This window comes from Rhipicephalus microplus, chromosome 2 (assembly GCF_043290135.1).
Source record: "Rhipicephalus microplus isolate Deutch F79 chromosome 2, USDA_Rmic, whole genome shotgun sequence".
Classification (NCBI taxonomy): domain Eukaryota; kingdom Metazoa; phylum Arthropoda; class Arachnida; order Ixodida; family Ixodidae; genus Rhipicephalus; species Rhipicephalus microplus.
The window spans coordinates 162,352,838-162,641,195 of NC_134701.1; the positions used below are offsets into that span (position 1 = coordinate 162,352,838).

At 45.7% G+C, this 288,358-nt stretch overlaps 1 protein-coding gene across 3 annotated transcripts; it reads right to left on the reverse strand.

The window, feature by feature from the left end:
- Positions 1–2,191: 2,191 nt before the first annotated feature.
- LOC119170612 (vesicular glutamate transporter 2) lies at positions 2,192–223,886 on the reverse strand. 3 transcript variants are annotated; one of them, XM_037421829.2, is made up of 15 exons: positions 223,451–223,886; positions 99,233–99,316; positions 54,384–54,663; positions 42,885–43,003; positions 40,488–40,602; positions 35,511–35,598; positions 34,879–34,965; positions 31,375–31,511; positions 15,574–15,723; positions 14,178–14,310; positions 12,853–12,963; positions 11,796–11,923; positions 7,490–7,666; positions 6,464–6,636; positions 2,192–2,446 (listed from the first exon to the last, which is right to left on the reverse strand). In XM_037421829.2, exons 1-14 carry the CDS (start codon positions 223,504–223,506, stop codon positions 6,478–6,480), a joined length of 1,824 nt encoding a protein of 607 aa, XP_037277726.2. In that variant the 5' UTR covers positions 223,507–223,886; the 3' UTR covers positions 2,192–2,446; positions 6,464–6,477. The 3 variants fall into 3 exon arrangements, with proteins under 3 accessions (XP_037277726.2, XP_037277725.1, XP_075743143.1); XM_037421828.2 differs by lacking the exon at positions 223,451–223,886 and adding an exon at positions 196,879–197,122; XM_075887028.1 differs by lacking the exon at positions 223,451–223,886 and adding an exon at positions 185,707–185,829.
- Between the last annotated feature and the right edge of the window lie 64,472 nt (positions 223,887–288,358).

Here is a 288,358-nt window from a genome sequence, read left to right on the forward strand (position 1 = left end):
TACGCTTCTTTTCCTAGCTTGAATCTCTTGCTGCGAGCATCGTTGGAAACGGCGTCAGTTTTACAGTATAGAGGCAGCGACTGCAGCGAATTTCACTCGGGGAAGAAAAGGCTTTGAAAGGAGGTCAATGATGCCACAACCACTGTTGATATATTTAAGAACACTTCTTTAAAAAGTCTGCCTACGCCGCAGCTTATCGGTTCTCAGCGCTGTAGAGCGGTGGGAACTGAGAAGCCGGTGTGCTGAAAACGAAAGTTTGTCGGCTTTTTTTTTAATACAGATGAGCTATGGCGTGACCGATTACTAAATAACACAGTTATTTACGTCTACCAGGCTGTTTATCCTTCTTTTTTTTTAATATCCCGGTCAACGACATCGTTATACCGCGGTATAATTATTGACAGACCGCCGTAATGTCGCCGCTTGTCAGGTTTCCGAAATAAACAATATGTTTTTCATTTTTCTTTCAACGAATATCGTTCTCGCCTTCACAGATGCACCTCGTCTCGGCGACATGTCTGCAAGTGTCAGCGCCTCAGAAATTCGGCAACGCTTTGAGACATTTCATCAAACTATTTCGAACTTGCAATGGGTCCTCTGTTTGTTGGTAATGGCCTTAAAAAAGAAAAAGAAGAAGACCAGGCTGCTATTACTCTTTAAACCCGCCTCTCAAAGCACCGCTACTCACTCCGTATTTGAAAAAAAAAATGAGGTTATTTTACTCTTTGCTCTCTAGAGCTTACACATTTGTGAAGAATCATTTCGGTGTGCTCCAGTGTCGTCTAAAGTACGTGGGATAACCCACTGGCCTGGATGTACCTCATGCTCAGATTGGTTTGGGGTTTTCTCGCATTTTGCGAGGTTTCGCGAACGAAGCACGAACTCGTCGAAGGATGACTTGGCAACTACGCAAAACCTCGGCGACATTGCGTAGTTCAGATAAGTAGAATACGGTACGTTTAGCCTGACCGCAACTACTCGACCTAATGAGAAACGTTCTGACAACTCGCACCTGCCTTTCGGAGCTCGCGTTGGGTTGTTAGAGTAAAGATGAACGTATCATCAATGTCTAACTGGAGAGAGTGTAATGTAGCGTTTGGAAGGACAGGCGTGTTCGTTGCCATACAACTTCCTATCGACATCGCCTCTTTTGTTTACTATTAAACAACACACAAATATTATGTGCTAAACGTACATCCCCAAAGTACTAGCACGTAACTTGAGTTTTTTCATTGTTTTTTTGGATGCGTATGCATTTTACATTGCTATCATTACGTCGTAATAACCATCTCGAGTATCCGTCAGTCGCTCAAAGAACCGGCAAGTTGATTCAATACTACGCATGCTCCGGCTGACCAATTTCATACAGAGGGAGTGTGAAAAAGTGCGGGTCGTTTTGAATCCGGAACGCGGACTCGCAGTTCGCTTGTAGCCTTGTCGAAGGCTGTCTGAATACATTGCTTTCTCAGCCAGTCAGAGTGTTGGGAGCGGATAAAGATAGTGATTTAGACAACAATGAGAAGTCGAGTGTCCTTGAGCAAGATTTTGGAGTCGATAGCCCGGCACCTCGCATGCCCCGCCGCGGTCGTCTAGTGGCTAAGGTACTCGGCTGCTAACCAGCAGGTCGTGGGATTGAATCCCGGATGCATTTTCGATGGAGGCGAGAATGCTGTAGGCCTGTGTGCTCATATTTGGGTGCACGTTAAAGAACCACCTTCAGGTGGTCGAAATTTCCGGAGCCCCCCACTACAGTGTCTCTTTAATCATATACTGGCTTTGGGATGTTAAACCCCACATATCAATCAATCAAGCCCGGCACCTCGCAACTTCAGAAAGCCTGCAAGAAATGCAACAGCTTCGCTCTAGGCGTTAATCAGAAACGGAGCGGCCGTCTGCCATGCGCACAATTGCGCACAGTGGCGCCGAAGTTTCGTCGACTCTTTCTCGCGAATGGCTGATGAGATTCTCAGCCTTAGCTTCACTACACGAAATTGGTGAAACGCGGAGTTTGCGTAGCTGTGTGCGGGGGGGGGGGGGGGGGGTAGACCTTTGTTCGCCAGCCGCAGCCTATCACCTCGCAGACGAGGAATCAGAAGGAAAAAAAATATGATATATGAAAAGATGGTGAAAGACCGTAATCAAACTCAACGAACACGGCACATAGCCGCGGCCCTGTGCTATCCTTGCTTTGCGGCTTCGGTCGTTGCGCCTTCTTCGGCTTGCCTCCGTGATGGGTGGTCGTCGTTTCTGGCGGACCGCGGGGGTCGCGTCTTGGCGGGACGTCGTGCTGTGGCCACATGCGTGCGTCTCTCGTCGTCGCCGACGGTGTTCCCGTTGACGTCCGCGGTTCCTCCAGTCCTGCTCGTCCGTCTCCTCCCTCCTTCCGTTCGTGTTCGTCTCGGCGGCGCCTCGACGTCTCCGCCCACGTCTTCGCAGTACCCGTCCGCTGCAAACGGTCACAGCGACACAGATTACTCGGAGCACGGATCCTCTCGGATTTTCCGTCTACAGCGCGGCCTTTCAAAAATGGTCACAACTACACTGTTTTTTTAAAGCCGTATAGAAAGGAGACGGTTGCGTAACACTCGACCAAACACGCTGCTTTGCAGAGGCTTACTTGGTGGGCTTTGCCTAGATACAAACGTGTCTAACAGACGAAGCACGCTTTACAGAAGGACGAAGAAAAAAAAAGTTCTTTGTTAAGTCGAGCGTGTCCTCTGGGCTAGAGAATAGTTTACGTGAGGGAGAGAGAGAGAGAGAGAAAATAAAGAAAAAAAGATTATGGAGGGAGGGTAAGTGGTGATGCTTGCACAATGAACTCTTTAAGGTAGCCTTTAAACGGATTATGAAGTTAGGAGTGCACGCTGCTCTTAGCACGATAGTTATCAAAACATCTATCTATCTATCTATCTATCTATCTATCTATCTATCTATCTATCTATCTATCTATCTATCTATCTATCTATCTATCTATCTATCTATCTATCTATCTATCTATCTATCTATCTATCTATCTATCTATCTATCTATCTATCTATCTATCTATCTATCTATCTATCTATCTATCTATCTATCTATCTATCTATCTATCTATCTATCTATCTATCTATCTATCTATCTATCTATCTATCTATCTATCTATCTATCTATCTATCTATCTATCTATCTATCTATCTATCTATCTATCTATCTATCTATCTATCTATCTATCTATCTATCTATCTATCTATCTATCTATCTATCTATCTATCTATCTATCTATCTATCTATCTATCTATCTATCTATCTATCTATCTATCTATCTATCTATCTAAATATGGTTTGATGAATATGACGTGCTGGTCAAGACATGAAAACTGTCACAATCCCGTCGCGTACGTCGTCAAACACTTTCCGCCAGACTATGGCACATACCCACGGGCGTGTATGTGCCTCTGGTATGCGGGTATGTGCCACAGGTGATAGATACTAGTATCTAATGTTGTGTTTGGCGGGCCACCCTTTTGCCGTGGCTGACAAAACGGAAGAAAGACAGCCGCCTCCTTTGTGAAGATAAGGAGCAGCGCCAAGACGCCCGGCTGTTTCCGTGTGCTGGGCGCTGCGTGGCCGAAATTACTCTACGGAGCACCGCTGACCTTCGGCTCCGCGCAGAGATGCGACACGTGGCGTCTTCGTGCCCCGTTAAAAGCCACAATGCCGAGCTTCCGCCGATTACGGACGTCGGACCATCACGCTGTGCGTCTCTGACTGATGTGCCGCCGACGCTCAAATCAGCACCAGATGTCCACGCCTGGCTCCTCGGAGGCGCCTAGACTGCGACTGTCGTTCGACAAAGCATGTGTGGTCGGCCCGAGCGGCGAGATGACGGACTCGTTACATCCCGCTCAAGCAAGATTCGCCGAAGGAGGCAGCGTCGCCGAGACCATACACGTGTCTGATTTGTGTATGTGTGTTTGTTGGGGACGTTGCCGGCATAATGACACTCGTGTGTGCTGCGGGACATGTTATACATGTTATTGGACTGTTCCGTATGGACCTATTCCCCGATCTAGGGATCTGGGGAGATGAAACTGTATTTAATCAGCCCTCGCGGGCTGCTTAGGTGGTTCACGGAGCTTGTTCAATACCCGCCACGGTGGTCTAGTGGCTAAGGTACTCGGCTGCTGACCCGCAGGTCGCGGGATCGAATCCCGGTTGTGGCGGCTGCATTTCCGATGGAGGCGGAAATGTTGTAGGCCCGTGTGCTCAGATTTGGGTGCACGTTAAAGAACCCCAGGTGGTCAAAATTTCCGGAGCCCTCCACTACGGCGTCTCTCATAATCGTATGGTGGTTTTGGGACGTTAAACCCCACAAATCGATCAATCAATCAATCGAGCTTGTTCAGTAAACAGCCTTCTTCAATGTAGAGCTTCGGGCCAGAGAGCCCGTGCCATGTAAATAATGTGAATAAACCCTCTCTACGAAGTTCAACCTCCTTCTGCCTCGACATCTTGATCCCGAATCTCCGGTGCCGCAAACGCCGGTCGCAACGCTACCCACGGACGACGAGAACTCGCATAGGCAATTTTAACGCGCGATCGTTAAGAAATACCCGACATCGGTAGCGTCAACCCGACGAATGCAAAGAATAAATGTCAGGGTTCCAGCTGTAATCGAACCCAAGCATTCTGAGTAGCAATGAAGCATTGTACCAAAGTGCTACGCATGCTCTCGGAAGTGCTTTTTCAAATAGACGCTAATCTTCGTGAAACGTCAATAGTGGTTGCAGTGCTGCCTACCCAATTTTATATAGATTACATATTTACCGCTTTGACACATTCGTCACGTCGGGTTTACGTCAATTGTGGTTAATTGCCATGCGCTGAAGTTGATTTATGTAGCAGTGCCCAGGGCCAGCATCCTCGTGAGCACCAGCTATTCATATCAGCATCTGGTGTTGCTAATACGCATGTTCCAGTTGGCATTGTTGCGCAAGTGCAAACGACTGGTTACTTAAACATCTGCAACTCTTCAACATATGTCCGTGCACGCAACATTTGTACATATATTTAGCGTTATTTCACGACGTGTCGCTCAATAAAAAAGAAACGCAACACGGTCACCTTCCTCCCGCATGCTTCGCATAACCTGGATTCGCAGGTACGTGGGATCTGCCGAACTTTTTTTTTTCTTCGTAAGCCATATCACACCGTACTTATTGGCAAATTATACAGCATATGAGACCAGCTGGCCGTCTGGACACATGGCGTGAGCGGCCGTAGTTGGTTGAACGCATCCCACCTGTTGTATATTTATCGAACTTCACTTCATCATCTGCGGCATTTTCGACCGACTATGATATACTTAAGTAATGTATCGAAGCAAATACGCATATGCACTGGGCATGCCGAATGTCTAATGCGTAGCTGTCGCAAATGTCAGCCATACGTGTACTGTTGTGTGAAAGGCCAGGTACACGAAAAATGCACCAGGGGCCAGAGAAACGAGCGATACTTGGATGCGAATAAGATGCGGTTTCGACAACGCAGTAAAATGCGACGGGGATGATGAATATAAGGAAAGAACCCCTTCGTTGTCTGGACGATGACATGAAGCTATCCAGAACTACAGCAACATTCAAGTGCAAACGCATCTACTGTTGTTGCGACTAGTTAAAACTACCATGAATTATACATGATCATAAAGCCGGCGGCAGAGACAGAGGCCCACTAAAGGGCGAAAGTACCGGCTACCTATTCTTGATAACGTTGGAAGCTTCGTTCCTCGTATGACGTGGCGCAGTACCTAGCAGTGTTAACTCTCCTAAAGTGCTGTCACTACGACGAACGGGTCTGCCGTGCGCCTTAGTGGAGGTCGCTTCCACTTGATTTAATTCATCGTACGTCGTGTGGAGGGTTCACCAGGCGAGCTGGTAACATTTGCTCAAGACTCACGCACATGACACTCCATCCGAACTTTCTTTGATAAGTTTGCATCAATGGTGTCAAAGCAAAAAAAAAAAAGGGGGGGGGGGTGTATGAATATTATTGTGGGAAAGTCAGTCCGAGGTAGTTGTGTGTAGGTTAAGTGTAAGTATAGATTCGATATAGTTTAAGTGTAAACCGGAAGTTGGTCAACTATAGCCCTAAAGTCCAGCAAGAGGCAGCTGAGACAGAAATAGAGAATAGGAAGTGAAATAAAGATTGAAGTTGATCACCCGAAATCCGCGTGATGAACCAGAAATGCTACATCGGTTGTTAACTGTGGCATAAAGGGAGGTGACGTGAAGGGTGGAAGCATAACATGAAGTAAGGCAATGAAAGTTTTAGTAATTGAGTGCATATGAAACTTGACAGGTGCGACGTAGGTATCTCTCTCACTTGATCGTTGGTTAAATGGCCATGCGAAATCCCTACGACGCGTACAAGGTTACCTTGAGGTACTGCTTTAATGATAAGTCTCTGAGATAACTCCGATACGCACCCTTAGTTCTCCGGCTAGAAGTCCCTCTGGTCGTACGCATCCCGGGATGGCTCCTGGACGCGTTCCTCGCGTGTTTCGTACACGGGAAAGTTTGTCTCAGCCGTGGCACCGTACGATGTCTGGCGTTGGAAGGACGACTGCTGCTGCGTCGCATTGTTCGCTCCCGAGTCCTCCTTTGAAGACAAAGTGAAAGGAGCAACACTCGTCATCACTAACAAATCGTTGGGTAAGGGCAGCGTAGAACGCGCCTGCTGAAATGACGTCAGCTGTTCCTTTATATGCGAGAACATTGAAAAGGCAACGTAGTACGCTCAGTAATTTGTGATGGGCGATGGCCAGCGTCCCAGTTTTACCGTATTTCACTTGCAAAGTACCAGCACTTAGTTGGTAATGCTGATGCGCCATGAATGACCGTCTAGTTCTAGCTAATCTTGTCTAATGTTTTGCAGATAATGGTTAAGCGACTGCTCATATTACCCAGTTCTGGCTTAGTATTGGCAAATGTCGCCGTAATATTACCGTATGTTGGATAAGTTATCACAAGTGTTGGTCTATATTGGCCAATGTCGGCTAATGTCAGCTACTTGGCCACGTCTGGCCCCCGTAATAACAGCATCGCATTTTAGGTGGTTTGTACAGATATGCTGCCAAACTAAACTCAAAATTACTTGAAGACGGTAATGCTGCATTCAACACTCGTTATCAGTGACTTCTGCCCAACTTTCTTTTTCTTTATTCCTGACTGGAATTTCCATCGCTTGTTGAAATCAGCTATCTTTGGCCGGGGTCTAGGCGTCAGATGAATCCGGTGACCGTGGTAGCATTTGGCTCGTCCTTATCGCATGCATGTCACCACTGCTCTCTCCCCACCAGCTGCGCCGTAACAAAAACCTACTGTCCCTGTGCTGGCCACGCCGGCATGCGATAGCTATAGGGCCTACATTACGTGCGATTGCGGTAAATGTGAGTGCTATGAGTGAAGGTATCTGTTTACACTTCTTCCCTCCAAGTGTTGAGTGCCCTTACCTTGAAGGCGTTCTCGAGCGGATTCCACGAAGGTCCTTCGTCTTCCCGCGGAGGTTCCGCCCACGACTGTTTTTCTCCCGACGCGAAGATGGCGTAGAAGATGACGCCACCGAAGTGGATCAGGCTAGCGATCAGGAACACTTTCTCCCAGCGGGAAGCGTAGTCGCCGCCGTGTAACTGCACGTTTTCAACGAGGACGCGGCACGTTATCGAACTTCGTAGTGCAGTACGGGGAACGCCGTACACTTTAAGACAAAAAGAGAAAGTGTTGTTTGTTTTTGTTTTTTTAGAGTTCAGGCTTTCCACGTACATGGCTCTCTTTAAGGAAACACGTCACCTCTTTTTGGAGATAATCGAATCTTTCTAGAGAGTCGCGACACCCAAAAGAGAGTTAACTTGTCTTCTCAAAGAGCATCAATATCGTGGCTATAGTCACGACTGACCGTAAGAAGTCGCAAGTAGTATTTTTTTCTTGGAGTGTAGTGGTTTAACTTTAGAACGTAATCCGACCCAGGTAATACGCGTGGCCCACAATTTACGGATACCTTTCGAACACTTAGTACCCTCTAACGTACCACAGAGAACCTCCGCTTCTACTCATTTATTTTGTCTCCATACAATGGTGCCTTGAGACCAAGAATGGAACCGGAGACATCGTGCTCGGCAACAGTGCGTCGTATCCACGGAGCCACCGCTGGTATAGGAAGTGTTATTTAAGAGCCTTCAGCGAGGCACCCTATATGTATACGGTGCGCTCGCTTCGCAAGCGAGCACGCTTTCTAAACTCGATGAAAACAGCGCTTAGAAGATCAAACGGGTCCTGAAAAAAATTTTTTTTTGAGCATTGTCGGAAAACGCCGACGAACGGTAGTCGAAGCCCCCGAGAACATGTGACCAAAACATCGGAGCGCAGCGCGTGGCCAGGATTTGACAATCAATTCTCGAAATGGGATAGATCGCTCCCTCTTATCTCTACAAATGATGACATATACCCATATTACTGCGCCGTCAGTGCCACAGCAGTTCTTTATCTGGGGGCGGGGGCGCCTTCTTGATCTCAAGTGGGGGCCGGGCTGGCAAATGATCATTTCGCGTGGTGTAGGCCATGGCGAAAAAGTATTCGGGAGGTGGGAGTGGGGGGGGGGGGACACCGGCCTGGTGTGCCACACTCTGGCTACGCCATTGACGCCATGTCACCCAAGGCCACCGCCATTAGTTGATTTTAGTATCACGAACTTCATAGCTACCATGACCGCCGCGGGATGGCGCCACGTTTCTGCCGTCACGCTCGCGATAACACTGAAAACAAACGCGTGTTTGAAGAAAAAAAAAAGAAATTAAAGTGCCCAAGGTCCTGACGCGCGCTGACTAAGGGATGCGTTTTGCCACCTTTACACCCCCCCCCCCCCCTAACACCCACACCGCTGCGTAGATTTCAGCGCTAATACTAGTAGTATTAGCGCACTCGCTGGCTCGAAAAGAGGTAAAAAAGCACATAAATCCTGCGATTCCGCCCGTACTTCGTGATTAGAAAGAAAAAAATCAGTATGGGATTTGTGAAGCATCACATGCTAATGGCAATTTCACTTTTACTCGGAAAAGTGCTGCCGGGCCCCTTTAAGGAAACAACAGTAAACGCAAGCAAGAGGAGCTGTACACGGCGTTTATCTGCTTCTTTTGAAGCCCGATCTAGCGAATATTGAACAATATTACGCAAATTTATATTGCACACGCTTATTTTGCGCATTCACTGCGCTGATTGCGCGTAAAAGCGCTTTTTTGTGCAATCGTCAAATGCTGCGCGGTTCCCCACATACAGGAGTGCACGAATGCTGTATTACGCCTTTGACCGTGATGTCGTAATTTGGCTCTAGAAGAGAATCCGTGTTATAATAGAACACACAAGTGCATTGGGCGTTTAACAATGATGTATGCACGTGCTAGCTGGGCTACGTAAGTGGTTTCAATATGACCTATAGAATAAGGCTATACGCTGACATCATTTCGCCCCGGTTTTTAGGGACAGCGAAGGCGTTCGGAACCTTTGACCTTTCATCTTGCACAATTTCTTTACGACTCTAACGTTAGTTAATATGGCGACACTAATGCGCGTGCAATTAATGCTAATGGTAGCACAGTGGCAGTAAGAGAGCAGACTTCTCGTCAATCCAAACCGACAAAGATATAATAATAATAATAATAATAATAATAATAATAATAATAATAATAATAATAATAATAATAATAATAATAATAATAATAATAATAATAATAATAATAATAATAATAATAATAATAATAATAATAATAATAATAATAATAATAATAATAATACATGATTACTCGCATTTTTTTCAAATTCTGTGTGGTGTGGACATATTTTTATATTGAAAAACTTTGGCTCATTGTTGTGCTATGCACCTTTGTACAGCCTGGGCTTTGTAATCTAAAGACTGTTGTACAAGAGAAGTAGCCGGCGCGACTCATTGGCACCAGCTTCTCCCTATATAGAATTGATATAAATATGTATCTGGCGTTTCACTCGCCAAAACTACAAGATATTCTTATGTACGCCGTAGTTGAGTGCTCAGGGAGTTTCGACCACCTGAATTCAGCTGGGTGGCGCGGTGTCAGCTCCGCGTACCCTCCGGGTCAGAATAAAGTTAACTCAATATCAACAACGTAATGTCATTTATCGTCAGCCGACACAGCGCGCGGGCCTCTAGCATGCGGGGGGTTCGCACATCACCGGAATCATCCTGTGAACCCCGAACCACGGGTTCCTCCCACGCCGTTCGCTCGATTTCAATTAATAATAAAGATGTTTCAAGCACAGACACAGTCTCTAGCATTCCGCCTCGACCAAAATGCGACCACCGCGGCCGGAATCAAACCCGCGACATGCGACTCGGCAACCGAGCACTGAAGACGACCAAGGTAAACGCGGTGACTCGCAGTGTTTTAATTTCTTCCCTTCTTTCCGCAACGATGGCCGCCACTTCCGTTGAGGTCGCTGCAACAACGAGAGGTAAGAGAATTTTGTGGAAGCCGAGGCGCAGGGCCGTCACTGAAAAAAATGGGCGGAGGGGAAGGGGCGGTAGTTGAGCTGGTTTTAGACGCCTTCGCAAATTTGTTCATACTTCAACTTTTCGGGTGATGCCAACGTATTGCACGTCTTCGCGTTGGTCACCAGTTGCCAAAGCTAGTCGTCTACATATAAGCCCTCCCAGAAAAAAAAAAAAAGTCTTGGGTATGGCTCTGCCAAGACGTTTCTCTGTGTTGTCCTTTTGATTTGATTTGATTTGAGTAAAGGGAAAATCGATTAGGATACACTAATACTAATACAATTTATTAACCCTGTATTACGCCCAGTTCGTCCTAACTTACACCAGATCGTATTACGCGTCATCCTGAAATTTGAAGTTAAGACAGTATGGCCGAAACGTGACAATTCATATTGCACATGCGGAATCACGCGCAAAATAAATTTTTCTTCACCTGTCATCTCATCTTGCTCGTAGATTAGGACAAGAGGGAGAGCTGTGATCTGCCGTACAGTAAATAATTTCAACCCAGAAGTTAAAAAGAACTATAACCTGATATGGCTTCGTACATGGCACATAACTGCGGTTAAATGGTATGTCAGAAAAATGCGAGTTGCATATGTATGTACTCAAAAAAAAATAAATATTGGTTGTTGTTAAATATGGGTACACAAGTGCACAGAGGAAACAGAAGGCTGACAACTGTCACCTACGTTTTCGGGAGGAGGGAAAAGATGAAACGAAAGATGGGAGGAGAGAAAGAAGATAAGAAAGGAAAAAAAAAAGTATGGACACTTGGACGAAAATGAGCAAGACACACAAAAAAAAACGTCTATAAACGGGTGGCCAAACTCGTTAGATCTATATATAAGTCAGCACAGCTCGATGGAGTTTAACGTTGCAAACCACTATATGATTACGAGGTGCATCATGATGGAGGGTTCTAAATATCTCGACCACCTGGGGCTCCATAGCGTGCGCCTAAACCTAATCGAATCAGCCTCAAGGCTCAATAATTTACACTGCCATCGAAAATGCAGCCGCCGTGACCCAATCATGAAAATATATGTCATAAAAACCATTGCGAGGGGGAATATGATCACCGTGGTCGAAACAGTCGCTTATGATGTGTGATGAGTTCGTGTAATACGGACAGTTTACTTAAACCACACTTATCCTGTTCTCTAAACTCTTCTTAACTGTGCCGCTTAGCCAGTATTCAACTGTGACAGCGCACAGGTTAAAAAAAAATAAAGGCGTACCTTTTTGTCAGTGATGTACTCTACCACGATGGGGCATAGCATGCCGGCCAATGTGCCGACGCCGTTGGACAGCCCCATCAAGATACTTGCGTACCGAGGGGCGATGTCCAGGTGGTTCACATTGAAACCTGCGAACGAAAGAAGAAATGTATCACGCAATATTGAGGTAAAAAGAAGAAAAGAAAAAGAAAACTGAGTCTGGAAGCTCAGTATGTGTGTTGGGCATGTGATTGCTAAAAGAAAAATGAAAAGAGTCAATTTCGCCCGACGCGCTGATAGTGATAACAAAAGCGCTAACCACACCCTGCACTGTAGTTTAGTCGGTTGTATGACTTGTAGTAAAGTTGCGCTTGCTTGCTAATTAAATTAGCAAGCGTGGTGTCATCGGCGCACAGGCAAACGTGAGTGGATGTTAGTAGACTTAAGTTTACATAACACTTACATAACAAAGCTGGCGGGACGAAGAGAGCCGGTTCAGCAAAGCCAGCGAATTCACGCTGCTTTTCGTTTTAAGGCGTCTGCGAAACTTAGATATGTGGGGTTTAACGTCCCAAAAACACTATATGATTATGAGAGACGCCGTAGTGGAGGGCTCCGGAAATTTCGACCACCTGGGGTTCTTTAACGTGCACCCAAATCTGAGCACATGGGCCTGCAGCATTTCCGCCTCCATTGAAAATGCAGCCGCCGCAGCCGGGATTCGATACTGCGACCTGCGGATCAGCAGCCGAGTATACTTATCCACTAGACCACCGCGAAGGGGCGCGTCAGCGAAACTTGAGATTAAACGACCTTCCAAAGGTAAAGTAGGCTACCACCTTGGAAAACAAGATATAAGCTTCGCCTACAGCCATCGCCATCCTAACCACGTAGAAATTGGATAGATGCTCATATATCAATAATTTACAGGCAGCGTCTTCAAGCACCACAAAAACAGAAGGATTGCTTTATATAAGACAGTGATCTGCTTCCGCCCAAAAGAATTGAGTGATATACCAGAATCGTTCAAGCGAGATTGGAGTGCAGTCTGCACGTGATACGTGTGTAATCTCCTTACCTGATATGGCGAAACCACTGAATCCCACGGCCAGGGTCAGCGCTGATATGGCCACGGCGGTGCTTCGGGTGTAGCCCACGACCAGGAGGAACACAGCCTCCATGCCGAAGCCTGGCAAAAGAAGAGAGAAATTCAGTGACGATTTAGCTGTATAAATGCGAGAGAAATGCGCTCGCATTATGCCTATAGTTACTTTTAATTACGTTTGACTACCTTCATAGCTAACGCCAGTTAAAGTTAACCAATGTAGTGCTGGAACGCACGTGCGCGAGTGAATACGCTATATAGGTCGGCCGCACGCAGATGGGCTACTTCGCACTTTTCTGTTCACTTTAACCCATTCCTAATGTAAATTACTTTAAGGGAAGTTACAACGCGCATACGCGCTTCGCATCGCCTAAACACACGGTATACTGCAGTAGCACGGATAATTGGGTTATAGCTGGTCTGTGCAATTTCCTCTTCTAGTGTCCGTGTCTGTGTGCGCGCCCTTATTCAGTTAAAAGATGACACGGTATACTGTTGGTGCAACACGTAAATGGTTCTTTCTGCACCAACAAGTTGCTGGCTGTAGTTACCTTTGAATTGTGTGTTATCGCTTAAGTTTAGCACTGCTAGAATCGCAGCTTATACATTGTATGTATGTATGTATGTATGTATGTATGTATGTATGTATGTATGTATGTATGTATGTATGTATGTATGTATGTATGTATGTATGTATGTATGTATGTATGTATGTATGTATGTATGTACGTATGTACGTATGTATGTATGTATGTATGTATGTATGTATGTATGTATGTACGTACGTACGTATGCACGTATGTATGTATGTATGTATGTATGTATGTATGTATGTATGTATGTATGTATGTATGTATGTATTATAATATAGAACGGAGACAGTCAAAACTGTTATCCGTTGTTATCCGGCACACACATTGTCAGTGCTAAGCACTGACAATGTGTGTGCCGAGATTTGCATGACCCACTACAATCATCATTACAGTATGTATGTATGTATGTATGTATGTATGTATGTATGTATGTATGTATGTATGTATGTATGTATGTATGTATGTATGTATGTATGTATGTATGTATGTATGTATGTATGTATGTATGTATGTATGTATGTATGTATGTATGTATGTATGTATGTATGTATGTATGTATGTATGTATGTATGTATGCACGTATGTATGTACGTGTGTGTGTGTATTGAAGATTGTCGCAACGCATAAGCACGTGTGCATGAGCATGATTACTGTGCGTGCGGTGGCGAAAACGGGGCCGAGTGTAGGTGACAAAGCAGTGCCCACCTCCACAGTTGAAGATCTTTCTGACGACTGTCGTGCTGAGAATCTGGCGCGTCCGCAGGTAGTCGGCCAGTTGGCCTCCCAGGGGCACGACGAGGGTCATGCACAGGTGCGGCAGGGCGCCCAGGAGACCCGACTGCGCAACGGCATAAAGCAGGCCCAATGGTCAGAAATGCGGATGCTCATACTTCGCAGTGCTTAACAGGCAGCTCAAGTTCGCAACATTATGGTACTAATAACGGAAGAGGAACCAACTCGTATAACAAGCGTGTGCATGTAAGCGGACGAGTATCTAACATGCCGGATTTTCTCAAGATGTCCATGATTCGTGACAAAATGCCACAACACAGCTAGTTTAGAACAGCGTACGTTCTGTAATATACAAACATAAACCATATATAAGATACAGGTCTGCAATATACAAACAGAAACCACATACAAGATACAGGATACAGCGAAAGGTACAATATAACATACAATGGTGCGCTCCGGAAATTTCGACAACCTGGGGTTCCTTAACGTGCACCTAAACTAATTTCACGGTCTTCAAGCATTTTAGCCTCCGTCAAGAATGCGACCGCCGTGGCTGGGATTCGATCCCGTGAATTTCGTGCCAGAATTAGGGCACAATGACCACTAGACCATTGCGTCAGGTCCAGTGAATGGTACGAAACAGTCGCGATATAAATGCGTGAGTGGTGTTGTTCGGAATGACTTACTTGGCGAACGAATAAACTTAATAAAAATTAAGTCATACTTGCTTAATGAGTGCACACACTGAGGTAAGATTGCTGTAGTCCGCTTGAGGTAGCTGAGACAGCTTTTAAGGAATATCTTTCGAAACAGGTCTCTCCTGAGACAGCTTTCAGAAATGAGCTGCTTAGAGAGCACACTCACGCGAAGTGTTTCCTTAAAAGCGTGCAGTTTATTTCAATGATGTCAAGACTTCTTCCAATACATTTTATCGTGCACAACGTATGATGTCTGTCACCCAAGTGCATTTCATAAACGCGAGAGCTCTTCCGCGTTCCTTGAGGAGAGCGTGATGGAACGCAAGCATAACAATGCGACACAAAGCCATGGAAACTTGACCTCTGAAATTCGCCTGACAGTCATATACTTCGTCAGGCACTGCTGGCTACATCGTTCGGCTGAGAAGCAAATGGTCGTCGGTTCAATCCTTACGCGCAGCAGTCACATTCCGGCAAGGACGGGATGCGATAATGTTCACATGAAAACTTTCCGGAAGCGCTTCATTACATTGTGCCACATGGTGGTGCTCTGGAACTGCAAATTAGGACAATAGGCAGAGTGAAGTAACGAACAAACGAACGAACGAACGAACGAACAAACGAACGAACGAACGAACGAACGAACGAATGAATGAATGAACGCTTACCTTGTCTACTTCGAATTTGAAGACCTGTCCGAAGTACATGGGCTGCGATATTATTAGCAGGTAGAAAGTCCAGCTGCGGCAGAAGTTAGCCACGATGATGGCATACACCGGCAGCGATGTGAAGATGTTCTTCCACGGAGTCGTCTTCAACTGCACGCAAAAAACAAAACAAAGCGCTGCATCATCAACAGCAACAACAATGACAACAAACACATATACATCATCATCATTCCATGACAGAAATGTGCCTCAGAAGTTTTGCTTGACACGGCATAAAACACTTCCGTGCTGAAAAAAAAAATCACAGCATAATGATGATGAGCGGGCGCAGCTCCTGAGGGGAATCATCGGTAAAACCGCGACTCTTCAGTGAAAGTTCGCCCACTATATCATAAAGAAAGACGTAAGAAACACTGTGTGTGTATATGTACGGCAGGGTCATAGCGCCGTTGCCGTGACGCTTGGGCCTCTCGTTCTCGAACGCTGGGATCTTGGCGGCGGCGTCACGCAGCTTCACGGAGCGCTTCTGCCTCGCGGGCTCGCACGTCGGGATTCTGTCTGCGAGCACGCGCTGCCGCCGCTCTGCGGCCTTATCCATCGGGCAACTCCGAGCGCGCGCCAACAGCGAACGGATTTTATTACAACGCTCCCCGCCATCTAGTAAACAACCGAAGAACTAAACTAAAGGTAGCCACGCCATCTAGTAAACAATGCAAGAACTAAACTAGAGTTGGCTATATACACACGCCGAGGATGGACAAACCGACGCCTTAAGAAGCTTCGCCCCTAAAAAACAGGAGTGAAGCGGGTACTACTATAAAGCAGATAAAATCCTTGAGACCAAAACGAGAGTAGAGTGGGTGCTTGGAACCAAGCCATAGCAATATAAATTTATCAGTTGACTACAAGGGTGCGGAAAGTGTGCTGAGGAGGCTTTGGGTCCATGTGGCTCTTTACACCGCCTGGGATATCAACGTCCAACTGGCCAAATTTACCACTTGGTGCAAGGTGTTTATATTGATTTGTTCCACTGTCACTGGATGAAGATACGCACCACCTAACAGCTGGCCTTCAGCATGGCATCTTTGGGGGTGCAGACACCCCCTGTAAAGTTGTTTGCGCTGCGTGGCGCACGTCTCTCACCCAAAAGCCGCATTTCTGGTTACAACTACCGGGCGGTAGGTGGCGTTGTGTTCACGAGCGGTGATCAGCACTATCACCATCATGATTGGTAGAGTGGTAGCGCCGGCGGTGACTCCTGGCGGAAGGCAAGACTTGGTGGCGGGCGAGAGTTGAGGGAGTCTCTTCTGCGCGTGGCGGTTGCCGCGAACGGTTGTCTTTAGCGTGGGTCCCCGGTGCGTGGCACCCCGGGTTGCGCGTCGGGGGCCCTAGTGGTAAGTTAAGCGTTGGCGACGCCGCCTTGAGTGTGTTATTGTGTTTGTAATGGAATGTATGAAAATATTGGTTACGGAAGTCCTAGCTAGTGATAAAGATTGATGTATCGATTCGGCGGATGTTATCTTCGTTCTGAATTTAGTGAAATGAATGTATGTCGTTGTTTGCTTTGTACCGACCGCATCTGCTGTGTTCGTTCAGTCCAAGAGCGTGGCGTGGCGCTCGCGAATTTGAGATACCAAACGGCTTCCGGTACATTGTCACGATGTATCTATGCAATGTATTCAGAGTACTTACGGTTGTCCAATACATACAGATGCCACAAAACACTGCTTTAATTCATACACAACAGGGGCCTTACAGCAATATAGATAGATATAAAGATAGATGACTGACACACACACACACACACACACACACACACACACACACACACACACACACACATATATATATATATATATATATATATATATATATATATATATATATATATATATATATAGAGAGAGAGAGAGAGAGAGAGAGAGAGAGAGATAGATAGATAAATATCGTCAAGCCTCCTCTTGTTTGCAAACAAATACTTGGTTTTAAATATGCATTTCATTGTATAAATTATGCACTGCCTCCGTGAGTATTGAATAGCTGAGCGCTACGTGAGATAGAGCAACACACGTTTACGCAGCGCCACGCAGACAGCATTACGGCATGTGAATGCAACGTAATCTATTGACGCTGCGCTAGTTCAGTCGCTGCTCAAGTTTTAAGGAGCATAACGTATATTTATCGTCGCTCGGGCTCATCGTCTTAGCGCGCCTGTTGCGATGAAAAATTAACGACGAAATTAACCTCAATGTTTAAATTTTTTTTGTCGTTGCCCAAGACGCCCGACGCGCGCGCGCACCACACGAGCAGAAAGAATCGTGCACAGCGAAGAAAACGGAACACAGCAAAAGCTTCCTTGGCTGGTTTAACATCGTGCTTCGCCAGACGACACGTTATCCTCCTGGCACCCCTTACTCTCTCTCCCCTCTCTAAAATTTTAATACATTTCCATAACCTTTTAGCCGAAGGGCCGGCGCGTTGGGCGCGGCAAAAATGGAGCGACCCTCTTTCCACATCCATTAAGGGGCCGCAGGCTGATCAAGCTTTTCCCCTCGCTTTGGTGCAAGTGTTGCTCTTTCGTTTATCTTTCTTCTTTTTTTTCTCATGTCAAGAACATAGTAGGGTGAAATGAGGAGGAGGAAAGAAAGCACTCTCTTTTGCACTTCTCGCCGTCACTCGCTTCCCATTCATACCCGCCCCATCCTTTGTGCTTGCGGGGCATAACGGCGCACAATGGCCTTAAGGTTCGTAATTTATGTAGTATAAAAAAATGAAAATCCACAAAGGAACGCGGGGAATGGGCGACTGAATGGAGGGCAACCCACCACATCGCGACGTGGCGACAAACGCACCCATCCTTCTCCGCTTCGTCTCTTTGTTTGTGTCGCTTAAATTATGGTCCTCTTTTCGACAGGACACTCGTGTTTTGTTTCGCGAACGTCAATGGTAAGGGAGAGTGGTCCCAACGAAAAGCTTTACAATTTCAAAGACGTACGCGGCTAGGACAGGCAAAAAGCGTAGAAGCGAGAACTAGCATTGGTAGTGGCATCTCGTGACACTGCGGCCTGGATTAGCGTCTGGATACTTCTTGGGGATGCTTGAGTAAACTTTCTTTTCTCACTGTCCTCGAAGGATCCGAGCTACAGTGAACTAGAGTTTTTAGGGGCGAAGCTCCTTATAGCGGCACCCGTTCGTCCCTCGATGTCGTAGTAGTAGTCGTAGTGTGTAACCAGTTTTACATTTTGACCTTCAAGGTGGTGCCGGTGAGAGATTTCTTCTGTGCGTTGCCAGGCAATAAAAATAATGCTCAATGCACATGTCGATGGCTGCTAATGGGGAATTAGAGACAGGAGAATTCGGCTTTTAGTTAACGCGCACGCTGCGAATTTTTTATTGTTCAACAACGCACAGAAGACAAGAAAGGGTTGCTACGTTATACTCGCTGGGAGTAACCTCCTAGGTTTTAGGAAAGTTTAGCGAGCATTGGGCCGCAGTGCCATGAATACAGTGAACTAATATATACCATGAGGTCGAAGTGGTTAAAGGTGGGAAGTAGACACGAAGCGCAAGCCGTAAGAAAGTGTGCATGTGCCACCTCTCATTCAGTCCTTGGAATGTCTGCTGAATGGCGGTGCTTCTATGTAAGGAATATATGATGAAAAGATGCGAGATGATGGTACTTGGAGTTTTGAATAGGTGGACGAACAGACACACATACAGATGCATGGACGGACGCACGGATGGACGCATGGACGGACGCAGGAGCGGATGCATGTACGAAAGCAGGGACGGACGCACAGACGAACGTGCAGATGCACGAACAGACGCACGCACGGACGGGCGGCCGCACAGACGCATGCATGGACGGACGGATGCTTCGCCCCACTATCCATCATTCACTACGTGGATATGCTGCCATTTTTTTGAATTGCAAAGCTTCTGGTCACTTAACTGTTTAAATAAAGACAGCTTGCTAGATCCTGATAACGTATTTCTACCAGTCGCCCATACTGCTATGGGAGGACAAAGATACGCAAAAACAGCTGAAAGCATGCACACTCAGTTTCTGACGGCGTATGGAGCCGAATGCAACAGACATACTAAACAAACGCTGTACTGAAAAGCCCCTGTATTTTCTCTGGGTTGGGTGTTTACATTATTCTCCTTAACTAATGAACTGTACGAGCCATCGTACCCTGTATACCTTGTGATAATGACCTTTGAAATTTTTTCACATCCTTTAATTGAATGTCTTGTAAGCAAGATATATGCTTGTATCAGTGCTCTGGAATTTATAGTTTCTAAGAATAAGAATTATCAGTACGAAGATGCCATGTCGAGGTGAACTTGGTCATATATATATATATATATATATATATATATATATATATATATATATATATATATATATATATATATATATATATATATATATATATATATATATATATATATATATATATAAAATCACAGCATATCTACGCAGTGAATGATGATGGGTGGGGCGAAGTGTCCGCCTGCCCTTCTGTTTGTCTGTCCGTCTATCTATCTATCTATCTATCTATCTATCTATCTATCTATCTATCTATCTATCTATCTATCTATCTATCTATCTATCTATCTATCTATCTATCTATCTATCTATCTATCTATCTATCTATCTATCTATCTATCTATCTATCTATCTATCTATCGATTGATAATTTATTGATCCGTTGATTCCCCCGCACGCTTTCTCCTAAAAGTTTGTGCCAGCCAGTGTCTATAACGGAGCATCTGCCCCTCCAGTATACTACGAAGCACCGTGGCGCTCCAGTACGCCAGAGCGCGCGATACATCCGCGCCAGCGCGCAACAACCGGGCCAAAGAGAGGGAGGGCAAGGGCGACTTTTCTTTCCCGCGTCAGGAGCCTGCGGCGGCTTCGGCAGTCGAAAGGAAGCACGGGTGATGGGGAAGCGGGCGAGCAGCCAGCCGTCCGGATAGCAGTCGCGGCGCGGCGGCGGCATAAAAGCTCTTCGCAAATGGAGTCGTCACGTGGACCCATTTGGCGACGCCGCCGCGACCAGAGCGGGCCCGGCGAAGGGGAGAAAGAAGCCGTATTTCTCCCCGCTCCTCGTCTCCGGGTTGCGATGCGTCCGCTGCTGCCTTCTTGCTGCCCCAGCTCGGATAGGGAACAAAAGGGAATGGAAAGAAACAACGCCCCCCCCCCCCTTCTCCCTGGGTATGCTTATAGATGAAAGACGCCACGCACCCCGCCAGCGGCTTCGTCCGGCCATACCGTCACTTCCCTCTCTCCCCATTTCTTCTCGAGGATGCATTAGGGATGAGGGTATATGGCGTCGGGAAAACCTGCAAATCCTATACGGCGACGAGGGATTTGAGAGTCGTGGTCGCAGGGGAATATGAATCCGCTCTTCGCGTGGCTGAGGTGCGTTTGGGAGAGAGAGAGATAGTATGCGTGGTCTCAGTCGGCGACAGAATTTTTTGAATGCTCCGCGCAGTTTTCACCGCCAGTTCCGGCTTTAGACGGCCGGGATACACAATGACATTTGGTGCTGAAAGGGTCGCTCTCGGTTCTGGCGATGAAGTAGTAATCCCGAATGCTTTTCGGGCACCGCAGTGAGTTTCGCGCTGGGACGCTGCTTTTTTTCTTCTTATTTTTTTCGCGGTGTTACATGTGAGCTGGCCCGGACGTTGGTTTATTTACAGTGTCATTATGTATACACGCATACATAAACGTAGGTTTCATCTTAGTATGGCATGCAGAATGATAAAATCCTCCTCTTGAAAATGGCCTGTAGGTAAGTCAAGATGAATTCAACACTCATCAAACCTTTTGGGTACAGATTGAAGACAACCTGACACGCTTCGAACCTGATCAGACATGATCAGATACCGATGGAGCCTCGTCGGATGCATGAGAGCCTTATCGAACACTCCGTAACGGTTATGAAACCTTATCAAGAATGATTAAATCAATTAACCTCATGCTCATATGCCTTTAGCATCTCTTAGTCTGCTTTAATGCGCCTTTGAGCGTAACCGGACCCAATACATTGGCAGACCCCATATTACGCGGAGCTTTGCACGTGCAACCACGTAGCTTGATTTCACGGAATAACAGTCAGAAGCAAGCAACGTGAAATAATGCATGATATAATTACTCTAAGATGGGTGCCCATACGAGGAAAATTTAGGCCGCTACCATGGCGCTGCGAGAAACGAACACGCGAGACGAACCTCGCTCCATCCCAGGCTTTCGCTGCGGCATGAGTCATGTGGAAAAGTCTGGAAACCAGCCGCAATCCAATATGGGCTTGCATAGACAGGAGGAGGAGAGCACTTGTGCTGTCTTGAGACGTACTGTCATGAGTCAGTCGGTCTAGGATGAAGTGCTGAGGGATGGCGCCACGCAATCAGCGAAGAATGTTTTGAAGAGTGGAGGGAAGTCTTCCGGACGTTGTGCCAAGAAAAGACATGTGATTGCCGACTGCTGAAGGGTAACCATTCGTCAGCGTCACAGCATACGTGGATCCACGTGTGTGCGTGTTTTCCGAAGATGAATCTTCGAGAGACACCGGGAAAAGACGCCAGGTTCGTATGCAGAGTGAGGACGGGGTTAACTGAGGGATTAAAAACACCGAATATCTCCAATTTTGCACGCGCACATTTGCGCGTACACTTTTAAACGCACGCACGAACATACATAAAATATGGTTGACCTTCCGTCCTTTCTCCGCCAAAAAAAAAAATCGCGTGGCTTTCACCCACTTAACAGTGTCAAGGTCAACCAACGTGCAGTCGTCAGAAACCTGAACTCGAATGCTATGCAGCGTGTCCTGAAACGGTGTGATTGACGCCAGCTCCACGTAGCGTTGGGTTTTGTTGTCGAGATGTCGCACCCACCAGTTGCACCAATGCATGCTGACTATCCCAGCATACCGAGTAGCTTTGGGTTTTGTTGTCGAGATGTCGCACCCACCAGTTGAACGAATGCATGCTGACTATCCCAGCATACCGAGGTATAATTTCGGCAACAGCACCCAGCGCTTTGCGTCTGGCATCAGTCAAACCAGCTTTGGTCAGGCTGCGAAGCGTTCCAGCTATGCTCGCTGGTGATTGCACAGCAAGCTGAGAGCAGGTCTTAGCGACGAAATTCAAAGTGATGCAAAGCTGGGCGAACATAGTCATCGCACTGAAGGAACCTGTACTCGGCTTGGCCACATGCATCTAACATCGCCTCCATTAGGCTATGCATCCTTCATCCTGTTTGCCCTCCTAACCATCACTTTCCTGTCACAACCATTGCTTTATTATGCTATGCTTTACCATCCGCCTCCTTGCTTCATTCTCTCCTCATTGCTTCAGCATCTACTCACCCTCACTTTCATTTCCAACCGCCTTGTTATGCTGTGCTGTATGGCTATGGTATGCTTCTAGGCTTTACCCTCCTACTCTTCCTCAACCTACCTTCTCATCCCGCCTTTCCCTTTCAAACCTTTTCCCATAGCACTTGTATATGGCTGTGTTATGATTTGCCGTCTCCCCTCCTCCTTTCTGTATTACCCCTCGCATCACTGCTCGTCACTCCTTCCTACTTCTTGCTATTGACTACGCTGCATGCTAGGAGCTGCTTGGCACGCCCGCTTTCAGTGGCGGATAGCCGCTCAACTGTGGGCGCTGCACGCCGGACAAATCTCAAACATAGGCAGCTCTTCTGTTAAAAGAAAAAAATATTCGTTGTGCTCGCAAACGAAGCAAAAAGAAAATACACAACAGAGTGTCGTTGACATGCGTTACACCCTTACTGTACACAACGTGGTGCGCTACGCCTCCTGTTAAAATGTCTCGTCGCGTGCCGCAGTATACCGTGCACGGTACTAACCACACCTCACGGGTTATGACGTCCACGCGCCGCCTGCTGGCGCTATGGCTACATAGTCGGCCAGAAAGCAATGGGGAGTTATACACACCCGTACCTGTTTACCGTTACATTCAATGACCGTGCGAATACAAAGCCATAAAGTGAAAAAGTGTATAGGGATCCACTGTGCAGGCCAACAGACAGCGCGGCGGCCGTTACACTATGCGAGTAAAACACACCATCAACCAGGGTGGCGTGCAGTCGAAGCGCGGCATGGGCTCGGTAAGGAACGAAAAAGAAAAAAAGTTCTACGGCATCGATCCTATATTTTCTGGGCTGCGTGAGAAGCGGCCATAACCAGCGAGCGTTTCGCTGACGCAAGGTATGGGGCCGCCCTACTTTTGCTGCGCGGATGATTGTAACGATGCCCGAGCGTATGAAACAAATAAAAAAGAAAGATTGCCGTGTCGATCTATGGTGCTGTAGGTCTTCATTACAGCGTGTAGATACATCGGAAATCTAACAACAAGCACGTTTCATTCAAACACACGTTTAGGGCTTTAAATGACGTCTGTGAACTAATCATTGCAATGTAGATGTAAATAAATGCATATTTTGCAGCTGAAGCTGCATATGACTAGAAAAAAAATTTATGCCCGCATCTTCCCCAGGTGAGAACTCGAGCAAATGCGTCGCAGAATGGGGGGGGGGGGGGGGTGGCGTATTGCATGAATTTTGCGTGATTGTTTATGGTATGGGAATGCCTAATTGTTATTTTGTATTTATCATCCTTATTTCTTAAATGAAGGAGAAGCGTTTCCTTCAACAAGTGGCGGGACGCTGATGCACGATCCAGTGCCTATCCTTTCACTGTTTACAAACACATGCCCTTGATGACATCCGATTTCGTCCACCAATGTGCTCTATTAGCATCGGTTGACAAGAACCGCTTTAGAATATTGCCCGTTCATATTCTACTCTTTCCTTCCCTTATTTAACAAAATATATTCAAATAGATGTTCTTTTGAGCGACATAAACATTTTTAAGACAGTCCCTTGAACTTAACGCATGTTTATTTATGTCAAAAACTAATGAGAGACTTTACTTTTTCATGAAGAAAACTTGAAAACGTGCTTTGAGTTTCGACGCTAGGAGCTCGTAAATGAGGGGACCGGAAGTTTCTTGAAGTACAACGCTTGTGACCTTGAAACCGTGTATACGGGGTGGCCAATGAACAGGTGTGCAGCGTGAGCAGCCGGTTTTTACTAGCAGACGCTGCCTGCGCCAGCCTTGTGAGAGGACAGAGGGAAAGGGAGGGAACGACATTTAGCACAAGATGCGAGCATGCGCAGTGGGGATGTAGACGACACCACCGATGCCAAATTTGCGAGTAGGTGCCACTATAAAATGCTCCGTATTTAAAACCGTCCGGCAACGGTGTCATGAGCGGTCTCCATACAGCTTTGTTATAATTTACGTCGTTCACAAGAACGTGCGCCTTTCGCTGCGTTGGGAGTTAACTCACGATGCGAAACGCCGCCGAGTTGGCTCGCGGTGTGAGACGCTTGCAACAGGGCGGCGTTGCGACACCAATGTAATGACGGCGGGAGTTTCTTCAGCGAAACATTGGCTTCGGCTTCGAAGACTGTGACTGCCTGTGGTTCGAGAATGACCACCGTTACTGAAAACGGTGGTTGTTCAGACTAGGAACCACAACTGCTCATTGCACTCTTCCATGACCATGATCATGCGAGCACAATGTGCAGCATATGGAGTAAACACTGTGGTAAACACAAGCCAAACGTTTGTCTAACTTCATTAAGATGCAAGAAAATGCAACCAATAATTGTGAAAAGCTATAGTGTAGTACTCGGTGAACCCACTGCTAAACACTGGGGTCGAATGGGTCAGCTTTTGCTGGTTAACTGTTTGCATGATCACGTACCCCCGATCTCTCTCTCTCTCTCTCTCTCTCTCTCTCTCTCTCTCTCACACACACACACACACACACACACACACACACACACACACACACACACACACACACACACACACACACACACACACACACACACACACACACACACACACACACACACACACACACACACACACACACACACACACACACACACACACACACACAAACACACACACACACTTTTCGAAAAAGGTCACCCATTTCTGAAGCCCTGAAAGCATTGCGCCGTATCACGAACATTTGTCAGTGTTCTCACGTGCCGTTCGCAAAGGGTGGTGTGTTGCCTCTTTTTACCGTCCTATAGACAAGTAACTCGAAAAAATAAAAACGGGACCCAATAGGTGTACCACTCAATTCACTGGCTTCATACAAACGGTCACATACATCCATTTAATAGCAACACTCGCGCAGGAGAAGTCAAATTCAGAGAATAACCGTGCTCACTTGTAGGCCGTTTGACACGTGACTGGACGTGAAAAAAGTACTAATAATAAAAAGAAAGAGCATGAACGTGGGAAAGCATGGAGAAAAAGCAATACACAACGAAAGGACCTTTATATTTCCTACAGTGCTGCCTCTTCACAATACCGTTTTGTACTTCTTCGTTTCGCAACCAGCAAAACAAAAATGCATCGTGCTTGTGAAAAGTGCTCCAGCGAAAGAAGAATTACGGTGAATGTGGCCGGAAAACCAACGAAGTTTACTGTCGGGAAAGCCGAAAAAAGAGAGTGGGCTGAACTCACGATACTTCGATGTGGCTTTAAGGCTACGCATGGTTGTGTGTGCCCGGTATAAGCCGAAGTAGGCCATATTTCATCATTCGGAGTACGAACGATGCTATAACACGTTGCTCATTGTTATTTCTATGTTACTTTTTTGTGGGTCAAATGAGGACGAATGATCCAGCGATAGAGTCTTCGTAGGAAAGGATAAAAAAAGAGCAAAAAGAAAAACTTTTACAAGGCCTGAGCTTCGCCTTCAAGAGTAGGACGTGACAGCGTAATCGAGCTCCATTCGCTCCCCATTCTCAATCGTTATCCTGTCTTCGCCTCACTGAGGTGCGCACCTCAGGCCCATGCCGTATCTATGCAGTATCATTGGTCGTTTGTGTCGCCCAGAATGCACGCCTACCTTAAACGCCGTTACGTACGGAGTGCACACTACAGCATATCAGGGTGTCTAGGAACTCTATAAAACTTCCACTCATTGCACAATTTGCGCAATGTGGCACCAGGTGCAGTTCTACTTTTTTGGCGTGCGACATTACGTGTGTTAACGGGACTCCTGGCACAAGTCGAAGTCTGTGTGGGGCTGTTTTTAGAAGCAGTTTCAAGCACAAGAGTGGCTCCGTATAAAAAAACCCCACATTCACGCAGAAGGCCTGAGTTCGATTCCTCCTTGATTAGAATATTTTTCGAATTTATGTACATCTGTCTCAATTTATTGCTCATGCCCAACGCCAATTTTACATTCACAACCAAGACCACCGACGCTAGCACCAGAACACGGGCTCTTTGATGCTCAATAACACAATGACTCTTTGTGTCAATAAAACACATTGGGTAGGCCTTGAAGGGGAGACTCACGTAGAGAGACATTTCTTGTGTTTGTACCGTGGAGGAGTAACAAACGCTTGCTCTAAAAATGAAGCATTGGTTTGAAAACAATAGGAGGGAATACCTAAAGAAAATGCGCTTCCGAGTGAGAAGAGGTTTGGGAAGGAAGTGCACATAAGCGTAAAATTGCAGAGTGGCAACAGAAAAAATCGCTACACCAAATTGCCAACCATTGTAGGAAAGAAGCGTACACTTGCCAAAGGGATGTTGAATCTAAGCGACGTTTCTGGATCCCTAGTGTGTTCTACTCAACCGCTGTCGATTAAACAATCTTTTGGGATGCACAGGACAGTTGAACGATTTCGCATTGGCTGCGCAAATCGTTCATGAACCAGTTTGAGGTTGTCATAGCCGTAGGACAGTCGAGACGTCATTCAGATATTTTACGTGACCTTCATTTGACGTGCGTTTGTTTCTTTCCCACAATCACTTTCCTAGTATGGGAGCTGCGTGAAGCTTCCGTGCGCATATTACAACCCCTAACTTGAAGCCTAACGCGAGTAGGATATCCTCCCTCGCCATCTCTCAGCATCTGCCCCTTTAGGACGAGACAATTAATGTGCTTTATCTCTCTCCTCCTCGACACTCTAGTTTTTTCCAAACTATTGACTAAGTTGCAACACAGATATGAGAGAAAGAGAAAATTAGAAGCAGACAGATAAAAAGAAAAAAAAACTGCAAAAGATCAGATAATTGCTAAAACGAATAAAACAACACTGCTATGTGTTCGAGTTCTTGGAGCGGTTTGTAGTATTATTCAACCGACACACCCTATATCATTTTAATGTGCTTTTCCTCATAAAAGTACCAAGAAATGTGTGCTGAAATTCATCGTTTCAACTAGGCTGGCTAGCAGTTCAAGTTTTGATAAAATGTGGTATGTTGATTCAAAATATTTCTGACCATGTTAATTATTTGCGAGGTTAATTTAGTACGTAATCATTACACTTGCTTCAAACGTATATAATTGCTACATGTATGTTTTTTTGTATTTCCATGTGGCCGTCTAGTTATACGTGAAACCACTTCGTTGCGCGTGTGGCACCGGAATGTCTGGGGCACCTTCCCGATAATTCTAGAATCTTGCGATAACATTGCACGCACAACATTGCAGTTTCTTTCGGAATTAACACGTACGCCAGTGATAACGGCGGAAGATTTGATGCCGCATTATCGCTTATATCAGATTGTCAATGAACGACTATTGTAATCTATGCTATAGTTGCACCGAGAGAGTCCGTTTCTTTTTGAGCGCAAGTCAGCGCAATTAATGGGTTTCATGTTTAACCACTAAAGCTTGCGTTCATGACCGTCTCGACCACGGGACAATATGTTCAGAACCTTGACTAATTGTTCAGGTTCATATTTACGGGGAAACAAACAAACAAACAAACAAACAAACAAACAAACAAACAAACAAACAAACAAACAAACAAACAAACAAACAAACAAACAAACAAACAGACAGACAGACAGACAGACAGACAGACAGACTGACAGACAGACAGACAGACAGACAGACAGATAGACAGACAGACAGAGGAATGGACATGGACGGACGGACAGACAAGCACACAAACAAAGAGAGTACAGTTAGCTAGCCATTGACGAACAAACAAAACACAGCTAGCCCGTTCGTAGTCTTTCTCGGCACATAAAAAGTCTGGTCGGGCTTTTTCTTTTTTGAAAGAAAGTGAACAAAAGGAAGCCCTGGAGAGAGAGGTATGCTGCAAAAAAGACTGGACAGCCAATGGAAGAGGCTTTTAGATGGCTTCGTCGATCTTCGCAGCGCGTCACGGGGCTCCCAAGCTCCTCTTGCACTTCTTGCGACCGCGTTTTTGAAGCCGCGGTGCGCGGAAGCTGAGCCGAATGCCGCCTCGTCTTCTCGACCCCCAAGCGCGAGTGCAAAGACCGGATCAAAAGCGTGCAGCTTACCGCACTTCTAAACCTCCCCACCTCTTTCTCATCTCTCCCATCGCTTTGGAGAGGGAGAGAAGTTTGTAGGAGGTCGTCGAAAAGCGCGTCGCTAGAACTTCGTCTCGTTGGCGGCAACTACTATTTTATTTATCATCTGTCGGTCTTGCTCGCCTTCCTTTTTTCCCCTTTTTTTCGTTATTATGGAGGCTACGTTTTGGAAACAACTCCTTCTTTATCCTTTATTTGTTTCCCCAATTTTTCCCCAAGTTTCAGTCAACGTCAGCTTCCTCGCTTTTCGTTCTTCGTTTTTTCTCTCGATCTCTCATAATTTTTAATTCCGAGAACTTTCTCTTTTCCATTACGACAGTAGGCGGGCTATTGCATTCCGCGCACATTTCATTCCAAAAGCCCGTCCCTCGCCTTCGCTCTCTTTCGCGACTTCTTTCGGGCTTCTCGCCGCGCTTCCAAAACCTTTATACTTGCCTTCTTTTTACCGATGGTGCTTGCGACTCAAGCTTTTTTTACCCTCGTTGTCGCTATAGCTTTCATTTCATCCCTAGAAGCGCTTTATATACGCTTTTTTTTTCGTAGACGAGTATTGGAAATGGCACAGGGGGGATTTCAGCAAAGTGGCGTGATGGCAAAAAAAAGGCGCCCTCTTTTCCTCTCTCATGACATGCGGTACAAGCGACACGTTGTAAGAATGACGAAGCGAGAAAAGGCGACGACTCAGACTGGCAAAAAGTCGAGGGGAAGGGGAAAGAAGAGGGAGGGGTAGCTAGATGGATGGGTGAATGAATTGTGCAGCGTTTTTCGATGCGGGTCCTGGCTGAGAACGAGTGACATGTATTAAAACCGCGGTGTCACAACAGCGTTCCTTCTCTCCCCAAACCTTCTCTTCTTGGAGCTTCTAAAACCACGCGTCAAGGGATCACTCGACGACTTGATGGCTTCTGCTGCGATTCTTTCAGTTCTTTCCTTCAAATGTTTTTTTTTTAGCTTGTAAGCGAAGAAGGAGCGTTGTAAGTTGTGCGATTACGCACGTACGGACGTAAGTGGTCCGTACGTACGTAATTCTTCGAGGAGAGAAAAATGGCGAAGGAGCCTGCTTCTACGTATGTGTTACGCACGTGACATTGGCGAAGTATCTCTTTGCATAAGCGATCCGAGGATGACTGCTGTACCAGTCCGCTAAGTGTATACTTCCCACCAAATGCTCTGCCACTCCGAGCCGCCTTCATCTTTTAGCATGGCGCTTGTGCGCTGGTAGATCTGTGCATCGTAGGTTGAACGGCATGGATCTTCCTCATCATTATCGTGAAAAAAAAAAAAAACAGGTCTCTTCCGTCTTTTTCTAAATAATCTGTTTCTATGCTTGCGGTAGCCATGTGATGCTCGATAAGTTCCTAATGTCGTCTGCGCACTTTAGCCTTTTCCCTCCCCTCCGCGCACTTGGCTTCCCTTGGAGTCACGTCAGTTACCCTCAATGACCAGTGGTTTTCATGCCTACGTGCTATATTCTCTGGCCATGCCGGTTTATTCGTCTTGATGTTTGCTGGGATGTCTTCAACATTTGTTTGGTCCCTGACCCACTGTGCTCTATTCTTTTAGATGCGGAGCATCTTATACTCGCGCCTTGTAGTGCGCCGTCCGCGCCGTCCGCGCCGTCCGCACCGCTTCTCAAACATTCGACAGCTGACGCGCGCGCATGCGCCGTCGCGCCGTCGCCCACTCTTCCACCATCTGTGCATCCCTTCCTCCTCTACACACCGCGCGCGCTTCACTCCTCCACCATCTGTGCACCCTTCCTCCTCTACACACCGCGTTCGACATCTACAATTCTCCTGATTCTCCAGTGGACGCGCATGTGGCGTCGCGCTTCGAGAACATTCAACAGCTGACAGTGCATGCGCCGTCGTGCTGTATATATACTCAAGGTCGGCGCTCGCTCGCTCAGTTGCCGCTCGTCGGTTGGTTTGTACGGCGCGTCGACGTCCAAGGTCGCGGTGAAATGAATTCCAACGAATCCACAAACACAATGATCGACGTCCCTTCGACCAGCGCCGCCCTTTCGCATACGTGTGTACGTGTTCACTCATTTAACACCCCCTCCTAGAACCACGTTAACCAATTTAGCCATCGACCCAAGTAAGTCGCAATTTAACACCCCATTTCACAACCACGTTAACCAATTTAGCCATCGACCCAAGTAAGTCGCACTTTAACACCCCGTTAACCAATTATATGCTCCGCATCCTCCTCAGTGTTCCCCCGAGGGAAGCTGCGGGCAATTTTTTTTTCCTTTGAAGTTAAACCCAGCATTTTATCTTACCATGGCTCACTACGTCCTTAAGTAGGGCTTTTTTTTCGAAACCTCTTCGACACATGCACGTATTCGCGGACTTGTATGAAGATTACTCACCGTGGGTGCCGTCTGAGTGACTTGTCCGAGGCTGTTCTCGATGTAGATGAGCTCCGCCTGGGTGATGGTCGGATGCCTGCTGGGTTTCTCGAAAGAGAGCCACAGCCAGAAGACGTACCAGATGGCGCCGAACACGCCTGCAATATTTATCGAGATCGATTGATTGAATAAATGAATGAATAAACAAATTTTATATAAAGTCGGACAGTTTCCTTCGGATGATGGCGGTTTCAATGTCAGGACAACGATAAGATGATGTGGCAAACCTTGAAAGAGTGTTCCGAAAACTTAAGCCAGGTTCGTTAACGTGCGCCTAAATCTAAGTACAAGGAATTCTTATCATTACAAGTGGAGCGGCAATCGTTTCCGCTCCACTGAAGTCAAAACCACGTCGTTCTGGTAAGCGGGGATTGGAGGAGCCCAGCCTTCAAGACAGGTACACAAGACAAGTTTTGAAGACCACACTCGCTGGGACTTGCTACAGCCTAATGAAATGAGAGCTACTGTATAGAAAAACCAAGACGCACATGCATCATACACGATAACTCAGGTGAAAACGATGGGCATGTGAAAAAACTAAGCATGACCGAAGCGCCCATAAGCTTCAAAACCATGAAGGTAAAAACTGAGCGCATGGCACATTTTAATTACGTAGCCGAAACCAAAAGGAAGAAGTTTACAACAAAAAAAAAGTGAGAGAAATAGAGAGAGAGAGAGAGAGTGAGAGAGAGAGAGATGGCACGTCACACACCCGAGAGAATGAAGACCATAGGTTAGCGGAAGTGACCCTTTATATGCACAAGGCTTGAAGCAATGTAAAAAAAAAGACCTGCCACGAGGCGTGAAGTAGGAGCGATGTTGTCGGCGTCATGTAGTCTGTGACGTCTTTGTGCTAACACTCAAGACTGAACATCTGAGGGCTTTCGTGCCACTCGCCATTCTGCGAAATTCAACGACTGCGTCACGAATGTAGTGTATCGCATACCACTTTTCTTGGTAGGTGGTACACAGGACAGCTATGCGCAGTGTGAACACCCGATAAAAAGAAAAAAAAAACACGTGGTGCATCAGTCACTTCAGGAGGAAGCGCTAACTTGTCTGCTCATTGCGGCGCGTGTAAGCTATTTTAACGACACCGAGATGATTGGTAGCGGAGCCAGGAAATGTGAAAGATAAATAATTGATGTGCTCATGGCCGGTTGTAAGCTTGTTACACGATAAGAGGTGACCTTCTTAGGAGAACGTAATTAGTAAGTGTCCTGACGCTGAGTTTCTATTTGCATATATTAAGGCGCATGGACGTTGATTGATATGTGGGGTTTAACGTCCCAAAACCACAATATGATTATGAGACGCCGTAGTGGAGGGCTCCAGAAACTTCGTCCACCTGGGGTTTTTTAACGTGCACCCAAATCTGAGCACACGGGCCTACATTTCAGCTTCCATCAAAAATGCAGCCACCACAGCCGGGATTCGAACCCGCGACCTGCCGGTCAGCAGCCGAGTACCTTAGCCCCTATAGACCACCGCGGCGGGGCAAGGCGCACGGACGTTTTGGTCGTGCTTAATTTTTCACGCGCTCACCCGGAACATCACACCGGCCGAAGAAACCAGAGAGCGCAGGACTTGCAGAGAAAATTCGGAAATTGCAAGGAAGCGGTATTCGTGGACGCGGCCAGATACGCGCGAAGGTGTGGTTACGTGGCCGCGGTGGTCGACGGTAAAGGGACATGCATGACGAGCGTTACGGTGCAAACGCCACTGACCGAGACGGCCGAGGAGGTGGCCATAGCACTCGCGGTGGCGACCACTGAGGCCGAAGTAGTAATTAGTGACTCGCAAGCAGCGATACGCAACTATGCGAACGGTCGTGTCTCCCGAGAGGCGCTGCGAATCCTAATGACTAACGAAGACAAAATTCGGGAAAAAAATGACACTTTCGTCATATGGACCCCCGCTCACACACAAACCCCGCTGGCCGGCAACGAGGCGGCGCACGCGGCGGCTCGAGCACTCACGAACCGAGCCGTTGCGAACGCCGACGCCGCCTCGGACGAAGTTCCACGCGGGGGGGAGTGGGAGTGGGGGGACCGCATGACTAGTTACCACGAAATAACGCAGCACTATAAGCTAGAAAGGCGAAAGTACCCTCCGCCACACAACAGGTTAAATAAAAAACAGGCAGTTGCGTGGCGACAACTGCAAACATATACTTATCCGAATCCAGTTCTCTTTAGTCTCTGTTACCCTGATCTGTATTTAACAGAAAAATGCAAGGTTTGCGATGAAAGGGCGACACTTTCACATATACTATGGGAATGCTCGAGTTTAGATGAAAGCAACGATGAAAACCACGAAGAGGCAGTTTCGGACCGCAGGACACGCTGGGAGGGGGCTCTGCTCAGCTCCTCATTCGAACAACAACTGTGGGCCGTCCAGCGAGCCGAGGAAGCCGCCCGAGCCCAAGGGCTCGTGGCCGACGCCTAGGCCCGCCCCAAATCAACTTCGCTGGACTTCATAAATAAAGTTATTCTTCTTCTTCTTCTTCTCACCATTTTCACATTTACGTTATCATTTACGGTGCATGTGCATCTTGGTTTTTCTTTCAAGTAGCTGTTGTTTCACGAAATTGTTGCTAGTTCTATTGTGTGTGATCGTCAAAACTTCTCGTCTTGAGTATGGTTGAGCGCAATTTGAAGGTTATCACGTGGGTATCGATTAAGAACGACAACAGCGCCACGTTCCAGAATATTTTTTTGGAAGAAGGTGGTATCACGCAAGCGTCACTCACCGTTGTGCTGTTCCTTGAGCAGCGATCACTCCCTTCTGAGGAAGGTGTCTAAATTTAACTGCCGATCAGCAGCTTTAACACATTCCTCCCCAGCAATCTTGTAATCGCCCACGAATGTAAGGCTCAAAATAGAAAGGGTGGGTGTAGAGTTCTTCGCAGGCGTGATCGTTGTAGCATGTAACAACCAAGGAGGGAGAGAAGAATGCACACTCTTGATTTGGCTGTTTCCGGCGGAAAGTTCCGCTAGGACTCTGGGAAAGTTAGGCAGCTCGACGCTCGCGCGAAAGAATTCATGTAGCGCGCAATTGTACGTGTCTTGAAGGCTGCAAAGATTCATCGATTTTCCAGGCTATGTATACCAACAGGCGGAACAGCCGACCCTTCTCTGCATGGTAAGTAGCTTAAAAGCTTAACCACTATACTAACCAGGCGGCTCTATAGTGAAGAGTTTAGTTAACCAAGCGTATCAAGCTTGAAATTGCGGACAGTGCTAACTCGCAAGCGGTGCTTGGTCTCTAAACTTAATCCTATAGTTTGATGCCTTCACTGATTCGTCGGAGGTCACTGCAATGCGTACTTGAGCGACTAAACTGCGAACCGACGTGGCACTTTGCTTGTTGGTCTTGCTTTTCCGTTTGAGGATACGACAAACCTGTATCCGTTACGCATTTTACTGTCCGTTCATCCACGCCTTTGCCAACGCGGACACCTACCGTAGAAATAGAAGCAGGCTTGCCATCCTACGTAGTCGGTTAGGATGCCCGATAGGGGCATACCGACCACGGCACCGGCGTACGAGCCTGTGTAATGAAGAAAGGTTAAATCAATTAACAAGAATAATGAACCTGACATAAGAGACACTACTAAGTTCATTATGAAAATATTGCAATATCTCTAAGGAAAATAAAAACTAATACAGAAAAACAAAATATCTTGACAAATGTATCGACAGTTAACTTGAAAAGTTATAAAGAGTTGCTCGGTTTCTGAACGAAGTAACTCTTGATCGATTCTGAAAAATATTTCCAGGGACTGCTTTAAGCTCTCCCATAGTAGAGTACCTCGTGATCTAAACCTTTACCCACTCTTTCTGAACACAGGTTAATGAAATGCGTCGTGCTATTACTCGTTTCTTATTGTTGCTCACAACGTTCCTTACTTACGCTCTGACATTTCGAAGCGGCCTTATTCACGTTTGACCGCTTAAACGCAGTCTTCGGTAGAAAGGACATTTGAAAATCTATCAACACAGTTTCGCTCAATGTCTCGCCAGAATTTCGAATGTAACTGAAGGGAAGACAGGGAGAAGGAAAATAAACACAAAGGAAGGAAACACGTTGCTCACCGCAGAAAGCTAGCGTTGCCAGCCGACTCCTCTCCAGGGGCGGCGCCCAATGTCTCCAGATACCGTGGCACGCCGGATACGTCACGCCCTGCGCAGGCACGTCACGCCACGTCACAAGAGGAGAGAGAGAGTATGCTACAATGAGTCAAGTTATCTATCGGAAATTGTTCCTGAAGACAAGGGGGAAGGCCGATTAGGATTAGGTTGTAGGTTGTCCGCGGATCTAACCTTGCGGAATTTGCAGGCAACTGCCCCGCCCGGTTTTCTCTTTTCAGAGCGTATCGAAATAATGTCCTTCTCAAAGCGAGATTGGGCATGCTCTTGGAAAGTTGCGTGCAACGGGAACCCTGCTTCAGCTGGTATAGCTATTTAAGTTCGTGTGCAATGCCTTCGTATACTAAAGACATTACAGAAATTCCCCTTCCTCACGAGATTTCGTTTCAGTCAATACATCTGTGTGCGAGGATGCTTTTTTGGTCTTGGATAGTTCAAAAGAAATCACGCTTGAAAGAGTTTAAAGGGTTCCTTAAAACACTCCCAGTTCAAGGACAAGACAACGATGATCAAAACTTTTATTACTCCCAAAAAAGGGGGACCGGCCGAGAGGTCGGTTACCTTGCTTAGAGGATGTCAGCGGGCATTCCTTGGGACACCGCGGTCTCCAATGCGCGTGAGATTACCCGGCGTTGCTGTGCCGAGTCAGTGATATGTAGAAGGGATTCCCATGTATCTTCTGTATGAGAAGCGTCAGACCATGGTTTCTGTCTCGCCTTTTCTACAGCTGCAATCTTTTCCTCGCCGCTTAATAAAAAATAATAATAAGTGGTCAACGTCAACAGTTGAGCCTACCAGAATTTAGCGCTCTTCAGTCAGTCGCCGTTATCTCCACTTGCAAAATCAAAAACGCACAATGCTAAGGGAAATCAGTTGACCACACGCCATATTCAAGCGAGGCGGTAGAACGAACATGCGAAATAATGGCAAAGCAGGGTGAAAGATAACTCCTAACTTATAGTCTTCGTATACGCGCATAGCGAGTGTGTTTCGCCATGACGTCACGTGAACAGACTGCTGGCGTCATGTATTGTACGGCTAAGACAGGGCACTCCACGAGAGAATAACGTTATCGTTTGTATTTTCAGAGGTTGTTTAGAGGCCTTTCAAGTGCGACTGCTAATAGAACAACTTATTGACGAGCGGTCGAACTTGAGCTGACGTGGTATTTTTTTTACCATTCTTTGCCAGGTAACAATGCTAGGCACATATTTCGCGCTGCACGTTGTATTTGTAGCCAAAACCTCCTTTCTCTTTCGGCAAAGGGGTCCTTCTTCATTTCTGCCGGTTCGCAATGGGTTCTTAACACATCCATGACTGATGGCCACTGGTATATTTAAACAACAAATGTGCGATGAGTAATCACAACCCGTAAATGTAGCCCGTAATTCCAATCTTCACGCCCGTGTCAATCGGCTTGCGACGAATGATTCTGTTGGGAAGGTCATACCTCCGCAATTGGTCAAGTACTGTAATGGTTTCGCATCAAAAGCAACGAATGCGCGTTCAGGTTAATAGGGAAAGATACGGCAATGCTATCCCACGACCCGTCGGTATCTTCGATGAATAACGGCTCGTCGACCGAAACCCGACTGGGGCTCCGATGCTTATTTGTGCGATTACGCAAACATCTAGATACATCGGTGTTGGCCCTCGCATCGCATGCCTCCTTATGCGCGTTATTGGTAGCTCCCCCGTCTTCTTCTTCGCCCGGAAACAGCCATTTTCCCTGATGCGATCGGCCGTCGTATATGGTACGTTCTTCGTGCGACCTCCGCCACAGAGACGACGGTGGGGCAGTCGAGCAAACGAGAAGGAGGGGTGCTAGCGGAAGTTCGGCGACGGAAGTTTGGGGAGGGTGGGAGGTCGGAAGAAGGCACGCGTTGGGTCATCGCGCGACTGGCGGTGCAGTCTACGCTGATTGCCACGGGCATCCATATCGTCGACGTAAGACGGTGACGGGGGAACACGCGACGCGGTAGTGTTCGCAGAAGCGATATGATTGCATCGCGTCGGCCCCGCACTCTCTGGCGGGAGCTTGTACCACGTACTGCATTCGGTCTCACCTACGCACTTCGGTGCAGCGCGGGAAAAGTCACCGCTCATGTTTCCCAACGAACTATACGTAGTCGCAGCAGAACGGCTTCGTTCAATGCTAGATATTAATGCTATCGGTGATCTTTCCGTTCGTACACAGTCGAGCACGAGGTGTAACGGGAGAATACGAAGGACAAGTTGGCTGGTTTCTTGACCCTGATTTTGCCGACGTAACTCGTAGCCTTCACCGTACTGCATGTACTTAGTGCGCGGTCGCTTCTTTTGCCTCGCTTGAAAGCGTCTCTCGCAAGGCGCTTGGCTGTGCCGTGGAATTCTTCTTCCTGTCTCTTTGGGCCTCTGAGTAATTGCATCTGCAAGCGTGGTCACCACCAATGCTTCCGAAGATCGCTTCGGAGATGAGCAGTGCATGCGGCGCTTTCTTTCTTTCTTTCTTTCTTTCTTTCTTTCTTTCTTTCTTTCTTTCTTTCTTTCTTTCTTTCTTTCTTTCTTTCTTTCTTTCTTTCTTTCTTTCTTTCTTTCTTTCTTTCTTTTCTTTCTTTATTTCTTTCTTTCTTTCTTTCTTTCTTTCTTTCTTTTCTTTCTTTCTTTCTTTTCTTTCTTTCTTTCTTTCTTTCTTTCTTTTCTTTCTTTCCTTCTTTCTGTTCTCTTCTTTCCTTCTTTCTTTTCTCTTCTTTCTTTCTTTCTTTTCTTTCTTTCTTTCTTTTCTTTCTTTTCTTTCCTCCTTTTCTTTCTTTTCTTTCTTTCTTTTCTTTCTTTCCTTTCTTTCTTTCTTTCTTTTCTTTCCTTTCTTTCTTTCTTTCTTTTCTTTCTTTTTTTCTTTCTTTCTTTTCTATCTTCTCTTTCTTTCTTTTATTTCCTTTCTTTCTTTTCTTTCCTTTCTTTCTTTCTTTTCTTTTTTTTCTTTCTTTTCTTTTTTTCTTTCTTTCTTTCTTTCTTTCTTTCTTTCTTTCTTTCTTTCTTTCTTTCTTTCTTAGACCATCGTTGTTGTACTTAGCATCTCTCTGCGACAGTTCATAAGCACATTTACTCGTAAAATAAAGACACGAGATAAATGTAGTCTGAGCGATTATGTTTTTATGCACTGCTAGGAACGGGCTTTTGTCAATGTGAGACGTTGAAAGCAATCCTAGTCAAAATAAAAAAGGAACTGGAGAAGATAGCAGCTTTTTAAAATGGATGGCTGAGTGACGCATTCCAGTTGGGATGCTGAAGTTCTTGGGGCAGCCCCGCCATCCGAGAAAGACTCTGAGCGGCCTGTGGCAATCCGCTCGCTTGTGCAAGCATTCGCCGCTTCGACAAAGCGTCAGTGTGGCTGCGAGGATTCATGAGTAAAAAATGGGATTTTCCCGGTTTTTGCCCGCTGTGTCGTCTCTGACAGCGCCAACAGGCCACGGCCCTGGAAAGAAATTTCTTTTTTTACTTGGTACTGCGTAAATAGCTTATGCAGCGGGGACAAATATTTGCGAAGTATGTGTAAATATTCGTCACCCTCGTATTTGAAGCGTCGGTTTAACGTAAGTTCGTAAGTTCAGAAGTATTACAGCGAAAGATGTGATGAGATCACAACAGCCGATTTTGGTGGTGTTCGTAACTGGTATTGCGATATATATATATATATATATATATATATATATATATATATATATATATATATATATATATATATATATATATATATATATATATATATATATATATTAGACTACTTGGGGCTACTTCACAAAAGAGCTCTTGCAAGTGCTATGTCGAGTAAGGAATCATGTTTATATATGTAATTTAGCGTGGTAAAATAGTGAAACATCAACCAGGCGTCACACTATATGTAAATAGCGCAAAAAATTCATGGTTTGAAGCTTCCGACTTATTACAAAGTGCTCAGCTACAATTCTCAATTTTGATAAGCCATATCATCGACAATGTGCATATGCCATACATATGTGTTGCGGGTACCTCGCTTCTCCACAGAACGATAAGTTGTGGTAAAATGGGTGCTTGCCTACTCCACAAAACTATGATTCCTTATGACGTAGTGGGTACCTTTCAAGTGAACCTATAGTAGTTGGCCCGAGAAAGTTTACAACGGGCACTAGAACCGCCGCTCTTCCTGCTTTGTCAGTGATAGCGTTCAGCACAGGTCTGGCGTTTTTTTTTTCTTCTTTTAGGTGCGGAGCACATTAAGGGGCCATGCACGGCTGTCTTAAGCCGTCATCATTTGGCGTAGTGCAGGCAAAACCACACACACACGCAAAAAAATACGAAAAGCATATCGGAAGCAAGTGGCAAAAAAGGAGAAAAAGAAAGAAGAAAAATACAAAGAAGAATAGGGTAAAGAGCCAATAATAATGAAAAAAAAACAATAAAAAAAAGAAGAAAAGAAAAAAACGAAGAGAAACAAACAAGACTTTTTCAGGTTTTGGCACCACCAGTTCAAATCTGCCTTAATTTTTTTAATATTACGTTCCTTTCAATGAGGTATTCATTAATTGCGCAACTGTACTTTCAGTTAAATATACTTAACGCTAAAGCCATCGGTTTCTCGGCATCAAGACAGAAAAAGTGTCGATGAATGGCATTAGATACGACAGAACTGCGATTTATAAAACTTCGAATGGATAGCCTTCGTCGCTCTAAGGTGCACTCGAACCGACAGAAGCAGTCCACAAGCACATCGTTTAGATTTTTGCTAAAAATTAAAAAAAAGCCACGCCTAATGTTTAATTTCGGTTCATGAGTTGTCGTGGCTGACTAGACGTTCGCCAAATGTGCGCGTGTGTAAGATGTAAAATGAAAAGTAAGGTTTCCTTCGTGAATTGAACTGTCGAGAGAAATTGATGCTTTTCGACGCCGGCGTGACGTGTGACTTACCTCAACGAGACCCTGGAGGATGCGGACAATCATGACCATCGTGAAGCCAATCTTGGCCGCTCCAGGAATGAGCATGTTGAGGAACGCTGACACTGCTATTGCGGTGCCAAAAACCCTGCGTAGTCGAGAAAAAAAAAAAACGTAATGGTAAGGAGCCGGCGATCTTCGATCGAAATTTAGGGAGTGCATTTCTCATGACACCTAATATTTCACTTGTCCGGCACTTGACAAGTCTCTCTCGTTGAACAATGCGGCACCGCAAACACTGAATTAATCAACTAGCCCAGAAGCCTGTTCTGCTTAACCACAAACAGTATTTAAGACATAAAGTGACTAGTGGAATGCGATACCAAGGCAGCTGGATAAAAACGTACCACGCGTGTGTTTCCGACCAATGGCCGTGGCGACACCATTCACAGAAATAAAAATGTTGTATCAAATAAAATATTAACAATAATTACGATACTCTCTAATGCAAAATGTGTGGGCAACTCGATGCGTGCATTCATTTGTTGATATAGTGTGGCCAAAAATTTACAAACATTTATGTGCGTACGGTTACTAAGTTCTTTCCTTTTAGCTTTGTTGCTTAAGTACTTGAAGGTATGTTTTAATTGTTGTTTTTGTTATTTGTTTCAATTTAATATTATATATCTTGAAATCCCCCCCCCCCCCCCCCTGTATTCTTTTTATACCGAAAGTTCTACAGTGGTCCAAGCGTTCTCAGCAACAGGAGCAGAACGTCACGTGACTGGAAGTGAGTGATCAGGGAGATCTTTTGTTGTACGGTCGGCTCACTTTCTTTTACTTAAAAGAATTTTTATTTTCGGGTAATGATAGGCCCTCCCGCGAAGAAAGATCCCGAGTTTAGTACGCGTAGAGACTCTGAATTAGCAATGAATGATTAATTCATTGATACATTCGGTTTAGAAAGCCCCAAAGTAATACAGAGTGCCTAGGCAAAAGAAGAGCGTCGTTTGACTCGAGGTACATGACACGGATCTTTCGTTGCTCTCACTTGACCGGTTCCGAGAACGCCGAACGAGAGACTACATACACTCAACCAAGAAACGGGCTAAGATATTCTCTCTAAACGAATGGCACGTTAAATATGTAACGGTGGTTGGCAAGCTCACTCGTGATTCCCCTCACTCGGACTCGCTCAGACCTAGAATGACCTTTGAGCCTGTTTCTGGGTAAGTTTGACCGTGAATATTTGTGACAAGTTTCCGTCTAAGTGAGCCTGGCTGAGGAAAACTTTGCTGAACCTGAGATTGAGTGAGAGCTAGCTGAGTGTAATTCTGGTCAGGTTTAGTTCAGTTACATCATGCTGAACGGATTTTGTGATAGTCTGAATACGAGTGAGCCTTACTATGTAGAGTTCTGGTGAACGTGACACCAAGGGAGTCCATGGCAGCAAAATTTACTCCCAGGGTTTCTGATGAATTTCGCCCTAGATCACTTGAAAGCAAAAGCAGTTTTCTTTTTGTTTCGTCCCAGTCGAGGTAGAGTTTTTTTTTTAATTAGAGTGTACTCTGGCACTGAGATCATTAAGTCACCATGGGAATGATGGGTAGTACATGGATTTGCCTATCATTCATGCTTGTCGGCTTCGAACGTATTTGTGGCTTTGTTTATTGCTGTCTTTTGCTTTTGTTTAGAACAAACCGATCGTTGTGAACTTCGTGAGTCGATTTGAATTGGTGAGCCCGAAATAGTTAAGGCGACGAAAGTTTGTGGAAAGACAGCTGAACGTTTGCGGAAACTCGTGGAAACTCGTCTTGCGAAAAAGCGGATTTAGGCCACACGGAGCCAAACGGAGTCGTAAGAATGAAGATGAGACAAATCCGTCTACTGCCCATCATTACCATGCTCGCTGAAGCGCCTTGCGTTGCATCTCCCATAGACACTAGGGCCAGAGCCTCATCTATTGTATTTTACGAAAAACTGTATGGGGTCGATTCTGTTCCGCTCAGCTCCGAAAGGTTTCTGCACTTCACCTGTTTTTCAGGGCCTCCGTTATCGGCACACATTTAAACGAGGAGCAACGACTTGTTAGTGACGTCATGGTGACAACACAAACTTTGGGTATTTGGAACGTCAGGTTGACGTCATATCAACGTGATTATATGATTACCTTTTTTTCATCACTCGTTGACACCAAAGGTGAATCTTCACGTTTTATGAGGCATCTAAGTAAACATTTTGTGAGATAACACATTTACGTGTATTCTTTGCATTTACATGTCTGCGAGTTAATACATGTGAGTTAATACGCCTGAATACATTGCGTGAGTTAGTTTGAATAAACACTGCTTATTTTTCTGACACAAGGTTGAATATAAGTGGAGAAAGTGATGTAAGCAAATGCACAGGAGAGAGGATGCGATACCTCACCTGTTTGCTGGGTATTTGGCTGCGAGGAATCCTCCGGGCACCTGTGTGATGAGGTAGCCCCAGAAGAAAGACGAGTCGATCACGCCGATGGTCTCCGGAGACCAGTCGAACTCGGCCTTCTGCAGATCGATAAAGAAAGGGCGACAGACAGATTAAGCGAAGTTTCGTGTGTGTGTGTGTGTGTGTGTGTGTGCGTGTGTGTGTGTGTGTGTGTGTGTGTGTGTGCGTGCGTGTGTGTGTGTGTGTGTGTGTGTGTGTGTGTGTGTGTGTGAAAGATTGAGGTATCCATGTTGGCGTGCCTTTCGCACCGTTTGATTAAATTAACAGCTTCGTGTTGGACATAGGGCAAACCGAGTGAGTGAATTATGAGAGTGAGAGAGAATGAGAAGCGGCAAGCAGTGATGCCAACAGGGAGAGCGTCCAGTCTATTGACCCAGTAGGTGGAAGCTGTGCGCAGCACCAATTAAGCTTCTAACTTTTATAACTATACATATATCCTCATACATGGGTCATTCACAAGTTCTGAGCTTTTGTAGTATAGCAGCTCTGCACAAGTGTGTAGTATGTGTAGCATAGGTGCTCTGATCTGATTGATTGATTGATTGATATGTGGGGTTTAACGTCCCAAAACCACCATATGATTATGAGAGACGCCGTAGTGGAGGGCTCGGGAAATTTCGACCACCCGGGGTTCTTTAACGTGCTAGAAGCTCTGCTTTCCCCGTGCGTGTATTTTTATATTGTTGCGTAGCCACCTCCGAAATCCCACCGCTGCCACCACTGTTGCGAAAGACGGACCGATCCCACCGAAGCCACCACTGTTGCGTAGCGCCGGGCCTATCCCGCCGCTGACCTCCACTGTTGCGAACGATGGCCCGATCCCGCCGAAGCCACCACTGTTGCGAAAGACGGCGACGCCAACACGGCCCCGGAGGCGCCACTGCTTTCAACTCCGCCGGGAAGGTCACCAGCCGTTTGGTAGCGTATGTTTATCAGCTCGCGACTGCTTCTGCGCAGAGCTGATAAGACGAGCGGACGAGACGACGGTGAGTTAAACAAGGTTTATGTACAGCATATTTACAGAGGCGTTACAATTTCGGCACTGGGGCCGACAGAGACTCGAAGAGCCGAGCTCTTCTCTCTAACACATAGGTCAGTCTTTCGCCTAAGACCGCTGACTCACACACATGTCGGCACTCCGACACGGGGACGCCTCTCACATAGGACCTCCGATCGCGACGCGCCGCAGGGCTTCTTTTATTTACACCGGGTCCAACCAAAGTGTCCAATCAGAAGCGCCGCTGGTCGTCCGGGCAGATTCCGCCAATGGGGGTCGCCGCGCCATGCGTCAGACCACCCGACACGCGGCCGCCGGCTCGCTGTCACGTGCGCCGCTGACTCACTGCACCTGGGCCAGAGGGGCGCCGCGCGTGTTCACGCCGTCGAGGTGATCGCGCCAGGCAGACTGCGGGCTGGCCTTGACCCAGATTGCCTTTTTCAGAGGCACGGTCGTTTGACGAGGACTCGCTGGCATAACAGCACCCCCGCCGCCAGACAATGCACCGGAAAGACGAGCTGCTTCCACGGGGCTCGGATGTCAGGTGCGCTCGTTCGCCTGGTCCCTCCAGGTTCGCCTCCAGGGCCATGGGGAGAATACAGCTTCAGACTGTTCCGGGAACACATCCCATTTTTGACGACGGATCCCAGCTCCACTGGCTTGTCGCCACAACTTGCTGACCAGCTTCACTCGTCTCTTCTGACCATCTTCGGTTTCAGCAGTTGTCGATGGTTCTGCAACTTGCTAAGAACGGTTCGACCACAGACCACATACGACACAAGCAAGTGCCCTCGGTCACCCGACAGAACACCAGACAAAGTATAGTACAACATATACCTATCTACGTGTTTATCGGAATTTTGTTCCCTCTACATCAAGAGGCACATGTGGGACACAAGACTCTTAAAATGACAACTCCATTTTTTTTTCCCACGTACAACAACGTAACGAATTAGAATACCACAAAGTTGGCCCCTTGAGATCACTCTGAACGAGAGCGCTCAGCCCAGGTCGTGATGAGGTCAAAATTTTGCCCCGAATCGCCAGCCAGAAACCGAAAGGTTGAGAATTTACTAGCTGGAACGCACTGCTCAATGCACCTGCATTAGCGTTTACCTTTCATTTATATATTTTTTTTTTTGATAGCGAACGTCAAAGTTGCGCTGTGGAGCAACCTGCTCCGCTTCAGTAACCGGCCACTTTTAGGCGACGATACCTATGCGGCACCAAGAGCGGCTCACACTTTCGACGTTGCACAGGGGAACAACGATACGGCTTGCTACGGATTGACTCCTCACCGCTTAGCTCGATATCGTGTTCGATCACCCTCGTGTTTCCGGGGCGGTCCGAAAACACGTCTCCAAACTCGGAACCAATCTTTCTTTGGTCCTCTTTCTCAGGTCCTCCTTCACTTAAGCTAGGCTCCAGGTTTAACTGTTCCCGGATTACTTTCGATCCCCCTTCAATTACCTCACTAGAACTCAAAATTTCTGCTTCCTCTTCCTTTGAAGCATTCAACAACAGATTTACGACCGCTTGATGTTGAACGTATGGTTTCATGAAGTTGTAAATTTTGTCCGGCCGCCTTCCTAATTTCACTTCATAGTTTGTATCGCAAGGCTTCGATAATGCTTTGGCAGGCCCTTCCCAATCAACCTCAAGCTTGTTCCTTTTGGATGGCTGCAGCCGCATTACCTGATTATCAACTTCAAAAGCGCGCTTCTTCCCCGATTTCTCGTAGTGCTCCTTCGACAGCACTTCTGCCGCGTTTTTCTGGCTTTCCACTCGCGCTTCAATTTGGCTTTCCACTAGCGCTTCAATCGAGAGATCCTCACTCTGCCCTCGAATGAGCGTCTCTCGATCAACTCTCGGCAGCTCGCTCCAACTTTCCGCTACAGGCGAGAGCGTTGCAACCCTCTCGCTCTGACTCAATGGCGCCACGTCGTCTCCCCCAGCGCATACCGCGCCGGCCGCTCCCGCGATGGGCCGCTCGCGTGACTGCTCACATGACTCATGCGGAAAATTTCCTTTCTGGGGTTCCGTCGACCCGCCGACAAGGTCACTTGAGAGTTCACCGCATGGAACCAAGTCAAGCTTCCGCGAAAGCTTCCGCGCTTGCGATCGCGTGAGAGCCATGCACGCTAAGTTGGGGAAGAACGATTTGCCCTGCTCTTTGAGAAGCTGCTCCGAGTTGTTGGAGAAAAGATAAGAAAAACGACCATTCAGCGCGGCAGACACAGCCGCTTCGGTGCAAAGCTTACCGAACGGGCCTTCAATGACAACGGTGGCGATTGGTAAGCGAACACTCTGCTCCTCGGCGACTTGCCTGATCCACGCGCATTCTCCTGTGAAGTCATCCGGAGACACCAATGAAGGATGGACAACGTCCATGGTTGCCGCTGAGTCTCTAAGTGCTCGGCACGTTTTCTCATTGACCCTAATTTCTTGGAGATACGGCTCCAACAACCGCATGTTTTTTTCTGATTCTCGGATCGTTGCGAAGGCAAACTTTTCCTGACAGTTTCTCGCGATGTGCCCTTCCTTTTTACAGTTGTAGCAGATTAGCGGCTTCCGTTTGTTTTCCGGTTCTAATGCCTGTGTGGTAGAAACCTCACTCGATTTCTCCGCTTCTGTTTGCCCTTCCCCTACACTGTCCTTCGTAAGAGACGGGTCCTTCTTGAAATTACGGTGCGGAGCGGGTTTCCGTTGATCAGGTTTCTTTGAAAAGCCTTCTTTTCTCTCATACTTTTCAACGCGCACTGCCCTGCTGTGCAACTTTCGACGAGTATAATACTCCTCAGCTAACTCTGCTGCCTTGTTTAGCTGTACTTCACCAAGTCTGTCCTGCAGCCAAAGCCTGACATTATCCTCGATGCAGCGGTAGAATTGCTCCAATGCAACGCATTCCACCACTTTATCGCGGTCGTCATAAACACCTTCGCCCTTGAGCCATTCAATTAAATCGGCTTTAAGACGAAACGCGAAGTCAACGTGTGACTCATTCCCCTTTTCAGCATACCGGAACCTTCGCCTGAAAGCCTCAGGTGACAACTTATAACGTCTCAAGAGCACTTCCTTAACCTCGTCATAGCTCTCAAACGCTTCCCTAGACAAGCAAGTTATCGCGTCGGACACTTCGCCGGGAAGAAGAGCTAACAGGTTCTGCGCCCAAAGAGACCGCTCCAAAGCATTTCGCTCACAGACGTGTTCAAACTCGACGAGATACTTCGCCATGTCCTCGCCTACTACGAACGGTGGCAGTTGATCCCGAATTATAATACTGCTGACCTGAATCGTCGGAGAAGCTGCGCTAGGCGCCTGCGAACACTGTAGGATTGCCAATTCTATTCGTTTCATCTCGAGGCGCTCCTGTCTCTCGGCCTCCTCGCGCTCGCGACGTTCGCGCCTTTCAGCTTCTTCACGTTCGCGAGCTTCTCGCCTTTCAGCCTCTTCACGTTCGCGAGCTTCTCGCCTTTCTTCACGTTCGCGAGCTTCGCGCCTTTCCTCACGTTCGCGAGCTTCGCGCCTTTCAGCCTCCTCACGTTCGCGAGCTTCTACTTCTCGCCTTTCAGCCTCCTCACGGCGTGCTTTGATATCCACCCAGGCCTCATCGACTTCCTCAGCCGACACTCCCTCATCCTTCATGATCTCAAGGATCGCTTGCTTTCGTTTCGCACGGCCCAAAGTAATGCCGAGTTCCTCACAAATTTCGATGAGTTCCTTCACTTTAAGGTTCTCCATCGTTCACACTAGCCTCTTGCTGTTTGCCCCTGTTAATAATCTACTTGCCGTACCCACTATAAGCCTACTAGCAAGACGCGCAAGCAATTTTTCACACTCCCGTGTTTACCCCCTCCGCATTAACTTTGGTTTCAAAGCGCTTCGACTTGGCTTGAAACTATCAAAGCTCACTTCAATGCTTCACACAGCCCTTCTCTAAACTACTACAACCTGAGCTAGAGTAGTCTGGTGAACTGAGGGGAAAACATCAGGCACTCACCGCATCGATGTCGCTGACGCCGGCCGATCCCGCAGCTGCCAACCACTGTTGCGTAGCGCCGGGCCTATCCCACCGCTGCCACCACTGTTGCGTAGCGTATGTTTATCAGCTCGCGACTGCGTCTGCGCAGAGCCGATAAGACGAGCGGACGAGACGACGGTGAGTTAAACAAGGTTTATGTACAGCATATATACAGAGGCGTTACAATTTCGGCACTGGGGCCGACAGAGACTCGAAGAGCCGAACTCTCCTCTCTAACACATAGGTCAGCCTTTCGCCTAAGACCGCTGATCGCGACACGCCGCAGGGCTTCTTTTATTTGCACCGGGTCCAACCAAAATGTCCAATCAGAAGCGCCCTGGTCGTCAAGGCAGATTCCGCCAATGGGGGCCGCCGCGCCATGCGTCAGACCACCAGACACGCGGCCGCCGGCTCGCTGTCACGTGCGCCGCTGACTCACTGCACCTGGGCCAGAGGGGCGCCGCGCGTGTTTACGCCGTCGAGGTGATCGCGCCAGGCGGACTGGCCTTGACCCAGATTGCCTTTTCCAGAGGCACGGACGTTTGACGAGGACTCGCTGGCATAACAATATACGCATTATCCAATCTTCGCATAGTAATTTCTGCAGCACTTTTGCGTCATACTGCAACCTCATCTCCATCTGCTCTTCGAGATTCACAGCGCCCCCTTATATTTACTACATCTGGCGCTGTATAGCTAGGACTAAAGCGGAATAGTGTTCACCTTTTGCTCATATTCTATCATTTCCTGTAAACCAAACGTTTGTTACAAATTATTACCTTACGTTGAAGTGAGTAGCTGATACCATCATTCAAATTTCTGAGTCTGTATTTAAGGATTTCTGCATTTCAGCGCCTTCCAAAGCGTGGGTATTGCTTTCGGGAAATCTAAAATAAACCAGTCAAGGAAGCACGAAAATGAAGAAACGAAACAAATGATCAAATATGAACAATAAATTGATAAAGGTAAATGAACTGTAAGCGAAGGCTTCATAGAAGCCTGTACGTTCAGAAAAGGACCGCTCATCAGCAGCTCATAGAATTTAGGTCATCTGTGGGAGTATTGAACACTTCTGACGAAACAAGAAATGAAACGGGTGTGATGCGATTATCTGGTATAAAGATGACGTCAGTTTTTGACACTGGTGCAAAAATTTGGCTCAAGATAGCTTGCGTTGGCCACTGAAGGGTTAGGAAATAATCAATAAAAAACCAATAAGCAATATCTAAGCTTACGAACAACGAATAATTATTCGATCGATTGCATGGACCTAATGTATTGATAACCAAATAAATTAAGCAATCAATCTTCACGCACACCGGAGGCTCTCTAATTTACCTCTGATTGCTGAACATTGCCGGGCCCTGTGTTAGAGTTCGTTCTAACCCTACAGAGGACCCGGATACCTCCTTGCAAATCTTTTCTATCGAGCCCCTTAGTCTTAGCCGAGCGACGGCAGGGAGATTCGTGAATATGGAGTGGGAAAAGATGATACAGAAAAAAAAACAAGTGCAATTGGGAAGGGGGACAAAATGAGGTGCGAAATAGGCGCGCCCGCCAGCGGGGGATGGGTGGCGGTGACCCGTAATCCGGGCTTGGCTCCGTTACGGGGGACTCGAGATTGTCTCTTAATCCCGGTTAATCCGGCCGCGAATCCTCAGCGTGACGAATTGCCGGAGAAATGCCTCCTCCCCCTTTTTGTCCTCCACCTCCCCGGGGAAAGAAGGCGCGGGAGAAATTCGTTCGACCCGGTCGTCGTGCGCACATCGCGTGCAGCCGGAAAGCGCTGTGTATACGAGTAGGAAGCAAGAAAGAGGCGGGAGTAGTGCAAAATAAATGAACGTGGAGCTGCAATAGAACTGCTTTTCTGTAGCGCTGAACGCTTGTCCATCTTCACCTGTTAACGCTGCGATGACCGCATTTTTGATGGAGGTGAAAATGTTCGAGGCCCGCTTTCTTAGCATTATAATAACTACAAAGGACACGGTTAAGAGAAGGCACAGTCATACGTCACACGTGCATAGCTCTCGTGACGTATAACGTGGTAAAGTACATACACTAGGGGGATCTGCGTGTAATAAACTGTTGTTGAAGGTTAGCCCTGTGTTGTCTTAAATGTGCCTTCTCTTAACCATGTCCTTTGTCTGCGCTACCATATATTACCATGCTACCATAACAACAAGACCAAATCGCCACCCTCATTGACCACTTGCTTAGATTTTGGTGCGCGTTAAAGAACCTCAGGTGGTCAAACTTTCCGGAGCCCTCCACTATAGCGCCTGTCATAATCTTATCGTGGCTTTCAGACGTTAAACATCAACAAATATGATTAGCTGTTAACGCTTCACTGGAGTATTGCAGCCATTAGGAGAATATGATCAAGGCCAAAGTTATTTTTGAAACTGCCATGGCACACACTATTACAGCTATAACTGTGGCTTAAGCGCAGAAGAAAATGGAAGTTCGAGAAGAATAAAAATTCCTAAGTGTTGGTTTTGCTGGAGCCGATTTTCGACAAGTGGATCAGGTTAGATAAATTTTCATCGGTTCCTCCAGGACACAGATCACGGTACCGCGGGTAGCTCTTAACCCGTTGGAGTAGCCAGGTGGCACGTGGCAACCTCAGCGCCCGCACTGGACCATAATGAGTTTTTATTTATCACTCACTCACTCACTCACTCACTCACTCACTCACTCACTCACTCACTCACTCACTCACTCACTCACTCACTCAAACGTGAGGACCGAGAGGCTGGCCCCTCAGCCACCTCGCGGGCTTGGTGAACTCGACAAGTGGCCTTGTCATTTTTCAAGGCAACAAATGCCTGCCTTATCGCATCTACGCGTGTGCTTCGTACACTCTTCGCCAGCCACAAAGGCGGCACAAGCCTTTTCCTCCTATCCGTTTGTGATTGAGAATGAGTGTACGAAGCATGCACGGACACGTGATAAGGTAGGCCTTCGTTGACTTGAAAAAGAGGAGACTGCTCGTTAAAGCTCTGGCTCCAGTGGCATTCCTGTCGAACGATTTTTCATCTGCGTAAGTGCGGGTATACCTGCCTCGGTAGCTCAATCGCCGTGACTTGTTGCAGTACAACGACCTGCCATGGCTGCATTTTCGATTAGAGTGGTGTCGTGAAGGTGCCATCACATGCCAGATTTTTCTGGGTACATCTTAGTGCGGCGTTCGTTTACACACCACTCACTTTTTATAGCGAATGATGATTAACTTGAGTTTATTGAACAGTAGGTGCCTCGTCGCACACCATTTTTCTATCGTGATTAATATAAAACAGCGCTTACGACACGGCGCTGAACTTGCAAGGTCAGCGCCATGTCAGTTCTTTCTCTGACCCGTGTCATAAGAGTTGCATATATTCATCATAAAAACTCGCCAAATCTGCCTATCTCCTTTAATTCCTTTCTATCATTATGAACTCCTCCTCTATTCTACTGTTATCCCTATTTGTACCCTCGGTTTAGTAGAAGACTAGTAGGGACGTGCTTTTGTGCCTGGGGTCTGTTTTACGTTTGAACAAATACTCATGATCATCATCATCATCGTCATCATCACGTGCAGCATGCGAGCGAGCGATTCTCACGGCACACGTACGTTCAACATTTCTGTTGCAACAGCACTGCGCACGCAAGGTGGCTTTTGTGCAGTGACTTGGAGTATCACCAGACGGTGCTTCGCGAACTGTGGTGGAGCGGAATGATGGAACAAGGGTTGAGCAATTCTCTAGCTCTTTTTGCGAGATTTACACAGCAACTAGGATGAGCAGCAACCAGCAAGCCAACCAACCTCGGCAATCGCGAAGAGCTAGCGGTCAGGATGACGCAATCTGTAAACGTTACTAGTACGTTTCCTTTGGTCAGTACGACATCTCGTGATACAAGAGAGGCCTCTCATTTGTCACGCTACAACGCCAATGTATCACAATGGTGACACAACCACACCGTAAGCACAGAGTGCGTACTCGCTTTGATTGCGAATAGTTGCGACACGTGCAGTATCCTATTTCGTGTGCATACACTGCAAGCAAAGAGCGGCGGCTCGCTTTCCGCAATAGAGTTACGAACTCCGGTCCACGTGTAAACGTGGCCAGCATTACGCTACGCTATCACGAAACGTTACTCTACTAAGGGTGCTACGCAAGGAACCAAGGAAAAAACGAGCGCAACCAGGAGAACGTTCTCTCTTCGATGGCGATGATGAAAACACGAATGACAAGCACTAGATAAACGCGTACAGATGCTTTTAGAAAATCTGTAGTCGTTTTACAGCTCGAAAACGAAAGATAAATATGGCGTAATGCTACTGTTCCGCATGGACGGAGCTTATAACCTAACTAACCACTGGTGAGAGCGCTGGAACACCAGGGACGTCATCATGTAGTATTAAACTTTCGAAAGCATTGGTTTGGCTTTCAAGTTATTTGCCTTTTTTAATGAAGGACCGACCGACTTCAGTGCATTAGATTTGGGCGTCGTAGGTTTTTTAACAATGTATACAGCTGGAAACTCTTGCGCTGGTGCTTAAGGAAACATGACGATCAATACAGCATGGGAATCGTGAGTTGTCCGTAAATTAGTTCAAATTCAGATTCTTTGTTACTTACCATTTTATAGTTTACTACAAAACGCTGCTTTATAATTGCAACAAGTTGCGATATTTAAGCGCGTATACGCAATCTTATTGTCTTTTTGCGTCTAGACAAGATGAATTGTTTTAAACTTTAAGGCAATAACTGACAATACATCCTTGTAAACAAAAACCGAAATAACCTGTTAGGCCACAAGCATGAACAAACAAATCCATGTGCCAACTATCGATCCCATGTTATCGGAACGATCACAGCACCAGAGTTACCTCGGATAGATTCAGTATGGCATAATATGATCGATATATCTCGAGACAACTTGGAGTCTCTCTTTTGTAATTTTAAAATTTCACGCGGCCCACTGTGGTAAAAATCGGCGACGAAACATCGTTTTTTTTTTTCAGGAGATGGGGCCCTTACTGTTACGCTGTACTATCAGACGTTCTTCAAAAAAGTGGGCGCACATGGTTCTAGAATAATTGAATGGGTGGTATTTACCAGTTTGGGCTGAGTTCTCGTATACTTTCTGTGCCGAATTGAAGAGCTTGCGTTGATACACGTCAGCGTGACTTGGTTGGCAACGACAATGCTCAGATTTGGGTGCACCTTAAAGAACCCCAGGTGGTCGAAATTTCGGGAGCCCTCCACTACGGCGTGTCTCATAATCATATGGTGGTTTTGGGACGTTAAACTTCACAAATAAATTAGTGGTTGGCAACGACAGTTCTGGAAATGTGGACGACAGCGTTTGTCATGGCCGCTTCGTAACAATATTTTCATACCAGAACTCAGCAAGAGATGACTTTAAACTTAAAGCGAGTGGAGACACCATCGTAACGCTGCTGTTGCGACTGGAGTTGAACCTCCAACATATGTAAAAAAGCACTCTGCTGCAGATAAGTGTGTTCAATTGTTATGTTGAAACACGTGGGCACTTGAAAGTACCAGTTCTAGATGTAGGACAAAAACGACAGTACACTATTCAGAATGACAAAAGAATTGGCTTATTTGGTTGCGTCACTTGAAGCACTACTGTAGCGTTCGGCGGACGTTTATTTTTTCTGACAACACGGTGGGCAAAATGAAACGAGATGCAGTCACAGACCACACTACAGACGCAAATATCATGTTTCATAAACCTGACTGGTTCCTGACAACCTTACTAAGACAGGAGAAAATACGCCATTGGTCTCTTTGCGCCCATCGTGGTGAATCTTCACATATGCGTAAGCAAACGGCTTCATGCCTCACGTGAACAAGGAATCGGAGAGGTTTTTAAAACGCCGTGTTTGTATAGTTGACTTTGCCCACGATTGCGTTTCGCTGGATTCTGTATGATTGGTGAAAATAGCGTGACAACGCACATGCACATGTGTTCCTTTCTCCGTCCCCCCCGCCCCCCTTTTTTGTTGTTGCTGTGTGTTCTTATTTGCCTTGCAGTTTGTAAAAAAGGCAAAAGCTGGAATGTTCGACAAAAAGAAGTATTTGTGCACCCCTACCATGCTGGTTTTCGTACCCTCTTCAAGCCACTGCAGAGGTAAAACATAATTGTATGCTTAATGCTAAGCGTGAAAACTTAGAGCTAAGTAATGCACTCTCTTCCGATCGCAGCGTCCGCATTTCGTGCCATATCGCCGCAATTTCCACACTTACACCTACACTGGAACCAGCCTTACATTTAGCGGCCGTATTTGCGGTGACATGACATGGTGATTATCAGATGCAGTTATTAATAGTAGTTCTTACTCTAAAAATGGTGAATATGGGTTTCAATACGTCAGCGTTGTACTTAGTTAAAGTTGAAAGGGCATTCTCACCATTGTGTCCGAGTTGTTGGCAGTCATTTTGACGATGGCGACACCCATGTTGCAGCGGATGCCGAAAGAAATGAGGAACCCTATGGAACTGAGCAGGGCCACAGTGAGTCGCTTTGAGATGTCGCAGCAGGGACAGTTGGGCTCCAGCAGGCGGCGCCAGCTTTTACCGACTTCGGCGCCCGGCTCTGCGCCGGGCATGCCACCTGCGCTCTCGTAGTACTCTTCCTGGAGCTCGTCATGTTTCATGAAGCCCTTCTCGTCTTCCTGCTTTTTCAGTCGCCTGCGCAGAAGAGATGCGAACGGACGCTCACCATTTTGCGTGGGCCCTCACGTGCCATGATTTTCGCCTTCTTTGACCATGTTTCAATCAATCAATCAATCAATCAATCAATCAATCAATCAATCAATCAATCAATCAATCAATCAATCAATCAATCTTTATAAACCAAGTGTCTCATAACAATATCAATCTAATCCATGAATTTAATTAATCGATCCAATCAATCAATCAGTCAATCGATCAATTAGTCAATTTATATGAATGCATTTATATCAACCCAACCCATCAATCTAATCAATCAATCTAACCCATCAATCCAATCAATCCAATCAATCAATCAATCAATCAATCAAACTATCAATCAATGAGTCATAAGAATGAGGAGAAAAGGAGAAAAGATTAGAAGGGAGCGTTAGCGGACAATCGTGCAAAATATTTCGAAAGTGATGTATTTCTCGTGTTCTCTCATTACTCCTTTTCATCATTCAACTACTCCACTGCGTAGGGTACAAAAATGGGAGGGTGTCGGGTTTATTTTCCTGCTTTTTCGTTTTTCTATGTCAATTTGACTCTCCGAAAACGATTGATAAAAATAAATTCAAACGAAAGGCTATTGTGTCGAATCGGCGTTCATCGCGTGGTGGACAAACGGCATTTCTAGCTTCCGAGCGTGCTGATAGTTGGAAGGAGAGCAAGAAGGAGAGCGGGTGGGGAGAGTCACTTGCAAAGTAGGTATCGACGAGAGCTACAGATGCTTTAAAGATTTCGGTAACTTCGAAGGGCTTGCTTACAAGAAGGCCAACGTGCAGACAGGGCCCAAAGGGAGCGTGATGGCGATGTCGTAACGGGCGGTGAGCGACGATTCGCATTATAAGTGGGAGGAAAAGGAAACGAAAAAATATAATAAAGAGAAACATAACGCATGGCAATTACGACAGGGAAAAAATACACAACGCCCAAGAATACTAAAAGTCTAGGTCCCGGACATAGCCTAAAATATGAAGAAACACATTGCCTGAAAACTAGCGTGACAATCGCGGCCAGAATGTCGATAGTCGGGCCGGTTGGCATATGATTGAAGGTGACACACCAGCAGAGAAACAATGAAAGCAGAAAAAGAAGGCGACAGTTGTGGTTTGTTTTTAGTGCAACATTGTCCTGTCGCACTCATTTTTTGTGTCCGTTGTTTCCTTTCTGCTACTCCACTATCGATCGCGGCCAAGGGCCGCCGCAGCAGGCAAGAAGATCAGCGAATGTCGGTTGATCTTTCATGTACTGAGGGCAGTCAGGCAGCGCCTGCTTTTCCTAAAATTGCGCGTACAATCTGGCTTGCAGCCCCAATGTTTATTGCGTGGTCCTAAAGCACTTACATGCGAAATTTGGAAACGAAAATTTCACTTTGGTTTCGGAATAGATCCTCAAATCAACGCATTTTCGCCGCGAGCGCCATATTACCTATGTCTTCGTGCATGCATAAAGAGTCTAACCTTCACTTGAATTGATTGGAAGCATTGCCTTCGATGCTATTGCATATTACTAACTTCTCACTGTAGTCTTGAACTGACTATATATTCATCTTTCTTGCTCTGCTTCTTTTCTATCTCTTTCCTTCCCATTCCCTCTTTCTCCCACCCCAAGTGTAGGGTAGCCAACCGAGCCAGGCTTGGTTAATATCCCTGCCTTTCCTCTCTATTTCTCTCTTTCTCTCTCTCATGACTCACCCACACGAAGGCTTTGCTCGAGATAGGTGCTAAAATAAAAAAAAAGTTTTATTCAAACTGCATCAGTAACTATTGGCACACCTTCTTTAAGAGTCGAAAAAGTTTGAACAAGGAACGGAAAAAAGTGAGAAATTTCTACTACTCACGCAGTTATTCCTAATAAAGTATTTATACAAATTATAGACGACCTACCCCTGATCTTACCTAATAGATTCAATACAGATGATACATTAAAAGACAATGAAAGGCAAATGAAAGGCAGGGAGGTTAACCAGGTTGTAACCGGTTTGCTAACCTACGCAAAGGATGAGATTATTAGCTTTCCATCAGTGACTATATTGTGCATACGGTGGTCTTGGTTCTCACGTTCTGCTGTACTGAATACTTGATTTAGTGGAGCATATTTTCTCAACACTAAGAGCCGAGTACCTGTTCTGCAGCGACACTCTGAATTCCTGTACTTTCCCTCTCAGTGCTAGCTGATTTATTGGCTACTTGCGTATCAGTTTCTGTCGTTCCTTCTTCAATTCTAGGCGAATTCGAGACCGTACCATTCTATGGTCACTGCATCGTACCTTGCCAATCACTTCCACATCCTGCACGATTCCAGGGTGTGCACTCATTATAAAGTCTATTTAGTTCTTATTTTCGCCATTAGGGCTCCTCCATGTCCACTTGCGGTTTTCTCGTTTTCGGTAGAAGGTATTCAAAATCCGTAAATTATTGCGTTCTGCGAATTCTACTAGTAGCTCTCCTCTGGCGTTTCTAGTACCGATGCCATAATCTCCTACTGCCTGGTCTCCAGCCTGCTTCTTCCCTACCTTTGCATTAAAGTCGCCCATCACTATAGTATACTGTGTTTTTACCTTACTCATTGCCGATTCCACGTCTTCATAGAAGCTTTCAACTGAAGCGTCATCATGGCTGGATGTAGGCGCGTAAGCCTGTACTACCTTCATCTTGTATCTTTTATTCAGTTTAATTACGATACCTACCACCCTTTCATTAATGCTATAGTATTCCTCTATGTTGCCAGCTATGTTTCTGTGAATTAGGAACCCCACTCCCAGTTCTCTTCTGTCTGCCAAGCCCCTGTAGCAAAGGACGTGCCCATTCTGTAGCACCGTATAGGCCTCATCTGTCCTCCTAACCTCACTAAGCCCTATTATATCCCATTCAACACTCTCTAGCTCCTCGAATAGTACAGCTAGACTTCCCTCACTAGATAAGGTTCTAGCGTTAAACGTTGCCAAGTTCAGGTTCCAATGGCGGCCTGTCCGGATCCAGAGATTCTTAGCGCCCTCTGCTGCGTTGCAGATCTGACCGCCGCCGTGGTCAGTTGCTTCGCAGCTGCTGGGGACTGAGGGCCGTGAGTTATTTGACGTAAGCATGTGGGAGGTAGTGGCCAGATACTGCACCAGGGTAGCCAATCCTTCTCTGGTGAGGGAGTGCGTTCTCGGCGGTGTTTGCCGGTGAGGCCGCACCCCAGGCCTCTTAAGGCAGTTCCATCAACACGCGGATTTTTTTTTTTAATCCGGTTGGAAACTGCGTGGTGCCGGGATTTGAACCACGGACCTCTTGCATGCGAGGCGGATGCTCTAACCACTACGCCATCGCCGCGTAGATACCTACGCGGCGATGGTAGATACCTACCATCGGTAGGTAGATACCTACGGTAGGTAGATACCTACCTTAGCGTAGATACAATGAATGATAATCTGACGAATATCATTACGGAGTGTGCAGTGGAAGTTGGAGGCAGGGTAGTAGGACAGGACACTGGCAAGCTTTCCCAGGAAACGAAGAACCTAATTAAGAAGCGTCAAATCATGAAAGTGTCAAGTACAACAGACAAAATAGAACTGGCAGAGCTTTCGAAGTTGATTAGTAGACGTAAGGTATGCGATGTAAGAAGGTATAACATGGAGAGAATTGAACACGCTCTGAAAAACGGAGGAAGTGTCAAAGCATTGAAGAGGAAACTTGGGATAGGCAAAAGTCGGATGTATGCACTAAGGGACAAAGAAGGCAAAATAACTACCAATATGGATAGGATAGTTAAAATAGCGGAGGAGTTTTACAGAGATCTCTACAGTAGTCGAGACAACCACGACCTTAATACTATAAGAACTAGCAGTAACCCCACCAGTAATGATAGAAGAAGTCAGAAAAGCTTTGGAGAGCATGCAAAGAGGCAAAGCTGCTGGTGAGGATCAGGTAACATCAGATCTGCTGAAAGATGGAGGACACAGATTGCGTTAGAAAAACTAGCCACCCTGTTTACGAGGTGTCTCCTGACGGGAAGAGTACCAGAGTCTTGGAAGAACGCTAACACCATCTTAATACATAAGAAAGGAGATGACAAGGACTTGAAGAATTACAGGCCGATCAGCTTGCTCTCTGTAGTATACAAGCTATTTACAAAAGTAATTGCTAACAGAGTAAAGAAAACATTAGAATTCAATCAACCAAAGGAACAAGCAGGATTTCGAACAGGCTACTCAACAATTGACCACATTCATACTACCAATCAGGTAATAGAGAAATGCTCAGAGTATAACCAACCACTATACATAGCCTTCATAGATTACGAGAAGGCGTTTGATTCAGTAGAAATATCAGCCGTCATGCAAACACTGCGGAATCAGGGCGGCGTAGATGAAGTATGTATAAACATTCTGGAAGAAATCTACAGGGGATCAACTGCTACCATAGTGCTTCATAAAGAAAGCAACAGAATACCAATCAAGAAGGGTGTAAAGCAGGGGGACACAATTTCCCCAATGCTATTTACCGCGTGCTTACAGGAGGTTTTCAGAAGCCTAGAATGGGAACAGTTAGGGATAAGAGTCAATGGAGAATACCTTAGTAACCTGCGCTTCGCCGATGACATTGCATTGCTGAGTAACTCAGGGGACGAATTGCAACTCATGGTTACGGAGTTAGACAAGGAAAGCAGAAAGGTGGGTTTTAAAATTAATCTGCAGAAAACAAAAGTAATGTACAACAACCTCGGCAAGGAGCAGCGCTTCGAGATAGGTAATAGTGCACTTGAAGTTGTAAAAGACTATGTCTACTTAGGGCAGGTAATAACCGCAGAGCCGAACCACGAGATTGAAGTAACTAGAAGAATAAGATTGGGGTGGAGCACATTCGGCAAGCACTCTCAAATTATGACAGGTAGATTGCCACTATCCCTCAAGAGGAAGGTGTATAACTGCTGTATCTTGCCGGTACTTAGCTACGGAGCAGAAACCTGGAGACCTACAAAGAGGGTTCAGCTTAAATTGAGGACGACGCAGCGAGCAATGGAAAGAAAAATGGTAGGTGTAACCTTAAGAGACAAGAAGAGAGCAGAATGGATTAGGGAACAAACGGGGGTTAAGGATATTATAGCTGAAGTCAAGAAGAAGAAATGGACATGGGCAGGGCATTTAGCGTGTAGACAGGATAACCGCTGGTCATTAAGGGTAACTGACTGGATTCCCAGAAAAGGGAAGCGGGTTAGGGGGAGACAGAAGAATTGGTGGGCAGATGAGATTAAGAAGTTTGCGGGTATAAATTGGCAGCAGCAAGCACAGGACCGGGTTAACTGGCGGAACATGGGAGAGGCCTTTGTCCTGCAGTGGACGTAGTCAGGCTGATGATGATGATGATGATGATGATGATGATGATGATGATGATGATTTCTCAACATATCCCTTGACAAGCTGCCTCTTCAGAGAGCAGCTTGTACGTACAGCTGTCCTCCATCAATGAATTGATTAAAAAGTTATCAATAATAATAATAATAATAATAATAATAATAATAATAATAATAATAATAATAATAATAATAATAATAATAATAATAATAATAATAATGTTACGTTAAGTGTATATATTCCGAAAATTTTCCAATGCACTACCTGACGAATTTTTTTCAGCGAGTTCAAAAAGGCAATTAAAGATATTACTCGCTGAGCTATAAAACCACATGGTCTATTTGTATGCAACGCATGCTCTGTGTCCCTCCTTTGTTCCTCTTTTTTATTTTCTGCCTGTAAAAGAAGTAATGGTGTTAATAGTTTTTCTGTTCGTTGGTAAGAAAAGAACAATAGTTTTGTTACGTTGTATCCACATCGCTGTAACCGGCTCTGCCGGGCCTAGTCGCACAAGTCCTGAGGACTTAGACAGGCCCATTTCTTTGTATTTCTTACAGATGTGTACAAATTATTATTATTATTATTATTATTATTATTATTATTATTATTATCATTATTATTATTATTATTATTATTATTATTATTATTATTATTATTATTATTATTATTATTATTATTATTATTATTATTATTATTATTATTATTAAGTTGTTCTGCCAGCCTTTTCGATAAACTCAGTGCAGTGCCTGTTTGTAAAGTGCGCTTCTTTGCAAAAAGATTCATAGTGCAACGGTGCATACTCTACAGGAACGTTTTTTCGATGCTTTGGTGTTACACGTGACGGCTCGAAACATCGCATCAGGTGGGCGGGTGATTTGCTCCGCGATATGCAGCGTCACTAAACAGAATGAATGAATGAATCAATGAATGAATGAACTGACACGGTCGCTTTGTTTGCTCTATTTCTCTAGACGTCACATCACTGTAAACGTTGTTTACTCAGCAGCATTGTACCTGCTGCAGCGGCGCTTAAGAATCCGTCATTTAGTGACATAACCAGAGTGGTGCTCCTTAGGGCGTGGGTCGTCCCTCTCTTATATGTAGTAGCCACCTCTCATTTTAGTCCTTGGAATGTCCACTTGATGGCGGTACTTGTATATGATTTATTTTCTACATCTGTGTGCTAGGGTGTCTTTACAATCATACGTACACCCGCCCATTAAAAAGAGAGCAGCTGAAAAGTATAATAATAATAATAATAATAATAATAATAATAATAATAATAATAATAATAATAATAATAATAATAATAATAATAATAATAATAATAATAATAATAATAATAATAATAATAATAATAATAATAATAATAATAATAATAATAATAATAATAATAATAAGACAAAAAGACGCGAGTTGGTGGCACTTGGAGTGTTCTTTAGATAGACGGATGGAGGGACGATCGGACGGACAGACATCAAGACCGACGGCCAAATGAACGAACGTACCGACGGACAGCCGAAGGGACATACATACCGAGTGACGGGTGGATGGCCATACAGGTAGACAGCAAACAGACAGACAGACAGACAGAAAGACTGACGAACGCGGCCAGTGGATGATTCATGGTTTGCCGATAAAACCCTTCGAAGCTTCGTGCCACTCATGATCATTCAATCTGTGGATATTCTGTAATTTTTTCGAATATATTGTTCGTTCATGACCGTCCATTTCAGATCAACATAATCACTGTCAGTAGCCTGTGTTAATAAGGCCTTAAGTCATCGCAATATGAATTATTACTTTAGCGTGACGAACACTGAGCGTAAGATTCAGAAGTACAGCATGACAGGAGAGAGTTTGCAGTGTGCATGTACGCAACGCTCCTGACGGCTGCGTAAAATCAAATTTGGTCCTTGCTCCACTATTATGGCGACTGAGCGTGTCTATCTGTTCCTCCACTTCGTTTTTATTAATTTCAGGTAAACATTTCATGCTACAATCACTGAGTATATTGTTTTGAGGACGCATAATACTAATGAATGCAAGCAAATGACTTTTCGCGGTATCCTTTCATACCAACTTTCAGTTGAAGCCAGTTACACAAAGAACGGATTTCAATAATACTGCTGATTCTAAATGACTTCTCATCTGGGTGAATGGTTCGATGATGAAAATATTTTCATTCAGGTATTCCGTCAGAAAATGTGCTACCGTTAAACAATCTGATACGCTAGGACTAAATTAAGCATTATCTTCGTAAAAATTGTATGCCGAAATAAAGAACGTTTTCCTGTTTATAAGTACGCGTTTTTTCAACATTCTTACCAAAATTAGGGGGAGCTTTAAGCTTCGCCTTCAAAAGATGAAGGCGACAGCAATATTCTGTTACTAGTGCGTACTTCAAGTACTTAAGTGTATGAAGTCTTTTTGGACTTGCTATACACCCACTACCTGGCCTTAAAGATGCAGAAGCGTGTGTGTCTTTTGTAGTGGGTAACTGGCTTTAAACTATGACGCCATTATGATAGTCTTGTGTTCTGACGCTTGATGGCAATGTACGCTTGTATCACGCATTATTACGGCAATAATTAATGTTGTATTGTGAAGCATGTACACTGGACGCGTGTGTTTGTAAAATATGCAAGTTACTTTCACTGCATTTACAAGCAGAGGAAGCTATCTTCAGTTTATGTGCAAGCAGAGACATGTTTTGTGGTAGAACAACTCCGCTTGCCACGCAAACAACCCGAGTTCTATTGTCACTCAAACCCAGAATTTTTTGTTACTCAGTTTATTTGCATATTCCTCAACTTTTCAGTAACGCAAAGATGATTTTTCGCTCACAACCAACGACGCCGACGCCGACAGCGGAATTTTTACGAAACGAGCTCTTTAACGCTGTCGCGATAGAATGATGATAGAGCTGGTTCTAACGCAGCCTACCCTTTCATGCTTATTTATATGAAAAAAAAAATATGCGAAACAAGCCTGATTATTTCATCAACTTACAGTGAAATAACCCTGGAGCGACATATGCAATACCAATGCGAAGCACTCTGGCAAAAGTTCGAAGTGACGCCGCTATTAACTTAGACGTAAGTACTCGTCACTGTAATGACTCGAGAGTAACGCGCTCGTCGACAAAAGCAACACAATTTCTCGGGAGCCAAAATATCCCCCCCCCCCCCCCCAAATAGCAGCCGGAGGCGTTGAGCCACCTTCCAAGCTGTGCTACGTTGGATTCCGGCCGCACCGTATTTGCCCCGGCAACGCCGCTCTTAACGAAACCCGGCACATATCTGCCGTGCCTCTCGAAGGGACTCGGTTATTGGGCGTGCACGACCGTGTTTGTCTTTGTTGCCGCTACTCGCACGTGCGTGCCGCTGCCGTGCTTGCTGCCTAGTGGATTGGCTTTGGGCTCCCCGTCGTTCCTCGTATAGCCGGTGTCGAAAGCTTCTCGGGCACGTGGATTGCTTTTCTCGGTGGCTCCGTGGCTGCTTCGGAAAGAGCTTTTTCGTAACTCTGGCTGTCCGAGGGACTTCGCCTCATCGATGAATAGATTGATTCTTGGTGATGGATACGTTTAAGGAGTAATACTTTGGATACTTTTAAAACACTCTCCAAAGCGCAGTACAAATATGAACGTGTGCGAGAAATATGAACGCGACCATGTGCGCAAGCTGTTATGCCTAGAGAGGTTCCTCACTGCACCCGACGACATTTTATCTTTACATTGAAGCGAAGGCTATGGAGGCAGGACTTTCGCACATTAGCGTTGTTCCGCAAGTAGGACGGCTGCTTGAGGTTGCTTTCGGTTTCACTCGCTTGCATTGTTAACCCGTTTGTATATATATATAAAAGAAAACGTACGCTCGGGAAATGTGAGTGGTAGTGATATTTTGATTATTGAGTGGACATTTTTGGGTCATAATACGAGTATGTTTTTTAGAAAACTAAGCAGCGTGTTTGCGGGTGCACCCTGACCCTCTGAGTCGTAGACACCAGGATAAAAATGGCGCGTGCTGAAAAGGTGGTATTGTGTGAGAAAGGGAAAGAGAAAGAACGCATTCTTGCAGAGTTAACAGTAACTATTTTACCTACATCTCAGAACAGTTTTCGTCTTATAGTAAATATACCAGCTTTTATTTCGGCAAGTCAAATGATAACTTGAATTGTCAGTGAAGTTAAGTACTATTTCTTTGGTCCCATAACAAGCACGCGCTTCAGTTCGGCAGCTTTCATAGTGCTGCCAAAAAACGTTGTCGCCGATTATAGTATATTTAGGAATTTGGCCCATTATTCATCCAGAGACTATTTGTAGCGTCAAGCGCATAATTTATGATACCGCATATCACATCCAATAGAATACTGCACGTTCAAAATACCGGGTATTTTTTAGTATTATTTAAAGTGATCAGCACCCACAAAAAAATACCAAATGGGTGAAACGATGGAACATGGCGGGGCCATTTTTCTTCTTTCAAGAAAAAAGGCCTTTAATGTCTCATACTCGCGTACGTCCGTCAGTGCCCTGGAACGGTGCGAGCTGTGGCATCTCCCTCTTAGTATCGCTAATCAATCAAGTTGTTGCTCAGAGAGTGTAATAAAACGAAACAAAAAAGCAACAACAACAATAAAAAGGACATGACACAGTTAGTCGAATTGCCACAGGCGTTCACCGAACACACTTTGAGATTTACAGCGTACTTAAAACTTTTTGGTAAGCCACGCTGCGGTGATCTAGTGGCTACGGTACTCGGCTGCTGACCCACAGGTTGCGGGATCGAATCCCGGCTGCTGTGGCTGGATTTACGATGGAGGCGGAAATGTTGTAGGCCCGTGTGCTCAGATTTGGGTGCACGATAAAGAACCCCAGGCGGTCGAAGTTTCCGGAGCCCTCCACTACGGCGTCTCTCATAATCATATAGTGGTTTCGGAACGCTAAACCCCACATATCAATCAAATCAAAGCAACTTTTTGGTAATATAACTAACAAAATGCGTATAGCGCAAGCGTTTGAAAGGTATTCAAAATATACTTATTGCCGCTGGGAGGCGTTTTCACTCGTAACTATAGTTTCACCAAAGAAAAAGTGTCATCTATTATAATTATCGTGTGATTGTTATTCGGTGGGCGCTTGGCGATACATGAGCATTCTGCCAAAGGTGCTCTTGCAAGGTAATTTACACGAATAACAGACGCCAGTGATCTGTTGGCGTATATTGTTCGTCTAGATACAGTATTCAACAATGACTTTGACGTGCTTTTTTGTTAATGTAGCGATAACTGTTTATCTGTTCCATTACATATGTGGTTGGACGTGCAGTGTTCGGTAGACTGCGTGTTCATTTGATGCGGTGCTTTTATTTAAAAGCTAAAGACAATGTAACTTGAGTTCTGTAGTCACTGTTTTAAAGCGAAAGCTGTTATGAGATCACAACTCGGATCATGCGCAGTGGTCCCGCCGCCGCCGGTGTCCGTAACCACATCACAAAAAAAAAAAACAGCACCAATGGCATAGTGGTGCTCGAACCAGGGTCCGCTGAATGCTAGCTCTGTAATCCACCACTGAGCTACACCGGTTTTTTTTCTTTCTTTATTGCCTGTTTACATACAACATTCACAAACATATATACATCAAACAAAGTAGGAACATGAAACAAAAAAAGAGGTAAAAAGCATCATATTTAACAGGCTTTGAGTGGGACTTGTTGGCAAACTTCCCTTAGGCAGGCTTGATATCGGGAAAGCAATTGCATTAATACGACTTATGAAGCTTTTTAAAACAGCGAAAGAACAACCAGTCGTCGCACAATGTGAATAGCGTAACGAGCGGATCGTCCAATGCTTGGGTTCATTACGAAACGTTGTTCTTGTTCCCCTATTAACTGTGACGCATACCCACTTCAGCCATAATTTCTCATCGTCGTGAGCCACTGCATGAACAATTGGCACAAAATTCTTTGCAAGTGTTTAGCGGATACGACGCTTCTCAGAAGATTGACAAAAAATAGCATAGCTAATGCCGGCTCACACCCAAAATTTTTATTATTAATGCCCTAGTGGGTATCAAGCAAGTATGCTTGCCGTAGTTGCCCAATGAGGGTTTTGAAAGGCTCTGAAAGGCCGCTCTTCTAGATTTTGGTGTGACTGTGCGGCGCCTTCCGTGCAGTCATGGCATTTAATGTTAGTTTACAGTTACGAGATATTTCGAAGGATCTAGTCCTCGCGTAAGGCGGGATTATCTCAGTGTACTTAGCGATTTTATTTTTTTTCGGTTAAAACTGATTGCAACGTTTCTTTGTTAGAGCCTGTGAATATGTTTTTTAGAATAAAATGTTGTACCAGTCTAGTGATGTTCGTGGAATTGCTTTACGTACTATTCTAAAACTGCTCGAATCACATTTGATTCGTATTAATATTTGACTTGGTGTCATCGCTATTTAAATCGTATTTGATTGGGTTACAGAAATTTTAAGGTCCTAAGTTTTATTTACGGCCTTTCGCCATCTACCATATTTAAAATTAAAACTGGTCTATAAAAACGGCAGTGATTTGCTGTTTTTATTGAAATAAAAAATAAATGGAGTGCTCATTATTACTTGGCGAAGGCTACCCCTCTCCACTTGGTTATTGATGCTATGTCAGTCATTGATGTTTGTGTACTTGGTCTACTTGAAGCTACGACGCATGTATAGCTCTGAACAAACGATTTTATGCGTTTATAGGTGTACTCTGCGTAGGTAATATGTGTGATACCATCGCGTCTTCTAGTTATTCATGTTAATGTGTCTGCTAGTTGTCTGCTATTTATGATGATTCCTTAACCTGTTATAACCGGTATTGAGCACTCTGTTACTCACTGAACTAAGGCTGAAATGGCAAAATAAACATAGCTATAATGAATTCTTTTAATAATTTGCAAGTGCGCTGCTCTGCACAGCATACTTGAACAAGTAATGACGGTGCCTGCCATGCTTCAAGCGGAGACGCGGTCCTAGTTGAACGGGCTTGTCTACTGTGAGTGTTTATATCAAGAGAGCTGACCGAACATTTCCCACGTCATTGCGTAAGCAAACCGCACTTGAACAGGCTATTTGCAATGAATGACAAGCCGTCATTAGTTGTTCAAACTGCGTCGCAGGAAAAACTAGCTTTACAATTTTGAAAAGGGTCTCGATGTGAGCTACCATACATTCAGGTTGTCCTCCTACAGTGGTTTCATTAACAGAGACACAACTAATCTCACAGCGCACGTTTTCCGAAATCCGGCAGAGAAGTTAATTCGGTTCTAAGGCGACATTTTTAAAGCCTAGCTTTCTTTTAATCATCACTAAGATGAAAATCTCGCCAGACGTGTAGTCTCAGATGGAAATTAAGGATTCATGCGAAGAGCTTTCGTTTAATATGAAGCGTTTCATTTTTTTTCGTTTTTTCCCAATTTCGTGACTATTAGAAGGTTCGTGCATATATTAACTTCCAAACTGTCATGGTCAGTGATGCCGCTAGCATTCTGAGCTTAAGCTACATGCTTGTGCAGAAAGAATGACGTTCTAGGTGATCAAATTTTCACTCAAAGCGCTCCCCACGGGCGTGCATTTTTTTATTGTAAGATGCGAGTGGAGAAAAAAAATAGCGGTCATCAACATTGAGAATGCCGGCCGGCGTGGTAATATTGCCTCGCTGCATTAAGAATGATGCCGTTGAGGCTGTCTTATTTAAGCGGCGCGCAAAGCGCATGCTGTGAGGTTCTAATATTGCACAAACGCGAAGAGACGTGTGCAAAATTATTTAAACGGGAACTCTTTCTGAAAGTTGTTAAAACTGCAACTAACAAAAGAAAGTTCCTGCTCATTTTAAATGCGTCGCATTTCTTGGCGAACTTCGGCGACTTCGAGCGTATCTATCTATCTATCTATCTATCTATCTATCTATCTATCTATCTATCTATCTATCTATCTATCTATCTATCTATCTATCTATCTATCTATCTATCTATCTATCTATCTATCTATCTATCTATCTATCTATCTATCTATCTATCTATCTATCTATCTATCTATCTATCTATCTATCTATCTATCTATCTATCTATCTATCTATCTATCTATCTATCTATCTATCTATCTATCTATCTATCTATCTATCTATCTATCTATCTATCTATCTATCTATCTATCTATCTATCTATCTATCTATCTATCTGTCTGTCTGTCTGTCTGTCTGTCTGTCTGTCTGTCTGTCTGTCTGTCTGTCTGTCTGTCTGTCTGTCTGTCTGTATAGCTATTTATTTACGTGTCTGTCTGTGTCTGTCTGTCTGTCTGTCTGTCTGTATAGCTATTTATTTACGTGTCTGTCTGTGTCTGTCTGTCTGTCTGTCTGTATAGCTATTTATTTACGTGTCTGTCTGTCTGTCTGTCTGTCTGTATAGCTATTTATTTACGTGTCTGTCTGTGTCTGTCTGTCTGTCTGTCTGTATAGCTATTTATTTACGTGTCTGTCTGTGTCTGTCTGTCTGTCTGTCTGTCTGTCTGTCTGTATAGCTATTTATTTACGTGTCTGTCTGTGTCTGTCTGTCTGTCTGTCTGTCTATTTATTTACGTGTCTGTCTGTGTCTGTCTGTCTGTCTGTCTGTCTGTCTGTCTGTCTGTCTGTCTGTCTGTCTGTCTATATAGCTATTTATTTACGTGTCTGTCTGTGTCTGTCTGTCTGTCTGTCTATATAGCTATTTATTTACGTGTCTGTCTGTGTCTGTCTGTCTGTCTGTCTGTCTGTCTGTCTGTCTGTCTGTCTGTCTATATAGCTATTTATTTACGTGTCTGTCTGTGTCTGTCTGTCTGTCTGTCTGTCTGTCTGTCTGTCTATATAGCTATTTATTTACGTGTCTGTCTGTCTGTCTGTCTGTCTGTCTGTCTGTCTGTCTGTCTGTCTGTCTGTCTGTCTGTCTGTCTGTCTGTCTGTCTGTCTGTCTGTCTGTCTGTCTGTCTGTCTGTCTGTCTGTATAGCTATTTATTTACGTGTCTGTCTGTGTCTGTCTGTCTGTCTAGCCAAAACCTACGACTTTTAGCTCTCCTGGCCGTTTCGATCATGGTATCAATACCAAACTTGGTATGACATAACATGACTTAATGAAGAACATATTTGACTAGTCATAACATGAAAATCATGACATGTATATAATGAATGTCATGATTTACATTTCATAGTCTTGCTGCTCTTGCGGTGGTTTCGTTCATATGACATGTTGCAAATTTGATATAGTATGCCATGATTGCATGAGAAACACAAGCGAGAGACTCTAACATGCAAATAATGACATGCGTGTCATGTTACAACATGACTACATGCCACGCCCATGATGCGCTCGCGGCCATTTTGTGAGCGTCACATATACAAAATTTGGTATCACGGTACGTGAATGGATGACAAAAGTATGTGACTGGTGCAAACATAATTACCATGACATGCGTGTCATGTAACAACGTGTCTACATGCCACGCTCATGATGCGCTCGCGGCCATTTCGTTAGCGTCCCATATACAAAATTTGGTATTACGGTACGCGAACAGACGACATAGTTATATGACACGTACATTCAAACATGATAATCACGAGATGCATGTCATGTAACAACATGACTACATGCCACACTCATGACGAACTCGTGGCTGTTCCACTAGCTTCACATATGCCAAATTTGGTATTACGTGACGTCAATAAATGACGAATGTAAGTGACTGGTGCAAACATAATAATGAGATGCGTGTCACGTGAGAATATGACTACATGCCACAGTCAAGGCGCCAATACCCTTCGACGTGACCCGGCGCACGTGCGCGCCGGCGTTCGTTTTGTTGCGTCACGCCGCTGTTGTCACGCCAGTCGCCGGTCCTGCCATATACTCGCAGGCACGCGCCACCGTTACTTTGACGCATGCGCGTTCCAGCGCGTCCGGCGTCCATCCGTCACGAAAAGAGGCAGACGCAGTGCTGTCTGGGTAACTTAGTGGGTGTGAAATGCAGCATGTCGCATTTCGCACCGCTTGGCGTCGGGCCGTGCCGACGGACAGTGGTCGCGCCGGTTGCGCTTGGCGTCAAACTATAGAGTTCTCACGTTTTGCTAACGTATAGCGTCGCTGTGCCCAGCGTGCGCGCGCGTTGACGTTACGTTGGAGTATATTGGTCCCCTCATGATTCACTCGTGGCTGTTTTGCTTGCTCCACATATACCAAATTTGGTGTTACGTGACGTCAGTGGATGGCGAAGGCGTAGGACTGGTGGAAACATGATAATCATGGCACGCGTGTCATGTAAATCATGACTGCATGCTACGCTCATAGCACGCTCGCGGCCGTTTTGCTAGCGCCATATATACCAAAGTTGGTATACGTAACGTTAATACCTGACAAAGTAAATGAAGCGTCCAAACATGATAATCATGACACGGAAGTCGTGTACGGCATAGTTTACCCCCACCTCGTAACGTTGTGGAGATTCTAAAGTTACATATCAACCTTCCTCACTCGTGCTTCGCATATCATCGATCCCTACTGTACGTGGGATCTGCCAATTTTTGTATCCAAGAAAAACATTGGATCGTCAGAGAATTTTCAAAAAAGATTCATGGCAGTAAAGTATTCCATAACTTTTGGTATGCATGCGACAAGGTTTAACAAGACTGAGAATATTCAAATGCATGCCTTAAAATCAGCGAGTTGTCACTGACGGTTTCGCTTGCATAAGTAAAAAATTAAGTCAAGCTTAGTAAAGAGTGTATTTGCCAAGGGAGTTAGTTACGTTGAATATGAGCATTTGACTTTGCCTGCGAACGAGCATGGGGTGCCTTCCACTGTCATCTTGTGAAAACAGTAAATGTGCTAACGCAGAGCCCGTGAGGTAAGATGCGCGCATAATACTTTTATGCACCCAGGGAACAGGATGATGATTGTGGAAAGAATACATGAACAGCGCGTGAGACAGTGATAAAGAACTAAGCAAACACTGCTGACGTCCAGTCATCTTTCAAGCTCGTGTTTGTCCTTTTTTGTTTGCCCCCGTCTCTCGCGTTTCTCATAAATTAAGACGAAAGCCTGTATGACTCCTTAATAAAAACAACTGGCTAAGATTTCAATTTTGTAAACCCAATCATCAGGAGCAAAACGTATGTGTGGCTTGGTCTTGTAAAAATAAACACACAGTGCTTCATTAAAGTTAGGCTTTTTTAAATCTAATGGTGAAACCAGGTCGAAATTTGATTGTGGCTTCGTAGTTGTGCACGAGTCTACAACGAGCGCTAGCAGATTTACACGCGTTTGATAATCGATGCATGACTCTTGCTCGTTTTGTTCATTTCTTTGCTTCGCTCCATCGGCTCATATCTCCTCCTTTCTGAGCGTTCCTTCCCGCCATGCGAGAAAAAAGAATCGGGACCTGCTAGCAGACCGACAGGTCATTGTTTCATCCACCCATCCATTTGCGTTGCTCGTGACATCCACCAATTGACAAGTGACATCACGTAGGCTGCTGGGGATAGCAGAAAGGCACGAAGAGGAGCCGGCGAGATCCTTTCGGTGGCTTACCTATGCCTAGTCACGTGGTAAGGGATTGGCGAGAAGCGGATCACGTGGAATTACGTCACGACAACGACACTTCCTCTCCGGTGGCTCAAGGTCATTGAGACATGATGAAAGACCTTGGTAGATGTGTCGTAGTGCTTTCGCTCTAAAAATACGGTGGCGTAAACACGAATGGTAGCGAACGTCCGGTGGACAAAATGGCAGTTCGTGCAACACCACACGAGATGGCGTTGCAGGAAGCTAGAAGTATGAAGCGGGCGTGGGGACTTCATGTAAGTAACGATATGCCTGTGTTTACAATTGAGAGTTAGAGCACAAAGCGAGTCGAATATGCACCAAAGAGAACCGTTGGTGAAACGAAGGTTGATCACCTGCTAATTAAAGTTAAATATAGGCGAATGAAATGCGAAATAACACTTCGGCGACTTAGTAGAAACTTGTCGAACGAATGGTGATGTCTACAGTCACAAGGACCGAAATGGAATAAGTAATGTGAAGTAACCATGCAATCAACCGAAAATGTAAAAGTAATTTACTGTGGCTTTCGTGAGATTATGTGGAATTTCGTCTGTGCTTTCCATGGTTTTAGCTAAAGTAACCGCAATGTTTTTCGAAAGTTGCGCAAGTTCCCAAGTACTCAAGTGCCATCCATTCTCAAGTGGATATGCAACGTAAACTGAAGCTCGACCTGAACAAATGCATGACCGATAACGCTAGAAACGGAACTGAGCATGGTTTATGTATTTATTGAACTGCATTTATTAGAATGTATTTATGGCACCGCGTCGCTTTTGGTATCGAAGACCGTCGGACAACTTCATGAGTGGTTGTCGCTTGAGAGACTTTACTTATGGTGATCTGACTTGTAGTTTTTGTGGTAGTTAACATTATTTTTTTTGAAACTGCCATATCGCTAATTCAAACCAAAGGAAAAAGAGGAAGAGGTTATCTGACGACTTTCACTAGAGAGAGCACGAGACATCTTTACTCTAGAGATTAAAACAAAAACAGGTTGCGACTATAAGAGCGGCATCACAAAATGTGCCTAATGTCAAGTTATGAAAAGAAGATGAGAGTGACGATTCAGACATCTGCTTGGTTATCATCGCTCATCAAAAGCAGCAACGGTGACGACTCAACAATAAATTATTAACGATGTAATGTCACTCCCACTCTCACTACCACGCAAATTAGTTTTAATATATTTAAATTATGGAACGTTTTCTCACATGTTATCTTCTTGTACTACATTTGTTTATACCGTTTTATCGGGCCACCAGCTCTTCCGGTTCATACCGCAGATTTCCCCGGTGTGAGTGAAGAATTCACGCAAATTTACAACACACACCTGAAAAATTTTAGCCAAGGTGAACTATGTGGCAGCGCTGCTCCGAAGCCATCAATTTTCGTTAAGTATTGTAGCGAGCCTGAACGTCACTCGGCTCTATATTTATCGAATGCTATAAAAATAGAAAATTAGTGAAGGCAAAAACAAAAAAAAGAACAAGACCAAACAGCCAGCTTCACCGACGCCATGCCCTATGGAACTGCATTCTTTGCGGAGAACAAAAAACTAAAAAAAAACAGTAATAGTGCCCCCTTTGAAGGTCTCCGAAGTAATTCTTCAACGACGTATTAACGCTGCCGGCGAAGAGCTCATCTCGGTTAGTGCAGCTCCGATGCGAGTCGTCCCGCCACGAAAGCGCATCTCCCTTTGCTCTCGAATACAATAGGATCTCCCCGGGGTGTAAGCGGGGCGGAGAGGCAACCGTGAGCCACTCTACGAGAAAAGAAGCGGTGCGATGCTGTGGCTACCGAAAAAGGAGAGAAAAAAAAACGGGACGGGCTACACGGCTTTGACCCCACCGGTGAAGCCGTGAACGTGTTAAACAAAGACGCCCGACGTCCGAACCGCCGGAGCAAAGGAACATGGCCAGGGATTTGAGGGTCTCTGGGGATACTCGCTCCCCCTCCTCTCCCCCCAGGGAGCTGGGTTTCTCGTAAGACGAACATTGCCTTGCTCTTTGCGTGTGCGAGACAGGGCAGGTTGCAGTGGCTTTGAATAACAGGAGGAGACGCGCAGGAAACGAAGCGGTGGTAGTTTACAGCGCACTTAGAACTTAGGGGGGGGGGGGCAGAAAAGAGAGAGTGAAAATAGAGAGCGGAGGGCAGACAGGGAAGCAGGTGGGGTAAGTGGAAACGATACGCGAGCTCGAAACCTTATATTGTCAACGGCAACGCAATAGGGAAGTAGAGAAGGAGGTAGGGAAGAAGGGCCCGATCCACCAGTGTGCCCGTAGCGGAATCCACTTTCATGGGGATGCACCTATGCGTGACACCGTGACGTCATTTGAATGCTGAGTGGGTCCCGCCGCTTCGGGCCTCGCCGAGTTGTTTCCGCGTGGATCGAAATGAAGCCTGGCGGGACTGGCGTCGCGTTGCGTGTGCCTTCCCAACGTCCTTTTCAACCTTTAGCTCCGCCGTGTCTTTTGTCCTCGTTTTCGCTCTCCTTTAGCCATGGTGATAGCACGTTCTTACAGGCCACTGGCACGCCTTTGTTTAACGTCAACGACTTCGTGAATGCTGGTCTGTGCACCTCTACGATCATGTACTCTACTGGGGCTTGCTGGTTCGTGGCTCGTTAGGACACTGGCAGGCACATTACCCTTAATTGGTGTTTCACCCCAAGATTGACATGCTGTATGCGACCCTGCTATGACGTGTCCACGTGCACCGCAAAACCTGTCATTTTCAATTCAATTTCGTCACGAACTTTCCGGCTGACCTTCGATGTAACATTTGCGAGAACCAACGGCTGCATTCGTGTCGCACAGACGGACCACAGTATGTTTGTTTCACGCTCCTTTGCAAATGAAACAAGGCCGCACGAAATGATCAGTGCTCGCACTTGTCTAAAATCTCACATCTTTTTGGGCAAAGTGGTGACGGAACGCATTACTTCATCCAGAAAAAAAAACCTGTTATTTCTTTATCATTGCAGTCACACTGACCGCATTTTTGTGGTGAAGTGCTCCATGCAAAATTTGGCAGTTTTTCTGGCACCTGTAACTACATATAACAGCGGCACTTTATCGACCGAAACGATGAATAGGTGTGTGATATCAAAATGCTAACCTCACCCCGTGAATCAGGCTTTGTTTCAAATTAAGTGAGAATGAAGGCATTGCAATTAAGAAAACCACAATGAATGTCCCGTATAGGCTTTCCGTGGGCAAATTGTCTGTCGGTTTCGCTAGCTGTGTGTATTACAGAAAAAAAGAAAAATGAGCTCCCTGGACGATTCCCACATTTTTGTAGATCACAATAAATATAAGTTCAAAGTAGAGACATAAAGTGTTGTTAGGTGCCCACAATGTTTAGAATACTTGTTTACCAAACTCGCATGAAGGTTCTTCGTAACCTCGAATATATTTAACTTTCGATAACATTTAACTTAAATTTTCCCAAGCTTCTTTGTCTTGCCTTTGCGACCATCAGATGCCAACATTGTAGCTGAATGTAGCACACAATACATTTAACATTTCTCATTCCCGTTCGCCTTTCTTATGCGCATGCTGATGTCATGGCCACCAGGTGCAACAAATTTTAAAGACTGCTTTGGTGCAGTGGTAGTATTCGTCTCGTTGAAGACCGATTTTTTATTTCCCGTATTTCTTGCAAAAATGTCTCTCACGTAAATACTTTACCAAAAATTGAGAAGAAAAGAGAAACGCGAAATTTGCACTGAGTCAGGAATGGCTTCAAACAACGAAGCTGGATGATTTTGAAATATAACCCTTGTTTTTTTAGGTTGTTGCCAGGCTTTGGCTAAGTTGCTTCTAAGTCGCCGCCAGTTTTTATCAAAGCGATGCTAGGTTCTTCTCACGTAGATTCTCAGCGCACAGAGGTTCAAGTTAAGCCACTGACGCGACACGGATGTTCAAACTCCCGGGACTCACGCTGAAACCGAGTGTTCATACCTCCCACAGATCTACGGGCAGGTCATCGTCATTGCCGTGTGCCCTTCATCGCTTCGAGGTCTTCTTGCAGCCGCAGTTTCCTCTCCTGTTCCATAGTATTTTCTCATTGAAAGTACCAGCGAAGCACTCCGTAGAGATGCTTCAGCAAAGTTGAAACGTGCAGCCATGCTGTTCATCACTGTTTTATTTCGAAGGTTTACTAAAGCATCTCTCAATTATTGTGCACAGTTCTTAATTGGTATTTGCAGCCGGTATATTGCCTTCTTCATTCTGACTAGACCAACGGTTACAGTAGCCGGTTTTGTCCATTTTCTTTGGCGTATACACGTTCATTATGCTGATGGTAGTTTCTTGCACAGATTTGTACGCACCAAATGTTTTAAGGCTAGCTTAAGATGATTCGCTGCTAAAATGAAAGAAATTGTCTTTAAATGTACAATTCACGCCACTGTAATTTCCGACGCTACGGAACGAAATGGTATTTCTGGACAACCATTTTCTGAATTGTTTGAGTGACACGCACGGCCGCACACGACCGAGCGAGGACAGCACGCCAAGCTCGGGCAGGCCGAAATCACACAAAAAGCGACCCATTTTGTTTTTTATCCCGGCTTTCAGGCAACCAGAAAAGAGCCGACGGCGTGTTAACGTCGGTTAACGACGGAAAGTGGGACAGCCATTGTCACTCTCCCCACCCCCGTTTCCCCCTCGTCTGCCCCGATAGACTACAATTTAATTAACTCCGCACCCCCTGTTCGGTCTCGCCGCGGGAACGGAGAGGGCGGTGAATGTTGCGAGACCACCGAAAAACAGCGGAGAGGGGCCGCGGGGAGGGAGATTAAAAAGCGCGCCGGCGGCGGGCTTCACGGAATGACAGCGCTGTGCCGATACTATATACGCTCTCTATGGGACAGGAAATGAGCGAAGTGCACAGGACGGGGGCTCAACGCCGAGGAGGGGACTGGCAGGACGGGGCAGCGTTCATCCATTTATGCATGGAGACCGCGCTCGCGCAGTGTGAATGCGATAAAGATCTATATGGATGGGGATGTTCCGGAGACGGGAAGAAAAATAAGGGAAAACAGGGGTGGATGGGGGAGCAGTTGGGAAGGGAGGCACGTGCGTCGATGGGGTGTTAGTGTGGTGGGCGGCGGGCAAGCCGTGTGCGTCGTAGGGAAGGCGCGGTGTGTACGGGGTGCTATATAGGCATGCATTGTAAGTGTTGCCACATCAAGGGTTTCGGAAGGCCGACAACTTAGCGGGGTATCTCTCCATCGTTCCCGTTTTCCATTCTCACGGTTCTAGGAGTACGCGTCTACGCCTGGCTTCTTCTGGTGAATGAGTCGTGGGCGTGTCGATTATAGAGCGAACCCCTGACGAGTGTCTGCCAGTGTGTGTGTGTGTGTGTGTGTGTGTGTGTGTGTGTGTGTGTGTGTGTGTGTGTGTGTGTGTTTGCAAAGATGGTCTCTCGTCTTGTGCCTCGCGTGTAAGGCTCGTTTGTTGGACAGAAGAACAAAGAGGCAGGGGCAGAATGACGTCAATTTCGCGAAGGACAAAAGAAGGAACTGATGGGCTAGTTGGTAGGACATAATTAATGCAGCACAGGGAACACAACAATGCGTATGGCGCTGGGGGAAGCTGAAAAACAGCGCAAAAGACGGAGCACAAGAGAAAGGAAGACACAAGAAATGGCGCCAAGCAAGACGCTAAATGTACATGGTTTACAATGATGATGATGGAAGTTTTTTTTCACATCATCTTTGCTTATCTTTCTTCCTTCTCTTTTTTTTGACGAATGAATTTTTCTTGTGTCAGTGCTGTTTGTGTCTACATTTGTCTTATGCTCGGTCTACATTTCAGCTGTGTCACGCCAACAAGTTCCAGTGTTCACTTTAGTTGGAAGACAACGCGCAGCGATAAAAACACGGTGTCTATTAAGAAGCCCGCTGAAGGCATTCGGCGTGGCGGCACTATTTCACAACAGCTCCACACAGGATGTATTTTTTTTCTTTCATAAACTGCATAGAAAAGAAAACGAACAAGTTATAAACTCGAGTGAAAGAAAACCGGAGCGACAAAATCTTGATATGCGATGCTTTATCCCAAGTATTCCAATAATGAGGGACTGCCCAGGTCAATGTCTTAAAAGGGATGAGACATGTAGCAAGTAGTCGACTTTGAAGCAACGCTGCTGCTTTCGTAGTCATCATTCACCTGTGTTAGTTTCTTCCCGCTGCAACGTTCGTCATTCCTTGCTCATATTTTTCTCGTACAAAGCTACAGTAGGCCCCATGGCCCGCCTACTACTATCATTTAGTAAAGAGGTCAGACATGCGCTCATTTCTACGGTATAATGTGAGATACCCGGGGTCCTTCGTTCTAAAGTAGGCAATTCTCTGCACTTTCATAGTATCAGACGCAAGAGGATCTCGGTTGTCTCACGTTACATAGCGAACCAATCTCGTGCAAGGGACACAGCACCGTTGTTTAACCTAACGCTCAATTTTGGTGTGAACCACCTGAGGGGTTCGGCTTGTTGGTGTCTCCTGTCGTCATGGTGTGTCATGTAGCCACGGTCCATCATAAACTCAACTTCACGGGACGATGTCATCCCATCATGCCATTATGACGACACAAGGTTGAGAAAATTTGAGATGCAGTTCAGTTGCGGCTTGTTGTCGGCGTCGCCGCTTGGCCTTCCGCTGGCGAGAGCACTTTCTCGATCGTTTTCATACACGGCAGAAAGAGAATATGTGGTCTAGAACGCGCTTATTCTTCATCGTCATCAGTATCAACGTCATCGCCTGGAAAATTGACAAGTCTAGACCTTCTGGTGCTTAGCCCCTGAAGTAAATCTGCCAACCCCCGATACACGTGGGACACATATACATATACGTTAAGCTGTAGAGTTTGGCTATCGGCTGCCGATGATTGAGACAACTGCAATTTTAGACTGGTGATTTACTTTATAAATGGTTTTCAACGTTTCGCTTGTTGGCCCTATTCGTGGGCAGAAAAATGAGCGTGGTGCTTAATACTCTTTTATACTCTTTATTCTGGCATGTTACAGTTACATGCCACCGAGACCAGGTAAAAGGAAACAGAAGAAACTGTTTGCTGACTAAGCCTATATCCCGGGTATTTCGTATCCTCACAACTTTATAACTTTTCACTCCTTAATCCCCTTTTCCCAGCGTACGGGGTAGCAAACCGGATGTGCACCTGGATAACCTTCTAGCCTTTATTGCCTCTTCCTCTGTCTCCATGTTTTCTTTCGTCACGTGGTTAGTGATGCCAAGGTGAAAGAACTTGTTCGCACCTTATTCAGTACCACTAATGGCTTGAAATTATCACGTGCTAACCTTATCGCTGGTTTCACGTTTATTCTGAACGAGTTTGTCAATACGACAACAGGTGATTTTGCTTTGCCTTATTCTCAGTGATCATTCAAGAATCAACGAACGAATCGGTATCTTATCTCGCCTCAGGCGGTTGGATGTTCGGTTAGACTTCGACCGCCTTTTGTTCGTTTGGAAGCCCATAAACGTTCTAAAACTTGATGCATCAGTTCCGGACAATGTCCATGTAGAATTAACTCAATATTGAACTTTTGTTAAAGTGAACCTAAGCCTCTTAGAAGTATCCCAGGATTTAGTAGGACGTCCTCGCGGTCTAGTCGGTTCGTACATTGATTGATGTCAGAACTTCGCAAAAAACCAAGGATAGGGCGAAGTGTCTTCATCAATTCCGCTTCTCCTTCATTTTTAGCGTTGTTTTAAGCTCATCTTAGAATGAGAAAGGAGGCTTTAAACAAAACAAACTGGAACCCCATTTTTCAGAATTTTTTTTCTTCATGAGATAACCGTCTATGACGTTTACGACCTCCGAGCACACTTCCTGAACTACACGTCACTTTTCGTTGTAGTTGTTTTCGGCGCCCACCTCTGGGTTGACTCGAAGCCCCGTGAGGCCAACTTTACCGGGCTCTTACTTCCGGCGAAGAACAGGAAGTGCAAGGGTGGTGGCCGAAACGGAAGCAAAACAGGAAGCCAAACGTGGACGGGAAGATTCTCCTCTTTCTCGCGTTTCATTCCCAGCGGCGCTTTTAAGCAGCGATGTGCCGGCGGAATATTTCGAGCGAAAAATGAACAAAAACAGAAACGCACCACATTGAGAAGAAGGCTTACGAGTGAGCTACCGCCGGAGGTATTAGGTACGCAGGATCGCGGTGAGTGGAAGAAGCCGTGACTATATTACGCGTGGGAGGCCGGGAGGATAAAGCCCTGCGCGCTCATCCAAACGCCCGCGGTGAATGCAGCCGTAGCAGTGAACGGCATGCGCGAAGCCCTACAGGTTGTTCCGGAAGAGCACCTGCTTCGTAGTCGACTCTTGGGAAAACAAACAAAACTAACAAATAAGACCCGGTCAGCACAGTGACTAGGTCCAGCTATGCATCGCTGATCTTCTGACCTTAACTTGCCGGCCTTGTTTACTGGAACCCATTAATAATGTGAGAGCAAAAGTATGACGTCTGAAGAAAGATGAAAAGAACTTGTTTGCGCCCTTTTTCTGACATCAGAGGTTTGCACTAATACATAATTGAATTTTCAGCAAGAACACAGACAACTTGTCAAATAAGGGCTTTTATGGACAACCCACGACCGATAACTCACTGCATCATAAAAAAAAGCCTTGCAGAGTGAAAACAAACGAATGAACTAGGAGGATGCTTGAGCTACGCCTTGAAGAGCAGAATGCGATAATGTGATCTGTGCTCATTGCCTTGTCAATTGCTGGCCCAGCTTCGGTTCCCAGTGCACCGTCGCGGTGGTCTAGTGACTAAGGTACTCGGCTGCTGACTCGCAGGTCGCGGGATCGAGTCCCGGCTGCGGTGGCTGCATTTCCGATGGAGAGGAAATGTTGTAGGCCCGTGTGCTCAGATTTGGGTACGTTAAAGAACCCCAGGCGGTCGAAATTTCCGGAGCCCCCCCACTACGGCGTCTCTCATAATCGTATGGTGATTTTGGGACGTTAAACTCCACATATCAATCAATCAACTTGGTTCTCACTGTATGCCTGTCTTGAAGAAGCGAACGACCATAAGCGTAATACTGGCTGTTTTAAACTATCCTAAAATATCCGTTGCAGGTACGCTCGTAGAGGAGAGTAGATCCTTGAATCTGCGGCACACACCAACAAGGAGGATCGGCAAAAAATCGGATAGGCTTTTATTATGGCATAATTCTGCAGTAAAAGGTTAAATTTGGAGCCCACTGTGCCGTAGCGCTTTCTCTTGCGAATTGGTGAAGGGCCTACTACACATTGGTACGGCAACAGGCAAACATACGCACTTACTATGTTGGTGCTTTTGCGGCTGGTCTTGGGCTTTGCCTAGGGTATGTGGCCACGACGTGACATCAGGCTGAGAGAATAAAATATTGATTTGATATTTCATCGAGAAGATCGGTGAGTGGGATCATAAGTCCGGAACGCTTATGGTTTCGGCTGCTGTCCTCGCCCGTTTCACGAGGGCCTCTTGTGCCTACGGATACGAGCTGAACAAAGCTGCTTTTCACCTTTTGATGTTGTGTTGTGTACTGGATTTCAAAAGTGGATTGCGTGTACGTTCTTATGGTATACGGTGGCTATTTTAATGTCAGAAAACCGGCACTGTTATGCGTGTTTTTGTAGAAATATGTGGGATAATATGTACTTGTTAGAACAGTAGAGCGGCGTCTCCACGCTAAATACCCGCGATTCTTTAGTAAGTTAAGGCCCCCGGATTGCACGTGTCCGTTTTTAGAGCCATTGATGCTGAATAACTTCTGTGCGTGTATGTGAGAAGCGGGTCTATACGCATAGTTAAAACAGGCTGCAATATGCCGGGATAGAAGTTCCGGAAGAGTGATTCTCGGGCCAACGCGTGGGCGAGGTCGTCGCCTCTAACTCCGCAGTGGTCGAGTATTCATCTCCTCCTCAGTGTGGGTTTGATGGACGTGTAATGATTCAGTGCGCAGGGGGGTGGTGTCACTTTGGCCATTGAAAAAAAAAAATGGTAGGCTGCTTTAAGCTTGTGCGAACGAATGTGGATATGGGGTTTTGTAGGGCGAGAGCTATGTCTTCTTTTATACGATAAAAGCTTTTTAGGTTCTCACAATGTCCGTTGACGCCGTTGTTGTAGCTATTCGTTCGACCGAAACAAAGTGTTACATATACCTTACATAGAGCGTGTTACAAATAAAGAAAGAAGGGGCGGCGGGTACGAACGAGCACGAGCCACGGGGCTCTGGCTCATTCAGTTGTTCCGATCACCTTCGATGCAGCCAGACAATCGGGTCCGCGTCCCCTTATTTGTTTCTCACAGAGCGCTCATAGTGCGCATATGCATAATTAAAAAAAAGGAACCGCATTCTGTCCTTCCATCTGACTGTCCAACCATTCGTGCATCTGTCGATCCGTCCATTCATCCGCCTGTTGGTCCTTTATACTAGTCGGCGACTTCAACGTAGACATCACGTGTCTTAGGACCTCGCTTCGCTCGATCATCCGCATACACTTCGTCGAATACCGGCCAATTTCTTCATGCTGGCTGCGTCTGTGTCCTGAGCAAATATGCGACTTAGTAATAAAGACGACAGTCTTTCTTGGGATACTTCGACGCAGAAATTTTGGTCTCTGTCTGTGTGTGCGTGTGTGTGTGTGACTTTTCTGCTCTTCTGTTTGTCACCCGATTAAAAATAATGACGAAAGTTTAACCCCTTCCTAAGCGACCAGCCACTACGACCTGGTTGCTTTGTTCGTACGTGCTGACATTGTCAATATTACGCATATTTTGGCACAACATCAGTACGGGGTGATTAGGTAGTGTGCTACTTTATTTCTATAAATCATAGGGAGGAAGGAAAGAAGAACAACAAGAGAGAAGGCAGGGAGGTTAACCAAGAACATGCCCGGTTTGCTACCCTACGCGGGAGAAGGGGCGGTATAAAAATTACAGAGAGGAAAAAGAAGAGAAAGAGACAAAAAATTAGCCCGAATCTAAATGTTACGCTGTAAATGTCGTCGAAAGACGATAGTCTTGCGTCTGGAGAGAGTGAACAAAACGTTTATTTGATGTTCTGCGCAAAAAAATTGGTGAATGGTATTCTGAAGGCGCTGCGTTAGAGTGCGTCCAGCGTGTAGCGGAGGTGAACAAGTGCATCTAGGCACGTTAGACACGCCCCGCCGCGGGGGTCTAGTGGCCCCGCCGCGGTGGTCTAGTGGCTAAGGTACTCGGCTGCTGACCCGCAGGTCGCGGGATCGAATCCCGGCTGCGGCGGCTGCATTTCCGATGGAGGTGGAAATGTTGTAGGCCCGTGTGCTCAGATTTGGGTGCACGTTAAAGAACCCCAGGTGGTTGAAATTTCTGGAGCCCCCCACTACGGCGTCTCTCATAATCATATAGTGGTTTTGGGACGTTAAACCCCACATATCAATCAATCATTAATCGGGGGTCTAGTGGCTAAAATACTCGGCTTCTGACCCGGAGGTCGCGGGATCGGATCCCGACTCTCGCGACTGCTTTTCCAATGGAGGCGGAAATGTTGTAGGCCCATGTGCTCAGATTTGGGTGCACGTTAAAGAACCCCAGGTGGTCGAAATTTCCGGAGCCCTCCACTACGGCGTCTCTCACAATCATATGGTGGTTTTGGGACGTTAAACTCACAAATCAATCAATCAATCAATCAATCAATCAATCAATCAATCAATCAATCAATCAATCAATCAATCAATCAATCAACGTTAGACACGAGCACCATCTGACAGTTATCTTCGAAAACGAAGGTGTGCGTGACCGCGGAGAAAGATGCGCGCCAGTCTCGGAGGTGATAAGGTGCGGAATTCAAAGTGACGGGCAGGTGCCACCACCGTGTCGTCGTAGGAAAGCGTTGGAAACACCTTCTTGAGTATCACGTTGCACTGTCAGCGCAGTGCGATAAACGCTACATTCCTTAGAGTTACATGTGTGCGCCTCTTCTAGTATAAAGGCAGACATACAAAACAAAGACGTGTTGTTATGGCGCCTCAGATATGCGCGATATTTGCTTTTTTAATTGACAATCGCACAACTATGAACGCTAAACCTTGAGCAATATTGGTTGGCGCTGCGGATGGGGTTGGCCGTTTGATGCTCTTTGAGGTATCGTTAGGGCGGACAAACAGAAAAATGTACAGACAGGCAGACAGATCAAAATTTTTCCGTCGAAGGTCCCCAAGAGACTGTTGTCTTCAAAAACTGTCAGCAAATGGGCTGACGCGTACGCAGCGGTGCCACTACACAAGCATTATGGGCGTTCACATAGGCCGATAGTCCTCAAGAAGCGCAAGATAGCTTTGACTGCCTATTGAGCTGATGAAAGACAATGACGGTGCTCCAGCATCATCTGCACATATAGTGACCGATCATCCAATTGTTGCAACGCGTGAGAAAGTTTTTGTCGCTCAAAAGCACATCAAGGGGAACGGCTTAGCAGATGATCGATCTCTTTTTCGGTGCCGTAGACGTCACATTCCGTACTGTCCATCACTCCAATGAGAATTGTATGTGCTTTTGTGAAGACAACCCCCGAACAAAGCCGACAAAGAAGCGTAGCTTCACGTCGACGAAGTCCGGAGAGAGGTCGAAGTTCAAGTTGAGAGTTTTATTTGGTGGAGTCTCGCACGTTTTCTGCTTGGGTGTTCCACTCCAGCAGACACAGACTACATGTTGTGTGACGAAGTTGATTTGCGCCTTGTGGCCTTGATAGTTGAATAGGAATGGCGTGCTCTTCTTCGCGAGACATGTGAACCGCGTTGTTTGCGGAATCATTGCCATTTATCTCACAATGTCCAGGCAGCCACTGAAAATTGACCTCGTGGCCTGTTTCTGTGACGTGGTGAACAAGCTTGACAATCTCGCACGTTAGCTGTTCGTGGCCACCTCGTCGAAGAACTGACTGCATGTTCTGTAAGGCCGGTTTCGAGCCGGAAAACACAGCCCTTTTACTCGGTCTATGGGATGCCATGTACACTAGGGCACCGCGCAGAGCCACAAGTTCTGCCACCGTAGACGTAGTGAGATGTGTCAGATGGATTCACATGGTTATTCCTCGAGCTCGTATCACCGCACCACACCGCCAGAACTACACAATGTGGTTGAACCATCGGTGTATATGTGCACGTGATTACTATAAATTTCGTGCAAGAGAAGCAGGCTCAATGGTTTCAGAGCTGTCAAAGGCAAATTTGATTTCTTCTGTGTTCCTGGAATTGTAAGACGTACTTGTGCAAGAATCAGAAACCAGAGAGTATACATCGGCCTGTCCGCAGGCGTATAACTTGAAGTAAACGATGCACGATGCGCCCAGAAAATTGTCTTAAATGTCAGGTGGGGCCTCTCAGACGCGAGGCTCGCCAAGTGTGGAGAAGAGTTCCTAGCATATCGCCTGAGGTAAGTACGCATCGTTTCAATGGTTATGTGCGTCATGATCGGGTAGTCCAGTGCAATGACAATGCTTTCAGCCGTCGATGCAGAGTGGGGTAGGCATTTCCTAAGAGCCTGGGGTTGAATGTTTTCGAGTGTGCGCAGGTTAGTTTTGCACGTGTTAGATATTACAGGCAGGCTGTACCAAGAATACAATAAATAATACCTTGTACAGCTGTAACACACCCGAAGTTTTTCCGACAAGGAACCTGAACAAGTGGCAAATTGCAGTCAGCCGCTTTTTCACGTAGTTTACGTGTGGGGTCCAAGACAGTTCTCGGTTGATTAAGACTCCCAAAAACCTGTGACTCCAGCAGGATGACACCATTTGCCCGTTAATTGATACGACGAAAGCGGAAATTGGCTTTATGGTAAACGCAACGAGTGCAAACTTTCTACACTTAATTTCGAGCCCTCGTTTGCGTAGATAGTGGGGTGTCACTGAATCCGAAGTAGAGCGAGAAGTTGAAATTGAGTCACATGTGACGACCTTACACAAATGTCGTGAACATAAGTGGAAAGTAGTACGCTTCCTGGCTGTCAGCCGACTAGTCCAATGAGTGTTAGGTCGAACGACGCCGGACCTAGCACACCACCTTGCGGGACCCCTCGGCTACTGTAATACTCGGGTGTCATGCCATTCTCTGCCTGCACGAGAAATGATCTATTCCTCAAGTAGCTATGAACCTACATACAGATTTTGCCATCGAGTCCTACTCCTTCTAATGCGCTGAGGATGTCTTCGTGGGTGAAATTGTCGTAAGTCCCCTTAACGTCATGAAAGAGAGCAGCAGATAATCGTTTACAGGCCTTCTGATGTCCTAAATCTGTCACCAAATCAACTGCATTGTCGATTGATGAGCGGCCTTGTCTGAACCCGGACATGGCATAAGGATATATTTCGTAGAACTCAAGTACCACTGCAGACGCGTTAGAATCATTGTCTCTATAACTTTTTCCACACAGCTCGTGAGGGTGATGCATAGATACGTGATTGCAAAGACTGCAGTGCTTATTACGTGGCGCTGGCAATGCGACGCTATGGCTGAAAAACGGGTGCTTTCTACGCTTCACTAAAGCTGCATGGATGAATAAACTTTAGAGATTCTAAAAAGGTGGCGTGCTGCATTCACTGTGACGCCATTTATCGAAGAATAATGTGACAACTCGTACTGCGAAGCTCGTTTACCTTCGCGGCACTGGCAGTCAAAAGAGCACGCGCCGGACGCTGGTACTAAAAGGGGCAAGTCTATGGTACCCTACCGGCCTTTAGAACTTTGATATTGTAACAGAAAACCAAAAGCTATACGAGGAAGAGGTGAAAACTTTATTAGTACTGTACGCAAATACTGACAATATCTGTTGAACTGATATATTTTCTAACTGATGCGGACCGTGACCAGAACATGTAATGAGGCTTTGTCGGAACACGTGACTGTGTCCCCATCTCTTCGAATGAGGTCGTGAAGAAATTGGAATGCATTTCCTCCGCCGGTGTTCTCACGTGCAGGTGGTGTATGGTCACCATTTACACGTGGAGGCTAGTTTGAGGCCTACGGGACGGCTTTATGCTCTCCCATAGTAGAGTACTGGTACTCTAAATCGTTAACTACTTTTTCTAAACACATTCTCACGTGCTGAGGCCGGGACGGCTTTAAACTGTCCCATAGTAGAGTACCAAGTGCTCTAAATTATTAACCACTTTTTCTAAACACACGGTTGAACACTTTTTCTAAACACACAGTACGGCATAGTAATTTTAATGTCGTAAATTAGTGGCGAGGCGAGGATTTGTACCGTAACCATTTATTCACACATTCACCAGGCAGCGAACGAACGGAAAGACAACTGTCTGTTGAAGTCTGCACGTCGGCAGTTCATGAACCAGTTCACAATTAAGCGGATTGCTTTAGCCATCTACAAATAATTTGTATATGGCAAAAGCTAGAAGCTGGACTCTGGTAGAGATGTTAGAATACAAGCTTGAGTGAGTTATAGGAATTATTACTAGTACATCTGAACTAGTTCTAGTGAAAAAAAAATGGCCCCGTATCTACATGTCTTACTGCAAATGTCATCGAAAGACGATAGTCTTGCATGTGAAGAGAATGAACGAAACGATTATTTGATGTCCCGCGCGAGAAAATTGGTGAAATGTATTCTGGAAGCGCTGCGTTAGATAGTCTCGATCCGTGCATCGAAGGCGAACGAGCGTATCAAGGCACGTTACACACAAGCGCTATCTCGCAGTTATCTTCGAAAGCGAAGGAAGGCGTACGCGCCCACGGAGAAAGATGCATGCCTGTATCGAAGGCGATAAGGTGTAGAACGCAAAGCGACAGGCAGGTGCTACCATCGTGTCGTCTTAGCAAAGCGTTAGAAACACCTGCCTTTTTGAGCATCGCGTTGCACTGTCAGCACAGGGTGATAAATGCTAGGGTCCTTGGAATGACTTATGTGCGCCTTCTCTCGTATAAAGACACACATACAAATTATCGACGTGTTGTTATGGTGCCTCAAATATGTGCAATAATTGATTTTTTAATTCACAATCCCACAAGTATGAACACTGAAGCTTGAGCAATATTGGTGAGCGCTGCGGATGGGGTTGGCCATTTGAGGTATCATTTAGTGCCGTTTGGGGTATTGTTAGCGCAGACAAAGCTGTTCTGTTCCGGGCCGAGAAATGCACATCCATACGTGGTTAACGCGTGACATCGTTCAATACACCACTAGCCGATGTGCGCAAGGACTGTTGGTTTCATTAAATCAAGAGAAAGCTTTTGATTTCATAAAACATGGCTACATACTAAATGTTTTACATGCATACGGATTCCCGGATAAGTTCATTGACCTCATCTACGCGATGTACACTGATTCAGAAAGTACCATTTACTTAGATTCCCGTGAGAGTCACGCATTTAGAGTCACGCGTGGGGTCCGTCAAGGGTGTCCCCTCTCCCCAGTGTTATTTATCCTTGCATTAGAACCCTTCTTAAGGGCCGTTGAACATCACCCGCAGATTCGTGGCTTACCTCTACCCGGTAACACTCAAGTAAAGGTCACTGCATATGCAGATGATATTACTCTATACGTACATAATGAACAGTTGCTGCAGCATGCTCTCGATACATTCCATGATTTCGGTATTATCTCCGGCGCAAGGTTAAACTTTTTTAATAGTCAGTATTTTTTCATTGGCAATCCCAGCGGTCGGATCAACATCACGTCGCCTTTACAGTGGTCTCCTGAGATTTCAATACTCGGAGTTACTTTCACTGCATTTGGTACACAGGATAGCATCTGGTCATTCGTTGTACAAACTCTTCTAAGTGATATCAAAGCAGCCAGGTACTTCGAATTCCCCCTCTTAGAACGCCGATACTTAACTCAAATGGTGTACCTAGGAAAGTTTTGGTACCTTTGCCATTCTGTTGAACCACCGCTCCACGTCTGCAGGAAAGTGCAAAGCTGCATCAGTTCATTTTTTTGGTCTGGTGGCACAGAATCGTTATCGCGTCCAGCGTTAGCTCAACCGCGAGATCAAGGCGGTTTTGCATTTCCCGACGTTTCCGTCACGGCTTCTACATTGTGCCTTCGCACTCTATTGCGAAGAATAAGTAATGATGGCATGCCCACTCAGACACTGGCTCGCTACCATCCGGGGCCATCACTACGTGTCTTCTTGCCGGATAGCCAAATAAACCAAGGTCCCCAATCAACTGAATTACTATCCTTGTATCGATCCCTTCTGGCATTTCACCGACGTTTGGAAGCAACGTGCCCAGAGATAGAGGTGGCCGATTCTAAAGTGGTGGACACAATGGCCGCCCTTCTACGGCCCTTGGTGCCCCAGAATCGTCAATCTGTATTGAACCGCGCTTGGAAACCAATAACTACCGCAGTGTTGCCAGGGCATCTCAGAGACTTTGTCTGGAGGTTGGGCTGGGGCTTGCTCTCCACGCGAGATCGGTTGCAGCGATGGCAGGTGGTTCGCACTTCCACTTGCCCTAACTGCGTCATGGTAGAACACCAATCGACATGCGACGTTTGAATGTGTGGTTTCCCGCCTTTTTTGGCGTGCGGTTAATGCTGGTTTTCAGCGACAGGATGTGCGAACTTTCGTGTCCAACGGCCGATTTCCGCGTAGCTGCTTTGCCGTTCTGTTAGTAGTTGCGGGGCTGTTCAGCCTTTGGAGAAACCGATGTGAGGCCGTAGCTGCCAATAGCCGCCGGCGTGCTTTCTGGCCGATACTGGGAAGAATGAGACGAGAGATCCTCGCGTTCCTCTCTGAGGAGCTTTTCTTCCTCGGGGAGCACGAGTTTCTGCGGCATATTGGTCGTACCCTTTCGTCAAGGTAGAACAGGAAAGGATACACCTCATTTTTCGACCGACTTGGTGCTAAGCAGCGCCCGTTGAGTTGTTATATATGATTTTATTTGTTACAAATCGTGTTTCATAGCATCTAATGTATCGTTATACCATTGTATCGTGATATTGTATTGAGATCTTGTGCACATGTATGCCAACATTGTCATGTATATTAGAGCAAATGTCTTCACTGTAACGTAGTGATGTTAGTCGTGAAATATAGATGTGCTGAAGTGTATATGCCCTGTTACTGGAATGGTATGAAGCCTGTGTGTTCTGTATATGCTGTAAATAATTTTTTTCTAAACAGACCCAAATATTGGCGTCGAAGGTCTCCAAGAAAGACTATGGTGTTTGAAAGGTGACTCAGGGGCCCTTTTAGGGGTGAAGCTCCTTATAGCGGCACCCGTTAGACCCTCGTAGTCGTAGTAGTAGTCTTAGTGTCTAACCAGTTTTACATTTTGACCTCCAAAGTGGTGCCGGTGAGAGATTTCTTCTGTGCGTTGTTGAACAATAAAAAATTCGCAGCGTGCGCGTTAACTAAAAGCCGAATTCTCCTGTCTCTCATTCCCCCTTAGCAGCCATTGGCATGTACATTGAGCACTATCTGACAAGAAAGGGTTGCTACGTCGTACTCGCTTGGCATAGCCTTCTTGGTTTTAGACAGGTTTAGCGAGCGTTGGGCCGCAGTGCCATGAATACGGTCAACTAGTATATACCATGAAGTCTATCTAGGTGGTTAAAGGTTGGAAGTAGACACGAAGCGCAAGCCGTAAGAAATTGTTCATGTGGCTCCTCTGGTTCAGTCCTTGGAATGTCCGCTAGATGGCGGTGTTTCTATATGAGGAGTGTATGATGAAAAGAGGCGAGATGGTGGTACTTGAAGTGTTGAATAGGTGGATGAACGGACACACAGACAGATGCATGGACGAACGCATTGATGGTTGCACCGACGGATGGACGCATGGACGGACGCAGGAGCGGATGCATGGACGAACGCAGAGATAGACGCACAGATGGACGTCCGGACGCATGAACAGACGCACGCACGGACGGGCGAATGGACGCACGGACGGTCACACAGACGGACGCATGAACGGATGGAAGCAAGAACGAATGGACGGACGGATGCTTCGACCCACTCTCCATCATTCACTCCGTGGATATGCTGCCATTTTTATAAAGGGCCACTCACCAGGTTTGACAATTTTGAGCTGACAAGCGCAATGCGTAAACGAAGCGTGCATAATCACGTCTGCCAAAATTCGCAACGCTACGCGCCGCGGAAACGGGTCAAATTTCAAGATAAACGCGGGTCCCCCCCCCTCCCCCTTTGCCGGCATGTGCCTAGATTTGATGTGCGCGTATGAATGGCCCTACGTACAGGGCAATGCAGTGACGTTGGTCCTCTGCGTAGATGAGTCAGCTCTGACGTTGCAAACAGTGGCACGTGAGATGGCGAACATTATTTAACACGGTACGCGTAGTTTATGTAATTTGCCGCTTGAAGAAATTAATAAAGCTCTAGAAAAATAATGGGACACAAAGAGAATGTGAGTGTCTTTTTTCTATTTTCTCCCGCGAGGTGCAACGAGATGCGGGGCTAATGTGTCGGCGTTTCGCACGCGTTAGTGTCCCCACGGTCACCGCATAGAGCAGACGACCGCCGTGGAACGCTCCTACGCGCTCGCGCGCTCATTGTGCTCATCTATACACCTTTTCACAGGAAGGAAAAAAACACCGCCATGATGGGCTGTGCGCGGGAGTACAAAGGCTAAGGGCGCAGCGTTGCCAGTGCATTTTCGAGGGGACGCACCAATTTGCACAGCCCAAGGAGGGCTATGGCGGTGCCCAGGGAGGCGTTTATGAAAAGGTGAATTCTACCGCGTGTAAGCCAGCGTTTCCAAATCATCCCGCATTTCCCGCCAAAGCCTCCTAAAAAAATTATGCCTGGAACGTGAGCCGCGAACGCGATGCTCTACCCTCTGATGGTACTCTCCTCCTTCGGTACGAAGGCAAGTGTCTCTGACGGCCGCCCCCTGCGAACACAGCAAAGCTCTCACAGTTGCCTCCGAGCAGCCGTCATGTCACATAACAGAGCGGTACGGTAATGTCACGTGACTGAGTGGTACGGAGGCGAGTGGTCTCATGCGGTGGCCGGTCCCAACACAAGACAGGAGGCAAAGCCTACGAGATTAAGTGCTGGCAGGAAGCTCTCAATTGAAAAGAGAGCGACGTTGCAGGCATAGTTTTTCTAGGAGGCGTTGCTCCTGCAGAAACAGGCAGAAGACCACAAAATAATGCTGGTCAACAAAGCAACGCCACTTGCGTTCTCGGGGGTTGTACTTGTTTGGGCACGTCATGCGCACGTGACCTCTTGGTCGGATGCCTGAAAGGATGGGGAAGAGATTTGGCTTGCGAAGGCTACACAGAGGAGCGGCAAGGATTTCGAGCTCGCCTCCTTTCATCCTCGTTTCGCGCCACTGCTCAAAAAACCAGTTTTCTCCGCTCGTGCTGAACCGATTAAAAATTTTTTGTGGCGGGATGTTCCTCATTACACACCCACACCCAACAACTTCCACTGTCTAACTAAAATTTGGTATGGGTCCTGGTGAGTAGCCCTTTAAGAACAGCTTTTACCTGCAGCTGACCTTCATCCAATGTATCGATGAAAAATTTTCGTTACCCAATCGAGCATTGCGTCGGTATGCTCACCAGCTGCATGCTACTAAGGGAATGAACAGTTATGTACTCGCTGCTGGGATTCGTCTTTTCAATGACACGACATCCCATCGGTAAATTACTCCGACATCCGACCGATAGAATGATACTTGCAGTTCTTGTTCCATACTAGTGAGTAGAACAGGCTTCCACGAGAACAAACTTCATCAATCAGTCAAATTCATTTCGTTCCCGTCGTCAGACGAAAAGATTACCGCTTTGCCACACCACTCTTTATCTTTTCTTCTTCCTTTTCGTTCTTATTTAGGGGCAGTTTATGGCCACTCTAGCGTCGCAAACTGGCTCTGTCGAGTACGCCTCATTTGATGGGGCCCAACGGAGCGGTGCTGCAGCCTATTCACGCTTCTAACACCGTCGACGCGAATTCTCCCCTATTCTTTCGCGTTGCCGAGAGCACATCATTAATAAGTGACGACGACTTCTTCCGCATCCCGAGGAAAGCAAAGAGCGGCGCAGCCCAGCCAAGCCAGTGATGGTGGTGCCAGGAAAGGATCGGTACGCGAACGCCAACAGCCATCCTGTCGGCCTTGGAAAAGAAAAAAAGAACCAACGAAACGCAGTGAAATTGAAGCAATGAAATAACCTCGTTGACGTCAAAGAGGTAAAGGAAACAAAGGCATGAGATGGTCCGGAAAAGATACGATCGACAGTCGAGGGAATCAACGCGACTTGAGGATTTTATGGGAGCAGGGGAACGCCGCGCCGCGCGTGACCGTGTTATTACGTAAGAAAGGTGAGTCCTTACCCCCTCGCTCTTTCTTTGATCTGGCAGCCGGGTGAGGGGAAAAGCCGTGTACATGGCCGCCTTTTATGTATATATATATATATATCACTCTGATATATATATATCACTCTGACGAAGGCCGTGCCACGGCCGAAACGTTAGTAAATACGATCCTTTTCTTATGTGCTATCTTCAAGTTAATTCAATATATATATATATATATATATATATATATATATATATATATATATATATTTATTTATATATATATATATATATATATATATATATATATATATATATATATATATATATATATATATATATATATATATATATATATATATATATATATATATATATGCATGATCCCAATGCTGTTGTCGTGGTTCTTTCTTTTATATTTTATAATGTACACTACACGCTACTGTCATTGCCACTGCCAGCAAGTGAGAAAGAGTGGCGAGACCTTCAAAGCCTACGGTAAGGTTCGGTCTATATCTGGAGCGCTCGTCAAGATCGCGAGGGAGATGAAGCGCGTTAAGCGTTTTGCTACTTCTCCCCCTCGTTACTTTTTCTCTCCTTTTCATCCTCCTCCCGCACTTAATCTCGTGGGATGGTCCTGGAAATATGAAGGGAGGTCGGTCGGTGCGGAAGGCAGGAGGGATGTTCTCCTAATCCCCTTTAATCCTTTCCTCAAAAGCACTCTGCTTTTATCCCCCTTTCCTAGCCACTCGCGAAGCGGGTCTCTCCCCCAACCACCCCCGGATAAAGCCCGACGTGGTGCGCTCGGTTGAAACGACGTCGACGACGACCGCAAAACGCTGACCTCAAGTCCTCGTCGCCTGGCGGGGAAGACCTCGCACCGGCATGGCGAGGGGATCGCGCCACGAAGTTGCGCACGCAACATAAAAGAGAGAGAAATAACCCGAACGAGACGATTAAAAAGAAAAAAAGAGAGGAGATGGAACGGTCTCCTCATTCTGATTTTGGGGGCGGCGTACATGAGAGCGCAGCAGTTGGCACAGCTTACGCAAGCTTTCTATACTGAATTAGAGGAGGTAAGGGAGGACTGGAACCGTACGGACATAAGCCTAAAATGGAAGCCTGTGCGGATGTAAGCACGTTACTTTTTATGAAGTGTTTTATGCGATGCTGTTAGGTGTAGCGGTGAGGGAGGAGTTGGCCGGGTTTATTTTTGTTTTACTGCCACAGTGAATTGGCCTTAAGCTATATATATATATATATATATATATATATATATATATATATATATATATATATATATATATAGGGCGGCGCGGTGTGGCGGGGCGAATAGTGTAATACAGAGAAGCACCGGGATTGCGGGATGGGCGCAGGGATCAGAGGCTGGAGAGTTTCGGCACGGTGGTGACGCGGGATGGGGCGGTGGCGTGAAGGCGTTAAGCCTGCCTTCCACGCCGTCTCTCGGTCGCCGTGAGAAACCCGCGAGACTACCTTGCATTTTGCGGTGACGCTTTCTGCACGCGCGTTCATTGACACGAGTACTCCCCTCCCTCCAACCTCCTTCTTCATTTTTCAAATGTTTTTATCGAGGTTTAGGTTTTAGTAAGCTTCATTGATGACATCACAGCGTCTATAGTTTTAAACGTATGCCATCGCCTCAGACGCGCCTTGTTTAAAACTCTCCCGTCGCACTTAATTAGTACGTACAAGTTTAGAAGTTGTTAGTTTACATGAGCGTAATAAAGACTGAAGAGGAGTATATTGGAAGGCCCGACTGTTCAGAAACACTCACATAAGATTAATTAAACGTTGAACAAAAGAGAAAGATAAAAGAACGAAGCGACGCTCGAGCGACGTTTTACTTCACGTGACGGCAATTGTTTTCGTTGCGAGATAATGTTCATTCGTCAACTTACGTTTCATTGAAGGATATAGATAATGTGATTACTCTAATAAATACAAAATGAAGTAAACTTTCTTGATGTATGGTATACATTTCTTGTCTTCGTGTTCTACTGTACTTGTTTCAAGATTCGTGTATTTTCGTTAAGCTATAAAGGTCGAGGCTTATTTATAATGAACGTAATTGATGATGGTAACGTTTACAACGAAGAATTAGCGCGGCAAAGACGCTTGTGAAAAGCCAGGGCATGGTCATTCGGGTGACCGTGCTGCGTTACTCCAGCGATGTTGTCTTCCTCACATAGCACTATTTTATTGAAGGGGGTTTAATGGATGACGTATCACCGAATGGTTATTGGTTCAGCAGATTTTTGTGCGGTTCAGATACATATTTTTTCAACTTTTTCCAACAAATGTTAAGCTAACTCTTCATTATTCATCGCCTTCATGAACTTGTTAATGAGAAGCCAATTCACGTAACTTTTGTCAACGAACGTCAATTTATACCCATGGTTATTCAACATCCTTATAGACTTGTTAATTAGAAGTATATTTACTCATCTTCTTCACAATAACTTATACACTATGTTTTTTATGAACATCCTCATGAGCCTATCCTGCGTTCACTGCAGGACGACGTGGTTTTCTGAAAATCTACAACTTGTCCTGTCTTACAGGAGCTGGTGATACAGTATGCTCGCCTTTTTTTTAAACATTTCATTACTCCATTTAAGGTTCGGTCGTCCTCGGCTTCGTTCCTCATCAATGCAAATAATTTATGCTTCTAACCATGTAAGCACAGATATAATTATATAGGTGGTTTTGGCACTCTTTGATGCATTTCAAAATGCCGCGGCGCTTCTCTCACGTGTCACAATGATCGTGCCATGCTGATTCTATTGGAAGATCTAATTTATGTCTGGGCTCCATTCCCGCCACAACTGTGGCACGCTTCATGAATTCTCGCTATGGTCATTCACCAACTGTATACGCGAGACTGTACAGTCATCTCTTCATACTCTGTGTGTGATGTGTCATGCGTAAACTGCCTTCCTGTTCCCATTTTCTTTTCCCTGCCCCACCTCCCCCCTTATTTACTTTTTACCAGATCTTTCTTATTTCTTCTCTCACGTTCAAGCTGATGCGGTGGTGTAAATACTACAATGGAATCGCTAGCCCACTTCCTCGGTTTTCTGCATGCGGTATTGTACTGCTTATGAGTTCACATGAGCGGCTACAACATATGTATTGTGAATTGGTGAAGATACGTGCATGTACTCGCGTATATGCTCATGTACGCTTGTACACACTTAAGGCTGTACGAACAACGCAAGTGAAACGCTGCTAAAAAAAAGGCTGTCGGCGGGACAATGGCAGTCATAGTGGCCCAGGCAAACGATAGTCTCCCGTATCCGTAGATAACACCGGCGTTGTCGCTCGTATTCTTCTCGACTCGTGAGGAACGATGTTTGCTCCCGTCGGCGAGGGAGCAGAGTAGAGAAACGCCGCGCCGGAAGGGAAAGAGCGAGTGGGGACTGCGTACGTTAGGGCAACAGCGCTGAAGAAGATTGGTGGTGGCGCACTCAGCAATATCCGATCCCCTCTGTCCGCGGCGTCAATTGAGGACGTCGACACCTACAGCCGGCCTCTCCAGTGGTCCTCGAACAGAGAGTGGCCAGGACACGTGCGAGGCCATGGTACGAACGCTCGGGAGTGGAGAGCGAATGTGCGCCACGTTGGATGCGGGAGGCTCGGGAGCCGGCGGGAAGCGAAGCTCCCGCGCCAGACCGGAAATGGAGCGCTTTGAGATGCCGGAAGTAGGAGCAACCGGCCCCTGCAGATGAGAAAAACGGGGCCGAGGCTGGGAAAACGCGCGTGCCAGTGAGCTACGCGGTTTGCTGGGTTCTTCTGGGGCGACCTGCAGTGCTTCAGTCGCGCGGGTGACGTTGTTCGGACTGACACAGTGCGGGCGTGTGAGCAACGCTGTGCATTACCACTGTACCCGTATCTACGTACCATTGTGACTAGGATCGTGTGTGCATGACAAAAGCAGTTAATAGGCGGGAAAGACAAAAGCTAGATTTTCAACAACATGAGGTAGATTTTCAACAATATGAGGGGATGACCTGGTAGAGCTTTTACTGCTTAAGTGCTTTTTCGCCATCGAACGACTGGTTTAGTTAGTGACGAGTTTTGCTTGCGTTGTTCGGTGTAGCACTGCGGCGCGTGCCTTAATGTAATGAGAAGTGACATATGTACGTGTACCACGCTTACACCTACCAGTACGCGCGTCAAAGTCGACGGCGAAACCAACTAGATCTTGGCACTTTCCCAACAACGGGACGCATGGAGCTGACTCCGGAGACGTTGGGTCGCCTCCAAAGAGAAAAAAAAATTGGGGAAAGAGAGGTCAGACACGAGGGAGTAAAAGGCACGAGCCGTGCAGAACAGGCACCACAAAGGGGGGCATGAGGATGCGAGAGGTAGTCAGCGAGGGAGAAGACGAGGATGACGGGAAGCTCACCTTCTTTCTTCTTGTCGTACACGGACTATACTCCCCTACGTTTCCACGCTGCTCTGCTCCCCCTTTTCCCCTCTGTACAGCATCCCTGATGTCATCGCTTTGATGTGTGTCCCCATTTTGGGAGCTCGAATGTGTGTCGATAAATCGATGCCGCCGGGAGATTATGTCGCGGGTTATTGAGAGAGCGCGCTCCACGGACGGCGGGCGGGACGTTTCCCGTTTTCCCCCGCAGTGCTCCTTTTCTCCCTAACGCGCGCTGCAGTCGTGCGGCCGCGGTCCCGACGACGACCGCCTTTCTCGGTCCGACGGCGGGGAATGATGATGAAGCCGATTCCCGGCCTTCCCTTTCCCCACTCCCGACTTCTATCCTTACTTCCCGCACTCTCTTTCTCATGTCCTCCTCTCTCTCCTTTCCTTGATCTCCCGCAACCGCCGGCCGCTTTCCGAGCGAGGCGAAGACCGCGCGTATCGTCCGGACGTCGGATGCGCCTGCTTAGAGCGCCGACGCTGTAAGGAGGGGGCTTTAAATCGAGTTTACGGGCAGCGCTCGCTCCAACATTCTGTCGTTTAGTTTTCTTTTTATCCCTATTTCATCCTTTCTTTTTCGCCTCCCCGCTGGCTGCCCCGTTTCCGCGGCGTGCGAGATCTTGAGAGGACCAGTCTTATTTCATCTCTTTTTCGCCCCTCTTTATTCTTTTCTTCCAATATTTACTTCTATAACATCGCTGGTGCATGATAAACACCGCGCAGCGCCATCGTTATACGCTGTATTTAGGGCGTCACACATACGCCTCTTTCGCACCATAATTCATAGTTTTATTTCTTTCCTCTAAACTTCAGCGCGTAGCTTAAGCCGGAATGAGGTCACCCGTCCCTCTAGCTGCGCGCATCAGCGTCGTTTAAGAAGATTGCGGTTCTACGCTTCGATCGGGTGCTCTACTTTATAGCGTGCTCCTATATCAAGGCTTCCTAAGTATTGATGTATTAGGCTTGTAGAAACAGTGTAGCAACAATCAAGAGTGACATTTTAATAAAAACATAGCGACTTTCGCGTAACACTGCTTACGTTGTGGACGAGGCAGTTGACACTTCATGGTGCTCTTGGGCATATGAACAAGACAGTGTTTGTGGTCCGTTGCCAGGCCTGATTTTTTTTTTTTGGTTTTCGATATGATGTTCATGACTGGGTGTTACCCTTGTGTTGAAAGACAATTCGATGGCGTTTTTCATCACGGCGATATATATGAGATAGTTGCGAGCTATGACGCTGAACAACTTGGAATAAACGAATTGACTTGAATATCAGTAAATAAAATACAAGAATAACATTCTCCTACATGCTGTATGGCAACTAGCATATGGGATAGCCTCAACCAGTACGTATCAGCACACCGTATACTGACGTCGTCATCTTCGGGCAGTCACATGAAATCACAAATAATATATTGGCGAACATAAAAGGTCTGTATATGAATATGTTGGTACGATATTGAAGGGATTTAGCATGTAGGAGTCACCTGTTGATAAGCACCGTAATCTGCGTTTTGTTCTCTCTTTGCGTTCTTTCGTTCGTTCGTCGGTTGTCTGATTAGGGCGACACCACAAACGCTTGTTGTCTTGATTCTGTAATTAAGCTTCTTAGTATGTTGTACCCATATCTACGCGTTTTTAGTTATTAATAGGTCTGCCTTTCCATTCTTCGAAACCTCTACCAATTTGCTAGCTTTAATTATGATATATGATCATAGTTTCAGATTGAGCCAGTGTTCAGTTTCGCTCCATTGTCAATGTTTGAACAGGACGACCAGTCATTCCTTTACCGCACCATGTATCGGAAGCCCCTTTTTTCATAAACGAGATATTAGGCCATCGGGTGTTTGTATGTATACTCACTTTACAAGGTCTGGAGGTGGTAGATTCTTGAGAGCCTTGATGGTAGGCATCTCCAGAGACTCGCCCCCGCCATCGGGCAGCCGTCTGCAAAAACAAAACACACGGGGACATGTGATTCAGTATCGGTAAGCGTGCTTCAATGCATGACGTTGCGCAGCAACTTCAGTCATGGGTTCACAGTATGTGATGAAATGCGACGATAAAGTACGACGACAAAGTAATATGGAACTAGAACAGTGACTTTGGGTAACCCATGGTGTGCGCAAATGCAGACGAACGACAACAGAAAAAGAATAGACAGGGACAAGCGCAAACTTTCATCTCTGCGCTTGTCCTTGTCTATTCTTTTCTGTTGTCGTTCGTCTGCATTTGCGCACACCAGGTTACCCAGAATTATGAACCATCTCGCCCAGCTACAAGTTTTACTAGGACTATGACGTAGTACTGGTTTGTGAAATAAATTGTTAAATAATAATAATAAAAAGCTCGCTTGGACGTTTACTGTGAGTGCGAGCGTTCCAAGACCGCCAGCAGTTTTAGTTCATGTTCCCGGTTCGGAATCCTCAACCTGTGGGGTTGCGAAACGAGGTGAATAATTGAAAATTGATAACTTGAACACTGAGACGTTTTTCCAAAAACATTCAAGTCGTATTTCTCACACCTGGCGTGGTTACCCATCTTTGGACAAAGCAAATACAATATTACATTTGCGCGGTGTCTGATGTATCACTGAGACACGTTTCATGAATCGAATAATGATAATCCTGCTTCGTTGGGCATTGTTATTTAGCTAACGCCACACTCGACAAACAGTGATTAATCGTAAAAGTTCTGCATGTCTGTTCAAGTAATCCGGTTAATACAATCCAACTACGTCAGCTACCTCAAAAGGCCTTTTTGAAGTAAATTTGTTTTGTTTTCCGGCAAGAAGCTAAGCAGTCGTATAGCGGGATTAACAGAGATTAGCGTATTGAAGTGCTCACTCGCGCAGAAATGTTTACGTCAGCAGACGTCGCAGATGATGATGAGAAATGTCGACATTGAAAAGCTGCTTATATATAGAAATGACAACATTTATTTATTTGCTTACCAATTTATTTATTTGTTTCTACTACAGGCAGTTATGCTGGTTCATGCAGGAAGGGCAATCAAGTGACAAGAATTAAACAATGCAAGAAAAAAGAAATACAAATAATAAAAATACATGAAATGCACAGAGTCTATAGACAAATGCACAAAACTAAATGCTTGTTTCAGTGCAGTAATTAATAATAAATATCTGGTGACCATATGTTTAAGAGAGGTGCCGTAGCGGAGTGCTCCTAAAACTTCAACCATCTGGTATTCTTTAACCTGCCCTGACAACGCACATACAGCACCGTAAGTACAAAAATTGCGTTGTTCTTTTTAGATTCATCAAAATGAAACCAACAATAAATGATATCAATAAATCTTGTTGGTTTTCCTTGGCTGTGTCTAAGAAAAAAAAACAACAATCTTGAACTGCTCCCCTTCTTTTGTAGTTCCCAAATTTTTTGTATCTAGTCAGCAACAAAAAAAGTGAAGAACAAGTCAAGTTTTCTCGCGTCTTGTCTATGTACGTGTTAAACTGGCGAGGCGCGACGAAGAGAGAAAAAACACAAAGGTTCATGAAGTGCCACATGAGGAACAAAATGAAGAGTATCCTGCGCACAGGATACTCTTCATTACGCGCACCTGAAATGCAGCAATCTGGCCTCAGAAGCACATCGGCGCCATTTTTTTCGCTGTCATTGTGTCGTCTCGTTTCACCCCTGTTCTATGAAAAGGGATTATGCAAACCAATCGGGCTCCCTTTCGGAGGGCAGTAGCACATGGCCCCTGGGTTCAGATTACTTTTTTTTGTCCGAGATCGGATTAGCGCAGTTTGAAACAAAGCAGTTATCGACTCACCGAGATTACCCGACCTATCCACTCAGTGAATGCAAGGAAGACGGGTGGAAGAGGGGGGGGGGGGACGGCAGATGAAGGATCATCTGTGAACCGTGTCGACTTGGAACAAAGGAAATCTCTTGCGCATACAAGCGGCAGGGTGGACGCAGTACAAAGCATGAGGCCGGTCTGGGGAAAAAATGGCAGGAAGAATGTTTACCTTTTGTATTTCTTTTTTTCCGATTTGAGGCCCGGTAAAGTCTGCGGAATAGGCAAACAATCCATGACAAGGGAGTGTGTAATGAAAGGCCGTCACGGCTATTGATCCGTAAGTCAGCGAGTTAAGAGGTCTTAGATAGAAATTTTGGAGTGCTTACACAAGTTCGGTGGGTAAATTTGAAAAATACGAGGTGGTCGCAGATTGTTTGGAAAAGAAAAAAAAAGAGGGGGAGGGGAACTGAAAAAAAGGGAAAGGACTACTAAGCTGCAGGAAACTATGCTGAAACGAGCGAACGCGTAGATGTGTTTGCACTGTGAATTTTACTTCACGGAAATGCTGAGTGTGGCTTGAAGATATGTACAGATTGAAATCGAATTTTGACTCAAGGCTCGAATAATAAAAATGCCGGTTTCTACGTTAAACATTTTTCGAACTTCATTTCATTTCATTTTTTTCATTTCATTTTTAATAGTGTGTGTATATGGCCGCTGGGGGATGGAGAGCGTATGACAACAGTACATTTATTCAACCAATTGTGGAAGCTACAATAAAAGGAGTGACAAGTATGACAAAATACACAAAATAGGTTTTGATCTCTGAATGATTCAGAGATCAAGATTCGAAGACGACTATTTCATATTTCTTTGCGGCTCTGATTTTGAAACTATGTGCTGTTTGCAGCACTTCCCGGCCTCTACTCTGCAAGACTAATAGCTTATGTGGAGACAGACAACTTGTGGATACACTGTCAGTGCATTGTGTATACAGACAAGGACATGTACAAGACATGCGAAGAGGTGCCGAAATAGGCAAGACCCAGATGTTGAGAGGGACCAGTAGTGAATGGCAAAGTAGTCTGCCATGCTCACGTTTGCTGATGCAGCCCTGACACTGCCCTGATGTGAGCCCTGGTAGACTTCGTGCTTTTTTCAATGCTCGAAAGAAGGCAGACAGGTGACAGTTTTGACGGCGTTTCCACTGTACAACGAGCCGTCACAGGGTATCCGAGAGAGGCCACAGTCGCTGACTCTCACAGAGTCTTTTCAGCGCTTGAATCAGATTGCAATGGGTGTATCGACGCCCGGAAAGACAATTTTGAAGATTTCAAATGAAATTTTTTAATCGGATCAACGTTTTTTATATTAAGTTTTACGCCCCGAAAGCACGACATGATTACGAGAGACGCCGTATAGTGGAGGGCTCCGGAAATTTCGACTATCTGGTGTTCTTTAACGTGCTTGAGACCCCACAGTACAAGGGGCTCTACCATTTCACGTCCATCGAAATGCGACTGGGACCGAACTTGCGACCTTCGTGTTAGCAGCCGAGCACAACAACCACTGCTCCATCGCGGCGGACGATTCAATATGTTTGTCGCCAGATTCATTCTCATCACTTTACGCGCAGATCCTGTACTCTCCATTTTCCTCTTCTCTCGCCTCTATTCACGCAACACAAATTAAGTCAGAGCCTCCATATTTTAGCGTATGCTGTCAGCGTGCACCGAAAGAACCATCGCTCCCCGCCCAGCGTGTGGTTGAGACGAGCCACCATCCCCGTCAATCGCCTTCACGCCGAGAAGGTCGATACGCGGAGGCGAGATGATGAAGATCGAGCAAGCTTGGCAGGACGGGGACAAGAAAAGCAAGAAGTAGCGGCAACACAGCTGAGAAAGGCAGCGATCGGCCGAGGAAGCGAGCGAACAAAACACGACGAAGGGACGCTGGTGCGCGACTGGCGCCTGATGAAGTTTTCCTTCGCGCCTGGTTAGCTTCACTGTGGCGGCGTGGGAATAGGGCGCTGCTGCTGCTCGGCTGGTAAGCCGATTAACGGGGCCGCGAGGCGGCTAGATGCCGGCCCCGGTCGGCCGACGCTCAGGGTGGCCTGTCCTTGCGGTGCGCCGCGAGGTCGCCCCCCAGACTCCGAAGCAAGGATGGGTATTGAGGAGACGTGATGGTTTCCGTCAGTGCGAACGTTCGTGTGCGCTTCTGTGCGAATAGATATCTGTATACGCCAAGCCTAGAAGTATTGCTGCGTTCCTAGAAGACATTAGAGAGTATTCGATTGAAAGCCCCACAAGGTTGAAGCACCAAAGCCCACTGACTGTGCTCGCTTTTGGTCAAGCAGGAGTGAAGAGTTTTCGAATAGGGTCTGCAGTAATTTAAACAGCCTCCCCCCCCATTCTACATCATTCCATCTTTGGGCAAAAGCCATCACGTCAGTGGGTACCGTCATGTGTACTTTACGCAAATCTTTTGGGGCAGTCTTTGAGGCTCCCGCTGAATTTGAGAACAAGCGTCCCCAACGCAAAACCGAGTGCTGCTTTGGTCTCGCGCATACGAAGTGACCTCGACGCGATTGCTTTGGGGCCCCAAGATGTTTGGAGCGCATATTCAAAAACTCCCCATTAACCTAACTTACAAACTCTAAACGTGCGTACATTAAGATGATCACATTTATCTTTACTGTAGGCTCAACCGTTACATAATTGAATTTTCATACCTGCTTCTTTCTGCTCCTTGGAATATTTTAAATGCGAATGCATCTCTTAGTCGGGGCGTGTCAGGCGTCTGTCGGTGTCCGCGCACCGGCAAGTGTTATCTATTCGCACTCACTCTCTCTCTCACATAGCAACAGGTGCGGGCGTGTGTGCTTATTCGTACCCCTAGCAACCGGAGCAGTTGGGGCGGGCGAAGTAGCGGAGAGTGAGTGGATTGGAGGAGAGCGCTTTGGCGTGTGAGGGCGCTCACATCGCGGGAGCTCAGCCGAGCTCCCGCGTGGGTGGAGAGAGTGTAGGAGAGGGTTCGTCAGTGCCCGCCACTTCTTCTCTCGCCGTTCGCTCTCTCTCTCCTCTCTGCGCCCCACTCGGTGCCCCACGTATATATAAATGAAGAGAAGCACGCGCCCCACTCTTGACCGTTCACCAGCCGATGAATGTGTAAATAAATGATTACGGTACAAATCGTGACCTCGTCTATAATTAACGCCATTGAAATTACTACGCCGTGTACTCTCGGTGCAAGAAATGCATTCGCATTTTCTCACGACTCTCTTCGGGGAGGTGGGGAATTTTTTTGTCCGCAGTACTCTTCCATATAGCGAGTAGCATGTAGACGTCTACAAATGTGCCGGCAAAATGCTTTGTATTTTAGTAAGGAGTGTCCTATGTCTCAATGTACATATGCGCTTCTGTGCTGAGCATTTGTCATCGCGTCGATATTTCGAGTCGTGCAGTAGCGAAATAGAGTTTCAGCGCACGTAATACCACTTTTTAAAAGTAGGGTGCATGTGAAGCTGGCTTCTCCACACTATAAGTATTACTGTAAAGAAGCCAGATTTAGCGTCACGACGGTAGCCTTGTTTTACACGGAATAAATTTCGCTGTTTGGATAGTTACTCAGACCTTCATTGTCGTTTTTCCTTCCATGCTACACGCACAATACTAACCATCACGTCGAAAATTCTGGTTATAGCATATCCCTTAGCTTTTGAATCATATTAAACCTTTCACTATCTTGAAAACATAATTTGCAAATACATGCTATCGCATGTAAATTAATCTGGAAAATCAATAAGAACGCGACCTAATACTTTGAAGTGATGTCTTATATTACAACATTATACAATATACCCCCCATGGTAGGGTGGAGTAAAAGAGTCTGACTAATATGACTTTCTGGTCGTGGCATGAATAATGTGAAGATACCTCCGCGTACGATGTCAAAACCCTTTCCTCCAGACCCGTGTTGAACATAATACCCATAATACCCGTTTACCATGGGCTGTGGTACGCGGATATGTGCCACAGGTGATTATCTAACCAGGAATGGTGACGACAGACATTAGTAATCTAAATGCAAGAGCATTAAAAACAACCGACATTAGCAGCGTTCACCCGACGAATGAAAAGAATAAAAATGCTGATCTCAGCAGGCATAGAACTCAAGAGTTCTTCATTCTGTGCAGACGTAATGTTGGTGCAACGTCAACTGTCGTTGCAGTGCTAGCTATCTAACTTTATAACAAAGACAAACATTACACCATTTCAGCTAAATCTCCAATGAGGTTCACTCCGCTCCTATAGCAGTTAAACAGTCATTACATTTTCATCTCCATAGTTCAGGAAGCTACATTGAACACCAGCGACTTCACAAATGGGACCCGGAAATAAGGTTCCGCATGCCCCCTAAATTGAAACGGCAACTCATAAGTATGATCCACCACATTTGTCTTGGTGTAGCGTACACCGGACGTTACGCACATATCATCGGTCGCAATGACACCGGTCCTAATTGTGAACACTGTGATGTGCCAGAAACACTTGAGCACATATTTTGTGTCTGCCCAGCATACGCACGTGAACGACAAACACTGATTTCTTCTACTGAACTATATCGCAGTAGGTCATTAACTAATGAGACCATGTTGGGCCCTTGGCCAGACACCAACAGTGCAACTGCGGTCACAAGAGCAGTTATAACCTTTTTGGAAACAACTGGACTATGTGCGCGGCTATAAAATGTGTCTCAGCTAGAAAGAACACTACATACTCACCTCTCTATCTCACCGTCGTCATCCATTAATCTTTCTTTTTCCTTTCCCTTCCCCCAGTGTAGAGTAGCAAGCTAGAGCAAGCTATCGCTCAGGCCGACCTCTCTGCCTTTCTGTAAATAAACTTACCTCCTCCTTGCCGGAACTCCAGGTGGATAAGCCAATGAAAGTGACGTGTGCTGTTCGCATCATCGCACCATAAAGTACGGTTCGTTTCCACAATACTGACGTCTTTGCTCCTACGTGTGTGCTAACGTTACAGCAGAGCATAACTTTCCCTTTAATTTTCATTGTTGTCTGCGTTCTGGCAAGCCCACGTTGTGCTCACCGCTGTCACAGTTCAAAAATCATATCGATCGACATCATAACGCTTAACTGGAAATCAGACAATGCAGCATGGACAGTTATTCACCGACTGCTTCACATGAAACAGATTCCCGCAGAGCGAGGGATCTGCTGCATCTTTTAGTGAACGATTTTCTTTTTTTTTTGCTCTACACGGCAAGACACCCTTCGGGTCAGAAAATTACTTTGTAAGATAGTTAAACATTAATAATATAATCATAATGAACAAGAAAACGGGTGTTGTAATTTCGCGCCTAAAATATATTGTAAGAGCCGTGGCACGGTTGCCGCCAGCATCCGAAAAATTCGAGAGTGTGATTTAGGTATGATTTCAGCTCTGGCGCCAACTGACATCGGTTGTCGCCAGCCCCCCCCCCCCCCCCTTTTTTTTTTGTCATTCTTATCTGGTAGCGGGAGGCTCTTAGCACTAACTAGAGTATAGCGATCGGCTTTTAATACCACGCACTGGGGGTTGTAGAAAAAAAAAATGCGTGGTCTTTCACATCTACCATTGTCGCCTGCGAAAGTTATCGCGAATGGAGTCTTCTACTATATCCAGAAAGTAGTAAGAGATGTTGGTGGTGCATTGTAGAAAACCCAGGCCGCGTAGCGAGTGGTCAAAGGAAGCACGTTGCTCTACGCCAACTGCCTTGCGTGCGTGGATGGCGTATATCTTGAATAACCGGGCGCGCGGCTGCTGGGCGCAGCTGTCGACGACTTCCTCTCACGAACGTCGAGGCGGAAGTGCTGCTTACGAAGGCCGGTTCCCGCTAGAAAGCTTCGAAGCGCGATCCCACTGCCATATACAATAAAAAGGATGCTGTCTGCGCAAGCCGGATGTAGATACCTCTGCGGCCACTGATGGGAACAGCAAAAATTTGGAAATTGAAAAACAAAGCAACTGTTGACATCAGAGGTCTGATTACTTCATCAATGAAATGTGATGTGCTCTTTTTTTTTTCGTATGCATGGCGCTTGTGCACACCTACGAAAACAGCGTGTTGTTTCCGATTCGGAGAGAAGCGTGACCATTGCGATGACTAGCAGAAAGGCGATCAAAATAACAGGTTTCCTTATGCATTCTGCTGAAAAGACTACAAGACAAAAGCAACTTTTTTCTTTTCAGTAGTTCGGATCGATATGCACCTTTATGTAGGCAGTTTTGATTAAAGCGTCACGTGATTGCGTAATTACACGGAATAATGGCGTAGTAAAAATATACGTAAGTGCCGGAAGTAACGCAATACCAGGTGAATTGCTTTTGAAAGGTAAGGGGGGAGGAGTTACCTGCCACGGTTGATTGATTGATATTTGGGGTTTAACGTCCCAAAACCACTATATGAATATATTAGAGACGCCGTAGTGGAGGGCTCCGGAAATTTCGACCACCTGGGTTTTTTTAACGTGCACCCACATCTGAGCACGCGGGCCTACAACATTTCCGCCTCCATCGGATATGCAGCCGCCGCAGCCGGGATTCGAACCCGCGACCTGCGGGTCAGCAGCCGAGTACCTTAGCCACTAAACCACCACGACGAGGGTACCTGCGTCGGTGGTCTAGTGGTTACAATGCTCTACTATTGACCAGCAGGACGCAGAATCAAATCCCGACCACGGCGACCGCATTTACGATGGAGGCGAAAACGTTTGAGGCCCGTGAACCTAGAGTTAGGTGCATGCTGAAAAAAAAACCCAAGTGGTTTGAATTTCCAGAATCCTCCACTGCGGCGTCTCTAATAATTTCATCGTGGTTTCAGGACGTTATACCCCAGCAATACTATTATTCCGGCGGGGGGGGGGGGGGGGGGGGGTGTTGAGAGAGAGGCAGCCAATACAGTCAATGCGAGTGCAAATGTAACAATCCCGACTCTTATTTCTTCGATTTTCAGCTTTTCAAGAACAAGCAGCTGTCATCGAAATGCCGCGATATGAACGATGTCAACGTGAGCCCAAACGTGAGTCGCCTGAAGCCGTTGAATGAAAAGTAGTTTTACCTTCTGTAGATGCACGAAAGAAAAAAAAAAAACCTCAAGCGTGGCTTACAAAATTTAGGTGTAATTTTATTGTTTCGACATCTTGCTGTACTAGTATACAGAGTCATCGAGATCTTCTTGCGAAAGTGTGCCACTTTTGTGTGAGAAAAATACGTTGCTGCTACAGAAATCCAAACCGCAGCTTGATGCGCCAATTATAAAAAATAAGAACAAAAACAAACGCACAATGCCACTTTAGACTTAAAAATACACTTGCGGAATGGGACAACGAAGATCATGACATAAAGTCCTAGCGGTCTGTAATATAAAGCCACGATAAACGCTGTCGCAACAAGTCAAACACAATGCACTTCGAATATCGCAGGTGTTTATGAACAGAGCCTTTTAACGAGCATGCCAGAGACTCCAGGAACTGCGGCCGGCGCTGCCGTGACTAACTTCAGTTTCTTGCTCTAAAATACGCACACGCGCACTCCCTCGCACGAGAAAAAGTGAAAGAACGAGCACAGCACGAAGGGGAAAAAAAGAAAACAAAGCACGATTCATTGCAGAAACATGCAGGCAACACTAGAAAAGAGAATGTTTCACCGCGGGTTATCATGCAACCCGTTATTGCTTCGCGGATCGTCGACGCAGCTACGTCGCTACAGCGAGACTCCCCCCTCCCCTCAACTTCTTTTTCACCGACTCGCCCCAGCAGCCACACGACGTACGCGCATCGCCATCATACCGGCTTTCATCCATACACGACGACGCAACACCCCGGCAAGCCGGAACGCATTAGCATTAAGAACGGTTCGCATTAGCCAGCCCACTCTCGCTGCGCGCCCTTGTAACTCCCTTCGCGTCAGTATTTCTCCGGGGCTGCCCTCGTTACCGAGCGGCGCTGCGATATACCCGGCTCTTTGTGTTTTCCGTTGTTTCGTTATCTCCGACTCTAACGGCAATAGTTGTGGGCAAAGATAACAGGTGAGCGACGAGAGCTGGCATAGCGCGCCAGGCATTGAAGAAGGCCGCGGATCGCGCAGCCGCTCTCCGCCGTGAGGAGCGAGTGCTGAGCGACAAAAAGAAGCTCCGCGGGAACGGCCAGCTAGATAGATGAATTAGATAGAGAGAGTGAAGCATGACCGATAGAGAGAGAACCCGAGAGAGCGAGAAGTCAGCTTCGCGATGGAACGGAGCGGCACGACAGCTGATGGGGGGGAGACACGCTTCCCCCGATCGTGACTCCAGCGAAGCAGGTAAAAGCTGGCGGGCCGCCGATAGAGACACGAGACTGAGTGAAGTGAAGTGAGAAAAGCAAAGGAAAGGGGAGTGCCCGTGCGAGAGGCTAAAAAAAAAGAAAAAGCGAGAGAGGTACTAGCAGCGCGAAGCCGATCATGCCGCGCATCCCGCCTCGGGTGCTTTCTCCTTGGGACTCGTTAATCTTTGGGGATTCGCTCTCTAACGAGCTAATGGAGTTTCGATGTTCGAGCCTCGGTGCGAACCGCTTAGTCTGGGTTCCGAAACTGGCGTCTTGGGTACGTCTGTCTCTCTTGCTTTTTTTTTTTGTAGCTTTCCGAGCTGTTGACGCCGGTGGTGTTGCGTTGTATGGAGCAGTGCCCTCGCGAATGATCTCGCTGATATTTTCATGGTTATTGTTTTTGCCCGTCTGCCTCCTGCCTTTTCGCCTAAACGTGATGCTAACATGTGCGTTGTCTTGTTTTATTTATTCGGTACCCGCTTGGGGAGTATGATTCGCAGGTGATCTCTTCGGAAGCATCCGGGATTCCAGCCGTGCGCTGCATTGTCTCGCTGTTGCACGCCGAACGCGAGACCGAGTGCTTTACGCCGAGTGAATGATCGACGGCCAGGTGCTTGCTTTAGCTTCTTTTTCTTTGTTCAGTTATTGAGCCACGCTGGACGGCCTAACTACATGCCTTATCGCTTAATTTAGTGTCGCAATGCTCTAGTTTCACGCTGCCATTGTGATGCAAGAGACCATGCCAACGTGAGCCGGTGGGTTTGCATATTGAACGCGCTGTCATCGTTATCAGCAGCCGCCGTTTCTCTTTATCTCGATTTTCTCCCGGTTAACTCGCGCTTAATTAAGTCCCGTCACCGATTTCGAAATGTTTGGGCAGCGGGTTTCGATCCCCATTTTTATTCTTTTCTTTAGAGCATGCCAGTCTTCGCTATCTCTGGAATGAATATTCGCCTGGATAATAATCAATACTGAGCCAGTATTCGTTCTACTCTGTAATCGAGGCAGAAAGATGGAATATAACCAAAGTATCTCGTGTTTTTTTTACTCTCAATATGTGTGCACATGTGTAAGCAGAGCTTGGGATTTGGTGAAAACTTTGCGAGTGAACTGCCACGGCAAACTTTCATTATTCTAGATCGACATGGCGTAATTACCTTAAATGATGAAGCTCATTGCCACAAAGCTTGACTAGGTATCCGTATAACACTTCCAATAAGTTGGCTAACTGACACCGTCGTTAACAAAAAAAAAAAATGGCGGAATGAAAATTTCGCAGTTTGAAGTTAGAAATCAAGGGTATAGCGTATGAGTCGGCGTTCTTTATTTCTTTCGGGAGCACCCTAAATTCTGCGAAGGGGCAAACACTAACGAAACCAGGTTGTAATTTTTAGATAATTTCGCAAGTCATATTAGATAGGAGCCTATGCCCACATAACATTGTGAAAACACGAAGCACGGATGATTACAGTGTTCATCACATGATGCTATTGCATACAATAGCAAGTATGGGTCTCCCAGGTGCGTGGCTTGTGGTGGCTTCCCTGATAACGCCCATGTTTTGCGGGATTGTCCGAGTGGACATGCAGCTATGAATGGGGGGCCTCGGGCCTACTGTGAAGTAAGACCTGCGACCACGGAGGAGTGGCTAACGTACTCCTTTTCAGACATCATGGATGCACTACTCGAACTCCTGAACCTTCTGGGTATGTCTGAGGGCTAGGCCTTGCTTCTTTTAGTAGACGCTGGGGAACTTGGTTCAGTTAAAAAAAAAATAAAATAAAGTTGTGTAATCTCTGCGTCTCGCGGCGTTCTTCTGGACTGACGTGTCCCGAGGTGTTGATGCATGTATACAGCAGCGGCATTAAGCAGGAACACTAGATAAGTAGTGTCTTTGCATACCTCACGCGAAAGTAAACTTAACGAACAAAGTAACGAGTAGACGTGAACATTGAGCGCAAGCTGCTTCACCATCTTTGATAATCTATGCTGTGGGTCTGTAGCATGTGAACGTATATGCTTTGCCACATGTGCAATAGTTTTGGGACATATAGCCAGTTAAGCATTTGCGCACCTACGAATGATTAGCTTAGGTTTTCGTCAGGTTTAGCCTGGCCACCAGGGCGGGCAACAGCTTCACCTGTGACCCCGAAAACACCATGCTCAAGTAACGAGCACGTGGTTTTGTCTTACTTTTACATAAAAAACTGCATCAAACATAAATATTTGATAGCTGGGTACAAAGCCTCGAATAGTTGCACGTGCCATGGTGAAAGATGCCTTCTAGAATCACTGAGCACATTGCTCTGTCCAAGTCGAGCCGAAGTTCATTATCGAAAATCTATAACGTTATTGGTACACGGTCGTCTATATCAGTGATATTATAACCTTATCTATGTTTTATCAGCAAACCTGGCAATCCCACTCTACAGCACCATCCCCTCTCGTGGAAAACCAACAAGCCTAGAAAGAGAGGTATTTTTAAACTGTGCAAAAAACAACGATGAGAACGTGAGCAGCGAAATCAGTGGCGTCGTCAGCTTCGCTTGTTCATGGTGCTTGAAAAAAAAAATTAGCGAATCGTAGGCAATGTAGTGACGCGAGGCTTGACATCACCGAGGTATCATTGACGACAGACAAGACCAGCATGTGTGGTTTTTAGCTAGTTGCATGTGATTAATGGTGCTTATTGAGGGAAAACCCATGCAGAGCAGCACAACACATTCATGAAAACTAGACGTTTTTTTTTTTCGTGCACATATCTGCTTATGGATAGCACGTATCGCGGGACCGATTTAAAGATGTACTTTTAAAATTTGCTTTCATTCGTTTCCCGCATCACGTGACCATGCGCATTCTCGCACGTTCTTTTTTATGCACTGATCGTGTTGAGTAGTGCAAATAAAAAGTTGGGCGAACTTCATCACTACTCGCCATTGAAGACATCACCCGTAATCAGGAACTCGCAAAGCGATGTTGTTCCGTTTATTATTACACCTGCCATCGCTATTGTTTTTCAAAGTACGTCACAACAAAAAAAGCTGAAGTTGACGACAGCCTTCACGTGCATGGTCACGTGATGCGGGAAACGACAGAACAAGTCTGGAGCGATGCATGTAGCATAGCGTGAAGGAAAAGCGTACCATGTCGCGCTCAATTCACACTGACGTGATTGCAAAAGCGTCGCGAACCCGACGCCATTTCGAGGCATAAGGGAGCAGTGCACGCGGGTAGTCGCGTTTTACACGTGAACGCCGAGAGGTGCGAAAGAGGGAACGTTCCACATCGTGCGTGGGCCGGTTGCTACGGGATACCGCGTCGCAGACGAGAACTGATGCGATTTCCCGGCGAGACACATACGTACTGGGCACCTCCTCTTTACCTTTCTTTCTTCTCTCTGTTTTTCATTCGTGATGAGGAGTATAGATGGGGAGAGAAGCAAGTGAGAGGAAATCGAAAAGTATACGAAAAAGAAAAAATCCTACAAGCCAAGAAGGAGACTCGAGGAGAGAGATAGCAGGAAAGGGGGTGGGGAAGGAGGGATGTTTTGAGAGAGGAGGTAACCACTTTAGCGCGAGATTCTTCCGATCTAATCAAGCCGTGCCAAACCTGGTTTCTCAGACTCCGCTCGCGGCTTGAGTCGCGCAGCGAAGCGGCTGTAGGAGGGTGAGAGAGAAGGAATGTCCGGAGAGGGCAAGCGCCGAGGGCTGAGAAGCTAAGCTGGCCTAGCCCTTCAACTTGTTGTGAAAAAGAAGCGAATAAAAGGAGATTGAAGCTTCCCAAAGTACTGCTCTTACCGAGCAACCACGCCGGGCATCACAGAAGTAGACCCTCCCGAAGACGCACGGATGAAAAAGATGAAAGGAGAAAATGAAAACTAAAGAGAAGGAAATGTTGGCAAGCCGCGTAAGAATGCGTGGGCCACGGTGATTGTAGAATGAACGGAAGATGGTTGGGTGCTGGGAGGCAGGAAAGGGTCAGTCGAGAGCTCGAAATAGAAATTTTCGCAACCGCGGTCGATTCCAGACCCGCAAAAAATGAATACACAGAGCAACGAAAGGCAGATTGAAGGATGAAAAAGTAAAGCGCTTTTTACCATCCTGCTTGCGTCTTGTTGCTCAGTTGCGTGCGTGTGTTGCACACGTAGGAACGAAATGTGGGGAAGAAGAAAAGTAGCACGTTCCTTGAGGAATACAAAGAGAAGACGAGAAGGTATTGGGGAGAAATGGATCCAGTGTCTTCCAAGACGGGAGGGGAAGCATGCGGTTGTTGCTAAGACGCCGAGGTTGCGCGGGAAATGACTTCGGGGCCGAGAGATAAGACAGCTTTTAAAGATTGATCGCCTGACCGGGTCCCAGCCTCCTCGTGGCCGTTCACATTGCTTTGGCACTTGTGGTTGTTGCTTTGATCTGTGGTTCAGAGAGCGCGGGCGTGAAACAATGGCCACGAGATGGAGAGGAGGAGCCGAGAGAGATGTGAAATAAAGACGGGCAGTCAAAAAGATGGACCCGGCGTGCGCAGATGCTTTGACAGAAAGAGAAGAAACAAAAGGAAACGCGTTGAAAGCGAGTCCATCGAATCTGGAAATAGATCGCCCGTTTCATGATGGTTTTTTCCTTCGATTGCGTCCAATAAATGGAGCCGTAGGAGAGGTGGGCATCAGCTTTATTCGAGACTGCGTGTTGAAATTCGAAATATACTTTCTTGCGTTCGTATGAGAAGACCAGTGCGAAGAATATTTGAAATGGGGAAACGCGAGTTCGTTGATCCCGTCTGACACGAAATGCCGTCCTATTCTCCAGTATATTTTTCGGCATTTAATCCCATCAATTTACAGTCACTAGAATTGGTGCGTAGGTGAGTGTCAATCGAAACGTAGCCTCTTGTAGTGGTGCACTTATCATTTGAATAGATTGCTTGGCGAACTTGCAGATATACTATTCTCGGTTGCAACGTAAAAGAAAAATGCTAGCTGCGCCCACGACTATAAGCATCCATCCCATTGAGATGTTGCATAAGTGCTCCGTCTAACTATACTTACTTATTTTTGGGACGTCAAGTGTTCTTCGAGTGGTTTATATATATCTTACTTTCACATACAGACCCCTGTTCCCGTAACTGATTTCGGAACAGAAACTTAAACATCTTGGTAAATTTCGTCAGCAATTCTGACGTCACTTCTCGGCAAAACGTAACAATTCAGGTAGAACCGGAGAACGTTAAACTCTCACTATGCGTAGTATTTACGTGAGCCGAGAAATTTTATGGTTAGAGGTGCGATGCGATTATATGGGGGGGTTGGTGGAGCTGTCATTTTTTTGTAGGTCGTAACTGATTGATTGATATGTGGGGTTTAAAGTCCCAAAACCACCACATGATTATGAGAGACGCCGTAGTGGAGGGCTTCGGAAATTTCGGGCACCCGGGATTCTTTAACACGTGCCCAAATCTGAGCACACGTGCTTACAACATTTCCGCCTCCATCGGAAATGCAGACGCCGCAGCCGGGATTCGATCCCACAACCTGTGGGTCAGAAACCGAGTATACCTTAGCCACTAGACCACTGCGGCGGGGTTGTAGGTCGTAACTGAGTTACATTTCATACACAACCGAATCAATGAGTTGCGAGCTCTTTACCTGCGATTGTACTTTGAAAGTGTTGCGACAAAACCAAACAAAAGCACTTACTGGCGAGAACTGGTGTTCACAGAAAGTGCAATTAATGGGACATCTGTGATGAGTGTATAGTCCTTGAACAAGCTGAACGTTTCCAAGCAACGAGGCACGAATATTTGACCGTACTTCGATTATGTTTAATCTGTAGATGACTCACGAAATGATCTTGTGAAGTACACGTGTAATGTAGTCTCGCATCTCATTCACTTCTCGCTGCGGTGCTTCTACACGCTCGCATAGTTTCTTCTCACACTTAGTTAAAAGATCTATAAGGCGAGGCTCACGCTAGTAACAGCATGAAATATCATCGCCGTCGAAAACGTTGACGCAACAATGAAAATTTAAGCGGAGTCTCCCTATGAGAGAGTTATCGAATAGTGAGTGAAAGCTACTCAAAATTTCATTATTTGCCTACATATATCAGCACTACACCCTAAAAAAGAGCGAGTAAAAAGGGTGCCTTTTTGTCCCACAACACAAATCGTCATCTATATTGCGTTCATGCCTTGCGCTATCGCCCCGTGCCCGGTACATTCCGGTCACGATCGACATGCCCAATATCAGGGTTACATTGCATTCTCGTTAGGAAAGTGGCCAGTGCCGAGTTTTCATGATTGATTGATTGATTTGTGGGGTGTAACGTCCCAAAACCACCATATAATTATGAGAGACGCCGTAGTGGAGGGCTCCGGTACTTTTGACCACCTGGGGTTCTTTAACGTGCGCCCAAATCTGAGCACTCGGGCCTACAACATTTCCGCCTCCATCGGAAATGCAGCCGCCGCAGCCGGGAATCGAACCCGCGACCTGCGGGTCAGCAGCCGAGTACCTTAGCCACTAGACCACCGCGGCGGGGCGAGTTTTCATGAAAGGAAGCGCACGCAAGCCTGATGACGATCATTGTTGTGGGATAAAAATACACCCTTTTTACTCGATATTTTTTTAGAGTGTAGCCAACATTAAAAAGCAATATGAGCTACACCAACGAACATTAACAGTAGTTTAGACAACTCTATTTGGCACTAACTATAGTAAGTCATTATTAAGCCCTTGCTATATGAGCAGTGCTATCTCGCTCGCTCTCAATAAAGAAACTGAAGCTCTCGGGGGCATCAAAGCTTGCCTTATTGCGTCACGCGCACGCATGCAACCTCCGAGCGCTATCGGTTAGTGCGTCTAGTGCGTTGCCCGGAGTGGCGTCTTTCGGGAAGGCAAGCTGGCGTTAATAATTGAATGACGCGCGGACGCGCTGCGCCGATAAGGCCTCTTTTTCACCCGGCGATGTTATGCGTCGGCGGCGAGGACGCTGATTAAAGCGGGCATAATTGAAGCGAGCGTGTCCGGCCCACCGCCTCCGCCCCTGCGGCTTCGCGGAAGAAAACCGTCGAAAGAGCGCTCGCCGCCAACGCCGTTCTGCCAGTCCAAGGCGGACGACTTGAACGAGCGGACGCGATCGGTTGGCGTCACTCGAGGAATGATCACGTAATTGATTGATTGATATGTGGGGTTTAACGTCCCAAAACCACGATTTGATTATGAGAGACGCCGTAGTGGAGGGCTCCGGAAATTTTGACCACCTGGGGTTCTTTAACGTGCACCCAAATCTGAGTACACGGGCCTACAACATTTCTGCCTCCATCGGAAATGCAGCCGCCACAGCCGGGATAGGAATTATCACGTATTCGGTAACAAAAAAAAAATGTGCCCGAAAGTTTCGAGCTCGATTCTTGGTTGAATACATTTCGCATTAAGTTTCACTTGCGTGACGATGTCAAAGTTAGCGAAACTTGAAGTGAGCTACGCAAGGTTGAAGTGAGCTACGGAGTTAGACAAGGAGAGCAGAAAGGTGGGTCTTAAAATTAATCTGTAGAAAACAAAAGCAATGTACAACAACCTCGGAAGAGAGCAGCGCTTCAAGATGTCTACTTAGGGCAGGTAATAACCGCGGAGCCAAACCACGAGATTGAAGTAACTAGAAGAATAAAAATGGGGTGGAGCACATTTGGCAAGCACTCTCAAATTATGACAGGTAGATTGCCCTTATCTTTAAATAGGAAGGTATGTAACAGCTGCATCTTGCTGATGCTTAGCTACGGAGCAGAAACCCGGAGACTTACATAGAGGGCTCAGCTTAAGTTGAGGACGACGCAGCGAGCATTGGAAAGAAAAATGGTAGGTGTAACCTTAAGAGAGAAGAAGAGAGCATATTGAATTAAAAGAACAAACGGGGGTTAAGGATATCAGTTGAAATCAAGAAAAGGAAATGGACATGGGCCGGGCACGTAGCGCGTAAACAGAATACCCGCTGGTCATTAAAGGTAACTAACTGGATTCCCAGAAAAGGCAAGTGGGTTAGGGGGAGACAGAAGGTTAGGTGGGCAGATGAGTCTAAGAAGTTAGCGGGTATAAATTGGCAGCAGCAAGCACAGGACCGGGTTAACTGGCGGAACATGGGAGATGCCTTTGTGCTGCAGTGGACGTAGTCAGGCTGATGATTGATGATGATGATGATGATGATGATGGCGCAAGGTTTGAAACAGCGAAGTTTGACAACTCTGAAGATTCATGTAGTTATTGTTTCTAGGCCTTAGCTATATATGATGCAGGATCTATAGGTCGGTTGAAAGGGGTCACTAGACATTATCTGACTGATACTAGGTTTTCTCTACATTGATTCTCAGGGCAGTGAGGTTTCGAGTGAAACCACAAACACATTGTTGTCAAAACTTCAGAGACAAAAACTCACTCTGAAACCAAGAGTTCAATGGGTCCGTCATCATTGGCGTAGGGCTTCCGTCGCTTCGGTGTCTGCTCGCAGCCGCCGTTGCCTTTCACGTTCCCTTACGTCCCCTCGTTGTACGTACTTAGTCTAAAAAACCTGCACGCAAAGACTTGCGTCGGGCCGAACGACATAGGGTGAGATTTTGCGTATACGTATATGAACCAGCGCGACGCAAAAATAAAGGTCTTAAACATTTGTTCTTGCACGCAGGGAATGCGACGCCCTTCGGAATTTGTTTTCGGAGCGCTTGTACCGCGTTCCAAAACATATTAGGTTTCGAGCGCGAATGACGATGACGACTATCTGACCTGAGAGGAGGTCTTATTGTTGGTATAGTGCTGGGTGCTGCAAGCGAGCGCGACGTGACTGCAAAAGTCTAGATTGCTTGAAAGCTAAAGTATTCAGAAAACCCCGCAAGAACTAAGGAACTGTAAAATTTATTAATTTATCTTGATTTCAGGTTTATCTAAATAAAAAGACTATCGTCTTTAATGATAGAGAGTTTTAGAAAAGCGCACCGCAAGCCCTTTCTATGCGGTCGCTACCACTGCGCATGCGTCGTAACGCGAGCCGCCGTTCGCGCTTGCGGTCCGCCCGCAGAAATCCGTAATAGCGTGCGGCGCGTGCGGTCCGAAAGGCCCGCAAAGCGCAGGTGTCGAGGCTGTGGCGTAGCTCATACATGGTGTAGCACTGGTGTCTAAGCTAGGGGCAAGCTCTATTCTAAAACTCATATGGCCCTGCTACGACCGCAACGTCTGCTACTGACGCTATTCTAAAGCTCCCTAATATTACTTGGGTTTTCCAGTCCCAAACCACAATATCATTATGAGGAACGCCGTAGCGGAGAGGTCCAAAAATTTCGAACCATTCGGTATTATTTAATGTGCACTTACTCTACTCAGTAGACGGATCTCTAGTAATTCGCCTCCAACGAAATGTGACCATCGCAGCCGGGATCGAATCCTCTACCGTTGAGTGGGCAAACCGAGCCCCGTAACCACTCCTCCACCGTGGCGCATCATTTCAAGTTTTTTTTTGTCGTTTAGTTAGCGTGATCGGAAAACATTGGTTGACGAGAAACGCATTCCGATGGCTCATATTATTTCTGAACTAAAAGCTGTGGGTTACGATGCACGAGAACGATGTGTGACCCCGACTAAAATACATTAGCGCTTGTTCTTCTAGAAAAGCAGAGCGGAATGACAGTGAGTAAAGTAGGCAGAGCAGAGTTGAGCACAGTAGAAGGCGGAACATATTTAAAAAAAAAGATAGTTGTGGAGACCGGAATAGAACAGAGCAGTACAGATCTGCGGAATTAATAGAAGAGAATCGAAAAATGTAGAGCAACAAGATTACAAAACAGCCTGCAGAACAGGAGTGGGTAGTACACGAACAGAGAGGTGTCGGACATAACATTACAAAACGCATCAAGTATGTAAAGTACAGAAGAGTGAACAGAGATAAACGAAACATCACGGAATATAGATAAATGTAGAGAAAATAAAGGTATGTTAGCAAGACGTATGTCTGGTCTGCTATTTTCCACTAGGAGCGAGAAACGAGATAAAACGAAAGAGAGAGAGAGATAGAGAGAGAATCGTGCTTAAAGTTGAGAGATCCAATTAAACCTACAGGCGGTCGCAAGGACCTGTTGACTACAGGCACGATGTGTAATGCTTTTGTAATCTTGTGTGGCATCGACTCACATGTCCATGGTCCTAGAATCTTGGCTGCAGAAAATGGTGTTGTGTCCCGTCAGTTAAGCAACATCTGAAGAGGGTATCGCCGGATGTTGTGACGAGTGCAACTACACAGGACTTATTCACCTGTCTCTCCAAGATGACAAAGGGGAAAGTACAAAGGATATAGCAGCATAGGGCAGCAGAGGAGAGCAGACAGAATAACGGAACAGAAGAATAACGGAACAGGGCGCGAAAAGACGGTGCAGGGGATAGAAGATACTGGACTGTGCAGGACAGAACAGAGCAGAGAGATAACGAAGAAAAACAAAACACAAAAATACAGCCTGTATTAGCACAGCGTGACTAAGGATACGTAGCAGGAGAGAACTGGCTTTATGGGAAGGTTTCATGCGCCATGCTAGTCGAGGATGAAGAGTGTGAGAGGGGGGAAGAGGAGGAGGCGACGTCGTCGTCAGCAAATGCGCGGCCTAGAAGCCATCCGGGCCGCCATGCGCCTCCCATCGATCGGGGGTACCGCAGTGCACACGGGAAAGGTGAGCGTGGCGGCACAATGGCGACACCGCGACGGGACTTTTCGCTGAGCCTTGACGACCACTGCGAGGACGGCGCGCCTTGCGTTGCCACGGTGGACTTTTGCTCCAACGGGTTTCGGGGTTGCACAGAAAATTTTGCCAGACATTCTATATAAAATCTGCCAAAATGTTTGTCAGTTTAACATATTTGGAGACATATAGAGAGACACGAGAAAGGCAGAGGTTAACTAAGGTTAGGTAAGCCACGCCACGTTCGCGGGACGAAGCAATAATAATTTTTGGCATTTTAGGTCCCAGAACTACGAGATGATTATGAGAAACGCCATAATTATAAGGTTCCTCAAACTTTTGCGATGTGATGTTTTTTCAACCTAAATATAAGTAGGGAGGCCAGTAGCGTTTCGCCTCCATCAAAATGCCACAGCGGCGACCCGGACTTGTTCCCGCCATCTTCGAGTTCGCAATCGAGCACTATCACCACTACACCACTGTGGCAGTTCAGTGAGAACAAGAAACGCTGAAATATTTAAGCAGAAAACAAGAAGAAAGAAGAGAAGGCGTTACAGCTTTTGCAGTAAGCAGTTTTGACATTATAAAGAAAGCCACTCCGAACGATCTCCAGCCCACCCTGTCTCGCGAGAGCTGATTTTATTATTGCATGCCTCCAAATGTTTTGAAATCTCATCGCTGCACCCAACCCTTGACCATCTCCGAAACACTTCCCACCTTGTGGTATTTTTATGCCGATGTTCTGACTGAGCACCTGTTGACTGTCATTCTCGTTGATCAGCATTTACAGAATGCATACGTAGTTTGCTGTCACGTCAACCCGGCCACCATTTTGGGGCCCCGCTGGTAGAGTTTGCTGCGTGAACTCGAACGCGCGAATTGAGTGACATTTCATTCGTGCTGGTACCCCTTTGTGTTCCCCTTTGGCACGTCCCGCGAATAGAAGTGGGAAGAGCCCAAAAGAATGCAGAGAGCGAACGACTCTGTGTCCTCGTTTGCACTGACACTCTCCAATGAGATTAAAAAAGTCGTGCCCTCTTAAGGACCCCAGCGCGGAGAACCTGTCTGTGACGTGGCGTGAGAACTATGTGTAGCAAAGACGATACCTCTAGCACGCACCTAAGACAGCACACACATAGTAAGTCACGCCGGAGTGCTCTTTCCTGTCATTCCTCGCCATATTTTAATCTTCTCCATACTGTTTCCGCGTGTAGCGTTGAAAACCGGTCACTTTTAACTGGTTAACCTGTCTGCCCTTCCATCTCTTCTCTCCTCTTCTCTGGCACGAATAATAATAATAATAATAATAATAATAATAATAATAATAATAATAATAATAATAATAATAATAATAATAATAATAATAATAATAATAATAATAATAATAATAATAATAATAATAATAATAATAATAATAATAATAATAATAACAATAATAATGACATCACGCAGTACACAGTCCTCTACAATTTCGCCTCGATCTGAATGCGACCGCCGGGACCGGAATCGAACCCACGACCTTCCATTCAGCAGCCGAACACCACAGTTCCTTGTTCCAGTGAGGCGGACAGTATCAAAACACTGTCTGCGATACTGTTACTCTAAGTTAGCGCTATTGTTCTCGATACGACACCTACCCGAGACAGCACAAATAAAAAATATGTCCCCAAAAACGCAGTGATGTCCCTGATAGCAAAGGAATTGTTTTTAAGCACTTCCGGTACTTTCGTATACGACGCTGGTACTTTTCAGTCGTCTTGAGCTGAAATCGACTTCTAACGGGAGCTAACAATTCAGATTTAGTAAACTCGCCAAGAAACTTTGCACATATACTTATTTACAGCTTGAGGACGTCCACGCGTTACATTCACTGAGGTGTCCAGGAAATTTAGTTATACAATCTACTCAGAAAACTCACTCAGAACATCACAGAGCAAACGGGAAAAATTTGTTTTCAGTTTTTGAAGGAAGATTGTCAGGGGTTCTCATTCATAAAAACACGATAATGCGCCCCTATTCTTCCAATTCTCTGCCTTTGAGTGACAGTTTGCTACTATATTCAAATAGCTTTAAGGTACCCCATATAATAAATGAGTAGATGCAAATAAGTACCACTTGGTTCGGGGTATATGAAGGCATAACAATGAAGTACTGTTTTTGCCTCAGCTGCGTTGCTTCAGTGCTTTTACATCTGAATATAAAACTGCTCAGCGACATCACCCAGAGGTATTAATGAGAAACCCAGGTATTGTTAGGATTGCTGAAAATGATGCATTCGGAACGTTGGAAGCTCTAAAATTATCATTCGCCCAGTCATACCCTAACCGCGTGCATTTTCATCACCGTGGAAAGATTTTCTTTCTGAGATCTTGCTGTTCGCTGACGTAAAATTTTTCGAATTTTCCTTGAATCGCATCGTTCTTTCGCTTCCATAACTTATGCGCCTACATTATTTTTTTTTCCCTTATGGCCTTGACAAGTTGAACTGTTTTCAGATAGACGTTCTAGCCTCCTTTGGTTTTACATGTGGGCCGATATACAGCTAATCGTTTATATTTATTCAGCTCAGGTAGCCGGATTAAACCAAGGACGACCCATTCATATGGTATAAATACGCGCAACTTAAAACTTGAAGGGTCTACACTTTTAATAATAGTACGACTAGGGAAAAGAGATAAAATCACGTCCGCAGAGCATACGTGTGTGCCCGCGTGATACATCATACGTGAAACGAACGGGTTTCGGTGAGCTATAACGGTTCGAGCCGAAATCGATGTTTACGTTTACGTAAGTGCGCATACAACGAAATTCAACCCGTCTATTCAATTTATGCGCCAAGTAAACGTCTTTGCACAATAGCGACGAGATGTGGGCTGTATCGATTTAGTTCAGCCGTACGTGGCATAGTCTGTTGTGAACGCAATCACGCAGTATTTTATAGCGGTATGATCTTATATTTAACAGCTGCGCTTCGTCGGCGGGTTTGAAATTGAAACGCGATCATTAATACATTTTTTGTTTTCTCCCGTTGAAAAATTTCGCGAGTATGAATGTATCAGCGGGGATTTCTTTTTTTTTTCATGCGACGTGTTATACAACACGACTCCTTCAATTTTTTTTTCAAAATCATTCATGATATTACACTGAGAATAAAGAAAGGGAAATTGAGAATCACCCGTTTTGTAGCACGCAAACATACTGCGTGTTATGTTGCGCCTGTAATGTACGCCAGGAACAATGTTATGAAACGGACATGCTGACAGTTTGGCGATTAAATTCGAGAAGAGTTATGTTTCGTACTAATCTTTGATTCTACTTATAATTTTTTTTTGCGTAATTCACCCTCATCCAAGCTTATAAGATATTCCCTCCACGTACTGAAGGCATAAAAATAGCGCGTACACCTACTTGCACCCTATCTGATGACATCGTCTATCCCGCACACCCTGTTCTTCTTTTGTTCCTTCTTTGTTCACATGCATGCAGCTTTTCCTATCGCACGAAAACTGAAACTGATGAGACGCATGCATGAGCCGGCACCATTATGGAAATTTTTTTCGAACGGCGTAGTATATCGTTGCGCGGGTCCCGTTTGTACCTCCGGTATGGTCATTAACCGGAACCCAGTTGGCAGCATGGGGCACGCGCTTTCGTTAATGAAACTCGTTCGGCGAAAGTGCGCCGGCAGACTCCCTCAGAGAAGATAACTCTAAAGCAAATGGGCCCTGTCTAAGGACGTAATTGCGTAACAGCGAGTTCCGTCATGAATACGCGTTGAGTAGCTGCAGAAGAGAAGCTCCTGTAATTATTGTGTTTGAACAGCTCTGATGAGGTGCACAACAAAAGGCGGACACGAGAAGGCACGCAAGGACGCCACACAGGGCTACTGTGCTTGCTGACAACTTTTTTTTTACAGTGCGAGGGAAAGGCTACTGAACCAACGTGCATTCCACCGCTAATAATGCAGTTTCACGATGGTGTTCGTATTTTGTACGTTAGATGTACAAAATGTCCCTTTAGTTTTTATACATGTAGCTTTTTGAGACATGCAGCATACACTAAGAGCATGATTATTTTCAAAAGCAGACCACCTATATGCCACAATCGCGAGGCAGACAGTTGAACGTAGACACACTGAGGCAGAGGGACATGCGCGAAAAAAAAAAATGACCGAAGCAAATTAATGACCGACGATAAGCGTACCGTAACAAAAGTCACCGCTTGCGAAGAAACTCCAAATCAATAAAATTCTTCTGACCATTCGTCAACACTGCCTTGCGTCAAGCCAACCGCTGATATTTGCTCGCACCGCTGAATACATGGTTATGGGCGCGAATATAGACCGTAGTGCTCAGAAAGAGAGAGAGATAGAGAGAGAGAGAAAGAAGAATTTATAAGGAGGCAAAGAGGTCAGCCTGAGCTAGTGCCCTCTGTCCTCTAACTCTACACAGGTGATAAGAGAACGGCGAAAGAAAGAGGGATGAAAGATGATGATGAAGACAGATAGAGGTGGTGCGTATGTACAGTGGCCGCTTAGCATAGCACCCTACAGCTTAGTATGCAGTACAGTACGTTTGACAAAGTCTGAAAGAGCCTTCGTAGTAGTATATTTAGACTGTTTGCTCGCACATTTAGCACAATATGTAACTTTCAGTAAGTGGTGTTCGTCCGACGCCTGGCAATGTTGAAGTTAGCATCTTCCTTTGCGTCACGTATAATGGGCAGTCACAGAATATATGAGCCAAAGTGGCGGAGATGCTTCAGTGGCATTTCATTTATTACGTGTTGGAGGTGGGAGAGAGATCCCTACTTAAGAAACCCGGATGATTAAAACCAATCTTCAGCCTTTCACTACGGCGTGTTTCACTACGGCGTAGTATGTAGTATGCATGTAGCCACCTTTAGTTTATGAATTGCTCACTAGATGGCGCTGTGTGTAAATGTCCTTGGAAATAACACCACTAGATGGCGTTCTTGGCTGTCGTATAGTTGAAGATTAAAGAAGTAAGATGACACTGTTAAGAAAATCACAGCATATCCACAGAGTGAATGATGATGAGTGGGGCGAAGCGTCCATCTGTCAGTCCGTCTTACTGCGCCCATTTTCATAAAGCCATGTCGTGGGTGCATATCAAGTACGGAAACATTCCATTCACTAAGCGTTTGAAGTACGCACTAAAAACAGAATATCGCTATCGCGTTCAACACTAATGACAAAGCATTGGGGTGCCCCATTGTTTACACTGAGCATTGTGCCATTTTGGTGGGATTTTGGGATTACAGCGGGCAAGTGCCTTGACAGGGTTTTACGCGTTTTCGCTGGTTCCCAGGCTAAATGTTTTTTTCTCTTTTTGCCTTAAATAAACTTCAACTTCAATCCTAAATATCATAATTATTATAATATGCGCAACCGGCATTGAGATTGTTAACAAGAGACCCACTGAGATACCAATACGTCGTTTTGTTTCCCTTTGATCAGATATTGGGTTCATTTTTCTTAATTACAATCGCAAATATACATCTGCAACAGAAAAAAAAGAAAGATTAACGCAAGTGGCAAATACCATAGCGGCAAAATCTCGACTCTTGGCATGCTGTTCTCCAGAATAAAAGGAAGAGAATAGCAGGCATGATTTACCTGTTAGCACATAGCCGTTTATTACAATGATACGTTTCTGAATCGATTCACAAGAAATGATTATCTAAACAGCTTTGCTATTGAGATAAACAACCAACCAACCTACCAACCAACTAAACAAACAAAAAAGACATCATTAACCATTGGCACACTAACACGAAAAGAGGCCAAGCTCTTGAACGCCAATCGAGAATTGTTCTCAAGGTAGTGTTAAGATGGTCTCACGGGCTTAACTACTACTATAGGCGCTTGGTGGCTGGCCCTCAGGGCGCGGGATCGAATCCCGGATGCGGCGGCTGCATTTTCAATAGAAGCGAAAATGCTGTGGGCCCGTGTGCTCAGATTTGTGTGCACGTCAAATAACCACAGGTGGTCAAAATTTCCGGAGCCCTTAACTTTGGCGTCTCTTGTAATGATATTGCGGTTTTGGGAGATTAAACCACACATATCAATTACTAATATGTGGGGTTTAATCGATCTTTTCATAATTTATAAACACACAAGGAATCTAAATACGAAGCCGTCGTACAAGGGCTCTTCTGAGAGCTGATTTGCGAGCAAATGCAATGGTAGTGTAGCTACTGCATCTGTAAAAAAATGGCCCCGTATCTCCATGTTACACTGAAGCCGTCGTCGAAAGATGATAGTCTTGCTTCTGGTGAGAGTGAACAAAACGTTTATTTGATGTTCTGTGCAAGAAAATCGGTGAATGGTATTCTGGAGGCGCTGCGTTAGAGTGCCTCGAGCATGCAGAAGAAGCGAATGAGCGCATCAAGTCACGTCACACGTGAGACATGAGCGCCATCTGGCAGTTTTCTTGGGAAACGTAGCGCGGCTCTGAGACGGGCGTGGGCGTCTGTCTCAGAGGTGATAAGGTGTAGAACGCAAGGCGACGGGAAGGTGCCACCACCGTGTCGTCTTAGCAAAGCGTTGAAGCACTTGCCTTTTCGTGCAAGCGTTGCATGGTCAGCACAGCGTGATAAACGCTACGGTCTTCAGAATTGTTTATGCATGCCTTTTCTAGTAAATGACACAGATAAAAAATTGCCCGCAGCTTCCCTCGGGGGAACACTGAGGAGGATGCGGAGCATATAATTGGTTAACGGGGTGTTAAAGTGCGACTTACTTGGGTCGATGGCTAAATTGGTTAACGTGGTTGTGAAATGGGGTGTTAAATTGCGACTTACTTGGGTCGATGGCTAAATTGGTTAACGTGGTTGTAGGAGGGGGTGTTAAATGAGTGAACACGTACACACGTATGCGAAAGGGCGGCGCTGGTCGAAGGGACGTCGATCATTGTTTGTGGATTCGTTGGAATTCATTTCACCGCGACCTTGGACGTCGACGCGCCGTACAAACCAACCGACGAGCGGCAACTGAGCGAGCGAGCGCCGACCTTGAGTATATATACAGCTCGACGGCGCATGCACTGTCAGCTGTTGAATGTTCTCGAAGCGCGACGCCACATGCGCGTCCACTGGAGAATCAGGAGAATTGTAGATGTCGAACGCGGTGTGTAGAGGAGGAAGGGTGCACAGATGGTGGAGGAGTGAAGCGCGCGCGGTGTGTAGAGAAGGAAGGGATGCACAGATGGTGGAAGAGTGGGCGACGGCGCGACGGCGCATGCGCGCGCGTCAGCTGTCGAATGTTCGAGAAGCGGTGCGGACGGCGCGGACGGCGCGGACGGCGCACTACAAGGCGCGAGTATAAGATGCTTCCGCATCTAAAAATATTGGCGTGTTGTTATGGTGCCTGAAATATGCGCAATAATTGGTTTTTAATTGACAATCGCACGAGTATGAACGCTGAATCTTGAACAATATTGGTAAGCCGTTTGGGGTATCGTCTGGTGGTATGGAGTCGGCCGTTTGGGGTATCGTCTGGTGCCGTTTATGGTACCGTTAAGGGCGGACAACAGACAAACGTACAGACGGACAGACCAAACTTTTTGCGTCGAAGGTCCCCAAGAAAGACTATCGTTTTTAAAAGCTTAGCCTGTACTGTTAACATTTCGTGGTTTCTGTATACCCACCACAGCAAGCGTGCATAGATCGCGAGTAATGAGCGACCTTTTTTTATGACACGACATTGCACCGCGAAACGGGCCGCTGGATCTAAATGAGATTGAACAGGGTTAAAAAAAAAACATGAAGACAAAAAGAGAAAAAAAACGAAAAAAAAACGCCGTATACACACGCGCAAGAAAGAAGCGATCGACGAGCATGAATCATGGAAGGCGTGTGCTCTAGGCCCAGTCGGGTCGTGGTGCCAGCGAGCTTTTTGATGAAAGCGAAACCCTACACTGGCTGCTGGTACCCGAGTCATGGCCGTGCGTCCTGAACACCGCACGGCAGCGTATGTTGCACAGCGTCATTCCTTTTCAATTATGTTTTCTTGTTGCGTTACCGCGTGCTTCATGTGTATATATATATATATATATATATATATATATATATATATATATATATATATATATATATATATATATATATATATATATATATATATATATATATATATATATATATATATATATACACACACACAATCGAGTGTCTTTTGTGGATCCAGTGAAAGATAGAAATTGGCTTGAGTGTATGAACGTACAAAAACTTTTATTTATACCTACGTTTTGGCGAAAGCCTTAAACCAGTCTCTCTGAATGACTGCAGGCGCAATGTGAGATCATAAAGAAAGGTACAAAGTTCTTTTTTGTTTAGCGGTGAAGCATCCTAAGACCGCACAAGCCACTCCATTCATTAACTGCGGCCCGGATTCTACATCAGATCTAGAAACCAAGACATCTGTTAACGTAATCTATGAACATCTACGAACAAAAAATGGTATAAAAATGCTGTTAACCAGAACAAAAAATTAAGCTACAATGCCGGAAAAACAGCAACGTTTAACCTTCCCTCCAATAAAGCATACGACAGAAAAGAAGCTCAACAAGAACCAAATAAATGGCCATGATTCATGATCCAATGCACACTGCGTCGCCTCATAATCAGCATTCACTTCGGGAATATGCGTGGATTTCTTTTTTTTTTTGCGTCCACTATATTGGCGGACATATGTGACGGACAGTAATTGTATTAACGAGTCTTCTTCAGAAAAATTGGTCCCGTGGTGTGATTTTCAAAAATGAGAATTCATACATCGGCAAAACGACTGCAGTGTGGCGCACCCGAGTATCTTGTTCCCAATATTGATCATACGAGCACTCGCTAGTTTTTTTTTTGAAAAATAATATGGCAGGAACGCCGCCCGATCAGCTGCAATGTTTTCGGGGTTTCCCACAGTTGGTTTCCGCGAGAGCACGTCAGTATACGAAGCCTAATTCGCTACATAGTTCTAAACCTTGCGATGTGTTCGCACGGACGTTTCTGGCCTCCCCGCCACGGAGCTCGTGTCAGAGTCCCGCCGCTTAAGATAAGCCTTTCCACTTCCATTCTTCTTTTGCTACCCAACTATTTCTCCACCATATCCCTAACCGCAACGGCAGCGCCTCTAGCGTCGCTCGCCCAAGTGTGGCAGCCATGGTCGGGCAGGGCCCATCGTGGAGCCAGGCGCGCGCGTCGTATCTGCTCACGCACGGTCCAGCGAACCCATGAAACTTGATCGAGGCCGCGTGCGCCACGAATGCTGTTCCTTTATAACCAAGCTGGGCTTCCCTCGCTTTTCCTTTTACTCTCCAAAAGGAAGAGGGAACAACGCTGGTGGAGAGGGAGAGAGAAACCCTGCAGAAGCTTTTGCTGTACGTTCTTGCTTTCCGTTCCCTTTCCGCAACCACATACACGTTGCCGTGTTTGTCCGTTAGTGCGTGCAAGAAACACAGAGAGAGAAAGCAATATATAGGTACATGTGTGTATGGGGCTTTTTTTGTTCGTTCGCTTTCACCTTTCAGCTCTCATACCACACGCGTGAGTTTGCGTGCGTGCGTATCTCACTCCGCGCGTTGTGAAGGATCTGTGGCCGCGCTTGCCAGACTCATCTTTCCGCTGGACTGAACTGGGACTGCCAGACTGTTTCGGCTCACTCACCTCCTCACCCTTTCTCTCTCCCTCAACAATATCCACTCCGTACCCACGACGACACGCGGTGGCCTTTCCTCTCGCTGCAATAGATGTTTGCATCCTTTTTTTTCTCTTGCTTCAGCCATCGTGCTCCTCACCACTTTTCCTTTCCTCAATCTCTCCGCCATTCCGGCCCATCGCTCCGCGATCAACCAACCGATTCGGACAGACTGCGCTTCTCGGGGAAAAAAAAGGAAGAGGAAAACCCGAGGGGACCGCATGCTGTGGCTTCACGCTCCAGCACTGCGAAGGCCGCGTGTCGTCACGACGGTTTAAGTAGGACCCGATGGCTTCGCAACGGCACGCTTTGCACGAGCTCTCGGGGTAGATGCAGTACGTTGTCCCATCTCCACTGACAACGCGTGCCCTCAATTCAGGGAGCAGCGGGGGCCGCACAGATATACGGGAAAGTAAAAATATGCACCAGAGGTATTAGTGAAATGCAGGATCAACTAAATTTTGTTAAGACGAAAGCCGTCGATGATACTTGAAACGCGAATTTTGACCGTCGGCGTCCCGCGATGTTGGGAAGAGTGAATAAAAGAAATCATCACGTGACGACGTTACGATGATGTCACAGATTGCCAGAGGTTGGGACGTACAAGAAGATAAGGTTGGGCTAGTTGGTGCTTCATGCTTGGGATGTAAAAAACAGCGCAAAAATTAAGACAAGCACTGAAAAAGAGACTACACAAGTGACTCAGTGCTTGTGTCATTTATCCTTCAGTCCTTGCCTCTATTTTTGCGCTGTTTTACGTCCCCAAATTATGACGTAATTGTGATGTCGTGGTGACGTCACACGGTGTAACGTCAACTGAATACGTCATCACACAACATCGTAGCTTGGTCAAACGTGGTCTGATCACGGAGGCAACGCGAAACCAAGTGAGGTGCCTCTGATCTTGGAAGGAGTGCCAATATACCGACTGGAAGAAAAAAAAAAGGAGATGCATTTCGCCTTATAGAGTAGTCTTAAGTAATGGCATAATTGACTCTGTGAGTGTTGGTTACGTCTGCCCACCGCCTGTGTGTTCACGTCTTCATTTCTAGTGGTACAGTGGTGAACCGGGAGATATGTGCCACGTACACGAGAGATAAAACTTCGCGTTCGTAATAAGGACGAATTTTCGCTTTCTCCTATACACATACGGCTTCGCTGTAAAGACGCGTTTATGGTTTCTCAGAAGCACGCTCCGAGAAGACTGCTCCCGCCGAAAATCCACATCGCTGGCTCGGCACGAGATTACTGCCATGACACGCATCTAATGAAACGCCAAGGCTGCTGCGATTGTGTTTCGCAAAGCTAATTTGAATGCCAGTGAAACGAGTGGCTTTCGCAACTTTGCGTTTAATCTTCGAGGCTTTGAGGGTGCTAGCAGGGCGCAGTTTCTCGTAAGTGCGAGTTGGAGGCAAACGTGATTTTCTTTCGTAATTTCATGCTCGCAGAGAGCGATGCGCCAGTTCATTAGACGTAAGCTTCTATGGCTCCTCGGCTACAACTGCGCTGCCGAAATGGTGACAGAAGCTCAGTAACGACTTCAGCGAAGTGCGCTCGTTTCCACGGCCTTTTTTTGGAAGGCGATTACCGTTGCCGATGCTTTGTATGCAGCGTGGGGGTTAACGCCCATTTGGCCTCAAAGCTGAGTTGAAAGTGAACGCCGTGTGGCAGGGGATGTTACACCGATAGGCACTTTGTAGGAAGGTCAAGCTTCAAGTGCTCTCTCACAAAATGAAACTTTCCGGTTTCCACACTTGGTTGAATATTGTTCCCGGGAGCTGTCGTATTACAAAACATCGTAAGTACACAAAATTATTAACACTAAGAGTTCGCATTTTCATCCTTCTGTGTTGCCCTCTGCCATTCTGGTTGAGTTGAGTAGAAGCCGAAACATACCGGTATTACTAGAACGGAAGCCATACTTTATATATGTTTGTGTGTATGTGTACGAGCGTATATATGCACGTGCAAAACTGATAAGTTTGAGGTGGGGGGGTTTCTCCCAAACGCTGCCTTCGCTTTCCCGCCCTGTTTACATCAGTCTGACAGGTACTAGAGCATATGCTTTAGTTGCACCTCCTCTAATTGAAGGTTGCTTTGCAGTGGGCGACATAGAGAGCTTCGAAATGTTCGAAATGAATTCTAATACCCGTTAGCTACAAATTGACACAATTAAGCCTAGAAAATTAGCTCGTGATAAAAATACCTGAAGCAGCTTCTGTAGTCTCCATTCGATAACAAGAGCAGCGCGAACGTTGCCCCAAAACAAAACTTTTTTTCCATTTTTGCCTGTATAGCGTGCTTTGCCTGCAGTGCAGAAATGCGATAGGTGCAACATAGTCAATATGAATCTTAGATAGAAAATTGTTTCATTGAACAATTGTTTTCTGAAGGCACTCCTACTTGCACAAAAGGAGCCAACATGTACGCGCTACGCAGTCACAGGTTAAGATGCAGTAAATTGTGGATGTCCCGCCCTTCAAAGCAGAAACAATGCGTATGTATTTATGTATGTATGTATGTATGTATGTATGTATGTATGTATGTATGTATGTATGTATGTATGTATGTATGTATGTATGTATGTATGTATGTATGTATGTATGTATGTATGTATGTATGTATGTATGTATGTATGTATGTATGTATGTATGTATGTATGTATGTATGTATGTATGTATGTATGTATGTATGTATGTATGTATGTATGTATGTATGTATGTATGTATGTATGTATGTATGTATGTATGTATGTATGTTCTAAGTGCACAGACCACTCGTTATTATTCCAGTTCTGGCTCCCACGAGATGGCGGCGAATGCTCCTTTGTCGTCCAAAGTCACATAACGTGTGTAGAAAAATTTCTTTTATCCAAGGCAGTTCAGATGGATAACAATTGAACACAACATCATGCGAATTGCGTACTAGATCTAAGTTTGCGAGAATACCAAAAAAGAGTTTAATTATTCATATTTGTTTATAAAAAATGTCCGTGTTTTTCTTTTACGAATGCGTGCGCATACATCAACCGGTATTGTCAAATTCGCCGTGTCTACTTGCTCCGACCACTGCACATATCTCTCCTGGCAGAACAAGTAGTACGTCTGTCCGGGTGCTACTGTATTTCTCGCATCTGTTTTCAACTTTTTTTCTTTAAGCACCAACTACAACAGAGCTCTTTTCGTCAAAATACATCGCTTTTTCCATCCCGTATTCATTCTTTTAGTCTGTCTCCTTGATGCAATCGAATCATCCTCTGGTGCGGCTAGAAAAAAAAAAAGGCTGATGACTGCGCCGGCCATGTTTCTCCACCTCTTGCGTCGGGAAAATTGCGTTTTGATCGCTTCGCGCTCCCTGGTCTCGTCGGTGCAGGCCAGCTCTCTCCTTCGCTTTCCGGGTCGGTCCTACTTCCCCTCGATATCCAAGCGTCCCGACTTCTCTTCTGTCTAACGTGTTCCCTTCCCAGTCGCAGTCTCGGGAGCCTTGAGGGAGGGTCGGCAAGTGGCGACACAAGGAGGCGAGGTCTCTGCTTCTCGTCGCGTCGCAGTCTTTAGGGGGCAGATGCAGCCAGTCGACTGATGACGCAAGTAGGAAAAGAAGAGTGGGAACGCTGAAAGCGATAGAAAAAAAAGTAAACGTTCCTCTCTGCTGCTGAATCTGTCGAAAAAGAGACTAACAAGTAAACGCGAGATCTGTAACGGAATGCGGTAGCAAAGCCCGGCGTTTGAGAAACGCGCGCAGCAACACACGGCGACCGAAAAGCAACGAAATGAGGGAGGAACAGAAAAAGAAGGATGACTGGAAGGATAGAAGGCATCCAGAAAAGAAGGTTAGGAAAAATTCGTCGCGCGCGAAATCGCTCGTTTTCCAGCGTTTCTCTCTCTCTCGCCTCTATTTTTCCAATAACGCCTCTCCCCGGATCCAAGGCACTGCTGTTACCCTCACCTTCATTTTTATTTTTATCCTCATCTTCCTAACGTATCGCAAAAAAAGAAAAAAAAGAAAGGGACTTGAGGGATAGATAGTGGGGTTGTGAGTCGGGGGGGGGGGGGGGGCACTGTCGCGACTACGATTGGAGGACAAGGTGCCAAGCGACTTCCTTCCTTCTCTCCCATGCCGAGCCAATCAGGGACAGCAGTTGGCTGTCGCAGCGCGCTAGGGAGACGAAGGAGAAGAAAAAAAAAGACTTCTCTGAGGGAAGGAAGGAGACGCAGTGTCGTTGGTGTAGCGGGGCAAAAGAAAGGGAAAGGTTTCCTGTGATGAATAGCTTCGCTTTGTTTCCGTATCTTTTTTTTTACCACTTCCCCTCTCCGTCTTGTCGGCGGAACAGAAGCGTACACGAACGCACTTTGTGCCTGTTTTCTGCTTTCACCGTTTCAGGATCCTTTTTTTATTTCATTTCATTTGAATCTCGCTTTTATCATGTGTCGTACTGGATAGAAGTTGCGTTAAAAGTCGACAGTACCGGTGGTTCGGATACGAAAAAAGCGAAAGAGAGAACCGTGAAAGAAAAAAAAGTGTACGAAGCAATGAATGTGCATTTTTTTTGGTTTCCAGAGATATTATTTTCCGCGTCACCACGAAAAAAAAAACTGTGTAAAGAAAATAAAAAAAGAAATTTCGATGTTAAGAAGCAAGCAAGCAACAACAACAACAACAAAAAAGATAGTCGCGCCCGACGAGAAAAGCTGGTTTGTCGGCTTGCACCGTCGCGTAAGTATGAAAAGTGGCTTGGAGGTCGGAGCGAGTGCAACAAATGGCACCAGCAACGCGCGCGTGTGTTTGTATGCGCCGCATACACGATGCGCGCAACAAATGCGTCGTGGCTCTACTCCAAGCCGCCTGGTTATGCGAAAATCACTAGGTGCCAGAGATAGAGAGAGTGATGTTGTGTAGTACGTTCTTCCGCTTGTTCGCAGCTTGCGCCATGAGACCACGAGTGCGCAGCTGTAACGCCATTTCGTAACACCTGCAGTTTATGTATATGTATTTGCTGGCGAAACCTGTTGCCGTCGGCGTTCTAATAACGCGAGCCACGCACGTCTCATTTCTTTGCCCGCTTATATCATATTTATTTATTAAAAATGCCTTACAGGCCCATTAAAGGGCATTGAGTGAAAAGGGCATCAGTAAATACGTTGAAAACCAATATAGACAAAAGGTAAAATGACGAAAATTTCAATATATTACTTGGAAGATGCTCGCATGTTCTAAATTTACTTTTTTTTTCAGTGCGAAAAAGATATTTGTCGTAAAGCCTGTTGTCAGTCATTTTATTTATTTTTAGTTTAATGGGCGCTGCTGTAAACGCGTTTAGTTCAAGGCTAAATCTTCTTCGACTTGATTTCTATTCTTATAAATCAAGGAGAAAATGATGAACTTCGTCTGGGTAGTTATAAGAGCACCACAGACCCGATGCACTCGTTAACTTGCACTTGCTATTGCTGGAGGGCGGCTCTCAAAGTACAACAAATATACTGTCTTTCACAGAAACTCTTTTGAGTAAACCCTCCAATACTGCACAAACCTCGCAAGTACGTTGTTACTACCTCATTCAGGCACGCAGAATTATCGATAGGAGAAACCGGAGGCGAGCTATATTTTGTTTTTAGGAACACCGCACTGCAGCATTGAAAGTTGTGCTAAAAGAAGCGAAGATTGTATGCGATAAAAGAAAGATAGAAAGAGGGAGAGAAAAAATAGCCACCTTGTATAATTCACATTCGTGGTTTTGTATTCAACTTACGTAGCTCTGAATTCGATTACTTGAACGGGAGAGAAACAACAGTTCTTGGTTCATTAGGCGACCGCTCTTGAGTGGCTTATGTTTTTTTTCCCAAGCGCACGTAGCTTCGTGTGCAGCGTTCAAATTATCCAGGTCGAATAAGGGCGAGTAAATGTACCTATAAAGTACTACTGATATGAAAATATGATAAGAACCTCTGACGGGCTTAGTGCTTTGATGGCGGCGACATGGACTGCTCAACGTGCGCTGGTAATTACTCCGTTTATGAGTCATGACGGTCAATGCGGCCATGTGCCCACGGGTGAATTTTCGTTTTCGCGCTTCTTTCTGAATTTCGCACCTTTTTTTTTTGCACTGCACGCTCAGATTAAACACTGAATTATTTTATTTTATTTTATTGAGTTATACGGAGAAGGTTTATCTTTCAACTCGTGGTACTCATTTCTCTGATTCCTGTCATCATGCAACCACAATGATGCTGCGTTTTTATGCTCTTGCATTAATCTTTTTGTTCTTTTGAAACGCTTTTTTAGTTTTATGCAACTGCTCTCTGTACATAAGAGAAGAAGACATTAAATTGTTTAAAAATGTTCTGTACACTGCTGCTTCTGTGTAAACATACAGCCACTCAGTCCAGCTACCGATATCATAGAAGCGTTTTGTGGCTGCTCTGTCATTTGGTGCGTTGTTCACGGACAATAGACTATTCATTTCAATCTGTAATGTTTGAGAGCTTCACAACAAAGCCTGGGAGACGATTTTAATAAATTAAACGGTGAAATCGGCGAAATATTTCAACCTGGGCAAGTGCTGCATGTTGGTGCGCGTCGTCGAAAAAACACTGTGCGCCGGTCTCACTTGGCTCTTGAATCTACGATGGTGGAAAGAATAAGAAAGAAAGAAAGTAAGAAAGAAAGAAAGAAAGAAAGAAAAGAAAAGGAAGTAGAAGAAACAGTGTGCGTCAGTAATCTGGCAGAATGAGAATATGACGTTGCCTGATATTCGCGTAACGAGCGTTGAAGGCCCCTCAACAGTCGTGATCAAAATCGCAGTGCTTACGAGAGCCATAGACGAAGAAGAAATAAATGAATAAGAAAGGAAAGAAAAAAATGGCGAGTATATTAAGAGAGAAGAGAACGTAACTGATTCAAGCGAGCAGCAGCTTCATTCGAGGTCCGTCTCAGCTCGCCCAACCCGTCTGCAAGGCGGCGAGCTGAAGTGTGGCAGCGGTGATTTCTTCCGGAGAGTAGCCAATTTGCGGAATACTGGAAGAGTCAAGAGGGGAATCCGGGAGTGCCGGGCAAATGGAAGCAGGGAGAGACGGGCGACCGAACGAGAGGGGTGAAAGAAGACAGCGCGTCGGGCAACAGGAGGCACGTCTCGGCTTCCTCCCCCCTTTCATCCCCAACCACCCAGACGGACTCCGGGATCCAGATCACGTCGCTTTCGTCCTCGCCGCCGCAGTCGTCACGTAGAGGGCTAAACGTGAGCCACAACGGAGGCGTGATGATGCGCTTCCGTGGCACGGGTGTCTACACCGGATGCAAGCCGAACACGTCGCGCCGGTCTCTTCCTGACGGCCACGCCTCACGTATCGGCGTAGAAAAAGGTAATGGGGTCAGGTGGAAGAGAGCTCAGGGTGACTGGGGATAATTTTCGATCCAATCATCATCACCAGGTTTCAATATTGTCGGTGAAAGGCTCCGATGGGTGACGATGTAATGCGTCTATTTGATCTTCCGACGACGACGCCAATGCTCCGCTGTCTTCTTGGGGTTTTAAGCGACTACGGGATGTTGTGCCGTTGAGTTTATTGCGACACTGATAGGCTCTACACCAAGGATCGGTATTGGTGCCATCATGATGGGCTGTAGCCTTGCCGTTTCGTGTCTTTAACAACTAAACAAACTATGGCCATCCAAACGAGGCAATAATTCAGAGCAATATGAATTTTTCAGTGCTAGAATAGACGCGTACGAATGAAAATCGCAAGGTTAATGTACTCGAAGTTTTATTATCTTATTCGTTCACGTCGCACGACACATAAGCAGCAAAGTCATTCGTTTAACAGCCACAGGGCAGTGGACACCATGTTCTTTACGTAAAGTTTACACCGAAGGGGAGATACCTTGATGACGCTGGACTCGGAGAGTGGTACTGGTGCCGTCTCTACGAGTGGTGTATTGCTGGCTAAAAATAAGTGCCTGCAGTCACCAAAGCGGACATAGTGATCGCAATGCCAGAACACTACGAGCTGTCATCCGGGAAGGGCATTTTGCCTTCCGGTTCGATCCCTTAAAAAGGGGCGAATGTGCTTTGTTCCCGGTATCTCAAGAAATATTGTGTATCTTGCGCTGCGTGTGTAAACAAAGACACTCCGAAAGTACTCAGTTTGTCTTTTAGTTTTTGTTCTGAAGCGCTGGCAGAGAGGAACACTATGTACGCGTTACGCCTAACCAACCTATAGCCAATCTTGTTGCGTTATGTTCAGGCCCCATAAGTCATGAAAAACAGGAGGGGAGAAGTCCCAATGTCTGCCCCGTACATGGACCGAATAGGAAGGTGGAACGCCATAACGAACCTGCTACCGCCCCTTCCTCCCTGATGGGTAGCCCTACGCGCGCATGCGCGCATAATAAAGGCTAGAAAACCCTGGAGGAGCCCATAATCATTTGCTTAGATGTCTGTAAGTGGCACTTCCACGTCAGCTTTCGTGTGACCTAGAGCTAACTTGATATTGCTTAACGTTGCCGGAGCTGATCCCAAAGGCCACGCAGAAAGACACGCGTGGTTGAGATATGCTCCGTCAGGTGGCCGCAACGATCCCGGCTGCTTACAAGAAAACCGTCTGCTTTATCAATTAAGTCATTAATTTAATTATTAACAATTATCCCAACAGTTGATTGGCCATTATCCTAGGTAAACTTATCCTCTCGCACCTGAGGTAGCTCTCAGCTTATACCAGAACCATCGAATTCGAACCACCTTTTTCATAATTTTACAGACGGATTTTTCACTATGAGAAAAACCAGAAGTAGGTACTAGACCGGAAGTGTTTGGAAAAGAGAAAGCAGTGTCTGTTACTGGTACAACTAAAAAGATGTTTTTTTTTGCCCTCGTATATTGAGGAGTGGTTCAATTGTTGAGTATGAATGGCCAAACAGAAGACGCCCTGATATTATGAGCCTTCGCTTGTGTCACATATGCGAAGAAAATGGGATGGCGCATTGAAGTGAGAAAGCAACCACAAAAATAGTGGGCATGCATGTTCGCAGGTTTGCTTTGTCTTGTATTGTTTGTAGAAAAGGAATGAAGTCCCGAGTATGAAAATAGTTTGCGTACAGCAGACGCAAGATGGCTGTAAGCGGCTTTTCATGTTCATTGATTTGCCAGAAGGGTCGCTGGAGGGTTGCTAGACGAGTCACAGCTGTTTTGGTTAATGATAGATGAATCGAGGAGTCTATGACCTTGGTCTTTATAAAAAAGTAAGGGTTAAAATTCGTGGCTGTCATCAATGAGCTATTTTTTCTTGTAAGAAAGCTTTGAGTTCCATGTGTGGGTTTATCCATGGATAATTGAAATGGACGTAAAATGGTTATATCTAGGCAGGAGACACTGGTACAAACGTGAGAAGCAGGGAGGAACTAGACCTACGCTAAAAATTGATCTCACATGTGAGAGTCTTGTGAGTGGCATTGGCTACCAACGCGGGCTGAGCTTTAATCAAATAATACAGCGGACGATGAGTTAACAGGTGATACCGACGATCACTGTGGCGACGTTAAGCTTTCTAATCACCGCATTCAATAACCCTTATCTAACGGCTACGTGCTACATCATGGGCTATGATGGACGCTACACGTCTAGTGTAGTACAATTACTTTATAGAGGTCCGGTCACTGGTATTTATCTGAAGTAAACAACGCATGGGGTCGAGTCAAACGCACAGCTCGATATTTTTAGCGCGTGGAACGTTATTATAGAGAGTGCTATATAATATAGCGATGCATCAGTAGGTACTTCTGTCTAATGCTGAAGGGGTGAATAATGTTATAACAACACGGCGATACTTGGTGAACGTACTTGTAAAGCGAGATTTGGTAAAGAGAAATCTTTTTAGGCGCACATCAAACCATAATTATTGTTACGTGTATGGTTGTTGTGTGTCAATATTGTTAAGTTTTAACACCCCAAACCCACCATACGATTATGAAACACGCCCTAGAGGAAGGCTCCGGAAATTTCGACCATTTGAAGTTCATTAGCATTAACCTAAATCTACTCACATGATACTCAAGCGTTTTCACCTCCATTGAAAAATGCGGCCGCCGCGGCTGAGAGTCGATCCCGCGACCTACAGGTCAACAGCCGAGTGCCTTAACCACTAGATCAGAGTGGGGGGCATGCGACCATAAGTAAAATCATGACTAATGTCACGGAGCCAAGCTCACAAAAATTTAGGCCAGTGATCACTGCCTTGCATGTGACTCACACCATGCAGCTGTATTATTTATTTTAGGTGGATGGGCTAATTATTTACACGGAATAACTGATGTTCGCTTTTACAAAAACGTTTACACGGAAATATATAAAGCTACTCCGTTTTTCATCTGATGCCCGCCTTGACTAAGGATATGCCCAGGCTCAGGAGTGGTTCAAAATTTCTCTTACGAGTATATTGTATAGTGTGACAGATTTTTGTGTTCCCGTCAAGCTTCGGATTTCATGCCGGCGAAAACTGCTGCTAGGAACAAAATATCAGTGTTCTTCGCAAATGTGTAAATGCAGCCATCGCACGTTGACAGAAGGAAACTCCAGCTAGGTGTCCTTTAGAAGGAAGTGCGTATACTGTTCCGTTTATGGTATATCGTTAGCGCGAAGGATACATTGCGATAATCGCTCCGTTTCTTGCCTGACACTTCCGCGAAGGTCAATGCCGCCAGAGGTAAACAAAGAACGTTCATTAGCTACTCCTATTTTCTTGTCAATCCATACGGCATCCATTCGACGTCTGGCTTTCAGTTGCTCGAATGCCCTCGCTCGCTCATAGATAGTAATTTACTGTACCACTTTCATGGACGTAGCAAAAAGGTGAGATCCAACGAGCATACTACGGCTTTGCTGCCGGGTCGAGGTGAGACCAGCTGTTGTGTAGCCTTCAACGAAAATTGCAGCGCTATATTGGAGTTCGTGCCATCTGGCCACAGATGAACGGCAGCTGCTGACGACGAATATAAAACAAACATTTAGTAGCACTAACAAATTGAAAAGATTTAGCGTGAGATTTTAACAACTGGGCTCAGGAGCGGCCACTCCTGCCGTCATCCCGTGTACGCCATGCCGGACACACACCACGCCTACCAGCACCACTTTGTCGCCAAGTGGCCGCGCAGCGGCTCTGCTCTCGCTTTTGTAGCCAGCATAAGCGCAGCATGTATGGTGCTCGCTGTGGCCACACTGTTCATGTCGAGGTGAAACTGATGTCCGTAGACAGGTTACCATTGGTTCAGGTTTGTGCCACCAGAAAAGGATCATTTCCATAGGTCAAATAAAGAAGAATAAGTTGTCCACGGCGAAAAGCGTATGCTCCCCAAAATATCGCGCGGATCCCCACTGCTAATAATTGGTGCTCTAAATCGTCTTGAAATGGAGAATGACGCAAAACGATGAATACAAATCACAAAAAAATGACTTTATTAACGTAGCATACGCTACATTACATGAGAAGCTATGAGCAGCGCGCCCATGGCGCGGGTCACAAGCAGCTATTTGGGGGTCGAGAATCAGGTGGTTCGAGCTCGCAAGACACAAATGGGTGCTTAAAGGGAAACTCCGGTGATTTTTTTTTCTGGTTCACCAATGTCAATAAAACTTGCAACGAGTGTTCTCTTCAGAAATCTGACATGCGCCAAGCTGCACAACCACAAGTCCATTAGTTTTCTTAAATGTATTTCAATAATTGGTAGCCAATACGAAAAGAGCTTGTAAACTGCGTATGTGACGTAACGTGCCCACTGTTTTCCAAGTTCACCTCGCCCATCAAACGGATGTAGCGTGCGGTTTCTTCTTCGAGACGCGAGCACAGGTGTTTCATTTTGTTAGTTGCATGCATAGCGTGTTAGCCGTCGTTGACATCGGGTCTTGCGGTAAGCACGCACAATATTGGGCAACGAGGAGATCGATGCGGGGCCCGTCAGCTACATCCCGCGCCGGCGGGTCAAAATCAAAAGGCGATGCTTCCGCTCTCTGACAGCAGCTGCAATCATCTCTGAACTCGTCACTGGTAAGTTCAGACGCGATGAAACTCTACGCCACACGACATCGCCACCTCGCTTTTCGCGCGACAGAAGAGGCATGTGTGCAGTGCGTACACCGTGGACAATTGTAGCGCCGTGTGGTATATTTAGCGGGGTCATCGTATACCCACATGAAGCACCTCCCTGTATGGATTTTGTTTTAGGGGCGAAGATCCTTAAGGCGTGGGCTGTGCGTCCCCTGTATGTAGCCACCTCTCGTTTAGTTCTTGCAGTGTTCACTAGATGGCGGTACTTGTGGCTGATGATGAAAAGATGCAAGATGTTATAAAATAGGAATGATGTCACAAATGGCGCGTGTCATTGGTGGAAGGCAATCGTTCGATTTAGTGCGGCGACCTACACTAGGGGGAGCGTTGTAATAATTGAAAATCGAGTGGGCAACATGTACGGAGGATTCATGGTTTACCAGGTTTACCTGCGGAGCTTCGCCCACTCATCATCATTGACTTCGTGGATATGGCGGCACTTTTTTGACTCGTCGTTCATTGCCTATTTAAAACTATTGACGACTGTCTCGGCAAAATGAACCATTCTAGCTGTTACAGGAGAGTTAATGCTATTTGAAAACGTCACTATCTCAATGAGGTCAAACATGCACTGGGATTACCCTTTAAAGCGACACGCTAATGCGTAACACAGTTAAGAAACGCTTCAACATACTCGCGTAATAAAGCCAGTGATTAACACTGGAGTCGCCCCTTTTAGCTTCGATGTTACACCATCTTCACAAAGTTTAAAGATGGTGACTTTTATGGAAACATCTGAGGCGCGAAAAAAAAGAATGGAAAACAAAGAAGCGTGTCACAACAATGCACCGAATAGTACAGTGTACAGTCATACACGCAGACGCAGAGTCCTTCCCTCTACACATTGCATGTATGCGTAATTTCTTTTTTAAATTATGTAATACGAAAGAATACAAAGACACCTATACGAGGCACTTCACATAGCTCTTTGCTGCTGACCTGTATTGTAAATAGGAACATTTCGAAATGCTGAAGGGGTTACAAAATCACTCAGGACATGAAAGTTCAATTCAGTTGGCGGAATAGAAAAAAAAAATCACAGCTTATCCACAGAGTGAATAATCATGCGTGTGTCGAAGCTTCGCGGGTTATCAGCTCAGCCGTCTGTCTGTCTGTCTGTCTGTCTGTCTGTCTGTCTGTCTGTCTGTCTGTCCGTCCGTCCGTCCGTCCGTCCGTCCGTCCGTCCGTCTGTCTGTCTGTCTGTCTGTCTGTCTGTCTGTCTGTCTGTCTGTCTGTCTGTCCGCCCGTCCGTCCGTCCGTCCGTCCGTCCGTCCGTCTGTCTGTCTGTCCGTCCGTCCGTCTGTCTGTCTGTCTGTCTGTCTGTCTGTCTGTCTGTCTGTGATCCTATATCAGTCAAAATCACGTTCCCCGCACGTCCAGCCATATAGTGACTACGTCACGTACTGCAACCGCACAGCGCCATCTAGTCAACATTGTGAGAAGTAAGAGACCGCTACAACGGAGGAGGGACCGAGGCACAGCTTAAGAAGCTTCGTCCTAAAAGAAGGAGAAGCGATGGCATGGGTGTCACAATATGCAATGCCCTTTTACTTAGGTACATACGATGCACGTGCAAGAACACATGATGAATAGTCCATATATCTGGTACGACAGCGCTACTGCTTCAGATTCACTATTGGTAACCGCGCAAGTGATTTTAATATCTTCTCGCGTATCGCGATGAATTAATGAGACTATCTACGAGCCCCACGTTTAGTTGTTTGCGAGTGACCTCGAGCGCACCACTGCCGTGCTAAAAAAAAGCTGCTCAAATTTACTGGATGGTTAGATGCGTTTCAAGTTTCTAAAATAAAGGGATTAGACTCGCTTATATACCGGCAAAGCTTTATGCACAGAAAACCCACGTACGTGTCTTCCATGCTTTCCAATAGAATCGACAACAGCTATATGTATAAACACAAGTATGGAGCTCCGTCTATATAGCTATACGCCGCCGGTTCGTGCATTTCCGCAATAGCGCGGGCGCTCGATTTCCCCGGAGGTTGAACACGAGAGTGCATGCTTATATAGCCGTAGCCGAAGCCGATGGCTTCTCGTCTCGCTCGTACACCACGTGAGCTCCGGGGCAACAAAAAATTGTTGAACGTCACGGGGGCGGGAAATTGGGAGCGTAAGAGCGAGCTCATCAATGTTGCATCCCGACGGCTGTTCTCGGCTCGTCCTTAAATATTTAACTCGCCTCGGGTCGGCGTGCGAGTGCGCAATAATTCCACGTGCGCGCGCGCGCCTTAGAATCGTTCCTCGCTGATCTCTCTCTGCTGGTGTGTAGTTTGTACCCGAACGGAGAGGATGTGTGCCGGTTAAGGTGAAGTCCGTGCCTGCATTGTTTACAAAGCGAGTTGAATTTTTTAGCAGGCGGAGGCTCTTAACAGTCCGTGCGACTACTGTTAGTCGGGGATTTTTGCGTGGCTTTCTCTTCGAAGGTTTAGAAGAGCTGCACAGATGCTCCCGGTGTGGGAGCATATGTGCAGCGGCGGCACTTTCTGCGGAAAGCGTGTGTTCGCTGCACACTCTATTGTCAAGAAAAAAATAGGGAAGGGGGAGAAGCACTATCAGGCTGTCTTGCACTATGAAAGCTTCAGAACGTTCAAGAACAAAGAGAAGTGAGTGTTCCCGAATGCCGGTTTTATGCTGTGCGTTCTGCATTGCTTTTTGCAGACGCTCTGGCCATTCTTTCCTGGGCTCATATAACAATGTTACAAGTTGCAAAAATCTGTAAACAGGGTGTGTGAGCCTGAGCCGACGTCTGGACAAGTAAGACGCCTGCAGACAAGTGGACTGTTGCACATGACAAAACGTCACACAAAGACCTTATTTATATCCATGTTCATCGTAGAATATTTTGTCAACTTGCCAAATTCTCGATTCGGCCTAATTACCGATTTTGTCATCGAAAACTTCCTTCTTTCTTTTCCTGCCGTTATTTCTTTAATATTATGGGTAGCATACGTGTATTGAATGAAGTATTTTGTTGCTGAAAATTATTACAGGCCAATTTCTATTCGATATTGAACTTTCGTACAGCGGAGAAGAAGAGGAAAAGATGAGAAGCTCTTTATTGGTTTCTCGTCTTCTCGCTGTTCTCTGCGCTGCACGCAAATTTAGTATGACTTGTTGAGCTGATCGCTGTCAAGTCATCAGGAAACTATATAGGGAAGCCGTCGTTGATTCCCTTACCTTTCTGAGGACAAGTACACGGGTACATCAAAACATATTGTGCATTGGTGAGAAGAAAAATAAAAAAAAACTGAAGTAAAACAGTAGCTTGATGAAGTTTGCCTTGCGATCACTGCATTGATGCATGTTTGGGATAACGTCACGCCGGAAGGAAAATGCAGGAGGGAGCATGACGTCACGCACCTAGCCATGCCAAGCCAACCCGTTTTGAAGCCATCAAAGTCGGCCCAACACGTGACCTTTTGCGCAAAATCACGCCAGCAACGAGACTTCCCGATACTTCGGAGTACGGCGCCCGGTAACTTTTAATCGAAATAGCGCTGGTTCGGCGCAGACTGGCCGGCTCACGCAGGTGTTTCAAAGACGGAGCAGCACCGAGAGCACTAAAAGCTACCACAAGCTCTGACGTTTCGATCACGTGTTGGGCCCACAAGGTGGGCTTCACCCGTGTGACGTAATGCACCCTTCTTTCTTTTCCTTCCTCCGTGGATAACGTAGAGCGCACTGAAATTTACTGGACTGATGATGCTCAGAGTAAGAAGGTCAGTGACGCCACTGTGTGAAGATGTGCTCCAACTGCATTCCTGTTACGTGTCTCCGGAACCTTTACGAAAACAGTGCAACCCACTTAGTGCGCCACTAAGCGCGTCTCAACGAGGCTAATGGCGCTGTTTCTGCTTCTTCATGGCATTTTTTCCGCTTGCTAGAGCAACTTATGGGACCTCTGCACTGTCAAAATTGACCACTTGCGTGTTTTCCTACAAATACGGGTTTGTTGATTGATTAATATGTGGGGTTTAACGTCCCAAAATCACCATATGATTGTAAGAGACGCCGTAGTAGAGGGCTCCGGAATTTTCGGCCTCCTGGGGTTCTTTAACTACAAAATCGTGTCGTAATTTTCTTGTGAACCTAATATAAGAACTGCATAAAAACCGAATTGGTTAATGAGTGAAGAACTTCGTAACTTGGCAAATTATTACGCCCATGACCATCGGGGGCCTATCGCAAAGCGAGAAGAGCGCTTCAGTGCCTCTTCGATGACATTGACATTCGCGAGGAGTACAGAAGGGACCGCATCGTGCCCGTTCAAAACAGTCATTCACTTATTCATTAGCCATTGCGTCGGATGCAGCAGTACTCGTTCGTTCTCGTCTTTCGCACACACGAGGGCGCGGACTCCCGCTCCGCCTGCTAGGGGACTGACGTAGCGAACACTTCTCTCTCACCCACCGAGACGCGAGAAAGCGGACGAGCAGCGGTTTGTCTTCATCCCGAACGAGGGACGTCAGACCTTATGCGCTCTGGCACTGGCGGCTCCCACCACCATGCTCTTTCATCTTTCAGAGGTTCCATCGGCGGCGGCAGCGCGGGTTAGTTCAGTGGTGCCGACGCCGCCACCGCCACAACCGGTCGTATAAGCGAGTAATTGGAACGGTGCGATGCTCGAAGCAGCCTCCGGAGCGGTATCGTTCTATGTATTTTTTTATCCTCATCGTTCTTTTTTCTTTTCCTCTTGCCTTACCTCTGGGACGCTTGCCTTCGCTCAAGCAAGCAAGACAGACACACAAACGCCCCTTCCAGAGATGCACGTCTTGAAAAGTTGTCTCTCTCTCTCTCTTGCACTGCTGCTTCCAGTAATGAAAAGCTAGGTGTTGCGGGATTCGCTCACCCACTGTGTGTAGCGCACAACGATAAAGTCTCTCTCAGCAGTGATGCCTCGAAAGTTTAATTTCTTGCGTACGCGTACAAACAGGTGGGTTTTGAATACGAGGAACAAGCTGAGTTTAAAAAAAAAAGACACGGAAGGAGTTTCACACCTGCCGACAGTCATTTGCCCTTCCCTCTATCTCACCTCCATTTCTTTTGTCTTCCACTTCACCAAGCAACTCTGCAATGTCGGTGTTATAATACGCGTCTGTGCTTATAGATATTGAGGTGCCCAGGGGTGGTTTCGTTTTCGCGAGATCGCCTTGGCTAACGCTAACTTGCAACTAGGTAAACATTGCTCTTTGCCTGTCGCATCTCTGACAAAACGGGCGAAGCAAGTGAACATTCAGATGGGCGTGCCGTACTTGGACGACGCTATTGTCATGATTCTGTTGTCTTCACAGACTCTCATTCTTTTCTTTTTAAACCACCCTTCATCTTCTTAAGTACAGGGTAGCAAACCAAAGACTACATGTGGTTGCCTTACCTGTTCTTACTATTTATTTATTATTCTCTCTCTCGGTTGGGCGTCACACCTTTTCATTTCGAGAAAACATTATTACGCGAATGTTTCGTAATGCCTTGAACGACGTTAAAACGCAATAACGGCCGTCACTCTTTGTACAGAGGCTATGTTACTGACTCTGAAAGATGTTATCTTTTGCGGGCCTTGGCGGGAGGATCGGTTACTTGCCCAGAACTGTTTACACATCTGCAGACTTGGGTGATGCTGCCTGTTACTGCTGAAATGAGTAAGCTACTTGCCTCGTTGACCCTTTCCTCCGTTCTTCTTTCAATCTCTATGCTCTCTGGCTATTTTCCTCGCGTAGTTAAGCGTACCCCGTTAAGGGTTGAAAAAACAGAATAAACTCTCTACATTTGCCCTTCCTCTTTAGTGCGAAAGACGATGAAAAATCACCGCTCAATTACTCCGCACTGGTTGACCAGCGAAGCCGAAACGTGTGGCCCCTGCCTTCATCACGAGCTGATATCCATCGAAGTGTCATGCGCGCACTTCGAGCTTTGCGTTTGATGACGTTAGCTTAGAGATATTAGGAAAACCTAGATGATTCATGCTGCTGTGGGAACCATCCCTAGCTGTAATAGTAGAGGTCGACAAAAAATTGGCCGCGTATCTGCGCGCTTCGTTGCAAATGTCACCGATTGACAATAGTCTTCTGTCGGCCTGCTTTCGTGCATGGCTTCGCATTTTCAGCGCAACCTAAGAAACACAAGTGTTTTTAGAATTACGTATTTATCTATTTTCTAGTAAAGGAACACACCATCTAACACGCATTGGTGTGGAACCTGAGATATGCGTAATATTTGTATTTCGATCAATAATTTTCACGTGTGCGAACGTAGCCACCAGTTCAAGATGGCTGGGGATTCAGCAACTTCTTAAACGTTGGCCAGGTGGCCTAATAGTGCGACATACATACATACAGACACACAGACTAAAATTTCCACGTGCAATTATCTCACGAAAGACTGTCGTTTTTAAAGCCGGAAGAGGGACTAGTGCACGTGCCGAGGCTTTTCGAAGAACCGTATGCAATAGGAATGCTTCTTATTACAGGTTTCGTACATTCAGGGGAAGGCACGTTTTTTTCATTTGTATCTATATAGACCTGTTTCATGCTTGTAAAGTGTGGTAGGCGTCATCGACATTGTTAGGTGCTTGTAGCGACGCCGCGGCGAATAGGTTCCAGCTGGCATAAAGCTCACCACCACTTTCCATGATCGCAAGACTATACTGGTACAGCAGCTGCATAGGTGCCTTCAAGCGCAGCGCGTGAGGAAGCCTCCCGTGGGGCCACAGCGTCACTGCAAGCATCTGAGTATGTCCACGGAGCCTACCGCATTTTACAAGCATGGAATAGGTCTAGAAAGCGGCGCGAAAAAAAAATAGCAACTTTACATTGATGCCTCACAACAACTGTAGTTTCTTGCACGCTATGCCGAATGAAGTGCACATGATCTCTATTTTACACACAGACAGCTCGTCTCTTACCAGGACGCATTGAGTTCCGTAAAATTAACCAAAGGAAACTCTGGTGCCGCGATAGTTCAGCCACCATGGGAATGATGGGTTTATAGTAACTTGAATTTGCCAAGTGTTCGTGATTGTGGGTTTTTAACTTGTGGATTTGTGTTACTGCTGTGTTTTGATTTGTTTCGACTAAAAGAACGAACCGTTGTGAACTTCGTGAGTTAGTTCGAATTGGTGAGCCTAAAAGGTAGCGGAAGGAAGGAACGAAAGAACAACGAGAAAGAAGGCAGAGAGGTTAACCACGCATATGCCCAGTTTGCTACCCTACGAAGGGTAACAAACTGGGCACGTGTCCTAAAAAGGGTACTGCCTGGGGGAAGCAGAAATGAGAGCCTAAAGATGAGAGAGAGAGAGGGAGACTAAAGAGAAAGCATCAGTCGAAAATTGTTAGTCAGTGGGCTGGCGCGTATGCAGTGGTGGCACTACATAAAAGGTAAAGGCGTTCGCATAGGCCCGTAGTCTTCAAAAGGCGCTGGAGGGCTTTGACTGACTTTTGCGCCGATGAAAGACGAGGATGGTTCTACAGCGGCATCTGCGCAGAGAGTGGCTGATCGTCCCATTGTCGCAACGCGTCAGAAAGTTTTTGTCTCTCATAGGCCAATCGAGGGACACGGCATAGCAGCTGGTCGATGTCTTCTTCGGTGCCGCAGACGTGGCATTCCGCCCTGTCGGTCGCTCCAATGAGGGTTGTATATGCTTTTGTGAAGGCAACCTCCAACCAAAGCCGATAAAGAAGCGAAGCTTCACGTATGCGAAATATGGATAGAGGTCGAAGATCCAGTTGAGGGTTTATTGAGCTAATGAAGTGCAACTGCAAAACATTTGCTGATTGTCGTCTCGTCACAAAGCAGCTCTAAGCCACGCCAAGCCAAACGGAGCCCAAAGTGTCCAAATTATTGTGTACTACCCATCACTCCCGGCTAGCTGAAGATCCGCGCGTTGCAGCTCCCATAGACAACATCAGCAGAGCTCCCTCAACTGTATTTAAAGGAAACTCTATACAAGGTGGTGCTTTTCAACGCCCCGTCGTTCGGGACACTTATCTCGTGGTTGCAGCATCTCACCAAGCTTTCCCTCAACAGACTATACTGCTGCGACGCCTTCTTGCCTCGCCACTGTCCTGACCTGGCCTCGACTAACTCACCAACAAAGGATCACGCCGCGACCACCCGGAATAAGCCTCGCTGCGCGCGCGCGCATGACCTCGCACTGGCAGGCCTAGACACAGGGAGAGGGAGAAAATCGCGTTTGTGCGTAAACAAATCATCCCTTGTCGGGACGATGCGGCCGCGAGACCCACTCGCAAGGCCTGCAAACCTTGTTAGCTCCTGCTCTCCCCTAGAGGGAGCCCCGTCCCCGAAGGCGCTGCGACGTTCCTGCCATTCGCAGCCGATACAACGAGGCTCATGGTGCGGATAGTGACTTGCTTATAGTTAGCGAAACACGTATTAATGAAAGCTGAGTCACCAGTAACTGAAAGACTGACGTTTAAGGACAGCCTGTTGCTTCACGTGAAGCAAATTATTTGTCATTTTAATTTGCGTGAGCAGACCTTCAGTTGCTTTGACAGGGAATAAAATTGATTATCTATCCCGAGCAGTAATGAAAATTGGACAAGTTGATAACAATTCATCATTGTTCAGGGCAAACAGCGCGAAAAACGAAGACGTAAAAGGAGGAAAACACAGGACAAGCGCTGTCTTCCAACTGAAAAATTTAATGAATGAAGAAACATCGTATATATATATATATATATATATATATATATATATATATATATATATATATATATATATACAGTTCGCGCATGCTCTTGCATGACGAGAAAACTAAACAAACTAAATTAACTAAAACGACTGCTGTATACACGAGGCATCTTGCCCTTACAACGTGAGTGGCAATAATCTAAAAAGGATAATTCTTTATCAAGGAGAGCGATTGATGGTTCACTGACGCAGTTTTTGCCTGCCTTTTGAATTCTGTAGGCTTCTAAAAATTCCCGTTGTCAGCTGGTCGCGGTGGCGGAAAAGAACCTTCGTTCTCAAAAAATCTGGGGTGCATCCACCGTACCGGCAGTGGATTGGCAAGTTTGTCGAAGGCGCGATACTCCGAAGGGAATTTTGGTGCTCCCTCAGTTTAGGGTTGACACATTGCTCCGTCTGGCCAATATAAGCGCATCCGCACGGGAAGAGTACGCTGTACACAACTCCCTTGCTCCATTAATCACAAAAATATGTTTGTACAGTGTGCAGTTCATAATTCACTCTTAAAAGAAGAACCTGTTTATGAGTTGTCTTATGAACCACCTTTCTAAACCACCTTCCTTCCCACCTTTCCTAACCACCGTCCCAAACCACCTTTCTTTACACGCCCAAATAAATTAGTTCGACTGCATTCTTCCCAACTCGAGGCCCACACGAACACCACGAAGACACGGCGAAATTTCTGTATATGGGCCCGTGAACAATGCAACACCTGCATCACGTACCACAGTTTCGAGACAAAGAACAAATTGCAAACCGTAGCTCTCGAGAACATTGATAGGCGATTCCCCTGCGACCTGCTCTCCTTCAACTGAATTACTCTAGCCTGTTCTTGCCAATAGTAATCACTGTCCTTGTAGTGTTCTAGTGGCACCCCTAAGTACTTGACAGGTGACGTCCCCCACTTCATATTGGCAAAAAAATTCCGGTGTGGATGCCACTCTCCGTGCCAAAAACCCAAACACTTTACCCAGTTCTCCCGACTACGAGAGGCAACACTGAAACTCTTCACTACAGTGATAACCTCTGCCGCACTTTCTTTGTCAGTGCAACAAACTGCGACACCATCCGCATATGCCAGACTTTTAACTTCTGATGCCTGCAACCTAAAACCGTGAATGCTGCTGTTTTCACTCATTGCTAAGCATAACGTTTCTATATAGATGCTGGACCAAAGAGGACTAGGCGGGCATCCCTGACGGACGGAACGCCTAAAGTTAATGGGGGCCCCTTATGTATTATTGACTACTAAACGTGTCAGGCCATCGCGATATGCCAAAGACACACCATCTATAATAACCGAACCAACAATCACACGGTCTAGTAGGGCAAAAAGCAGTACATGAGAGACACAGTCAAATGCCTTTTCGAGGTCAAGCTGCAGAATTTCCACACGACCTTCCGTGGCGTCGCAACACTCGAGAACGCATCGCATTGTCCGCATATTGGTTACAATGGAACGTCCCATAATACCGCAAGTTTGGTGAGACCCCACCAATTCTTTGATGACACCCTGGAGTCGCCGCGCTAGTACTTTCATGAAGAGTTTGTAGTCGCAATTAGTTAATGATAAAGGCCGATGTGACGAAACTAGTTTTAACTTGTCTCTATTTACGGTCTTTGGTATCAAAATAGTATGAGCCTCACTAGAAGATCGAGGCACACTATATAGTTTATATGACTCGTTAAAGACTTCTGTAAGTAGTCCGGATAATTCACTCTAAATTGTTTTATAAAACATAGCACTCAAGCCGTCAGGCCCCGGTGTCTTACCAGGATTGAGCTGATCTACGGTATTTTCTGCTTCTGTTTGTGATACAGGCTGTTCTAACACTACTTTTGAGTCATCAGACAACCGCGGCATTCTACTGAGGATGGACTCTTTGAACTTCTCTTCCTCCGCTGGTCTAGTAGTGAATAGAGCTTCGTAGTGCTTAAGAAAAGCCCGCTCAATGCTATTATTGTCTGCTGTCTCTACACTATCGCATTCGATAGTTTCTATATGGATCCGTCTTGCGATCTCTAGTCCTTGTGCTCGTTTCGTTGGATTTTAATCTAAGCTCATTTGCATTGCTCTGGCTCGTACTAAAGCCCCTCGATAGTGCTCTTCATCATAGATCTCTAACTTCTTTTTGATATTGCGCAAATCTTCGGCATAGACACCAGGCTTTTCACATTCCAGTGCTGTCAGTTTCTGCAACAACTTAAGCTCTCTCGCCTTATTTTTTGATTCGAAGGCAAGGGCTTATCAGTTGACGTAATTGTACAATGAAGTTGCTACAACGTTGTTTCGATTGCCTTTTCTGATCATTGCCTAGAAGTGTACCGGATAGGTGCGAAGAAAGAATACAATAGATCGTCGTGGGATCAGTGGAAAATTAACTCCAATCTTGTAAGTGACGAGTCTTTCAACGAGGCTGTGATAAATGAAACCGAAGTAATTGAGGAAGCTCATGTGGAGAAAATAGGAGAAGAACAGAACAGAGGATCAAAATGATAGCGATTGAGCGATCTAATGAGCCACACCGATGCTTGGGACTTGGTGCCAAACTTGTCTTAGCCAGGCTTGATGTCGGGAAATTTATCGTGTTAATATGGCTTATAAAGCGTTTTAAAACAGTGAAAAAACAACCAGTCGTCGCACAATGCGAATAGCGCCGCGAGTGGGTCGTCCAATGCTCCAACCCATTACAAAAGCTTCTTTTTCTTCCCCTATTAACTGTGGCGCATGCGCACTTCAGCCATAATTCCTCATCGTCGTCAGCCACTGCATGAACAATGGCACAAAATTCCTTCCAAGTGTTTAGCGAGTACGACGCTTCTCAGAAGAATGACGAAAAATAGCATAGCGAATGCCGGCCTACCACCCCCCAAAAATGTATTATTAATTTCCTAGTGGGTATCAAGCAGGTGTGCTTGCAGTAGTTACCGAATGAGTGTTTTGAAAGGCCCTGAAAGGCCGCTCTTCTAGCTTTCGCTGTGACTGTGCTGCTCCTTCCCCGCAGGCCTGGCGTTTTTTTTGTGTCCACCATGTCGAGTGAACACATCCAGGCATTTACTTTAGTTGCCAGTTTTGCATGTTAGCAGGGGCAACGATTCAATTTTATTTCAGAAGTTTACTCGCCAGTCCTTAGTCAGGAAATTTGGTTCCTCACTAGAAGCTTTAAGGCGTCGTGCATCTGTCTTTGTCTATATACAATTGCCATTCCTCACTGCGTGCCTGCCTGGGTGTTTTTTTTTTCACCCTTTCTATTACTGCGTGCGTCTCTCAGTCAGTCTCTCCATTTATAGGTATGTTGTCAATATTTATCAATCTGTCTTCGTGTATGTACTTCTTTCTGCATATCTACGTAGTTCTGAACTTGTCTGTCTATCTGTGTTTTAGGTATGTATTGAAGTCTTTGTATATCTGCTCGTGTATGACCATCAGACTGTGGCTGCCAGTCTATGTCCTACCGTCTGCGTCCTTCTGTATCTATAAAATCTTTCGAATTTCGTCTGTGTTTCTGTCTCTGTATTTGCCCATACCTGTATAAATCGGTCGGTTGCTGTCTGTCTTTCTGTCTGTGGTGAAGTTACGTCAGGTCAGTTTACTTATTGAAACGCCCCGTTAGTCGGGGTGTAACAACAGAGGGTGGGGAGCATCATGTACTGTACCATTCAACGCAGTAACCAGGCAAACTTTCGCAACTGTCTGATACACTGTGCAAACGAAAAAATCGCCTACGATGATAAAATTGTACAGGAAAAAGTTATTTATTTGGCATGAAAAAAGGAACATCGGCAACTGAAAGTTGAACGTAATCTATAACGAAACGCTGGAATAAAAATTACCAGCACTATACAAATAAATTGATGCGTTTAAAGGATCAATTTGTAGAACGTCCCGCGTTATTTATGTATTATCTGTTAACTCTCTTGCTTTTCTTCATTATTTCTTTGTAAAGTCTACCCTTCCAGTGTATTTTTTTCTCTTTCGCGTTATGCAACTAAATGTTGTGCAACCACACGTTTCTTTATCACAGTAATGGTATAATCAGGGTGAACAGTGGAAGTGCCTCAGACAGGCTGGCCGACGTTTCAATAGGAAGACCTATCATTTTCAAAGGCGCCGTGTCATTCTTGGCGTGTTAGTTTTAAAGGGGCTAGTAGTTCTAGTTTTAAAGGGGTTAGTTAGTGTTAGTTTTAAAGAGATTAGTAGATCACTACTAAATACTATAAAACTAACAAGCCAAGAATGACACGGCGCCTTTGAGAAATATAGTTCCTCCTATCGAAACGTCGGCCAGCCTGTCTGAGGCACTTCCACTGTTCACCCTGATTACACCACTACGTGTTTCCATCTGTCGGCTTCCGTATTGATTTTGAATACGTAGCTTTTGCATATATTTGTTTTCAACCAATATATGGTTTTCTTGTGTAATAAGTAACAAGAGGTTTAGCTAAAGTGCTTTTAACTATGCGCATCTGTTTGTATACGCTCTTCTCTTGTGTAATACCTCGGGAAACAATAAACTTGAACTCGACGTAAGTAAGTGTCCCAAATACACTGGTGAATCTGTAAATACCGCGAAACACCGTATCGACTGTCGATCTCATCCCGTTGCGTTTTACCGCACCTCTTCTTTCACTCGCGCAGGCCGGCGCTGTTTGTTGCGGGCGCCGTCTTCTATTTCTGGAGCATCGCCAGCCTTACATCGCGCTCGCACGAACACGCTATCGAGCGCCGCCAGCCACTCGGACGAGGGGCACCAGACGCCGTGGCGCCCACTCCGCTTATAGCAGCGGTGGCCGCGAGTCTCCCTCAATCGATGCTTCGCTGGCCGGGCTCTGGCGCAACACCACCGGGACGTCTGCTGGACATGGCCGTCCGTCGACGTGCGTCCCTCGCAGTAGCGGTAGTGGGGAAAAACAATCAGCCGAATGCAGCTACGATCACTCGTTGATTGATTGATTTGTGGGGTTTAACGTCCCAAAATCACCACATGATTATGAGAGACGCCGTAGTGGAGGGCTCCGGAAATTTCGACCACCTGGGGTTCTTTTTATGCTTGCGCGTGTCACGCTCGCGTGTGTGTGAAACGGGGCCTCCGATTCTCCCTTAGTTTCAGGTACTACTAGACTCTTACAACGTTTCTAGAATTTCACGGGGCGTGGGCAGAGGCCTGCTTTGCGCACGTTCGGAGCACGTGCGGAACTTGACGTTATCGAGGCCATGTGGTGATCGATGGAATCGTTTATTCGATTTACTTAACTCTCCGCTCTATAACAACGTTCTCGTTGTTACAACAAGTAAACTACTTCAAGTGGATATACACATAGGGCATGAAATTTCGGATCTGGCAATTTAGAAATAAGCTTTCGACTTTATCTTCGCTCAGTTTAGGCTGAAACATGCCAACGGGACCATTATTTTTTATCGGCGTTATTCAGTAAAGCTTCTGATCTTTTTTTGATATGGATATGTGGCATTTAACGTCCCAAGACCAACGTATGGTTATGAGAGATGCCGTAGTGCTGAACTCCGGAAATTTCTACCGCCTGGGGTTCTTTAACGTGAGCCCAAATCTGAGCACACGGGCCTACAGCATTTTTGCCTCCATCGAAAATGCAGCCGCTACAGCAGGGATTCGATCCCGAAACCTGTGGTCCAGCGGCCGAGCACCTTAGCCACTAGACCACCCCGGAGTGGGGTTTCTGAATTGTTTGTTTTCTGTGTCAGAAGGCAATAGTGGGAGAAAAAATTGCGCGGATTCTGTTGTTTCCCGACAAGCGGTACATTTTAAGTGTTCGCGTTCTCGCTACATACTAACGTGGTCGCCATAAAACTTTACTGTACATTGCACACTCCTCAATTGTTTCTTTATCGCAACGTCTCTTAACTATGTAAAGATGCGTATTTGGGCATGGGTGATATTATAGACGTTCTTGCACAAACGAACAACTTGGAAGCTAAACGACATGTGTAACGAAGTGTTCTGTACCGCGAGATATTCTGCAGATCCTGAGCCCTTCGCTAACACAGCTGTATGCTAGGTTGCAGTTTTAGTAACCTGCAAAGTTTTGCACGCTCTGAAAAACGGAGGAAGTGTCAAAGCATTGAAGAGGAAACTTGGGATAGGCAAAAGTCGGATGTATGCACTAAGGGACAAAAAAGGCAAAATAACTACCAATATGGATAGGATAGTTAAAATAGCGGAGGAGTTTTACAGAGATATGTACAGTAGCCGAGACAACCACGACCTTAATACTATAAGAACTAGCAGTAACCCAGATTACACCCCACCAGTAATGATAGAAGAAGTCAGAAAAGCTTTGGAGAGCATGCAAAGGGGCAAAGCTGCTGGTGAGGATCAGGTAACATTAGATCTGCTGAAATATGGAGGACAGATTGTGTTAGAAAAACTAGCCACCCTGTTTACGAGGTGTCTCCTGACGGGAAGAGTACCAGAGTCTTGGAAGAACGCTAACATCATCTTAATACATAAGAAAGGAGATGACAAGGACTTGAAGAATTACAGGCCGATCAGCTTGCTCTCTGTAGTATACGAGCTATTTACAAAGGTAATTGCTAACAGAGTAAAGAAAACATTAGAATTCAATCAACCAAAGGAACAAGCAGGATTTCGAACAGGCTACTCAACAATTGACCACATTCATACTATCAATCAGGTAATAGAGAAATGCTCAGAGTATAACCAACCACTATACATAGCTTTCATAGATTACGAGAAGGCGTTTGATTCAATAGAAATATCAGCCGTCATGCAGACACTGCGGAATCAGGGCGTAGATGAAGTATATATAAACATTCTGGAAGAAATCTACAGGGGATCAACTGCTACCACAGTGCTTCATAAAGAAAGCAACAGAATACCAATCAACAAGGGTGTACGGCAGGGAAACACAATCTCCCCAATGCTATTTACCGCGTGCTTACAGGAGGTTTTCAGAAGCCTAGAATGGGAACAGTTAGGGATAAGAGTTAATGGAGAATACCTTAGTAACCTGCGCTTCGCCGATGACATTGCATTGCTGAGTAACTCAGGGGATGAATTGCAACTCATGATTACGGAGTTACACAAGGATGGCAGAAAGGTGGGTCTTAAAATTAATCTGCAGAAAACAAAAGTAATGTACAACAACCTCGGAAAGGAACAGCGCTTCGAGATAGGTAATAGTGCACTTGAAGTTGTAAAGGACTATGTCTACTTAGGGCAGGTAATAACTGCAGAGCCTAACCAGGAGATTGAAGTAACTAGAAGAATAAGAATGGGATGGAGCACATTCGGCAAGCACTCTCAAATTATGACAGGTAGATTGCCATTATCCCTTAAGAGGAAGGTATATAACAGCTGTATCTTGCCGGTACTTAGCTACGGAGCAGAAACCTGGAGACTTACAAAGAGGGTTCAGCTTAAATTGAGGACGACGCAGCGAGCAATGGAAAGAAAAATGGTAGGTGTAACCTTAAGAGACAAGAAGAGAGCAGAGTGGATTAGGGAACAAACGGGGGTTAAGGATATCATAGCTGAAATCAAGAAGAAGAAATGGACATGGGCCAGGCATGTAGCGCGTAGACAGGATAACCGCTGGTCATTAAGGGTAACTGACTGGATTCCCAGAGAAGGGAAGCGGGTTAGGGGGAGACAGAAAGTTAGGTGGGCAGATGAGATTAAGACGTTTGCGGGTATAAATTGGCAGCAGCAAGCACAGGACCGGGTTAACTGGCGGAACATGGGAGAGGCCTTTGTCCTGCAGTGGACGTAGTCAGGCTGATGATGATGATGATGATGAAAGTTTTGCATCGCGAGCTACACTGGCCGAGGTTGAGCAGTTACGCGTGGCTTATCGATAGCCGTGGTGCGCATGCGCGACGAGCGGTGACGTCACACGCCACACAGCTGCCGCACCGGAGAAGGCCTCGAAGCTCGATAGTGGTGTGACGTGCCAAGTGGCCTGGCAGTTCACTCGCGTGAGCTCGCTACTCCATGCTTCCATCCACCCGTCCGTCCACTCACGGCTTCACGCTACGTATATCCTGGCATAGCCGAGCTAAGTCATGTCAAATTTCTTTACTATGTTTATTTAGGGGCCTGCTCCAGCCGAAAGTGACCCATTGCTTTAAATATATGCAAGTTTGTTGGAGATCAGAAAATACTTTCTCTTAAAAAAGAACTATCCAATTAGTCGGTAGTGTATGCACTGCAATCCGGAAGATACGGTGTAATTACGGGTGAGGCAAGACTGCCGTCGGCGCTGCCTTCGTGACCCTTGTGTCAGTTTCATTGTGAGCAACAAGCGTGAGGAGCGAGATTGCAATTGCGCATAGCTTTGAGCGAAAGCCAGCGTGAACTATCGCCCTATACACTATCCTCCTATTTTTTCCCCTCTCTCTCGTTGAATTAGAAAGATAGTCGTCTCCGGTAATCACATTACGGACGAGAAGAGGCGGTGCGATCGGCGCCGCATGCAAATCGAATCGCATCAGTCAGCAGCCAAGCTAGCGGCCAGCGCCAAATGACGTTCGATTTGCGAGCACCGCGCCCTGCAGCGAAAGATGCCGGGTCTGAACCGAAAGGGCCTCGTTGTAATGCGCGCGTTTCGTGCTGTGCTGCACCGTGTATCCGAATCATCTGACGGTGCGTACGGGGCTCCGCGGTGATACGGTTGTCGGGCCAGTTATAATTACCCGAAGGGCCATTAATTATATACGCGTGCCGATTTGGGACAGCCGAGTAACTCGGGGATTAATTGGCGCGAGCCCTGTAGCGATTGATATACACTTTTACGCGTACGAGAATGCAGGAAGAGTAAGAGGAAAAGTTGCTGCTCCGTATCGAATTTATAATGCACTACGAGGTAACCTGAAAGTCACGTATCTAATGGTACCGAAAATGGGGCACATTGTAAACACGTAGACTGAATTAGGTTTTGAAGTTTCGTTTTCGCGTGTCAGTGGACTTTAGATGATGCTCGACGTTTTCATCATGCGGCATGGTAGTCGCCAACGCTCCTACCGAAACCTTGTTCTTTTTTAGACAAAACGAATGTCTGTGAAAATCAGAATTGGTTATATATATATATATATATATATATATATATATATATATATATATATATATATATATATATATATATATATATATATATATATATATATATATATATATATATATATATATATATATATATATATATATATATATCAGTAGTGCCACGGAAAGTATAGGGGAAGGTATTAAACCGAATTGTAACGTAAATGTGAAGGAATGAAAGTGGGTGAAAAGATAACTTGCCGTGGGCGGGAACTCAATCTGCGACCTTCGAATAACGCGTTAGATGCTCTACCGCTGAGCTACCGCGGCGGCTATCCCTCCTGCCACTTTATTGGATATATTGGAGCCTGTAGGGTGTCACGTACCACATGAACTTATTACGAGCTGGCAGCTGACCAATAGTCTCTCGTACACAACCTAAAGGCACCAAGCCTGCCAGTACGAGACCCTCGTTAATGAATTAGAGAAAGAAATGTTTTTCTGTGTTTTACACAATATTAATGAGAAACAACATAAAATAATGCCAAGTAAAGTTTAGGGGAAGGTATTAGACCGAATTGTAATATAAATATGTAGAAAAAAAAACTGGTTGAAAAGATAACTTGCCTTGGGCAGGAGCCGAACGTGCGACCTTCGAATAACGGAGGTTTGGTTCCATTGCCGCGTTTGGAAGTGCTTACTCGTAGTGAAATTATCGGAACTCCCAATTCATGTTGTTCGCCGCAGTGAGGTGGGAGACCGTTCATATGAAATAAGAGGGGCTCGGTGTTTGACTCTCGGTGCCAACGAGAACCCAAGCTAGCGCTCGGTGGTGGAGGTCTCGTCCCCTCGTTCAAACGATTCCATGAAAACGTATTCCTCTATAAAGAATACTACGAATTAAAAAAAACATTGAAAAAGACATTGTTTGATGCGTTACGATTTATCTTTAAACTTGCGTCCATCTGCGAAGTATATGTGTTTAAGAATACACAATCTACTTATACTATCACTGATCCATCACAAATCTGAATAGCAGGCTGCTAACTGCCAACTAGAGGGGCACGGCTCTTAAAAAAAGTATAGGGTACTATACTATACTATACTATACTATACTATACTATACTATACTATACTATACTATACTATACTATACTATACTATACTATACCATACCATACCATACCATACTATACTATACTATACTATACTATACTATACTATACTAAACTATACAAGACAATGCTATACTTTACCATCTCCCCTCCCACTTTTGCTCCTTTTGACCTTCACATCAATCCTCCTTAACCTCACTTCCCTATTGCACTCCTTTACTCTCTTCTTGGCCTTGCATACCTCTTCCTCTCCTAACGTGGTTCCTTCTCGCTCAATCAGTTATTGCGTGACGAAAACGGAGTTTAGCCAAGCATAAACTGCTTCAATGTTGAAGGAATACATGTCGTAATTTTCTCTGAGTTTTTACTGGTCAAGTGTATCAGTCCTTTAAAAGAGACACGCGAACTTCCCTGGAGATGACAACACTACAGCCTCGGCGGATAGTCGAGGGCCAAACGAGGTTGACGTGACTCTTTGAACAGAGCCATATAAATGTAAAGTTAAAGCTCCCTGAAAGAAGTAACACGCGTTCTCCTTTTCATTTTCTGAGTTTTGCACGTCTTTTCAAAGAGACATACGCCCACCATTGACACACTTGTAACCCCCAAAATAGTCGAAACTAACCGCCCGTGTCATCGTTAACACTTTCCTATACAGACGCTTTCCTGTCAGTTTATTCAGTACTAAAGCATGTTGCCCTGTTTCCGCTTCATTTTTTTTGTAGGTCTCCTTTCTTTCCCTTCTTCTTTGACCCAAATCTAAAGCAGGAGCGGTGGTTTAGGACTCGGCGTTCCGGGACATAAACACCGAGGCGGGGGGGGGGGGATGCAGGGAAGGAAGGGCAGTTTCACGCGGCAGTCATCAACACATAGACGGGGGGAGGGAGGGGGAGAGATGTGTTCGGTTCCTTCACGAATCGTTTCTAACGACCACATCGAAAAGCGGCGCGCGTGTTTTTACGGGCGATAACAGCGGCAAGCAGTGAAAATCTCCCCCATCATATACGACCCGACGAGAAATAAATAAAAATAAAATAAACAGGTAAGCTAGCGGAGGGAATTGAGGTGTCAGAGGAAGCCTTTCTGGTCCCGAGAATAGTATACGTAAACAAGAAAAAAAAACGTATAAAAAGTAAACTAATCGGGTGCAGCTAGACGGCAACATCGTAATGAAATCGCTCGCCGCGAAAACACCCGAACACCGAAAAGTGGTCAAGCCTTCTGAGAGCTATAAAAACGACACCACCCCACCCCCCTCCGTCAACCCCCGTAACAGCTTCTTCCGCGGTATCCCCGCTTCTTTGTCTTTCCGACTCCCTCTACACCCCAAAGCCTCGGTGATTAACGGGGAGAGACCGGCTTAACTTGCGAATGTCGCCTCGGGCAAAGGTAAACAGCGTCGCAACTTGCCGTTACTTTGCTTTGCTTTTCTTTCTTTCTCTCGGCCTGTGCACGTGATAGATTCCGTCTTTCTACTAATCGCATCGTCTTCTTCCTTCGTTCATCTTTGCTCTTTTTGTCGCTTTTTCCCCTCGTTTTTCGCGTGTCTCTCCTCGCTAGCATCTAGGCAAGCCCCGCGCTAACACAATTAATCTGTGGCCGTCGCCATGGCCCTTGATTCCTGAGATCACTGCCTGAGGGCGTGCCTGTTGCCGATGTCGCACACCGAAGGCCACGATGTTGGCACACGGGAGGCGAAGAGTCGCTTTTGTGAGCAGCGATCCTTCTAGGTATGCCGTAAATTGTTCCGTTCCCCTCGGAGACAATTTCGGCTGACAGTAGAGCAACGAAATTTCTGTGTACGGTGGTATCTGTGTATCTATACACAACGCGGACATTTTCCTAAAGGATAAGTAAATAATAAAGTTTATAAGGTGCATTCAACAAGAAAAGTTTATAGAACGTTCCCTCAACACACACACACACACACACACACACACACACACACACACACACACACACACACACACACACACACACACACACACACACACACACACACACACACACACACACACACACACACACACACACACACACACACACACACACACACACACCCACCATACAAATTTCTGCTAATAGTGAATCATGTTTATATTCTACCTATTGACTGTATAGGCTGCAATGCCAATTAAAGTATCGGACATACATTTGGAGATCATGTTCTCATACAAAGCAAGAGTGCAGCTTTCTCCACTGATTTGTCTCCCGCGGCCTTCTGCCGTTGGTTGAATACGTTTAATTTGAAACATTATTGGGCTTGCTTTCGTAGGTCTTTTTGTTGGTCCGTAACCCACCGCGTGGTGCATTGCAATAACTATAGGCTTATCCTGGACACAGTGCACAGTGGTTAGCAGTGAAGGATGTTCCGGCATAACCTACTTAAATGCACACTGCCGTATATAACCTACTATATGCACCCTCATACTGCCAGGAATACTTGGCATTTCCGGCTACTGTTGATCGACTTAGGTTACGTCCAATAGCAATTAATCCTGTTGAACACGGGCTCCCACCAGAAGCTAAGTTCTAGCGAGTCGCCATGTCTTCTTCAACGCAGCAACTTGCCTATCCTTAGCGCATATCAGTGTAAACTTTGTCACGCCCGCACGCCCCCCCCCCCCCCCACTACAAGAACAGTGATTCACAAGAACAGTGAACAAATAAAATTATAAAAAAATAGGAAAATAAATACACCATCTCCTACTAACGTGAACCACGAGTAACATGCGAAGCAGCACACTTGCAAGGACGCGTCAACTTCGGTTAAGGTGCCCGTACCTCACGGGCACCTTGCCCAATGTTAACGTGCCCTTGCAACTGAAGCACACGATGAATTCACTGTGGTGCTTGGGCCAGCTGTTGCGCGTGTGCAGTAAAGGTTGTTACGGACACCGGATCGAGCTTTTCGATAGGCTGCTCCACATCTAAAAAAATAATGGACAATCTTTCCGAAGGGAACAATGATGGGATGCGTAGCAACAGCGGTGCGCAGTGCGTTGACCGGGTTGAAACGGGCGTCGACGCGGGGCGTAAGGTTTGAAACGCAACTCAATGTAGCGTTTACTCAAGTAAACGTTTGTTTGAAAGGCAAAGACATCGGGGGCAGGTTGGCTTTCGTGTAAGAGTTATCTCAGATAAACGAGCCGCAAGTGTCTTTACACTCGTTTAGTGGTGAAGCGTTATGGGCGATGGAGAGGGTGAAGCGAGGGAGGTGTGTTGCGAAATGGCGGAGGAGCCTACAGCTGCGGGCGTTGCGGCGAGTGTGCTGCGGGTGAGGGAGAGGTTGACGCGAGCTTGCTCCTGCGAGGGAAACGTGTGAGGGGAGCATGACGTCAACGCATAGCTGCGGCGTGACCTACTTGGCACCGCTCCAACAGCTGCGGCGAAAAAAACTCGTTGCTGTGCATTCGTACGGATTCACGTACGTATGGCGTTACACACGAAAGGAAAAGAGCTGCTTCGCGTCTAAAATAAACACACCACGTACACGTACGACGATGTCCCTTTTGTTTTGCATTCTCTTTAATAACTGGCGCTGAGCTGTACTCCAAGCTAAGGCTGCAGAAGTTCTGTTTTTCTTTCCTCAAATACGCACACACTCTCTCTCTCTCTCATAAGCAACCTGTTTATTGAAACAACGAAAAAAATACGCAACGTTTTCTGAGAATGCGTTAACACCATACACTGTGACATAGTGACTGTGGTGACATTTTACATAAGTGAGATGCGTACAAGCAGACGTAAATTACGGCAAACGGCGAAGTGATTGCGCAATAATGCTATGATCCTCTAGTCTTTCATCTTCCACTTGCGTCAGATGTTCGCACAGTTTTCAAAAACAACGAGATGCGACCCAACGTCATCTTTTGAAGCGAATTCTGCTGTAATAGTGAACCTCTTCGGTTGAGTAGGTAAAATTCTCTACGTTTCCAGTGTTCGACCGCTTACCACTTTCCATAGTAGAGCACACATGGTACTCTATAGATCGTCAAACATTTTTTTCCGAACATATGTTAGTTTTTGTGATATAGAATTGCGAAACTGTAAATCTGTCCCTGAACACTGTTTCTTCACGCATAAATAAGGCTGTGTAGGTAGTGTAAATCTTCTCTTTTCCGAACACTTTCTAACACCAGCGAACTGTTTTAACATACAAGGACTGGTAGCAAGTCACGCGAAGGTATCACCTTAAAAGCGGTTTTTTTAGGACCTCGCCTTCTTGTCCGAACCTATCTAATTAAATTTCTCATAACGCTACGCTTACTCTGAACTTTGCCGCGGCTTCAAATCACATTGAACACGGACCACGCGTGATACGGGCCACTCCTTGAACGAAAATTTGTGCACGAAAAGTATTCAGTTACATGAGACGAGGTCGCTCGTTCGTTTCCCGCCATACACATGCAGGCTATCTTTTTACATTTGCTTGGTTTATCCCTCTCTCTCTCTCTCTCTTTGTCGATTTATTGTTTCAGCGTTATTTTACTTGTGATGATGTAATTTATAAGGCTGTACCTACGCTAGTGCAGCAATTTTAATAATAGATCGATATTCTGTGCGGGAAGTTCGGTATCATATTTCAAGGATGGTAGGTGGGGACGGGGTAGAAAAATTCCTGTAGCTACAACTTCTCTGTAGCCTAATTGATGGCTTCGTTAAGGACTGCGAAGGTCAGCCTACTGACTTCCGTGGTATGACATTCGCAGGGCAGGGTTGGGAACGGGACGGTAAGGTGACGTGTGTGCGCGGGGCGTACTCAATACGCGACGTAGTTCGGTAACCAAACACTAATATGAATGTAGCGCTTCATAATAACCGCGACGCGGAAGAATTGCGTGCGTTGTAAAGAGTATGCAGAAAATGGGCATCGATTTCTTGCAAGGTTTGTCCCCATCTTAACTGGTGTAACGTAGCTCTAATCATTTTTGTATTTATTACGACCAACCTGCTGGCTGGTCATGAAATATATGTCTCAAGAGTAAGATGAAACGACATTAAACATATGGCTGCTGTAGCTGTATAGGTGCATGCTTGTATGAAGTTAACGTGAAGACCTGTCGTATACGTGTGCACGATTGAGAGCCGGCTTTTTGGACATACATACAGTTCAAAGCGGCTCCATTCATACTTCGACAGATGACACAAGATTGGTGCACACGTTTATCATGTAGTTGCGCACATTCATGTTTAGATATCTTTCGTCAGAACAACGCTTTGGAGCTAAGGGTTGGAAAATTGGTTTAACCTAACGAAAAGGAGGAGAATGTGTTCGTAGAACTAGGCAGGATTTACGCTATAAGTCGCGATCACACAGAAGAGAAAACTGCGCCCCAGAAGCAGCAGAGCGCCAAGTAAACGCATAAATATACGTCGGTAACAGTTTTGCTGAATGCGAGCGGGAGCACTCACCAAACATACGTGACACATAGCTGGACTTATATATAAATCGAACCTCCTCGATCCGAGAGGCCCGGATAGACTTATGATTAAAGGTTAAAAAAAGAATGAAGGCTTGGTGCCATGTATAAATTCTCAGAGGAAGAAGCATAGTGCCCCAGAAAAGCGGCTTGTCGTCGGCGTCGCTGATTCAGAGCGGAACGGTGGGTTCTGGCACCGCCGACAACATCAAAAGCAGAGCAGTCGACGCCGCCTTCATTGCGGCTTCATTCTCCGCATATTTCTACCTCCTCCCCTTTCTTTCCCCATATCCCGGTCTGTGTGCGCCGCCAGTCGGGAACGAAGGGAGGCGTTGGTGGGGAAGAGGGATAGAATTGTAATAGGAGGCTGGCACGCTGGTAGTACAGCGTGTCAACGCCCCGGAGCAGATATTTTCTCGCATTCCCGACAAGACAGCGCTCGCGACGTCTCACTTGTCGCCCGCAGTGGATCGCCGACAACATTCCCCAATGTTCCCTCCTCCTTCTACCATAGTTCATTCTTTATTTACCCGCCTTGTGACTCAATGACGGGGCCTCACGTCGGTGTCTATCTTGGATCGTTGTTGCTGTGGTAGAGGGGGGGGGGGAGGGTGTTGCAGACTTTCTTTTCCTTTTCTTTTTTTTAAATGCACATAGTCGCTCGTTTTATTTCACCGTTGTATTGAAGCGTTTTCTTATTTATCGAGTGAGTTTGGTGGGGTAATAGGAATCATCTGCCTGCCATATATTGACTGCTGGCGTGACTGTACATAGATAGATAGATAGATAGATAGATAGATAGATAGATAGATAGATAGATTGGTGCGCACAATCTGCGATAGTGCACGTTTAGTAATAACGAACGTTGCATTCGCTTGCTGCTGTTATTTGCTCGTCACCAAGATCTAAGACTCAGAGGAAGCACGCAATCATTCTGGCTTTATGACGCATACTTCACGTTTGCTCTACGGCCGAAAATTCTGCGCTTAAGATTATTCCATACTGCCTACAGATAAATCTTACACAAATTATGCCAAAATGGCAGGCTTGAGGATATCTTCCGCTTTATTATTTCATTAAAAGTGATTCATGTTTTGATATTTTTACGACGCAAACTGATACTTCGTCACACATTGGCAACATCTTTTCATATCCGAAGCAGCTCTTTGATTAGCCTGCGTAACGCTGTCCTGCCTTACGAACGCATTGCGCGCCGCCGGTGTTGGCGCGGTGCCAAGTAGGTCACGCCGCTGCTGCGCGTTGATATCCCGCTCCCCTCGCAGTGCACGCTGGCGTTACTCTTTCCCTCGCCTGCCGCGACCGCCGATCGCTAGACTACGGACCAGTCAGTTCACGCTCAATAAACCTCACGCGTGCCTAGCATAGAACCTACGCCGGCCATCGCTTCAAACGAATCTTCCAGCGCTCACTGCAGCACCCGCATTGGCGCTGTTCAACCCATGACGCCACCCGTCCGCAACGCTGCTGCTTCGCATCCTATCAGAGTTCCTTTATGGGGGGGGGGGGGGGGGCATTTTTTTTTTCATCACGGGAAGTTTACTCAACCCTATAACGAATATCTTCCAAAACGTTTTTGGCACGACATAGCATTTGATGACGTGTTTCACATCGTTTATTTTTCCCGATATCCCCCTTTTTCGTTTCGTTTCTACGAAAAAAAAAAAGATTCTTGTTAGTGGAGTGAGTTCCGCATTGACAGCTTCTGTAACGCATCAAAAGCATTCACTCCATCTCGTCGACGAAGCACCAGGGAGATGCACCGCTGTCAGGAGTTTCGTGAAAGGGCAGCATTTTTATTCAGCAAACAGTTCGCTATATGCATAGGTACACACTGAGAACGAGTACACAGGGGGCCTCTATTCAGTAGGCGAGATATCACGCACGCTAATAGAAGCGGAGTTGCCAGACGACAGCGCCGGAAAACAGAAACACGAAGCATGCCACCTATCGCCATACTCTTTCGTTCGTGTATTGATCGGCTGAGAGAGAGAGAGACACCCGACATTGCTTACGGAGAGAAGTATTCACTCTCTCTCTCTGTCGACCTCCAACACTGTTGCCTTTCGAGGTAAATAAAAGAGCGCCCCTGACGCTTCGCCAGACAACGTTCCTGGCTTGTGTTTTAGTCGAGCCAGAAGGCGGCGGAGTCATCAGGCCTAAGTAGGGAGGCGAGACGAAGTAGGAAACACAATAGTAAAAATAAAATAAAGAAAAGAAAGGAGAAAAAAGTGCAACAATGCGGTCTTGATAACCACCTGGCCAGCATGCTTACGAATAGAAGCTGAAACACTGCCTCTCGCTGGTGCCGGCCGCCCTCTGTTGCACGTATTAACTTGAAGGAACACTGAGGTAAAAAAAACAAAAACCGATGGATCCCAAGTATCTTGGGATTTCACGTTATGCGAAACATGTGGAGGGAAAGAAATTGTGTTTTAATATTTTAAATTCAGCTATGCGTCACAACTCGAGGCTAAACATACATATAAATGTTGGATGCACAGACATATGTTGGAGAGTTGCAGACGCTTATATAACCAGTTTGCACTTGCGCGATGATGCCAGCAGGAACATGAGTATTAGCAACACCATAAGCGATAAGGTAACATGAAGCACTGCTACTCGCAAAGATTGTAGTCCCGGACACTGCTACATAAATCAACTTAAGCACATGGCACCTAAATAAATTTGACGTTAACCCGACATGACGGCTGTATCATAGGAGTTCATATGCAATGTTTATAAATTTGGATAGCCAGCACTGCAACCACAAGTGTCTTTTAACAAACACAGCATCTATTTTAAAAGTAATTCCGAGACCTGACATTGTAGCTCCATGGTAGAATGCTTGATTGCCACGCAAAATGTTTGAGTTGGTTTCCTGCTGGTACCCCGACATTTATTCCTTGCGTTCGCCGGGTACACGCTGCCAATGTCAGGTTTTTCTTAACCCCCACGCGATAAAACTGTCCTTGTGTGTTCTCGTCATTCCTGGGTAGATACTAAGTGTCAGTCACCTGTGGCACATGCGCGCCCGCGAGTGTACATGTGCCACAACTGAGTTTCTGCCAGACAGTGGCACATATACCCGCCCACGAGTATGGTAAGTACAGGCAATGTCATCTGTGGGCAGGAAATTGCCGGCTGCCCCGCCGCGGTGGTCTATGGTGGTTAAGGTAATCGGCTGCTGACCCGCAGGTCGCGGGATCAAATCCCGGCTGCGGCGGCTGCATTTCTGATGGAGGCGGAAATGTTGTAGGCCCGTGCGCTCAGATTTGGGTGCACGTTAAAGAACCCCAGGTGGTCAAAATTTTCGGAGCCCTCCACTACGGCGTCTCTCATAATCATATGGTGGTTTTGGGACGTTAAACCCCACATATCAATCAATCAATCTTAACACTAAGAAGAGAGAGGGAATGAACCTGGGTTAAAAAATATCATAGTTGAAATCAAGAAGAAAAAAGGGACATGGGCCGGGCATGTAGCGCATAGGCAAGATAACCGCTGGTCGTTAAGGGTAACTGTCTTGATTCCGAGAGAAAGCAAACGCATGAAGGGGAGATAGAAAATTAGGTGTGCCAATGAGATTAAAAAGTTTGCAGGGATAACACGAACAAAGCACAAGACCGGGTTGATTGGTGGATCATGGATCATGGGAAGCAGTGGGCGTATATATATATATATATATATATATATATATATATATATATATATATATATATATATATATATATATATATATATATATATATATATATATATATATATATATATATATATATATATATATATATAAATCTACCCAACATGGATATGCTTTGTATTGTACAGGACTTCCCTTATCAAAACGAGAGAGTGTGTATCCTAACATATATACGTAGTCACGGTACTCAGTAGTGATACAGAAAACATAAAGTAAATTCAGTGGCTCGTATTTTTCGTCACGGCTGGTAGAACTACGCATTCGTTGCATAATATGCTAGAAATACTTTTCAATAAGTTCAGAATAAATTCCAAAGTGGAGCAGAGCAGCCAAAGAGGGATCGTTGACTAGTTGTGAGATATAGGCGTGCACATTGTCTGGGCTCTATTCACACGTTAAGCTTACATATGCTCCTAAATATTGCGAATAGGAAGAATGAAAAAAGCATGGACATCAGCGCATAGGTAGACAAATATAATAGATAAGCATCGTGTGAAGCGATGTCTAAAATAACTCAAAGAGGGCTCATAATATGCTTTTGTTTTCATATTTCGTCTTTGCTCGATGTGGCTGTTGGGCTGATATATTGTCTCTGGGCAAGTGCTTGTCGTATTTTCCAGGCGTCATCACTGCCGTGTACAATCCCCGCCATTCCACAGCATTCAGAATAGAGCCAAGATGAGTTAACTAAAAGGGCAGCAGAAAATTGCGAGTCTTCTCAATAGCCACTTTCTCGACATTCAGCAACAAAATAAGCGAGTATTCACACAATACAAATAGCTTTTAATGCATTAGCGTTAAGATAAGTTCACTCTAGCAGAAAAGTGATCAGTTAATCTGGCCACGACTTCTCGCATATACGAGCATTACTCGCTACTACTGCACTAGCTGTAACACTGTCGCACTTTATGTCTAATGCTGGCTCGTGTTTGCTATCATAGGTAACTGGTGGTTTGAGTTGGCTAATCGAATGTAACTTCAGGTAATTGAAGGTTACGCTATAATTATGGCGAAGTCATAACTTCAAAACATTTTTTTCTTTTCGATTTCGGTGAAGTGATAGAGCTCCTCGCGGTCCAAGACGGCAGTTCGTGGCTTTCTTCGCTTCCGACAAGTAATGACGATATTCCAGCACAGCCAGCAGCCCGGGGTCCCGTCCGTTACGCGAGGCAGACGGCCGGCGCCGCCGCGGGAAAAAGAGACAGGAGAGAGTGCGTAGGGAGCGCTCCCTAGAACGGGAAAAGCCCGGGCACGTCTCCTCTTTTTTCCCCTCCACCAACATCGAGTCCCGCTCCGCTCGGCGCAAAAATCAATGGCGCCGTCTCCGGCCTGGTCCGCTTCCGCCGCCGGCCCAAAACTTGACTCACTGTGTGCGCTTCGCCCCCCCCCCCCTCCTTCTCTTTCCGCTGAAGCGTGCTGTCTTTTCTGCCCTTCCCTATATCATGCGTTCTTCTCTTTCACAACAGTCGAAGAAAGCGTGCCATGCCCTCGCTGTGCTAGTGTTTTCTGTTTCCCTTTCCCGGCTCGTACCCCAGCACAAGCCCCGATGCATCGCTTTCCCTCTTTCCTCCCCAACTTTCCTTTCCGACCCCGTGGTGCACTCTTTTTGCATCAACTACTTCGCTCCACTTTCCGTGACGAGCACCATGCCTCTGCATGTCGGACGCTCTCTTCTTCTCCCTCGGGAGAAGCGAATGTTGTTTCGCCACGTGGGGACATAGCGTGTTCCCTTCGTCACAGAGCATGGGCAGGAAGAGTTCGTTGAGGCCGGCGGGGGGACAAAAAAGACGTGCTTCTTCTTTACTAGCACTGTGTGCCCCTTTGACTCGGTCCGCAAGCGAAGATCTGGTGTATAGTGTATACGGGCACTAACAATGTCGCTCTTGCGGTATCATTGTTGCTCTAACTACTAGGCAGGAAACATACACGAGCGCTTTTCCCATTACAACAATACTCCGCGGATAATCAAAAGCAAAGGAGAGCTGCTCCTCTGAAAGAATAATTATTCGGAAAGAGAAACCCTAACGTGCTCGCTTCGCGGATCTGCATACCTTCTTGGCACGTTCCCGCGTTTTGCTCGCTTGTACTCAGCGGTGGTACAACGATACTTGGCTGCTGACTCGATGGTCGAGGGTTCGATTCCGGCCACGGCAATCGTATTTCGATGGACGCGACGTGCCGGAGGTCCATGTATTGTGTGACGTCAGAGCACGTCAGTGAACACCAGATCGTCCATATTTGTGGAGCTCTCCACTATGACGTGTCCCATAGTTATATTTCGTTTAAACCAGCTTTCAATATTTTTATTTTCTTCGGCACATAATCAGACAGATTTGGACGCGCGCGTTTTCTATATTTCTGCATTAAAGTTTCTTGTATACGTATAAATATACTGTGAACAAGCTGTATACTGTACCGAACTACAATATGGTTGTTAAAATAGGATCACGCTATGTGAAATCTGCAACAATTAGCGCAACAAGAATGCGCAGATCGTAAAAAAGCCTCGAAGCCACCAAGAGCACGTAATGTTCGCACACTAGTACAGAGCCCGAACACTACTCAGAAACTATTATCTCAACGAACGCTGGGAGCTTAAAGTTCGAGACAATGCACCTATCTCATATAAGCAATTTGCTCAATAAACTATGAAATGAACTTGGAACGTCTCGGACACAGTTCCTGATTTGGTAATTTTTGGCAGTGTCCGCCGTCATAGGGCACAAATTGGCGCAAAGAAAGCAACTACTGCGAATGCTCTATGCGCAGGCTTTAGTATGAGCACAAGACAAATGCTCCTTGCGCATGAAATTCCATCATTAGCACTCTCAAAGCCAGCCCTTTAAAATCAATCTACAACTGTTTCGACGTAGGAAAAGTCACGCTGTTTGCATTTACATGTAAGAAGGTCATTAGTACAACACGAAAGTAAAAAAAAGTAAAATATCATTAGGTTTTTTTGCAGGTTAGATGAAGTTAGTGCTTGCAATGCTTAAAGATGGCATGATGCTCCGATATATCTCTCGTTGCAGCTGGTCTATTGCGTAATATTTTTATATGAGGTTGGGTAGGGCCTACTTGGCATATACTGGGCAATTAGGGCAGCGCTGCGAAGTCCAAAACATAGAAAAGAGGGACGACACAGACGAAGCGCATCCATAACCAATGATTTAAGGAAACGAAAAGACAAAAATGAGGATGGAGCACGCGAATGAACATAAATGCAAGCGCGGTTCGCCTGCACACCGTGGGCAAACCGCGCATGTGCCAACGTGGGCACCAACTATGTGCATGGTTTGCTCACACTGCCCTCTTCTCGGTATGTTTCCAAGCCATTTTTTCGACTTGTCGTTTCATTAAAGCAGTTGTTAGATGCGAATCGTCGGTCGCTATTTTCTTTGTTTTCAACTTTTCAGAGCTGCCTTTTTATGCAATATTTTTGCTCATGTAATAGGCTTTTCATTATTTACTCCTTTGTGTTCCGTAGTAACATCAAAAGTTTTTGCTAGCTGGTCGAAAATTCCCGAATTTCTCGTTACTTCCACAGCCTTCGCACAAAGGTAAGAAGAACGATTGATCTACGCTTTCGGCGTGTTATGGCGGGCTGCCCTCTCACAACATAAAACAAAAGGTCTTTGAGCAGATATCCTTACACTCAACGCGCTACGAGAAAATATACGAAATTTCGTTTGTAGTTGCTGTACTTATATATAATTTCTAGCTCTCTGTCTTAGTCACCAATGTCAGTAATGACAGTTCGTATAAGGAATTAAGAACAGAGAAGCTATGATGTGTTTCCACAAATAACACTTCTCTATAGCAACGCATCTTCGTAATACTACTTCCCAGAGTTACACGTCCCGATAGAAACACATCACCAACGAGTAACGCATCGATGCGATGGTGAATTCAAAGAGCTTCTCGCACTCCATTCAAAGGCAAGCGCCAAGCGTGCAGCGATGCCGAACGAAGTTCGCAAGCCTCTACAATGGCGTTCCAATTATATTTATTGGCTCCAAATAAGGGAGCGTTTCGTTTGACTAGGAACAAGAAAGCAAAAAATTAAAAAAATATATAAAATACCCTGATCGCACTGGGGAGAAGCGGAAGTCGGCAAAAGACGGCACGCGTTCCCAGTTCACCCTTTTGTTCCCTGCTTCTCCATCTCCTTCCCGCACTGTCGCTTCCGGTTCCGGTCTCTCGATGAACTCTTTTGTGGTAGTAGCTGTTCCCGATTTTGAGCCACGCCGCTACTATATTCAGCAGTCTTAGAAAGGCCAGCCTGGTGCTGACGTCAGTTGAGTATTCTTTCAATCAAGGGGCACAATGGCACCGGGAGATCACCTAACACTCAACTCTAGCTGCCGAATATTTCAGGCCTGATTGATTTTATTAGGTATTGAGCTAACTCATTCGCACGGCTCTCTTTTCACAGAGACCCACTTAATAGTTACTCATTAGAATTCTCTTCAAGAGCTCTTCAAAACGAGGTAGAAGGCTGCAAAGTCGGTCTTCCACGCGAATTGAAATTCCCAGCACTGCTACACTTAACAGAAGTTTGGTTTGGGCAAGCTGGTTCCCTGTCAGACTTTTTTAGGAGGGGCAGCGCTAAGGAACACACAGTAGACAGTGCTGGTTGTGCTTACTATATATGTGTCTCTACCCGTGTGTTCCTTAGCGCTGCCCCCCCCCCCCCCCCCCCCCAAACAGTTTGATGTAAGCTTACACTGACCAAACCACCACTCGACCGACCAGCGACCCCGAACGAACGAACAGTCGACGTGAGACGCCAGCGCACTGTTGAATGTTGATTTCGGCCACTGGGGTGTTGGCTAAAGCTTAGTGTGCACGCAAATTTTGCGCCATTCCATTCAAGTCAGAATGCCCCAGAGTGTCCCAAGAGTCGAATCCGCTACCATGGGGCCCAGCAGCGGAACGTGCCACCACAGAACCACAACGGTGGGCTCTACGCACCAGTTGTTTATTTATACTATATATTGATTCAATACATGTTTTGCCATTAAGGCACTGTGTAGGGGAGGAGGTACAATAGATATCTAGTAAAAGTACAGCACTTTGCACATACGTAATAATCAGAGATACAAAAAAGCACATCATCGAAAGAAAAAAAGTAAATATGCTTACAACAATTTTCAAAGCACTTAAACATACAGACGTTACTTCAGGAGTTATTTCATGACACAGAAAAATAAATCATTATCTAGTATACTTGCCAAGTTATTTTTGAAGAAATATAAAGTGGTCTTTTAGGTGTAGGAAAGAAAAAATGTAGTAATAATTGATGGTGTGGCATTTAAAGATAAATATATTGTTATCAGAGCGAGCGGATATAGTGTCGGCTACAAGAATTTGGCTTGAAGATTGAGAGTGGTGTTACACGATAAATGAAGCATACTGAAAGAGTATACGCGTAGAAGAAAGCCCAGAGCTTGCGCCAATAAGTTTAGCTTCAGGCTTTACCTGGACATGGGTGAATACCTGAACATGGGCGAAAGGTAAAGCGGGAGGAAGGAACGGTGACTATGTTAATAACGCTGACGAAGACTGCGCAAGTGCCAACAGAAACAGCCGAGAATCCTGCCGAAATTTGTCAGCAGCGTGGATGCCTCTGACGCCACGGTCGTGGTTTCGCAGGCCACGCCTATAAATAAACGGGCCCTCTGAAATCGTTTGCAACTGGCATACGAAAACCAGCCTCATTACATTACTCTACCTCAAGCACTCAGCAGCAAGTGATGGATGATGTCTAACTACTAAGTTGCGTGCTAACGGCATTCGCACGACTTTAACTTTTTTTTTTTAGAAATTTCGGGTGGTTCACATATTTCAGTTACGTATACCTGAAGAACAACGGCAGCGATCATGCCCACCGCGAGAACGACCCCGTCAGTATTCTATGCCCAGCTACTTCTGTCCTCAACCACTGGCAATGCCTCGTATTTCCGAAGAATGGAAACAAAAATGACGGTGAAAATCACTTATTCATTCGCCAAAGATGATTGGAAGGTGAAAGTCATCTTTCAATTATCTAGGGCGAGGCTTTTTTGGTGTCCGTTGCCACGGCTACATCATATGGGGCAGAGTTCGGGAAACGCACGAAATAGGTGAAACATGTGTGAGACACAAGGTTTAACAATAGAATAATATCAAGCGCAATAGCGACAGAACAATATCTAACACCTACAAGCACACACACTTTATACTAGTCGGCGATTTCAACGTAGGCCTTATGGACATTAGAACCTAGCTTCGTGCACTAGCCATCATTCACCTCGTGGAGATGCGTAGACTTTTTCTTCTAAGCCGATTTTTTTAACCTCCCACACCCACATCCGAAAGCTTTCTGTAACTAACGTGTTTGTTCACTGCCTCCAAGATCGGAGGCCTTGCGAGATTTTTGCATCTCGTCTGGTTTTTGCACGTGCTCCGTGATCGGTGCATCTTCTGCAAATTGACGGTGTTGTGTGATGGCTTCATCATGTGACGTAGTCACAACGTTGCAAACTCTGTATGTTCTAAGCGTAACCTTTCTACGAAACCCTTTCCGGGAGGACTGGCGACATGCCACGCGATGATGATGCCACATGGTGATGTCACGGCACGATGATTCATTGCGTCTCACGGGTTGATACCGCCTCTCTCAGTCACTTTTCGCGTTTGACGAGTAAGGCACCTAAGGTTCTCGCCGTAACAAATGAGATGAAATGTGGAACGCTTCCGAAAATGTGGAACACTTGAAATGTGGAACGCTTCAGAGACAGTTTTGAGGTATGTACGGGTAGGCATACTGCACGTGATGAGTGGCTCAGGCGGTGAAATCGCTGACCAAGTCTGCCAGGTTAACCTGACCTGTTGCAACGCCACTTCCTCGACAACCACCACTACCACCATTGGTAACGGGTGAAGAGGGGACTGGATAGCACCCATTCCTTCCTAAGAACTCAATAGATTCGCGAAATCCATGTCAGGTCGTGCATGCTTTGTAAGCTCGGAACACACAAGTCACCCGATCACTAGTACTCAAGGGACCTCCGCTGTACGGGATGGGCAAGGGATGACGTCATCGAACAGGACCCTTTAATTACGCGGGCAAGCCCTCGATATTGCTCACCGGTCAGGTTCACCGTGTCGTCTGGTCACCCGTATAGGGTCGATCGTTTGTCGTACGTCTCTCAAACATTACCTTCCACCGCGCAGCTAAAGAAAAAAAGTTATAATAACAATAATAAAAAAAAGAACCGCGTGTTGACAGAGCCATACCGTCCACGGCATCGCGCGCAATTTCCGGTGAACGCACCGAGAGCTGCGACCCGCCGCAGGTCGTTCAGGTTCCCGTCAATCTCGATCAGACCGAAGAAGAGTTTGTCCAATGGATGCCCACCTTTACTGCTTTTTTTTCTTTATTGACGCTTACGTTTGTTCTTTTTCATTCACCGCGCGAAACCCGAGAGCCTGTGCTGCACAGAATGCCGATCGTATAGCAGTCAGCGAGAGAATTTGATCCCTATATATAGCGTAACCACAGACTCCCGCCAAAGCTCATATTGCCGCACTCACAGAGGTCGTTGTACTTTTCATACTCTTTCCCTACGTGGCTATTGTCTAGGTTTTGACGCACGAAGGTTTTGATGAACAAAGCAACTCGAACGCGCGTCTTGGTTTACGAGAAACAGAGAAGGAAAGAATGTTTTGTTTTCTGCTCTTTTATCTGTATCTTCAGCAAGATTTCCTCACAATCCCGTGCGTGAATGGCCTATAAGTAGGTATGATCTGCGAGATCAGTAGCAACGTTTTCTTCCCCGATAAAGCGGGGCTTCAAAGTGATGGAAACCAATGATTGAAATGTCAGTAAAGGGCCAGCGTGTTCCGCTGGATGGAGCTGCGTGTAACGGACATGGAGAAATGTCAGCCCTGCAGCGAGAATGTCTAGCCTGTTCCTGATCAAGACAGCCAAAACAAGGGCAGAGCTAAGTGCAAAAAAAATACCTGCTGTTTCAAGCGTACTTTTTGAGATACGGGTGGAGGCACCGAACTGTATAGTGACTGTAGTGGAGGACTTTGAACCACGTTGGACAGAGGCACCTCACACCGGGTCATCGACATCAACCCCTCCACATATCCTCCTCTGCTCTTCTCTTCATCGACTGCGTCCAACGCCGTATGTACGGGACATCAGTCTTAATCTGACTTTTCGCAGACCATTTCGTAGACAGATAACAGGTATTAATGATTACCCCGGAGATGTTAGCCTCGTGCGCCACCTGGCTTGCTACTTAGGAGGTCGGGTCTTCATAGGGTTGCCACCTGTGCGGTTTTAGAATGGCAAAGAAGTTTTTGTTTTTGACAGTGGGCCAATTACCTGTTCGCACCTAAGACCGGCCATAAGATGGCCGGTTTCTCGGCCATCTTATCACTATTTTTTTTTAGCGTTATATAAGCGTAAATTGAGCCACTTCGCTGATACTAAATATTTTTGTTAGTCAACGAAACTATCACTCTACTTTCAAACAATTGTTGTGCCCATTAAAACGAGATAATTTAACTAAAGAGAAAAAATGAACAACAGTGGTTACGTGCTTGCATCATGAGCGTGAATTGTCCACCTTCAAAGCAGCGAATATCACGTCACTGTCTGCTCTGAAAGACTAAAGATCTCAACCTAAGGACAAGAGCTGGCCATGGCCATGAACGACATGTATTGAGAATAATTGGTGTGACTTTACATCTCAAATGGACGGTACATCTGTACACCACGTTTATTTTTGTGCACATGAGTCTGTCTTCGTTTCTTTTTTGTACGTCATGTGCGTTATGTTGCCTTCTGACTAGGCGAACACTGTTGCAATGCATGGAATAGAGCGTGAAATTCTGAACATGGTGTTTTTTTTTTCAACAAAAATAAAATCGCCTGTACAAGTACCCCGTATTCTAAAGAAAAAACTGTTTGTTTCTAGTAGCAAGGTGGCAACCTTATGTGTTGACTATGATATCAGACCCCATACACTCACACATATTGCTTATACAGACACGCATCCACATATAACGCAAAACGGTTTCACTCCAGTGTGTAATTTTCAGAAATGCGAACAGCGCTTTTGTATTGAGCGTCGCACAAACGCTGCTTTCACACGGGACGAAGAGCTGCCGCAACTCTGAGTTGAAGTCGATTTGCAAATGTCGGTGTTTACTTACGGGTACATGCATATGATGTGCGCGGGTCGTATTCTTCGATCACAATAAAAGGCATATTGTAGAGATGCGATGATCAATGAAAGCCCGACTATTTAACGTTTGCTTAGAATAGTTTGCTAAGAACGTTGCCAGCATTCCTGGATGTGTGTGCGTGCGGGGAGGTATTTATATTTCACCTTGTGTATTTTCGTGGGTGTGTTTAAATAGCTCTCTTTATACATATATTGTATGTATTGCAATGAAGATGAAGTAGATCAGTGCAAGGACTGCAGCATCGTGTGTGCAGCAGAGGCACTAGCTAGCGGAATGGTAATAAAATTAGGAAAACAAAAAAATGTATGACACCTTCAATCAAATCTGTGCACTACGACGTGGAAGCTGGCAGTGACATTCTGTAAGTGAGAAACTCCAAGCTCACTGTTGCTAGCCGTGTTTTTTTTTTATTTGACTCGCGCCAGCTGTTTAGGTTTTGTGACGTTTAAACAGAGAGTTTAATAGCCAAAGGTCAAGTGTCGATTTCTGCAGCATTAAGAATAGCGTGGCTTTAGATATTTTATCGTTTATTTCAAGACCACGCATTTATCTGCAAGCCCCCTCCAGTTATCCCCCCCCCAAAAAAAAATATTTAAAAAAGGAGCACGAGCAAACAAATTTATCAAGGGAGTAGTCATGTCATCTTTGGCACGGATTGTACGAAACGTGACATTCCTTCACCAGCGGTGGTTGTACATTGTAGGGGACAAAAACAGCCAAACAACGTACACTAATCGCATATCGCGTTTAGCGACCACTTGCATGAACACCTCCTATGCAGCCGCTTATATGCGTCAGCCGCAAACAATAATAATCTTTGAAAGGAACAAAAAGACGCTTGCTTTCGCAGCGTATCAGGTCGCAAAAAAAAACAGGTAGGAGGAAGTGATAAGTTAACAATCGATTTTCCGTATGAGAATACAAAGGAAACACCCTTGGGCAGAAAAGATCAGCGCGTTTCATTCATTTTTCCCCTGTCAAGTAGTTAGTATAGATGTTCGGTACTTAAACTAAATGTTCACTAGGAGATGGCTCTTAAACCTCATTCTAATAAAGCTCAAATGTATATACGTGAATGATCAATGAAGCCCTGATCCCATAAACGTGACCGCAGTATCTAAAACCACTGTAATTACGTCACGAAATCTTGTGCACATTTTAGTGAAAAGGGCCAAGAGAGGAGTTATGGAAACGAAATAAAGAGATGGGTCATTGAGTTTGGTGCTCTCTATCAACAACTCACGTATCTTCAAAAAGTTACACGGTACGTTCAAACGACACGTCAGAGTGTGATATAGAAATGACACACTATAACACTGTGCTCATATATTTTACCAATTTCATATCTCAGTGATATTCATTTTGAGTTTCAGCTCCCAATTTATGAGCTCAAGATGTTCGACGTCACCAAGAGTGGTGTACCTGTACAAGTGTACGCGATCGGCAGACCCGTAAGACCATTTACGCATAGACTGTTCTAGACAAATGGCTTGTACACAATCTACAAATCTAGACCACACTTAGACGATTCTCGTGCTCCAGTATTCCCGAGTAGTTTATAAGAGCTACGTCAGCACTTGCACTGTGTAGCCACACTAACACTGCCGTCCACACTAGGCTGACGTTCAGAGACGAAAAGCTTCGCTGCAGTACGAGATTAACTAGCACTTGTACCCTGTTTACTTTTTGCTAAACGTTCCTTAGGAGAAAATGACTTGAAAACTTTCGCACTTTTGGACTCCAACGTACGTGAAGCGGAAAGCCTGTGTCAGTGAATGCTTTACCATCCCTGTAAGGCTCGTCTCCTACGGCTGTAATAGCTCCTTTTGTACCGAAAACAATGATCACGCACGACGCTTGTCGACTGAATAATAGCGGTATAATACGTATAAGCAACGAAGGGTACGACATATGCTAGAAATACAATTAGGCTTTATCACCACTCGTTTTGCAGTTGCGCATTCTAATCCCGGAAAATTGACGTGGTTGGTAAAGCACTCAGTGGCCGAGAAGTGCATGTAGGCGGGTTTAAATTTATCAATAATTTAAAATATCGAAGACGCCATTCGATTTAATTTAATAATTAGAGGTCTATGTCTATTCAACGTACATGCGTGTACAAGTTTTATGCATAAATGTTTGAAGCGTGCCCAATGTGCGCTCAGTATTCGGTCGTAGACGAAATACTTATGTTTTCTATTCGGCGCGAGATATTGATTAATAATAACAAACCTACCAGAAAGAACGGCAAAAAAATAAAAGAACAAAAAATATTGCTCTAATGTCGGCGCTAGCTTACGTAGAAGCAAACCTTTCTCGGACATTTATCAGCCTTATAAGCAGATTGTAAAAAAAAAACAAAAAACAATACTGCAGGCCAGCCACACTACCTAACGTGCGATCTGATATTTTACACGCGCACCACATCTCGTCTATCTTAGACCATGCCTGTAAAGTCAAATCATTTTTTTTCACTGAAAAATAGCGGAATTCACCTCTTACACTATCTACAGATCAATGGAATTTATTCCAGTCTAGCATTGCCTCTACTATGACTATCAGTCTTTTTAGTTACTGCTCCACTTGTTGCTCGAGTGGGATAACAATTTTTATGTATCACTTTGTCGTATCTTTACTGAATGTGATCTTTGAATGTGTTCCTTTCAGAAACTGAGCCAACCTAAACGTTACCTTGATGTTATCGTTATTGGTTAAATGTTTTTGCACTTTATTTATAATAGATATTTTCTTTTTCATTCGCTGTGAGCCTGAATTGTGATTGTATACTAAACTCGTTAATAATCCCTCCCCATGTAATACCCTGGACCCTTCAGGTATCAAGAATTACTAAAAAAAATTACGAACAGATTATGAGGTTCGTCATAGTGGAAGACTGGGCAATAATTTCGGCCGTCTTGAGTTATTCGATGTGTGTACGGTCTATGGTTCATGAGTGCCTCTGTTTCTTCCATATCACTATTACTTCAATGTCATTACTTCTCTGATATCAGACCCGTGTCTTCTAGAGAGAGAGAATAAAATGAGGGAAAGGCAGGGAGGTTAACCTGAAATCGGAGCATCCGGTGTGCTACCCTGCACTAAGGGAAGGAGGATTGGGGAAGAAAGATGGGAAAGAAAGCGAAAAGCGAAATAGACACGCGAATAGAAAAAAAAAATAGCGGGGATGCTATAGCATATACAATAGGCCACTACCACGCAAAAAGTTCAATAGGGCCTTCACTGATTTTCTGTGCGAAGACAGATCATGTCGCCTTCCAAGCATTGATTGTTCTGACAAAGGCCTGTCGTCAAGGCGAGCTAACGCAGCAGCTAACTGCCGTCTTTGCACGATGTAACGAGCGCAGTGACAAAGAACGTGCTCTATCGTTTAATCGCTGCCTATAATGTCGTCATGATGGTGATCTACCAAAAGTGTGTGCGCGAGCTGAAAAAGCACTCATTACATGATTTCTAAAAAAGACGCCACCACGTGTTCACTTCAGCGTTAGTGACCAGTTCAGACGGTTAAACATATCTTTTTCACGAGGCGCTGCTATAACACAACATCGTGTCTACCGTGATTTATCTTGGCATTGTTGTGGTCACAAAGGAATAGACTAACGCGCACGTGGACACACTCAAGTGCACATTCTTCCCACTTAAAAAGGGCCACAAAAAATGCTGAATGTCAACATTTTTTTTTCATTCTCTTTAGCGCTTAAGCAATGCTTAGCACATTTCATACCTTAAAATCTGAACGTTCACGCCGGTGATTCATCGTCGCTCATTGCGTAGCCCTTGCTGTACGGTGGGTTCCATGATATTTCAAAAGTGTAGTGGTATTCACAATATAGCAGTTGAAGCAGTTTGCATTTCACATTTTACGTTAAGCATACATCAACCCACTGTAGAGTCTTCAATGTGAACAACCTTTGAGCTTCCACTATAAGGCACTTTCAAGAGGAACGCGTCAGATTTTTTTTATAGCGTTTGAGCCCAAGCGCATTCGCTTTATGTATACAAACAGCGAAAAGGCGTTATCCTCGATTGTATCCTGCTTCGTCCGTTAACCCACGTACTATATACGTCAGCGTACCGCGTGGAGATTTGGGAAATGGCGCCCGCATCTTTCTACGGGGGAGAATTGAGTAAATACGTTGCAGAGTGGTGGAAGTGTCGCGTGAATAATGCATAATTGGGTACGGTTTAAGAATGCTTAATTACTATTTCATCTTTGTTATTCTTATTTATTGAATGAAGGAGAAGCGAAGGCAAGGAGTGCGTATTGGACGGAGAGGAGACGCCCTTGACTGAGTTCCGAAGCAAGGAGTGCGAAGTTAAAGTGTGTCTTTATTGTATGGTGCCGTCGTTGTTTTGGACTAAGAGTCATTTTACCATACGTTAAACTGGTTGTTCCTTTCGAGGGGCGAAGCTCCTTAAGCCATGCATCGTGCGTCCGCAACGTATGCAGTAGTATTGCGTCGTAGTAATAGGTTGCCATCTCCACGGCCGGACTACAAAAGCGGCATGCACGCACTCACTTTAATTGAGGAGGAAACCCGCGCACGTTAATTATAAATAAAATGATAGTTGTTTCTGATGAGATAACTTAACGGAGACGAGTATCGCTGACCTAATCTCCAATAAAATTTGGCTTGAATTTGATGCTTACTAAAAAAATTCTAGTATGAGAAGGACGCACTTTGAGCACAATATGACCTAAAAAGTTTGCCACGTTGAACTCACTGGGTGTGACCTCTTTGATTTTAGCAAAGTTTAGCGATGGTTAAGCCACACTGCCACTAAACAGCGGCGGTGAATGGTGGGAACTAGACACGAAGCGCAGGTCGTAAGAAAGTACGCACGTGCGGCTCCTCTAGTCCGGCCGTGCCACCTCTCGTTTAGTTCTTGGAATGTCCGCTGGATGACAGCACTTCTATATTATGAAAAGATGTGAGATGGCGGTACTTGGAGTGTTCACTAGATGGAGGAACGAATGGAGAGACGCACGGAGGCGGAGACAGACATATGCATGAACGGACACACGGATGCACGAACGAATGAATGGACGCACGGACGGATGTATAGACGTGCAGAAAGATGGATGGATGGATGGACGCATGGAAGGATGGAAGTGCGGACGAATTGACGGATGCTTCTGCCCACTCATCATCATGCACTCCATGAATATGCTGTGATTTTTAGGGGCGATGCTCCTTATAGCGGCACCCGTTTGTCCCTCGTAGCCGTTGTAGTATGTAGCAAGTATAACATTTTGATTTCCAAGGTGGGACCGGTGAGAGATTTCTTCTGTGCGTTGTTGAACAATAAAAACTAGTGCTCAATGTACATGCCAACGGCTGCTAATGGGGAATGAGAGACAGGAGCATTCGGCTTTTAGTTAACGCGCACGCTGCGAGATTCCCATTAGCAGCCATTGGCATGTTCATTGAGCACTATCTGACAAGAAAGGCTTGCTACGTTATACTCGCTGGGTGTAACCTCCTTAGTTTTAGAAAGGTTTAGCGAGCGTTGAGCCGCAGTGCCATAAATATAATGGACTAGTATATACCATGAATGAACTCGAGGTGGTTAAAGGTGGGAAGTAGATACGAAGCGCAAGCCGTAAGAAAGTAAAATCCGAATTCTCCTGTCTCTCATTTCCCATTAGCAGCCATTGGCATGTACATTGAGCACTATCCGACAGGTAAAGGTTGCTACGTTATACTCGCTGGGCGTAACCTCCTTGGTTTTAGAAAGGTTGAGCGAGCGTTGGGCCGCAGTGCCATGAATACAGTGAGCTAGTATATACCATGAACTCGAGGTGGTTAAAGGTGGGAAGTAGACCCGAAGCGCAAGCCGTGAGAAAGTGTGTGTGTGTGCTACCTCTCGTTTAGTCCTTGGAATGTCCGCTGGATGGCGGTGCTTCTATATGGGGATTATATGATGAAAAAAGGCGAGATGGTGGTACTTGGAGTGTTGAATAGATGGACGAACGGGCACACAGACAGATGCATGGATGGACGCATGAACAGACGCAGGGCGGATGCATGGACGAACGCAGGGACGGACGCACGAACAGACACGCGCACGGACGGGCGGATGGACGCATGGACGCTCACACAGACGGACGCATAGACGGACGGAAGCAAAAACGAATGGACGGACGGATGCTTCGCCCCACTATCCATCAATCACTCCGGGGATCTGCTGCCATTTTTTTTCTAAGCGAACGCTCTTTGTTGCACTGGACTTGCGTTGAATGTTCAATTTAGGCTTCAAATGATCCTACAAAGCTGCCAACGGTGCACGCTGTCGACCGTTGCGTGTTCTGCTAGGTGGTGAGACTTATATCGAGGCGTTTGGAATTAAACTTTAGTGGGAAAAACAAACAAACAAAACAAATCAAGAGAAAATAACTTGGGCCACAAAACTCACTGATATTTCATAGTGTTCACTTGAAGCATGGAGATCACGGTTGGGTAAAAGATTCAACTCGACGCAACGTCATGACCCCCTTTGAGTCCTTGAACCAAAGGACGCTGCTCCTGCCGTTGCCCATTCAGTAGTTTCTTTTGATCCAAAGAAGGCTCCCTGTTCTTGGCAGGCCAGCGCAGACAAAAAGCATGGACATCGGTGCACCTGTAGAGAAGAGCACCCATATCCCGAGTTCCGAGAAAAAAAAACAAAAAAACAAAAACAAAAAAGCTTGATCAGTTTGAGCGTGATGACTTTAATTGAGAAGCGTGGCAGTTTGTGCTAGTACGTATGTCATGACGATTGTTATAGCGCGAGAACAGAACGATGACAAAGGGACAAGAAAAAGACGAACGCTAGCTTGTTATAGCGCTCGCCTTCTTTTTGTCCCTTTGTCGTTGTTATGTTCTCGCGCTATAACAGTCGTCGAATCGAGAAACTCAGAACACGCCAGAAATTGCAATAACAAGTCGCCCAAGTGAGATGACCTCTGCTGTCATGGATCATTCACGAACATTGGAAATCGGCGCTCGTTTGTTACTTTTTACTTCGAGCAAGAACTCAATTACGCTGCCAGGGGACGCATCCCATGCCTCGCTTGCCGCATAAACACGTTTTTAATGTAAAACATGGGCACTCCCCGAGCTTTAGGTTAGTCGGATTGCGAAAAAAAATTATTGCTGACGAAGTCAATGATGGAGACGGTGATAGTCGGAGACGACATTGCATACACGTGAAACCTGCGATGATCATTCGTTTTAGCAGGCCGCACTTCTGCTGTGATAACATTTTATTGCAGTACTGGCGAAAATTTAGGACACGTGGTCGTCTTTTTTTTTTTGCCTTGTAAACGGCTGGCCATATAAACACTGAAACGACTGAAAAGTGCCACATTACAACAAATATTTTTACGGTAACTAACTTCTTTGCACTAAAAAGCTCCCGTGTCGGTATCCTGGAGGTCCGTGCTTCGTGAAGCGTTGGAGCATTAGGTAGCTCGGGTCCAGCGACACGGATCGTTAGCAAAAGTGCTCTCGGCACTGACGTTATTCTTCTTCTCTTGTTCTTTCCATTGTTGACGTCATTGTTTACATCCCGATTGCTGCGCAGTGTCGATTAAAATTTCTCTGCGTCACTGATGTAGTCGCGTATGACGTCAACGAAGGTAAATGTCTGATGTTTAGCTTCCTATTTGGAGAATCATACGTTCGATAAACAAGTGAATGTATTTATCACGCTTCTTAATTCCTTTAAAAGAGACGAAGGCGCATCTGGATTTCATTAGGCCAGTGTCAATTGCACAGAGAAAACACGAAAGATAAAGAAGTATAGGCGAAATGACAGAAGATGCAGAAAAAAATCATATAACTAGTACAGGCTTGCAAAATAAAACGTTTTGTATAAAATCAAACGCCGAATGAATTCAATCAGCTATGTTTACTTGCGCTCCTTTTTGTCTTATGAACACCTCTGCCCGTCCAACAGTGGTAACCACTCGTTAACGAGGTGAGGCCCTCTATTGAATACAGCGGTAAGCAAGGAAGGGGGGGGGGTGGACAGCTTCGATAGTGGATGCAAGCCTATTCGTACGTGCATTGCAGGCAACGCTTGTTTGCACAGCTGGCTGGCCGTGCACGGAAACTTGCATACCTCAAATTGGGTGGCCGACGTGCAGATGTATCTTCGTCGAAGATGTGGCCACTTATCGAAACGTCTCCCTGGGCGTCTTAGACAGATTATCTTTTCTTTATAAAAAATAAAACATTTATAGCAGACTGTGTTTCTATGTGCCAAATCTAACATTATCATTTGGCGCAATGGGAAATGAAGATACTGACGCTGATGCTAAAAGAGCTTTGAATAATGTCCCGGAAGTGTGTATTGCGTTCTATCGAACAGACACTAACGCCTTACTTCGACGCGTAATGCGAAGCTCCACCTTGGAGGACTGTAACGAACGAGAAAGCCGGCGCAAGCGGCTGTACAAATGAGACTCAGGAATGAAGTTCCTCATGCCTCACAAGCTAAAGCGAAACATCGCATGCATGGTTCACTGCATTTGTCTCGGTGGCGGTTACACGAGACGTTACACCCACTTGATCATCTGCAGTGACACAAGTCCCGATTGTGGCCATTGTCGGTAACCACAAACACCTGAACATGTCTTTTGTGCCTGTCGAGCGCATGAAGGAGAATGTCATCAACTGATATCTTTGATTGGACAATATCTTAGTGAACCATTGAACGAGGAGGTAGTGTTACGTCTTTGGCCTGACGTCATCAGCATAAATATATGGTTATAAGAGTCGTCGAAGCGTTCTGAAAGGCTAGAGGACTGGATGCACGATTATGATTTGCTTCAGCAAAGCAGGAATGCATTTACATATCATTAACACTCCACCGTTTCCCCTCCCCAGTGTAGAGTCAGAACAAATTGTAGCTGAGGCCAAGCTCTCTGGCTTTCTGTTATTACATTCCTTCTTTTTCTGTCTCTCTACATGTGGTTCCTGCTTCCAGACAGGCCTCTCTATATTATACATATACATTCTTCACTCACGTACGCTTCCCATGAATACTCTACGCTTAAAACAGAAGCTTAGCAAGTCCGAAGGCTCCTTAGGCGGCCAATGGCAGTGCATATTGAAATCGCGGAGCGTGGAGCATTTCTGACAGGAACGCTTCCACAAAAGTGCTTCTCTTCATTCGGGCAGCAATAAGTCGTCTTTTCGAAGCGTTGGTTGCAGCGATATTTCCTGCACGGCCATGCCATTTATCATTGTTTCGAGGATCCGTCTTAGCCGGACCTTCTGTCTCGCTTTAATGTGAGAGGAGTGATTTTTACGATTTAGGCATTTTGACAACGTCTCCGCTTGAGTTTGAGTGTTTAACTTGTCGACTTGTTTAACATTTAGAGAAACATCTACACAGCAGCTACAAAGTTATGGATTTCTGGTTTGCTGGACTGGCGATAATGCGCACCATTTCTTACTAACAAACGTCTGACCCCTGCCTTTTTGTCGCGAGTGCATGGCCGGTAAGTGCCATTGTCTGCCCGCAAGAGCAGACGTCTCCGAAGATGTCGTGCCATTTCGAGAAGAAGCTCTTGGAAACACGGTTCAGTGCTCGCACCGTTCGCGGAAGTTGATGGAACGAAGTTAAAGAGAACACTTAAGGCGTAGCTAATGCCACGGGAAGAAATGCCACAGCAGCTTTGGTCGCATGCATATACATGCGCGAAACGCTGTCGCGAATATTGCACGAAATGTTTCGGCAGAAATTTGCCATGCAAGACTTCACCAACTTAGGAAACGTTACTCTTCTGATTCGCTAAATCAACCTAAACTATTTATGCCATGATTATATCGTTAGCGCTAGTAGATCTTTTACGTGCCTTGCCGGTGTGTACATGTTAAATGCTGTATGCATTGTTGCTCGAAAATAACTGGGATCAGTGATAAGTTTGAGGAACACAATGTTCTTTCAGTATCGTGAAGTCCCACAGTTTTTTGTGCGCAAGATAATACATCGCTGACGAGTAAGAACATGTTATCGCTTAGGAACACCTTTGAAATAGTCAGTATATTGTTAAGCTAGGTCTTGTACACCATTGCAGCTACCAGATGTTAACGTACACAGAAAGATTTGCTATCAAACATCCTTGATACTTCTACCGTTTCCTTTTAATTGCTTTGGATCATATCAAGCCCCAGTAGCGATGGCCATATTTAACCGAAGATGCCCATGTGCCATTAGAATCCATTATTGATAGTGTTTCAGACGTTACAGCCTACGGACGAGAACAACATGTGTTTTGGACACAAGGACACACATGATAAATAGGCTTAAGCTAGTGACCCACTTGACCAGACACCATGACATTGATTTGAACTGGTTTCAGTGTCCTATTATGTGTTTTTTTCTTTTCCGTATTGTTAATTTTTGGGTACCGTTCTGTATCATTACTTTATTTTTCGCTGCAGAACTTTGTGATATGGAGTAGCCGAGGCAATAGGCACCTCAACCTCTCCACAGCAAAACAGTCAAAACAGAACAGAACAGAACATTCATTTATGTGCGCATTAAAAAAAAAAAAGCCCTCGGTGGTTGTGGTACCCAAGTTTCCCACTTTTGCGTTCTTCAAATTCCTATCTGCATGGCTTTTGACACGCGATCTGAGTTCGATGATGTCATGAATTCATCAACTGAATAAAGCAAAAAATAGTGTTACACAAAGTGGTAGGTAAAAAAAAAGTGACGGTGCCCACGAACAAGATGGTTACATAGTATTACTTGGAGAAACTTCTAGACGAGCTTAACGAATTAGTATTACATAGGTCTTAACGGCGGTAGCATACACGCGGTAGAAGCGGCAGCCGCCAGCTGCGCTACGCTATATTTAAAGAGGCCCCGCAACACTTTTCGTTTGCTGGAGTGCGTGTATAGGCTGAATACTGAGACGTACGCAAGAATATTTATAGTGATTGGTGCACGGTGACGGAATTTATTAGCCTTCAAACTTCAGAACCCTAGCAAACGACGAGCAAAAAAAAAAAAAATCTCTTTCGCATATCACTTTGCCAATGACGTCAAAGGCCGGTTTTACTGGACGCTGGACGACTCACCTTTAGTGGTCGTTATGCAGCGCTTTGACAGTCGTTTGCAGTTGTTTTGGAATTTCCATACTTAAAAACAGAACTCTTTTTTTTATCCCGGGAAGTAAAAAGTGCGCTTTTGTCACTTTTAGCGTGTACTAGCGTGGCCTATCTGTGACTAGATGGATATTACCTGTGACTTGTCGCGTCCAACCAACCAGAACACCCGGCCAATGTCGTCACTACTACGCGAGGAAGCGTCACTTTCGATTTCAATAAATATGTGTTGTGTGTCTCTCCAGTTTGATTGATATGATTTATATGTGGGGTTTAACGTCCCAAAGCCACCATATGATTATGAGAGACGCTGTCGTGGAGGGCTTCGGAAATTTCGACCACCTGCGGCGTTTTTTCACGTGCACCCAAATCTGAGCACACGGGCCTAAAGCATTTTCGCCTCCGTCGGAAATGCTGCTGCCGCTGCCGGGGTTCGATCCCGCGACTTGCGGGTCGGCAGCCGAGTACCTTAGCCATCGAACTACCGCGGCGGACCTACAGTTCGACAGCAGCGTCATTTCTCCGTTGAAATCAAACTAAAGCAGTTTTGTTTATGTTGTCGCCACTGACGCGACGATGTCACGGTACAATCCACGATTCGAGAAGAAGCGAGGAAATGTAAACACGCCTAATTTACGGGGCAGGGCCTGTTGAAGAACAAGCCGTGCAAGTGCAGATCATTTTCAACTACGTGCAATACTGCTGTTACAGTCACGAATGCTAGAGTCGACTAACTGACGCAGAAATAAAAATAGCTAATAATCTGTGGGCCTCGAACGAAGCTGCGTAAGCGGAAGTCGTCAACACCGGGCGAAGTTCGATCACCGGCCTTACGCAGTTGTAACGGAATGTAAATGTTCTTCCTCACAGAAGGTGCCCCCTTTCCCTCGACGTTTCTTGTTTTGTAACTAAAACAATGAATATGAGATGTTTGCGCCTTTACAGCGGCACTTCCTATGTCTTCTCGCTTATTAAACGAAACGTAAATTAGAAAAAGTGCAAAACGATATGAAGTATATCACCCAGTATACCAAAATATGTGCAAACACAATGCGCTCTCACAGCGGTGGATTCAAGGTAGAAAAAAAAATCGGTTGACAAGTATTGCAGGCAAAAAGACTGTTATTTTGTGTGACGTAAACTCTATAGTTCGAACGCACAGAACGGTAACATTGTACAATTAAAACCACGTAGCAGCACATATATGCTACTCATTTGGCGTTTAGAATAAACAGAAGGTCAATACTTCGATAAAATATCTGTTCATTGAAAAAGCTTCTCCAATGTGACTCTGGAACTTCCGTTCCTTATTTTATCGATTCTTTCGTTGTTCTTTCCAAACCTGCCACGGTAGTTTAGTAGTCATGGAGCTCGGCTTCTGGCGTGAAGGTCAAGGCATATAATACTAGCCGCATTCTGACGAAGGTCACATGCCAAAGGACCGTGTGCCTGGGTGCACGTTGAACAACCTCACGTGGTCGACATTGACGGAGCACTCCACGTCTCTCATATACTAGTCACATCAAAGTTTTGACAGGTGAAACCTCAACTATTGTTAAATATTGTTCTTTTCAGGTTTCGTTCGCCCGTCTTGTCGAACGACATAATGGGAAACCTTCGACACGGATGACCAGTTCCTACGAGTTGTTCCACGGTGGGCACTTGATTTATTCGTCCATTGTTCGTGGCGTGACGAGAGCTGACTGCTCTAGCTGACCGATCTCATCATGACCGCTTCGGGGCAGGCTTGTTTTACGTCCGACCTGGCATTTCACCTCAAAAGCGCAAACAATGTGTCCTTCGTGAGCTTTGCTTCGGTGGATAGCTTGTAGCACCCACGGCAGCAGATTTCAACGCCTCCGACTTCATTTGTTCAAAAAAAAAAAAAGACGAAGAAACTCATACATGATGCACTTTTATCTCGTGGTTTCGAATCAACAAGAGATAGAGAGAAGCAAAGCCAGGGAAGTAAACCAGGCGCACGTATATGTTTGCTTCTCTGCACTGAGGAATAAAGAAACGAAGAGAGAGGTATAAGAAGAGAGGAGGGATCGATAGGATGAAAAGGACACTTGGGGGAGAACATGCAATTTACGGGAGGTGACGCCGATCAATGACATTAACGTTAGCACTATGCTTACACCCTTTCCTCTATCAGTAATCTGAGTCATGAACCTGCGGCCCATACAACAGCTAATCATTGTCTCCTTGCGTAAGAAGAAGCTTATTATTAAAATCCTTTTTTTTTTCGCACCGGCTGAGCGAGAAAAGAAGAGGGAAAGGTATTTTTTTTGTCATGAAAAGTATCTGTGACGAAGGTTGCATATTGACACTTGGCAACAATATCGATGATTCCAATTGGAATTGTGACGTCAGCATATTGGGAATCTTCAGAAATGTATAGCCGTACGCGTATCCTGCCTGCACAAAAACGCACGTTTAGTTCAAGACGTCATTTAATGACGCCATCTTCAGAGTTGACTGACACCTCAGCTCGGCGTCCTATTGTCCGTTGTATGACAACTTATGCCTACACTGTCTGAACATGCGAGAAGTTTCTGACTCAGGTAGGGTGTAGCCTTTGCACGTCAGGGAGTGCAGATTTCATTTGCGACAAGCTCTCCAAGATATTTTTTTTTCTCATTGGAGGACTTCAATGATATGACACATGAAGATCCCTGCTTGTTTTTTTTTTCTCCGTCACTCATTTAATCATACTGCGTCGGCTTGTACGTGTGACGTCATTTGAGACGACACGGTGGCACAACAGTCGTGTGCCAGGCTGAAAACACGAAAGTCGCGAATTCGATCCCAGCCGTGGAGCTCGACATTGAACGGGGGCGGAATGTTTGAGACATGTGCATTGCGACATGCCAGAGCACGTTAAAGAGTGCCAGGTGGTCGAAATTATCCGGAGCCTTTCATTCCAAGGTCCCCGAATTTCCTCATGAGTTGACTTACTCGAGCTCACTCAGACTCAGGTCGCGATGGTGAGTCTGAGTTGAGTCTGAGTCTGAGTTCGGGTGAGTAATATTTTGGGCGAGTTTGAGTCTGAGCGAGTTCGGTTAAAGAAAATTTTCTTGAGCGTGAGTCCGAGTGAGTCTGGCTCAAAAAAAAAGCACTTTGGTGAGTTTGGGTCTGAGTGAGCTCCACAATTTTTTACGACCCATGCAAGTTTCACTACGATGCTTCTCATAGCCTGAGTCGATTTTGGACGTTAAGCGTCGTATACAAACAGTATCACTGGAATGTTTTTTTTAGTTGTGTGCTTGTTCTGTAGACACGTGTAAGGGTAACTCTCGCGTGATGAGTAGTGTAGTATGTGCACAAAAGGTCACGCAATATTTCAAATTGACGAGCTCTTAGTTTGCGCTTTGTGCGTTTCATCGCGCCTTCTTTCAGTGCTGCTCTCATTCGCGAAAGTGTGTGCATTCTAATGGCAGACCAGCAGTTACGAACCGCGATCTTACTACTAACTTATAGAAGACCGTAATCGTGTGAACTGCAGATGAAACTGTCTTGTCTATAAGTGCTCTAGTTATAATTGAACAAGTAGTTAAATCGTCGTGTAAAGAAGCTAGTCATTAGAGATAAGTTCGGCGTTGTTGAGAGACAAAAAAAAAAGACTTATTGCGATGCGTAAACCGTATTATTTGAACGCTTAGCTACACCTTAGCATACATAACACGTCGTCTTCATCAGGTTGGTAGTGCGGCACCTTTTCAAACTTCGTATTCTTCCTGAAATGAGCATGTGCAAGTACGCATACAGTGTCATACTTGGTTTTTTTTTGGGCGGATGAATAAGAGGACGACGAAGAAATACGACTGTAGTGGGTGGAAAGCTTTAAACCAGCCACTCGTGCGCAATTCACGGTGTGTGACGCCCTGTTCGCCTTTCCTCTTCTGTTAGCCACTCTTTCTATAACCCGTTAACGCAATCTTTCGCCATAAAGAAAGCTTGTATAGGTCCCTTTTCTAGAAATATTTCAAGCACTGGTAATAATTGTGAGATCTAACAGAGAATCATGCCGAGAAATGTATAGGGAGTGTTATTAGAACTAACTTTAATGTAAATGTCAAGAAAAAAAACTGTACGTAAATGTAACTTGTCGTGGGCAGGGCTCAAACCCGAGAACTTCGAATAATGCGTCCAATGCTCTATATACCGACTGAGCTACCGCGGCAGCCATACTCCTCCCCCCCCCCCCCCGCCGAACGTGGGAGTAGAAAAGAAAATACCTAAACAAAACAAGACAGAACAGAAACTAGAATGGGTCCTTCGCATAATACTTGCTTGTCGCTCGGAATTCTTATAGGCTCCTCCTCGACCCTAACGCCCCCCTCCCCTTATTGTTCTCGATAGCTGCTGTAGCCAGCGGTGGCGGCGGGAAGCATCGCCACCAAGGCTCATAACAGCTTTGGCTGACATAAAAAAGGAGGACCGCCTTTTCTAGCACGAATGACACGCGCTTATATTACGAACGACACAAAAGCATTCTGTCTGCACCTTAGTGTGTAGCATAGGTTCCTTACACACAGACACAAGGTTTCGCTGTTGTTTTCTTTTTCAAAAGAAAACCAATATACATTGTTTCTCGAAGAAAAAAAAACAGTCACCCGAAGCACAAATAGGTGTTCCCGGAGCCATTCTATGGTGAAGCGTTGTCTACGCCTTGTTTAGCTTGGGGAACTCTTAGTGATTTTCATGGAACTAGTATATCGCGCATCGTGACGACGGCGTAATGCACGTTCTCGTTCCTAGCGGATTGTGTAACGTTTTCTTTTCGTTTCCTTTCTTTTGATTTTTTTCACCTTGTTGCGAATGGAACCGCGGATCACTCGAAGTCCTGTATCTAATGACTGCAACGTTTGTTTACTTGTTAGAGCAATAAATTTGGACAGCTTTTAATGGGACATAATAAGAACCTTGTCATTCAAAATGTACGCCTTTTTAATAATGATATATACTCAGACATTCTTCCTTGCGGAACACACACACACACACACACACACTGATATATATATATATATATATATATATATATATATATATATATATATATATATATATATATATATATATATATATATATATATATATATATATATATATATATATATATATATATATATATATATATATATATATATATATATATATACAAAATTTGACGTCTAATGTTTGTTGTTCTTTTTCTAATGTTATATTAGTCGTGTCTTCCATCGTAGTTTGCTGTGGACAATTTCTTTTTTTTTGCATGTATATTTTCACCGTTAAAAGAATTTATCGAGCACTAAGCATACAAAATTAATGAGTAAATGAATAACTGCATGATTGAATAGATAAAAGTTTCTGCATATTGGACTAAAAACGGGGGCATGCTCTTAATATTAAGTTCACTGATATTATACTAATAACATCCACGGCAGACGCCAGAATGGGTGAATGTTTAAGTATGTGCCCCCTCACAAATTGCATGTGGGACAAAAGTATTAGTCACCTAAGTACAATATAAAGATAGCTTGCAACTCACACAAAGCAGGGTAAATAGTACAGTAATATGTGCTCCTTTCTTTTTTAATACAGTAGTCTTTATTGCATACAATTGCACAGAACCTTGTTGTATGCCAAAATTCAAATTTCAGAGCCGCATTTATGCTGTGGCAATGACCTCTAAACAAATTCAGCAAAGTTTTGGTTGTGAAAATAATTCTGTATGTCCGTTTTCTGGAAGGTTAAATCCAATCGGCCATTAATAGGCCAAATGGCTTCACGAACAATATAGATGCCGGTGAACTTTAGTTCATCAGGTGTCAAGTGAAGTATACAAGGCACAATTATTAAACGCCTGTACGTGTACTTGTGCGGAAACATGCAGTATGTAGCTGCAGTCATATATAATGTGCACCTGGCAAAATATTTAAATACTTGTTGCAATAAAGATCATCATCTTAAGAAAATTATTTTCTCTTGCGTTTAATTTACTTACATGCCACAGAAAAATTGAGATTATATTTATTACACTTTTTATTTTTCCTAATTTTGTCAAGCAGCGCAAAAAAAAGAACTGAATAAAGAACAACAAAATATATCTCGCACAAACAAGTGTCTCACAGAGATAGCCAAAATAAGCGCTTTAAATCGATTTCCGAATGCAGGACAAGAACATCGCTAACTGAACAGTTCCATTCATTGACTATACACATAAGTGACTACATTAAACCAATACTACACGTCAAAATAAGTGCGAATGGATTGGTCTAGTCAGGTAGCGTTAAGCGAGTGGAATTTTCACGCCCCGTTTTTCGTACTTATGGCCTTGCTAAGCGCCTCTCCTCACCTCCACGCGCCTTTCAACAGGTGTTGAAGCGAGCCTACTTAACTCTACATGTATTCATTGATCACGATGACACCTGCGACGCATTACCGTCTAGTAACACACCTGTGCGCGCGCGTGTGCATTGTTGCAACACAGACTCACCCGAGCTTCTCGTTGATTGTCGACGGCGCCAGGTGGCACGAATGGACTGTGATCACGTGACCCACGACCGCGTCATCGCACGACACGCTCCTCTGCAACCTCAACACGACCATCGCTTCGAGCCTTGGCACAATGGATTCGCAGCACCACCAACGTAGAAGCACACACGATCCGCAATATACCAACGAACACTGCGTTTCGTACCGGAGCCGCCGTTGAGGAGCCTCCGCCGAACGTGTCCTCAGAGACCCGCGCGCGACGGCCAACTAGAGTTGGGGCTGTCACGGAGGCGCTGCAGACAGCCTATAGGCAGGAAGTCAGCCGGCCCGCCGCTCGCGTTAGCGACGGAGCGGCTACGATCCGTCTCTTGTCTTTGCGAGCAGGCTCGCTGCTGCGGCCGTTGAACGCGCTAGGTAACAGCGCATACGCTCCGTACCCTCGGCTTGGAGCACTGTCTACGTTCGACATTCACGAGCACCTTTCATCAGCCGTATCGGCACTCGTGTCACTCATCCATTATTTCTTGTTCTGTTGGTTTTGTGCTGACGCGAGGCTGGACGTGTCAAGTGCGAGGCCTCGCCACCTTAAAGCAAGGCGCCCAACAGCTGTTCCTCCTCACCTACCGGCTTTGTTGCCCTCTCCTTGTATGCAGCTGCGCGTCACAGCATTTTGTGGCCAAAAGGCTCTACAGCATTGTTTTCGCTGCTTTGTACGAGCTCTCACGTCAACCGCAGAGATTGTACTTTCTTTCGCCACCATTCTCTTTTTGTGCATGTGAGAACGGACGTCTGTGCGGGTGCGAGTGTTTACATATGTGGAATCGGAACATGTCGCCTCAAGTTATTTCTGGCAAAAAAAGATTGCGCCTGTGAGATAGAATGGTTCGCGTCCGAGTGTCTGTTTGGATAGCGCACGATGGGAAACGTGGGAACTGTGTGCCACTCATCTCTCTGTTACGAGGTCTCACTGTAGGAAGGCGACTTCAAAGGAGCAAAGTCGCTCTGTTTTCCACGTCTACGATTGAAAGTAACTTGATTTTTATCGCAAGTTTAATTACAAGGGCGAATCTCCGGCAGCCTTATAGTATTGTTTATCACAGCTAAATGTCGTTTGAACAAGCTCGCTCTGTACGAGGGCATAAAATGATGAGAAAATGAGACAGGTTTACCATTTGTTTCAAAAGCAGACGCAACGGTACGGTAAAGCTGCCCTGACAAATGCGCTTAACGCATGAATCCGCCCACGCTGCAGCGTGTGTTGACATAAGGAGCATGTTTTGCGCCAATTTATTGTTCTTTATTATCGCCTAACATTGTCGCTTTTGATTAACTTAATATTCTGCATCACTTATTCTATGTTATCACCGGACATGGTCAAACATGGAAAAGCACGAGCACACCCGTCTGAACTAGCACTGTCGAACGAATTAAAATAGAACGAAAGTCGGTATTCTAGTATTCTAGGTGATTACAGAGATAAGCATTATACGACTGCGAACTAATCGTTGGTTTGTTCACCCACACCTTAACCAGCAGTGGTGCCGCAGAAATATTAGGGTGACACTACAGTCCCAATTAGAAGCAGTGACGTTTTAAAACGCCGTAGATGGTTTGAAAGTTCACGTTCAGCACTGCAAAGCCTTCGTTTTTAGGCTAGATGTAAAAGCGCAAAATCTTAACTGGTTCAATCCTTAGTGCTGACATTTCACATGTTTTATAAAGAAATAAATGGCGAGGAGCAGTTGCGATCGTAGGTTGGGTAGCGAAGGTGAGATAGGAATGAACTGGGCGTAGTTAAGGGGCCCTTCAACTCGACGTCTCCCTCGCATACTCTTCCTTTGGCTTTTGGAACGCCTATCTTCAATCTCCAATTCAGTTCTTTGGCTTCATTCATCAATGACCCCTCCCGAAAGCCTGCACGTAATGCCATGTACTAGCTCAATCGAGGTTGCGTATCTAGCAACTCGGTGAAGAAAAGAGAGAGCGAAATTGAGCGTGTTCTATGCCGTGAAAACAATCGGTCAGCGGTGCTGTAAGTGCGCCGGCATCATCATCATCACCATCATAATTTAATTTTATCGTCATCATCATCCCTTCGTGTTACTTGTTTCGTTATTCTCTCCCGTTGTCAGGGTCACGTTAATTGTTTAGTGCCTACTGCTACTACAAATACTACAACTACTGCGAGACGCCCCGCCGCGGTTATCTAGTGGCTAAGGTAGTCGGTTGCTGACCCGCAGGTTGCGGGCTCGAATCCCGACTGTGGCGGCTGCGTTTCCGATGGAGGCAGAAATGTTGTAGGCCCGTGTGCTCAGATTTGGGTGCACGTGAAAGAACCCCAGGTGGTCGAAACTTCCGGAGCCCTCCACTACGGCGTCTCTCATAATCAGATGGTGGTTTTGGGACGTTAAACCACACATATCAATCATTACAACTACTGCGTGACTGCTACGACTGATGCTGCTGCTATTTCTACTACTACCGCTACTCTTCCGCCTGCTTACTACTACGACAGAACAGGGTACACTAGAACAGGACAGCTTCGCTGTACAGCAAACAAACACGCAGCCAAGGACATCCCAGATGAGCCCATCGGCTTCGTGGTCGGCCGAGCAAAAGGTCGGGGTTAAGGGAGCAAAAGTCTCCGGAACAAGAGAAACAGCAACACGCACGCAAGGCGAGGCAGGCGGTGGGTGGGGAAGGGCGTGCAGAAGACGCGGCCTTTCGAACGAGACGGGGCCACGCTAATGCGCGTTGCCACGCCGGCTTTGCGGAGCCCGAAGCGGCGGTCACGGGAGAGGGAGACGGGGGGGATATTGGGGAGCTCTGGCTCCCGCAGCCGCGGTGTCGTAGCCACCTGTCCGATTCCCACGATGCACTCTTACACGCCAGTCTCAGAATGGGAGTCGCTGCTGCTGTTGCTACTTACTGACTGGGCATCAGCCGCGGCTCCCACTGAATGACTTATTCTGCCCTCCTCTGTTGCGCTTTTTCACCTTGTTCTTCCTCTGTCATTTCGGGCGTGGCCTTCAACCCTCTGATCGGTCTCATTCTTTCCCGCCTCAAAGTGACGCGTACGGACGGCTCCGCGCTCCCGAATGGGGAGGCCCGCACGCGGAGAGTGACAGCGCCTTTTACAACCAGGTTTCCCCAGTGTTCTGCAATCACACCGAAATAGAAAACAACACTTTAGGGATAACACTTTAGTGATAACAACACTTTAGGGATAACAGCGGTGAAACGTGGTTCACGAGGAATCAGTGAGGATGAGTTTTGTCGATCATGCATACACTGCTTGTTTGTTCATGGCGTTCGTAGTGTTTGAAATATTGTCTTTTTTTTACGGTGATAACTGCGTGATTTGTATTTAGTTTGAGGAACTCGTTTTACGTGGTGGAGTTTTAGAAATATCCTTCAGTATAGAGATGAACAAGCCATTGAATGCCCCTGCTATATAAAAAACATTTTCTTTCTGTGCTTTGCGCTATCATTATTTAGACCCTTCCGTGCACATTTCACGTTTGTCTTTTTCATTGCTGGTGCTGTAAACGTGTTTTTTGTATTAACAATCTCGTGGATTAAGCAAGACGTCAATCTTATTCAATGACAGTTCCATGACAATCATCTTGAGCGCTTCGAGTGCGATAAAAAAACAAACACGGCTTACTCGACAACTGTAGCCAGGTTCATTTTGCTTACCACGCTTTAATTAGTTAAGAATGCAGATGTCGGTTGATTTATACCGTAAAAATGGAAGTCCGAAGCACGGGACTGTAAGTAAACCAAGGCAGAGCTGACCAGCAGCTTACAGCTTTTGCCTTTACTGCAAAGCTAATTTTGCCGCCGAAGTCACCGACTACTCATATCACTGGGGCGGAGGGGGGGGGGGCACTTATCGATAAACAAATGAATATTGATTGCCGAGCACCGAAAATGATTCACATGATCGAATTGCAAATTGAGGTCAGGAGTGCTTTCGGTTTACATGAACCGCACATGACTACACGCTAGTATTCACTAGCGTTTGTCTCTGTATATATTTAGGCACGTTTGCTAAAACCTAAAAATTTACGAAAATGCCTTCGTACCCTTTTTATTGGCATCATTATTTATACTTACATGTACCTTATCTGCGAAATAAAAAAGATACTTATCGACGTTTCTTCTTTAATGGAATCGACGCAACGATCAAGTGACCTTTTCGAGTCTAAACAGTCTGAACTCGATATCTTGCTATAAACAGACCCACAAACCATTAGGCTGGAATAGTGATCAATATTGATTTTGTGTGTGTTTCCCTTTTTTGCCATTTTTGGGTGTGATGCGCTCGTTCGGTCGAACTCGAAACTCAATTTAAGTGTCCATTCAACCTTGCGAAAGGCAAACGTAGAGGAGATTGTTGTGCCGATTCACAAGCCAATTTACGAATCTAAACTCGCGAAGGTTTTGCCTGTCCTGGTCTATTTACTATAGGAATAGGCTTCTTAGTGGTGAAAATGAAGGAGTGAATAAACGAATGAATAAGTAACTAGATGCAAGGAAAAGTGAAAAAAAGAGTGTGTATGGGTTGTTGATTTCTTTTTTCGACTTGACAGTATTATTTGTTTGGTCAAACTTTTTTTGTTGCTTCAAGAATTTGTGTGAAATATCAGTACCACACGGGCACTTTCTATCGCAATCAGGACAAATACGGATCGGACTTTTATTATCGCGATCAACAATGGTCGCAGCTAGTCCACACTAAGCGGGATGTGCTTTTGTGCCGACCTCAATGAAGTCATGATTCGGAAGCCAGATTGAGATAATCAGATCGTGATTTGGCCTGATCTCGATTGAAAGTCACCTTATGCGGATTTAGCCACGTCTATGTCTACCATGATCACGATCAAGAGTGTCTCTGTGACACCGTTATACATAAAACTCGAGCTTTCAGGATCCCCTAATAATGAAATCCATTAAATATACCCAAAAGTAAGAACGTAGTTAAAAATGAAGAAAAGAACGAAGGTTTCCTCCTGCAATCACCTGAGATGACTTCCAAAGCGTAAGCCATGACGCACAGCAAGTCTACCGTGAACTGACGTCGAGAGTTCACTAATTATCTATCGCTCAAGTATTGTCGTTAGGGTGGTGTCACTAACTAACTATCTCGGTAAATGCAAAAAAATATCGGCAGATCCCACGTGCCTTGAGAATCGATGTGATGCGAAGCATGCGAATGGAAGGTGCCTTTGTTGTAATTTTTTTATTACGCGAGGAAATGTGATGCAGTGCTAAAAATATGTACAAATGCACGCATAAGCATACGTTAGGCAGCGCATATGTTTTCTATATAAGCAGTTATTTATAGTTTCGTAACGATGCCAACAGCAACATGGATATTAGCAGCACCATAAGTGGTAAGCAGATATGAAGTGGTGGTGCTCGCGAGGAGGCTAGCCCTCGAACCTAGCTGCTACATTAATAAACTTCAAATAATGACGCCTAACTGCAATTGCCGTTAACCCAATGGTGACGGCTGTGTCACAGAGAAACCAGGTGTAATGTTTGTAAAATTAGATAGCCAGCACTGCAACCAGATTTGACGTTCCACGAACATTAGGGTCTATTTTAAAAGCAGTACCGGGACCAGGCGTTGCTCATTGGTAGAATACTCGATTGCTTCGCAGAGTGCAGAGGTTCGATTCCTGCTGAAATCTTGAAATTCATTCTTTGTATTCGTGGGGTGAACGCAACCGATTTCAGATTTTTCTTAACGTTCACGTGTGAAAAAAATACCGACATGTGTTCTCGCCGCAAGTGGGTAGATACAAAGTGCCGATCACCAGTGGCACATACCTGCCAGCGAGTATGTGTGATTATCTTGCGGGAAGTGTCTGACGACGTACGCGACAGGATTGGGATTTTATTCATGTCATGATCAGCAAGTCGTATTCGTCAAACATTCCTACCTTCCATACTAGTTTTGATTTAACCCAAGTTGAAAGTTGAAGGGGTGATTACGAGAGCACTCAGATAGATAGATAGATAGATAGATAGATAGATAGATAGATAGATAGATAGATAGATAGATAGATAGATGCTCGAAGTACCTGCAATACGTGCGCTAAAAATGCTTTGCATTTCATAATTTGTTCGATAGTCTCGTTGCGTTGTTAGTCACAACTAAATTATTCCAATAGGCAGTGAAGTCACGGAAAACCTGGAGAACATTAACTGTTGTTGTCTGATGGTGGTAGCCTGGCACACATGGCCGACAGTTGCTCCACCTGAGCGACCCTTTCCATGTACTAGTTCAGCTCACCATACATCGCCTAAAGGGGTGGTGACACCAAATTTCGAGGCTGTCCCAAACCTGTTGTGGGTTTCCTTTTTAATCAAAGACTCTCCGCACGAAGAGTCGGACACATCAAATGCGTAGAATATATTTTAATTCACTTCCAAATGTGTAGCTGAATGCTCACTCTTTCGATATAGGCAAATCTCTTGCGCTGCAACTCTGACGTATCAGAATAGGAGGAGCAATGGCAGTTGTCCTGACGTCACCCCAGATTTGTAGTGTCGTCAGTGACGTCCGCCGCCTGCGAAACGCATTTTGTGAACAAGAAGGGAACTGCTGTTGCGCTGGCGTCCCTTGCAGAGACATTGTGTGCGTCCGTCAAGGACTCTGAGTGCTTTCGAAAAGACACTCCGGTGCATCGAGCGGCCTTCTCGCCCACCTTCTGCACATACGTTGTAAATATAAACGCTTTGTTTCCTTCTCGCTGCCTTTTGCCTTGCCAAACTCAGATCGAGCCATGAGTTTCAGTCTGAGTGAGTCCGAGAAAGCAATATGTCGGTAAGGTTGAGTCCAAGTGAGTTTGGTCGAGAAATGTTTAATAAGCTTCGGTCTGAATGATCGTGGATGAGGAACGATTTGGCCAGTCTGTGTCCCAGTGAAATTGAAGGGCAAAATATAATTCCTCAGTAAGTCAGTGAGCGTCACAATTTTTTTTAATTTATCCGACCTATGGTGAGACATCCAAGGGTTTAAAAAATATAACATTTTAATGTGTCGTTAAAAGAAGGGTATCGGGCTACTTCTGGCGGCTCGTACGTGAAAAAGGCAGTGAAGATGAAGACAAGCAAGAGAGTCTGAACCTATGAGGTAGAAGCGGAATGGTGCGCCGTTGACGACCCACCTCTTTGGCGTTCCGCGCACGTCGCCCGTAATGTCACGCTGCTCGGCCCTCGACGAGAGCCGGGGGAGACGAGCAAACGATGTGTCGTCCTCAGCCACGTCACTATAACCCCAGCTACTAGAGAGATGCGCCGTGCCCGCCGGCCGTCGAAAGCCTTTCGATCGCTTCCTCTCTATCGCTCGAGCAAATTCGGCGACTCGTAAGACGCCGTAATTAGTGACACCTTGTTTCTTTCGCCTCGACGCGCAACTGGATCGCACGTTGTACGCGTGCGCTGCGATAAGAAGAGACAGAACTGGCGAAGCGAGAGAAGTACGGAAAAGCTAATGATACTATGCGGTTAGAAAAAAAAAGCAAGAGAACAAAAAACACAGGGGCAAGAAGTGATCAGATTGGGCAAGTGCCGACTTCCAACTCTATATTTTATTCCAAAGAAATAGTTACAAAGAAAACACTCGCACTCAAAATAAAACAGCATTGGAGCCTTTGCCTTTATTGTCATCGTCATGCTATTTGTATTTTCCGCATGGTTTACCATCAGTGAGAACGACCAACTAACTAGTCTAGTCAACTTCCCGACAAAGAGGCTAACTAGACGCTCGTCCGGTTTACTACCCTACATGGGGAAAACGAGAAAAAGGGGTGAAAAAGGAAGACGAAAAAATCAACAGACAGAAATGGAGTCTCGTGGACGTGCATGTGCAGCTGGTGCGTGCAAACTCCATGAGCGGACGCAGAAAAGAGATTTGACTGTTGCTGTTCATACCGCCCGTTTCCCTATTCTCATTTAATGCTTATTTGCTCAGCTTTTAGAGCACATTTCATATATGGCTACTCCCTTTATTTACTTTTACACTCGATTCCTGCTTAGCAAGTTCTCTCGTGTTGGTCGTGTTGGTCGGCAACTTGCAGAAGGTAAGGAAAAAGAATTGAAGGCGCAAGTAGCACCTTTTTTTATATAATAATAACATGTATGAAAGATGAACAAGGCATCGGGACAGGCGAAAGACGCAACTTGTTTGTCGATGGAACGTTTCATATTTACGAGCACGCCGTTAAAGAAACAACCTCTATACGTGAATAAGAATACATCGAAAAAGCGCCTTACCAGAACACCGTGAGAATGTAGAGCTGTGGCACGGATAGACCGGGCCCTCCATTGAAGTTGCAAGTGTCATCCATTTCTAGCTATATTGGCATACTCCCCCATGCGTCATTAGTACAGGTGTTCATTTAGAGTTAGTAATGCATTGTTTATCATGTAGTGCCATAGCATCGAATAAAGTACTCTTTATGTTGTCATAGTAGGTTATATATCGCAGACGATTCTCGAACCGTGAGCTCTATCACAAGCACGCTGGCAACGAGGGTCCCGCTTCAATTCATAAAATCTTTGAACAAACGTGCAACGAACACAGCCACGCTCCTTACCTATTTCTTGTTTTTCTTTTTGTTGTTATGTACTTATGATACATACAATGACACATTATAATTTTGCAAGCAGGAGACCAGAACTCTTTAGAGGTTGCTGTTGGAGCCCGTTTTTAAGAGAAGCAGTGCCTATTCAGTTATATTTTTTTATTTAACCCATGTAGCATAATTAGAATGTAATAAGTTTCTACTTCTTAATCTCGTTTCCTTTGCGCAAGGTAAGAAACCAGACGCTCATTTGTTCGACTTCTGTACATTTGCTCTCTTCTCCTCAAATATCTTCATTATCACTGGCCCTGCATACCTTATAGGATTTAGAAAAAAAAATTGGGCGTTGCATCCTGATGTCTAAAATATTGAACGCTGAAGCTCATCACCGTGTTGTTTTGTGTCAGTGTTAAGTTTAATAACTCGGGTCTAATCATTCCCGCAATAGCGTTCCGGCTTTGTGTGGACGTCACGGACTCTATTTTATGTTTTTCCGTTACTTCTTGTAAGCTGGCGCGAACAGCCTTGCTCTTCATTTCCTCACTTCGTCCACTTCGCTTCTCATTACTCAAAAAAGGACACAAGTAAAGACAAACTGGGAGGATGGTAGGAGCGGCAAAGCTTTTTTTACAGTGCGGTTTCTCAGTAATTGTTTTTTTTTCATGCCATCTTCCTTTATATTTTCTCGATGAAGTACTCACATCTGCGGAACGAACATGTAACCACCAAACAGGGCCTCTCGGTTTCAGATCTTCAGATTATTAAAGCAAAACGACCAAGCAACGAGATGACGTGCACGCAAAATGAATCTATATAGGGCCAGCAGTGGTGGTATGCGCTCGCGGTGTAATTCTGCCGCCGCAACTCGGACCACGTGCGTTTTGTTTCTCGAGGCAACGAACGCAATCAAGATTGAAGAGAGACAGAGAGGCTTTAAAAGAATAAGAAGAAAGATGCAGGAGAGAGGCAAGTCGGTCGCAGTACTCCTCCATTAATGAAGTTGGTCTCCAGTGGAGCGGAGCTGAATATTTGATTTCCTCGGTGGCTTGCACGCAACGCCACGAGAAGCCCCGCGTCTCTGCAATCTATCCGCAACCACCAGAATGGCGCTTTTCTCTGTTTTTTTTCTTGTTTTCTTAGTCTCAACGCTCATTTACTTATTCCTTCCTTTATTTTACTTCTTTCACTCGTTCTTCGCTTTCGGTGCTTCGCGGAATCTGACTCTGAAGGTGAGAAAACAAAATTGAGAAAGAATAAATAGAACAGATCGAGGGGTGCCCGAGTCAGGTCACACCAGGTAAACAATCCTGGCTTTCACAGAGAGTAAAGTGGGCTGAAAAAAAAAAAAACGTGCTCGAGAAACGCAACGGAAAGAAAATTCGTGAACAAACAAAAAATATGAACACGAGAAAACTCCCAGAGAGCGAATGCTATTTTCATTCCGCTACAGCGAAGCAGCGGCCGGCCGCGTGCAAAAATACTGTCTGTCTGCTGCGGTCGGAGTAAATACTCTCTCTCGAGAGATTGAAGTTCGAGAAAAATGTATGTATAAAATCCGACGTGAACGAAATGGTAACGTAGACGTCCGGCAAGAAAAAAAGGAAGACAGGAAAAATGTGAAGGGTGAAAGAAATATAGATACATAAACAACAACAAAAAAAGGAAAGCAAGAAAGCCCGGTATAAATGTTAAAGGCCGGGTTCGTATATGGTGCGGAGTAATTCAGAAGCACTCTGCCCGAAGAGCCTAATGAGAAAACGGGCGCCCACGAAACGCCTCAGTTTTTTTTTTTTTTGCGGACGCGTTTTTTTTTTTCTCTTGCTGCGTCGCGTGGATTGCATGAGAAAAAAGCACCCCCCCCCCCCCCGCCTAAACAGCAACACGGTGACCGTGAGTTGCTTACACTGCGAGGACGGGCTGCACTGCAGAAAAGCCGAACGCTACTCTCTTTTAAGAAGTCGCAGGGTCAGGAGGTCAACCGAGTTTCCGATCGCCTATCCGTGGAGTTTCATTCTTATTCAGTGCCAGCTACCCGTTCCCATTTTTTTATGTACAGTTTTTTTGCGGCTAAAACTATATATTAGCCTACCTATATTGGTAGGCAAACCATATATTGCGAAGCCACATCTAGATGAAACATATATTAGTTTAAGTAATACACCTATCTCGCGTTTCGACTGCAGGTCTGTGAAGCGATCGGGAAAATCACACGTTGAAGTGTTGTGAGCGTACAAGGTTCAAGAAGGAAGGGGGACAAGCAAGCGAGAGTCTTGCTTGTCCTTCTTTCTTTTTTTCCCCTATACTGCACTGATTAATAATAATAATAATAATAATAATAATAATAATAATAATAATAATAATAATAATAATAATAATAATAATAATAATAATAATAATAATAATAATAATAATAATAATAATAATAATAATAATAATAATAATAATAATAATAATAATGTTATTGTTACTAATATTATTATGAACACATTTTCGTATGGAAGTTCAAAGAAAACGGGGAGGTTTCCTATTCCAGGACTTCTGTGGCAACCTCTGCGACTACCCGTGTCCACCCGATGGACCTCGGAGGGCACAGTGGTGAATGATGCCTTCCCACTACACTGAAGTACAGGTGAACCGATGAATTGGTTGAACAATAGGCAAGAAGGCGGAGGAGCACTCCAAAGAGACGAGGAAGATTGTGGGCATGGCATCACATCCCCGATAGGCGTCGGTATAGGGAGTCGGGTACATCTTATGCAAGAGGTGCAGATTTGGAAAAAAGAAAAAAAAAAACATCCGGTGAGGTGAGACAGCCTCTTGCCATGCGGAGATATTGGTGGGCGTTGGTATTGCTCTCGCTAACGTGTGTGATGATGTGTAACCTCGAGCAAACAAATTTTACGAAGAAGGTGCGTATAGTTAGGCGAAACAGAAAATCGTTCCAGCAATGTACCCGGCAAATCCAAGCACCTTATCTGCCGTAGAAACTAGGCGAACAGTACTACACACCACTGTTCAATTACAACGTAGAAACGAACACACGGGCAGCAAACATATGTGAAGATTTCGGGACAGTCGTAATGAGTAATTGAGAAAGTCTAACTCTTTCAGCCCTTGGTTTCTTACTTTAATCGAAGAATTCTCTGTGCGTTTTTTGCCTGATGGTCAAGACTTCAGAATGCCATCAACAAAAATTAAGCCAGTCACGCAGGTACGAGACGGTGTGTTTTCTTCTCAATCCATTTTTCCTTTTTTTGTGGCGCCATGATGCTGATGTCATGAATCACCAACTTACCTCGAAATTCTGCTCTCACTAAAACTTTACATATTGTTATTATTAAACATTTGCCAGTCTCTGCTGCATTGCTCCTTTTCCGTATCCGTTGCACAGATTTAACATACCGCCGGTTATCTGTTCCACGTGTTATTTGACAATCCCGGGTCAGTTTATTCGTGTTAACGCAGGTAGCACAAAAGAACAGCAAAAACGAGGAACAAGCCCAGCTATTCGTTCCATGTATTCAGGTTAACGTCTCTAGAATATCGGCTATGGCGCTCTTTTTTTTACTAATCAACCGTTCTCTCTTTCTACGTCCTAATGTACACCAAACATTTACCATCCTATCGCTCATTGCATAGTCAATAAATTGCTCTAAATATCTTTTTTTTTCTCCAAGTTCAGATGCTTATGTTAGACCTGACATTACGTAATGGACATTTACGCAAACGCACTAGTCTGAAGGTTAAACGGGGACAACTATAGTATCTCTTTGCCGCATGTCAGCCATTTTCTAATAGTTGGAAGTCGTGAGTGACCTCGGCTAGTATTATCTTCCTGCAATCGCAGTGGCATGTTATTCGATAGCCGTCGTTAGGCTTTCGAACTCTCTCTGCGTCACTCGGTTCGAACTGATCGATTGTTCAGTCTAGGTGGTCTGGACGTTGCGGAAACAAAGCCCCGAAGCACTCGACTCGGCAACGTCGCTGACAGCAACTTTGTTCGCATCGATCCGTCGCTAGAGACGAAAAGGACATGCAACGCTTCCTCGCTGTCCTCGTGCCCTTCTTTTTTATTTACGACGACGAATCGCGTGACTCGCAGCTCTCCGAACCTTAAGACGACCTGAGTTGCGTATATAGACTCACTTTTTTTTTGTTCTTTTCGTATCTGTTATTGCGCTATCCTCGCTTAATAATGCCGAGCATCACGCAAGGACAGGACATCGTGCCTATTCAATTTTGACGGAGAGAAATAGAAGAAGTTTCGTTTTTTGGTGTTCTTCTTTTACTCATAGTGTTGTCTGCCTTAGTTCAGCATTCGTTTCCTGGAGCGCGCATGCATGTATACGAGCTGCGGTGTTGCATTTCGTTCTGACAATGAAGCGCTCGCTGCGCCGTGAGGAAGAAATGCATGCATAGATGAATATATCGCATATGCTATGCGCTAACCTGCGCACGATAAATGAAGAATTCACCATGTTTAGTTTAAGCATGATAATTAGAAAGAATGAAGAGTTGGTTTTTTGATAAGTTTGATTTTTGTGTTTTCAATCGTGCAAAGTTTCATTTCGCCAGAATTTTGAGACTGCGTCAGAACTCGCTTCTCGTATATAGTAAACGCTCCAGGATATGTTCAAGTTGTCACATCTGGTTTATCGTGTCTAGATAGCTACGAAGAATAACGGGACCTGTTAAGTCTTGTATGTTCTGTGCGTCTCTGCGTGCGTGTGTGTGTGTTTGTGTGTTCGTTTATGTGTGTGTCTTCCTGAAGTTGCCATCGCCTTCACGTCTTTCACCACAAAACATACGTTGGTCACTTCACAAGAGCATTAACAGAAGCGTGAGCTCGCGTAGAGGGTTATATACGCAAAAGAGGACTCAGGATCGAAACCATCGCCATAGTCTGGAGAGAAAAGCACAACGCGAAAACCTTGCACTGGTGACGCAATTGATCACCATGTGCAGAGTGAGTTAGTGAGTTAGTGAGCGGGTTAGTGAGTGAGTTAGTGAGTTAGTGAGTGAGTTAGTGAGTGAGTTAGTGAGTGAGTTAGTGAGTGAGTTAGTGAGTGAGTTAATGAGTCGGCGAGTGAGTGGGTGAGTGAGCAGTTGAGTGAGTTAGTGAGTGAGTTAGTGAGTCGGCGAGTGAGTGGGTGAGTGAGCAGTTGAGTGAGTTAGTGAGTGAGTTAGTGAGTGAGTTCGTGAGTGAGTTCATGAGTGAGTTCGTGAGTGAGTTTGTGAGTGAGTTAGTGAGTCGGCGAGTGAGTGGGTGAGTGAGCAGTTGAGTGAAAAGCGATGATGAGGGATTGAGGAAACGAGAGGGACAGGTGACTACTGAGTCACCAGAGTTGGAATGAACTGGACGAACAAGTGAGCCTTCCGATACCCAAGTGAGCGGCGGAACGAACAAGTGGAAGTTGCTTTCAGTGACAGAGGCATTCACTGAGGTTGGCGAGCAAGTCAGTAACTGAACTGAGCGAATAACGGCACGAGTGGACACTACTTGGTGAATTGAAAAGGGGCACTCTTTCACTTGCTCGGTGTGTGACTGAGAGTCAATCAATCAATCAATCAATCAATCAATCAATCAATCAATCAATCAATCAATCAATCAATCAATCAATCAATCAATCAATCAATCAATCAATCAATCAATCAATCAATCAATCAAATTTTATTTTCGCTTCAGACAATACAGCGCATTGTCACTGCGAAAATAGGGGACCAGAGAAAAAAGCTGTGCTTGCGCAGCTTGACTAAGCTCTGGTCACCCGTACAGCAGTAGTGACAGGGCAAAACATCTAACAAGTCTATATAGCCACAGTATATACATTGCGATTACCAAATTTCTCTATACAGAGTGCATACAGCGTAGACCGAACGAACGAGTGAATTGTCGAGTCCGGAAGTGAATCCGTATTCAACCAACAGACAGTTCCAGCGAGCTAGTGAGAAATAAAAGGGCGTTAAGGAGAAGATGATCGAGCCCCCGACTAGACAATCCCCCCCCCCCCCTCCACACACATCGCACGTTGCGTGTAATAGTATACGCTACACAGCTATGGAGGACACTAGTATTCCCCAATCTGCTCCTATCCAGCGTCATCTCTCCCTCTCTTTCTCTTTCCAGCGACGCAATCGTTCCGAACGGGAGAGGTCGTCGCGTGCGTCGAGTTCAATTTGCGATCTCATTCGTTGCCCCGTTCGCCTTCCTTTTGTGCTCCTCGTGGCGGTGCGCGCCACTCCTGCTAATAGACAATACCCACGCGCGCCTATTGCGTATATATATATATATATATATATATATATATATATATATATATATATATATATATATATATATATATATATATATATATATATATATATTATGCACGCGCTCACACCGTACTCTCATAAAGCTGACCTGCGTGCTTTCGTGTGTGGGGATTCCCGGAAGGGCGCAGTGAAGTACCCGGACCCAATCCTGGTCGCTCCGGGCGCCACTGTGTGTACCGACGCGACCGTATATTGAAGCAAATGCACCTTGCCCGCGCTCGACATCCCGTTTTCGGGTTTAGGAAGACGTGGTATAGCGCGTGCACTGGCGATGGCACGAATCGTGGCGTTCGTTACGCATACAGCTCCAATACTGCCCTACTCTTCCCCGTTGCGCGTTACTTTTGGCAAGAGCTGTCAGAATTAGGCTTGCTGCCAAGAAGAGAGAGGAAGACAAAGCATGAAAGACCATTCGTAAGTCGTAATCAGTTACGAAAACGGGTCAGCTGGCGTATACGAGTAGTTCCAGCAAACGTGGTGTTGATGATGCTTCGTACTTACAATGAACGAACCGACCAACTTGAGAGTAATCACGTTACGTCAGTATGCGGCCTTTGATAAAAGAAGTTGGTCCCACGTATTAGACGCAAACGATACTTCGTTGCCCACAGTCATATGCTTCAGGAACCATAACGTTGGGCTTTCGAGCTTGGAGTCGCTAGTTCGACTAACGAGGCCGCAGTTGAATAAGATCAAAAAGAAAGAATGCTCGTCTACTTTTATTCCTGCAGGAAATTATGGCAATTGACTGGCCCTGTCAGTTGATAGCTTACTGCTTGGTTAGCTCAATAGGTAGAACAACCACCCGGGACAGGCGTGGTTGCGAGTTTGGACATCGGACGAGGATGAAGTTTTCGGCAATTAGGAAGCATTTATTTCTGAGAAATGCGTATGGATTTCCTTGTGGCTTCGTGCTAAAACGAGTGGTTGTATTTTTTCCAAGTCTTCAGTACCTTGGTGAATACCAACTCGGCGTCATATATAACAATTTTCTATAAATTTATATTGACACACACGTTAACTTCATTTTGGAGAGTCGTACCTCTCGTGAAAAGTAGCATAATCATCTCCAGAACAGAACTTTAGAGGGGGTTATACGTATCTAGAAGAGTTCACTCACATACAGAAAAGCCTAAAGACAACCCTACAATTCTTTTTCTTTTCTTTCTAAGAGCTCGTGCTGGTGGTGCTTATTATTCGTAAGCACACCACTATGTGGTTTACCTCATAATGATATCATTCCTGAGTCCCGTAAATCACAGCGTTTGCGCTGTTCTTGTCAACCTCTCATGTCCGTCTGTTTTAAACTTTCATTTTGAGGGAACGAACTCGCAAGTATAAAGTCGATTTTTTTTTAAGCTTGCATCACGACACTCTCAAACCGCGTCCTGGCTGGATACAAAGCTATATCAAACGTTAAGCATTGTTTTTGAAGAAAAAAAAAAACTCACCTGTGGGACTGAAGACCCTATCGAGCGAACCCCTTACAATTTGGGCGAGGCCCACGTGGCCGCTAGCGATCAGAGGCTCAAATCGATAATGATCAACTAAAGTTTCAGCGAGAGTGTTTCTCATCTCACACGCGATGAATAGATTTGAGTCGGTAGACTTTTTCAGAATGCCACATTGTGTTTTACAGAAGTTACGTTAATTTCTTTTCGAGGCGTAAGCCATCTTTGAGGGTAGACCCCATGGGAGAAAACGAAATAGTCCTACCATATTATTTACAAATAAGGAAATAAATTTAAGTCCGCTTAGCGCCGCACACCGACCAGATGGCGCTGCGTTGCTCACACTGCGCCTTCTCAAAGTCTTCGATATTCGCCGCTAGGGGCACGCGGAAAATAGAGGCGTGCTCGCGTCCCCTACGTATCCCGACCACAATCCGCTGACAAATGCAGGGCGCGAAATGCGCGCGTCGCATTCGATTTTTATTGAGGCCGTCTCAAGGTTGCCTCTTTTAACCGCTAGGCTATGTATTCTGGCGCTGCAGTCACACTTGAAAACTCGAGTGAACGATGTCTATAGCGATGCGGAGCCCGAGGCAAGCGCGGAGGTTGGCAGCCTTTTTTTTTTTCGTTTCTCAGTGGTTTTTCTTCTTCTCTACTCTGTTTTCCATCTTTATTTTGCACATTTTTTCTGCGTTTTCTCACTTGATTTCTATTTTCTTACTACTTTTTTTCTTTCTTTCTCTGCTTTCATAGTTCTCAAGTGTTCCCCTTTCAAATTTTTTTTGCGTGGTTGTGCTGTAGCGTTTTCCGTTGCCTTAGTAGTAATGTCCACACTTTGTATATTTGTTTACCAACGCCTACGCTTTCCGCATTGGAATGGCCGACACCGCAGCCTGTGGCCACTGTGGCAAAGAAGAAACGATCCAACATATTCTTTGTGACTGCCTAGCGTATAGTAAACAACGACTATGCCTTCACAAGGAACTCAGCAAGTTAGATAATCAACCTCAGTCGGAGCAAAGAATTCGACAATATCAACAAGATGCAACTTCACAGAAGAAGGCCCTGAAAGCGCTACTACACTTTTTGCGATCGACTGGCCTGACTGAATGATTTTAGCTATAGGACGCCCTTCCTGTGTGTGTTTTCGTTTTCGCATGGGTGTGCGTGCGTTTTTTCTCTATCTACCCCCTCTTTCTTGTCCCTACTTCCCTGCCCCCAGCACTGGGTAGGAAACCAGATGCCAATATCTGGTTAACCTCCCGGCCTTTCCTTTCTCTCTCTTTCTCTCTCTCTCTCTTGTATCATCTTCAAAGCGCTTGAAGAACAAGATGGAGAAGACCGTTCTGGCACGAGTGCGTGCCCAGTATGCTACAACTGGCGATCCTATAGGTGGTTTTGCGAGTGCTACGCCAAGTGACGACGACAGCGTACGCTAGCTTCCCCACGTGAAGTGTTCCGAACGTGATACTTTCACTGCAGATGCTGGTATCGGTGATGATTGCTGCAGAAGTGGGTGTCTGCAACAAGGCTGAAGGGCGACAGAGATGTGTCGGCAAACGCCACCATTCACTCCCGCCACGCCTTTGTTCAATTCATATCCCGGGACAAACATCGATCACGCGAAACGTTGCCGGTTTCGTGCCCCATATAGCCAGTATCGAACCGCTTCGAATCAGATGCGTGCCACAAACACTGGCGGTTCGCATACTATTGAGCGGTCGATCGTTGCCACATACATCAATAAATCGTCCTGCACTTTGGTATTCCGAGTACCTCCCACGGTATCAGTGCACAATAGTGAGAAGACAACCAGAAGTCGAGCTCATAGTGATTGCTCATTGTTTAGCATGATTGAAACTTGCGCGGGACGCGGGAGTTCGTGCATCGTGTGGATGAAATTAATCGCTGCATTGATGCCGTGAGGGTCAATGTAACTTCACAGAAGGATTGAAGTGATGCAAATTGATGAGCACAGGAAAATGTCACTCAGGTGGACGTCTCGAAAAGTGGACATTTGTCCGACCGTCTGACAGACAACAGGACCAGTTGCGGAAGCGTCTACGCTCCAGTGACTTTCCACCTTTTAACGATACCTCACCGTTCATACCAAACGGCAAAGTGGCAGAACAGGCCTTAAAGGTCATCACCCTGCCAAATACCCTTCATGGACAATTTGATATATCCCCGTAGCTATAACGGAGTAATGAGCAGGCAAGCCGAATTCAGGCATGTCCATCCTGGTAAGCTAAAGTTTCCAACCACCAGGCGCAAGAACGTGAGTTCAACTTCTGGCTGTATTTCTGGGAGGAGGGGGGGGGGATGCAAGGATGCCGGGTGTTCTACTAGACTCAGGAAAACAATAGCAAGGACCCGCATGTCCACCTTCAATCAATCAATGAATCAATGAATGAATGAATGAATGAATCAATCGATCGATCAACTAATCAATTTATCCAATGAATCAATGTGTTTTTTTTTCAGTCAACCTAACACAAAAAAGTGGTTACAATTGCATTTGAACCATTAGCTTGTGTGGCTAGTCACTTTTCCAATCGACTACGGGAATGTTCTAGTACATGTGAGGAGCAGAAGCGAAGTTAATATGATTATATATCTTTATACAAGTTCAATGACGGCTCATTGTTTACACAGTTTAATCTGGGGTATCCCACCATGTCGTGCCCCATAATGATGCGGCGGCTTTTACACAAACAAAACATAACATGTAATGAGTTAAAGAACGCTCTAAATGTTCATACATTTGTATTCTTTAATGTGATGTGCACCTTCATCTTCACCATCAACAGCAGCAGCAGCCTGACTTATGCCCATGGCAGGGCAAAGGCCTCTCCCAATTATCGTTAAATCACCTTGTTTTGCGTGAACTGGTTTCATGTTGTGTCTTAAGTTCTTTTCTTTATTTCGTCACTCCTGCCGAACTTTGGTAATCCCCGTCCACGTTGCCCATCCTGTTGAAACCCATTCAGCTGCTCTGACAGTCTTTTGTCCGTCTGTCACACAGACAACATGGCCTGCCCAAATTCATTTTTTTATATTAGGATATTTGCTGCCCCTGTTTGGCTGTGTGATCCACCCTGGTGTCTTCCTACCTCTTTGGGTTGCCCTGATAAAAAATGCATCATCAAGTACCACGCTGTAAAATAGTAAGAAACAGAAATGTCATGGATTCAGCAGGGCCTATTTAAGCACCATCGTCACAAGTTATGGGTATTAAACGCAAAGCTTGCAGGTTATTTATAAACTAATGATTCATGTCTGCCTAGCCAAAGAATAGCAATCGTATGAATCACAGCGCTTTCGTAATGTCCTCGTGGCGCCGAGGACCCCACATAGAAGTCACAGGTATCGCAGTGCTGGAGAGTTAACACGACTACATAATCACACACCAGTCTCGTCCACTGGACACATACATTGATTCACGCGTAGCGCTCAATAATATAAGGAGCGGCCACAGTAAGCGCATCGTCTTGATTCTGAAATTAGCAAATTTCTTTTTCCGTTGTTCTGGCACACGAAGGATTGAAAGTGGGTCATCCCCAGTAACAGTTGTACGCCGTACGGACGCTTAAACTTAATTTGTACATAGAACAAAAGCCTGAGATGGCGTGATCGGACAGTAGTTTCGTTTCTTGAGCCCGTGCAGTCAGCCCTGAATTGACGGTAAAAATATTTACGTGACAAAGCGAGGCCAATCTGTGGCGTTAATATGTTGGTGCAAACGCTGGGAGTTGACGTAACATGCTAGCATAGTAGACAGATGTAGTCCCGTATCCACAGGAGTCGTACGGCCTGCTAGCCATTCGCAATGGCAGGCCGTACCACGATATAACTACGGAGGACGCCGTAGGGAAAGGCTCCGTACTACCTCGTCTTCCTTGACCCGCAGTGACGTCACACACTAGTCTACATGGCCTCTAACATTTCGCATCCAGCGAATTTGACCACCGTGATCGAGATTGAACCTGGAACCTACAGGCCAACAGCCGATCACCATAGCAACTGATCCGTCATGGCGGATGAACAGGGTCCGTAAAAAGTTTCCCGGCCACTATCCAATGTATTCCTATGGCAGCGTGGCCTGAGAATTTATGATGGCCCTCGTACGTCCCGGGCTGCCTTGTAAAACGTAGCTTATAGACATTTGTGTTAAAGCATTGCAGAGTATACACTTGAGACTCCAGTTGTCGAATACAGTGGAAACTTGTCACTTTTTTTCACAAGATACGGAAAGTAAAACACATTATGCAAAAATTAGTTTAATCAAATAGCTTTTCACTGAGGTGGAATGTATGCATTCTTTTTCAACAACACACTTTTATTAAGACACATTGAAGTAACCCATTGATTTTTGCAGCCTTTTCTTCCTTGTAACGTGTAGGAGTGAATTACTCTGAAAAGTAGTCGTCTGAATTCTTCAATACTTGCTCATCATCAACCTCATCATCATAAGCCAGTGGCTGTGTTCTAATTCTTAGACAGCACGTAGACATCCTATGAAGGCAGCTTAGAAGACATCACCAAGCCCATGCTGTCCGAGAAATTGAACACGTTTAGACGGCTTCTACGCGACAAGGCACCACATGGTTGTTGTATTTTATGGCTTGTTTCGTGTTGAAATCTAAAAAAAAATAATAAATGTCATTCACATTTAGCGTCTGCAGAAGCATTTGCTTGGGTGCAGACAACCATTCCGGCGAGATTCGATCTATCCGAGCGATTCGCTAAGCCGCTATGTTGTTCGGACAGCAAAGTAGCCTGCATCATATTTGTCTACGATGCGGGCTTCTTGGAGCTGTCTATTTTGCTGGCTACGTGAGCATTGGAATTGCATGCCCAGAGATATAAGTGGCCGATTCTAATGTGGTGGACACAATGGCCGCCCTGCTACGGTCCTTGGTGCCCCAGCATTGTCGATCTGTAATGAACCGCGCTTGGAAACCAATAACTGCCGCAGTGTTGCCAGGGCATCTCAGAGACTTTGTCTGGAGGCTGGGCTGGGGCTTGCTCCCCACGCGAGATCGGTTGCAGCGATGGCAGGTGGTTCGCACTTCCACTTGCCCTAACTGCGTCATGGTAGAGACCAATCGACATGCGACGTTTGAATGTGTGGTTTCCCACCTTTTTTTGGCGTGTGGTTAATGCTGGTGTTCGGGGACAGGGTGTGCGAACTTTCGTGTCCAACGGCCGATTTCCGCGTAGCCGCTTCTCCGCTCTGTTAATAGTTGCGGGGCTGTTCAGCCTTTGGAGAAACCGATGTGAGGCCGTAGCTACTAATTGCCGCCGGCATGCTTTGTGGCCGATACTAGGGAGAATGAGACGAGAGATTCTCGCGTTCCTCTCTGAGGAGCTTTTCTCCCTCGGGGAGCACGAGTTTCCGCGGCATATTGGTCGTGCCCTTTCGTCAAGGTAGAACAGGAAAGGATACACCTCATTTTTCGACCGACTTGGTGCTAAGCAGCGCCCGTTGAGTTGTTATATATGATTTAATTTGTTACAAATTGTGTTTCATAGCATCTAATGTATCGTTATACCATTGTATCGTGATATTGTATTGAGATCTTGTGCACATGTATGCCAACGTTGTCATGTATATTAGAGCAAATGTCTTCACTGTATAACGTAGTGAGGTTGGTCGTGATACATAGATGTGCCGAAGTGTATTTGCCCTGTTACTGGAATGGTATGAAGCCTTTGTGTTCTGTACATACTGTGATTATTTTCTTTCTAAACAATGAACATGTTAAACAAACTTTAAAGGTTATTACATTTTTAGCCGGACGGCTCCGTGCTCCCCCATAGTTGAGTACGAAGTACTCGAAATCGTTGAACATTTTTTTCAAAACACACTCTAAACCCACGCTGTCTGTCGTTAACCACTTTTTCTAAACACACAGGAATGTTCCATTTATCAGGACTTTCGGTCGTAATCTTGCACAATAGGAAGAAAAGTCAGCACAGTATCTCCCGTGACAGTTCTCTAAGGGACGTGAAAGCACTGCATCTTACAATGATATATGCACCGGTCGTCCCAAGAACGCTTTTTTGGGTTGTATTGGCATGGCGTCTTTCGTGTTTTTCTCAGCACTCATTAGCGTCACGTTATCTTTATAAAACTCGCCATTTGGCGCACGCGCATTGCGCGACCACTGAAGCGCTTGTTTGACATGTCGATTTCGCCAAGTTTGATTTTTTATTTTCTGATTCCAACAGTCCTCCGTGTCGGCTTCAGGTATTGCCCTTTTGATGATTTCATTCCACTGCTACGTATTTCAACGAGGCCTCCATAGAAAGTGTTTCGTTGCTGCTCTTGTTCTGCACGACGGGTCATTCATGTAGGGTCCTCATAATTATGTTGCAAGCATGGGCTTCGCACGTCGTACTGATGATGCTTGACAAGCTATAGAGCACTCTCGCGAGCCTTCAAGTTCGTTTTTTATTTGAACAAAATTTTAAAAAAGAAAGTGTTTATTTGGGTACATTGTAGGGATTGTCTGTTGAATATAAACCAATGTACTTGAAACAACAAGATAAAAATAGGAAGTACTTGCATATCATTGTCGGAAACTGAAGCACTGCAATTAAGAAAAAAGAAAGTGATGCGTAGTGCAGGGTTTAAGAGGCTCGCCTTCACACCGTAGAGGGTCAGCTGCAAAGGCATGTACCGGAGTGAAAACATTTCTTTTATGTCCCTAAGGCGGCGATCACCTTATGCGAAAGGCGGACGGATGTACAATTTCCTCACTGAGGCGGCTTAGAATCACGCATTTAAAGGTTTCGCCGTATCCGAAACGAACATCATGGCTGCTTTACCTGTCGGTATATACGACGCAATGGCATGCATCACATTATGTCCTCCTGATCATCATGATCATCCGGACTACGCCCACTGTAGGGCAAGGGCCACTCCCATGATGCGCCAATGAATCCTGTCTTGTGCTTTATGATACCACGTTGTACCTGCGAACTTTTAATTATGATCGGCCCACCTTTCTGTCGCCCCTTCGTGCGTTTCAATTCTCTGAGAATCTATTCAGTTACCCTTGATGACCAGTGATTATCCTGCCTACGTGCTACGTGCCAGGCCCATGTCCATTTCTTTTTCTTGATTTCAACTAGCATATCCTTAACCATGTTTTGTTCCCTGAGCAACTCAGTTCTGTTCGTGTCTCTTAAGGATACACCGATCATTTTATTTTCCATCTCTCACTGCGTCGTCCTCAATGTAAGCTGAACATTCTTTGTAATACTCCATGTTTTGGCTCCGTGGGTCAGTACCGGCAAGATGCAGCTGTTATATACCTTCCTCTTAAGGGTTTGTGTCCACTATGTCAAATTGAAAGTTAGTACATTATGTGAACTATACCAAAAGCCAGTGTCAGGAATATAACCTTAATATCTTTGTACAAATTGCTCAGATATTATTATCGCGTCTCTGCTCACTATTTCGGCCCAGTTGGCTTACACTGACTATGAAAGGCTTTGACGAGAATTCTCATTGCAAGATTCAATGGTTCAGATAAAGTATATGTTTACGAACTTGGTAGGGCCTCCTTTTCATACATTTTATCTAGTGTAAATGTAACCTGTTGACCTTGAGTAGTTAAATTTTTTTGGCGAGTGCGCTGACCATCGATTTGTTTTTTTCTCTAATGACACATACATGGTAGTGACTGTCCATATAAAAACTTGTTAATAGTCATTGCTACCATTCAGATAACGGTTCCTTGGTTGAAAATGTTACCTAAACTACTTAAACCCCGAAATTATATCCTGACCGCCGATGGGTGGTAACATGTCAAATAATGAGCCGACAGCGAGCACAATCAACCACAAGTGAAGTTGTGATTTAATTAATCGAATATTAACAGGCCCTGGGGAAGCTCAATGTGTAGTCTGAAGCTTTAACGGCCGTTGGTTAGATTTACTATAGTAATTGATAAGAAAAGACTCTATTCAGCTTGTATGCAGGCAATTTTGATTGCTTAATTTTCATCAGGAAATGCCTCCTTAACATTTTTTTGTCTTTGTCATACACAATGAACATAAGCTTGAAGCTGAACGTAGGCTTGGAGCTTTAAACAGTAAAGTACATTATTGCTTCCAAGCAAAAAGTGTTCATTTTACCAACAAATCCATCAACATCTCGTGTGCAAGAGTATCAGTAGTTTAGCATATATCAACGGCCATTTAAGAACCACGTGAGGTTGTAGTTTGTATTTATTAGAAGCCCACTAACCGCCTCATGTGTTTTTAAGAGCAACTCTTCCGATGACATCATGCTTTATACCTTGACGTTTACGCTACGGTATTACCATTCCATGTTAAAGAGAAACTAAAGAGCAAAACAATTTTTTTTCTTTTCGCAGTAGTGAAGTAGAACTTCACAACCCTGAAAACACCACTCTTACTTCGACATGACACTTGGTAAGCGAAAAAGCGCGCGAAAAAAAAAAGTGTGGGTGGAGACGCCGCTGTGACATTTCCGCACCAAACACCAAGACGTAGTAAATTTTGAAGGCGTCTGCAGAGTTCTGCATATCTTGTATTCGATAAAGATGAAGTACATTGCCATACGTGGATGCCATAGACTCAGTATACGAGGTTTAGGAAAATTTTATTGAGGCAGTGTCGTGAAAATATGAAAATTACATTTTGTAATTTGTTACGCCACACGCAGACATTTGGGCGTGAAACTTAAAACCGGAACTTCAACCTCAATTTTCTCCGCTACTAATGAACCCATGACAGTGGAGCTTATGGCATTAGACTTCTCACATTGTAATTTGTCAATCTGAATGAAAACATTGTTTCTCTTACGTGTCTCTTTAAATGTTCAATAATCGCACGATGTTTTTGCGGCGATAGTTGCTTGATGTGTATGCACAATATAGAATATTAAATTGTACTGTTAAACTATCCTGACGCCTCCAGACACGTCCAAGCAGATCCGTGACATCTTAGCCCTACAAAGATTTCTAACGATGGCGCCAGGACAACGCATTTTATGCTTGAAAGACATAACGCGAACGACGCTGGTAATGCTTCAGAGAGCCGCACAGAACAGTGGTAAAAGGAACTACATGTTCCACTCGAGTCGTGCGATAGCCGACGGCTTCGAAGACGCAAGAGGGCTGAATGCTGGGGAGTTGGAAAACGTGTATTCCCCATGTGTGCTACTGTAGGCTGATGTTGCGTAAGCAAAAAACACGGGCTTCATCCCCTAGTTTGCGAATGGTACGCTTCCGTCACACCCGTAACTAGAATTAATTTTGGATCGCTAACGTGACCTTTGAAAGGTTTACAAGCGCCGCCGTCCTTTTCCAATATTACGCAGCCGTGACGAGGCTTCCCCGCCAATCCATTTACGTCACACGACGATGATGTTCGCCTCTAGGGGTCACCACTGCGGGCTTTGGGGTGTGCGCGCCAGTGGCCCAGATCTTGGCGCTGTCCCGTTTCGGGCTGACCCCCTTTCTGTATTCTCCACCAACCACCCCTCTCCACTTGGTTCCCTTCCTCGATCCCTACGTCTTCTGTTTCCCTCGACGGGAAACGCATCGCGCCGCCTCCTCCTCTCCACTGCGGCGTGCTCCCACCCAAATCAGGACCGTCCGCCGCCATGTTTTGTGCAGGGGGAAAGTTAATGCGGGCGACCCCTAGACGAGCGCTTCGAGCGGTCCCCCGCATTGCGGGGTAAACGGGTGACAAAAACAGCTTGCTTTACCGCCAACCGCACAGTTCGACCTTTAGCGCGCTCTACTTAATCTTTTGTGCTGTATGTTTATTTCTCATTTTTATATGCCCCTGAATGCCAGCACTAGCAAGAAATACAAATGTCTGTGGGCTTATGAAGCTGCCGAAACAAAACGAAGAAACACGGACAGCCCTACACACTATATATACGCTAGGACAGCTGAACTATTGCGTTCATGGACACCCATATATCTGGAAGATGACGATGGTAAGCGCGTTTTATGTTCACGCGTAAGAAATAACGTTCCCAGGGAGACACCTGTGTCAGTCATACCCACCTAAAAATATTCCGAAGCAACCAAATGTACTCCCATAATTTTTCGTTTCGTAAGTACATGGGCGTTGTAAGAAAATAAGGCACCACAACATGGTCACGCTCACACAATGGTAAATAGGAAACCGAAGGTTCCAGAAAGTAGGGACAGCTTACCCAGGCCCATTCATGCCCTGGTCGAACAGGCTTCCTCTACCGACCCCCAGAGGCATCTTGGCCTTGCCTGTTGCTAGTCAACCGAGAAGAACGTCGAAGCTTCTCCTAGATGGCCGCCTAGAATGCCACGACGAGGAGTCCCTTGCTCGTTGGCGGTCTCTTTCTCCTCGATCAGGCTTTGAACTTCGGGCTCCAGGCTCTCGATTCGAAGCCGCAGGGGCCTACGTCGAGACAGCAAAGACTGGACACGCCGCCGTCGCCACCACCCGCCCTCACCGTGGTGGCTCAGAGTACACTTAGACGTGTCGACGCTTCCATTGAGGACGACGGCCCGGTGCGCAGTCGTCTCTGCAGTCTAATTATGGCGGCAATCAGTTACGCAGCGGGATGGCTACAAATGGAGGAATCGCCGGTGACGGCATCGGGATGCTCGACTCGCCGGCTGCGTCTCTATAGACAGTTCTGATTAGTTTTTCCTCGAGTCTTGGGCGAGAAGGGTAGCACCCACGGAAAGTTAGTCGTCCGACGGACACGAGGCAGGGCCGGTGGCACAAGGAACGCGGCTTCTTGATTCGCTCTTGGCGAACCAAAGCGATCGCGTCCCGTGCTCTGGGCCGGTCGGACGGCGCCGGCGGACCGAAGACAGCGCGACCGGAGTCGATCTGAACAGTGCTGCTAGCTGCCGGAAGGAGGTGAAGGAGAAGTAGCCTACATCAGGAGACTGAGGGAGAGCAAGGAAGAAAAATGAAGGAGGGGGTGGTTCTCCCCCGCGTGCCCGCGGGGATCGCGAAAAGAAAACCTATCGACGATGGAGAGGGCAGGGTGATCGGGAAAGACGCGCAGGGGAAAAGAAGGCGGGCGGGAAAGAAAAGGGAGGATCGGGAAAGCGCGAGGAGTGTGGCAACGTCAGCGCGGGGGCGCCTGCGCTGCTAGGAGCGACGGCGGCGCCGTTGCACAGCAACGGCGTCGCCAAGTTCAGCGTTAGTTTGGTGCGTGGCGATGGCACGCGACGTCGGCGAGGAGGTGGGCTGCTGAATGAGAGAGGAGGCTCCCCCTCACCGAAACCTGGGGGCGGAACCGGGGCTGTGGTCAACGCGCTGCTGTCATTGGGCGAGACAGCTGGTGACGTCGTGGTCCGAGGAGTGATGAAGGTGGAGCCACGTATGGGCACCGCGACGAAGAAGTCGCGGCGCTTTTTCTCTCCTTCCTCTCCTCCGAAGCTATAAGGGCTGTCGGTGTCGCGCGCACCGATAGAGCGCACGAGAGAGGAAGCGCGAAAATGGCGCTCAGGTAAGGAAAGAAAGAGGTGCGCGCGACGAAGGGAGGGGCAGCCACGGTTGGCCTCATCCTTTCCCCCTACACCAGCGTGACGGTGGTCTTCCTGTCCGCCGCCGTTGGAGGAGCGCCAGGAGAGGCAAAAAGTTTGGGCTGGGACCATTCGTTGCGAGGCCGTAAGACTTCACGAAAGCACGTGCGATTTCCTTCGAGTCGCGGTCTTGTCGTGCCAACGGAATGCGACGCAGATCGCGTTAAGCAACTGCCCAATGTGTCCGGTTCTCACACATGTTCGCTGGTTTGTCAAGCTATTAACAGCCGATATTTGTCTGTCTGGATTGTCTTCATTCGCTCGAAGGATTGTGATGTCGTGTGGTAAAATTTCAAAGAGGATGGCTGTGTGCAAGTGATGGGTGTACGACTTCTCCTTCTGCGGCGCTTGTTGTGCCAATGGAATTATATATCGGTTGCTGTGTCGTCGTTCCAAGAGGTTGCCAAACTCTGAAGAAGTGGTATTTGAGTGGCTCTGTTTTTTCTCGTGTCTCTACGGGTCTTTTATCTGTCTCTTTTTTTTTTCAAGTTGTGTTTGACGCGACTCTGAAATTGCAGCTTGCATAGCATCGCATGACATGGAAAGTAACTGTAGTTGACATCTCTTATAGATGTCTTCATTTGCTGTAGCGAGAAATGCGTCCTTTTCTCTAGCTTATGAGCTGTGGTTAACAGTTAATATGGCGGCGTTATTAAGTCGTACTGCATTGTAGGCGGAGAGTCCAGTTCAGCGTATTTCCTTTACGAAAGTGTCCCCATTGCGTTCTTATTATGACATTGTTCTTGAAATATTATAAGGTTTATTTGGTTATTTTTTCATTTAACACAGTATTTTTAACAAAATAATATTACATTTGCGCCTTCCCTAAACGAAAATAAGCAGCTGTTTTTTAGTAAGAACTGCACAAGATAGCGACCTGGTTTGTACTTTCCTTCTTCTTTTTTTTTTCTTATGACACGCGCAAAAGAAAACTAAAATCGACGTAGATGATGAGTAGCAAAGCGAGACTGCAAACAATACACAACAAAGTAATTTCGTTCAATATTTAGGAGTAGTCGCAAAAAGGAATGAAGACATAAGTATCACTTCGCGATCGGTGACACGAATTCTGCAGACTGCATGCCATACCAGAAACGCTCCTAGTACATCACCACTTACATCAAATAAAGCTATCTTTAGCTTCAAAGCCTCATATTTCCTTTTGCTAGCAGACATTTTATCCCTGACAGTGTTGTTAGCGCAGTACTCGTGCAGTTAGACATTTGAGCACCCGTGAAAATGCAAAGTAAAAAAAGCAATTCTCAGTTACTAATGTACTCATGCAGCAGCACATTGCAACCAACGCTCGCGCAAACTTGAAAATTATCCAGGCTTTCTTCAACTTTCTTTTTCCTGCGCAGCTTTCATTGCTTCACCTACGTGCAGTAGTGACTGAAACAAAACAAGCTTTACAGGCCAACATTTATCGGTTTTGTTGTTAATCGTTGCTGTTTACTTCTGGGGCCATGGAAGTAGGCCATCAAAGCATGCGATTTAGATGCCCGTAATGCAAATCAATAGCACTTTAATCGGGCACCCGTTCTTGTAATGATTTCGTTAGCGTTAATAGGTTGCGAGAATGATCCACGTATTTGCGTGGCAATGCCTCACTTTAAACGTATTGACCCAGAACCGCAAACCATTGTTCTGAGGTTGTTTCTTTTATTACTATATCGGTGATAATATGCATAAAAATACATGCTTGTGATTACATGTAACTTGGATACACGTCCATCAAAGTGGTCTTTTTGCTGTTGGCTGCAATGACGGCTAGATATTCCACATTTTTTAGCGGTTCGGTTGCACGTCGAACGAACGCAAGTAAAATTATTTATAGGAGCAGTAAAGACAAATGCATTGCCTGAGACCACTTCTGACGAAGTACGGATAATGGGAAAATGCAGCTCGACTCAGATGGACAGAGTGACGAGAAGATGTAACCAGAAACAGACAAGTGCTCTTCTGTGTCTATCTTATGTCTCCTGTCATTTGACGCTTGTCGGTGTGTTTGTTTGAGTCGCACTGCATTTCCCCGAGTGAGAAATGACTCGACTGAGGCGAAAAAATTATTGAGATGCCGATACGGCGCTACAGCTCTTGCTATTACATAAAATGTATGTGACCTGCCACGGTGGTTTATTGGCAATCGTGTTCGACTGCTGACCCGCAGGTCGCGGCGGCCGCAATTTCGATGGAAGCGGGCACTGCACGAGGCCCGTGTGCCTAGATTTAGACGCACGTCAAAGAACCCAAAGGAGTCGCGGTTACTGAAGTCCTATCTATCTATCTATCTATCTATCTATCTATCTATCTATCTATCTATCTATCTATCTATCTATCTATCTATCTATCTATCTATCTATCTATCTATCTATCTATCTATCTATCTATCTATCTATCTATCTATCTATCTATCTATCTATCTATCTATCTATCTATCTATCTATCTATCTATCTATCTATCTATCTATCTATCTATCTATCTATCTATCTATCTATCTATCTATCTATCTATCTATCTATCTATCTATCTATCTATCTATCTATCTATCTATCTATCTATCTATCTATCTATCTATCTATCTATCTATCTATCTATCTATCTATCTATCTATCTATCTATCTATCTATCTATCTATCTATCTATCTATCTATCTATCTATCTATCTATCTATCTATCTATCTATCTATCTATCTATCTATCTATCTATCTATCTATCTATCTATCTATCTATCTATCTATCTATCTATCTATCTATCTATCTATCTATCTATCTATCTATCTATCTATCTTGCCTTCAATCGTCGCTTCCACGAGGAAGCACAAGAAAGGCGATGTTATCCTCAAAATAACGCCACACAATTCTCCATACAGCTGAGTGGCTTCGTATCGCGTGACTACGTTGCTGGGCCGTGCACATGCGGCGTCCGGAAAAGCGGGCCATGACCAAGGCTTGTGCACCGACCACTTTCCCGCAAAACCACGCCACTTCTCGTTGCTCCCCGGGACATGTAGCCAGAAATAGTTTCGCTGACTCATACTTGCACCGGTCACGCCATACAGGCTCGGGCAGGCGCCATTTCAACGGGCAGATCCTTTTGCTCCGGCTACGCTGCGCGCGCTTATGAATCGTGACGACGTATATCATAGAAGGCAAGGGACATCGGGCTAGTCGGTACTGATCGGGCGAGTTCGTAGTAAGGATCAAAAGGGTTTGTCTGGTCAATCATTTATGCGTGTTTTTTGCTCACAGAAGTTGTCCATGGATCAAGAGCGCTTATACTGTGTTTGTACTACGTACTTGTCTTTCGCGATTGCAGATCTTATAGATCAGAAGCGCTTGTCCTGTATTCGTCTTACGTACGTGTCTTTCGCGCTTACAGAAGTTATGGACCATCTAACAACGTTAAAATATTTTTAATGATAACGAAGCGTTGTCAGGTATATGCTCATTGAAGCAACTCGTATACGTGCAAGACAAGGCTTTCTCGAAACCTTCAGGAATCTCGATGGGCTGCCTGGAAAAAGGAGCGAGCAAGCGTCAGTTTGAAGACCCTGCGATTGGTGCCCTGGAGGAGGGTGGCCACCTTAGTTAATATTCATAGAATGGCTTCCGATTGAATGCACTGTGTGACCCGTAAGTTCGCAACGAACACATTTATTGGCTTTCTATTCACGTCCTAAAGCTTCGAGAGCAATGCACTCGATCATCAGTATTTGTCAGAGTTTTCAAGACTCGTCCTCAAATTGTCAGAAACAAGACTTAGCAGGTGAGGCTAAATGAACACAGCTAATCTTTTTAATATAGACAGAGCATACCTGAAGCTTTGTCCCCAGCGTGAGATGACTCGAAGCGATAGCCGATTTTGCCATTTACTGATTGCTGTAAAGACAGTGTGCGAGTAGCAAGCACGAGTTCAGATCGAAGTGGGCGGTCGCCTCTACATAAGTACTGCCATATTGGTTTCCAACCCCACTGGCACCTATGACCACGGCCGTTTCACTAGCCCAATGATTTGCATGGGGCTTGGGCGACTGGCTGGGAGAAGGCCAGTTACAGTCGCATGATCTAACATGACAGCGCACGTACTCTGCTGCGGAAAATTCTCTGTAGTCACGGTTTCGTACCGATAGCACAATAGCCCTATTTGCCTGTAGTAGCGAGTCCGCAAGAATTGACTCGGCTTGTCTTCTATGCGTAGATCTGATATCGCGTGGACACATGTGGCCGTCTCTCGTGTCGTTGAAGAGCGTGCCACCAAGCGCCAACAATGTTGCCAAGCACACGATTGCTTCTAACAATGCGCTAGATCTGAAGGGGGACACGACCGGACGGAACGCGCGGCAGACAACAATCTCAACTGTTGCAACAAGCAGGTAGTTAGTGGGTAATCATTCAACGTGTGTTTAGAATAGGTGTGAAACGTTTTAGAGTGCGCGGTACTTTACTGTGAGATCGAGACCAAAGCCATCTTGCCACGTAGGAACCTTACCAAATGAGTCAAAAACTGTGTGTTTAAAAAAACACTGGCGGCAGATCCACGAGGTGACTGATGATGAGATTGGACAAAGCTCCTGGAAGTAATACCGTGAAATGTTTTTTCCCGTTAATTCGCCTGGCGATATGCGCGCTTCCTCGCCGCTTCCCATTGTCGAATGTTTTCAAGATCTGCTTCGTGACGTTGACGTGCTGCCTCGGCCTCTCGTTCCTGTACGGAAGGATCTTGCCGACGCTGACGTGCCGCTGCAGCTTCTTGTTCACGTACGGCGGGATCTTGCCGACGCTGCCTTGTTGGTGTGGCGTCTTGTTCCCGTACAGCAGGATCTTGGCGGCGACATCGCGCAGCTTCCCGGCACGCTTCTGTCTCGCGTGCTCTCACTTCAGGGTCCTGTCTGCGAGTGCGCGCCGCCGCTGCCCTGCGCGCCCGCCTTTCGGCATCCTTATCCATACAAGCACCCACCGACGGCAACGAGCATCGGCAACTACAAACCTGTATCGACATGGTTTTGATTATAAAACCATTGCTTTAGAAAACACCTGGCGTCTTTCGTTAGGCAGCTGGCGTCTTCTTTTTGTTTTGCTTTAGAAACATCTGGCGTCTTTTCGTTTTGCTTTTAAAAAACATCTGGCGTCTTTCGTTGGTTTATTTCATCAATCAACGGCGTTTTGAACAAAAAATTTTTATTGTTTATTCACGCACAGGAGAAATCTCACCAGGCACTACCTTGGAGGTAAACAATGGCTGCTACTGGGAATGAGAGACAGCAGAAGTCGGCTTTTAACACTTCTACTTCTACTAACGTTTCCTACTGGAACATGCCAATGGCTGCTAATGGGGAATGAGTGACAGAAGAATTCGGCTTTTAGTTAACGCACACGCTGCGAATTTTTTTTATTGTTCAACAACGCACAGGAGAAATCTCCCACCAGCACCACCTTGGAGGTTAAAGCGTAAGACTGGTTACAAACTACGACTACGACTACACGACTACGAGGGACGAACGGGTGCCGCTATAAGGAGCTTCCCCACTAAAAGTGGTGAACGATTAAGTGCACTTGGAACTCTATTATCGGAGAGCATAAAGCCGTCCCCTGGGACTCACATATGGTAAGGCCCTGTTGACAAATGTTACAGCGAGAATGGCCATGGGCACCTTGGTAATTGGAGCACGGGGCGTCATCACGAAACTGTTGCTTTCACGCTGCAGAGGCTGTGTTTAGAAAAAAAATGGCAGATCCCACGTAAGGCGGAAATCGCATTGGACCGCAGACCATTTAGCATGAAAAAACTTCAGGGCCCGTGGCCAACTGGAGTTTTACAGTCACACGCTTTAAAAGCATTAACACGTTTTTTACAAGACAGCGGGATTGCTGACAAGTATTAAGAAAGAACAAACTTTCATTTGTAACACATGTACTTATTATGTACAGTATCATGTGACACCCATCACGTGTGTGTTGTGAAATGAATGACGTGTTGACTATTATGTACATATGAGCGAATGCATCTTTATAAGGACCAGACGTGTGCTCTGCTGTTTTGTGCTGGTGGACCGAATATTAATGAGGGACATTTCCAGAGACTTCTTACATTGACTTTCGAACATTTACTTACCATTATGTTTTGATATGTGCGTATAAGTGTGTCTTTGCATATCTGTGCCCGAGTTTTCTATTTTCCATGCACTGCTTTGTACGTTTTGCTTCAAGATACGTGTTCAAGTTTCAATCAACGGCTAAGGAGTAGCCGGCGCCATAATGGTGCGCCAACATCTCCTTATATATCATATCAATAAAAAAAGGCGGAAATTGATGATGTGCGAAGCACGAGTGAGAAATGTTGATATGTCACTTTAAAAACGGCACAAAATTACGAGGTGGAGGTAAATGATGCAGTACATGGCTTCCGTGTCATGATTATGTTTGGATGCGTCATTTACCTTCGTCATCTATTCACGTCACGTGATACCAAATTTAGTATACGTGGAGCTAGCGAAACGACCGCGAGGACGCTATGAGCGTGGTATGTTGTCATGTTCTTACATGATACGCGTGTCAGGATTATCATGTTTGCACCAGTCATACATTTCTTCATCCATTGACGTAACGTAACATCAAATTTGGTAAATGCGGAGCTAGCAAAATGGCCGCGAGCGCATCATGAAGGGTCCAATATACTCCAATGTAGCGTTGACGCGTGCGCACGCTGGGCACAGCGACGGTATACCTTAGCAAAACGCGAGCACTCTATAGTCTGACGCCATGGCGCGACCAGCTTCCGTCGGCGCGGCCCGACGGCAACCGGCGCTTTCGCGCCGATGCCACATTGTAACATTACTCTATGCCGATGCGTCACCCAGACAACACAGCGTCTCCTTATTTTTGTGAAGGAGGGGCGCCGGATGCGCTGAAATGCGCATGCGTCAAAGCAACGCAGTGTGGCGCACGCCTGCGAGTATATGGCAGAACCGGTGCCTGGCGTGGAAACGCCGGCGTGACGCAGCGAAATGAATGCCGGCGAGCACGCGCACCGCGTCATGTAGAAATGTATTGGCACCTTCACTGTGGCAGGTAGTCATGTTCTCACATGTCACGCAACTCATAAATATTTTGTTCGCACCAGTCACATACCTTCGTCATCCATTGGCGTCACGTAATACCAAATTTGGCATATACGAAGGTATCGAAACGGCCGCGAGCGCATCATGAGTGTGGCATGTAGTCATGTTGTTACATGACACGCATCTCTTGATTATAATGTTTGCACCAGTCACATACCTTCTCCATCCATTCACGTACCGTAATCCCAAATCTGTTATATGTGACGCTATAGCGATACTGCCGCGAGTGCATCATGAGCGTGGCATGTAGTCATGTTGTTACATGACACGCATGTCATGATTTTCATGTTAGGGTCTGTCGCTTGTGTTTGCCTTGCAATTATGTCATACCATACCAGTTTTGCAACATGTCATGTGAACGAAACCACCGCAAGAGCTGCAGGACCATGAAATCTAATTCATGACATTCATGACATACATGTCATGATTTTCATGTTATGACTAGTCAATTAAGTTCTTCATACAGTCATGTTAGGCCATACCAAGTTTGGTATTGATACATTATCGAAACGGCCAGGAGAGCTAAAAGTCGTAGGCGGCTAGATAGATAGATAGATAGATAGATAGATAGATAGATAGATAGATAGATAGATAGATAGATAGATAGATAGATAGATAGATAGATAGATATGATCAAAGTCGCCGAAGTTCGCTAATAAATGCTTTGCATTTAAAAAGCGTTGGTAGCAATAATCATGAGCGTCAGCTTGAGATTGTCCTGTTATGAGGGGGTGGTGTAAGGCGGTGTAACATAGTAGCCGGGTGAGAGAGAAAGCGCTGGTGTAGCTGGGTTTGAACCAGCTGCTGGTGTGTCTTGATGCGGGCAAGTGCCCCTTTTGTACCCTTCTGCAGACACCTATGGCAAAGTATTGATGAATAAAAAATTGGCACAGAATCTTCTGTGGAAGATAGTTGTGCAAGGAGGTTTATCCAGTTGTGATTTAGTCTGTCGGTGCTTGGAGCTGCTCTGGTTGTTTCGCCATTTGGCAACTGCTATGCAAGGCTTCTCAAACGTTTCACTTTGCATCTCTTGCAATACTTTCCCTGTACACGAGTGTCAGCTTTAAAATGATTTGTTATAAACGTTTCGGGTACTTCTTTGTGGCTTACATAACCACGCACTTAATGGGCTTCACCACTGGCAGCAAGAAGCTGCGCACTGTCATGGAGAGAGAGAGAGAGAGAGAGAGAGAGAGAGAGAGAGATAAAGATGCAAGGAAAGGCAGGGAGGTTCTCGCACTGTCATGGAATTTCTTTAAAACTTGCCTGGAGATGAAACAACCTACAAAGAACAGGATGGATTGCCGAGTTTAGTCGCACACTTCGTGCTCTCATCAGTGGCGTTCTCACAAACCCGTCGTCTTCAAAGAGCACACGAGAGCTTTCACTGCCTCGGCTTGTGGTGCAGTTCTACTCGCTGCACTGAACTTACTGTCTCTGTCTCTTTTTTATTTTCCTTCTTTTTCCTCCTCCCTCTCATCTTTTTTGTCCACTTCCCTAATTCTCCAGTGTAGGGCAGCCAACCGGATGTCTTTCTGGTTAACCTCCCCTCCTTATCCCCCTGTCTGCTTCCTTCCTTCCTTTTTCCCTCATCGATTCCCTAGCCGTGTGTGGCCGCTTCTGGTCTTCCTCATTGTAGGGCTGCGTTCTGAGCTGTTCGCAAAATAGAGAATTTCACCATGTTCGTGAACTAGTGAAGTGGTAGCGCCATACTGTGGCGCTTTGTCCAGCTGCCAGTGCTCTTGCATTCTCTTTTTTGTGTGTGTGTCGCGTCAATGTTCTCGCCGAAAAAGTACCGTGGAGTGTGGGTTAATCGTTGTTTTTCTGTTAACACCTCACACCTTCAGAAAAGTGAAACGTGCAAGTCATTTCAATATTAGCCACGCTTGTTTGTCGTACGGCTCTGCATCATAGGGTTGGTTGGTTGGTTGGTTCCTCAACTCCTTGGCGCAACCCACCTAGGGGGATATGCCATGAATGGTACGGTGCCTTGCTTTTTAAATTAATTCACGTCTTGGAAGGGAGGGTTGTTCTTACGAACGTTGCCGGTAACGTCCGCTTCTACTGTTGTATTACGCGAACAATAGTAGCTCCACGGGCAAACAATGATTTATTATATATTGATCTTTTGTGCCTCTGCAGCAGCGGGAAACTGGTATGAAATTCATACAAAGCTGCACTGCAAGAAACCGCAGTAGTTTTTGCGCTGCTGCACAAGAACGTTTACACAACACTTGGTTTCGGGTACATAATAATACCAAATGGTCCGAAGAAGAAGAAGGAAGAGACGAAAAAGAATAAGAACCAATGTGTGTATTATACGGTCGCGGCTGTCACGGACAATATTAATAAAGCTAGTAGTTTGACTAAGTAATCAATATTATTATCCTAGCGTGTCTACAGCAATATATACATATAAAATTTAAGAATATTGCTTTGTTTTATTAGCTCTTAAAACATACATACATACATACATACATACATACATACATACATACCTACATACATACATACATACATACGTAAGTACGTACGTACATACATACATACATACATACATACATACATACATACATACATACATACATACATACATACATACATACATACATACATACATACATACATACATACATACATACATACATACATACATACATGCATACATACATACATACATACATACATACATACATACATACAAATAACTTTAAACACAGCAGGATTAGTTTCATGAAGTTCTAAGACCCCCTCAACCAGTCGACGGCTCCACCCGGGTCGGCACAGGAAGGTGAAGGCCCCCCGTGATGGCCCGGGCCCTCCAAACGGTCAGTAGTTGACCCAAGTCCGGGCTGTGTAAGCTCTGCCGCCACGAGTCTTCGTCACATACTTCAGCACCTTCATTCGCAGGGCACTGCCAGAGCATGTGGGTTAGCGAGCAACTCTCGAGGCCACAAAGAAGGCACTCTTCATGAAAGTTCGGCTCTATCCTATGATACGTTCGTGGGCAGAGATATGTACCCATCTGTAGAAGTCGGAAAGTGACTCCCTGGGCTCTGTTGAGCCAAGCATCAGGAAGAGGAAAACGCCTAATTTTTTTGTTTATATATATATATATATATATATATATATATATATATATATATATATATATATATATATATATATATATATATATATATATATATATATATATATATATATATATATATATATATGTATATATATATATATATATATTGTAGAGAGGAAGAAGAATATGTGCCGCAGACACATATAATATATATATATATATATATACATCAGATCAAGCACCATGATTTCCGAGTTCCGAAGTTTCATACCATTTCGCAAAATCACTCAATTCTAGGCCAATCCCTCACAGTGGGTATGCGCCTCAGTCGATAGGTGAACAAGAACAAGATTTACTGCCGTCTCTAAAACAGAAACGCAACCACAGCTCAAACGACCACCGGTAGATTTGGGGATCCCGAAACGTATTGTGGTTTTCAAGGCGATCGAAAGCGTTCGGAAACCGCGGGGCTGTGTATGAATTGCTACGAGCCACGGAACTTCGTGTTGTCGTGAAGTATGACAACGAGCCCAAGAACGTCAAACGTTCCAATTGCCAGAGGAGATAAACTGCTGCCAACTTTCTCCCCTTACGTCGGTTGAAATCCCTTTAGCGTTACACAGAGTCGGAAGGAAACAAGAATGATAAGGTTCAAATCTGGTTGCCTCGCAGCTTAAGATGGTTGAAATGGTGTATACGCATGAACGATGACTCCTCACTTTGCGCATAAATATAACGTTCTCTTTTTGGAGGCTGTCCAATACGAGCTTTTCCCCAAACTTTTCAAAATCTCGATCTGGGAAACGAGTGAACAAGCGTTAATTTGGAAACCTTGCAACGGGAGGTAGGTGGCCGCCTTAGTTTGTTCTTCGCGTGGCCCCCGAGACTAGCTCCGGAAAACGGGAAACGGCGCGTACCGGAGCTTATCTCCGAAGCCATGGTTATAGCCACGGATTGGTACCGATAGTCTTAGCCCGGTTGGCCAGTTGTAACTAGTCCTCCAGAATTTATCAGGCTAGTCTTTAATGCATAGATCTCATGTGGCGTGGTCACGCTCAGTGTCATGTGGCCATACAGGCCTGAAACACGGCTAGGTTAAGATAAGCAAACATAATCAGACACCCGTTTCACCCCGCCAACGTGAAATGGTTCAGGTAGCAGAGACTGTTCAATTAGATTACGTCTGTTTTGTTACATGATGAGTTCTAGTTTGCTATTCTTAAGGCTGCATGCCTTAGGTACCTTCATTACGAATTCACGCCGTAACAGGCCTGATATCTTCTGTCACAATAGCTCCACAGCCGACTCCAAGTCATTATTTTAAATCCAAAGCGTTCCTTAGCGAAATTCGGTGACTTTGAGCGTATCTATCTATCTATCTATCTATCTATCTATCTATCTATCTATCTATCTATCTATCTATCTATCTATCTATCTATCTATCTATCTATCTATCTATCTATCTATCTATCTATCTATCTATCTATCTATCTATCTATCTATCTATCTATCTATCTATCTATCTATCTATCTATCTATCTATCTATCTATCTATCTATCTATCTATCTATCTATCTATCTATCTATCTACGTTTGGGTGCGCTCGTGGTCACCTCCTTAACTTGCCGTGAACCAAAATTAGCCTGGCAGGGTAAGATTGTTTGACGAATATGATGCGCTGGCCAAGACATGAATTATGCAACAAACCCGTCGCGTACGTCGTCAAACACTTCCCGCCAGACAGCGGCACATACCCACGGGTGGGTATTGGCCGCTTGTATAAAGGTATGTGCCACATGTGATTGACACTCAGTATCTACCCTGGAACGAAAACAACACACATTGGAAATTTGAACGCGCGAGCGTTAATATATACCCGACATAGGTAGCGTCGACCCGACAAATGCAAAGAATAATTGTCAAAGTCGCAGCTGGAATCAAACCCAAGCATTCTGCGTGGCAATGAAGCATTTTGCCACAGAGCTACGCCAGCTCTCGGAACTACTTTTCAAATTGACGCTAATCTTCGTGAAAAGTCAATAGTGGCTGCGGTGCTGCCTACCCAATTTTCCGCCCCGCTGCGGTGGTCTAGTGGCTAAGGTACTCGGCTGCTGACACGCAGGTCGCGGGATCAAATCCCTGCATCGGCTGCATTTCCGATGGAGGCGGAAATGTAACGCCCGTCTGCTTAGATTTGGGTGCACGTTAAAGAACCTCAGGTGGTCGAAATTTCCGGAGCCCTCCACTACCGCGTCTCTGATAATTATATGGTGGTTTTGGGACGTTAAACCCAAATGTCTACTCAATTTTCTAACATTACGTTTGTACTCCTTTGATACAGCCGTCACTTCGGGTTAACGTCAGATGTGGTTAGTTGCGATGCGCTGAAGTTGATTGATGTAGCAGTGTCCAGGGCCAGCATCCTCGCGAGCATCAGGGCTTCATATCAGTTTCTGGTGTTGCTAATACGCAAGTTGCAATTGGCATCGGGTCGCAAATGCAAACAGTCTGCAACTCTTCAACACATGGCAGTACGTGCACCATTTTCACATATATTTAGCGTCATTTCATGACGTGTCGCTCAATAAAAAAAAATGCAACACAGTCAGCTTCTCCTCGCATGCTTCGCACAACGTCGAATCCCATGTACGTGGAATCTGCCGAATTTTTAAAGCAAAAATTAGTCCATTGTTGGTTGATTTGCGAGCAGTATGAGTCAGGTTCGTGTAATTGCAAAATTATCTGCAAAGCTATTCTATCACTGCGTTGGCACTTCGATTCTGTTGCGTATGCTATACCAGTATTATATAATGTGGTACACTGCATGGTTGAACATGATTACATGAAAATTATATTTGAAAAGAACACTACAGGGTTCCTTGTTCAATCGCCTAAGACGGCACGAAAGCCATCACTTTTCTTACTCCCCTCCCCCTCCGAAAGATTTCCTTACCTGATGCGCTTTTGTATAGCCCCTAAGATCAGAGGCACTGCAAGCTTTCTGCAAATCACCTCTTTCACGCAACCTCCATGATCACCCATTGTTTCACAAAAAGTCAACCTAAAGTGGTGATGTCATCGCAAGACGTCATAACGACATTATTGTGACATCGTTGTGACGTAATCGGGACGCCAAAACCTTCAACATAGCGCGAAGTCATACTGACGCGCAACGTTACGTCATCAGGTATACAGTCGATTCTGTAAGTTGCTCGCTCAAGAACCATTACCAGTGCACGTTCTTGTATCGGGCTTACGTGCTCAAACTTACCAAAGCGACCCAGAGATGACGTTGGCGGCGGCCGTGATGCGCTTCGCTAGAACTTAGCTCTTGAGAGGCATGGAGCTACGCAGACACTATCTATCGGCAGTGCCTCGCTCGCGCAGTGGGACAATGTGCCCCGCCCCGCACTTGTTCGCCTGTAGGCCCTCAATAAAAAAATGTACGCGGGAGCCTTTCTGGACATTTCTATATCTATCTCAGGAAAAATGGAGTGTTTACTGCTGAAATAAGGATATCTGCAAACACGAAAGCCTGTAACTATACAAATGATATCTATTCACAGAGTGCATAACGGGAGTGCACATGGAGCTTGGTTGCCTTGAAGCAGTCTCTCCAAATTGGCTGCTTATGTGCAGAGAATAATCTGCATTTCCAGGATTTTGGAATATCTGTACATGGTGTCGTTTCTCAGTGGTGGCTTTAGTGTCCGGCTATAACGGAATGGGAAGGAGGCGAGAAAAAAATCACAGCATATCCACAGAGGTAATGATGACGAGTGAGGCGAAGTGTCCATCCATCCGTCCATCCGTCTGTCTGTCCATCCATCCATCTGTCCATCCTTCCATCTGCCTGCCTGCCTGCTTCCTGCCTGCCGGCCTGCCTGCCTGCCTGCCTGCCTGCCTGCCTGCCTGCCTGTCTGTCTGTCTGTCTGTCTGTCTGTCTGTCTGTCTGTCTGTCTGTCTGTCTGTCTGCATGCCTGCCTGCCTGCCTGCCTGCCTGCCTGCCTGCCAGTCCGTCCGTCCGTCCGTCCGTCCATCCGTCTGTCTGTCTGTCTGTCTGTCCGTCCGTCCGTCCGTCCGTCCGTCCGTCCGTCCGTCTGTCTGTCTGTCTGTCTGTCTGTCTGTCTGTCCTCACATCCTGAGTGAGTCATCTAACTAGGCAGTCACGAACCCCGACGAGCTATTAGGGACAAACTCACGGCTTAAGGAGCTTCGCCCGTAAAAAATTTCGCTCTGTTAAGACACTTGGTTTGTATTACAGCACTATTTAAAAATAAATAAATAAATAAATAAATAAATAAATAAATAAATAAATAAATAAAGGAATGAAGCCAAGTGCGCCTGCCTTTAACCTTGGTAGGAATGTCGTAACTACTGATTAACGTGTGAAGTACGTGCAAATACTTTCCACTAAAGTAAAATCGAGGCAAATTGTAAAGTAAAAGTTCAGCGTTGCTGTTTAAAAATCTTATTGTCGGTGGAGAATCAATGCTGAAATCTGTGATAAAAGTCATCAAGCCGTTCAATTTTTTTTAAAACCGTGACACAATTGTGCATCTGCACGGTAAAAGCTGATTGAAGTAATACCGGTGACGTTACCCGCAGTATATTCAGTGTTAGCCGCAATCAGATGCGCTAATTTTGCTTTCGGTATTTTACCAAGTGATCGGCACATGGAGCTGCTCAGCTCCAAAATTTTTGCCGAAGCAGCCTCATGAAGTGTGAGGCCACTGTCTCTGAGAATACACATCTCTTAACACAATGCAAACACATATATTCAGAGTGGAGTGCCTCGTACTCTGAATCGTCGAACATTTGTTCTAAGCAAACTTCGCCACCGCTCATGCTTGGGACAGCTTCATGCTCTCCCATAGTACAATACATCGTAAATCGTCAAACATTTGTTTTAAACACATTTTGCTTTATTTTGGGAAAGTTTCATGCTATCCTGTAGCAGAGTATAGACAGTACACTGAGTCGACTCCCCAGTTTAGGTATTACCAACAACGCATTACGGTATGGGCAAACGCACAAAGTACTGCTCACAGATCTGATATAATAATGCGAATTATACCCTAAATCGTATCTGCTAAATGCGCAAGAGCTTCTTCTCTTTGCCAACTGAATGAGTGAACTGTCATCACATCATCAGGAAAATGTGTTTTATTAAACAATTTTTCTTTTATTAAACAAACACACATACGCACCCTAGATGTGTGTATGGCTTTATCGTGACTACATAAAATAACATCTCTGAACATCTCATCATAATTTTCAAAGATGCTCAATGGCTTTCCTTTGAACAATAAATCCGTTCGAGGTTGATTTTCTTAAAACGAAATTCAAGCTCGAAACTAATTTAAACATTTAAAGTCATTCCGCTTAATCATACATACTCAGGGTCCCAAACATTTGACAGCGAAAAACCCAGATTCGCATATTTCAGTCGATGACTTGCCTCCGACCTACGTGGATCTGCCAAAAAGTCGGGAACTAGTGCGCCTACACACAAATGGGAACTCCAGACAGCCGCCAGTACGTTCGGCTCGTAGTCGACTCCACAGAGAACAGAGTGGGACATTGCTCGATCCATTACTCTCGTAGCAGGGTACAGCATCACGAACTGCTAATCAGCCTCAGCGAGGGCTGTCGTCCATTTCGCTCGCCGTCAAGTCGCGGCACGCATGCAATCGCCAACGGTCCCGTAGACATATACGCTTATTCGCGATTTTTCGTGGTCAACTGTCACGCATTCTCACGAGCACGCGAACATTTACAAAGCCTCCCACGCGTGAAGAGTCGCCGACTTTTGCAGCACTTACTTTTTATCCCTATTAGGCTGCGACTCTCGCATCATCTCCTAGCACTGCTGCAGCTCATGCGCCGAATGAAAGCGGGAATGAAACGTATGGCCCATTTAGCGAGCGCAAGCACCGATGCCGAAAATGCTCTCTTTTTGGCAGTGACACACACGTGTCACACTTTGTCTTAGCTTTGCTGCTAAACCTTACTTAATTTTTTCCTTCTAAAGCTTCTTCTTTGTTTGTGTACTGAAAAAATCTGATTATAAAACCGAGTTTTTGCTGTATTTTTTTGTTTCTCATTTCAAAAGCAATTGTGTTTAAGGCTTTTGCCCCTTATGTTTGATGCTGACTAGCCCTTTCCTTTTGTATGATATTTCTCGTTTTCATTCTGTGTAACCTAAACTTCTACAATGGGAAGCTTCACTGCCTGGCATAAACTGCCGGCACCAGCTCGATCTTGTGGCGTGAGCGCGAAAGACGACCGTGGCTCCTGGGATCCCGAACTAAGGACTCCGAACATGCCAAGAGCCCGTTTAGCATTCCGGTGGTTTTAATTTATTTTTAATTGCGTTCACTCACTCGCTTTCTCCAGAACCTGCCTTCTTTCTTTGTTGTTATGCTGCTGCAGCAGCAGTAGAGTAGTAGTAGTAGTAGTAGTAGTAGTAGTAGTAGTAGTAGTAGTAGTAGTAGTAGTAGCAGTAGCAGTTGGTAGCTGTAGTAGCTGTAGCTGTAGTAGTAGTAGTAATAGCATAGTAGTAGTAGTTGTTGTTATTGGTGTTGCAGGTAGAAGACACTTTCTCCTAACTCTCGTAGCTACTTCGTGGTGATGCGCAGAGGGCGTTCATTGATTGGTTGATTTAATTCTTCGATTGACTGATTGATTGATTGATTGATAAGTGATTCATTCACTTGTTGATTGACCAGCTGACTGACTGAGTGATACCTGATGGTCAAGAAAAATTAAATAAGCTTACATGCTGTTCACGCTGAACAAGACATCCTTTGCGGAATCAAAAATGCACTCTGGTATACTATATTTAGGCACACGTATGCCCTAATGCAGACGAGTATAATACGACATGGTAGTGTTGCTCAAAAACACACTCCGTCAAGGTTACCAAACAGATAGCTGATGCCGAGTCGTGCTCTCAACCAGGGCTGCACAAACAGACCCTTTTCATCGTTTCCTCCTACTCGCTGACAGTCACAAAGTATCGATAAGCACTGGTGACGTACACGCAAGCTACTACGACATTTTGACGGCGCATATTAGCCGTCACAAAATCCACGTAGCTTACTTCCTCCCCATCATCGGAACACTCCCAATTGAGAAACGAAAGTAAGTATAATCTACATAATTATTGCATAGCTTAGAGCCTTTTTTAACACGAAAGCGTTTTATGCCGGGGTTCACCATGGCTCCGGTGACGTATTTCTGCCATGAATACGACGTTGTAAAATATATACTGATTGCAAAGAAAAAAAAATACGAGAAAAGAAGATTCTGTCCCATGCCATCGAACCAGAAACCTCTCAATTCGCTGCGCGCGGCAATAACCACTATGCCTCGGATCGTACGTTGCCGCGTATGCTAACGGCAACCCATTTATATGCACCATACACCATTTGGCAGTGCTCAGAGTTCCAAAGCTTTAGCGCGTTTTTGTTATCAGTAGCTAGATGGCGTAACGAGCGCCGTTGGGGGCGCTCTAAAGGTTGTCGCCTCCAGGGAGCATAGTCTCTCCTGCGTGCGCGCTTATCAGGCTCGCAATTCGGGAGAGGCCGAAAGTCCTTTAACTCGCTGCCGCGGCCGCGTTTATGGAAGGAGCGCGCTGCTGACACACGGTGACGTAAGAATTGTGGCAGTTGTCTTCGTTTGTCCTGTGTATACTTGTGCGATCGTGTCGTGCGACTGTCTTTGATCAACGCGCTTTAATTGTCTAGCTGTGACAATTTTAGTCCACGCTCGCCCTGTGTATGCTAATTTTGTGCATCCTTTCTTCTTGAGGTGTGCGCTGCAAGTTTCGAACTGCTTGCCGTTTTTCACGTGACTTTGAAATTTGTTGCTCTTGCTTTCACAATGCACAATACACGCTGAACTATCTCTGCGAAGAAACGTTTCGCTTCCGTGTTATACAAATTTATAGAGAGGAAGATCACCCACCCTTTTTTTTTGAGACACTGTATAAGGCGTGACTTCGCTTAACTGAACACCATGTATTTTCAACTTCGCACGTACGCCAATTTACCCTTCGGACAAAGTAAAACACGATTCACGCCTCTTTTTTGCACGACACTCGGCGAAAACAAAACCCTGCGAGACGCGTTTTACAAGGCGGCGCGAAACGAGCGCTCACGCTGAGGCCGAGAAATTGAGAGTGATAGCGGGCCACGATCAACCAAACGAAAGCTCATTAGCGTTAATGACGACTGATGGCGCTATGAAGCGAGCGGACGCCGTCTGAAACTCGGAGGATTACATACGTGTAAAACAGAATGCCACAACGTGTGTGTAGAACTACATAAACGTCCTCCGTTTACTCGTTGCCGCAGAGTGAGTTTAGAGGAAGCCAGCTTGCTATGCGTGTACGCGACCCGCTTCTACTGCGGGGGTTCTAATCCATTAGCTTTTTCCTTCGGCGTTTTCGTTGTGTTGTTGAGGTGGAAAGGGTGGTATAGCGTCACTGACACGCCGTAACACATGGACCCGGGCGACGCCCTTTCCACTTCACCCTTTTCACCGCTCTTGAACAATAGTAACATGAGTATACATATGCAGCATGAATAACCCCGCTGCAGGCGGCAACTGCAGCTAATTTGCATAGACGCTGAAAAGACTGCCGCCACTCGTGCCTCGGACGCAATGATCGTGGCACTGCGTGCGAGTTCGTAGAATGGGTTTCGTATGTGTCGCAACGAGAGGGAGAATTGTGTTTCGCTGTCCTGCCACAGCCAGTGTCGTTAGAGCTGCGATAGTGGTGAAAGGCGAGCAAAGCAAGAAGTGCGAGACAAGCAAACAAGCGACGTCTTTTCACTTTTACGACGTGTTTCGAAGCGGTTGCGCGATACGTTGCGAAAAGCACGCTATACGCATCGTGCTTTTCGCCCACTGTGTAGATGACCGCGTCAGCGCAGAGAAGGTAGTTGCATGACTGACTGTGCTTATTTGAATAGTGACGGCCTTGTAGCTAGCTGGCCGTAGTTCGTGCGGTGCTTCGCCAAAAGACACAGGTGATCAGGAACCACAGCAAATGAACGAGCCCAGTGCAGCAGGTGTTAAACGAAAACCGTTCTTGGTGAAGTGGAGCAGGCAGAACACATTAAAGAGAGATAGAGACGGAGAAAGCGCTAGAGATATATATAAATATAAATAAAGGGAAACAGAAAGAGAGAAAGAGATAGACAAAGCAAATGAAGTGAAAGAAGCAGAGAGAAACGGATATTAATGAAGACAGATATACCGAGAAAGACGAGAAGAGAGAAAAATATATAGAAAGAAATGGAGACAGAAAGGAGATCCAAAAATAGAGAGCGACAGAGAGAAATAAAAAGAGAAATAAATAGAAAAGGGAGGGAGAGCGAAGCAAAAATAGAGAAAAAAAGCAAGATCAAAAATAAAGATAGAAAGAGGAATAAATAAATAGGAATCCAGAAATACAAACCGATAAAAAGAAAACTGAATACAAGAAACAAACATAAACAAAAAATTGAGGACAGAAAAAAAATAACGAGAGACAAGAAAGACCACTGAGCTTCATTCTTTTTTCCAGGCTTGACATTGTTAGTGCAAGTTTGCCTTAAATTTCTTTTTTTTTGTATTTAGGCTTCGTGATCAGGTTATAACAGTCGTGTGTTCTATCCAGTTTGCAAGAAAAGTAATGCACACACAATATTATTCCCAATTACATGCTCTGATTGGTCAACTACCTTCGTTGGGGGAGTAGTTTGAAAGTAAGGATTGTGTTGTTGTAAAAAAAAAACGCCGCCCAAGCCTTCTGTAGAGGAGGTTAACTAGTGAAGCAGAAACCTACAGCGTCACGCTGTTTTTCGCTTGAATAATCCTGATGGTTTATTATAGTCTTTTGCGACTATTGGTTACGTCTGCTCAAAAATTTTAGTAAGACGGTAAGTTGGGCCAGTTGGTTAGAGAGAGGGAGAGATATAGACTTTATTATTTTCTGGCAGATTCCTGGGATGGGCTCCCACCTAGGTGTCAACGGGTCCATCGTGAAATTATTTACAGCGCAACACCAGAAAAACACAGGACAGGGAAGGAGCAAAAGAGAAAAAAAAAAGACCGTGCTGTTACCGTCTTTCTTTCTCGTTTGCTCCTTCCCTGTCCTGTGTTTTTCTGGTGTTGCGCTGTAAATAAGTTCACGATGAATGGAAACTTTCAATTGGCATTTGCGTCCACGTGTTCCCTTTGTGGGCGCCTGGTGAGTAACGGGGCTTGCCCAATTTCTGTGGCCCATGTGTGCCGGGAGCCTTTGCGCACGTCATCATCGTCATATTCTCAAACCTGACTACGTGCCCTGCATGGCAGAGGCCTCTCCCGTGTTATGCCAATTAACTCGGTCTTGCACTTTTCGTGCACATAGGTGAGACTAATATAAAACAGTTCCATTCATGGAATTTTCAAGGCGGTTCCGATTTCCCGCAAACCTGCATTTCTCCCTATAATTGCCTTAGGTTATGGGCACTTGTCAAACCCGTGCTCGAGTTTATTTTGCTGCCTGCATTCATGTTCAACGCTTGGGAAGCTAATCAGTTGACAACGAGGGTCATGTCTGCCCTGGCAGTTTCAGGGATTACAGTGCCCGGCTGGCGATCCGAGAGTCCTCTAGGTGTGATGCCGTCCGCCGACGTCGTATTTCGATCGAGGCGACATGATGGAGGCCCATGTACTGCATGATGTCTGTGCACGTTGGAAAAACACCGGGTGGTCTTAATTACCGGAGCCCTCCTCTGTCACATAACCATGTCGTGGTTTTGCCCCGTAAGCGTTTGTCTAAGAAGACAAAAGGCCGAAAGCCATTTTCTCCGGCCTCCGCCTTCTTTTTCATTTCACAGTACTTTTTTATTACCCCCCCCCCCCCTCCTACACTAGTTTTGCGGGTAACGTAACTTCGCATGGCTTCCAAAGTCTGAGGCACTGCCACTTTTCTATACCTCACACGGCGTGGCACAGCCTACGTAATCGACTCGGATTCGAGTGAGCAAGGATCTCCTGCGATGAAGGCATCATGACGTCATTCTGGCCGCTTGTGATGTCGTGATGAGGTCATTGCATATTAAGGTCGTGCAACTTTTACTGCTCCGACTTCACACAATATACAATTTGACATCACGTGATTTTGCTTATGGACATTTAGTGCTAAAGGACCGAAAGATGGGCTGGTAGGTAGTTCGTATTCGATCAGCGAACTGGGAGTGGGGCAACTCCAAAGAACGAAAGACGGGGGAAGAACTACACGCTCGATTTGCGTGGTTCATCCTCTGCCTGCTGAGTGTCACCGCGCTTCCAGTTGGTCGAAAGACTCTTATGCATTAGATTTTTTTTATAATTTGGCTTCACAGCGAACCACCGAGAAGGTTTCGCGATATACCGTCAGGTATCCCCATATGTCAAGATGTTCTTGACTCATGGGACATATGAGAATTTTGTATTAATACTGGCGATGCCGGAAATAGACGTTTTGCCGACCAGGCCTGCGTGACTAAAACCACCTGTAGCAACAATGCCATAACCATATCCATGACCGCAATGATTGTTCAGAGCACTGAAGTGGCTGGATGACCATCCGCTAACCATGCAAACATTGTCGGAACACTTACCCCGTTGCTGGTCGACTCGGAATGCTTTTATGCTGTTTGAAAACATCTGCGAGCTATCAACCGCTAACTAACGCTCATCGCTGCTGTCTTTCTATTTTTGCTATTTTATTTTTCCTTACCTCAGTCAATCATGTCCCCTTCTGGTTCCCTTCTTCCCTGTTTCTTGTGCCTCTCCCTCTCCCCGGAGTATAATGCGGTCCCCTTTCTAGCTGTGCATACAGGCGGGACCAGCCGCATCCACAGAAACTAGTTGCTGTCAGTCCTTGTGCGCTTTGTTTGTGAGTAAACTGGAACAATATAAATCAAGTACCAGATAACCATAACGTACTCGCTACCACGACAACGATACCAAGCGCTCGGCTCAAATGCAAGGTTAACCTGGTGACTCCATTACCACAGTGAGAAAAACAGGTTGCTTCGCGTTGACACCTTCTAGTAACCACGTCGCACGGAACGCCGCCCATGCAGCTCGAAACGAGCGCAAATACATGCTGAGAGCCACGGGCCACCGCGACAACCGCAGCCACCAACTCCAATGCCACGCGGATATAGCCAGAGCCAGGCGCATCGCTTTCGTGGCCTGTCCCAGTGCCACCACGCGGCGTTCGTGGCCGGACCTGGCGATGAGGTCAGGCGGCAGCTCTTACGAGGGGGCGGTTACACCTGCTCCGACAGGCACGTTCCGTGCTCGGTGCATGGCCGACAGCCGAAATAGCCCCGTTCGCTCGAAAAGCCACGCGAGCCCGGCAGGCAAGATGGCACGAGAGACACGGGGAAGCATCACGCTGGGCGTTTAGGGAAAAAGGGGGCTGGGCATCGCGGCGGCGACGCTTGTCTCTGTCGGCAGCGTCCCCCGCTCCCCAGGGTCCATTAGGCAGATTGGCGCGCTCGACGCGCGACACAAAGAGGCGCGCAGTCGAACCCTCTACCACCTCCCCTCCGTTCTCTCACTTCCTTTCCTTCCCCATCGACCTCCTAACATCTATCCCCGTATCGGCTTCGCCCCCTTCCAGCGCGATTCTTCGATCGCGCTGTCCTGCGTTGCACCGCCGCGGCTGCAGTCACGACCCACGCGTAGGATTTTTGGGGAGACCGCGACGTCCGGTGACGCTGCGTGCGGCTCGATGAGCGAAGAGGCCATTTTCGTGGTCCCTTTAAAAAGATACGTCGCCGTTCGTAGAACGGCCTCCTTGTTTGGATGACCATCCCACTGGACGTAGTGATGTCGCCAGCTTGTAGCTTAGACGAGACCGACCGCACCGTGAAGCTTTCAGCGTTTATGCGGAAATGGGTAATGGTGGTGTCGATTGTTTCTTCGGCAAAGCAGCCCGACAGTTGCTTTCACTCGGGTGGAGCTTGTGCCATCTTTTGGGAATCGTGCTCAGATCTCGACTATCGAGACACAACACCAGGAAACGCTTAAACAACAACGTCGTTAGAGCCGTTCCTCGAAACGAACTGAAAAGTATTCGGAAAACTGTAATCAGACATGTCTACATTTTTGTAGTCTCCGATTTTTTTCTACACACGTCAAGACAGGGCATTTCTCCCAGATGTTTTCCCGAGATAAGACATTGAACGTGTCCGTTCGCTCTAGGCAGCAAAGTGAGCTTCGCAAAGGCCCCAAGCTTTAAACAAAAGCCATTTCCCATAAGTACTGCGTATTCGTCCCCGAGTGGGGTCAATATTTACAACATATGTGCTACATAGGTTGTTTCTTCTACGTTGCATTCGCTCATCTCAGAAAAAAACACACCAAGATAACGATTGTTTGGATTATTCCTCATAGGGAGATGAAGTCATTACTAAAATTCAGCTTATAGGTACGCCAAATGTTCATTTGAACGTCTGAGGTTTTCACTTCCTAAGATTTATGAACTAATTAATATTGCAATAGGCTGGCTACATGACCACCCACCGAGTGCGGGTAAATTATCCCCACCAGTCAGCAGTGCTTAAGACGATGAGATATGGTGCGAGTTGTGCCATATAGTGGACGTCTTGAGCCTTGAGTGAGGGGATTTGTTGCACAATACATAACGGGCGACACATTTAGATATGAAATGGTGACTTCCGCATTTACAACCATACTGCACCCACCGTTCGTTAGCTAATCATTAGCAGTGTCACTTTTCCAATTGCCTGAAATATTCAATAAAAATAACGCTTTCAGTCTCAATAAATGATCACATCTGGCTTCTATGATCGTTGTGTGCAGAGATAAAATATAACATGTCTGTGTTATACTTCCACGCTGTCAACTTTTGGAAGTTTTTCGCGCTTAGTAGTTGTTTGTTGGCTCATTCCTTTGAGGCGCACGACTCCTCCCCGAATAAGAGAAGAAGGGCGCCGCGTGGAGAATGACAAATGACGCGACTGTAGAAATTAAGAGTTAAGACGCAGTCATTTTTTTTTTTTGCAGCACGGATCCTGGAAGCAAGTTCGTTAGTATAGAGTGTTCCCTAATGACGTCATTCGTGGTAATCTTGACAGCTGGCTCTGGCTTCTGACACTGCTCTACTCTGGCTACGACTCGCACCTAAGTGTTTTCACTCAAGATGACATTTATTACCAACTCGACGAATTCGTTTGGGCATCTAGAACTCCTAGAGCATGCGAAACTGTCATTTCTGCTCATCGTCTGAACCATCATTTTTCTATTCCATAACTCGAAACACACAGCCACGGAAATCACCGCAAATCAAACTGTATAGCTCCACTTACCAAGAAAGGCGGAAACGATCTCGTCCCGGAAGTACATTCAACGGCCTGTATAAAGTTACGAGATCACCTCGGACGAGGGCGCGCTCCGCTCCTATACATACGAAACAAACAGACATGCGAGGCCTGCTCCGTCGCATCCAAAGTGGCGGTCAGTGAGTGGTCATCCGATACGGCACCGACCGAAGCGCCTCGCCGAAGTAATTGACCGCCATTACGAGTGCGTCGAAGGCGATCAGATGGGGACGACGTGCACGGCACAAGCGGCATGGTGCTGACCTACTTCGTAATGGCGATATTTAACTGAGTGAAGGCACGTCCATATAGGGTTTCCCATTCGAACTGTCACTGCCAGCAGAAATTCCACACGCCAATGTGTTACTTGAAGTACAGACGTATGGAAATGCCGGAATTGTAAGCTTCTCCTCCATGTTCAAGATCCCCTTAAATAATCCACTGAACAGAAGATGTGAGACCACTGGGACTGTTCTCGAGTAAACTTCCCATGCCATAAAAAAGGGCATCATTAAGGTTTTACTGATAATTGATGAGAGAAATGTTACAGAAGGGCGATTTGTGGAACCTATTTCGGTAACGACATTACCGAAAGCTGAAGGGTATAGCTTTATTGTAACGCAAATTAAACATGAAGCAAGCACTGCAGTATTGAATAGGGTGGCATGATAATAGAGTACTAAGCTAATAGCTAAGATAATAGAGTACGGCACAATAAAGTACTAAGCTAGTATAGGGCTATGAAGAACGTACTAGGAAGTTAACCTCATACTTGCAGTATACGTTAGTGCCACAGAGTACGGCGGGGAACCATAGCCAGTCAAGTGCTTACATTGACGGAAACTGAGACGCATACAATAATCTTTCAGTGTGGCTATTGTGCGCAGGGCACGTGCAGCCTCCCTTCACTTTTCACACGTTTCCCTGTTCATTGTTGGTCCTGCGATACAGACGTGCGAGTCAAGAAAGCAGAGAAAATTCTGCATGAAATAAAGACAGCCAAGGCAAAAAAAACCTGCACTGCAGCCTCGAAATTGAGGCGCGAGAACTTTTCGAGTGGTTGTGGAGAGGCCGCCTGGTCCGGGCGGCCGGGCGTACAATGCCCGGCCGTGAGCTTACACCGCGCTCTCAACGCACCCTGCCGGCGTCACCTATCAACTCCGGCTGTTCACAGGGCACGATGGAAAGAATAGGTGCGCTATTTTCTTTCACTCCTCTTTCCATTCGTTGGCCTCAAGCACAACCTCATCAATCCAACCCGGCAGCAGAATTGCCTTCGCTCTTCGCCAAGACGGGAAACACAGTATTGAAAGTTTGGTTTCGGAGCCACTCTACATCGACGTGTAGATATAAGGTAGAAGAAAGCGTGGGTGGAAGTAAAGGCAAACGTGGACGGTAATGGCATCGGAAGAAACTTCAAGAAATACTATCGTTGTCGAAGTGAGGGGATGAGCGAGAATCTTGTGGCATGTCTCCAAAAAGTTCCGTCCTAAATCGCGCAGGGAATGTCGGCAGTCACTGCTGAGAAAGAGAGAAAGAATTAAAAAAATGAATAAAAAAAGAAGACAGGCAGGAAGGTTAACCTTGGCCAAAATAGTCATAAGAGAGATTCGGATAACGTTCCGGGGAAGGCCTTCGGTAAATGGTGCCATTGACACCAATAAAAAAAGTTAAAAAAAAATTGGGCATACGCCTTTAAGAGTTGAGCGCAATAGCGATATTCTGTCCCTGTAGTGCGTACTTCAAACACTTAGCGAATGAAATCTTTTCGAACTTGCCATGCACCCACTGCGTGGCCTTAAGAGGAATTAATTAATTAATTAATTAATTAATTAATTAATTTATTTATTTATTTATTTATTTATTTATTTCTTTATTTATTGGTTGGTATGTTGGGTATAACGTCCCAAGACCACCATATGATTATGAGAGACGCCGTAGTGGAGGGCTCCGTAAATTTCGACCATCTGTGGCTCTTTAACGTGCACCCAAATCTGCGCACATGGGCCTACAACATTTTCGCCTCCATCGGAAATGCAGCCGCCGCAGCCGGGATTCGATCCCGCGACCTGCGGGTCAGCAGCCGATCGCCTTAAGAGAAAAGGTGCCGTAAGGTGTGTGCCTCGTGTAGTTGGTGGACGCCTTTAAGACCATGAAGCCATTGTGTTAATCACATGTTCTGTTCTGACGCCCGCTGGTCATGGGCACTTGTACCACGCACTATTAATGCAATATTTCATGTCGAATTGTGAAGCATGTATACAGGACGCATGTGTTTGTGAAACATGAAAGCCACTCTCAGTGCATTTTCAAGCAAAGCGAGTTTTTTTTTTTACTGTACTCACAATAATATGCGTAGCCATGTGGTAGAACATCCGCTTGCCATGCAAGCGACCCGGGTTCTATGCCCCCTCATCCTCAGAATTTTCAGAACCACACTTATACCACACTTTTCAGAAGAAGCACGAAGAAAACCATATCAAAGGCCGGCCTACTGTCAAACAATTTCATTAATATTGCCGTAGTCAAGTGTGCTTGCAGTAGTTACCCAATTAGTGTTTAGAAAAGGCTCTGAAATACCGCTTCTGGCTTTCGCTGTGACTGTCCTGCACATTGCGCGCAGGCCTGGCGTTGTTTATTTCTCAATTTTTTGGTGACAACCTATAACACAGACGCCAACTAAGACGCCGTAATTTCTGCGAAACGAGCTCTTTAAAGATATTGCGTTAAAAATAAAGCTCGGTCAAGACATTTCAAGGCATTTGTCTGTGATCACTCCACACATCATATACTCGCATTGCTTGAGCGTTAGAAGTTTATCTTGAGTTATATAGGCGACAAATGAAAATTCCGTTTTTGGCAATGCACAATTCGTTTGAGCCGATTCGCACAGCTAGGGTGTTGATTCTGAAGATTTAATGTTTTTTTTGTTTATGAAATTCCGACTGAAATAGAACTCTCATTACGGCATGAAGGCAATTGGAGTCGGGATGTCTTGTGCACTGAAGAATGATTGCGGGAGACACTTGCTAGTTGCAATTTTTTTGCTAGAAACGGTGGAAGCTTTGCCTAACAACTATGATATTTTTTTCGTTCCTTTGCACAGGCGCTGCCCCATTTCTCTATTTTGTACAACAAAAACAAACTAGTAAATAAATAAAGAATCAAGATAAGTAACAATGTCAAAAGAAATAAATTATTATCAAAATGAGTGACAAATTATGAAAACAAAACAAATTAGCACACACACACACACACACACACACACACACACACACACACACATATATATATATATATATATATATATATATATATATATATATATATATATATATATATATATATATATATATATATATATATATATATATATATATATATATATATATATATATATGTGGACTATTCAATAAAAAGACTTTGCACTTCACTGAAAAAGTTCACAAAACACGAAGTTTGGTTGAAGCTTCGTTAAAAGCGAGAATAATAGCGCGTCAATCGGTAGGAAACCATTTTTTTTTTCAGCTTTGTGTCCACCACAGATGTTCTCAAAAGCCGTTTTTAGTATTTCAGGTCATTGTTCCGCACGTTCAGTGATCTTCAGAGCTGAGAAATGCTTCTGACAAAGATTTCGCTTTATTTATATTAGCGTGTATGGCACATTTCTGTAGCACATCACCTTGCCGCCAGGGCCAACAACGGCGCTGACAAACACTCCAAGGGTTTGCATGCACATAAATAGCCGATAAGTGGGTGGGCGGCGACCGCCGCTGCCGCTCAAGCGGTAACAACTTCGGATGCGTGATCTGAAGGTCGCAGGTTTTGTCTCGACCAGCGACAAGTTGTCTTTTCGTCCTGTTTGCTTTCCCCGCAACTATATGGCGCTTACTGCAATACACTTGAAACCCTCCCTATAGGCCCCTTTGGCATTATTATCGGCTGTATGTCAGTGAAATGTGTCAAATAGACAGTGTACTGAGATTTAAAAATTAGAAAAGGTATTGAGATTTAAACTTCATACTAAAACTTTTGTACCTGTTCACTCGAGTCAACATAAAAGCTTATATAAGAGGACTCAGTGGTAAGCTTTGGTCTTGTTTGTGATCAGCCTGTGGCATGCGCGAGCACCCTCTCCGGTATTTCCCGAATGGTCTACATCTTTTCTAGCACTCGGATTTGTATGCATCCAGCCTAAATAGTAAGCACCTTAAATTTTTCAATGATTCAGTGAACCACCTCAGGCAGAGTTTCACCAACGGCAGGTAGCACGATATACGTGATACGTTCTTGGTCCCGGTTCTTTGGCTACTGTATATACACTTGTGCGCGACTTAGATCGGGGACTACGCGCCAATTCTTGCTTTAGTGAGAATTCGCGTACATAAATGCTACGATGATGAGCAGGACACCCGAAGTATCACATCATTTTATACAACACACCTTTGCCTTCGGAACACAGGGACATTCAATTGGTAGCCTCCGTCCATGTATTCTAAGTGCATGCCTCCAGGCATGTGTTGCTGTACCGGTGCCTGAAATGAACAGCTCTTCTTCGTTTTCTGTGCAGTGTATGTTGTGCTCGTGACCAAACATCTATTTTTGCTCAGCCAGCCGCGCATTCCGGCACTAAGTGTCCCGTAGAGCAGCTGGCCAGTGTGGCAAGACCTACAGACAGCTTGCAAATTTGAGCGCTGTGCAGCGCAATTGTTCCTCGCATAAAGGCTCGTGCACACGATGGTCAGTCACTCTGGTGGAAGCTTCCTCGAGAACAACAAAAGGAAAAGAGAGGCACTTATCCGGTGAACATGGCCCGTTCAAGCGAGAACCGCTTTTACTTCATGGAAGTATGCGACTTCATTAGGGAACTCGGCAATTTCTCCCCAAAGAATGCTCTTCTTATGCTTGTTGCGGAAATATTTCCCGTTGACGTTACGAAAAATCACAGCATATCCACGGAGTGAATGATGATGAGCGGGGCGAAGCGACCATCAGCCCGTCCGTGCTTCCGTCCGTCCGTTCGTTTTTGCTTCCGTCCATCCGTGCGCCCAGCCATGCGTCCGTCCGTTTGTCCACGCGTCCGTCCGTGAGTCTGTTCTTCCGCGTATCCGTTCGTGCGTCCATCCGTCTGTACGTCCACGCCTCCATCTATTCATCCGTCCGTCTGCTATTCTGTCTGTCCGTCCTTCCGTGCGTCCATCGAGTGAACACTCCAAGTACCACCATCTCACATTCTCTGTAACACATACCCGCTCTAGAGCGGATACGTGCAACCGGTGGCTACCTACTACTACAAGAGTAATTCAATCATATGAGTTGCGAAACTGCGTTCCGAAACCCGGACACGCCATTAGCCGACCTAGCGGGAGTGAGCCGATCGTCACGCCATCTGGGAGCGACAATACAAAGGACTGCATCGCCAGTTGTGCGTGCGCTTTTTTTTTTTTTTAGGCAGCTCAACGCCGCACGCAACACTGGCGTTGTCGCCTCACTAAATGTGCTTAGCTTGCACGGCGCCCGCCGCCGCTGTCAGCTGTTTTCGCTCTGCAAAGGCGTAATCAAAGCCAGGTCAAAGCGTCAACATTTATTTCGCGGAAGGTGTTGCTTGCAATTTCGTGCTACCATGGTTTCAACGCTACGCCCTGATTATTTCTATTGCTCCTCGCTTGTTCGTTTGAAAATGAGCGCTTGAGATCGATTGCTCATGCACGGGAAGTTTGACGAATACTTTTAACTGTTCCACTCTGCGGTTCACGATGCGTCTCACTAACACGACGGGTGTGATGGCAGCACAAAGAAGACACAGATACGGTACAGTGCAAACCAAAACACAACAGTACCGAGTACTTACCGCGAATTAGCCGCTTTGTCTTGCACGCAGCGGTCGACCCCACTAATCGCGAAATCAATGAGACACCGGCTGGGATACAATATAATTATGAAAGCCCGACGACAAGAAAGTGGGAACTTCGACATTGCTGTTTACTTGCAACTAGCACTGCAAGCGTTCTTTTCTCTTCAGGTGCTATGTTTCTGGTGTCTTTCCAACAGCACCGGCATTTGCTGCTCGGGCAACGTCGTCTGCCGCCGTCGACAGACTCACTGGTTGGATCCACCCGGATCAACGCTGCATCCCGCTTGCATCACGCCTTGCCGCTCACTATTTTGCCGAAATGTAAACATCGTGGGCTCGCCACATGAATCTGATAAACAACCGAATTCGCTGCACCGTCCATTACGCTGTGCTAGTTGTGTACCACACGAGTATGCCTCTTATAGCCACGTTGCTTCTAGCGTAATGCGGAAAACATGAAAAAGGACACAACATCAAGAGAACAAGCAGCTCATCTGTCCTTTATATCCACCACTGTGACAAAGCAACATGTTCAGCACCCTTAGGCACCAACTCACAATTTCTAGGCGCTGCCATGCTGTTTGGCAGAACGCGGCGGTGCTTACAATCTTGCTAAACGCAAAAACACAAAATATTCCGTTGTCTAGTTGGTTTTGTTGTGAAGAGATGGTGCTAGAATCTACTCACTTCCGCCATTTCAGCCAACGCCGTGTTCAGATTTCAATACGTGGAGCGTTTCGCAACTCGTATGATTGAATAACTTTGACTACTACTACTTACATCGGAAGATGCAAGGCCCACGCCTCAATGTGCTTCGCCCATAAAAGAGGACTTCTGCAACAGGAAACTCATTGAAGGCAGCGCGAGACATTGCTGAGTCGGGGAGTGGACGGACGTCGTTTGCTATTGAATCGGAGCGAGTTGTTCTAAGGAAGGAGCGAGTTCCTTGCAGCGCGCGCGCCTGATCCTTCACTCCACCCCTGGCTATAGAGTGCCTGGCCTCACGTGCCATCCGCGTCACTGGACGCTCTGCCGCGAGCGTACTCTGGTGATATTCACTGCAGCATCCAGTCACGGCTCGAGGAAGCTGTTTCGGCATCGCGCGAGGGATGCCTCTCCGCTTGTAGCGCAAAATCACTCGCATGTCGGTGTAGCGTTTACTCAATGATTGATTGAATGATTTGTGGGGTTTAACGTCCCAAAACCACCATATGATTATGAAAGACGCCGTAGTGGAGGACTCCGGAAATTTTTACCACCTGGGGTTCTTTAACGTGCACCCAAGTCTGAGCACACGGGCCTACAACATTTCCGCCTCCATCGGAAATGTAGCCGCCGCAGCCGGGATTTGAACCCGCGACCTGTGGGTCAGCAGCCGAGTACCTTAGCCACTAGACCACCACGGCGGGGCAGCGTTTACTCAAGTAAGCGTTTGTTGGAAACGCAAAGAGCACGGGAGGCGGGTGGGGTTTCGTGTAAGTTTCATCGCACGTCAACGAGCAGAAAATAGTGTTTCCACTCGACGTGCGGGTCGAGCGTTGCAGGCGGTGGAGAGCGTGAAGCGAGAGAGAAGTGTGTTGCTAGCTGCGGAAGCTGCGCAAGCGTGCTGTGAGTGAGGGAGCGGGTGACGTCAACGCGTAGCTGTTACTTGGCCTACTTGGCACCATTCTAACACCTGCGGCGAGGGGAACGCGTTGCGGCACGTTTGTACGGACGTATACATACGACGTTACACACGTCAAAGAAATGCTTCGCATCTAATATCCTGAACGCACGAATCATTAGATAATAGCACTTTTATCTTATCATAACGCTCGATGACACATATGACAAGTTTTCGTTCTGTTTGTACAGTTATACTAAAAAATGAAGGAAAGCAAACGCAATGTTCTTTCTTTCTGTTGGATAAATGTGTGCCTATGTAGGAAACCAGCTGTCAGAACATAGTTCCATTAAAGATCCCGTGCTTGGTGAACTACTTCGGGAGGCTGATTTGACTAATCTTTGCGTTTTTTTTCTTTTTGTACTTCTTGATCTTATTTGTGTTCATATTCCCATTCCCCCCCCCCCTCCAACTGTAGTTCTCCGCTGAAACGGAAACACAGATTTTGCTGCCGAAGCTTCGTAATCTGATTTGGGTGTCCCGATGTAGCAGCGCAGTTCCTTCTAATTGAGGGCCATCATGAACACTGTCTTGGTGGCTCATTTGTTTTTGCGCTTTTTTGGCATTGACTTGCTCTTCTTTTTGCCTCGTTATATTTAACAGGATTCCTATCACTAGATGAGTCCACCTTCGGAAATGGTTGTGTCTAATATACAAGAATGGATGTATATCGTTCTTAACGTGTGCCTTCGAAGCGAGAAATTCAGCCGGTGACTTGTGCCGTATATAACGCAGTGTTCTACTAATCTACCCGAACTGGCAGATTTATTTCGCGTGTTGGAGGCCTTCGTTTGCATAAGCCAACCGTCGGGGCTTGTCTATAGCCTTACGTCTAGTGAAGCCACGATTTCGTGTTCTCAATACATTCTCACTGCACTTTTATATAGGTACAGTGCAAAAGCAGATTGGATTGTAATTAAAGGGAGTAGAGTGAATGCGTTTGTAGTTGCGACAATCACGTGGTTTAGTTTTTTTATGCGCATTGCGTGCTCGAGTTGGTGATGACCTTAGAAAGAGGGAAAGAGGCAAAATATTGCCTGAAGTGAATATACATAGCTTCGAAATGAGGCAACGAACGTCGCCTTTTTCCCCCTTGTACTTTTACTTACCTTTTACATAAATAAATAAATAAATAAATAAATAAATAAATAAATAAATAAATAAATAAATAAATAAATAAATAAATAAATAAATAATCTTTCCCGGGCTCTCCATTCTTCCCAAGATCGTTTGCATTTTCAAATGAATGCTCATACACGTCTTCTATTGTATGACACCGTTATGAGAATATTGCCGCTTGCTTCGTAGGGCAATTGGTCTTTAAGGAGAGCAATGAATCTCAATACTTTTTGCTGCTCAGTTGAAAACAAGAAAAGAAACGAAGAAATATGTGTTGGGCATTGAGTCGCGAGGCTACAGCACACGTTATAGTAGTTATGTGCTGCTTGAGTCGAAAGTGTAAGCGCTACTAGGTCCGAGAAAACTTCCGATTTCCCAGTAGGCTATGGACGAATTAGGTCGAACTGCCTAGTACATGTTTGCGCATTTTGAATGTAAATTCAATGGTGCTTGCCGAAGCAGAGGTGTTGTTTCGCAAGCTTACTTCTTCTTATTTTTCTGTCTGTACACCCCGGATGCCCACCCCAGTGCAGGATAGAAAACTAGATGCGCGTTTTCTTGATTAATTCATTGGTTGAATGATTGCTCTTTTGACCTTCCTGCCTTTCCTTCCTCTTTCTCCTCCTCCTGCTCGAAGTGCAACCGTATGCGGACTAGTGTGACTCAAATATATGAAAAATAGGAAAAAGTAAAAAAGAGAAATTCAGTGTAGTTTTCTCCTTTCTTTCCGGCACTGAGGTGCTCCCTCGCACTTCGAGCAAGCGTTTGCCGGCGGTCGTGAATATAGCATGGTATAAAACTTTCGCGAAGAAAGCGCTAAAGACAACGGCAATCAACAGAGTGGTGTTATGATGGTCTTTGCTCTCGCAGGGCCATCACTTGTGCCTGGTGCCTTTCAGTTGAGGTCTGTGCACAGAGGGAAGGGTAATAGTGGTAATGGGGAAGGAGTTAACAATCAAGGGATCTGTTTATCAGGTCCTAAACAAGAAACCGATTGAATCCATTTAGAGTGGAAGAGAGTAGTACGAATCGGACTCATGGCACTGCTCCTGTCCATGCTCGAAGCTTCGACCACATGAACATGTACTTTTTTGACCAAAATAGACTGTACAGGCTGAAAACACGATTTTTTTAAAAAAAAACTGACTATCGGGAATAATGGCTCTCGGCAACAAGGCCCAGCTGGCTCACAAAATTCCGATTCACTTGTCCAATAAAATAATTATCTTTTATATTGCCGCAGTTGCGTTGTTATCTGTGATACACTGTTTGTGGTGTTATGAACATGAAATATTATGTTAGACTCACAGTCCCAAACAAAAGTTCCCCCGCTTTCCGGCAGTTAGGGAATGTTTTCATGCGGTGTTGGTAACAGGTACTTGGGAACTTAATTTCATCATTTTTTCTGGTAAAAAAACTCAGCACTTCTTTTGTGAAGGCATCTCTACCGACGTTAACAAAGAAATAATAAATAGCCGTTTGCATATCTGGAGACATTAAAAAGGCTTCTGGTAAAACTACCGAATCTTTATATCATATATCTTTCCACTGGCTTCTGTGATAAAACATGCAGACAAGCAGTTAGTGAGTCCATTGCATCGAAGGAAGCTCCCGCTCTTAGTACAATTTTTGTAATTAGCCTATGCAGACATCTGGCAAAAGATTTAGAAGTAAGTACGTTTCTAATGTCCTGAGGTGCATAAGACAATTTACTTTCGGCATCAACGCAGACGTAGATGCTTTGAAGATGATATTGCTCAATGTCTCTACCTCATTATCCTAGTGTGCTTTCAAAATTTGTTCTTGAAACTGTAATTTGATAGTTTGACGCGCTGTTTAGTTACGTCCTAATGCAGGAAGGTACGACTAACAAATATAAACCAGTTTCCTGTGCCATCTATTTTAGTCCTTGGTCAAAACACGGCAGTGCGTTCAGCAAGAAGGGAAATCTGGGCTAGTTGGTAATAGTTCATTTTCGATAACTCACAGCGCAAGAAGGACGCAGACCAAGTACAAGACAACACGAGCGCTGTGTCCACGTGTCCTGAAAAACGTGTTATCACACGAATGGCTCTGCTGCACATGCGCAGTGTCATTGTCGAAGCTGGTTGACCTGTGTATATATTCGTGCCTTTCCTTTAATAAACTTCAGTTGAAAGTCAGCGCTCGTGTTGTCTTGTAATTCGTCTGCGTCCTTCTTGCGCTGTGAGTTATCGAAAAAGGTGCGTTCAGATTTGAAGTCACACCGAGAAGCCCCTCTAGTAACTTTTACTAGCGCTGCTAGGGAGTGGAACACGTGGCTATCGCGTCCTTGTAGTTGTAACTTATAATTGTTGAACTTCGAAGACCCGAAACCCCGACACGATTACTAGAGACGCCATAGTGGAGGGGCCCGGAAGTTTTGTGCACCTGAGGTACTTTATCATGCACCTAAATCTAATCACACGGGCCTCTAATATTCTGCTTGGGCTGGAATTGGGGCCGGAATTTGAGCCTAGTTAAATACCGTAACCACCAGCAAATCATGGCTGATGCGTTGTTGTAGCTAACTGAAATTGGTCCGCTGATGTCAACTTCTTTTTATCACTTATTGTTACATCATCTGAACCTATCGCGATTTTCGTACAAACGTGTAGTCCCCGCCAGTTCCGGTGCCGTCCAAAGATTCCCCACTCGCTTACGGCGCTGGCTTTTTTTTTTTTTTCAACCTCGAACCGAGTAAAGCACTCTCCAGAATGTACAGATTGCGCGTGCCTATAAAGGCTCTTCGATTTCGGGCGAGCCACCTTCCCCCACTGGGGGAAAAAAAAAAAGCTCACTTCTATACATGTTGTCACTGGGCTAGGTCTGCGCACCTCTCGCCCTCTACCGAGTTTCACTCTAACATCGATTTTCGCGCGCGCGGGTCCCCCAATTGCCATCAGAGCCTTTATCAACAAGCGGGAGAATAGAGAGGGGTGAATGAATTGCAAATAAAAGAGACGTGACATAGAAAGGAAACCCTCGCCAGAGCAGCTTGCCCCGGTTCTTTAAAGCAGTGCGAGAGCTACGGCAACCGAAGAAGGCCACAAAGAAGAGGAGAATCGGGGATGCCATTGTTATTCTATGGTCGCTGTTGAAAAGTCGCTGATGGAGCTCGACAGCGCATCGGGAAAAGGGGAGTGGAAAAGAAGGGATGAACTAGAAAGGAGAGGGAAATCATGGGCGGGTACTCTCAGAGATAGAAGTGAATTGGGGAAGAGAAGAACGAATGCAGGCCACTTTTCCCCACCGCCGTTGGGGAGGAGACGCTCATTGTTTCTCTTAGAGGTTTTGACCGGGACGCCCGCCTTAAATCACCTCACTTACACGTCCTCTCCGTCCGGCTATTTCCGGGATGACCTTTCGGGGCGTGCTTCTTTGGGAGGGAGCATCAATGCACGCACTTTTCTCTATCCTGTTAGTCATTGTTATATTTTTTCACCTTGAAATGTACACTGAAGTGAAGCGGAAGCTCAAATGAAAAATAGAAATGCCTTAGAATCTAACTCTATTCTGCGACTGGAAGATATTGTGTACATTAACCGATGATAGCGCGAAAGAGTCAATCTAATGAGAAGTACCCGAATAACGTTTTAGCGATGCGCTCCTTAGCAGCACATTTAACTTGTGTCGAATGAAATATATTTTAAGTTATTAATTTGGCTCCGTGCATTTCCAGGAGTTTAGACTTATCGCGATACTATGGGCATATACCTGTACCTCCACCACGTATGAGGTCTTGGTTTGTATGACCTCTATTGGGCCCGAGGAGCCGTCATTCGACAGCTACGATGAACCGACAATGAAGATGCTCATACGCGACAATGATGATGATGCATGACCAACACATGATGACAATAATAATGTACAGATGAATGGAATGGGTACGATAAATGCCCACAATACCGTATTTGTTAAGGATTTGTGCCCGAACATTCGCGTTCCGTCGGACGAGTGGTTCTCAAATAGAAATTCTTGAAACGCATCCCCCCCCCCAAAAAAAAACATGTTCTTGGAGAAACATTGTTCCGCGAAACATTCCCAATATTGAACATTATGTAACAGCTCTGCACTTCTATGTTGAGGTGGAGCTGAATTAGACTTTGCTTCTATGCTGTAAAGATTTTGTTGAAATTGTCTATCACAAATGCACGCGAGAAAGTATTTTCTAGGCTTGTATATTTGAATAGCAAGCATAGCCAGAAGCGGGTTAAATGTGGCTGCCCACCGGACAACTTCTGAACAAAGTTGTTCAGCTCGAACAGGCGGGAAAGTTGGGTTTGACCATTCCTTGCCACGGAGAAGTAACAGGCGCCTACTTCACGCAGAATATTGTGTTAATTTATGACAGCCCTTCCCGTCTTTATTTTCTCTCACTGCAAGGGGCCCCTCTTTGTGTTCACTTGTCAACAAGAGTTTCCCGAATCATCCCTGGCTGAGAATCACTGCGCTAGGTGAACAAGGATATTAGTCAAACTGATTGCATGCGTTGGTCTCATATATATGGTCTTAATAAGAAGTTGCTGCCATACCGTCGTTTGCGGGTATAAATGAGGTTATGCTTCAATAACAAGCACAGCGTTACTGATACTCATATAACTAACTTTTAAAAATTTGATGCAGGAAGGAAGACAAATACTTTGCCTCTAAATATATGTATACGTGTGATTACCAAGTGTGAACTTCTTTATCGGTAAGTAAACGCGACGGCTTTCCTTGGTGGTCTGCAAAGGTCTAAGCTTTATCCCTATCTCTTGCAGATGTCAAAAGCGCTTACCCAGTAGCGTACTCCGTACCTTTCGTTACGCGCACCCACATCCCGCTAAGTACCGCGCTGCATGAATTTGTGAACAACCGTAGTACCCTAAAACGAATCTATTCTTTAGAGGCCACTGAACGTTCCCAACTGGTTCTCTTCTGTAGTGCGTGATCTTGATCAGCCCTGCCTCGTGCATGACCAGTTTTTCTTGGTATAACAGAGAAGGGGGAGTGAGTATAGCCTTTCGAATATTCCCCAATTACAGAGACCTTCGACCTGTCACGCATGTCCCAGTTCTTGCGCCAAAATCTGCGGTGCGACAGTTACTCACTTGCTGGTGACTTATCCAGGTTTGCAGTAAAGCCGTCTTCGCCACTTCTGCGCTACACACGACACGTGGTTAACTACCCGACCGGGACCATTGGAATCGTAAACCATGTAATCGTTTGGCTCTAGACTTTCGGCGCCAATCGAATTAAGTTCGATTTTATTTAACGCCGTATTTTACTATGTCGAAGGACAAACTATCGATGTAAAAAAGGGTGAAGCTTTCATTAAGCCGCGCAAGCCTCACAAACGTAAAAATGATTGACTCTGAAGGCTAATCTGATTGCTTCTAGTCTGTTTATAAGTTTTAGCTATGAGATGCAGGTTGTTTCAAGCTTATTTCTAAGTCGTTGCTAGGCTTTCTCTAAGCGATGCTAGGTTGTTCCTGCGTTGATTATCAGCGCAGAGAGGTGGTTAGAGTTAAGCCACAGACAGTCACAGACACGGCACGGACACGTACACATTGGCGTAGCCCTATCATCACTTCCTCGTTTTTTTCGCGGCTGCCGTTGTTTTTCTCGCTTCCTTGCAGCCTCTCGCTGTTCGTACTCGGGGTTTTTGGCTCCCCGCCACTGCATTGCAGCCGTTTGTTCGACTAAATGCTGCCCTCTCCATCTTTAGTGAATCAGAGCAGTGGGATTTACCCAAATTTTTGTGGCACATACTTATTTACGATGATGATGGCTGTTTTTGGTAAAGGGCGAACAAGGAACAAAATCTCGTGTAGCTTCGCTATTAAAATTAGAGTTTATCCACCAGAACAGGCAGCGACGAGATCAAAATAAAATAAATCTATGCTCAGAAAAACAAAACCACGCCGAGTGCGTGTTTCATCTTCTGAGATTTTTTTCACGAGCATGGAACAGCCAGCCTCACAGGGGATCAAGAGACACGAGCGCATGCGCAGATCTTTTTTTTTTTATTTCTTAGTACGTCTGTGAATGTAATGCGATAAACTTTACACAAAACGTAGGTAATACGCACGAACGAACTGCTTCGCTCAGAACTAAGGTTTACCTTGAAAATGCAGGTGCCTCCGCATTTTACTGGGCATTTCAGACCGAACTAAAGCACACTCATATAAACTCAGCGCAGCATTTCATTGATAATCTCTGACGCGTCAGTCTGACAAAGACTGACGTGTCATCACTGTGTTAAATAAATACAGTACGCACACTCCTCCACGGAAATATGACTTCATCAGAGCCAAGCGCAATGCAAGTTCTGGATACTTTACCGTCAGCCCTAGCAAGCCTTCGTTACCTTCATGGACTGAAATTTACTACATCTGAGACAATCACAGATGAACCAGACTGAAACAGTTCAGGGTTTTAAACCTTCTAGGTGTGCGCATTGAACGTACGAATGTATCAGTTATTCGCCTTTTTTTTATCTTCATTACACTATTTACTTTCCCCTGCCCCCGTGTAGGGTAGTGAACCGACCGCAACGCGATCAACCTCGCTGTCTGTCCTTTGCCTTTCTATCTTTTTTGTCGAATCCGTTAGTGCTCTGAATCAATTCGGCTTGTGGTTACTTAGTAAAACGCACGTTCAAACTCTGTAAAGCGTGCACTGTTGCAAAAAGGGGCTTAGTGTGGTAAAGCACACTGCAGGAGGGATTAATCCCGTAAGGGTGTAGAGCATCGCATGCGTACTAATTCCTTTTGCGCCGTGGCAGCGCTATAGCGTTACAAGAGATGATCTTCAGTAAATGCCGACTAATCTAGCTTCCTCTTATGCGGAGGCTAGACAGTTTGGGTTGATACGCCTCGCGTCTGCAAACGAAGCTTTATGGACCGAAATGAACAAGCATGGTGTATATATATAAAAAAATATCATGTTTCGCGGACGCCAGTTAAACCTGCATACTTGAACTGCGTGCCTATCCCACTTAACAAACTCTGTGGGCTGCTTCCGCAGCAATTCAACGTTAATTTCTTGCGAGAAAACATGGAATCACCATCGTAATCGACTGAAGGCCACAGGGCGAAAATATTCTTACTCCGTGGCCTACAGTCGATTGTTGTTGTGAACACGTGCTCTCGTTATTGTAGACACAATAACGAGAGCATGCGTACACAACAATAAACATGAAAACAGCAAAGACGATCCGAAATATTATCGCTCCGGCTGCAGCTGCGACCTTTGACCCAAAGAAAGTGGTCGCGCACGCATTATGTCTACAAAGATGAGCAGATTGCTCGTACCCTTGTGCATATTCTGCTTTCACCACCTCCTTCGCGTTGAAACATAAACGTGGAGCACGAAAACCTCCTCGCCCACTGAAGCAGCCAAATTTCCTGCGCTTTCGCCAACCTCCTTCTCCGGTGCAGGGTAGCCTACCGTAATCAGTCCTGGTTAACCTCCCTGCATTTCTGCTATCATCTTCCCCTGCTGCGTTTGACTTCAAACTCTTTATTGTTTGCGTCTTCAATAAGAAAAAAATCCTATTCGCGAGTTTATGATGTCATGGCGCTTCACGATCGAATGTAATCCCCGTCAGAAAGGGAGCAGAAAAAAAAGATAGGGTACCACTGCACAAAAGTGAAAAAATACGGAAAATAAAAACGAAAAAAAAGATCCATTATGTTCCTGCCATCAACGAAACAGCACAGCGTCTTGGCTTCCGGATTTGTATCACCACTGCTTCCGTTGTTCCACAAACTCCCAGATTCCAAGCGAACGTCGTAACTTCGCTTCCCGGTATGATGTTCTTGCGACGCGCCCTTTATCTTAAAGCTCCAAAAACAGTCTAGAGTGTAAAACATCTATAAAGAGCGAGTAGAGGTCAGCTAGCCAAAAACAAAAATAAAAAAATCGCTCAACGAATAGGAGGGTAACGGACACACAGGAAGACGACCATCACGTCGTGACGTACTACGTACGTCTCTGCTTGCGCAGGGAGACGCCCTGTAAGAAGGGGAGTAAACAGCGCCGAGGATAGAAGTATGCGGATAAACACCGATTGGAACGTCGTAAAGCTGTCGTTACGGTTTTTTTTTTCACTCGGCCCAACTTTCTCCCTTGACCATCGTCTCTTTTTTTTTTCCAACTTCCAGCCTCCGCGTACCACATTTCCCTGCCTGATGGTGCTTTTCTTTTGGTTTGAATCATCCTTTACCAAATGGATGCTTTGTAACTCCTTCTCGCATTTTTGTTGTTCTCTTTTGGTTTTTTGTTTTGCTGAATCTTCATTTGTACAAGAATCGTCATCGTCAAGCAGAAGGCGTCTTTGATCCTGGCGTAGTGAACGCCCTTTCTCTCTCTCTTTAATGTTATTTATTTATTATTTATTTAATTATTATTTATTTGTTTATTTATTTACCTCTTTCTCTATTTCTTTCTTTTATTCTTTCCTTTCTTTTTACTTTATTTTCTTCGTGTCTCGAAAACTCTCCTCGATTGCTGTGGCCACCGTATGCCTCATTTGACGCCCGAGTTCTCTGTTCATAAAAAGATACATAAACATAACGCCTGAAAGAACCAGCCAGGCAGCCACGGCGCAGAAGTTCCACGAGGGCATGGAGGATTAGAACTGCATGGGAGACTGCTGTTAGGCCCCGCCAGACCATAGAGTAGGCGAACGGGCAAGCATAGAAAGGAACCCCCGACTACCGTTCGCAACCACTTTCCTGTCACCGCACCACGCGCACACACGCGTTCTATACTTTCACGTAATCCCCGATAGCGGACTATGGGCGAGAGCCGAAAATGGCCACCACCCGCCCCCTTCTTTCGGCACGTGTCGTTGAAACCTATTAGTTCTCCCGCTCCTTCACGGTGATCCCTCCGACCCGCTCACCGTCGGTTCAGTCAAGGCTTCCTTCGGTCTGTACTCCTTCTGAACGAATCGGCGGACGCATGCCACTGCTGCTACCAAGTCATCCGCTTTACGCTGGCAATCACCTTCTCGGTCTCGCAGGTTTGCGTCACGGGCCCACTGAGGCCAGTGGGTGTCACCGTCAAACAGACAGTATACCCGTCCAGGTAATCGGAGATAGATCACAGGTCTCAAACACGCAGCCCGTGCGACACATGCGGTCCGCGGACCTCTCACTAGTACATGAATACTGTGCCAGTGAGAAAGTAAACTTTATCGGGTCCAACAAAACGCAATGAAACGCGCACCTGGCGAATCCCGCGACGAGACCGACAGGTGTAGCCTGCTGGCACGATCACGGGCACGCTGGACGGCCAGAATATTGTCTTCACGACTGTCTTCGTCTCGTATTCGTTTCATATGTTTGGCTTCGCCGATCTCGCTGAGGCTCAGAATCATGAAAGCTCTGCTCAACCGAACACATTTCGCCACAAGTTCACCAATGTTATTGTTGGTTGAGCTAGATTTGGCGAGCGAAATTTAAGGTATACCTACTCTTGCTTTCAAGATTCTAAATTAATATGAAGAAGTTTGGAAGATGAATCTCAAGAGATCGATAGGTATGATCTGAGTTCTCGACCAGTTTATTAGTGGAACAGAGAAAATACAGTGAGCAAGTGAGAGAAAGTACAGGGCCTCCTCCGCATTGGATTTGTTTAAACTGCCCTAGTGTGTTTGACTTTGTGCATGCACACCCGTTTCATATCCGAGAACCTTTGGTGACACATTTTTGTGTGGCTGTGTTTGTGTGAACCATCGAATGTAGATCTTCTCTCCACGTCATCTCATATCCATGTTCAGGTAAATTAAGTCTGTTTTGTTATCATCGCTATTGTATGTCTAAGAAGAAAATGTTCCGTTGAATTGTTATTGATGTCTGTGACAATAAATTTTTCTAAACAGCAGTACTATGAACAAATAAACACGTTTTATAAACGCACAAGACAAGAACACATAATGTTCCAAGTCGTTTACACAGGCTCTGCTCCTCTTTTGGTATGCACGTAATTTGGTAATGGGTCCGGTGACTACAAAAAAAAAAGGCAGATCCCACCTACAACAGGAATCGATGATATGCGAAGCACGAATAATAAATGTTGATATGTCACTTTAAAATCAGCGCAACGTTAGGAAATAGAGGTAAATGATGCCGTACATTACTTCCTTGTCATGATTATCGTGTTTGGATGTGTCGTTTACCTTCGTCATATATTCACGTCACGTGATACCAAAGTTAGTATATGTGGAGCAAGCGAAACGGCCGCGAGCACGCTATGAGCGTGGTATGTTGTCATGGTCCTACGCGACACGCGTGTCAGGATTATCATGTTTGCACCAGTCATAAATTTTGTCATCCAACGATGTTACGTAATACGAAATTTGGTATATGTGGAGCAAGCAAAACGGCAGCTAGCGCATCATGAAGGGCCCATTATATTCCAAGGTAGCGTTGACGTGCGTGCACGCTGGGCATAGCGACGGTACATTAGCAAAACGCGAGCACTGTATAGTCTGTCGCCAGGCGCGACCAGCGTCCGTCGGCGCGGCCCGACGGCAACCGGCGCGAAATGCGACGTGCTGCATTTCGCGCCGATGCGTTACCCAGACAACACTAGAGAGTTTTAGTACTGCGGAATGGTGCTACGTACGCATCACGCAAGCGCCTTGCGTTACGTGGCGTTGTTTGCCACTAATCGGCTTTTAGTACGCCGTAGTACCCGCGTACGTAACGAGCGTGAAGCGTGTTGCGTCACCTGGTAGATCAAAATGGAAGCACGTGTTGTTGACAGCCAATGTGAGCCAATCCAAGTGTCATAGCCAGATTATGGCCATATTTTAAGCCACAGAGCCGGTCGGTGCTTGCCTTCCATGCCGCCATTTTGCAAAACGAAGTCTCGCGCTGTCGCGAACTTGTTCGAGAGCGGGGCGATCAGCTCATACGTACGCACGCACGCATCTCATGCGTGCGTACGTAGCGGCTGCGTACGTAACGCGATACGTGCGCGTTGCGGTCTGCGCATGCGCACTACGCAGAACGTGGCGTCCTTACGTACGCAACGCCGCCACGTACGCAGCGTACGCTGTACTAAAACTCTCTACTGTGCCTCCCTCTTCTCGTGACGGACGGAGGCCGGACGCGCTGAAACGCGCATGCGTCAAAGCAACGCAGCGCGGCACGCGCCTGCGAGTATTTGGCAAGACCGGTGCCCGGTGTGGCAACACCGGCGTCACGCGACAAAATGAACGCCGGTGAGCACGCGCACCGCGCCACGTTGAAATGTATTGGCGCCTTGACTGTGGTATGTAGTCATGTTCTCACATGACACGCATCTCATGATTATCATGTTTGCACCAATCGTATACCTTCGTCATTCATTGACGTCACGTAATACGAAATTTGGCATATGTGAAGCTAGCGAAACAGCCGTCAGCGCATTATCAGTGTGGCATGTAGGCATGTTGTTACATGACACACATGTCGTTTGGATGTGTCATTTACCTATGTCGTCCGCGTTCACGTTGCGTAATACCGAGTGCATCATGAGCGTAGCATGTAGTCATGTTATTCCATGACACACACCTCATGTTTATCATGTTTGCACCAGTAGCATACCTTCGTCGTAAATTTACGTCCCGTAATACCAAATTTGGTACAAGTGAGGCTGATACTCGGCTGCTGATCCGCAAGTCACGGGATCAGATCTCGGCTGCGATGGCCGCATTTTCGATGGAGGTGGAAATGCTCTAGGCCAGTGTACTCAGATTTAAGTGCACGTGAAAGAACTTCAGGTGGTCTAAATTTCCGGAGCCCTCCACTACCGCGTCTCTCATAATTATATGGCAATTTGGGAACGTTAAGTCCCACACATCATTACTGGGGTGAAAAGCTGTGCCTGGAGCTCAATGCTTGACATATTATTTCAGGTTTCTCTGCATATCCTAACGTTGAAATAGACCCCGCATCGGCATGCTGCTTTTCAAATGTCGCCCAAAGACGATAGTCTTGCGTCTCGAGAGAGTGAACAAAACGTTTATTTGATGATCTGTGCAAGAAAATCAGTGAATGGTATTCTGGAGGCTGTGTTCGAGTGCCTCGAGCGTGCCGCGGAGGCGAACGGGCGCATCACGTCACGTCACACGGAAAACATGAGCGCTATCTGGCAGTTATCCTGGAAAACGAAGCGCGTGGCGTGTGCGCCCGTCTCTGAGGTGATAAGGTGTAGAACTCAAGGTGACGGGTAGGTGCCACCACCGTGTCATCTTAGCAAAGCGTTGGGAACACTTGACTTTTCGTGCAAGCGTTTCATGGTCAGCTCAGCGTGATAAACGCTACGGTCCTTAGATGTACCTATGTATTCCTTTTCTAGTAAGAAGACACACATACAGAATATTGACGTGTTGGTGTGGTGCCTGAGGTATGCGCAATAATTGATTTTTGATTGAAAACCGCGCAGGTATGAACACTGAAGCTTGAGCAATGTCAGTGGGCACTGCGGATCGGGTCGACCATTTGGAGTATTGTTTGGCCACTTTGGTGCCGTTTAGGGTACCTCTTAGGGCGGACAGACAGACAGACAGACCAAAATTTTTGCGTTGAAGGTACCCAAGAAAGACTATCGTCTTTAAAAATGCAGTCGACGGTGCTCAATTGTGACCCCATCGTCTCAGCATGTTGATGTGCTTGCTTCGCTTCGTTGTAGTCTGAGAAGTCTTACATCTGTATTTTGTAAATAAATGATTTTCACAACCGCCGCTTTCTTAGAATTCATTTTAGTTAGTAAAAGAATACGGAATTGACGTTCCTGTAGCCATGAAAGCAGAACTCCTCTTCAGTGAACTATAGCACGCGAGTGATACAAATTTTAGTACTAGGAAAATAATTTCTCATACTGTGTAAAACAAAGGCGAAAAAAAACAACGAAACCTACAGGCACGAAAAAAAGAAAACTGATGTTTCTTCTTCTTCCTTTTTTGTACAAATAATACTTTCTTTGTACTGTGTGTTGTAAAAGCAGGTCTTCAATCGCAGTGATGTATCAAAGGGGATTGATATGTTGGGTTTAATGTTCAAGAACTGCCATCCCTATTGAAAATTCTGGGTTGGTGGATGCTGGAATCGTTGGCGAATATGGTGGAAAGAATAGTGGATGTGGTGAAAATATTAGTGGATATGGTGGAAACTGCAATGGGCATAATGGCTGATGACGGTGAGAGTGGAAAAAATGATGGCAGATGGTTGTGGTGGTGGTGAGCCAATGGTGGTGATGGTGGAAAATGTACGCTGATGGTGGCGAGGGAAACCGTGTTTGGTGGAAGGCTTGGCGAGCAAGGTGGATGACGGTGGCGTGATGGAAGCTTGGTGGATGATGGTGGCATGATGAAAAAGCACATGAGAGTATGTGAAATCACTTATTTGCAGTGTTTCTTTCTTGTATGCGCAGAGACATGTGTTTGCGGTCAAATCAAATCAACGCTGCTCATTAGGCTTTCTAGCACGTTTATTTTTTTACTCCTGTGGTGTCAACAACGCTTCAATTTTTGTGGAGCGTAGATGGATGGATGGAAAAACTTTATTTCGTCAGAAAGCAACTGAGGATGATTCCGTGTTAGATGGCCATCAACCCAATGTTGGCGGCGACCTGTGTGGCCCACTCCACGACCCTTAACTGGACGACTGGGTCTGAGCTGGTCAACACGGCCTCCCAGTGCTCAAGAGAGGGATCACGCATAATATCCACCGGCGGCGGCACTATGCTACATTCCCAAAGTATGTGATCATATGTTGCCACAGCCTGACACCATTTGCATTGCGGCTTAATCTCCTCCGGGTACATTTTGTTCAACACGTAAGGGTTGGGAAAAGATCGCGTCTGCAGTTTTCTCCAGACGCATTCCTGCGCCTTAGTCAACCGCTTGTGCGGGGGCGGATAAAACCTCCGCTCTAGTTTATAATGATTCGTTATGTCATGAAAGGACACCAGCCCATCTCTCGCGGACCTCCCCGGAACTGGCGGCTCACCTACCCGGCTGACGAAACCTCGAGCATTCAGGTGAGCCGCCTCGTTCCCAGGGTTCCCAGAGTGTGCTGGTACCCAGACAATTTCTATTTCTCTCATTTCTCGTCCCGTGGCCCTATGCAGAAATCGTGCAGCGGTCGCCGATATTCTGCCCCTCGCCAGATTTCGGATGGCTGTCTTTGAATCACTGAAAATCAAATCTGACTGCGAATTAGTTATAGCTAGCGCTATTGCCGCTTCCTCTGCAGTTTCCGAGGAGCGGGTTTTGACCGATCCAGAAGCGATCAAGCGCCCCCGCCTGTCCACCACCACAATCACAAAAGCGTCTTTGTCCTTATATTCCGCAACATCTGTATAGACTGCCGCTTTGTACTCGCCGTACTCAACGTGTAAAGCTCTGGCTCTTGCCTGCCTGCGCTGCGTATGGTGAATCGGATGCATATTTTTGGGCAAAGGTTTTATGTACAGGGCCTTATGTAACTCTCGCCGCACCTGAATTTTAGTGTCCCCAGTGGGAGCCTCTGCTCCAATGCCAATCCTTTCCAATATAATCCTGCCCGCTTTGGTTGTCGAAAGCCTAGCGTGCTGCATCACCAGATGCGCCTCCCATAATTCATCCAGGGTGTTGTGTACCCCTAGTTTTATTAGCCTTTCTGTAGGCGCGTTGTTAGGCAACCCAAGCGCTGCCTTGTAAGCTTGCCGGATCATAGCCTCGACCTTACCTTTTTCTGCGGCATCCAACTTCATATAAGGTGTCGCGTAAGTAATCCTGCTGAGCACAAACGCCTGTACCAGCTTACAGAGTTCTTTTTCTTTAACCCCGCTCTTACGGTTAGCGATTCTTCTGATTAGCCTGACAGTAGCATTGACCGTGGTCTTAAGTTTTTCAAGGGCCACCCTATTCTTCCTGTTAGTTTGCAGATATAGGCCAAGAATTCTAATCGTTTGAGCTTCAGCTACCGGCCTACCCCCTACCTTTACCTCTAACGGCGGTGGCGGAATATAGTGTCTTGCATGTAGCCCTCTGGGTTTGTCCCGAACCACAAAGAGCTCGGACTTTGGCTGAGAGCATGAAAGTCCCGCCTCCCCTGCCAACTCTTCGACAATATTAACTGCCTGTTGCAGTGTTTCTTCCAGATGCGCGTCACTACCCCTGGTTACCCATAGAGTAATATCATCTGCATAAAATGTGTGTTTGAGTCCCGGTATCTCCTCCAGCCTCGGCGGTATTTTAATTAAGGCGATGTTAAACAGGAACGGTGACAAAACTGAACCCTGCGGCGTCCCTTTGCCTCCCAACGCGAATGAGTCCGATTTGATATCTCCTATTGAAATTTCTGCGGTTCGGCCCTCCAAGAATGATCTGATGTAGCGAAATGTCCTGACCCCTGGGCCAATTTATGATAGGTTATTCAATATTGCCTCATGCGAAACATTGTCGAAAGCTTTATTCAGGTCAAGCCCCAATACAGCTTTGGTGCCCGTGCCATGCCCGGGATTGACTACATCATGTTTTAACTGTATCATGACATCCTGTGTGGACAAATTGGCCCTGAAACCTATCACAGTTGGGGGAAAGATGGCCTTGTCCTCTGCATAATTCTGAAGCCTATTGAGAACCACGTGCTCCATCAATTTGCCCACGCATGATGTCAGCGATATGGGGCGCAGGTTTTCCAAGCAGAGTTTCTTGCCTGGCTTCGGAATAAATATAATCCTAGCATGCTTCCATTGTGCTGGGATCTCCCCGGCCACCCAATACTCATTTATCAAGTCAGTGATCGCCCCGACCGATTTGAAGTCTAGGTTTCTCAGCATTTTATTAGTAACTCCATCCGGACCTGCGGCAGACGTAGTACGCAGCTGCCCCATGGCAAACTCCACCTCCGCAATTGTGAACTCTTCATCTAGGTCTGAGTTTTCCACCCCCGAGTAGTGTGGTAAGCAACCGTCTACTCCATCAGTTATGTACCGATTCCGGAGTTCCTGTATAAACTCTCCAATTGTGCCTTCATATTGATGCATTAACCGAGTCATTTGCCCCCGTTGCGCCGATTTTGTTGCTGCCGGATCCAAAAGATGCCTTAACAGCTGCCATGTCTTTTTGCATCCAAACTGTCCATTCATGCGATCACAAATCTGGCCCCACTGCTTGGCTTGCAACTCAATTGTATAATTTTCGATTTTACGTTCTAACTTGGCAGTCCTTCTGCGAAGGACGCCATTATGTTTTTGCTTCTTCCACCTTCTCAAGAGACTCGCGTGCGCTTCCCACATGTGTAATAGTCTCGAGTCAGCGGTAAACTCCTCCTGCTCGACTGGCACTTCTACCGTGGTATTACTTACATTCTCCTTGAGCGCCTGTACCCATGCATCCAGGTCATTAATTTTCCCGTTTACAGTGTCTGCTCTGTTTTTCCTAAATCTGTCCCAATCTGTAATTCTATGCCCCCTCACTTTCTCTTTATGCTTCGCAGCGCTAAATGTCGTGGAAAGGATATAGTGATCACTTCCTAGCGCTTGTCCCATGTTAATCCACTTTGCATTACTGATGCCTCTAAAAAACGTAAGGTCTGGGGAGGTATCCATGCTTATGCTGTTGCCTATCCTCGTATGATCTTGTGGATTGTTTAACAGCGTCCATCGCAGATCCCGGGCAACTTGCCAAAGCCGATTGCCCTTTGGGCTGGCTCGAATATAACCCCACTCCGGGTGAGGCGCATTGAAATCTCCTACCACTATAAGCGGAGCGCGAGCTGCTAACCGTTGAGTTTGAATCAGGAGTTGTGGCAAGCCCAATCCTTTATCTTTTGGAGAACTATACACATTAAGTAAAAACAGACTCTTCTCATACTTTCGTTTAGGCAAAATCTCAAGCAAGACATAGTCTTCCCTGCTGCTATCTACGGAATGCTGAATGGCAGTGATGTTGCGATGGACTAGCACGGCTGTGAAGACGCGTGATACGCCCCTTGAATCAGTTCCTGGCGCTGTAAATGCCTTAAATCCAGGTAATTTTACGGAACCACTAGCCTCCTGTAAGGCTATTATGTCTGGTTTACTGTCCAGATTTTGTACGTGCAACTGCAGGTTACCCCGCTTTTGACGAAAGCCCCTGCAGTTCCACTGCCAAACCTCAATTTGCTGGCGAGGCTCCATGATGAGGCACCAGGTTGACTAATGGCACTTGGCCACCCACGGGAGGCAGTCTTGCCTCCAATAGAGTATGAAGCTGCTGAAACATGCCCATGACCTGGGTTTGGGAATCCTTAAATTCAGTGGAGAGCATGCCGAGACGCTCCTCTATTGTGTCTAATCTGGCTTCGATCTTTTCGACTCGAGCCTCCAACCTATCCTGTCTTTTCCCTTGTTTGCCTACTTTATCCGCAAGTGTTGTTACATCCGACTTAAGACTAATGACCTTAAAAACAGGCTGTGGCATGTCTACTGGTGACGTTTCGGCTAATCGTTTTGCGTTAGCTACCTCATCCCCCGGCAGTGGTCTCTTCACTGTCCCCCGATTCTCCACTTCCATAGCTGCACTCTCCTGTACGCGAGCAGACGCCTCTTGCGTCGCTTTCTGTAGGCCTTGCACTGCTGGTGCCTGTGTCCCCTGCCGTTGGTCGTTTCTAAGTGCGCGTTCCATCTCTGCAATTCTGTTTTCCATTCTTTTGATCAAGTCTCCCTGTCGCTGAACCAGCGCTGCTAACTCCCTCTCTCGAGCGGTTTCGTTCTGGGAGGCCGTGCTTGACAAGCTCACCTTTTTGTTGGTGTCGCGTGCGCAGCTGTTGGTACTGGATGCTCGTCCACCATCTTGGCCGCCCCCGCGCCCTGGCAATGGCGGGAAGGAACTCGACCGGTCCCTGCTTTTGCTTCTGCCTTCTTTACCCCTCGGTGACCGCTCCGTGGCCCTCGAGGAACGCTTATCGTTGCCAGCTTCGCTCTCTCTTTCGATGCTCTGCTGCCGGCCTGTCGGTGGCTTGCGAGCCAGGCGAAACTTGCAGTTCCGGCTCCCTGTGTGATGCGCACCATGGCACACGATGCAGACCGGCGTGCACGTAGGTGGCTCTCCTTCTGGCGGGGCAGGATGGTCCTTCCCGCAACGGTGACATAGGTTGCTCTTCGGACGATAGCAAACGTCCGCTCGATGTCCAACTCGTCTGCAGTTGTAGCAGGTCTCGACTAAATTTCTGTACGGGATCACAGCGTACAGACAGTTCCAGTAAGTAATCTGCCGGGGTATGCGTTTTCCCCCGAACGTAATCTGAATCGCCTTTGACTTTCCCAGAGGTCTCGCGTCCAGAATGTCTATGCCTTCATTCTTCTTCAGGAATCCCGCCCGAACTTCTTCCACTGGGCATCCATCATAAGCATTATAAATCACTCCCCGCACGGAGTTCTCCAACGGCGCCACGAACGCCGAAACCGGTAGGTCACGATCACCCAGCTTGAGCGTCTTCACAGTCGCATATGCCCCACTGCGATTTATGCACGGTGTGCTCACCGTCAACGTGTTGTTTGTGCCATTAACCCGCACAATGTCTTCTTCCGCGGCAATCGCACTCGTTAGACGCGCTGCTGCTCTCAGTGCACATCCGAGTTCTCTCGCTGTCACAACACTCAAGTCCCAGTTCTGGGGCCTGTACACAATCTTGAAATCCGTGGCTGGCAACTTGAGAAACGGTCCGCGTTTCTTCCATACCGGCGCTTTCCCCCGCTTGACTTGCTGCGCTCCGTGCGTCTTGCGCCCGTCGCTGCCGGCCTGCGTCTCGCAAGGCTTACTCTTGGCGTTGTCGCCATGCCGAGTCTTCTTAAATCGGTCCTGTGCCTTCAGCACTGGAGCCCACTCTCCCGCTTCAAAATCTTCGGGTGTTATAGTCTCCCCTTCGACGTAGTACTCCATGTTCAGCCCAACAAGACCCACGGTCACCGGGCGCAAGTCAGACGTCGGGCGACGCGGCCCAGGCCAGGCTTGGCCTAGGAGATAGGCCTAGCCTTGCCACCGCGGGGTTGATAGGAAAATCTCGGAAACTCCAAAAACGGGGACAAACTTGCCTAAACGAGTGGTGTCCGTAGGTACAGGGCAACCTCCTGCAGACGAGCCCACTGACAGTAAGTCCAGAAAAAAGCGCGTCCGCCGATAGTCGGTCACCGGGCCGGAGCTCATGCGAAACACGTCCGCACAGCGTCTCACTCCAGCCGCCTCTCCCTGTGGAGCGTAGAATATGCGGCCTTGAATATGTTTACATTTCGCGCACGTACACACCCCAGTTTGACATCCACGGTGTATTTTTTTGTTGTTGTGATGTTTAGAAGACTAAAGGTGTCACTGTGAACAGTGACAATAAATGTTTTACATCGGCGCGCAGTTGTCGAGAAATAAATAGCTCCACTTCGCAATTGCCCCTTTCATTGTTAGAGCAGAACAAAGCGGTCACTCTATGTCACCACGCTAGAAATGCAACTTTGGAAATTCTTGCACACTCTATTGCTTGAGCCGTACTTTTAAGTTTACTAAGTGCGTGCGAATGTCCACAAACTTTCACTTTCGACATGCGTCGAGACGAGCCCCAGTGAATTTGACTTTCACCCTTTTGTTCTACCATCATGATTTCCACCAAAGGTTAATCATACCGACCGAGCCCGTACAAGTGTTATCGGTGCTTCTGAGTTTCAGATTGCACAATTTTGACGAGTATAAATGACAACACAGGACGACTGTGGCATCATTTAATCTAAATGAAGCCTTTTATGGTGTATGGTGTCCGCGCCAGAAGCGATAAACATCGATGCGACACACTTGCAGCACTTCCACCAAATGTATGCCTCCCCTCACCGACAGCCACCAGTCGCACTCGCCAGCGCTTCGGTGCGTCTTATGCGAGAACATAGACACGTCAATTCGAATGCTTACTGAACCAATATGATAGCATATAGTTTCTGGCGCACTGCATTCGTTTTGGCCAAGCCGTTATGTAGTTGTTCCTAACGACAGAGCAACAGCGGTGCGTTAGCAAGACTGCGCTGTGCGTTGGGCGAAAACATCAAAATCAATTGTGTGGGCGTATCTATCGAATGAGCATAGAAGCGTCATAAAGCCTGAACTGATATCGCCCTTCGGAAGGAGCGAGAAATAGATATTAAACTTGGCAGTAACCACCGATAAACTCTACCTGCTCCTCAGCCATTGAGTTTTTTTTTCCTTGCGGTTGTAAATTGTAACAAAAACTTAGCGCTATTGCCATTATCGCAGTGCGATCGTTACAGGTAGCAGTTGTTCGTGTTTATCAAATGTGCAAATTTTAGTAGCAGGTGCAGATCCCGTCCCTCCCGAGTAAACGACAAACAGAACTGAAGTTAAACAGCGAGTTTGTGAGTTGAGTACTTCTTTAACGCCAACATTGCCATTTGTCAGCCTGGCGCAGTGGTTAGTGTGCTCAGTTGGTAATGTGTAGGTGGGAGGTTAGAATCCGCGCTGTCGCATCTTTTTTTTTTCTTACGGGTGCTTTATGCATCCTTTTTTACAAAATTATTTTTTATTGTTTCATTAGTGGCAGCTCGTCACGGTGGTTCTGACGCTGATTCGCGCTCCAGCACTGCAGGCTGCAGCGCGCCATCCACCATCCGCTTCACGATGCGCCACCATGCACCATGTGCCACCAACATTACCACCACCATAATCCACCAAAATGGTGGATGATGGAATTCACCATTCCTATGGTGGACGTTTTTTTCAATAGGGATATGATTATGACAGACGCTGAAGTAGGGAGCTCCGGATATTTCAACCACCCAGGATTTTTTTTACGTGCGCCCAACTCTAAGCACACGGAGCTACATCATTTTCGCCTCCATCGATAATGCAGCAGGCGCTGCCGGGATTAGATCCAGCGACCTGCGGGTCAGCAGCCAAGTACCTTAGCCACCAGACCTCCGCGGCGGATCATGCGTCTAACGTGAATACGTATACTATGATCGTCGTGAGCAGGCTAGAATCGCGTTCATGTGATGCCGGCTAGCTGCATGCCGTTGAAGGAGTTTCATGCATCATCTCATCGCATTCATGCATCAATTACTACACGACCGAGCAAACATTGACACCACTACATTTATTTAGGTAACCTCATGTGGGCCTACACGTAACAGACACTCCATCGCACTAACTGGGTATACACACCATTCTAACTGCTTTAATTACTCCTACTTCCCTAGAGCCATAACAGAACTGAACGAACTAGATCCATCATCTGATAACATCCACTCACTAAATAGATTCACCACAATTACCGAGGAAGCCTTACTAACATAACATGGCTTATTTACGTTATTCCTGATTTATTATTTTTACCTAAGGCTTTTGTTTCTTTCTGTTACCCTTTTTTCTAGTGGAATGATCCTAATATTGTATAATCTGTGGTTACTGTATATTTACAATTAGGTACTTAGCGCATTGTAGTACAACTAGTAGCGTTTTTTTTTAGGTTTTGTATTCTGCTGTGACCCCCCTTTTCCTGCCTTGATCTCGTTTGAGGTTCGCAGTATTTGTAAATAAATAATCTTCTAAATAAATAAAATTTGGAAGTGCTAGAAAAGTGGCCCAGACAACTGCCCGAACGAGTCTAAAACACGTCGTAATGAAGTTTATTTTGGATACAGCTATAACAGCCGCATATATGAAGCTGATACAAAAACGCAAGTTGGTCAACGCGTGTTTGCGACGTATTCTAGCGACAACTGAGCAAATATGTATCTTCTAGCTCTTTCTCGGAACACGGCCACTTTCGCGAGATATTGCGTCGTGTTGTGCAGTCACTGTTACATGTACCAATAAAACGTGAGCTTGTTAAGCTCTCAATGGCATGGCAGCTCACCTTGCATTGTTATCGAGGCGCTATGCGCCAGCTGGATGGTTTGTTCGAGGACGTTGCGAGTTGCGAGTGATCTTGTGAGCGTACGAAGTCGTATCCCAAATACGTACGCTCGAGGATAATATTTCAGCTCTATGGCGAACTTATCCACATGATAAGCTTGCCATAGAGCTGAAATATTATCCGGACAATGCGGAAAAACGCCAACGCGCACAGTTTCGTTTGCTGCCACGACAAAAGCATTTGTTTAGGTTTACGCTGGCTGTCCCATTGTTCGATTTTGCAATCTTCGGACAGCTTCGCGTTGTCTCGGGTTCCCTACAGACGTTACTACGACCATGGCCGCTTGATCTCCCCTTTTGGTGCGGCCCGCCGAATGCTCCCCTTCGCCTTTGAGAGCGATAGTTCCTTTTCCACCCACCGCATTGACTGTGGCACTACCTATCGGCGACACAGGTGCTTTTCCCAAAGCTTCCTTCGGCTACGGTGAGTTGTCTGCGTCGGTAATTTCACGTGTGCTTTGTCATGCTCACGTGAACAGGCCGGTTTACTTTAGCGGGACGTTTTTAAGCAGTTGTTTAGTTGATTAGTGTAAGTAAAAGGCGCGAAAAGTTTCCTTCCAGTCGAATCAACTGTCATTTTATATAGTTGCTTTATCAATTGTCCCATCAAGAGTACGCATTTCTCAGTCGAATGAGTTCTGCCAATGGCGTTAGGGGACGAATGGCATTCAGGTGAATGCCATTTTGTTCATCTGTGGGGCAACGGGTGGAATACAATCAATCTGAAGGCATTAAAAGGTAAATGCCATTTTCTCTGCCCGTGTGGCACAGGTGTTCATAACAGTGGTATGAAAGAACAAAATGACATTGCATGCTGACCGAACTACGACAGGATACGACTGTCACAAAATAAGGGGAATGGGTGAGATTACACCTGTTTACGCAGGGGCAAGTGTGATTACTTCGCTGATCGGCAGCGCCCTCACCCTTCGTCGTGGCCGATCAGTCAACTTTTCTTTTCCCGCGCACTCTTCGGGAAGCGACTCGGCAGGCTGCACCAAAGGAGATCAAGCGGCCGTGCTACGACGTTGTTTCCCGTCCCGACGAGAACTAGCTGACTGACCCCTGGTTAGCTCTATCTGCCAGAGAGAAGCCACAGGTCTATTTAATGTCGTTCTGTCGCTTTATGCCGCGGATTAAACGTGGCACCCCTAGCAGAGTATGCACCTATCGTCCCACCTGTCCCGCACGCCTCTTCGTAGAGTAAAGGATTCCTAGAGGAAAGAGAGTGGGAGGTCACGTGCATGCAAGGAGTTTCTATAGAACCTCTGGAGTGGCAGTCCTGGCCGCCGCCAACGGGAGCAAGTGAAGCAGCCGGCCGCCATATTGCCAGAGGAAAAACAGGGCGGAACCAACATAGACCACAATAGAATACGCGCGTTGCGCGCGACGGTTTGCAGTTCCACGATAAAAAAATCAGATGGAAACCACTTTTAGGTTGCACCAACGAATATATGCCTCTTCTTGTTTATGAAACAAATTATTTCATGCACCCATTGTCAGCTGCACGCTTTCAGATCAATATGTTGTCGATTGATGCTTTGCATATCAAGCTTGCTGGCGCACTATTGCGGTACAAAAGGGTTGTAGTAATTATTGGGTGTTTTAAGAAATGTTCCTGCAGATAGTCAAGTTCAACGAAAACGCGACATTTCCTCACCTCTTTCATATATGTGATTGTGTGTGTGTCGGCAAATTACCAGAGAATATATAAGGAAGTTAAAATTATTCAAGGTAAAGTTGGAAAAGAGAGGTAAATAAGTAAACTAGGAGTCACCAGTAATTTTTGTAGAAATATCGAATTCTAACCAACTTACAGATGGAACCAAAACTGAAGCACCAATGTCGCGTGCAATCGACAAACTCCAGGAGACGTACTCAAGGAGACGTACCCAAACTGAACCGTTTATAAGAACGATTGCAGTGGCGTTAGTTCTGCATAATATTTATCAACTTCTGTTGGCGACATGTGTTGTCATGGCAAGCGCAACCTTCAGAGCCTAGAAACGACGTAGCTCGATGTTGGATATAACGCCAATCATTTCGTCTATCAACTTCAACAATCAACTTCGTCTATCGTCGTTTTGGTTTGGTCTCGTCGGCAAGATAGAAAGGATTTCAAAGGTGTCTCGTCTTGTTTCAGACGGAGTTGCTTATTTCGTGACTACATTCTATTGAAGCTACGTGAAGGAGGTATAAGCTAACAGGTTTTTGTAGATGCGCTCGCAAATCAGGAAAAATTGAAGGTGCACTGCCAGGCAGCGGTCTGGTTGTCTGCCCCGTTCTGTCAAAGCACCATTCTTCGAAGTGAATGGAACAGAGGTGATCACTGTCCGTAGCCCTCCAACTATTTCTTCGAACAGCACGTTCCCAGGCAGAACGCAGCGCACTGTCTTTCGGAAACCTGTAACACGGATAAACACGGCATGGAATTCCTCTACGTTTGCGAATTCCCCGATAAACATGCATCAATTACGATATTCACTCGACAAAAAAATATGCATGCACGCCGTCAGTCTTGCCTCGTAAGACAACACCAGAAAACTTGGAATTAATAGGGCATTGAGACGTCCTACTCGTGTACAATGTTTGATACATGCAGCCACAGACCGCAAGTCCTTTGTCCGTAAACTTAAAACTCATAGGCAACGTGGTGTCAGCGAGCATTTAAAGCTTCAAGTTACCTTCCATACAGCTATACGCATGTGTTACACGCATGCGCACATTTCATATTGTTTCTAATTTAACAGCGTACGCGAAAAAAAAGGTGATCGTTAGCGAACGAAGCGAGAATACTTACAAGTGAAAAGTGATCCCAGGCGTCTTCTTGATGCGATTTGTGCAGCCATAAGCGACGCACGAAGTAGCCAAGGCCTTGTAAAATCTTTAACTGTTTTACAAAACCATGTCACAGTCTCTAAAGGCCACTGCGAGGGTGGAGCTATGAAGCGCACTTTGTCTTCTGCTTGCGAGACTTTCCTTTTCCATTATGAAAGTTGTCGCGCTGAGAAGAGGAAGAGAGGAAGAAAGTCTAAGCGGAAAGACAGGGAGGTTAGCCAGTTCTTAGACCGGCTGGCTACCCTGTGCTGGGGAAAAGGGCGAGAGGAATGAAAGATGTTAAAAAGAAATGTTGCGAAGAGAGAGAGAGAAATTACAAAAAAAAATTTCGACAGAGGAAAGGCAACATCAAAGAGTATAAGACACTAAAGTCTGTCTCTGAGGCCAGTTGTCCGCAAAAAGCGCAGCAAAGCTTTCAAAGACTTCTGGGCTGAGGATGGGCTCGGCCAATGACCCAGAATCCTTTCTTCCGACAAAGGCCGATCGTCCAGTCTATCCAGAGCTGCAGTGAGTTCTTGTCTTTGCGCGTTGAAATGGGTGCACTCACACAGAAGGTGCGCGATGGTTTCTTCGCAGCTGCAGTAAGTGCATGTAGGAGAGCTGGCCATTCCAATGAGATAAGAGTATGCGGTCGTGAAGGCCACTCCAAGCCACAGGCGGCATAGAAGAGTCTCATCAGCTCGAGATATCCTTGGGGGAAGACGAAGCTGCAGATCGGGATCCAAGTTATGCAGGCGCGCGTTTGTGAAGCCTTAATGCATTACCGACTAGCCCAATTCCATACTTTGCTCCAATATGGCGGAGACCAGCGTCACTTATCAGGGCGCATCTCCACTCCAGAGGAGATAGTATAGAACCTCCTCGTGTGCATGTCTGTGGCGGAGCTGACGTCACGGAAAGGGAGAGATGGAGGAGAGTAGGAGAGGAGAGAAAAGGGTGGAGACACGCCTGCGCTGTGGGAGGTGGATGCCGCGGGAAAAAGTGAAGGACGGACACAGCAACCGCCATAAGCTACTTCGTACATAATAAATATTCACACAATGAAATAAGTGTTTTTGCCAAAATAGTCAAAGCCTTTAGCAAATACCCCCCCCCCCCAAAGGACCCAGCAAAAAAATTCTGCGTATGGACCCGTTGCTATAATTTATAGCAATGATCGCCTCAGTGGAGATGGGGGCAGTTTACTCGCTCATTTGACAAAGAAATGCTTGCGCAATCAGTACAGACAATTTAGGGTATAATGCACATTACAATGCTAGACCGGAGAATGGTCCTTCGCGTACTCGCCCAGTCAATTATCCTTTGAAGGTAATGTTGACTTTACCGGCAACTTTTCTTTAGAATAAATTGTGAACGCTTCAGAGCACTGCACGGTCTCTATTACGAAGGAGCCTTTTCTGTCCCGGCACAAAATTGTGTGCATTAAAAAAAACGTTTAACATTTCGAGTACTTCGTACTCAACTATGAGAAAGCAGTGAGCTGTCCCAATAGCTATACGCCATCTCAAACCTGTTTAGAAAAAATTATTGCCACAGATATTAATGACATTTCACCAGAACATTTTCTTCTTAGACATAAAATAACGATGATGACATAACAGACTTTAATTACTTAAACAATGGTTGAGATGACGGGGATAGAACATGCACGTTTGATGGTTCACACAAACACAGCCACACAAATATGTGTATAGAAAAAGTGGTTAACGATTTAGAGTACTCAGTGTTTAGAAAAACTCGATTTTGAGTACTTGGTACTCTGTACTCTACTATGAAAACCGTTAATGATTGGAATACGGATATGTGCTAGAAGATGAACACGCTGTAAGTACAAACGTATGCGATAAAGAAGAGCCCTAGTACTTTCTCAGATTCAATCACTAATTTTGTCCGCTTAACAATCGAACTGTACAAGCGACCGAGTTTTACACATCTCATCGCTGATATCTTCTAAGTTGCTTTATACCTTTAAATTTCAACCCCGACTGTAAACAACTTGTTCCATACAGGTGTTGGGGCACTTCAAATTGGAGAGAGATATCGAAGAAATCATAGCGCAATGCAGAGTTCGGGCCTCGTCATTTCCCGAGAAATCAGAAGCCCTTACCCAATCGTAATAAGAAGAGAGCTCTGCAGAATTAGAACATCTCGAATACTGGGCCCTTAAGTTGCAGGAGCACTGATGTTTAAATGGGTAGCTTTTTATAGTCGCACCTACTCGAAAATCCAGCGTCGGTGGTATCGTCGACACCCCTACCGTGGATGCACTGGTCTCGCGTCTCGTGCCAGCTGTCGCTCCCCTCCTCCTCTCTCTTTACTCGCAAGGCCGACGCAGGCAGCATCGGCTAGAAAAAACCGACTGAACAACCGTTCACTGGCCACCGCGCACAAGTAGGCACTGGATCGAGCGTCGTTACTTGCCTTTCGCCTGATTTTACGCTTTGCTTGACTCGAGAAGATGTGATGCAAGCAACTGTATGCCATCAGCCAGTAGTGGGCCACAACCTTCCACTCGTTGAAGAACGCTTCTCCTTTGTTCAATAAATAATAATAATGAAGACGAAATAACCATTAAGCATTCCCGAACCATACACAATTACGCAACATTCACGCGATACCCCTACCACTCTACGACGTATTTACTCCAATTCCCCCCGTGGGAAGATTCGGGTGGCCTTTTGTATACGAGATGGCACTTCATAGCAAAGCCCTTAAGTGCGCGCCGACAAGCACAAATGGAAGGGTAAAGAGAGAAAACTAGTGGCAGCCTCTACGCAACAGGTGTCAGAGAACTGTGGAAGCGGCGATCTGACGGCCTCGTTCTCTTCCTCAGCGTGACATGACTCCTCCTAACTCTTATTTATCTTTATCTACCTGACATGCGATAATAACGGTTGCGGTGCTCCTATGCTCACAAGAAGGGCGTGGAATCAAGTCCCGGCCACGGTGGGCGCATTTTTGATGGAGACAAGACAAATGATTGAGGATCGTTTATTGAGACTTAGAAGCACGTTAACGAACCAAGGAGGTCGAAATGTCCGGAGCCCCCTGATTCTCGTAACCATGTCGTGGTTTCGGGACGTAAAACTTGATAGCTATCATACCTACATTTCTTTCCCTCCCTCTTGCTATACTGTAGCATACATGCCTGTGCTACGCTTTACCTTCTCACCTCCCCTTTCGCCTCCTACTGATTCTCACGCGCCTGCTTTTCCCATAGTCTTGAAATACCATATAATGGCTATGATTTATTTATTTATTTATTTGCTTCTGTCTCATCCTCTTTTTTCTATATTTATTTATTTCTGTCTTTCTATGCGTTTATTTTCTCTCTGTTTACATTCCTCATGCCTTTATTTATTTATTTGTTTGTTTGTTTGTTTGTTTGTTTGTTTATTTTTCTCTACCCTAGAAACGAAATCGTACGGCTCCAATAAATGCTTGTTGCACTCACTCTCTCAAGTCACCCCATGCATTTGAGAACGGGTTGTGGGTACTTCGCTAATTTATAAACTAATTATTAATGGAGTACAAGGTACTTCGCGACTATAATTGTAGAATGCCTTCTAAGGAAGTTTAAAGCGCGGAAAAAATTCAATTTATCCCGACATGGTTCAGATGCCCACTAAAAAGCGAACCTTGGCTGGTGAATTAAAAAGGCGGCGCTTAGCTATAGCGTACATTTTGTGAGGTGATGGTCAAGTGTTCTCCAAGTTTCTATTTCTTTCTGCCTCTGAAGATTTTTACTACGCTGACACCGCATGCGCACCGAAAGGAATAGAATCTATAATCTGGGCGATAACATGCTTTTTTAAAGGGACCCCGGAACACTTTTATGAGCACAGTCAGAGAATGCTGCGGGTGAGAAATCGAGGCTCCAGACAACAATCGAGGAGACAACAAACATTGTAGCCCAGCACGTGACCTGGAAGTTCCAATAATTCTCATAATCTGGTAGAAACATGCGTTCTCCTCTCTAAAGGGAGGTCATTTATCCTCCCCACTGAGCCATATATCAAATGTCTACGGCCGTTGACTGATTTGAAAATCGGGAGCGGCATAGCTGCGGTGGCCACCTCCGTGGGATATCGCTGTTTGCGTTTCCATGTGCTCTCCATGACACCTAAGGTAAGCCGCGTGTTGGAAGAGCGAGAGAAAGGGTTGACACACGCTGTGGAAGTGACGCAACTCCTTCTGCCTTTCTCCAACTGCGTAACTTTCAGCACATTCCCTACGAATCTGCTACTAGAGACAGGAAGCGCTCGAAGCATCCGACAAAGCCGTGTAGATCATCTCGTAAATAACAAAATGCTAAAATTTTTTGCGGTACGTGATTCGCCAAGTGTCATACTCTACTAGTGTGACTATTCCAATATAAACAAGTAAAATGTCATGTAGCCCCTTTAAAATTGCTTCATTCGTAGCAGACACTCTAGTTGTAGAAGCAAGCCTGGTGCACTTTACTGATTTTTTTGTCTTTCTACGAGTTAACATACATGTTTGCAGAGGTGCTTTTCACCAGGCTTTTCATATATACCAGGCTGACGTGCCACTCTTCCAGGCGTGGCTACGCCGCTCTGTCTAAATAACCTATACAGATCGAATGGTACCCCTTGCTTATTTTCATTGCTGCAGGCGTCTAAGGTCAAGTATATTTTCACAGTCCACCACTATGCTTCCCAACAGAACACAACTTTGCTGTTTTTTTTTCAGGTCTACCATCTGCTTGAGCTCGTTTCTCTCCATCTTCATCTTCTCTTGTCTATAAGCATGTAGCCTAACTACTTTATCACTAGTTATTCAAGCTTTTCTCTCTTAATTTTCTGATTCAGTGTGCACTTATCAAGTCTTGTATAACTCTAGTGGTCCCTCATCTTGAGGTCCACTCTATATATGATGTCGTAAACGTGTTATTTTTGAGTATGCGTGCTGTGCACCAGAGCGTTCTTTCCTGGGTACTCCTGATTAATGAACTTGAAGATTGTTTTTGCTGCCAGAGCGCTAATGAAGATCTTTATATACAATATACTCAGGCCACCAAGTTCTGCGTGCAGATTGAGACAACTAGTTTTCACCTCGCCAGTCTTATGTTCCCATAATAATGCTCCGATGACTGTCCTGAGATGCCGTGCTGAACGCCTCGGCCACAGCGCAATGTGTGCGATGTAGTAAGTAAACGCGCATAACTGCGTCTTCGTCGCGCCTGGCATCGCAGCAAGTGACAGCTTGTATTCTGAAGTGCAGTTTGTCATCTCCCTCGATTTGATATTACGCCTTCCCGTGTTCTATTTGCAATGTAGCCTTGTGCTAAGATCAGTCCGAGAACTCTGACAGCTTCGACATACTGAGCTCCACCTGGGAGATTGTCGGGGAAGGTTAAAACACATCGCCTTGCTGGTGTTTACAAAAAGTTGCTAACGATTTAGAGTACTTGGTACTATACAACGGGGCAACAGTGACCCAGAGATACACACCAGTGCTATATCCTTGCTTCATGTTCAGATTATAAAGTCAATGCTTCAGATAATTTCACGCACTAAACTGCGTGCTTAAAAAA

Excerpts from the sequence above, each read along its gene's own strand:
- LOC119170612 (XM_037421828.2), bottom strand. The coding sequence starts at position 196,991 with ATGGTCGTGTTGAGGTTGCAGAGGAGCGTGTCGTGCGATGACGCGGTC. Across the intron at positions 43,004-54,383 it reads CCAACAACTCGGACACAATG|AAGGCCGAGTTCGACTGGTC; the intron begins GTGAGAATGCCC and ends ATCGATCTGCAG. Across the intron at positions 11,924-12,852 it reads CAGTGGTTTCGCCATATCAG|GTTTCAATGTGAACCACCTG; the intron begins GTAAGGAGATTA and ends TTTCGTTCGCAG.